Source organism: Neoarius graeffei, chromosome 7 (assembly GCF_027579695.1).
Source record: "Neoarius graeffei isolate fNeoGra1 chromosome 7, fNeoGra1.pri, whole genome shotgun sequence".
In the NCBI taxonomy this organism is placed as follows: domain Eukaryota; kingdom Metazoa; phylum Chordata; class Actinopteri; order Siluriformes; family Ariidae; genus Neoarius; species Neoarius graeffei.
The window spans coordinates 51,047,206-51,335,563 of NC_083575.1; the positions used below are offsets into that span (position 1 = coordinate 51,047,206).

General features: G+C 42.0%; 4 protein-coding genes across 11 annotated transcripts; all 4 read left to right on the forward strand.

Annotated features, from left to right (window-relative positions):
* The first annotated feature begins 209 nt into the window (after window positions 1-209).
* On the forward strand, window positions 210-38,112 carry pyroxd2 (pyridine nucleotide-disulphide oxidoreductase domain 2). The gene is made up of 16 exons (XM_060925894.1): window positions 210-611; window positions 7,928-7,947; window positions 8,030-8,123; window positions 24,666-24,739; window positions 26,722-26,877; window positions 27,029-27,182; window positions 27,393-27,454; window positions 30,237-30,334; window positions 30,413-30,554; window positions 30,646-30,780; window positions 31,620-31,692; window positions 31,827-31,983; window positions 34,968-35,122; window positions 35,254-35,360; window positions 35,568-35,688; window positions 35,891-38,112. The coding sequence occupies exons 1-16, from the start codon at window positions 488-490 to the stop codon at window positions 35,956-35,958; spliced, it is 1,740 nt and encodes a 579-aa protein (XP_060781877.1). The 5' UTR covers window positions 210-487; the 3' UTR covers window positions 35,959-38,112.
* Window positions 38,113-60,459: 22,347 nt separating this feature from the next.
* Window positions 60,460-119,968, forward strand: zgc:123010 (uncharacterized protein LOC641500 homolog). 4 transcript variants are annotated; one of them, XM_060925895.1, is made up of 16 exons: window positions 60,460-60,681; window positions 111,031-111,104; window positions 111,262-111,342; window positions 111,471-111,527; window positions 111,639-111,842; window positions 111,992-112,117; window positions 112,905-112,950; window positions 113,743-113,854; window positions 113,946-114,087; window positions 114,171-114,275; window positions 114,437-114,515; window positions 115,743-115,776; window positions 115,892-115,966; window positions 116,066-116,168; window positions 116,765-116,868; window positions 116,956-119,968. In XM_060925895.1, the coding sequence occupies exons 1-16, from the start codon at window positions 60,630-60,632 to the stop codon at window positions 117,089-117,091; spliced, it is 1,530 nt and encodes a 509-aa protein (XP_060781878.1). In that variant the 5' UTR covers window positions 60,460-60,629; the 3' UTR covers window positions 117,092-119,968. The 4 variants fall into 4 exon arrangements, with proteins under 4 accessions (XP_060781878.1, XP_060781880.1, XP_060781881.1 ...); XM_060925897.1 differs by having other exon boundaries at window positions 115,746-115,776; XM_060925898.1 differs by having other exon boundaries at window positions 113,764-113,854.
* A 22,454-nt stretch (window positions 119,969-142,422) lies between these two features.
* loxl4 (lysyl oxidase-like 4) lies at window positions 142,423-182,426 on the forward strand. The gene is made up of 14 exons (XM_060924728.1): window positions 142,423-142,708; window positions 143,326-143,603; window positions 145,190-145,404; window positions 154,383-154,421; window positions 154,658-154,871; window positions 155,079-155,259; window positions 163,058-163,212; window positions 167,973-168,140; window positions 168,720-168,882; window positions 171,486-171,729; window positions 173,034-173,149; window positions 173,255-173,391; window positions 179,919-180,030; window positions 182,125-182,426. The coding sequence occupies exons 1-14, from the start codon at window positions 142,423-142,425 to the stop codon at window positions 182,193-182,195; spliced, it is 2,379 nt and encodes a 792-aa protein (XP_060780711.1). The 3' UTR covers window positions 182,196-182,426.
* A 32,858-nt stretch (window positions 182,427-215,284) lies between these two features.
* crtac1b (cartilage acidic protein 1b) lies at window positions 215,285-265,941 on the forward strand. 5 transcript variants are annotated; one of them, XM_060925887.1, is made up of 15 exons: window positions 215,285-215,454; window positions 218,856-219,058; window positions 221,517-221,713; window positions 221,803-221,939; window positions 244,578-244,734; window positions 245,610-245,744; window positions 246,378-246,523; window positions 259,328-259,464; window positions 260,252-260,334; window positions 260,874-260,974; window positions 261,272-261,440; window positions 264,184-264,329; window positions 264,746-264,788; window positions 264,920-265,063; window positions 265,646-265,941. In XM_060925887.1, exons 2-15 carry the CDS (start codon window positions 218,865-218,867, stop codon window positions 265,699-265,701), a joined length of 1,845 nt encoding a protein of 614 aa, XP_060781870.1. In that variant the 5' UTR covers window positions 215,285-215,454; window positions 218,856-218,864; the 3' UTR covers window positions 265,702-265,941. The 5 variants fall into 5 exon arrangements, with proteins under 5 accessions (XP_060781870.1, XP_060781872.1, XP_060781869.1 ...); XM_060925889.1 differs by having other exon boundaries at window positions 218,859-219,058; window positions 265,641-265,941; XM_060925886.1 differs by having other exon boundaries at window positions 218,859-219,058.
* The last annotated feature ends 22,417 nt before the right edge of the window (window positions 265,942-288,358 follow it).

Consider the following 288,358-nt stretch of genomic DNA (forward strand, 5'->3'; position numbering starts at 1 on the left):
TGAGATAACCTGGTGACTTGTTCAGGGTGTACCCCGCCTTTCGCCCGTAGTCGGCTGGGATAGGCTCCAGCTTGCCTGCAGAACGAGCCCACCTCCAGCTCACACTATAAAATGGGCGGGTGTCCAGACGGTGTGCCCCGCCCCCCGAGCGCCAGCTGTTCCCAGTGGCAAGGGCGCGCGCTGCACTCTTATTTTTCTCAGCGCGCGCTCCGCCTTTCTTGTTCTGAACTTGGAGAGCGAGTTTGTCTGAGATCCCGAGTCCTCCGAGTCGCCACCCTGAAATCGCTCTCTGTAATCGCCAAGAGTGTGGTCCTGTGTCTCGACTGAATCGTGTGGTGTGGGGGGGTTTGCCATTAAAATATTAAAAATCGGTTACATCTGTCGGTATGTCTGTGATCTCCCATGCTTTAAAACTCGGTTCAGAGGTGAAAGTCCGTTAGTGTGCACCAGACCTTCAGATCGGTTTGTGAAGCCTCTGGTTGCGGAGATGGCTGTAGCTCTGCGAGCTGGTCGCATTCGGAGGGCAGCGCTGAACAGTGTGGAGACGGGGTGGAGGTCCAGCCACAGCACTGCGATCAAACCCCAGTACGACGCGCTGATAATCGGTGCAGGTAGGTGCCTCTGAGCTTCATGCGCAGCTCGGGCGTGTAGTAGGCCACGCTGTTCTCAGCTCAGTTATTATTCAGCACCCTGTAGCATGATAAATGCACTGGATTACAAAAAGTGTGGGCTGGGTGGGTTTCCTGATACCGATTCATTTTACCGAATAACGAATTAGGCCTTCATACATTAGGTATTGCTTGGTGACTGTTTCCAGATCGCCCCCATGATCAGAGATCTAATGAACAAGCTGTGATTAGTTATTTTTTGGCCCGAGTCTGGAGAAAAGCCACACGAGCCCAAAGTCAAAACAGACAATTCACAGTCCGAAGGTATCAGAGACTTAAACAGCAGAAACAGACACAAATACACAGTAATTATAAACAGTTGACAATAATTGCGAGGCCAATCAACAATTTCTAACAATCATCACACACTGTAAACCCGAATAAGTTGAGTTTACTTAAAAAAATTGAGGAAAGTGGTTGCCTTAAAAAAATAAGTAATTATTAATGATTGAATTGAGTACCTTAAACTTACAATCTTCTGTTAAGTTTAAGGTACTCAATTCAATCATTAATAATTACTTATTTTTTTTAAGGCAACCACTTTCCTCAATTTTTTTAAGTAAACTCAACTTATTCGGGTTTACAGTGCATTTGTTTGGAAGAGATGCACAGAAAAGAAGAGAATATGTTCACCCTGGGTGGTTAGCACTGTCACCTCACAGCAAGAAGGTTCTGGGTTCGAGTCCAGTGGCCGGTGAGGGCCTTTCTGTGTGGAGTTTTCATGTTCTCCTCGTGTCTGCTCCAGTTTCCTCAACAGTCCAAAGACATGCAGGGTAGGTTAATTGGTGGCTCTAAATTGACCATAGGTGTGAATGGTTGTGTCTCTGTGTCAGCCCTACGATGACCTGGCGACTTGTCCAGGGTGTACCCCGCCTCTTGCCCATAGTCAGCTAGGATAGGCTCCAGCTTGCCTGCAGAACAGGATAAGCAGCTACAGATAATGGATGGATGGATGTTCACTCTGACTGTAATAAATGAACTGTTCATGTTCTGAGAGTGCAAATGTGTAATGTGTTACTGTTGGGTTTCACCCAGAGCTTGAATAACTATGGAGGTTTTTTTTCCCTCCAGGGTTTTGAATATACATAACCAAAACCTGTTAGCTGTAAAACCACATGCAAATCAGATGAGTAAGGTGGAGCTGATGTCTCATCTCATTATCTGTAGCTGCTTTATCCTGTTCTACAGGGTCGCAGGCAAGCTGGAGCCTATCCCAGCTGACTACGGGCGAAAGGCGGGGTACACCCTGGACAAGTCGCCAGGTCATCACAGGGCTGACACATAGACACAGACAACCATTCACACTCACATTCACACCTACGCTCAATTTAGAGTCACCAGTTAACCTAACCTGCATGTCTTTGGACTGTGGGGGAAACCGGAGCACCCGGAGGAAACCCACGCGGAGAACATGCAAACTCCACACAGAAAGGCCCTCGCCGGCCACGGGGCTCGAACCCGGACCTTCTTGCTGTGAGGCGACAGCGCTAACCACTACACCACTGTGCCGCCCGAGCTGATGTATATATTTGAATCAAATAAATAATGAACTTTCTGCAGTGTAAGTAGAAAAGCTAACAACCTTTTATATCTTTGTTAACCTGTTCGGTCCATGTGAATTTGTTTAACGCCACGAAACTGGTTTTTAAATACAATTTGCTTATCATCCCTCACCCCGGGCGGCACGGTGGTGTAGTGGTTAGCGCTGTCGCTTAACAGCAAGAAGGTCCGGGTTCGAGCCCGTGGCCGGCGAGGGCCTTTCTGTGCGGAGTTTGCATGTTCTCCCCGTGTCCGCGTGGGTTTCCTCCGGGTGCTCCGGTTTCCCCCACAGTCCAAGGTTAGGTTAACTGATGACTCTAAATTGACCGTAGGTGTGAATGTGAGTGTGAATGGTTGTCTGTGTCTATGTGTCAGCCCTGTGATGACCTGGCGACTTGTCCAGGGTGTACCCCGCCTTTTGCCCATAGTCAGCTGGGATAGGCTCCAGCTTGCCTGCGACCCTGTAGAACAGGATAAAGCGGCTAGAGATAATGAGATGAGATGAGATCCCCCCCCCCACACACACACACACACAGTAACCTGTGGGATTGGATGTTTCACGGATATAAATTCATGTATTTGAAATGGTGTTTGATGAAGCCTGAGAACAATTGCGCAACTGTCTAAACTGTGCCATTATATTGATAATGTATGTTTGTGTCTATTGATGTAATGTAGAATTTCACCGTATATTATCCACTACACTTGTGCACCTGAAAACAAACTTGAAACGGGATCCTTCATTATGACATTTGTCAAACAGCTCCACCTAGTGGCTGGTCTTCATCAATACAGGTTCCACTAGGTTCCACTAAGGCTGTGCTCAGACCAGGGCCGTTTCTAGCTACTGAAAAGACCAGGGGCTAAGTCAAGTTTTCCTGGGGCTAGTATTTTTTAAGGGAGGTTGGCATAGATAGGTTGGCGAGGTTATTTCTAAGTTTACAAGAAATATTATCACCCACACACATTCAAAAGGTTATGACATCTTTATTACTGATTTTTGCACTGCCCTTTTTAAATTTATGTAGTTGACTTCAGTTTCTGTCTCCTTATTAAGTTTCAGCATAATGTCCCAGGAAACTGAAGCCTATGTCAATTGACTATTAAATATCACTAATAAAATTTAATCATCAGTTTAATAAAAATATATAATTTCTCACTCACACATCTCTCCTTTAGGACCACAAAGACACCAATTGTAAGCTACATTATTATATTGCAACATTCAAAATCCCAGATGACATCCCATCTCACAAGACTATGATCATATAAATCTCTCTCTCTCTCTCTCTCTCTCTCTCACACACACACACCCACCCACACCCACACACACACCCACCATTTTTTCCAATGCATCCAGGCTCAGTTGACTGCAGCAGCTCATATGTGGTGTCTGGACAACACAAATTTATGTTGACATTAATATTGCATGGCAAAACAAAAGAACTATTTTATCCTTATGTGTGACTAATATACCAAAGGCTGGCTATGCTATGGTAGTCTGGCTGGTTCTGCGTAGACTACATGTAGCATTAAAACACATGAATAAATTATGTCAGAGTAACTATTGGTGTTGACATGAACACAAATTGTTGTTGACCTGTTAAATAAGCTTAGTCAGGGCAAATAGATCGCCACTTTTGAGCTAGCCTGGCACACTAATCATACAGACCCTGCGCTGTAAATTCAAGATAACGAAGCTACACAGAGTGGTTTTTGTGCATCAACATAATTCAACAGGTTATGTTGTTGATATACACCCATGGTTGATGACTTACCATCTGTTTTCATCTTGAAAAATTCAAGAATAGTGGATTATGTGTGTGTGTGTGTGTGTGTGTGTGTGTGTGTGTTTTTAAGTCATCTTCCAACCAGTTCTGAATGTTCTTCTTCTGTTGGTGGTTACCAAAATTTTGAATGCACACTGTGCAGCACTCAATTATGCCCCCCATTACCATTTCCCCCGTGTTCCCCCCTCCATCTTCAGACGCTGCAAGTCAAGTTCCTATCTGTTTCAGTCAGTTGTTTTCTATTAATCTTTTACTTTTTTTATGAGGGCCAAAATACCCAGGGCTATAGCCCTGAGTGATAGGGTCTAACAATGCCACTGGTTCACACTGTCAGTCCAAATCTCATCTCATCTCATTATCTCTAGCCGCTTTATCCTTCTACAGGGTCGCAGGCAAGCTGGATCCTATCCCAGCTGACTATGGGCGAAAGGCGGGGTACACCCTGGACAAGTTGCCAGGTCATCACAGGGCTGACACATAGACACAGACAACCATTCACAATCACATTCACACCTACGGTCAATTTAGAGTCACCAGTTAACCTAACTTGCATGTCTTTGGATTGTGGGGGAAACCGGAGCACCCGGAGGAAACCCACGCGGACACGGGGAGAACATGCAAACTCCACACAGAAAGGCCCTCGCCGGCCACGGGGCTCGAACCCGGACCTTCTTGCTGTGAGGCGACAGCGCTAACCACTACACCACTGTGCCGCCCGAGCTGATGTATATATTTGAATCAAATAAATAATGAACTTTCTGCAGTGTAAGTAGAAAAGCTAACAACCTTTTATATCTTTGTTAACCTGTTCGGTCCATGTGAATTTGTTTAACGCCACGAAACTGGTTTTTAAATACAATTTGCTTATCATCCCTCACCCCGGGCGGCACGGTGGTGTAGTGGTTAGCGCTGTCGCTTAACAGCAAGAAGGTCCGGGTTCGAGCCCGTGGCCGGCGAGGGCCTTTCTGTGCGGAGTTTGCATGTTCTCCCCGTGTCCGCGTGGGTTTCCTCCGGGTGCTCCGGTTTCCCCCACAGTCCAAGGTTAGGTTAACTGATGACTCTAAATTGACCGTAGGTGTGAATGTGAGTGTGAATGGTTGTCTGTGTCTATGTGTCAGCCCTGTGATGACCTGGCGACTTGTCCAGGGTGTACCCCGCCTTTTGCCCATAGTCAGCTGGGATAGGCTCCAGCTTGCCTGCGACCCTGTAGAACAGGATAAAGCGGCTAGAGATAATGAGATGAGATGAGATCCCCCCCCCACACACACACACAGTAACCTGTGGGATTGGATGTTTCACGGATATAAATTCATGTATTTGAAATGGTGTTTGATGAAGCCTGAGAACAATTGCGCAACTGTCTAAACTGTGCCATTATATTGATAATGTATGTTTGTGTCTATTGATGTAATGTAGAATTTCACCGTATATTATCCACTACACTTGTGCACCTGAAAACAAACTTGAAACGGGATCCTTCATTATGACATTTGTCAAACAGCTCCACCTAGTGGCTGGTCTTCATCAATACAGGTTCCACTAGGTTCCACTAAGGCTGTGCTCAGACCAGGGCCGTTTCTAGCTACTGAAAAGACCAGGGGCTAAGTCAAGTTTTCCTGGGGCTAGTATTTTTTAAGGGAGGTTGGCATAGATAGGTTGGCGAGGTTATTTCTAAGTTTACAAGAAATATTATCACCCACACACATTCAAAAGGTTATGACATCTTTATTACTGATTTTTGCACTGCCCTTTTTAAATTTATGTAGTTGACTTCAGTTTCTGTCTCCTTATTAAGTTTCAGCATAATGTCCCAGGAAACTGAAGCCTATGTCAATTGACTATTAAATATCACTAATAAAATTTAATCATCAGTTTAATAAAAATATATAATTTCTCACTCACACATCTCTCCTTTAGGACCACAAAGACACCAATTGTAAGCTACATTATTATATTGCAACATTCAAAATCCCAGATGACATCCCATCTCACAAGACTATGATCATATAAATCTCTCTCTCTCTCTCTCTCTCTCTCTCTCTCTCTCACACACACACACACCCACCCACACCCACACACACACACACCATTTTTTCCAATGCATCCAGGCTCAGTTGACTGCAGCAGCTCATATGTGGTGTCTGGACAACACAAATTTATGTTGACATTAATATTGCATGGCAAAACAAAAGAACTATTTTATCCTTATGTGTGACTAATATACCAAAGGCTGGCTATGCTATGGTAGTCTGGCTGGTTCTGCGTAGACTACATGTAGCATTAAAACACATGAATAAATTATGTCAGAGTAACTATTGGTGTTGACATGAACACAAATTGTTGTTGACCTGTTAAATAAGCTTAGTCAGGGCAAATAGATCGCCACTGTAGATACTCAAACTTTTGAGCTAGCCTGGCACACTAATCATACAGACCCTGCGCTGTAAATTCAAGATAACGAAGCTACACAGAGTGGTTTTTGTGCATCAACGTAATTCAACAGGTTATGTTGTTGATATACACCCATGGTTGATGACTTACCATCTGTTTTCATCTTGAAAAATTCAAGAATAGTGGATTATGTGTGTGTGTGTGTGTGTGTGTGTGTGTGTGTTTTTAAGTCATCTTCCAACCAGTTCTGAATGTTCTTCTTCTGTTGGTGGTTACCAAAATTTTGAATGCACACTGTGCAGCACTCAATTATGCCCCCCATTACCATTTCCCCCGTGTTCCCCCCTCCATCTTCAGACGCTGCAAGTCAAGTTCCTATCTGTTTCAGTCAGTTGTTTTCTATTAATCTTTTACTTTTTTTATGAGGGCCAAAATACCCAGGGCTATAGCCCTGAGTGATAGGGTCTAACAATGCCACTGGTTCACACTGTCAGTCCAAATCTCATCTCATCTCATTATCTCTAGCCGCTTTATCCTTCTACAGGGTCGCAGGCAAGCTGGATCCTATCCCAGCTGACTATGGGCGAAAGGCGGGGTACACCCTGGACAAGTTGCCAGGTCATCACAGGGCTGACACATAGACACAGACAACCATTCACAATCACATTCACACCTACGGTCAATTTAGAGTCACCAGTTAACCTAACTTGCATGTCTTTGGATTGTGGGGGAAACCGGAGCACCCGGAGGAAACCCACGCGGACACGGGGAGAACATGCAAACTCCACACAGAAAGGCCCTCGCCGGCCACGGGGCTCGAACCCGGACCTTCTTGCTGTGAGGCGACAGCACTAACCACTACACCACCGTGCCGCCCCAGTCCAAATCCGATTTTTTAAAATATCCAATCTGAATCCGAGCTTCTTCATCGACTGTCCACATTACATATTGCAAGTGATCAGATCCGATCTGTGTGCCCGTATGGCCATCCTCAGTCTTAATCACATTGGTTTCTATTGTAATGACATTGTGCTCAAAAGAAGTTGTTGACATAAACAAACCAAATTGGAGGGTAATAAAATGGGCTTGATTATTTATCACATGGCAGTGTGGAACCGTAGCTCAAGTTTTATGAAAATAATGAGACAACGTCAGAGATGGAAGAAGCCTGTCTGCTGCGCTTTCTTTCATGCACCACAAAACTAGTATGTTTCCTGTATATGTCATGTAAATGTGAACTGTTTTTTGTATAGTAATTAGTGCCATCTGTCTTGTTGAAGTAGAACTGCATGCAAGCTCTAAATAAAGTACTAGTGAATAATGAATAGGTCAGGTTCCTTGTTGATTCACATATGAGTTTACATACTATGCTAGTTGTTAGTTTGTTAATTAAAGGACATTCCAATGAATGAGATCACGAAGTACTTAGCATTTTTGGAAACCCACCTCTGAACACTCAGTAAGTTAATAACCTGTTGATCAGAGGACTTTCTCGAACTTGATCTAATGCTCTAACCAAACTTTCTGTTCTTCACTTAGGACACAATGGACTAATTGCTGTAAGTAGCTGTTGGTGTAAACATAAATTATAAACCATGGGCATTGCCTGCACTGTGGAGAAACCTGAACCTTGTTCTACAGGCTGCATATCTGCAGAAGGGGGGCTTAAAAACAGCAGTTCTAGAGCGCAGAAATGTTCTTGGTGGAGCTGCAGTGACTGAAGAGATCATTCCTGGTGGGTACAATATTTCACAAAGTTTCTGGATTTTGTGAAAAACAAAGCAGTCATGTTCTAATTTTTTCTTGCCCGTTTCTGTCCAACCACAAAATACCACTTCTTATATATAATGTAAGCACACAAAATACAAAGCATATGGCACAAATCACACAAAATTACTGAAACGCTCCATTGACAGTAACTCGAGAACTAGATCTACTGCAAATCACAATGTAATTTCTTTCCGTCCTCGTAAGTGAAGAATTGTGACATACCAATACCCATTTTTTTGTGAGAACCACTAGAATTTGGAACTCTCTTCCCGAACATTTTAGGTTAACCCAGGTTTCTTTCATACAGTTTAAATTCTTGTTACAAGCTTACTATCATGAAGCAGTTATCTCTGTGTATAACGTAAAAGACCCACATTCATGGAAAACTGTCTGTGTGAAATGCAATAAGTCACGTACAGTGGTGCTTGAAAGTTTGTGAACCCTTTAGACTTTTCTATATTTCTGCATATGACCTAAAACATCATCAGATTTTCACACAAGTCCTAAAAGTAGATAAAGAGAACCCAGTTAAACAAATGAGACAAAAATATTATACTTGATCATTTATTTATTGAGGAAAATGATCCAATATTACATATCTGTCAGTGGCAAAAGTATGTGAACCTCTACAATTAGCAGTTAATTTGAAGGTGAAATTAGAGTCATGTTTTCAATCAATGGGATGACAATCAGGTGTGAGTGGGCACCCTGTTTTATTTAAAGAACAGGGATCTATCAAAGTCTGAGCTTCACAACACATGTTTGTGGAAGTGTATCATGGCACGAACAAAGGAGATTTCTGAGGACCTCAGAAAAAGCGTTCTTGATGCTCATCAGGCTGGAAAAGGTTACAAAAGCATCTCTAAAGAGTTTGGACTCCACCAATCCACAGTCAGACAGATTGTATACAAATGGAGGAAATTCAAGACCATTGTTACCCTCCCCAGGAGTGGTCGACCAACAAAGATCACTCCAAGAGCAAGGCGTGTAATAGTCGGCGAGGTCACAAAGGACCTCAGGGTAACTTCTAAGCAACTGAAGGCCTGTCTCACATTGGCTAATGTTAATGTTCATGAGTCCACCATCAGGACAACACTGACTATGTTTACATGCACATCCAAATCGAGCTGCTGTCGGTAATCGAGCTGAAGGTCCCAGCAGGGTGCCAGAGAAATCCAATCCTACATGCACACAATGAAATCGGGCTATTGTGTGAGGTGCATTGTGCACCCAAGCCACAGGTGGCGCAACACGCCCCATCGTGTTGGTACACTTCCGGTTGTCGTCATGAAGAAGAGCTATTCAAGAGTGTAAACAAAGTTATCAGTTCCGTGTTCTCCATTGCGCGTTTTTCTCCCGTCCATGAATTTTAATATATTCAACTCCTTAAGCTGAATGAGCATGAACTCTGTCTCCTCATTGCTCCAGAAGTGCACGTTTCTGCTTGCCTGTGGCAGTGGGGGGCGTGGTCAAGCGCCGGTCTGTGACAGGAGGGCGGAGCCAGGGAAGGTGAGTGGCAGAATCACTTCACCTGACGGTAATTAACCTGTGTTTGTGTGTCTTCCCAGTAACCGCGCCCTACTTAAGGAGGCAGAGGGAGAGCAGAGGGGAAAGCTCATCCCGGGACTAGAACACAGCGCGCGCGCGTGTGTGTGTGTTTGTTTGTTTTTCTCTCAAGAATAAAAGTAGGCTGTTAAACTGAAAAGTCTGACAATAAAAAGCCTATTAGTACCAGAAGCTTTGTCCTGCCGTCCTCTGTGCTCCACCCACACTTCAGAGAGCTCTACATCGCCATTTTCTCTTCTTTGTTTGTTCCTCCTGACCTCTTCTGCTGCTCGCTACCACTGTTGTCATGCCGACCGAGGCTGTTGTGTTTCCCGCTTGTGGTCTCGTCACTCGTCACTTCTGGAAGTAGCTCGACAACTAGCTCGATAGGGTATACATGCACTAAGTAGCTCGGCAGAAATCGCATAAACTAGGTCGTGTAGCTCGATTCCGAGAAATCAAGTTCGGTTCAATTTCAGCCGAATTAAGGTGTATACATGGCATTTTGAACTTCGATTTCAGTCGAGCAACGGCAGAAATTCGATTCTCTCTATGTGCATGTAAACGTAGTGACTGAACAACATTCGTGTGCATGGCAGGGTTGCAAGGAGAAAGCCACTGCTCTCCAAAAAGAACATTGCTGCTCGTCTGCAGTTTGCTAAAGATCATGTGGACAAGCCAGAAGGCTATTGGAAAAATGTTTTGTGGACGGAGGAGACCAAAATATAAATTTTTGGTTTAAATGAGAAGCGTTGTGTTTGGAGAAAGGAAAACACTGCATTCCAGCATAAGAACCTTATCTCATCTGTGAAACATGGTGGTGGTAGTATCATGGTTTGGGCCTGTTTTGCTGCATCTGGGCCAGAACGGCTTGCCATCATTGATGGAACAATGAATTCTGAATTATACCAGCAAATTCTAAAGGAAAATGTCAGGACATCTGTCCATGAACTGAATCTCAAGAGAAGGTGGCTCATGCAGTAAGACAACGACCCTAAGCACACAAGTCGTTCTACCAAAGAATGGTTAAAGAAGAATAAAGATAATGTTTTGGAATGGCCAACCCAAAGTCCTGACCTTAATCCAATTGAAATGTTGTGGAAGGACCTGAAACGAGCAGTTCATATGAGGAAACCCACCAACATCCCAGAGTTGAAGCTGTTCTGTACGGAGGAATGGGCTAAAATTCCTCCAAGCTGGTGTGCAGGACTGATCAACAGTTACCGGAAACATTTAGTTGCAGTTATTGCTGCACAAGGGGGTCACACCAGATACTGAAAGCAAAGGTTCACATACTTTTGCCACTCACAGATATGTAATATTGGATCATTTTCCACAATAAATAAATGACCAAGTATAATATTTTTGTTTCATTTGTTTAACTGGGTTCTCTTTATGTCCTTTTAGGACTTGTGTGAAAATCTAATGATATTTTAGGTCATATTTATGCAGAAATATAGAAAATTCTAAAGGGTTCACAAACATTCAAGCACCACTGTATCCTTACCAGCCCCATCACCTGTTGTTTTTAGATTAATGTCCAGATTTTTTCTATTACTGCATTGCATTTTAATGTATTAGCATATCTATCAATCTTCTTTTGTTTTATTAACCGGGCCCACAGTAATTGGTGGAAACTGTTGTAGTGACCCTGCCTATGTGTGAACGTACTGTATGAGATGCTTCCCAATTCCTCCCACCAGATATTTCTTTATGACTGTGCATTGCCATGTACACACAATGCAGATACATATTACATCTCTACACTAAAGTCAGAATTAACAGTGTTTAAAAACATTAAGCTTAAAATCCATTCTGTTTAACACCATCAGCTCTGCTGTATCCTCCCTATGGTTTGAATACCACTGCCAGTCCCTTATTCCAAATGCAGCTCTTCAACTCCAATCTGTTTGGTGTCTGATGTTTTTAGGTTTGTACTGGAGATACAAGTTTAATATTACTAACACATAAGGGCAGTTTATTACTATCACTTTTGCATTGCTAAATGACCACACACTCACCTCAAAAGGCATTGTTTGTCTCAGTAATATAATCAGTACATGTACAGTGTTTGCTGTAAAACAGCAAAATAAGTCAGTTTATAAAAAAATAGTATAATCTGAATCTCCACTGGAACTTTTGTGTCAGGTAGAACCAGAGAAGTGGGCCGGAGAAGCCCATCCCAGAAGTGTCTGAGGCTGCACGGGAAAAGAAAGCCGAGCAAGGTAAGAGAAGTAGCCAATAAGCAAGGTTAAGCATTAATCCACACAGACCAGTCCTGCTCTTCCTTGCTAATTCCCGGTCACTCATTAACAAGATGGACAAAATAAGACTGAGGATTACATCGCATAGCATAGACAGCTGTGCGATGATCATTACAGAGACTTGGCTGGACAGCACCATTTCTGACATGGCCATTGAACTAGCAGGGTGCTCTGTTTCCTGAGCAGACAGGACTACACAGCACTATTAGCAACCAAGTGAATGCACATCCAGAGGGAGCTGTGATTGTGACAGAAGAATTTAACCACCCAGAACTAAGGACAGTGCTGCTCAAACTCCACAAGAATGTTAACATCCAGACCAGAGACAAAAATATTCTGGACTAAGTCTACACCAACATCTCTGGAGCATAGAAAGCTGCACCATCTCCATACCTCAGTTTATCAGGCAGCATTTCATTGGTAATGACTCCATCCTAGAAACCTCTAATCAGCAGAACAAGACCAGCTGTTAAAACTGTCCAATTCTGGAGTGGGGATGCTACCTCAGTACTGCAGGACTGGTTTGAAAACAGACTGGGAAATGTTTGCACAGGGGACAGACTTGGAGGATTATACCTCGGCTGTCCAGGCCTACATACACTTCTGTACTGAGATGGTACTAACCACTAAATCTATCGGGGTATTTCCGAACCAGAAACCGCGGATGGACGTAAATGTGCAGTCTCTGCTCAGGGCTTGAGATGCCGCCTTCAGAACAGGTGACATGGTAGCCTACAGAAATACCTGGAAGGACTTGGAGCAGAACATTAGAGAGGCTAAATGCAGGTACAAACAACACATTGAGGGGCACTTTGAAAACAACAAACCCCTGAGTATGTAGATGGGAATTAAAACCATAATAGACTACAAGAGCAGCACCCCACAGATCAGCCATGACTGATCACTCCCTAACACCCTGAACCAGGCCTGAACATGCAGAACAGCAGCGTGGGGGCTCAAATGTCCCTGCTCAAGGAGGATCATGCACTCGTCTTACAAAAATACCAAGTGAAATCCACTCAGTGGAGAATTGAGATCACCAAAGCGGCAGGACCGGACAGGGTATTGGGCCGCACCCTGAAGTCATGCACTGACCAACTAACGGGGGTGTTCGCTGATGTATTCAACCTCTCCTTACAACAGGCTGTCGTCCCCATCTGGCTTAAATCCACCACCATTGTACCAGTGTCCAAGATGTCAGCAGCTAACAGCCATAATGACTGTTGCCCTGGCCCCAACCCTTGTTCTCAGTAATCAGTGCTTTGAGAGGATTATATTATCCCATGTCAGGGACATCATCCTAAAAGATCTAGACAGCCACCAGTTTGCCCATCTGGAGAACAGATCTACAGAGGATGCCTCAACACCACCTCACGCCAAGTACTCGGTACCACTACTAGATGGAATAGAGACTGGTTTGACGAACAAAGGGAGGACATACGTATCCTCCTAACGGAGCAACACACTGCTCACGCCACCGTCCTCAGGAACCCATCTCCAGCCAACAGAGCCAGGCTAGCTGAAGTATGGTCCCACGTACAGCGAGAACTAAGGAAAATGAAAAACGAATGGTGGACCCGCCTTGCCACAGAAATACAGGGCTATGCGGACAAAGGCAACCAGCAACAATTCTACTGTGCTCTCAAGGCTGCATATGGGCCGAGACGAGGCACACACTTCCCTGTCCGAAGCGCAGATGGAACAACTCTCATAACTGAGAAATCCGCCATCCTGGCCCGCTGGGCAGAACACTACAGACAACTCCTAAACAGACACACAGAAGTCGATGACAGTGTCCTGGATGATGTCCCAAAGCTTCCAGTAATGGAAAGCCTAGATGATCTTCCTACACTTGAAGAGGTGTGATCATCAGTGAACTCCCTCAAAAACAACAAGGCAGCAGGCCCTGATGAGGTACCTGGTGAAATTCTTTGGTATGGTGGCGAAGCAGTTGCTCACTGTCTACACTCCTTCATTGTTGCTTGCTGGACTTCAGGCTGTGTCCCACAGCAATGGAAAGATGCAGACCTTGTCAGTATCTACAAGAAGAAGGGAGACAGAGCAACCTGTAGCAACAGTCGTGGCATCTCACTCTTGTCGAGTGTGGGCAAAGTGCTCACAAGGATCATGCTTCTGAGACTCATCAAGGCCGTGGCAGAAGAGGTCCTCCCTGAAAGTCAGTGTAGCTTCAGAAAGGATCGCAGTACCGTCGACATGATCTTCGTACTCAGACTGGTACAGGAGAAGTGCAGGGAGCAGCACCAAGATCTCTACATAGTCTTTATAGACTTAACCAAGGCATTCGACACAGTGAACAGGCCGCTACTGTGGGAAGTGCTTAAGAGATTTGGCTGCCCTGACAAGTTCCTGACAGTTCTCAAAAGGTCTGCATGAAGGAGCCATGGTAAGGGTCATGGGCAGGGGGAGCAAGTCTGACCCCTTCCAAGTCTGCACAGGTGTTAGACAAGGGTGTGTTATCGCTCCCGTGATCATCAACCTGTTCCTCGCCGCTGTGATGCTGGCAGCTAAGCAGCAGATTAAGCCAGAGGACTGTATCTCTCTCACATACCGGCTGGACGGCAACCTGTTCAACCTGCGCAGGCTGAAAGCTCACACGAGAGTCACACACGAGGACATACTGGAGTTACAATATGCAGACGATGCTGCCATTGCCGGCCCCACAGCCGCAGGGCTTCAGAGAAACCTAAACACACTGGACGACACTTACACACGAGCTGGTCTTCTCATTAACTGCGACAAGACCGAAGCTATGGACCAGGGTCAGCCAGGCACAGAGCCTGCCACGTTCTCCATCAAAGACACAGCGTTAAAGAATGTTCCAGTATTTACCTACTTAGGATCGGTGCTCAGCATCACAGGTGACATCACAGATGAGGTGCAGAGGCGCATCGGCCTTGCCTCCTCATCCTTTGAGGGACTTGTGGGCAGGGTATTCCTCAACAAAGACCTTACAATCAAAACAAAAGTCGCAGTGTACAGAGCCATCTGCCTGTCAATCCTGCTATATGCTAGCAAGACCTGGACATCATACAGGCGGCACATCCGCATGCTCAAGCAGTTCCACATGAGATGTCTCCAAAGAATACTTGGACTAAAGTGGTGGCACAAGGTTCCACATGCCGAGATTCACCGCAGGGCTGACATCGAGCCACTGGAAACACTGCTCCTCCAGAGGCAGCTCAGATGGGTTGGCCACATCATCCGCATGCCCAGCAACCGCCTGCCAAGACACATGCTGTATGGGGAACTCTCCAATGGCAGATGAACTGTTGGGGGGCAGCACAAATGCTTCAAGGACAACCTGAAGGCAAACCTTAAAAAATGTGGCATGCAGCCTCAGCGCCTAGAGGAAATTGCTGCGAACAGAAGCAGGTGGCGTCAGGAATGCGCTGCAGGAACTGCCACATTCACATCCGGCTACAATCAGCAGTGCGAGGAGAGAAGAAGATGGCAACATCAGCCCCCAAACAGCATAGGTGAACACACATGCGGCGTCTGCGGACGGACATGCAAATCAAGAATTGGTCTAATCACCCACAGCAGGACACATGCGGACACACAGGAGTGACGTCATCGTCAGCAATGACGGACTGCCTTAAGCAAGTAAGTAAGCAAGCTTTGAGAGGATTATATTATCCCATGTCAGGGACATCATCCTAATAGATCTAGACAGCCACCAGTTTGCCCATCTGGAGAACAGATCTACAGAGGATGCAGTCTCCATTGCACTTCATACAACCCTGTCCCACCTGGAACATCCAAACATGTATGTCAGGATGCTTTTTGTCATCTTCAGCTCCACTTTCAATACTGTAATTGCTTACAAACTAGTGCACTGACTTAACAATCTGGGATTAACCACCTCACCCTGCTCATGAATTTTGGACATCCTCACTCACAGACCACAAAATGTCAGGATAGATAACTACACATCCTCAACTCTTATCCTGAACACAAGTGCACCACAGGGCCATATGGTCAGCCCAGGCTTCTTTACCTTCTTCACCCATGATTGCACCCACATTCACCCCTCAAACATGATTTTTGAATTTTGCCGATGACACAAATACTGTGGGACTCATTACCAACAACAAGGAGGGATGCTACAGAGAGGAAGTCCAGCATCTGGCTGAGTGGTGATCTGATCCTGAACACAACTAAGACCAAGGAGATCATTGTGGACTTGAGATCCAGGAAGACCCCTCCCCCCCACACACACTTCTCATCAACAGTGAAGAGGTGGACATTGTGAACATCAAATTTCTGGGAATCCACATAGTGAAATACCTTACATTTTCCTTTAATGTTTCCCACCTGGTGAAGAAAACCCATCAGAGGCTGCTGGAAAGCTTCTATAGAAGCACCATAAGGCCTCACCAATTTAATTAGTTGGTTCTCGGATTTTTTCAGGAAAAATATGAAGCGAGCGGGCGAAATAAAAATAAAATTTAAAAAATGCTCTGATGGTAAAATTAGCAGTGGAAATAGACCAAACAATACAGGCAAACCAGTAAACAGAATTTCAACACACCTGTCAAAGATTTTACGCTTCTGTTTGCTGAATATCCTAACAATCACAAACACAGGCTTTGCAGGACTCCCCTCCACAGGCATGTTTCTTCCACAAGTCTTTATCGAAAGTGAAAGGGGCGATTTGATTGGCTTTCGACATCACGTGACCTCACATCACGTGACCTTTTCTGTTGGCGGGAGTTTGATTTCGATTTTTTTTTTTCATTTTGCATTTTCTTCAAGCGGCGATTCCGAGAACCAACTAATTGAATTGGTGTGGCCTAGAAAGCTCTCTCTCTGCAAATGTGTCACAGTACACTGTAAAAACAAAAATCTTGAGAAAACTCAAATTATCAAGGCAACATGATGCAAGAAATTTTTGAGTTTTCTTAACTTTTGTCCACTGTTGTTGACGTTACTAATGTTTTCAAGTCTAGACGAGAGTTCTGCCAACTCGAATCTTCTTGTTCACCTAATTATGGTAGTCTTGTGAGACTAATAATGAAATTTAACAATGAAATATATTGTTTCAGTTGTATTTAAGGAATGCTCAACAAATGAATTAATATATAAATAAAATGAAGAGCACACAGCTGAAAGTTAGCTGAAACCATGTTTATGAACATGAGGGATAACAGGTAAAGACTGAGGTAAGTCTTACCTTGAGTACAACACACAAAAATGTGTTGACTAAATATAGTGATAAAGGGCCTCAACCACTTCACAAATGTTGCAAACGCTGTCCTCGACAAAAAGCTTCAACTTGCTTGTCATGAACTTCAGGCCACGAGATCCTCTGCCCATAAAATGCAGAACAACCTCCTGCTCACACATCTTAAATTAGGAGCTGCACAGGGTTTCCCTCAAGGGGCTAACAAAACCGACTGCAACTCAAAAATCCTTGTTATAGTATTTTGAAAATACTTTTTCAGACAGCAATAGCGAGAAGTTTGCTGGTGAGACAAGTATTTGTTAGTTGCAAATAACCAAGCTTTATTTCTGAATCAGATCAATTTGAACATTGCACAGCAGAGAACAAGAAGGACTTGGCCTGGGTCATGAAGACAGCACAGAAAATTGGGGTAGCTGTGCTCCTGGACCTGGATGATGTGTATGTTGAACCTACAAAAGAAAGCCAGCAACATCAGCAAACACTCAACCCACCCAGGACACCACCTGTTTGTCCCCCCACCATCAGGGAAAAGAGACAGCACCATCAAACCCTGGACTAACAAGCAGAGGAACAGCTTTGTCCCAGAGCTGTGGCCTCCATCCCTCAAACCCCCAACACACACACGCATGCACATACCTGCCAATAGCTACTGAGGACTACCTGGTGCAATATGGACAGTTGTGCACTATTTTTGAAAGCTACTGCTACCTGCATTTTAAAATTTATTTATTAAGTATTTTTAAAAATAATCTCATTTTATTGATGCTAATTGTTGCTTGTTGCTGATTATTTGTTCTTGGTTTGTTTGTTTGTTTGTTTGTTTGTTTGTTTGTATTTATTTTTGTTCATTGCTGTTGGTCAGTGAGTCACCAAAAATAATTTCATTGTTGCGCACAATGACAATAAAGGATATCAAATCTTGAATCTTTAATGTACAATACCTTCACAACTTTGGGCCATCCCTTCTTTATACAGTGGCTTGTCTTTCTGACTAATGCCCTCTTTTTGGTGGAAGGCCTCCTCTAGACAGAGCTGTGATTGTGCCATATTCTTTTCATTTCCACAACTTTGTCCCACACTTGTTTTGATAGCTTCTTGCTTTTCATGATTCTATTAGTTTTGGTATGTTCTCTAACAACCGCTGTAGTCTTCCAAGCAAGGTCTGTCTGTCTGTCTGTCTGCACACACACACACACACACACACACACACACACGTGTCTGTGTATGTATATGTAATATCTGATGGCAACTTGCACAATGAATAATTTAGGGGCTTCACACCAACAGGGGAGAATATCTATGCAATCACGTATTGATTAAATGCTGTTGATTTTTTTCCCCAATCACTTCAATATTATCAGCTATTTTGTGTATACACAAAATAGCTGATAATATTGCACGTATGTGTGTGCATGCATGAATCTATAGATTGATGCACTGTAAAAAAATGATTTGTTGTTTGAACTTAAAAAAGTTAGCACCTGGGCTGCCTTAAAATTTTGAGTTAATGGAAATTCATATAGCAAGTTAAATTGTTTGCCTCATTGTGTTAACTTACTATATTCATTTCAATTAACTCAAAATTCTAAGGCAGCCTGGGTACTAACTTTAAGTCAAAACAACAAATCATTTTTTACAGTGTGGGAAATGATTCTAATTAAGCCGATTCCAGGTCAGAACGCTACAAAATGCTTGTGCTTATGGGCATGATATTAAACTATGTGCAGAGGAATCAAGTGATTCTGGTCTCAAGGTGGCTGCTACTACTGTGGCATCCATTTTTATGAATAATTTTACCATACAGTATACCATCAGAAATCACATAAGTCTGTTTTACTGGTTCTGTGTGACTGATCAGAAGGGAAGGTTAACCCTCAAAGCTTTCTTGTTCACGCTGATCTCAGGTTCATTCAGCATTGTATATGTGTACATGCATAAGGTCAGTAAAGGCTCTTTTCGAGATTACCTAACAACCAAATTTTCTAAGCTGTTAAATGTCAGAGCTTAACATTACAGCTACAGGGCTTTGTCTAAAGAATCAAATGTCAGATATCAGGCATGTCTTGCAATGTTTAATTATCTGGCAGAATTACTCCAATGGCACAAAATTTGCATATTGCAAAAGTAACCAGGATGTATGAGTGAATGAAGGAAGCCACAGTACCAGTCAAAGGTTTGAGTGTACTTCCTCTGAATTGTTTAAGCTCCTACAGTTTCTTGGCAATGTTTATGGAGCAAAGGCAGAGTTAAAGCAATGACCAAGAAATTATCTATAAAACTGGGTTCCCTCAACTTCGCCAGAGTTTGTCTTTATAATACTTTAATTCTCCATGTTTTTGAATCATTGTTATAAGAAGCAGTGATGAACAGTGAAGAAGAAGATGGTTAAATATTTACTAACCCTAAACCAAGCTTCAGTTAATGTTCACATCAAACATCAGAACAGAAAAAAGAAAACATGATCTCCGTGACTTTGACCATGACATGTTTGTTGGTGCCAGACAGTTTGGTTTAAGTTTTTCAGAAACTGCTGAGCTACTGGGATATTCACACACAACTTTTTCTCTAGTGTTTACCTCTTTAAAAAAATCCAACAAGCAGTAGTTTTGTAGGGTGGAAGTACTTTGTTGATAAGAGGGGTCAGAAGCAAATAGCCAGACAGGTTTGAGCAAACAGGAATAACCTCATATAACCACTCGTTCAAATCATGGTGAGCAGAAAACCATCTCAAAATCGACATTGAACCTTGAAGCGGATGGGCTACAGCAGGGGTGTCAAACATACAGCCCGCGGGCCGCATCCGGCCCACCAGATGGTTTAATCCAGCCCCAGACTTGTAGAGAAAAAATTTCTAAGGATGTCAAAAAAAAAAGTAAATCTCTAGCCTATTCCTGTGACGACTTATGAATTTTTAAAGAAATAACTGAAATGCTCAATTCAGCCGCTAGGGGCAACCAAAAAAAGCAGCACTGACATAACAAGAGATCAGAAAATAAACAGCACATTTTAGCAACGTGTCCAGATATGCTGTCTGATTCCATGAATGGCAGTCTTGCCTCACCACTATTAAGTTGCTATCAAAATTATCATCAAGAGTGATACCCCCATTACCAAAATGTCTGTCAAAAAGAAGAAAAGTTGATGTAGAGTGCAGAGTTTTCCAGGAAAAATGGACTGAATATTATTTATTCACAGAGGTGAATACAAAACCAGTGTGCTTGTAATCAACAGGTTGCAGTGCTCAAAGAATATAATATTCGGCGTCACTATGAGACTCATCATAAAGAAAAATTTCACAATTTGTATGGACAATTAAGAAAAGAGAAGATAAACGAATTGTTAGCTGGTCTGAAGAAACAGCAGTCTGCATTTACTCGCAGCCATGAGGTCAGTGATGGAGCAGTGAAAGCTAGCTACCTTACTGCAAATGAGTTGGTGCAAGCATCCAAGCCATTTTCTGATGGTGAACTCGTGAAAAAATGCTTGCTGAAGGCTGCAGAAGTCGTGTGTCCTGAAAAGCAATCTGCCTTTGCCAACGTTAGTCTATCGAGGAACACTATTGCAAATAGGGTTGAAGATCTCTCACAAGACTTGGGCAGCCAAATGAATGACAAAATCAAGTAATTTATTGCATTTTCGGTTGCAATTGATGAGAGCACCGATGTCACAGATGTTGCACAACTGTGCATATTTATTCGTGGTGTTGATGAGACTTTGACTGTCACTGAGGAGTTCCTTGAGTTGGTGCCTATGAAGGACACTGAGGAGTTCCTTGAGTTGGTGCCTATGAAGGACAACAGCGAATGACATATTCAGCTCTCTCGTTAGAGCGCTGGACAAGGTCGGAGTGGACTGGTCCCGTGCTGTCAGTTTGGCTACAGATGGTGCCCCATCAATGATCGGGAGAAAGGCAGGCGTTGCGACAAAATTCAGAGAGAAAGTGCAGGCTTGTAAATTTCATCAGAACACGAGGTCTGAATCACCATCAGTTTAACTGTTTTCTCAGTGATAATTACATTCCGGCTGGCTTACCATACCACACTGAAGTACGGTGGTTAAGCCGAGGTGCCGTACTCAAGCGTTTCTTTGAACTACAAGAGGAAATTGGACAGTTCATGGAGAAAAAGGGCAGACCAGTAGAGGAATTTAAATGCCCGGAATGGGTGCGGGATCTGGCCTTTATGGTGGATATTACACAGCACCTGAATAATCTTAACAAAATGTTGCAAGGCCGCAGAAAAGTTGTCACTCAGTTTTACGATAGCGTATGCGCATTCAAGTTGAAACTGTCACTCTGGGAGACACAGCTATCTAACGGTGACACCTCTCATTTCCCATTGCTCACAGCTATGCGTGCGACCGAACATAATGCTGATTTGGATCAATACAAAGACAAGATAACAGAATTGCTGCAGGAGTTCAAGTGGAGATTTCAGGTTTTCAGTGAACTTGAGGACGAATTTGCCTTTTTTCGCTTGCCATTTACAGTCAATGCTTCTGATATGCCCGCTGACATCCAACTCGAGATAATTGACTTGCAATGTGATTCCGATATGAAGCAGAAATTTGCGTCAGTGGGCTTAGACACATTTTATCAATATCTCTTGCCAGGGTATCCCAAATTAACATCCCTAGCTGCAAAGGTTTTATCCATGTTTGGGACTACCTATCTTTGTGAACAGGCATTCTCTGTTATGAACCTCAACAAAACAAAGCACCGCTCAAGGTTATCAAACGCACAAATGAATGACATTGTGAAATGTGCTGCTACTCAGGATTTGAAACCTGATATTGATGCCCTCGTGAAGGCTAAAAGATGGCAAGTGTCATAGCCTGGGCCCGCCCATCCTAAGCGTGACGCAACACGAGGGCCTGTTCCGAGCTTAGTCTGGCCAGGCAGGCTATCTACAGCATTTCCAAGCTCCCGAAAAATCGGGAACCAATCAACTTTGAGCATCTCCAACGGCCCTGGGTAGAGGCGTGTTCAAGGCAGTGACGTAGTAGAACTGCGACCGGAAGCCATAGATTGTTTACAGAATCTATGCCGGAAGCGCTTCATTCACATCACGAACATGGAGCAGCGGCAAGCCTTTAACACAGCGGTAGATGCTGTATTGAAAGCATTCAACGGGAAGTTCTCATTGAAAACGGAGCAAAGAGCAGCCCTGGAGGTATTTATTGAAAGGAAGGACGTTTTCGCCTTGCTCCCGACCGGCTTCGGTAAGAGTTTAATCTACCAGTTAGCCCCGTCGCGTCGCATACGTCAGAGGAAAGAGTGATGTGATTGGTTTAAGCTTCGTCACAGCCTTTTCTGGCTTCGACCAGTAGCAAACTGAGGCATTTCAGGGAGGCGGGTCAACCACGGGCTCTGGGAAACGGTTTGGCTTAATAGCTTGGCCAGACCAAATGCTCGGAGAGCTTTGAAGTCACGTTAGCCAGGCTACAAGTGTCAGGAGCCAGCAGCAGCCAATAGACTTGATGAGAGAAAGCGGGGAGGGAGGTTAATCAGCATTAAGGCCTGGGCCTAATTCTTGTAATGTTCACAAATGTTTGCAGTCTGAAGAATGCAGTTCTTTGAAAATAAGATTATGGTTTTACTTTAAAAGACAATGAATATTGTGCAGTATATCATTCTCAGCATCAGTAGGCCTAGCCTACAAAATAGTTTGATCTGATGTAGCCTAATCATATTGCTCATGCACTGCTATAACTTTTGTTTGTTAATTTAATTTAATTTTTCATAAATTTGCACATTTACATTTTTAGGCAGGATGTTTAGGCTACTTTCTTCATAGCTCCCACTTGAGTTTAGTGTGGGGAGTTGGTTCAGGTTGTCAGATGTAAAAATGTATTCACTCAACTGCATAAAAATAAACCAGTTGTTTGAGAGTGAAATGCATTTTATTTCAAATCCATTGGCCTCTCTGTGAATAAATGTGTAATAATCTAGATCCCTTGTGATCAGTGATTATGTAGGCTACAAATGTAGGCTGAAGCATAAAGCATAGCCTACTGAAAAAACAATGCTAAAGATTTGGAGTTGACAAAGGTTATTTTGCAATTATTTTACTGGTCCGGCCCACTTGAGATCAGATGGGCTGTATGTGGCCCCTGAACCAAAATGAGTTTGACACCCCTGGGCTACAGCATTCCTGTTAGCTAAGAACAGGAATCTGAGGCTACTGTGGGTACAGATTCACTGAAACTGAACAGTTGAAGATTGGAAAACATCACCTGGTCTTAACTGAAGCTCGTGACCCATATCTGCATTATTATATGCATTGTGCTGCTGCCACATGAACAGAGTCTTGACTGTGAAGACGACTGGTTTGAAAGAGGAGTAATATTACAGTGAAACAGCCATCTCTGAACAGAGCCCACTTATCACCTAATTATAATGCTGTCGTGGCATGTTTACTCAGTCTCATGCCAGATTACACCTCCAAACATTGTGTCCTATCATGTTCATGCGGAGTTTAAAATAACAGGGATTCCCCATTTATTAGCAGCACTGATGAAGCAAATCTTTTTAATATTCTGAACTTACAGCACCACGATGAAGCAAATGCTGAAGATAAATGAATCTATAATTGTATGGTTCTCCTGTTCTCAGGAAATCAGTAGGTTTTGCATGATTGTATAATAGCTGTATAGCCACTAGTTTAAACGTGCCATTTACTGTTTACTCTCTTCTTTCATGATGGGTCTAATTTCAGAATTAGTTCATGAGCTCCAGGCCGTCAGTGGTTCTGCAATCACACATTTAACAATTACAGGAACCATAAAAGGCTTGATGCTTATTAATCTATTAGGCTGCTTTTTTTCCCTTTCTGGTATACAAATCTCCACCACATTCAATCATTCAAATAATTAGAGAATAATCTAACCTACCGGCAGCACGGTGGTGTAGTGGTTAGCACTGTCGCCTCACAGCAAGAAGGTCCGGGTTCGAGCCCTGTGGCCGGTGAGGGCTTTTCTGTGTGGAGTTTGCATGTTCTCCCTGTGTCCGCGTGGGTTTCCTCCGGGTGCTCCAGTTTCCCCCACAGTCCAAAGACATGCAGGTTAGGTTAACTGGTGACTCTAAATTGACCGTAGGTGTGAATACAATTCACTCCTTGTATGACAAAATTTCATGATGGATTAAAGAGGATCTGAAGCCAAAACGTGATTTTATTTCTTATTTTTCATTTAATTTAAGGCATTACAATAGGATTGTTATGTTGTATTTGTTCCCTGGGTAGGGAAAGTACGACAGTCAAAGGTTTGATGTATTATCGATGACCAGTAGCACAAAAAGAGGATATAATTCTAAATATCTTAGAATTTGTCTCCTCATAGTATATAAGAGAAAGATATAGCATTACATTTTGTGATGCCATGATCAGCATTTGCAATACTTTAACACATAGATTGAAAATTCTTTCTAAATTCAGACATTAAGTGTTGCTCTACATTGATATTTTTCAACTTGTATTTTCTCAACACTTCCTAGGCTTCCATTTTTCACGGGCTGCTTATCTCCTCAGTTTGCTGCGTCCTCACATCTATCAGGATCTGGAGCTCAAGGTGTAGTATTTGGTGAATATTTAATTTCAGATGTGTGATGGTCTATATAGTCTTGAAAACTGCAGCTTCCACTGAACTATAACATATTTCTCTTTTGTATGTGTACTGTATTTGTGTTGAACTCATTTCCAGTTAATTTAATATGTAATAAATAAGACCTAGACCTACATACTGTATTATAATGATGATCATGAAATCTATGTCTATCTTTATACCAGCCCTTATTTATAATTTAATAACAAAATAATATATTTTGCATTAAAAGAGCAAACAATATTTATACCCTGTGTCTGAAATCACTCTCATTCACTACTCCCTACTCACTATATAGGGAATTACTATATAGAGGACTATATAGTGGGGCGGCACGGTGGTGTAGTGGTTAGCGCTGTTGCCTTACAGCAAGAAGGTCCGAGTTCGAGCCCCGTGGCCGGCGAGGGCCTTTCTGTGTGGAGTTTGCATGTTCTCCCCGTGTCCGCGTGGGTTTCCTCCGGGTGCTCCGGTTTCCCCCACAGTCCAAAGACATGCAGGTTAGGTTAACTGGTGACTCTAAATTGACCATAGGTGTGAATGTGAGTGTGAATGGTTGTCTGTGTCTATGTGTCAGCCCTGTGATGACCTGGCGACTTGTCCAGGGTGTACCCCGCCTTTCGCCCGTAGTCAGCTGGGATAGGCTCCAGCGTGCCTGCGACCCTGTAGAACAGGATAAAGCGGCTACAGATAACGAGACGAGACGAGGACTATATAGTGAGCTCAAGTGAAAAAACACTTTCGGACACTACTCCGTCGGGCTGCTATTTACGTCATTACTGTCGCACAATGAAAATGTGCCAGATCAGTCAGCTGGTGGGTTTCAAAATATTGAATACAGCATGCATATATTTTTGTGATAAATACATATTATACTGAACATATTTCCCACATTAATCAATACAAAGTACTTTGTGTCTGGTGCATCTTTCAGTTCTTTTAAATCAAGGCTGAATATTTTCTTCTTCGCCGCTGCCTTTTATTAAATCAAACTTGAAGCTTTTGATTTGATTTCTTTCAGCGCGACCGCAATGCATGATGGTATATATTGCTTGGTTAGTGATCATCGGTTGTACACTACTTTTCATGATGCATTGTGGGATACTTTGAGTGCACTATATAGGGTGTAATAATTCTCACTATACATTCGGACAGCACAACAAAATAGCGAACTCGCTATATAGTCCACTATATAGTGAGTAGTGAGTGATTTTAGACATAGGGATAGATTATTAGAAATCCTTATAAATAAATCATAAATAATTTTAAGTGCTTAATAACTGTCATCTCTAAATGATGTCAGGTAAAATGATCTTAACTTTATTTAACATTATCTTGAGCTAACAGGTTATAGAAAACAAATGCTTGTCTAATTCTTTCAGCTTGTAGCCTAATCTACATTATAACCTAAAATTGCACTGGGTATAATTGGGAACTGTGGAGTCACTTTGATTATCACCGTCATCCACATCATTCTCTCGAGTCTTATCACCTGAGACATGTCTGTTTCTATCACCACATTTGTTAAATTGTCTTCATATCCAACATCATCTTTGCAGGAGGATAGCATAGGCATTATTAGAAAAGAAAACAATTTAGGTGAAAAATACTGATGGGCTCCCAAAAAAGAGGGATCAAGAAAAAAATTAACTTTTGACTGTTGAACAACATATGACTAGTTTTCCCAGACAACACATATAAATTTATTATTTGTGAATGCCAGTAAATACATTTTCTCCACTGTGAAATCAACACCGTGATTTTGACTTATGTCTGAACATAAGATAGAACATAGAGGGAGATTTGTATTTAATTTTTTTAATTATTATTGTTAGAGAAATTCTAATATGGGTTTGGATGAACATTAAATGGATCTCCAGTAAATTATGTAGGAGGAAAACGGATGAGAAAAATGTTGACTGATGCTTTTCTTCCCCCTTCTAACTGTACAGAAACATGGACTGAAGGTGTACTTGAGGGATCCCCATGCCTTTACCCCCATGCTGGAAGAAGGGGTCAGGGGGCGGCCCCCTCGCTCTCTTTTACTCGGCAGTAATCTGGCAAAGAATCAGAAAGGGATTGGAAAGTTCTCAGAGAAAGATGCAAAGGTTTATACCAAATGGTCATTCCTAATTTATCATGCATATTTTCATGTGGTCTTGTGTTGTAATTCATACAGCCACCATGATTTGCATATTGATTATTGATTCTGAAAGTTATGCAGAATGTCTAGACATCATAAATGTCTTTTGCCAAAAGGCTTACCCTGAGTATGTTGCACATTTGGAGAAGCTGGCCTGTGCAATTCACCCACTCCTTGATGCGCCACCTGTAGACATCCCAGGAGTTATCGAGGGGTCCTTGAGGAAAAGAATAGCAGCTATGAAGAGTTTGAAACCTTTAGTAAAGTCTGGTAAACCCCCTGAATTTTATTAATTGAAACTGAAAATAAATTGTATTTGGTATTTCCAAACCACAAATACAACTTACAGGTAACTTGTTGAAGTATCACATTGCAATGTAAGATACTAAATGGGGAGTAAATCTAGTTTTCAGTCATTTACACAACTATTGTTTAGCCTGATATGAATTCAAGATTTGCGATTACGTATCTGTTTTTTAGGGCTGAAACTGGGAAAAAACATACCAGACTTTTATGAACTCATAACAGCTCCAGCAATGAAGGTCAGTTTGGACAATTTACTTTGCATTCCATAATTTATTTCAAATACTAAAGGTTCATCAAGAGCTAAAAAAAGACAATTTTTAATTTTTAGACAATGACAAGCTGTCATTCGGCAGCTTTCTGTTGTAATGCAGTATTATTTAACCAACAAATCTCTTTCTTTTTCAAAATTAATAGTGGTATACAGTTGTTTTTATTGTATATGGTATTTATTCATGAAAAGTCCACTGAATTACAAGTAAAGTCTGTATATGTAACAGTCTGGGCATATAAAAATGAAGGTAAAAGTTTAACACATGATGGTTTTTCACATTTATTTTTGAACATAAACGGTGTTTTATCCAATAAAATTGGGTGGGGTTTACAAATTGGTACAGTAAAAATAACAGCATTGGTTTGTATTCCAATTTATGGTGTTTTGATATTTTGGATACCTTTTTACCCCCCAGTTACAGTGGTGTTATTAATTTTTTTTTTTTGTTTTGCTGTTGAACAGTATTTCACTGTAAGATACATGGACGTTTTTACAGTGTAAAAATGTGGAAATGTTTAAAGGGTGAATACTTGTGCGAGGCACTGTATTATTTGTTATTTAGTAGAAATATGGAGGTGATTATAGTAAAGCATGCACACTGATTGGTCAAAAGATTCAGACTATTTCTTAATAATCACCTCAAGTGACTTGGCAAAAATGGCGGCCAACTGCTTTGTCACCTTAAGTGAGGAAGAATGACAAATGATGAAAGAAAATGCTGTTCCTAAAAGCACTAAAGATACTACAAATTTTGGTCTAAAACTATTCAAAGATAAGGTGGAATTGTGATTTATTTTATCTATTTCAAAACAAAGTATTTTATATGAGCCAGTGTAGATATGTGAAACAAGTCTGTTCCGCGCCTTAATTACATTTGCATGCTGCTTTTGAAGTTTGAAATAATTTTTTAAATACAACCCCAATTCCAAAAAAGTTGGGACACTCTAAAACATCAGTAAAATCAGAATGTGATAATTTGCAAATCATGGAAACCCTATATTGCATTGAAAATAGTACAAAGACAATGTATCAAATGTTGAAACTGAAGAATTTTATTGTTTTTTGAAAAATATATGCTCATTTTGAATTTGATGTCACCAACACATTTCAGAAAACTTGGGACAGGGACAACAAAAGACTGAAAAAGTTGTGTAATGCTAAAAAAAAGTAATTTGGTTAATTGGCAACAGGTCAGTGAAATGATTGGGTATAAAAAGAGCATCCCAGAGAGGCAGAGTCTCTCAGAAGTAAAGATGGGGAGGGGTTCACCGCTCTGTAAAAGACTGCTTGGGCAAACAGTACAACAATTTAAGAATAACGTTCCTCAATGTAAAATTGCAAAGAATTTGGGGATCACATCATCTATGGTACATAATATCATTAAAAGATTCAGAGAATCTGGAGAAATCTCTGTATGCAAGACACAAGGCTGAAAGCTGACATTGGATGCCTGTGATCTTCAGGCCCTCAGGTGACACTGCATTAAAACCAGACACGTGTCTGTAGTGGAAATCACTGTATGGGCTCAGGAACACTTCAGAAAACCATCATCTGTGAAAACAGTTCATTACTGCATCCACAAATGCAAGTTAAAACCATATATAAACAATATCCAGAAACACAGCTACCTTCTCTGGGCCCGAGCTCTTTTACGATGGACTGAGGTGAAGTGGAAAATTGTCCCAAGGTCTGATGAATCGAAATCTGAAATTCTTTTTAGAAATCTTGGACATCACATCCTCCAGGCCAAAAAGGAGAGGGACCATCTGGCTTGTTATCAGTGCACAGTTCAAGAGCCAGCGTCTGTGATGGTATGAGGGTGCATTAATGTACGTGACATTGGGTAGCTTGTACATCTTGGAAGGCATCATGAATGCTGAATGATATATACATGTTTCAGAGCAACATGCTGCCATCCAGACAAAATATTTTTCAGGGAAGGCCTTCCTTCTTTCAGCAAGACAATGCCAAACTGCTTTCTGCACATATTAAAACTGCATGGTTCTGTAGTAAAAGAGTCCGGGTGCTAAACTGGCCTGCCTGCAATCCAGACCTGTCTCCCATTTAAAACATTTGGTGCATTATGAAGCTCAAAATATGACAAAGGAGACCCGAACTGTTGAGCAACTGAAATTGTGTATTGTGCAAAAAATGGGACAATGTTTCTCTTTCAAAACTACAGCAATTGCTCTCCTCAGTTCCCAACCGTTTAAAGAGTGTTGTTAAAAGTAGAGGTGATGCAACACAGTGGTAGACATGCCCCTGTCCCAACTTTTTTGAAACGTGTTGCTGACATCAAATTCAAAATGAGCACATTTTTCAAAAAACAATAAAATTTCTTAGTTTCAACATGTGATCTGCTGTCTTTGTACTATTTTCAAAGAAATATAGGGTTTCCATGATTTGCAAAATTATCACATTTTTGTTTTTATTTACAGTTTACACAGTGTCCCAACTTTTTTGGAATTGGGGTTGTACTATTTTTTAAAAATAATCACCTGTGTACTTATACTAAAACAATTATCCACCTCAGGCTCAGTGAATAATAATCTTGACTTCATCTTGCTTATTTTTCACCGATATTCACTTCACCATCGGCAAATAATTGTTAAATATTATTATGTATAGGTTTGTAAATGGGATCAGGTAGAGGCCTGTTTTTCAGGATTTGGTACCAATCACTTTGTGCATTCTAATTAAACAAACTATACTGTTATCTACTTCATCATTTTTCTGATCATCCACAGGTTTTAAATCAGTGGTTTGAGTCTGAGCCATTGCGAGCAACGTTAGCCACTGACTCTGTAATAGGAGCCAATACGAGCCCCAACAACCCTGGTAGTGGGTACGAGTATGCTGCTTTATGGCTTTTCACTTTGCATTAAGGTTTGTTTACGTTCTTCTAACGCACAATGTAATGCAGGTATGTTCTCTTGCACCACATAATGGGTGAGCTGGAAAAGGAAATGGGGGCCTGGGGTTACGTGGAAGGGGGCATGGGTGGTGTCTCCAAGTCCATTACTAACTCTGCACGCTCCCTTGGAGCAGATATCTTTACTGAACAGGTAAAGATTTGAAGTGAGTCTCTGTGCCCGTTTTTTAGTGCTTGGTAGGCTGTTTTGTGGCTGAGTATTGGAGGAACCTTTGTATTTTTAGGAAGTTAGTCAAGTTCTGATTGGACCAGGTCATACTGCCAATGGTGTTGTGCTGAAAGATGGTACTGAAGTTCACAGTAAAGTGGTTCTATCCAATGCTACTCCCTATGTAACCTTCAAACATCTTACTCCACAGGTAAATGCTTCTTAAAGGAACAGTCCACCGTACTTCCATAATGAAATATGCTCTTATCTGAATTGAGACGAGCTGCTCCGTACCTCTCCGAGCTTTGCGCGACCTCCCAGTCAGTCAGACGCAGTCAGACGCGCTGTCACTCCTGTTAGCAATGTAGCTAGGCTCAGTGTGGCCAATGGTATTTTTTGGGGCTGTAGTTAGATGCGACCAAACTCTTCCGCGTTTTTCCTGTTTACATAGGTTTATATGACCAGTGATATGAAACAAGTTCAGTTACACAAATTGAAACGTAGCAATTTTCTATGCTATGGAAAGTCCGCACTATAATGACAGGCGTACTAACACCTTTTGCGCGCTTCGGCAGCGCATTGATATCTGAGCTTCGTATCAATGCGCTGCCGAAGCGCGCAGAAGGTGTTAGTACGCCTGTCATTATAGTGCGGACCTTCCATAGCATAGAAAATTGCTACGTTTCAATTTGTGCAACTGAACTTGTTTCATATCACTGGTCATATAAACCTATGTAAACAGGAAAAACGCGGAAGAGTTTGGTCGCATCTAACTACAGCCCCAAAAAATACCATTGGCCATACTGAGCCTAGCTACATTGCTAACAGGAGTGACAGCGCACCTGACTGCGTCTGACTGACTGGGAGGTCGCGCAAAGCTCGGAGAGGTACGGAGCAGCTCGTCTCAATTCAGATAAGAGCATATTTCATTATGGAAGTACGGTGGACTGTTCCTTTAAAATACTGCAAATTTCACTAAAAGAAATTTTTAACAAGCATGACTGACAAAGAATACTGTTTTTTTTCCATGCAATTTTTGTCTGGTTATAGGATGCACTTCCTCAGAAGTTTATTAACGCTGTTGATCAGATTGATTACACCTCTCCTGTCACCAAAATTAATGGTATGTTCATCCTGGCCCAATCTTAGAACCATCAAACTGCAAGTATTCTCTCGCATTATCTGTCAATGTAAGAAGATTTCAAAGCAAACTAGTAAGTTACAGCACTTTTGTCTGTCATATTTGTAAATTTACAGTGGCTGTGGACAAACTGCCAAATTTCTTGGCTGCCCCGAATACAGCTGATGGAAAGCCAGGGCCACATCACCAGTGTTCCATTCACCTGAACTGTGAGAGTGTGGCGATATTAGAGGCAGCATATAAGGAGGGCCAGCAAGGGCGCCCTTCCTCAAGGTTGGCAAACTGGTGCATGATGGCATAAATTTGAATTAGTTATTAAAAATAAATGATATAATTAAAGGAATACAGCTAGGTTTAATTCAGAAATAAGCCCGCAAATGACTATAAATCTCAATCGGTAAATGAAATCTCTCTTGTCCATTCTTTATTTGCATAGTGCATACACATCGTAGGTAGATATTTGCATGTTACAACTGCTGTGCGTAGCACATCCTCAACCACTGTAACCACAACTTTAATGAACGCCTGAAATGACAGTATTCTGTACAATTGCTTGCCATCAGATGGTTTAGAAACTGCAGTCAATTTGTATCTTTTGGAATATTCGTTTCATTTTGACTTCGAGCCAGAATCACTGTGTTTTATATACTGGTTAACATTACATTATATTACATTAATGGCATTTAGTAGATGCTCTTATCCAGAGTGATGTACAACATACCCAGAGCAGCCTGGGGAGCAGTTGCGGATTAGGTGCCTTGCTCAAGGGCATTTCAGCCATTCCTGCTGGTCCAGGGAATTGAACTGGCAACATTTTGGTCCCAAAGCTGCTTCTCTAACCTTTAGGCCTTGACTTCCCCTTTAAAGAACAAAGCCTCATCTTTCTCATGCTATCAGTATCTTTGCACTCCAAACACAGGACAAGATTCTCATTTAAAGGGATGACTGTCTTCAAACCTCGGTTTTGAGGAAAAAAGGACAATTCAAAGGAAACACAACATCCATCCATCCATCCATTATCTGTAGCCGCTTATCCTGTTCTACAGGGTCGCAGGCAAGCTGGAGCCTATCCCAGCTGACTAAGGGCGAGAGGCGGGGTACACCATGGACAAGTTGCCAGGTCATCACAGGGCTGACACAGAGACAAAACCATTCACACTCATACCTACAGTCAATTTAGAGACACCAATTAGCCTAACCTACACGCCTTTGGGGGAAACCGGAGCAAACCCACGCGGACAACATGCAAACTTCATACAGAAAGGCCCTCGTCAGCCGCTGGGCTCGAACCCAGGACCTTCTTGGATGAGGTGACAGCGCTAACCACTACACCACCATGCCACCCGGAAACACAACAGTGATTGATAATATTAATACACACACATGCAAACTCTGTCACACATGCAAATCTGATGTCAGTGATATCTTAATCCCAAATGTAAATGTTATCATTGACTGTGCAATATTTAAAGATGATGCTTTTCATTTAGTTGTACTGTAATTTTCAGTACCCAGAGTGGTTCACACAAGGGGTATTTTGCCTCAACATGCTATGATTAAGAATGACATAATGCACAGCTTCTGCAGCTCAAGGAAGCATTCTCTTGAAAGTACCAAAACGTGTGTGTGTGTGTGTGTGTGTGTGTGTGTGTGTGTGTGTGTACACAGTATATACAGTGTGTGTGATATTATTTATATATTATATATATATATATATATATATATATATATATATATATATATATATATATATATGATAACTTCTCATCTAATACTGTTGAGACAGATTTAGCATTTTCTGCATTTGAATTACTCAGATACTTAACTTGAAAAATAAACATGGCTTAAAAATGACAGAAAAAATATCACTGAAAAGGAGAATCTGTGGTGGTGGTGCAGTGGTTAGTCCTGTCGCTTCACAGCAAACATGTTCTGAGTTCAAATCTGCCAATCAACCAGGGTCTTTCTCTGTGGAGTTTGCATGTTCTCTCTGCACTTGCATGGGTTTCCTCAGGGTGCTCCAGTTTCCTCTCACAGTCCTAAAACATGTGGATTGGGTAAACTGGTAATTCTACTTGTGTGTGTGCGCACGCATGTGTATATGAATCTGTGTCTGTGTGTTAGATCTGTGATAGATATGCAGATATCAGCTGGGATTAGCTCCAGCTCACCCGTAATGGATAAGTGGTATAGATAATGAAAGAAGAATCTGCTCTTATATTATTTGCTTCTCATCTTTATTGACTATTCAATGATCATAACATACTATCATATGAAAAATGCCAGTATGCTACAGTTGATGGTGAATACAGAAAGGACATTTAATTGAAGGTAAACTAGTAGTGTAATTCTACAATTTCCCTTTGGGGATTAATAAAGTAATCATCCATCCATCCATCCATCTGGTCCGTGGTGGCCACAAATACATTTTTTTTTAAATTGTAAAACAAATGAAATCCTGTTTGTTAAAATGTTCTGCTCAAATGTATTCTGTCATTGACCAGACTTGAGTTTTAATACACAAATATACCGAAGATAAAAATTGATTGAATAGCAGCACCATTGGTAAAATTGACGTATGCTCTCTGACTTGATGTTATACTTGTTTGATACAAATAGTTTTAGCTCTAGGGATGATTTTGCTTATTGTTTTCCAGTTAAGAGAAACAATCTGTCAGATCAGTTCATTCTATGTGTCAGCCCTGTGATGACCTGGCGACTTGTCCAGGGTGTACCCTGCCTTTCTCCCGTAGTCAGCTGAGATAGGCTCCAGCTTGCCTGCGACCCTGTAGAACAGGATAAAGCGGCTAGAGATAATGAGATGAGAGATCAGTTCATGTTTTATATATACCTGATGTAAAGTGATAATTCATTCATTATCCTTAACCGCTTATCCTGTACAGGGTCGTGGGCAAGCTGGAGCCTATCCCAGCTGACTATGGGTGAGAGGCGGGGCACACCCCGGACAAATCGCCAGGTCATCGCAGGGCTGACACAGAGACAAACAACCATTCACACTCACATTCACACCTACGGTCAATTTAGAGCCACCAATTAGCCTAACCTGCTTGTCTTTGGACTGTGGGGGAAACCGGAGCACCTGGAGGAAACCCATGCAGACACGGGGAGAACATGCAAACTCCACACAGAAAGGCTCGAACCCAGAACCTTCTTGCTGTTAGGCGACAGTGCTACCCAGTACACCACCATGCCACCCTGTAAAGTGATAATCCTATGCAGTATTCCTTTTTTCTCAGACCTATGATCGAGATGACTATACCATCTGTGCTGGATCCCACTCTCGCCCCACCAGGCTGTCATGTGGTGTCTTTTTTCACACAGTTTACACCTTACTGGTTGGAAGGGGGACGAGCATGGACAGATGAGGACAGGGAGAAATATGCAAATACAGGTTAGAACCTAATTTTCATCTGGCTATTTTTTGACATTTTGTACACCACTACATACTACAGAAGATGCTTTACGTTTACTTTTCCTGTATGTACAATTTTGACTTGGGTTGATTTTATTTTCTCTTTGCAGTGTTTGATAGTGTTGAACGTTATGCACCTGGATTTAAGCAGTCAATAGTTGGCAAGGATATTTTGACTCCTCCTGATCTGGAAAGAGAATTCGGTCTCACTGGAGGGGTATTTCCATTTTACTACCACTAAAAATACTTGATGGGTTTTGTCCTGTCAGCGATGTTAAAAAGATGAATATCATCCTGCTTTGCATGAGATGCCCTTTGACAACATTCAAATGATTTGCTCCATTCAGAGGCATCTTATTTTAATATTGTGCTTTGTTTAAAGAAATATGTTTTGCTTTTCCTTATTATTATTATTTCACCCCAGAATATTTTCCATGGTACTATGTCATTGGATCAGCTTTACTTAGCAAGACCTTTGCCATCAATTGCACACTACCGCACACCAGTCAAAGGCCTGTACCTGTGTGGCAGCGGCAGCCATCCCGGTCAGTAACTGAATATCTGGAATGCTTTTGTTTTGAATTTAACCTACACTGGTTTTAAAGGATTCCATCACCTAATATTCTGCATAATGTCTGCAAGAACCTAAGAACACAAAGAAAACATCATTAAAATAATTCTTACTGATGAAACAGTACAGTTGACTGATATGTATGTTCCTCATTGTGTACTGTTTGTTTTGCGCAGGTGGGGGTGTGATGGGTGCTGCTGGCTGGAATGCTGCCCTGACTGTCCTGGCTGACCTTAAACACTGATGAAGTGTCAGCTGGGTCTGAAACACATGGCGTTCCACACAGCAAAGCCATTAGAGCTGCCTCAGATCCCAAACTTAATAAGCTAAATTAAATTATTCCTTGAGTTAAATTTAAGAAAAAAAAATCATTCTGAATCACTACAGGCAGCATTGCCTTGTTTCTCAATAATAATGATGCCAGCATTTTATGAAAGCACTTGGTCTGTTGTTGGTGATGCTCGTTGTGCAACCTCGACTAACCAGACCCTTATATCTTATAACACACATTACTGAAATTTATACTTCGACTAATTTCTACTGCATGACCGATGAATGTCTAAATATTAAATAATATTTTAAAAATCATTTTTAAATTCAAAGTGTTAATTTTAATTATTCTGTCTAAAGATGGGAATTGATAGGATTTTATTGATATTGATCCCGTTATTGATTTTGCTTATCGGTTTGATTCTTTACAGATTCCCTGATCAGTTTTTTGTATGGGAAGAAAAATAGGCCTCCACAGGTTTTCGGTGTCAGTGCAGCTGTTTTATTAGCACAGTGTAGAATGTCGGCCAAGTAACATTTGAACATCCATCCATTATCTGCAATCGCTTATCCTGTGCAGGGTCGCGGGCAAGCTGGAGCCTATCCCAGCTGTCTATGGGCGAGAGGCAGGGTACACCCTGGACAAGTCGCCAGGTTATTGCAGGGTTGACACATGGAGGACAACAACCATTCACACTTATGGTCAATTTAGAGCCACCAATTAACCTAACCTGCATGTCTTTGGACTGTGGGGGAAACCGGAGCACCCGGAGGAAACCCACGCAGACCTGGGGAGAACATGCAAACTCCACACAGAAAGGCCCTCGTTGGCCGCTGGGCCCGAACCCAGGACTTTCTTGCTGTGAGGCGACAGTGCTAACCACTACACCACCATGCTGCCCAACATTTGAATATGTTAAAATAAATTATAGGGAAGCCATGGCCTAATGGTTAGAGAAACAGCTTTGGGACCAAAAGGATGCTGGTTTGATTCCCTAGACTAGCAGGATTGGCTTAAGTACCCTTGAGCAAAGCACCTAACCCCCAACTGCTCTGGCAAGAGTGGTGGTGTACCTTGTGTCTGATTAGCCAAAGAAAAACTCATCTCATCTCATTATCTCTAGCCGCTTTATCCTGTTCTACAGGGTCGCAGGCAAGCTGGAGCCTATCCCAGCTGACTACGGGCAAAAGGCGGGGTACACCCTGGACAAGTCGCCAGGTCATCGCAGGGCTGACACAGACACAGACAACCATTCACACTCACAATCACACCTACGGTCAATTTAGAGTCACCAGTTAACCTAACCTGCATGTCTTTGGACTGTGGGGGAAAACCGGAGCACCCAGAGGAAACCCATGCGGACAACATGCAAACTCCGCACAGAAAGGCCCTCGCCGGCCACAGGGCTCGAACCCGGACCTTCTTGCTGTGAGGCGACAGTGCTAACCACTACACCACCATGCTGCCCCAAAGAAAAACTGATGATATGATTATCAGTTTGGGCATTGAACCTGACTGAAAATAAATTACAATGCTCCTTTTCAAAAGGGAATAAGCTTGAACCAAATATAAAACTGACACATAAACTCAACAATTCTATTGCAGAAAATCTGCTAAATTTAGCTAAATCTTAAATTTTTCTCTGAGAGGATCTGCTAAATATGTTAAGCAAGCCTGCCTGCATGGAGCTAATGTTATTTTATTCAACAGTTAGTTCCGAGCCACTATTTGATTTGTCGAGTGTCATTCCAAGAGTGCTGATATTTACTCAAACAGCACTGGGATGTTTCACTGTGTCGATCACTCCACTTGTCTGTGTTTGCTACATAAAATTACACTTCCTAGTTTGAAATGTTTGCTACAGTAGCGTTAGAGACATCATTATCGGACATGTCAATCAATAGCTACTTTTCAAGAATATAACTTATTTTTTTTAAATATGAAAACTCATCACGTGAAGAAACAGAAGGAGGGATGTCAGTTTTACCGGAAATACCTTTAACAAAAATTAAGTATAAATGAATGTGAGCTCACTAGCCAGCTGACTGACAGGCTATAAAGTGAGTGTGGCTTCTTCAGGATCTATTTCTGCTAGCAAAGCAACAATAAACAGAACGTTTGGCCTTATTTTGTCTGAAATGTTATTTAATATTTTTATAGGAATGTCGTATAATAGCAATATCACACTTGATCTTTTTTTCCAGACATTGCAAGTAGCACTGTTATCTTCCTTTGTGAAATGAATGCATGCTTTGAAGAGCGACTTCATCTCTGTCAATTTCCGATGCACTGCTTGGTACAATTTGGATTAATTCTGTCTAAAGAGTTGGATTTCTTTCTTAACCACAATGAATGAATGAATGAATGAATGAATGAATATCTATCCATCCATCTATGGCCACAAAGATTCTAGGGAAGGATTACAGTAGTGGTTTCCCATTGCCTTCTACTGGATTATTATAGAGATTTTCTCCTCTCACCTGGCGACTTGTCCAGGGTGTACCCCGCCTCTCGCCCATAGTCAGCTGGGATAGGCTCCAGCTTGCCCGCGACCCTGTAGAACAGGATAAGCGGCTACAGATAATGGATGGATGGATTTTTTCTTCTCAACCATTCACACACATTCACACCTATGGACAATTTAGAGTAGCCAGTTAACCTAACCACATGTATTTGGATGGTGGGGAAAACTGGAGCACCTGGAGGAAGCCCATGCAGACACAGGGAGAACATGCAAATTCCACACAGAAAGGCCCCCGTTGGCCATGAGAGTCGAACCCTTCTTGCTGTGAGGCAACAGTGCACCACTGCACCACCACATCCCCTTTAGTGATAACAAATAGCCCATAAAAATAACCATCTCTAGTTTGGAGGATTCAAAAATAAACAGGAACTAAAGAAAGTCCAAAAATATGCAACATCATCTCCAAAGTATTGCTCTTGTGACAAAAATGCAGTATTTTCTTGTTTATCTCACACCATGTCCTTGACACAGTATGTGATCCTTCTGAAGTGGGCTGTATTTCTCCATGATTTCAACAAAAATGATACATTAATTGTTTATGCATGTCAGTTGGATTCATTAGAAATTTGAAGCGCTTGTCAAATTAATTATGAGGATATTTTGATTAACTAGATATTCAGGAGCTTAATAATAATAATAATAATAATAATAATAATAATAATAATAATAATGTGTTGCCAGGCAAAACAAACCTCACCCGGTAGCACTTACGATTAATATGAAGGAAGATATCACAAAAAAAAAAATGATTTTGACCTTTTTGGTGACCTGGACTTTGATTTTGACCTTGTGTGAGAACATACTTGGCCAATAAACATGGTTCTGATTCTGTGCTGCTCTCAGCCAATCAGAACACACCGTACTGCATGATTGTTACACTCTTACATTCTTACAGCACGGTGACATAGTGGCTGCCGCCTCTATATGAGGCAGTAGCCACAAAAACCTTGACCTTGACCAGATGACCCCCAAAATGTTGGAGGTTCTATTTGAGACCAATGCCCATCTATCCTGAAAGTTTCATGAAGATTGGTCCAGCTGTTTTCCTGTAACATCATTAACAAAACAAACCCCACCAAAAACAATACTTCACCCTCGGTGGACTCCGTCCCAGGCAAGGTAATAATAATAATAATAATAATAATGAAGATTTCACACAGATGGGAGACAAAGTACAACCCCGATTCCAAAAAAGTTGGGACAAAGTACAAATTGTAAATAAAAATGGAATGCAATAATTTGCAAATCTCAAAAACTGATATTGTATTCACAATAGAACATAGACAACATATCAAATGTCGAAAGTGAGACATTTTGAAATTTCATGCCAAATATTGGCTCATTTGAAATTTCATGACAGCAACACATCTCAAAAAAGTTGGGACAGGGGCAATAAGAGGCTGGAAAAGTTAAAGGTGCAAAAAAGGAACAGCTGGAGGACCAAATTGCAACTCATTAGGTCAATTGGCAATAAGTCATTAACATGACTGGGTATAAAAAGAGCATCTTGGAGTGGCAGCGGCTCTCAGAAGTAAAGATGGGAAGAGGATCACCAATCCCCCTAATTCTGCGCAGACAAATAGTGGAGCAATATCAGAAAGGAGTTCGACAGTGTAAAATTGCAAAGAGTTTGAACATATCATCTGCAGTGCATAATATCATCAAAAGATTCAGAGAATCTGGAAGAATCTCTGTGTGTAAGGGTCAAGGCCGGAAAACCATACTGGGTGCCCGTGATCTTCGGGCCCTTAGACGGCACTGCATCACATACAGGCATGCTTCTGTATTGGAAATCACAAAATGGGCTCAGGAATATTGCCAGAGAACATTATCTGTGAACACAATTCACTGTGCCATCCGCCGTTGCCAGCTAAAACTCTATAGTTCAAAGAAGAAGCCGTATCTAAACATGGTCCAGAAGCGCAGACGTCTTCTCTGGGCCAAGGCTCATTTAAAATGGACTGTGGCAAAGTGGAAAATTGTTCTGTGGTCAAACGAATAAAAATTTGAAGTTCTTTATGGAAATCAGGGACGCCGTGTCATTCGGACTAAAGAGGAGAAGGACGACCCAAGTTGTTATCAGCGCTCAGTTCAGAAGCCTGCATCTCTGATGGTATGGGGTTGCATTAGTGCGTGTGGCATGGGCAGCTTACACATCTGGAAAGACACCATCAATGCTGAAAGGTATATCCAGGTTCTAGAGCAACATATGCTCCCATCCAGACGACGTCTCTTTCAGGGAAGACCTTGCATTTTCCAACATGACAATGCCAAACCACATACTGCATCAATTACAGCATCATGGCTGCGTAGAAGAAGGGTCCGGGTACTGAACTGGCCAGCCTGCAGTCCAGATCTTTCACCCATAGAAAACATTTGGTGCATCATAAAACGGAAGATACGACAAAAAAGACCTAAGACAGTTGAGCAACTAGAATCCTACATTAGACAAGAATGGGTTAACATTCCTATCCCTAAACTTGAGCAACTTGTCTCCTCAGTCCCCAGACGTTTACAGACTGTTGTAAAGAGAAAAGGGGATGTCTCACAGTGGTAAACATGGCCTTGTCCCAACTTTGAGATGTGTTGTTGTCATGAAATTTAAAATCACCTAATTTTTCTCTTTAAATGATACATTTTCTCAGTTTAAACATTTTGATATGTCATCTATGTTCTATTCTGAATAAAATATGGAATTTTGAAACTTCCACATCATTGCATTCCGTTTTTATTTACAATTTGTACTTTATCCCAACTTTTTTGGAATCGGGGTTGTAACTTTCCTGTAAACTTATGATGTGTAACATGTGTTAGGACATCTATTGTCATGTTTTTGTTGCAATAATTTACAACATTGTAAATGAGTATCACCATCTCATTCTCATCTCATTATCTCTAGCCGCTTTATCCTTCTACAGGGTCGCAGGCAAGCTGGAGCCTATCCCAGGCGGGGATAGAAAGGCGGGGTACACCCTGGACAAGTCGCCAGGTCATCACAGGGCTGACACATAGACACAGACAACCATTCACACTCACATTCACACCTACGGTCAATTTAGAGTCACCAGTTAACCTAACCTGCATGTCTTTGGACTGTGGGGGAAACCGGAGCACCCGGAGGAAACCCACGCGGACACGGGAAGAACATGCAAACTCCACACAGAAAGGCTCTCGCCAGCCACGGGGCTCGAACCCAGGACCTTCTTGCTGTGAGGTGACAGCGCTAACCACTACACCACCGTGCCGCCCTGAGTATCACCAGTGAGGTATAATTAAGTTTAATAAGCGGGTGTATGCTGTGTTTGCCTTTAACTGGTACAACTAGTCTGTCAATGACATTGGAATTTAAAGACCTCTAATTGTCAGTTAAAATAATAAAGAGCTCTTAGGAGGCTGTGCTGGAATAGAAGTGTTTACACTTGACCTGGAAGAACTTGCTATCCAAAATACTCAAGAGCACTTACTGTTTTTTTTTTAATTATTATTATTAATAGACATTTCATGATCTTGTGATATTTTCAGCCTTTTGGAAGAAGATGTGTCTTGTACATGTGTCCTTCTGGTACCTTCTTTCAATGGAGAAATGAGCATTTCTTAAAATAAAAATGCAACTTGAATGGCATATCAATATTTATTATTAAAATGTGATCTTCAGCAGCCTGCGAGATTTATTTTGTAATATATAATAACTTTAATTTGTATGTCTCATCAATATGTTGGTCAATTTGCACTTTTGTTAATGGTTTCTTACATTATACCCACAAGGCTGTTCAACTACCTGCTTATATTAGCAACAGCTGGAGTCCTTACATAATCACTACCTAAACAGACAGATGCAATAGCCCTTTCGTCTGTTCAGCTCTCTCACTTCCTCATTTGTGCACTCTGCTCAAACAGAAAACATTCTGAAGATTTAACTTTGTCTAATTCCACCATCGACGCCATGCCATCTCATAGATCTGTAACTTGGTGGGCTGACTCTCTGCCATAAATCAGCACAAATGTGTCACATACATTGCCCTCCACAATTACTGGCACCCCTTTTCAAGGTTAGTAAAAAGGCTTAGGAAAAAAATCTGACTTTTCGTGAAGTAGCTTTACCTCACGCTGAAAAAAAAGAAAAATCAAACCTTTAATTGAAATAAATTTATTTAGAGGAAAAACAAAATCACTCATCAAGAAATCATTATTTTCAACAAAACAATTGCTACAATTATTGCCACCCTTGGAACTTATAGTGAGCACAATGTAACTGAAGCATGTTTCTCATTTAAATTGTACATTTTTGAGTTGATTGGAGTGTGTGGGAACTTGCCAGCTATAATCCATGACTTCCTGATTAACTGGGGCACAAATATGAGGTGACACAGAAACCAGCCTCCCTTAGTCATCCATCAACATGGGAAAGATAAGAGAACACAAACCAAATGAGAGAGAAGTGTATTGACCTTCATAAGTCAGGGAATGATTATTAAAAAAATAAGCTACTTGCCTGAAAATGTCCATTTCTACTATTGGGGCAATAATAAAAAAGTGGACACCAAATGGAACTGTTGCAAATTGCCTGGAAGAAGATCCAAGTTTATTTTGCCTCCACATACAGTTGAGGCAAAAAAAGTCCCCAGTGATCACTGTTGGTGAACTACAAGAAAAAGTAAAATTTTGGGTTTTCAAGTCTCTGAAACCACCATCAGATGCCACCTGCATGGCAACATATTATTTGGAAGGTACGCCAGAAAAAAAAAATTCTGTCAGTTAACCACAAACATGAGCACCTGAAGTTTGTGAAACACTACTATAACTTTGACTGGAACCGTGTTCTGTGGTCTGATGTAACAAATATGGAGCTTTTTGGCAATAACCACTCAAGGTGGATTGGGTGTAAAAAGAAGGATAGCTATAATGAAAAGAACCTGATCTCAACTGTAAAATATGGTGGAAGTTCTGTGATGTTTTGGGGCTGTTTTTCCTTCAAAGGCCCTAGAAACCTTGTGAGGGTACACGGCATCATGGACTCCATGAAATACCAGGATATTTTAAATCAAAATCCGGCTGTTTCTGACAGGAAACTAAAACTGGGTTGTCATTGGACCTTCCAGCAGGACAATGATCTATAACATAGGTTCAAATAAACACAAAAATGTTTAGCTGAGCACAGACTCAAGCTTCTGCCATGGCTCTCTCAGTCCCCTAACCTGAACCTCATTGAAAACCTGTGGGGTGAGCTGAAGAGGAGAGATCAGGCCTGGGAGCCTAGATCATCTGGAGAGATTGTGTAAATAGGAATGGTCTCCGAGGACCTGCTCTGTACCTCCAATCTTATAAAATGTTATAGGAGACTCAGTGCTGTTTTACTGGCAAAGGGAGATTGTATGAAGTATTAAATGCAGGGATGCCACTTATAGCAATACGTGTTTTTGTTGAAAATAATTATTTCTTGATGAGGGATGTGTTTTTCTCTGAAAAATTTTATTTAAATTAAAAGTTGGATTTTTTCCTCATTTTTGTCAGTGTGAGATGAAGCTACTTCACCAAAAGGTGGATTTATTCTAACCCTTTTTTAAAAACTAATCTTTACAAGGGGTGCCAATAATTGTGGAGGGCACTGTAGCTGCAGTGTGGAACTTTTAGTCAATTGTTTGCTGTCTCTACTATTTCAATGTTGGATTTCTCTTTAATATGACATTAAATAATCACTCTAAAATGGTAAGTTAGAAAAAAAAGGTCGTGTTTTTGTTTTCAGGAACTAAACTAAACTGGTAGACAATTGTGTATATATATATAAAATGCATAATTGTATAGAATATATAAGCATAATATGCATAATTATGATATGGGTGTCTGTGTACGTATGGATGTGTAGAGTTACAGGTATATGTATATACTGTATATATGTATTGTATGTGTGAATATATGCATAAGTATTTGTATATATATGATTTGATTTGGGTGATATCATACTATGTTGGTATGTCTTGGTATGTTGGTATGTTTTTTTTTTGTTGATTTTGCTTTCTTTTGTATATATAGTTTATTATGGTGGAAAGTGACGTTTGATTAATGGTGGTATAGGAGGGTTAGGATTTAATAAGTTATTTACTTCTTCCTAATCCTTTCCGAACATTATTATGTTATTGCCTTGTGGCTACGCTATTCTGTTTATGACGATGTTTTGATGATTGCATTTTTTATTTTTTGGTTTTTTTTTTTATATCTTTACTGTTCGGAATAAAGCAATCAATCAATCATTCATTTTTCACAGAAATAACAAAAATACAGCATCAAACAAATTCAGAATCAAGCCAGAATCACGAAGCACATCACAAATATTTCACTGAAATATTCAATTGAATGTGTTTCAGGGTAGAGGCTTTGTTTAAGTATATCAGGTCAGTCAAATTATACTTTCTAAATTTCAGCTAATTCATTTACATGATAAATACATGCACAATATATGCTACCAGTTAGCCACTTCCAGAAAAGTCTACACAGGACTCCCAGATAAAATCACAAAGATAATTCCTACAGATCTTTTTTGAAAGCAGCATCACTCATATAGAAATCATCTCAGATATCCATCCATTATCCGTACCCGCTTATCCTGTGCAGGGTCGCGGGCAAGCTGGAGCCTATCCCAGCTGACTATGAGCGAGAGACGGGGCACACCCTGGACAAGTTGCCAGATCATCGTGGGGCTAACACATAGAGACAAACAACCATTCACACCTACGATCAATTTAGAACCACCACTAAGCCTAACCTGCATGTCTTTGGACCGTGGGGGAAACTGGAGCACCTGGAATAAACCCACATAGACACGGGGAGAACATGCAAACTTCACACAGAAAAGCCCCCATCAGCCACTGGGCTCGAACCCAGAACCTTTTTGCTGTGAGGCAACAGTACTAAGGCCCCGGTCACACCGCCCGAACTTTGCTGGAGCGTTCCTTGAACGGTAGGGAGGGGGGGCCGAATTTCGACAACGCTCGTCACCGCGCACAAAATGGGGAAAAAAATCGAAAACACGGGCGTTGGCTTAGCGGTGCACCGCTGAAGCCGGCGTTGGTTTAGCGGTGACGCGAGCGTTGGTATAGCGGCGTTCTGCGCATGCGGGCTTTGGCTCGGCGGGGGTATAAAGTTGGTTTATATGCCGCTATAGCGGCATACCGCTTGTGACTACGGAGCTGAACGGATCGTTTTGATACAAGTTCTGATAGAATTTTGATAGAAGCTCCACCATCAGCTTGTCATACAGTCCATGTTCAGGCCTTCTCAGTATCCACTGTCTGACCCACACAACTCTGTCTCTCCTTCTTCCCTCTCTTCTTTTTTTTTCTAGTTAAAATTCTTATTACTGTTCTGTTGTCTGTATAGCTTTTCCCCTTTTTTCACTGTTGTTTAGTTGATCTTATCATATTTTTATCTATAAAAACGTTTGTTATTAATATTATTATTTATATTACTTTATACTTTTTTATTATCATTCATATTACTTTATTTTTTGTTTATTGTTTGCTGTCAGTCAGATTATTTCTATTTTCATTATGTTTTTGCTGTCTTTTCCTTAATGTTATTATTTGCTATTATATTATCTTTATCATTATTTAATCATTTACTATTTACTATTAATATATACAACATTTTACTTTATAATTGTTATCCATAGGTACTAGTCATACTTTTTGAAATCAAATTTTATAATCAAATTCCAGTCTAGTCTATACAATGCATTTTCATTGTCTACTAGTCTAGTCAATTTAAGTCAATTTATTATTATTATTATTATTATTGTGGTTGTTGTTGTTATTATTATTATTATTATTATTATTATTATTATTTTCACCATTTACATAGTACAGTGAGTCAATATTAAGTCAAATCATAACGTTGCCATTGCTGTTTTACGTGTTTTAATGGGACCACAATGGAAATAAGTGCTTGCGCTTTCTTGTGTAATCCTGATTTTAATGTATTTTGTACTTCATTTTACATTATGATCGAATCAAATCAAATAAAAAAATCTGTCAACAGCTTGTTGCAATCTGAGGAGGTTCTGATTCTGCTGCTGGACTAGTGCACCAATCATAGCAAGTCTCTCAGCATCCATGGTGATACAGTTTTACTGTAACTTTGAGCAAATTCGATATAGATGAGGTCTGAACTCAACGGCAGCTCGATTCCAAATGAGCTCCTGGTCCATTTCTCCCCGTATTTATAGCCAAATTCTGGTCCCGCTCCGAAACCTCTATACCAACGCCAAACCAAAGTTCATCGCCGCCATGGATAGCTGCTTCAACGCCCAACACCGTTCCAGCAACCCCGTGTCCGCTCGTAAAACGCTTACAACCGCTCCACCAAAGTTTGTGCAACGTTTAATCGCCGCCCGGGCAACGCTGGCGAAGCAGCGGTGGTCCAGCGTTCAAGATTTCTGCGTTGGCCTAGCGGACCCAAGCGTCCACGAACTTGCGTCTAGCGGTGCCAAACTTTGACTGGGCGTTGGTGGAGCGGGGGTGAACTTTGCCGGGGCGGAAAATTGCCCCCTCCTCACCGCTCGCAATATTTTGTGCAGCTCAAAACTTTCGGAGCGGTAGGAGGGCCCCTCGAGAAACATCAGCGGTGGCCGAGCGTATACGGCGTTGCTTTAACGGGAGCCAACTTTTGTTAAACGGTGGTGAACGGTTACGAGCGGTGATGAATTTTTTTCACCGCTCCAGGAACGCTCCAGCAAAGTTCGGGCGGTGTGACCGGGGTCTAACCACTACACTATCATGCCACCACATCTCGGATATCTTTAACATTTTTCAGCACATAATTTGAATGATTCAAATATAGTTTCTTTGCTCAATGTCCACAGAAAATGATCAAAATTTGGTCAGTAAAATATCTAAACTGGTAATCTTCAGGGTGGCACGGTGGTGTAGTGGTTAGCACGGTCGCCTCACAGCAAGAAGGTTCCGGGCTCAGACAGGTGCTTTTATTATTCAGATATCCATCCATTATCTGTACCCGCTTATCCTGTGCAGGGTTGCGGGCAAGCTGGAGCCTGTCCCAGCTGACTATGGCTACGTTTACACTAGACCGTATCTGTCTCGTTTTCTTCGCGGATGCACTGTCCGTTTACATTAACCCCCCTGAAAAAGCGGGGAAACGGGAATCCGCCAGCGTCCACGTATTCAATCTAGATCGTATCAGCTCCGGTGCTGTGTAAACATTGAGAATACGCGAATACGCTGTGCTGAGCTCTAGCTGGCGTCTCATTGGACAACGTCACTGTGACATCCACCTTCCTGATTCGCTGGCGTTGGTCATGTGACACGACTGCTGAAAAACGGCGCAGACTTCCGCCTTGTATCACCTTTCATTAAAGAGTATAAAAGTATTAAAATACTGCAAATACTGATGCAAATACTGCCCATTGTGTAGTTATGATTGTCTTTAGGCTTGCCATCCTTCCACTTGCAAGTAATAAGTGATATGCGCTGGGATCTCACACACAGCGGCTCAGTCCCGAATCGTGGCTTGTTCACTTCACTCGCGCGCTGTGCGAGCTGCGCAGGGCCGGAGTGCGCACCCTCCAGAGGGCACTCGCTGTTCAGGGCGGAGTGATTTGGAGCGCAGGATGCCTGCGGAGCCGAGCGTATCCGCGTATTGGTGTTGCTGTGTGCACGGCTAACGGTTTTAGTGTAAACGCGAATCGTTTTAAGAACGTGAATCTGATGATCCGCTGATTCGACGTAATGTAAACGTAGCCTATGGGCGAGAGGCAGGGTACACCCTGGACAAGGGCTGACACAGAGACAAACAACCATTCATACCTACGGTCAATTTAGAGCCATCAATTAGCCTAATCTGCATGTCTTTGGGGGAAACCGGAGCACCCGGAGGAAACCCACGATGACATGTGGAGAACGTGCAAACTCCACACAGAAAAGCCCCGTCAGCTACTGGGCTTGAACCCAGGACCTTCTTGCTGTGAGGTGACAGTGCTAACCACTACACCACCATACTGCCCAAGCATTAAGTTAAAAACAACAATTTCAAGGTACATTTTTGGTTTTCAGTATTTGTTGTCTTGCACTGAAGTTCTGAGGATAACCCCCTGACATCCTGCATCCTCATATGGGGACATGACATTTCATAAGTTAAACTTTGTCTTCCATCCATCCATCCATCCATCCATCCATCATCTGTAGCCGCCTATCCTGTTCTACAGGGTCACAGGCAAGCTGGAGTCTATCCCAGCTGACTATGGGCGAGAGGCGGGGTACACCCTGGACAAGTCGCCAGATTATTGCAGACAAACAACCATGCACACTCACATTCACACCTACGGTCAATTTAGAGCCACCAATTAGCCTAACCTGCATGTCTTTGGACTGTGGGGGAAACCGGAGCACCCGGAGGAAACCCACACAGACATGGGGAGAACACGCAAACTCCACACAGAAAGGCCCTCCCCGTAGGGTGACCAGATTTCCCGAGTCTAAAACCGAGACACTTTGCGCGTGACCGTGATACTCGTGCACGCACACGCGCTTTGATGTAAACATGCACCGGCTCAAACCATGACTCAGACAGGTGCTTTTATCATTCTGTAGAAGCTCACTTTTATCAACATTTCAGAGAATAATCAAGTATTTTCTTGTTATCTGCATCTACATGCACTTCTATCACAATTCAGTTAAAGTAAGAAAATCAGACAACAGATGAGATGATGGGGAATAGGCCAATAGCCTAAATTTCAACTGATTTATTTCACCTTTATGAAAACGCCAAGAAAATGCATTGCTTGCATATTAGCATCAACATTTTATGCGATTGAACTTTTTTTTTTTTTTAAACAATAGGCTATGCATTGTAACAGTAATGAGCGCATGAGCCTAATCGTTGTCACCTCTGAACCTTTACCCCAAATGCCTCTGTTTAATCTTAACCAGTGTCGGCTATTAACTAGTTTGAAAACGTGAACCCTGAGTTGACAACAGCATCAAACAAGTCAAGGCAATCTGTGATACAGATTAAAGACAGATGAAACAGATGAAAGACAACAAAAAACATTTCAGAAACACAGCCCACCCACCCTAAAGAAGATGCCATTTTATTGCATATATTTACATGATGAGTGAATTTGCTCCAGTAGCGCTTTATTGCCCGAGAGCCTGCTGTGAAACTGCGAGCAAGTATTGTCGAAATTGGCCCAGGTAGTGAGCAAGGCTTTGAGAGTAGGCACGGTCATGCGATTCCTCTCGTCAGTCCAGGTGTTGCTCATGAGTGAAAATATTCGCTCAACTGGAGCATTGGTGCCAGGTAGGCACATGGCAAACTGGCAAAGCTGGCTGATATTGCTGTAAGGAATCTCCCTACTCTTGAAGTGCGCGAACATCTCCGCCCAGCGCTCATCCGTTCGGCACTGTCGCGCAGTAGTTGACAGCCACTAGCGAAAAAACCGTTATAACGCGGCCTCTATATTGCAACATTGTACAAATAAATACATTGTAAGGTTGACTGCGCACACACGCACATTAATGCTGAATTGCTAGAAGCTTTATTGACATTTCGTTGGCTACATATGATCGCTGTAACCGGGATAGTTTGTTAGTGTTTGGTGTAAACCGGGACATTTCAGTGTCCCGACTGACCTTTGTCGGGACTGGGGACACGCAACTCAAAATTGGGACTGTCCTGGTCAAACCGGGATGTCTGGTCACGTTACCTCGCCGGCCACTGGGCTCGAACCCAGAACCTTCTTGCTGTGAAGTAACAGTGCTAACCACTACACCACCGTGCTGCCCCAAACATTAAGTCAAGTCAACTTTATTGTCAAATATGCTATACATGCTCAACATACAGCACAGATGAAATTTCAGTCCTCTCTGACCCACAGTGCAAACAGGCAATGCAGTAAATAAAAATAGAATAATTAAAAAACAAACAGTATAAACACTCTAGATAAGAACTAGACATAGACTAAACACACACACACACACACGTAAATTGGTGCAAATAAACAGTCAAGGGCACTTGAGGTATAGCAGGTAAACATGAAATAAGCAGTATAAACAATAAACTAATGGCTGTTAAGGTGAGGTAGTGTGGAATAGTGCAAATGAGCGAGGTAAAGTGAAATGTGCAGTCCCTGAGTTCAGTGTGTTAGTGAACGTTGAGAGTATGTATGTATGTATGTATGTATGTATGTATGTGTGTGTTGGGGGGGGGAACTATGAGGGTGACATGTCAGATGCTGAAGGGGGGGCAGGGGGGTGTACGGGCAGAATCTGTGGCAGGGGGCAGAGGGGGGAGGAGGGGCAGAACAGGGAGGGAGTTGAGCCTCCTGACCGCCTGGTGAAAGAAACTGTTCTTGAGCCTGCTGGTTTTGGCCCAGAGACTCCGCAGTCTCCTCCCCGACGGCAGCAGACTGAAGAGGCTGTGAGATGGGTGGGTGGGGTCACTTGCAATCCTGATGGCTTTGAGGGTGAGGCGGGAGTTATAGATCTCAATTAGAGAAGGGAGAGAGACACCAATGATCCTCTCAGCTGCTCTCATGATGCGCTGCAGAGTCTTGCAGCAGGACAGGGCATGGGCACCGCCAGGGGGGGAAAGGTTAGAACAATTCTAGGGGCCCAGCACTGCCATGGGGCCCTTTAAGGGGCTGATAATATGCTTTTAATTATTTTAATAAGACTTTTGAAATAACAACAATGCCATGGGCGTCGCCACCATTGAGGGACATGTCCCCCTCACATTTCATAATTCTTCGTTTGGACCCCCCACATTTAACATAAAATATGAGTTCACCCAGCGCCGTTTCTATTGCTTCGTGAAAGAATCCATTCCACTTGATCGATAAGAGAAAACACAGAGCACTGAAAATCCACTCCGGGTTTTCCGGGCGCTCCCTACAACAGCTCACCGCGCGCGAGTGAAGTGAATCTCAGCGCGAGCACAGAAATGTTGGTGCAGCTGCTGGAAAGTGGAGGAGGTGACGTCAGCCCCATTGCAACCTCACAATGTCTAGCTTTTGCTAAAACCTTATTCTTTTGTTATCTGCCCTCAAAATTAACCCTAGGCCACGTTAAATTAATATTCAACTAAACAGTGAAATAAGCTTAGCCTAATGGGGTATTTTTGGTTGATGATGAATTGTTTGCAGTATTTGCTCTTCCCCAGACACAATGGACATAAGGACATTCTTTACAAAGCAGCGGAAAGTCAGTCAGAATTTCCCCACAGGACAGGGTTTCTTTTGTCCCAATGGAAATGTTAGTGCAGTTAGCTGGCTAGTCAATTTTAGATGTATCAGCTAGCTTAATGTTAGCTATCATTTAATTCAAACCCAGTAGGCCTGCCTTACTGTCAGAGGCGATTCTAGAGTCTGTTGTGGCCCCAAGCAAAAATTTCCAGGGGGCCCTTCTGACCAGTGTTCATCACCAATATGTTATAAATAATCTGACACTAACGAAAAATGTATGAAACCAAAGTTTTTTAAATTCCAAATGTGAAAATACAATGGTAAAGAACAATAAAAAAACAAAATACGGGCGGCACGGTGGTGTAGTGGTTAGCGCTGTCGCCTCACAGCAAGAAGGTCCGGGTTCGAGCCCCGTGGCCAGCAAGGGTCTTTCTATGTGGAGTTTGCATGTTCTCCCCGTGTCCGTGTGGGTTTCCTCCGGGTGCTCCGGTTTCCCCCACAGTCCAAAGACATGCAGGTTAGGTTAACTGGTGACTCTAAATTGACCGTAGGTGTGAATGTGAGTGTGAGGTAATTGTCTGTGTCTTATGCCGCTTTTCCACTACAAACGCGGCTGAGTCGTGCCGTGCCGAGTCGAGCTGAGTCGAGCTGAGCGGGGCTGTTGGAGTTGCATTTCGACTACAACCGCGCTGAACCGTGCTGGCTGGAAGTGGGTGGACACATTGGGTGGAGTTAGCGAATGTGGGTGGACGTCACGTGATGTCGTTAAGCAGCGCAAACAGTGACATCAGTGACAGTGGCGGAACAAGTCAGAGCCGGGCCGGGGGCGGGGCAAATGACCGGGCCCTTTATTAAAGCTTATCATAACATCATTTTAGGCTACAAAATGTGTTTACTGCGGTGTTTACCAATTTCAACACTACCGGGTGCAACTATGTTATTTAGTACATCAAGTCCTTCAAACGAACATGTAACTCAGAAACAAAAAACATTAGGATACTGTACATGGCTCATAATAAAACATCAATAGCCTATACTGCGCACATTATTTGAAGGGCATACGAATGAGCGCTCAGAGGTTGCAACGGTGACAGGAAGAGTCAGAAATAAAAGGAGGGCGGTGCAAACCTCACTGAATGCACTGTGTTTACCAATTTCAACACTACGGGGTGCAACTATGTTATTTTGTACATTAAGTCCTTCAAACGAACATGTAACTCAGAAACAAAAAAACATTAGGCGACATACTGTACATGGCTCATAATAAAACATCAATAGCCTACTGCGCGCATTATTTGAAGGGCATACGACGAGCCTTGCGCTCCGCGAACTCATCCACGATGCTCTGTATGTCACTGATTCAGTGATCTTTTAAGCGGTAGTCTCACGACCCGAATAGTAAACAATAAACATGGAGGACATGGAGTCGTTAGTGTTGCTGGTCTTGGTGCTGTGGCCAACAGATACTGGCAAGAGCGTATAGATGAGGCGAGGCGCATAAGGCTTCAGAAATTCTCGTAATTCGTAATTATTCTTCTTCCGGGTTTGCGGTGTTTACAGATCCCAGCGTGCTCGTGGGGCGTGTGTGGGCATGTGAGGACACTCCTCCTCACCAATCAGTGCACAGGGGAGTGTCTGCTCACGCCCCCAACCTCACTCGGCACGGTTTGGCTCGCTTCAGCCCCACTCCAAAACGGTGCGAGTTTTAGGGGCTAAGCAGGGCTGAAGCGAGCTGAGTCGTGCTGGTTTTTGGTAGTCGAAACGCGAGCCGTGTCAGGCTGAAGTGAGCTGAAGCGAGCTGAAAAAGGGTAGTGGAAAAGGGCCATATGTGTCAGCCCTGTGATGACCTGGTGAGTGACTTGTCCAGTCTTTCGCCCGTAGTCAGCTGGGATAGGCTCCAGCTTGCCTGCGACCCTATAGAACAGGATAAAGCAGCTAGAGATAATGAGATGAGAAAAAATAAATAAATAAGCCCTCAGGCCCCGACTCTCGGGGGGGCCCTGGGCCAGGGGGCCCCAAGCAGTTGTCTGCCTTGCCTGTTCACAAGCTGCGCGTCTGCTTACTGTAATGCCAAGAATGAGGTCAAGTCTGCTCTGATGATATTTATTGATTCCTTGTTTTGTCTGGTCTTTGGCAGTTTTCTGGAAAGTAAGATGGGAAATCAGTGTATGGGGAAGGAATAGTAGAAAGGAAAGTGATGCAGAGAGATGGATGTTATTCCAGGTGGATTGTGAAGGAAAGGGGGATAAAAGTTATGAAGTGGTAGAAATTGTGGTGGCACCAATATAAGGTGTTATATCTATAAATCTGTTTGTTATACTAATCTGTAAATGTTACTGTAGTACCACCATTGCATGTAGGTTGACAAAACTGCACTTGTTCATTGTGTGAAGTTCTCTTTTATGTGTCATTGCTTGAGCCAGTGTAATTTTGTGTTATGAAGACTGCATGATGCCATGCCATTTTTGTTATGAGTATCGCTAAATCGGAAAAAAGTAAAATGCACCCACTAAAGTCACTGTTGGTGGTGAACAAAATTGCACCTGTTCATTGTGTGAAGTTATTTTTTAATGTGTCACCCTTGCTTGACACAGTGTGATTTTGTGTTATGAAGTTTGCATGATGCCATGTCATGCCTGTTCATTGTGTGAGATTATGAATATTCTTATTTTTAAACATACAGTTGAGTGTCACTATTGCTTGGCCCAGGGGCATGTTGTGTTACATCTAAAACTAAATAGAAAACACAAAATAAAAAGTAAAATGCACCCATAAAGTCATTGTTGGTAATAAATTGTGTCACATTCATCTCATTATCTTAGGCGTAGCGGTGGGTTTAAAAACAGGCTGATGAATATGTGGACTAGTTGAATGAGGACTTATTGTTGAGTCTCTAAAATAGTCATTGAATTAAGTGACTTTTGTAGGTAAAATTAGGTGTTTAACAACCTGTTAAAAATACACCAGAATGCAGGAAATGGCATCTAATTAATTAAAAATTTTCTGGCAGAGGACCCCCCGCCAGTGTGTCCCCCCCCACATTAAAAATGCTTCTGACGCCCCTGAACAATGCAATATTCCATCTGGTAAAATGAGCTAATTGAACAAGGTTGTCTATTTCTTGAGTTCTTCAACATATTGTCATTTAACCCTCCCCCTTTTGCGAAATGGTACGGTCCAGTTCTGGTAGAAGCGCGATGCGTTAAATCTGTGTGCTGATCAGTGCAACGCTACTTGCTGCTGTGTTGCGGTGCAGCAGCCAGCCAGCCAGCAGTGGAGTGCGTACAGTCTATGATCGCTAAATAGGAAGAGTGGCTGTCAAAAACGTAAAGAAAGGCAGCTGAAAGCTGAGAGGGACCGGAGACGCAGGCAACTAGTCACTCAGTTTTTCCCAAAGAAAGGTAGCTATCGCTCACATGTGTGTTCAAAATATTAGCGAATGGTAAATGAACAGTATGAACGTGGTTGGATTAGCCTATCAAGAGAACACTTTTACAGTTTGTACAGTGACATTTTTTCCATTTTAATAACTGAACTGACTTGTGTGATAAACAAGATGAAATATTATGTTATGCTGGTGCTAATAACTAGTGCTAATAACCAGTTTCATAACTAATGGGGTGCCCTAAATATGCACAGATTCAGCCTCAGGGGGACCTCCGCCCTACCAAACCACTGAACCCCCCTTTGGAGGAGGTAAGCAGCAATACAACCCATAAATGCTTTAGGATTGAAGTTTTTAATGAGCGAGCGCCATATACAGTTTGCTAGATTAAAGTGTTGCTAATAACGGTCCATGGAGGGGCAACCAATAGTCTAACTCTGCTTACGCTCAAATTTCTGTCTAGACACACTTTGCTTTGAACATATTCCCTTTTTGCAGAACAGTACACACAGCTTTCTACCTAACACACAACAATCCATGGGATTTCCATAGGTATTTTGATGCTGGGTAGAAAACTTTTTCTATGATTTATTAGCAGTCACATCACACATTTCACTACCAATTGTCCTAGCACAAGAAGGCATGTGGCAAAATCTTTAATTTTCATTTGTGATTGTAAATGTACCAAAATTAGTCACTGACCAGTTTTCATCTAGTCCCTGGTAGGTTAATACATAAAATGTAATAACAAAGTCACAAACTCAAGGTCCATGGGCTATCAAAAGTCAAATAATGACAATAGTGCAATTGTGACGAGGGTGGGCAAAGTTGGGGGGCCCAAAATTCTAATCTTTCATGGGGCCCAAAATTTCTGGCGGCGCCCCTGGGACATGGTGCAGGCGCCGTACCACATGGTGATGCAGCTGGTCAGGATGTTCTCGATGGTGCCTCTGTAGAATGTGTGCATGATGGGGGCCGGGACTCTTGCTCTCCTCAGTTTGCGGAGGAAGTACAGACGCTATTGGGCTTTTTTGGCCAGTGATGCAGTGTTGTTGCTCCAGGACAGGTCTTCAGAGATGTGCACACCCAGAAACTTGGTGCTGCTCACCCTCTCCACTGCAGCACCGTCGATAGATAGTGGAGCATGCTGGGTGTGCGCTCTCCTGAAGTCCACAACAATCTCCTTCGTCTTCTCCACCTTCAGGCGGAGATTGTTGTCCTTGCACCACATGGCCAAGAGGCTCACCTCACTCCTGTAGATTGTCTCATCGCCATTGTTGATGAGACCCACCACAGTCGTGTCATCCGCAAACTTAATGAAGAGATTAGAATTGGATGTTAGTGTGCAGTCGTGGGTCAGCAGAGTGAAGAGGAGGGGGCTCAGCACACATCCTTGGGGGGCCCCCCGTGTTCAATGCGATGGTGCTGGAGGAGTTGCTGCCGACCCGTACAGTCTGTGGTCTCCCTGTCAGGAAGCTCAGCAGCCAGTTGCACAGGGAGGTGTTGAGTCCCAGCAGGTCCAGTTTATGAATGAGCTGCTGAGGAATGATTGTGTTGAATGCTGAGCTAAAGTCTATGAACAGCATTTTGACATACGAGTCTTTTGTCTCCAGGTGGGTGAGGGCTGAGTGGAGGGCAGTGGAGATGGCGTCATCGGTCGAACGGTTGGACTGATATGCAAACTGGAAAGGGTCCAGGGCAGGGGGGAGGGCAGACTTGATATGCCGCATGACTAGCCGCTCGAAGCACTTCATGAGGATGGGAGTGAGTGCGACAGGGTGGTAGTCATTGAACCAGGAGGGAGACTGCTTCTTCGGGACCGGGATGATGGTGGTGGCTTTGAGGCACGTAGGGACAACAGCCTGGCTCAACGAGATGTTGAAGATGCCTGTAAAGACATCTGTGAGCTCCTCGGCACAGTCTCTCAGGACATGACCAGGAATGTTATCAGGACCCGGGGCTTTTCGTGCATTTGTCGTCCTGAGAGCTCTCCTCACGCTGTCAGGGGACAGCGTCAACGCCTGGTCGCCGGGAGGTGGTGGGGTCTTCTGTGCCGTGGTGCTGTTGTCTGCCTCAAAGCGAGCGAAAAAGTTGTTTAACTGATTCAGCAGAGATGTGGAGTTGTCACAGGTCTGCAGTAAGGGCTTGTAGTCTGTGATGGTCTGAATCCCCTGCCACAGGTTCCTGGTGTCTCTGCTGTCGTTGAAATAGTCAGCAATGTACCTGGAATACTGTCTCTTGGCCACCCTGATGCCTCGTGACAGGTTGGCCCTAGCTGTCCTCAGGTCCACCTCGTCCCCAGCTCTGAAGGCAGTGTTCCGAGCCCACAGGAGCCTGTGAACTTCCCCTGTCAGCCATGGCTTCTGATTGGCCCAAATGGAGATGGTTCTGGTGACCGTAACGTCGTCCATGCACTTCCTCATGTAGGCAGTGATGGTCTCCGTGTACTCCTGTAGATCTGTGATGTTGTTGTAGGTGGCCACCTGTCTGAACATGCTCCAGTCAGTGGTGGAAAAACAGTCCTGGAGTGCCTCTGAGGACCCCTCTGGCTACATGCGTATCTGCTTTGTAGCTGGTTTGGTGACTTTAACCAGCGGCCTGTATGCTGGCATTAGCATAACAGTGGAGTGATCTGAGCCCCCAAGGTGGGGGAGGGATAGGGCTTTGTAGGCGTCTTTATGCATGGTGTAAACATTGTCCAGAGTATTGTTTCCACATGTGGGAAAGTTGATATGTCCATAGAGTTTTGGAAACATGCTCTTGGGGTTTGCATGGTTGAAATCCCCAGCCAGGATGAGGAAAGCATCTGGGTGGGCTGTCTGCTGCTCACTGTTGTGCTGATAGAGTTCATTCAGTGCTTCACTCCTGTTGTTATTGGAGCCGGGAGGGATGTATAATGCTACCAGCAATATGGCTGTGAATTCCCTTGGCAGGTAGAATGGCCGGCACTTAATAATTATAAACTCCACCAGTGGTGAGCAGTGTTTGCAGACCAGAACAGCATCACGGCACCAGGCATCACTGATGTAAACACAGAGTCCTCCACTGCGAGTCCCCCCCCCCCGACTAGTGCTCTGTCTGACCGGTAGCATGTTAGCCGGGCTAGCTGAAAGGCACAGTCCGGGACGCTGTCGTTAAGCCATGTTTCCACAAACACGATGACACAACACTCACTCACTCAGACTTAAAAGATGAGCGGAGTAGGCGGACATAATCCAGCTTGTTGTCCAGCGAGCATATGTTGGCCAGAGTGATGGTAGGGATAGCCAGCCGGTGAGGGCTAGCTGCTAGCCTAGCCCAGATACCTCCGCGGTTGCCCCTCTTCTGCTTCCGCATGTTCCGCCTGTGGCACTTCCACTGTGGGCTGGATGCAGGAGTGGGGGTCGGTGATTGAGCAGGCCTCCGGAGCAAACCGTAGTTGCATAGCACTTCTGCGTCCGCTGGATTTATATCCGTGAATATAGTTCTGTGGATGTCGAGCAGAAACTCACGGGAGTATGTGCGCCTTAAGACTGATGGACACGACAAAGCTGAACAAATACACACTGTTTTAAAACAAAAAAACCCACAAAAACACCGTTCTGTCGGGACAGAAAGGAGCCGCTGCGTGTGTACGCGCTGCCATCTTTAAGTTAAAAACAACAATTTCAATAAATATTATGGTATGTTTTCGGTTTTCAGTATTCGTTGTCTTGTACTGAAGTTCCGAGGATAACCTCCTGCGACCCTGCATCCTCATATGGGGACATGACATTTCGCAAGTTAAACGTTGCCTTCCATCCATCCATCCATCCATCATGTGTAGCCGCTTATCCTGTTCTACAGGGTCACAGGCAAGCTGGAGCCTATCCCAGCTGACTATGGGCGAGAGGTAGGGTACACCCTGGACAAATCGCCAGATTATTTCAGACAAACAACCATTCATACTCACGGTCAATTTAGAGCCACCAATTAACCTAACCTGCATGTCTTTGGACTGTGGGGGAAACCAGAGCACCCGGAGGAAACCCCCACAGACACGGGGAGAACACGCAAACTCCACACAGAAAGGCCCTCTCTGGCCAGTGGGCTCGAACACAGAACCTTCTTGCTGTGAAGTAACAGTGCTAACCACTACACCACCGTGCCGCCCCAAACATTAAGTTAAAAAGAACAATTTCAATAAATATTATGGTATGTTTTTGGTTTTCAGTATTTGTTGTGGGGCGGCACGGTGGTGTAGTGGTTAGTGTTGTCGCCTCACAGCAAGAAGGTCCGGGTTCCAGCCCCGTGTCCGGTGAGGGCCTTTCTGTGTAGAGTTTGCATGTTCTCCCCGTGTCCGCGTGGGTTTCCTCTGGGTGCTCCAGTTTCCCCCACAGTCCAAAGACATGCAGGTTAGGTTAACTGGTGACTCTAAGGTGGGGTTTACATTAGACCGTATCAGCAGATCATCAGATTAACGTTTTTAAAACGATTAACATGCACACAGCAACACCAATACACGATTCGCCTGCACACAGCAACGCCAATACACGGATACGCTCGGCTCCGCAGGCATCCTGCGCTCCAAATCACTCCGCCCTGAACAGCGAGTGCCCTCTGGAGGGTGCGCACTCCGGCCCTGCGCAGCTCACACAGCGCGCGAGTGAAGTGCACGAGCAGTAATTCGGGACTGAGCCGCTGTGTGTGTGCTCTCAGTGCATATCGGGTATGCGCGTCACTTACCACTTGCAAGTGGAAGGATGGCAAGCCTAAAGACAATCATAACTACACAATGGGCAGTATTTGCATCAGTATTTGCAGTATTTTCATACTTTTATACTCTTTAATGAAAGGTGATACAAGGCAGAAGTCCGTGCTGTTTTTCAGCAGTCGCATCACATGACCAACGCCAGCGAATCAGGAAGGTGGATGTCACAGTGACGTTGTCCAATGACGATGCCAGCTAGAGCTCAGCACAGCGTATCCGCGTATTCTCAATGTTTACACAGCACCGGACCAGACACGATCTGGATTGAATACGTGGACGCTGGCGGATTCCCGTTTCCCGGTGTTTTAATGTAAACGGACAGTGCATCCGCGAAGAAAACGAGACAGATACGGTCTAATGTAAACTTGGCCTAAATTGAGCGTAGGTGTGAATGGGAGTGTGAATGGTTGTCTGTGTCTATGTGTCAGCTCTGTGATGACCTGGCGACTTGTCCAGGGTGTACCCCGCCTTTCGCCCGTAGTCAGCTGGGATAGGCTCCAACTTGCCTGCGACCCTGTAGAAGGATAAAGCGGCTAGAGATAATGAGATGAGATGAGCTTTCACAAGTTAAACGTTGCCTTCCGTTACTTTGGCCGAACTTTTCCTTTAAACACGTACACGATCCCTTTAAGACGCACAGTGGGCGGAGCCTGCATTTGGGCTGAATTGTGCCGATGCTCAGGAAGCCAGAAAGCACGAACCAACCTTTAGTAGCAATGGAAGTTTTACTATGTTATTGTCTCGGTCGTTTTTAAAGCTCGCCGCTGGAGTCGGATGCATGTTGTATAAGTAGTTAAATTTAAATGAATAATGCTGGATGGTTGCGCTGATGAAGTTCAACATTTGCCGGTTGCTGGGGCTGGGGAGTGGTGAGTCTCACGCCTTTAGGAACTTTTCGCTCACTTTGCCAAACTTCTTGTTCCCGCTGTGCTCAGGGCTCGGTTCGCTCCATCTGCCACAACCATCACTTTCTGCTTCGGTCATGTTGGACTCTGAAGCCTGATAAAGCGCTCAGTCCTGCTGGTCTCGACTTTACAACCGAAAGCGAAGCAGCAACTTTGTACGGACGCCGAGTTGGCGGTTGGTTTTGTTTTGTGTTGTTGTTGATGATGAGCTGCGTTGTCGCGCTACACGGTGAAAAGCCTCTGCAGCAGCAGCTGGTGAAGAGGCGTTAGTCAGTGGATGTGGCATGTGTGCGGTTGAGTTCCTCGCCACGCTCAGATCAATGAATTCCCCTAATGTCACGCTGACACCATAAGCAACTTTAACCTCAACGTGGCCGTGTTAAATCTCGACTGCATAGTCTGCGATCACACCGGGTCCTGGGAGTGAGGATGGAAGCGGAAAATCATTCAAAACAAATTACCTGGAGGTCAGTTTGCATTCTGGTTGCTGCTTCTGCTCCAGGTCAGACTGACTATGTGGCAACTGGTCCATATGTCATCTTCAGCTGAGTAAAGTTATTGCACGTCTCTCAATTTAATATAATCCTAAATCAAATCTGCAGTGGTTAACTTGTTTTGTTTTGGTAAAATCCTTTATAATGCCTAGGGCCAAATTACTCAATTCTGATTGGTCAATCAAGGAGGGCTTTTTTCTTTTTTTTCCCCCTTAACACGTGGCTGTATTTCTGAAATGCTATTGGCTAGTTCGTTGCTTGGTTACGGTTACAAAAATTAGCAAATTTTGTCAACAAAATGGCTGACTCTGATGACTCAGCAATGCCACGTTTCGCTATATTTGACGAAGAAATTATAAACCAATTGAAAGCTGCAAGCGAAAATGAAAATACCAAAAAAAAAAAAAAAAAATTGGCTTTCCGTATTTAAGAAATGGGCAAATAAACGACTCTCTAGTGGCATATGAATGCTGTGAGTTAGACAAGGTGCTATCGCGTTTTTTTTGTGTCACGATGAAAGACGCTTTAGAAACTGATTCAAACGTGCAAGATAGTCTTGCGCCCTGATTGGTTCAGAAAACGTGAGTGACAAATGTTGTGAACTTGATTGGCTTCCAAAGTATGAATTTGGCCTGATTATAAACAAGTAATCGTATGATTCCTCGTAAAATTAAGGTTCAGTTTCACTCGTGATTTGGAAGAAGCGACGAGGGCAATTTTCAAAACTTCGAAATCACAAGTGAAATTGATCCTTAATTTTACTCAGCCCCATACGGTTACCTATACTAATATCTTCAGTATCTTGCATTTCATGTTAGTTCCTGATCTGTGGACTAGGATGTTGTATTGTTGTGGTTATTTGTTTTTATTTGGTGTAGTGGTTCTTGCTGTGAGGCGACAGCACTAAGGTTCTGGGTTTGAGCCCAGTGACCAACGGGGGCCTTTCGGTGGGATACAGGTCATTTCGTCCAAGAGTTAAGACGTTTCATCCAAAGTCTTTTTCATACACACTCAGTTTTAGTTTATATTTCAGGTATTTTGTTTGTTCATTCGAAAAAAGGAGGACTTCTCAATGGAATTTGACTGAAGCAGAACACATTTTTGCAGCGTATAGTTTAACCACTTGCTAAATGCGAGTAAAGGTCGCCCCAGACTCTCCTTTCTCGGCGAGTGTGGCCAAAACGATGGGCTGCTAATTAGTATTCATGTAAAATCCAATAAATATTCGACAAACTCCTTCACCCATGTTAGGGGCCACCATTTCAAAATGAAAACAAAACCAGAAATGGAAATCAGCAAGTGTCAGCTTCAGGCGCGTTTGGCTGGGGCTGCTTGTGGAGAGACATCATTTTTATTAGACCAAATTACATAGAAAATCTATACTCGCATGACTCACACTTGCTAGATATCCTTTTTTGGGGCCCCAACTATTATGTGGGTGTCAGTCCTATGTGCTTTGGCGCGTGCACCTGAAGGACTCTCGAGCGTGCTCCGGACTGCGTGCACGCTGAGCAGACTCTCGCACACATGCTGTTAATGAGGCTCACCTGCTCGTGATCAAGAGGCATTAGCGTGCCTATATAAAGACTGAGAAAATGCACGTTTGGTGTGAAGTATTACGCCACATCGGCGCATATTACCGAGCCCTAGTCTCTTGTGTAGATGCCCTGGTTTTCCGATCCTGTTTCCTGTTCTTTTCTTGATCTTGTCACACACATTATATAAAATAATTGATAGTGCGTATGAAAAAGGCTTTGGATGAAATGTCTCACTGATTGGATGAAATGGACATTGGATGAAGTGTCCTGTTCCCTTTCTGTGTGGAGTTTGCATGTTCTCCCTGTGTCTGCGTGGGTTTCCTCCAGGTGCTCTGGTTTCCCCTACAGTCCAAAGACATACAGTTTGGTTAACTGGCTACTTTAAATTGCCCATAGGTGTGAATATCCAAGCATGAGTAGTATGGCAGCTACCAGCGGTGCTTTTGTATAGGTAGTTTTCACTGACGTCACGGCATTCCGGGGAACGCCCCCCAGCTGCCATCTTGGGGGGCAAACAAAACGGACCATCGCCACTACCAGCTACATTATCTCGGACGAATTTATGAAGTTATATAGTCAGTTTTCTAAAATAAAGATCAATGTCGGCAAAATCAAGCAAACAGAAGTATATAGATACATTAGACGACATCTCACGACAACGGTATGCAGCCAAACTGGCCTTGATTGGGGGAATTGACCCCTACGAAGTGGACAAAGATGCATTTTCAAGTGACTATGCAGGGCTGCCAAAGCCTGAAACTGACTTCATCAAACTTTAAAGGCTGTCTGATATACAGTGGTGCCTGAAAGTTTGTGAACCCTTTAACATTTTCTATATTTCTGCATAAATATGACCTAAAATATCATCAGATTTTCACACAAGTCCTAAAAGTAGATGAAGAGAACCCAGTTAAACAAATGAGACAAAAATATTAGATCTGGTCATTTATTTATTGAGGAAAATGATCCAAAATTACATATCTGTGATTTCATCCAATCAGTGAGACATTTTGTCCAATACATATCTGTGTATCACTTCTCATTTAAACCAAAAAGTTCTATTTTTTGTCTCATCCTTCCACAAAATATTTTTCCAATAGCCTTCTGGCTTGTCCTCGTGATCTTTAGCAAACTGCAGACAAGCAGCAATGTTCTTTTTGGAGAGCAGTGGCTTTCTCCTTGAAACCCTGCCATGCACACCATTGTTGTTCAGTGTTCTCCTGATGGTGGACTCATGAACATTAACATTAGCCAATGTGAGAGAGGCCTTTAGTTGCTTAGAAGTTACCCTGGGGTCCTTTGTGACCTCGCCGACTATTACACGCCTTACTCTTGGAGTGATCTTTGTTGGTCGACCACTCCTGGGGAGGGTAACAATGGTCTTGAATTTCCTCCATTTGTACACAAGCTGTCTGACTGTGGATTGGTGGAGTCCAAACTCTTTAGAGATGGTTTTGTAACCTTTTCCAGCCTGATGAGCATCATCAACGCTTTTTCTGAGGTCCTCAGAAATCTCCTTTGTTCGTGCCATGATACACTTCCACAAACATGTGTTGTGAAGATCAGACTTTGATAGATCCCTGTTCTTTAAGGCCCTGTCCACACGGCAACGGATTCAGGTGACTCCGATACAATTGCTTATCGTTTAGGCCTGGCGTCCACACGGCACCGGCGTTTTGGGTGCCCAAAACGCAATCTTTTTGAGAACGGGTTCCAGAGTGGAAAGATCTGGCAACGTTGCCGTTGTGAAGTCGTCTGGATGAGTAAAACGGATTTGTTTACGATGACGTCACAACCACATGACTGTGAGTGCTTCACGCCGGGTAGAAGTGTAACGAATATCACCAGGAAAAAGCCTTACAGAGCACTAGTGAGAGTGAAACACGAGCTTAGATATTATTATTATTATTATTATTATGTTCAGTGTTAGTTCACAGTAGTAATGCAAGAAGCAGAATAGTGACAGTAATAGTGAAGCAAAAACATGCAATTGTACAAACACTGCAGCTCTACAGCAAAATATTCATTTATGAAATGGTCTGATTCTTAACACCAGTAGTGCCAATGATCTTCTCATTGTGATGCGAGTTGTCAACAAATCCTATAACTTGGTTCATGAAACGCGCTTACAAAATATTTTCACTGTGAATATTTATTGTGTAATGGTGCAAAGTGAGAGAGAGAGAGAGAGAGAGAGTCAATCCCGCCAGCAAAAATAGAGAAAAAAAGAGCAATCTCACCTCTTCAGATGTGGGTTTAAGTCCTACAATACATTCCTCAAAAAGGGCGTAGAGGAGCAAATTAATCATTATTTAATTAGCATTCAATTTATTCCGGACCATTAAAGACACCGCCTTCCGTGTAGAATCATAGGTCATCCTCGCCGCCATTTTGGAGAGGTCAAAGCGGAGAATAAAGATTAGCTGCGTTTAACTGTACCAACAGGTTTGCCATCCAAACGAGATCACATGAGATTACCTTTCACAGGTGAGACTGGAAAAATACTTTTCATTGTATTTGGTCATTATAATGTAATTTTACAAACAGATTTTCCTGACTTTGTGGCTAATATGCATCCTTACTTCTATTGTTCTGGTGTCTCCGAAGGGACCGTCTTACAGCGCCCCTAGAGGTGTGGCATGTGTATTGCATCGTTTTCAGCAAGCGTTGCGTTGCCATATGGACCTGATATTTTACTGATTGTTGCCCATTTGGACGCGATATATTTTTAAATAACATCTCGTTGCCGTTGTCGTGTGGATGTAGCCTAAATAAAACAGGGTGCCCACTCACACCTGATTGTCATCCCACTGATTGGAAACACCTGACTCTAATTTCACCTTCAAATTAACTGTTAATCCTTAAGGTTCACATACTTTTGCCACTGACAGATATGTAATATTGGATCATTTTCCTCAATAAATAAATGACCAAGTATAATATTTTTGTCTCATTTGTTTAACTGGGTTCTCTTTATCTACTTTTAGGACTTGTGTGAAAATCTGATGTTGTTTTAGGTCATATTTATGCAGAAATATAGAAAATTCTAAAGGGTCCACAAACTTTCAAGCACCACTGTATACAACTTTATATATTCACAGCGCGCCTTTTGGCGGATGCCGCCTGAATCGCGCAGATCCGGGGTTTTTTTTTTTTAGGGGGGGTCGTTGGAGTGTCTGATTATAATTTCAAAGTAAATTCTGTATTAAAATTACTAAATAAGCAAATCCATTACAGTCCATGAAACAGGAAGTATAAGGATGAGAAAGTTTAAATCGGAAAGCTGCGCACATTTGCGCAGTCCTGCACACCGCTCGAGCTGCGCAAATGTGCGCAGCTTTCCGATTTAAACTTTCTCATCCTTATACTTCCTGTTTCATGGACTGTAACGGATTTGCTTATTTAGTAATTTTAATACAGAATTTACTTTGAAATTATAATCGGACACTCCAACGACCCCCCTAAAAAAAAAAATCGGATCTGCGCGATTCAGGCGGCATCCGCCAAAAGGTGCGCTGTTTGCATCCCAAACACAAATCAAATCATACAGAATAGACCTAAAATGTTTTTCAAAAATGACCCTTGCGTGAGTGAAGTGACAAGTTTCAAATAGAAACGTGACAAACAAGCGATATTAAGTGTACATTACAATGTAAACGTACACTCAGCGGTTCCAGTTAGGCATTCTCCAGAGATTGTTTACATGATGTTTTGGTTTCCAAAAACAAACTTAAACACAATTGATTACTTAAACAACTTACCATTTGTAAAATGATCGGAGCAGACTTTGCTGTGTTTGGAAGGCTGATAATCCTTGCGGTTGATTCTCGCAAGCCATAGATTTCTCCTTTGTATGCTGAGTTTCTTTGTTTGCTCGCCTTCGTGCTCCCGTACAGTGGGAATTCCATAAAATCTCCGCTTGACTTCATCATCTGACCTATTACGACAGCCGTGAATACAACAGGTGTGCACCATTGCTAGCTTTAAATAGCCTGCTTGGGTTCTTTTGAAGACTTTGTACTCGCGCGTTACAATGTGTGCTCAGTCACCCGTACGGTAAGCTGGACCCCCAAGATGGCCGCCACTAGGGAATCCCCAACTCTGTGACGTCATGTGAAAACTATCTATACCTTTGACTCTGCCATGTTGAGCTGTGTCTTTCATAATTCAGCTATTCAGCTGTAAGAAAGGATGATTGAACTTGTGGACATGGTGCTATACAAGTCCTTCATCAGTCAATTGTTCTTTATGGATATGAAAATGGCGACTTGGCACAGAGGCATCTGGAGAAATGTGACTGGCCCCTTTAAAGACCCCTGGGGTTCCCTGATCCCCACACTGAGAATCCACTGATTTTATAGGAATACCCATCTTCAGACCCTGTCAGTCTTTGTCAGTCACATATCCCATTAGTAAGGCACCATTTTGGAGGTATTGTTATAGGGAGTGGGACTGTGAAAGTAGTAGCAAGGAAAATGTACAGTGTCTTGCAAAAGTACCCCCCCACCCCGTGTTTGTCCTGTTTTGTCGCATTACAAGCTGGAATTAAAATGGATTTTTGGAGGGTTAGCACCATTTGATTTACACAACATGCCTACCACTTTAAAGGTGTAGATTGTTTATTTATTGTGACACAAACAATAATTAAGATGAACAAACAGAAATCTGGAGTGTGCATAGGTATTCACCCCTTACAAAAGTCAATACTTTGTAGAGCCACCTTTTGCTGCAATTATAGCTGCAAGTCTCTTGCAGTATGGCTCTATTAGCTTAGTACATCTAGCCACTGGGATTTTTCCTCAGGGTGAAACTGCTCCAACTCCTTCAAGTTAGATGGGTTGCGTTGGTGTACAGCAATCTTCAAGTTATGCCACAGATTCTCAATTGGATTGAGGTCTGGGCTTTGATTAGGCCATTCCAAGACATTTAAATGTTTCCTTTTAAACCACTCCAGTGTAGCTTTAGCAGTATGTTTAAGGTCCTCGTCCTGCTGGAACGTGAACCTCCGTCCCAGTCTCAGACCTCCTGGCCGACTCAAACAGGTTTTCCTCCAGGATTGCAGTGTATTTAGTGCCATCCATCTTTCCTTCAATCCTGACCAGCTTTCCTGTCCCTGCAGATGAAAAATACCCCCACAGCATGATGCTGCCACCACCATGCTTTACTGTAAGAATGGTGTTCTCAGGGTGATGGGGAAGTGTTGGGGTTTGCGCCACACATGGTGTTTTCCATGATGGCCAAAAAGTTCAATTTTAGTCTCATCTGACCAGAGAATCATCTTCCATGTGTTTGGGGAGTCTGTCTCATGCTGTTGGGCAAACTCCAAATGTGGTGTTTTTTTTCTTCTTGTATATTTTTTTCTTAAAGCAATGGCTTTTTTCTGGCTACTCTTCCATAAAGCCCCACTCTGTGGAGTGTACGGCTTAAAGTGGTCCTATGGACAGATACTCCCATCTCCGCTGTGGATCTTTGCAGCTCCTTCAGTGTTATCTTTGGTGTCTTTGTTGCATCTCTGATTAATGCCCTCCTTGTCTGGGCTGTGACTTTTGGTGGGCAGCCTTCTCTTGTCAGGTTTGTAGTGGTGCCATATTCTTTCCAATTTGCTATAATGGATTTAATGGTGCTCTGTGGGGTATTTTTTTTTATAACCCAACCCTGATCTATACTTCTCCACAACTTTGTCTCTGACCTGTTTAGAGGCTCCTTGGTTTTCATGTTGCTTGCTTAATAGTGTTGCAGAGTCCGGGTCCTTCCAGAACAGGCTGATTTATACAGACATCATGTGACAGATCATGTGACACTTTGATTGCACACAGGTGGATCTTAATCAACTAATTATGTGACTTGTGAAGTGAATTGGTTGGAGCAGCTCTTATTTAGGGGTTTCATACGAAAGGTGGTGAATACATATACGAACTCCAGATTTCTGCTTTTTCATCTTAATTATTGTTTGTCTCATCTCATCTCATTATCTCTAGCCGCTTTATCCTTCTACAGGGTCGCAGGCAAGCTGGAGCCTATCCCAGCTGACTACGGGCGAAAGGCGGGGTACACCCTGGACAAGTCGCCAGGTCATCACAGGGCTGACACATAGACACAGACAACCATTCACACCTACGGTCAATTTAGAGTCACCAGTTAACCTAACCTGCATGTCTTTGGACTGTGGGGGAAACCGGAGCACCCGGAGGAAACCCACGCGGACACGGGGAGAACATGCAAACTCCACACAGAAAGGCTCTCGCCGGCCCCGGGGCTCGAACCCAGGACCTTCTTGCTGTGAGGCGACAGCGCTAACCACTACACCACCGTGCCACCATTATTGTTTGTCATAATTTAAAAAAAAAAACAGTTTGCACCTTTTAAAGTGGTAGGCATGTTGTATAAATCAAATGGTGCTAACCCTCCAAACATCCATTTTAATTCCATCTTGTAATGCAACAAAACAGGACAAACACCAAGGCGGATGAGAACTTTTGCAAGACACTGTGTACTTTTCTACTCTTTAGTAGCAGTGAACGCAGTAAAACTGGAGCAGCAAAGTGAGAATACCATACTGAGACAAACTCAGCAAGGATGACTGGGACCATTATTTGGATGAATTCTCATCTGTTGCCAATATTGATCAATATGACCTGACCTAACCAGAAAAACTTGGAGTGCTGACCCAGGGGCTTCAAAGTTTGGGAGAATAGCAGGGTACAAATAATTTACAGCAGGGTGCAAAATGGTAAAATGTCTGCCAACGGCAGACATAATGCACGCAAAGCGTGCAGGGATAGATAGATAGATAGATAGATAGATAGATAGATAGATAGATATGCAAGTACGAATTTTTCATGGGGCGGGATGGTTTGGAACAGGCCATCTAAGGCTACGTTTACACTAGACCGTATCTATCTCGTTTTCTTCGCGGATGCACTGTCCGTTTACATTAAACCACCTGGAAAAGCCGGGAAACGGGAATCCGCCAGCGTCCACGTATTCAATCTAGATCGTATCTGGTCCGGTGCTGTGTAAACATTGAGATACGCGAATACGCTGTGCTGAGCTCTAGCTGGCGTCCTCATTGGACAATGTCACTGTGACATCCACCTTCCTGATTCGCTGGCGTTGGTCATGTGACGCGACTGCTGAAAAACGGCGCGGACTTCCGCCTTGTATCACCTTTCATTAAAGAGTATAAAAGTATGAAAATACTGCAAATACTGATGCAAATACTGCCCATTGTGTAGTTATGATTGTCTTTAGGCTTGCCATCCTTCCACTTGCAAGTAGTAAGTGATGTGCGCTGGGATCACACACACACAGCGGCTTAGTCCCGAATCGTGGCTTGTGCACTTCACTCGCGCGCTGTGTGAGCTGCGCAGGGCCGGAGTGCGCACCCTCCAGAGGGCACTCGCTGTTCAGGGTGGAGTGATTTGGAGCGCAGGATGCCTGCGGAGCCGAGCGTATCCGTGTATTGGTGTTGCTGTGTGCACGGCTAACGGTTTTAGTGTAAACGCGAATCGTTTTAAGAACGTTAATCTGATGATCCGCTGATTCGACGTAATGTAAACGTAGCCTAAAATTGGGATAACATTTACCTGGGACGGGTATTTGAGGCGGGTCGTCTAGCTTAAGCTTGATTAGCATTGTTACGCACGCCAGTGTTTCCCACAGAAATTTTGGAGACTATGGGGGAGGCGCGGGGGTTGTTTAAAATTGAGTGATATGTTAAATATTAAGTTATTACTGAAAAACTATTGATTAAAAAAACAGACACTGAGAAATGGTCCTATAAACAACTTTACCAATATAAAAGATTACCAGGACTACAAAAATGCAGAAAAATAGGCTTTACTTATCCAAATGCTCCTGTTGGTTCAAAAGTTAAAGTGCAGAGAACCTCACAGCACAACATGAAGTTACCTTAAACTATAATATAAATGCCTCAGCTTTCATGTAAGAAAAAAAACTATTAATACTAGTGCTGTGTGCAGGCAGTCTCTCCTGAAGACTAAATTAAACAATAATTTATAAATTAATAAAATAAATGGCGGGCGGCACGGTGGTGTAGTGGTTAGCGCTGTCGCCTCACAGCAAGAAGGTCCTGGGTTCGAGCCCCGGGGCCGGCGAGGGCCTTTCTGTGTGGAGTTTGCATGTTCTCCCCGTGTCCGCGTGGGTTTCCTCCGGGTGCTCCGGTTTCCCCCACAGTCCAAAGACATGCAGGTTAGGTTAACTGGTGACTCTAAATTGACCGTAGGTGTGAATGTGAGTGTGAATGGTTGTCTGTGTCTATGTGTCGGCCCTGTGATGACCTGGCGACTTGTCCAGGGTGTACCCCGCCTTTCGCCCGTAGTCAGCTGGGATAGGCTCCAGCTTGCCTGCGACCCTGTAGAAGGATAAAGCGGCTAGAGATAATGAGATGAGATGAGAAAATAAATGGCTCAGGCTTCATAGAAGAAAAAAACAATTTGAACAGAATCTCACAGTATGATGCTGAAGCTGCCTAAACAATGGAAAATAAAATACCATTTTGGCAAAAACTTTGGTATCCATTAATTTCTTGTATTAAGTAAAAAAATATGTTGCCAGATACTGCTGACGTTTTACAGCCCAAAATATGTTCAAAACCCGCCAAAATGCACTTAAAACCGCCCAAATTGGGCGGGAAAACGCGCAATCTGGCAACACAGGCGGCAGTAATGGCTGCACTCGTGTTGAGGATGTAAACACAGTTGACGCGGCAACGGACATACATGACATAGTGGATGTAATTTACGTTCACAACTTTTTTTACTGTCAGAAATATTTAATATTAAATTTTGTGACTCGACTGACAATAGCCGGCGGCATAACAAGCCATAGCCGGCGATTTGCCGCCGGTGACCGGCTACTTTTGAGACCGCTGCTGACCCTGCATTGCTGCCGCCAACCTCATACGTGGATATTATCAACTATCTTGTTTATGCTATAAGTATGCATACCTGTGAAGAGTTCCAAAGCTATAAATCTCTTGAAGCCCATGGACATTTAACCGCTGGCTGGGTGAAAGATTTGGTTACGTTTCAATTGAAGGACTGTGACACGACTAAGGATGGGAATCAAGAAATTCTTCCAGTTGAGAACCTGTACCAAATTGATCCATTGGAGTCATGTCTTAGAGGTTATTGATTCCTTTTATCAATGGTGATGCGTTTTTCTGATAGTTGCACAGTAGGAAAGGTCGTGTTATGATGTCGAACTCTGTGTGGCAAAAAGCAGGCATTGCTGAGAGGAGGATACAGCCCATTGTGTGGCTTAGTGATTTCATGGTGCATTTCATGGATGATAGAAGTGCCTTGAAGTATTGTAATAAGATATGTCCTATTGCCCATCCCTAGCAATAGGCGCCTCTTCTTTTGCTTGTCTGATTTGTAAATATAACATGTTCCTTTACCTGTGTATTTTCCAAAAATATGTACCTATATTAAACGTGAGTAAATGCTGCGTCATCACCAACTAGGGGCACAGATACCAGCCAGACAACACAACTAATGACCAAGGCCTAGCAAGCACAACTGTTTATATACTGGCTGAGAAATTCATTGTGAGAACAGAAACTCTTGGAATTCAGGAATTCGAGCGCTCGTGTACAAGTGTATTTTCTCTGTCTGGTATTCAAGCTGTCAAAACTATCAAAAGGCATTCTCTGTATTTTACCAGCCAGACACTGCTGCTAGGATCTGATGTTTTTTTTTTTGGGTTGTTCCATCCAGTGATGCAAAAGGAGTGTGACGAAGGGCAGAAAAAGCCCTCTGGAGTTGCTCTATAGTAGGGATGTCGACTGGCAGATCATGGTGCAGACCTAGCAAAGTATTTCATTAGGCCAAACTGGAAATGTACTGCAGCAGAGAGTTTGATAGATTAAAAAAATTAAATAAATCAAATGGCTGTGGTTCAGTCGACTGTAGACTGTCCTTTGTTGTGGTTTATCCAGTCACATGCATTGTAATTTATTTAGCTGACAGCAGCTCGTCTGAGGCGAGACTAGCTAGGGTTCCGGACGTTAAGTCAAAACAGGAAGGATTTTCATAGATTTTTCATTTCATTTTCTCTCCTGTCTGATTAGTGAAATGACATGGTGTGTCCAAAAAAGAAACTTTTGATGTTGAAAGATAATTGAATGTAGAAGTACTGTAGCCTATGCATGTACTTCAAGTACAGAATCAATATTTTTCATCTGTTCACAACTCATTTTATTTGTCAAAAGTGGTGATGACGGGAGCAAATCAAAACAAACACTTAGAATTGACATGCCTTATTTATGGCCAACTAAACTTTTTTGTTTGTTTTTTTTAATGGGAAAGCCATAAAAGGTAACTGTTGTCACCAATTATTCTAAGATCTTAGTTGCTTCTCGGGACTTTTGCAGAAAGGAATTTTATGAAACTGGACCTTCACAAATGTGAATGGAATATGCCAGCTCTATTACGAGATGGGGATAAAATGAGGGTTTTACAGCAGAACATAACCAGTACAGGTAGCACTGGGAGATATTACCTAAAGATTATATGGTCATTTTCTGACCATTTTCTTATCGATCACAATATACACTGCAACCCTGCTATAATGAATTTTTGCATTTCACGAACTACCTTTTGTGTCCCCTGCCTTTAATGACAATGAGTTGGAATTAAAAAAAAAAAAAAGAAATGCGCTACCCCCCCACAGAGATGAACAATAAGTAATCAAGTCCACAGTTAACAATACATGCTCATGCTATAAAACAAAGGCTTAACGAGCCTCACTTAGGTGTTGATTACGAACAATTCTCGAGAATGGTGATCTATAAAAGGACAAAGTGACTGCTGACATCAGTGATTTGCAACACATGAATGAAGTGAATGATGGAGATTTAGGCCCTGTCCACACGGCAACGGATTCAGGTGACTCCGATACAATTGCTTATCGTTTAGGCCTGGCGTCCACACGGCACCGGCGTTTTGGGTGCCCAAAACGCAATCTTTTTGAGAACGGGTTCCAGAGTGGAAAGATCTGGCAACGTTGCCGTTGTGAAGTCGTCTGGATGAGTAAAACGGATTTGTTTACGATGACGTCACAACCACATGACTGTGAGTGCTTCACGCCGGGTAGAAGTGTAACGAATATCACCAGGAAAAAGCCTTACAGAGCACTAGTGAGAGTGAAACACGAGCTTGGATATTATTATTATTATTATTATTATGTTCAGTGTTAGTTCACAGTAGTAATGCAAGAAGCAGAATAGTGACAGTAATAGTGAAGCAAAAACATGCAATTGTACAAACACTGCAGCTCTACAGCAAAATATTCATTTATGAAATGGTCTGATTCTTAACACCAGTAGTGCCAATGATCTTCTCATTGCGATGCGAGTTGTCAACAAATCCTATAACTGGTTCATGAAACGCGCTTACAAAATATTTTCACTGTGAATATTTATTGTGTAATGGTGCAAAGTGAGAGAGAGAGAGAGAGTCAATCCCGCCAGCAAAAATAGAGAAAAAAAGAGCAATCTCACCTCTTCAGATGTGGGTTTAAGTCCTACAATACATTCCTCAAAAAGGGCGTAGAGGAGCAAATTAATCATTATTTAATTAGCATTCAATTTATTCCAGACCATTAAAGACACCGCCTTCCGCGTAGAATCATAGGTCATCCTCGCCGCCATTTTGGAGAGGTCAAAGCGGAGAATAAAGATTAGCTGCGTTTAACTGTACCAACAGGTTTGCTGTCCAAACGAGATCACATGGGATTACCTTTCACAGGTGAGACTGGAAAAATACTTTTCATTGTATTTGGTCATTATAATGTAATTTTACAAACAGATTTTCCTGACTTTGTGGCTAATATGCATCCTTACTTCTTCTATTGTTCTGGTGTCTCCGAAGGGACCGTCTTACAGCGCCCCTAGAGGTGTGGCATGTGTATTGCATCGTTTTCAGCAAGCATTGCGTTGCCATATGGACCTGATATTTTACTGATTGTTGCCCATTTGGACGCGATATATTTTTAAATAACATCTCGTTGCCGTTGTCGTGTGGATGTAGCCTTAGAAAACATTGTGAGTCAGTGGGTAGACGTTGACAACGATACTGGTAACCTTCATTTTCATAACAGATGAAGAAATCCTTGTGTCCATTCATGATCCTTTAACTCGGTCAACGAACTGCAATAGTGACTCGGACATTTCAGTCATCAAAGAAAAAGCAGCCCAGGATTACACGTTTCTTCAACTAGTAAAACTGATGGGACGCTAATAGTGTACTGTATCAACTTGTATGTTGGTAGACAGGCACAACAGGTCAAGGTGTGGGTGTTTTTTTTTTTTTTTTTTTTTTTTTTTTTGGGTGTATCTTTCAGTCATTTTAGCTTTTGCTCACATGCGTACACGGCTCTCTTTCTCCATACTGGCCATCTGAAAGACACACAGACACATTAATAGAGCGTCAGTATTTCAACACCGGTGTAACTCATCACATGTTAGTTCTAGTTCGTTAGTTCTGTTGGTTCAACCCGACTCCTCGCTGTTCACAGCCGCTTGACCACGCCCTTGCTGGCACACTTAAGGCCTCTGCATGCTCTTGCGTCAAGGCTTTCGTAGACAGCTTTTTGCAGACAGTTGTAATTTATCGTTGAGCGGGGAGTAATAGGCGTGCACGATGTTATTCACCGCTACAATGCAAGGAGTAGTTGGTGGGTGTGGTTAGTGGAGTGTTTATCCTCCGGCTACTTATAATGACTAGAACTGGAGTCGTATAGATGTACGTACTTCCTCGATCATCCGCTCTTCGTGCTGCTCCATCTTCGCTCGTGTTTTTAAAAATGGCGGTCGTGAAAACGAACCAAACCGGGAAAGTAGGGAAGCGGAAGTGCGTGTACAGTGGATGTAGAGTGGACCAATCAGAGCCCTCTTGTCTGCGAGGCTTCTGCGGTGGTCACAATTTTTGGGAGGTGTGCGCAGAGCGTCTGCGAAGGTGGGGGGGCTACGCAGACACTATCTGCGACATCGTCTGCGAGGACTGTGTTGTCAGCATAAATTGGCCTTTACTTTTACTAAAAGTTTACAATATTCATATTATTTTTATGACATTTGCAAAGAGTGATTTATTTCCTTTACTTTGTAGATATGTAAGTGAATTAAGTGTAAATATAAATTTAAATACGGTTGGTCTTGTTTTACATAAGAGCGAGTGTTCGGTGTGATGAGTGGTCCATTTCAGTATTGCAAACTTTTCAGTATAACGAACTATTTGGACATCCCTCAAGGAGTTTGTGATAACAGGAGCTGTGTTCACATACCGGTACGATAGTGCTATAACTGTATCAATACAAAGTATACTGGTACAGTTTAGTGCATCTGTCCACACTAGCGAGAAATGTTTGCGGTTTTCTTTCACAGTAGTTGAAATGCGCGTGCGCGAAATGTTTCCGTGGTTACCAAGTAACTTCCTTCCGAGAATATGGCGGATGAAACAACGTGTGTGTGCTTTTTGTTGTCAATGTACAGTCTGTATTTCTGGTGATCATTTATTCAGTCGAAGCGGCGGAGATCACTCGACGGTTGTCTGTACATGTCGATATTTCGACGTGTACCCCTCAGCTGTTCCTGGCATTGCTCGTCTCCCCAAAGCTCCAACAAACACACAACTTCGTCTTTGCTCCATGTAGCTCCATGGTCGTTTTGAGCCATTTTGACGTTTTATTTACAGCTGGAAAGGACGTGCGTATTGTATTGTATGAATAACCCGGAAGAAGTAGGAATGGTTCATTGCGCATGCGCATTATTTGTATCGATACAGAGCCGCTTCATCTGTCCACACTACAGCGAAGCGCTACAGTACCGATACTGTACTGGTACGAAACCCATACATTTGTGGGTTTCGTACTGATACAGTTATACCGCTACAGTACCGGTATAGTTGCTAGTGTGGACAGGTGTTCCAGTACGAAAGTAGTATCGTATCGGTACAAAATCCCTAGTGTGGACAGGGTAAGGATTGCAGTGAGTTATGCTCTGAAAATAATGTTCAGAAACAAAAGAACATGGCTGCCTGTACAGACTAACATTCCCTGTAGAATGTCTAATTCAAAAATGCATCTAAATGATTATCACTATGAAAATATTCCTCTTGAAGTCAACCACATGTCGATATAAATAACGTTTTAGAATTGTCTCAAAGATTTATTGCATAGAACTTAAGCATTGTTTCTCAGAAAAGGCCATAGCACGATAATTAGCGATGCTTGGAGTTGGAACTTTTCTCTCGGGCTGTGCATGGGTAGCATGGAAAAGGATACGTTTGAAATTTTCTTCCCAGTCAGAGCTGGTCTTCAGCTTCAGCACGGTGAAAGAACGGAAGTTGTAGCAAGCAACACAGAACAGGGGTGTGATGTTTTTGACATTCTTCTCGGAGACCAGCTCGAATTCAAACGTCTACAGTGTCTAATAATATTTAATTAATTATTGCAGCTGTTTGCAGTTTAACCAACACCTCTTTGTACACAAAGTTATGTGCCATTTGATTAGATTAGCTTCCCAAGCGTCTAATGAAGTTTCCCTTACAGCCTACAAGAGAACTGTATGAATTCAGCCAATTTTTATGATCGTTATTGGCCCATAAATGAATTTGAGCTGGTCTCCGAGAAGAATGTCAAAAACATCACACTCCTGTTCTGTGTTGCTTGCTACAAATTCCGTTCTTTCACCGTGCTGAAGCTGAAGACCAGCTCTGACTGGGAAGAAAATTTCAAAAGTATCCTTTTCCATACCTTTCTGTCTTGAATCACCTACTACTTCTCCAACTTTCTCCTCTAACATGTACAGCAACTCTGCTGGCGTTTGAAGAGTGGTATAAATGTACCCAGCTAACAAAAGCACCTCAACACTCGGTTCACCTACTGTTATCGTTTTGAAAGCAGCGTTGGTAAGCTTGGGGTATATTCTAGGGCTGGGTATCACCAGATACCTCACGATACGATACTATGGCGATATTTTGCCCACGATAACGATAATATCACGGTACAGCGATTCTGCGATAATCGATATATTGCAAGAAATTTCAACCACATCACGATATCTGTGTCACTGAAGAAAATCAGAATTTATTGACCACTGTAAAATTACGTTTCACATACCGTATTTTCTGGACTATAGAGCGCACTTGTATATAAGCCGCATCCGCTCTATTTAAAAAAAAAAGATATACAAGCCGCACCGGGCTATAAGCCGCAGATATCTATGTTGATATTTACTGCATGTACAGAATGATTTTGTACTGTAAATGTACATGTATGTACCTGAACAGATTCTTTCCGAACAGTGCCTTTTAACACGGCAGCAACTTTGCTGATTAAAACGGAACAGAACCAAGAGAAAATAACCGGTATTTATTTACCTTCATTTCTCCTGTGTTTGAAACCACAAGTCACTTTAATCATCTTGGCTGGATTTGAAAATAATTACCAGTTAGTAATTTGTCGTGCGTGTTCTATCTGCTAAAGATCTGCTAATTCTTCTTTGCATTGATTTTTCGTCTATCTTATTTTTGATTCTACTTCCGGTTAGAGCGCCCCTAGCGGTGGAAGAAAAATCCACAGAATAGCCGCACCTTTGTATAAGCCGCATGGTTCAAAACCTAGGAAAAAAGTAGCGGCTTATAGTCCAGAATATACGGTACATAACTACACACTCTTGCCAGACATATATTTGTTTCTATTCCACTGCTGGCAAAACCAAGAGTTGCTTCACTACAACATACAGAAAATTCCCATTTCTGTGCTAGTATTCTCAACTTTTCTGTAAGCATGGACACATCAGTGCTGCTTAACAAGCAGAATCAAATTGTTTTATGAAAACTTAAAACTTGCACTGCAGACTGCACATACATTTCAGTGCTAACACTATTATCAATTTGTTCTTTGTAAACTTGAGAACATATACCGGAGAACATTTAACTTGTGCTTATTTTGCAGGAACAACACACTGTCTGGAACACATTGAAAAGTGCAGTGTGCATCTTAGTCTCCCTGAGCACAGTTATGAAACAAAGTGCAGTGTGGGTCAGCGTCCACACACTGAAACTGAACTGAAACCTCAGTGAATCACGTTTCTTCTGAACTTAGAGTAAATACTCAAAATAAAATGCAGTGTCTCACACACACTAAAATTGAAAATGCAAGATAAAGTGCAGCTTCTTGCCTTTGGCCTTAAATGAGAAAATTAAGTTCACAGTTACAGTAAGTCACACATCACTGAAGTAGACGGGAGGACTTTGGCACTGTCCAGTGTTTCGGTGGCTCCGGCTGAGCTAATATGTCGGGGTGGTGTCGTGCTAAGTAAGTTCGCAAGTTTGTTGTGTTACCTGAATATCTAATTGGAGCGAAACAGGTTTTGCAGAGTGCGTACTCTTTGTCCGGCTCACTGTTTTTTTTTCTCCTTTCCTTTGGAATCCAAAGTGCCTCCAAACATCTGCCTTAAAGTTCGGTGGCGTCTCTAGGTTTACGTTAACAGCCATGCTTGCTTGTTTTTTTTCCTCACTGCAACCGCCGGGGAAAAAAGAGAAGATGAAGAGTGCCTTGCAGTGAGGGAGCGGCACAGCGACACCTCGCGGAGCGGAGGTGCGGAAGTTGTACTGGATTTACAACCCGTCTGAAACATGATTTATTATTTGAAAAAATATCGATATTCAAATTTTGAGCATCGATATTGAATCGGAAGACAAAGTATCGCGATATATCGCCGTATCGATATTTTATAGTATATTTTATAGTATATTCGTGTTTGACGCGCAGTATGTTGTACATCACACTAGAGGCTGAAGCTCTGTCGTGTCCCATCATATCTCTGGTTGCAGAGCACTGGGACTCTGTAAAATCACGCACTGGTGTGGCTTTATGGTTGCCCTATTTGGTTCGACGTCAACAACTAAAGCCGGAATTTCGAGGGATTTTCTTAACAGCGTTATTGGAGGATCTGTGTGTAAAAAGGGCTTTTGACCAGGGGCGCCGCCAGAAATTTTGGGCCCCATGAAAGATTAGAATTTTGGGCCCCCCAACTTCCAACAAAAGCAGCAATCCTAAAGCATTTATGGGTTGTATTGCTGCTTACCTCCTCCTCCAAAGGGGGGTTCAGTGGTTTGGTAGGGCGGAGGTCCCCCTGAGGCTGAATCTGTGCATATTTAGGGCACCCCATTAGTTATGAAACTGGTTATTAGCACTAGTTATTAGCACCAGCATAACATAATATTTCATCTTGTTTATCACACAAGTCAGTTCAGTTATTAAAATGGAAAAAATGTCACTGTACAAACTGTAAAAGTGTTCTCTTGATAGGCTAATCCAACCACGTTCATACTGTTCATTTATCATTCGCTAATATTTTGAACACACGTGAGCGATAGCTACCTTTCTTTGGGAAAAACTGAGTGACCGGTTGCCTGCCTCTCCGGTCCCTCTCAGCTTTCAGCTGCCTTTCTTTACGTTTTTGACAGCCACTCTTCATATTTAGCGATCATAGACTGTACGCACTCCACTGCTGGCTGGCTGGCTGCTGCACCGCGACACAGCAGCAAGTAGCGTTGCACTGATCAGCACACAGATTTAATGCATCGCGCTTCTACCAGAACTGGACTGTACCATTTCGCAAAAGGGGGAGGGTTAAATGACAATACGTATGTTGAAGAACTCAAGAAATAGACAACCTTGTTCAATTAGCTCATTTTACCAGATGGAATATTGCATTATTGTTATTTCAAAAGTCTTATTAAAATCATTAAAAGCATATTATCAGCCCCATGGCAGTGCTGGGCCCCTAGAATTGTTCTAACCTTTCCCCCCCCCCGGCGGCGCCCATGCTTTTGACAATGAGTGAAAGCTTGTTTTATCTTCTGCATGTATCAGTTTTATGAATTTCAGTGGTTGAGGATTCATTTTGGAAACGTTGTGTAAATATTCAGTGTTCCATTTCTGGTAGCCATTTCATGAACTGAATGATACCGGTTACAAAATAGTAACTGGTATTTCTGTTATTCAAACTATTTTCGTCTTTGCACTGTCTTTATCTCCATAAAATTAGCTTTTAAATTGACGTACTATAGGTTGGGGTTCTGAGAATCTTCCCAGGGCATTGGATGACCTGGTTACCAAGGTTACAGTGAGCAAATTTTCCATAGCCTGTGAAGGACATTATTGTTTATTATTTTATTACAGGTGGAGAATCCATATGAAAGGGCCTTTTTAATTTGACTTTACATGGTGGATAAGATTTTGTATGCACCCATGTGTTGGGATGTTGCTGAGTGGGTGTGTCTGGTTGCCATGGTAACAGTGACGGTATCTTTGGATTTAAAAAGTATATATTTCAGATATACAGAAAATATATCTATATGTTGTTTTCCATTCTTTATATTTTGTTAACAGTTTTTAACAGTGGTGTCATGGTGGTGTAATGGTTGGCACTGTCGCCTCACGGCAACGAGGTTCCTGGTTTTGAACCTCACAGCCAATGGGGGCCCTTTGTGTGTGGCGTTTGCACGTTTTCCCCGTGTCTGCATGGGTTTCCAGTTCAAAAACATGCAGATTTAAGTAAAAATACCCAACTACTGGAGTTACACAAGCCAATGCATACTTGGTGCTGGTCCCAGGCATGGATAGATTGGGGCAGGTTGCACCAGGAAGGGCATCCGGTGTAAAAACCTATGCAGAACAGATCCACTGTGGTGACCCTGAACCGGAACAGCTGAAAGATGATGATTTAGGTGGTGTTTACATTAGACCGTATCAGCGGATCATCAGATTAACGTTTTTAAAACGATTTGCGTGCACACAGCAACGCCAGTACACGATTCACGTGCACACAGCAACGCCAATACACGGATACGCTAATCACATGACTAATTAGACGGCACGTCACATGATCCCAGTGCATATCGGGCATGCGCAAGTCACTCACCACTTGCAAGTGGAAGGATGGCAAGCGAACACCTTCTCCAGCAGATAAACACACCTGGCTGTGATGTTCATGTTCTCACTGAGTTTAAGCGCCTGAAGGAGGTAAATAAGTTGAAATGTGTAAATAAACCTCAGTGCGGCTCAGCGCTTCCTCCTGCGCTCCAAATCACTCCGCCCTGAACAGCGAGTGCCCTCTGGAGGGTGCGCACTCCGGCCCTGCACAGCTCACAGAGCGCGCGAGTGAAGCGCACGAGCAGTGATTCGGGACCGAGCCGCTGTGTGTGTGATCCCAACGCCAGCGAATCAGGAAGGTGGATGTCACAGTGACGTTGTCCAATGACGACGTCAGCTAGAGCTCAGCACTGCGTATCCTCGTTCCTCAGTGTTTACACAGCACCGGATCAGATACGAACTGGGTTGAATACGTGGGCCCTGGCGGATTCAAGTTGTTCCGCCTGTGGAGACGTTTCCCGGCGTTTTAATGTGCACGGACAGTGCATCTGCGACGAAAACGAGACGGATACGGTCTAATGTAAACACCACCTTAAAGGCTTAACAGTGTTTGTTACTAATTGGCCAATTTCTGGTGTCCTTTCATATTTTTACGCTTTCTTTGCATTGAAATTATAAATGTTTACCTAAATCAACAATTTAGGCAAGTCAACATTCGATATGGGTTGTTTTACAATCAGGGTACGCAAGCTAAAAATCACATTTAACACTTATCTTCAATATCAAAAGGCTTGACTAAATAAACTTGGTTGTTTATTGTAGCCCTGTGATAGCTCTATTTACCATGCAAAAAAAATTTGGTGATAACGTTATTTTTGGTGAACGTATGGCAATATATGTCATATTTAGCAAAATTACTCGTGCCATTTAGAAAAAGTGCTTTTTTTGACCACAGGTAGCTCCAAAAGGGATGCACTTAAATCATTCTTTATACCATAAAACACATTTGGTTCCATATCATTGGAAACATAGTTAAGTTTTAATGTTGAATGCCAGTAAGTTTTCAGACTATTTTGATCAAATTAGTATGTAATTGTGTCAAAAAAAAGTCCTCTCCGAGACAGCTAATTTTTCAATATAAAATAACATATCTAAAATGATTATTTTCATCCTAAAATGTGGTCAAGATATTGGGACATTAATATTAGAGACAACTAACACAAAGCTTACAGCCTTATAATTAAAAGCACTATGGAAGCAGTGGATTCTGAATTGTCAAAAAAAAAAAGTCCTCTCCGAGAATCACTTCATTTGTTTCTCCCAGCCCTGCTTAAAGCTACACTTAAGCTTCTTTATCTTATAGCAGATTACACAAAACTACCATACACGCATGTCAAAAAATTACCTGAAATCTGTTCTTTAACTTGTCCTTCACTTAAAAACTGCTACAAGAACCAGTTTGAATCAATCTGAATTCTGGACCCCTGTGACACAAACTCTGCACCCTGATTGTAAAAAAACCCATATTTGTTTTGGCATAACAAATGCACCACTGGATGTAGCTCGAAAAATTAGTCCAGTTTGCCAATTTTAATTATTGCAGCTGTTTGCAGTTTAACCAACACCTCTTTATACACAAAATTATGTGCCATTTGATTAGATTAGCTTCCCAAGCGTCTCATGAATTTTCCGTTACAGCCTACAAGAGAACTATGAATTCAGCCAATTTTTATGATCGTTATTTGCCCATAAATCCATTACCCCTAGACTGATTTTCAAAAGGTCAAAAGTAATGGATGTGGCTTGATGAGCTCTAGGGGTGTTCACACGGCAACTTTTACTCCGGTGTAGCACCGGGGCTGCCCCGGTAGAGCGTTCACACGGTACAAAGTTATACCGGTGTAGCCCCTGAAAGCTGCTTAAACCGGTGCAAATCTAACCCTGCTCGGGAGGTGGTTTAAGAAATTTACTCCGGAGTAAATGCTAGTTTGCGGGGCAGCACCGATATAAAATGGGACGTCTGAACGCTACAGGGGTAGACTTGCTACGCATGAGGAGAGTTGATTACATACGGGCATTGCATAATTTGCATCCTGGTATTTTGCGCTTCCAAAATGGCGAATATCAACAACAACAGAACTGCGTGTCTTCCAGTGTTGCCAGATTGGGCGGTTTTAAGTGCATTTTGGTGGATTTGAACATATTTTGGGCTGGAAAACGTCAGCAGTATCTGGCAACACTGGTGTCTTCATCCACGTTGTTTTCCCGGCGCTTGGTGATGCCATGACAACCGGGAAAAGGAAGTACGTTTTCACGCATGCGCATATTTCTTTTCCGCATTATTACTATCGTATAGCACGGTCGCAAAAACTGCCGTGTGAACACAAGTGGGGCTGCACCGGTGCTAACACGCTTCTCTCTAGTAAGCAGGTTTGTGACGTGTGAACGCTCCACAAAATTTACACCGGTGTAAGATATATCGCAACAAAATACATCGGTGCAGCATCGATGCAAATATGTGCCGTGTGAACACCCCTTCTGTCTGACAATACCAAAACCAAGGGCATTTAGGTGGCCTTTTCTTAGGTAGCCTCGCTATGCCAGTGCTATACTTGTGTGCTGTGTTTTTTGCCTCCCTCTCCAGAACTCTACCTATATTTGCTTTTGTTCCTAAATGTAGGCCTAATATTTATTAAGCTAGGTCTATGTATCATGCTACATTATACAGACTGTTCATTGATGTATTCATGGGGGTAAAAACATTGCAGCTACCTGTTCATTTCTGGAGGAAAGTATTCAGTTGGCTGCTGATATGAATGATCCTATCGCAATAGCTGTATAGTATAATATAGTATCTGTAAATAACGGGTAGCAAATAAAATTTGTGGCAACAACGGCTGCGAAAAGCACAACAGTCACTGAAGGAAGATGTGTAGAGCTCTTGGTTATGGAAGTGCACTTCTTCCAAACAAGCTGAAAAAGACTGACTGACTGCACACGCATCCTGCTTTTCTCTTTCACTCGATGACAATAAATGAAAGACGCAGTGTTTTGAAATCGCTTCTACTCATTGTTCATTCATTTATCGTTCACTATATGGTGTGTGTGTGTGTGTGTGTGTGTGTGTGTGTGTGTGTGTGTTGTGAGAAACTTTATGTAGGACACCAGTAAGGGAGACACTGTACCGCGTAATGAATAAAAGATGAGAGGGCATGCTGTTGGAGGAAAATAAATGGTTGGAGTGGTGTGGCCCGACTTCCTTATCAAGCTGAAGTTGATTTATTTTCTAAAACGGCATGTCGCAAAGTGTCTTCTGTTTATACCAGAACTGCTAATTTGCCAAAGAGTTACCATTTTGTAATGACACTTGATATTACATTTAATAATGTGGAATGTGTGAGAAACAAGTTAGTTCCTGTTATTATATATGTGATAGCTGCCATCAACAGAGGTGTGGTTTTTTTTTTTTTTTTTAAATTAATGCATCCACGGGGCGGCACGGTGGTGTAGTGGTTAGCGCTGTCGCCTCACAGCAAGAAGGTCCGGGTTCGAGCCCCGTGGCCGGCGAGGGCCTTTCTGTGTGGAGTTTGCATGTTCTCCGCGTGGGTTTCTTCCGGGTGCTCCGGTTTCCCCCACAGTCCAAAGACATGCAGGTTAGGTTAACTGGTGACTCTAAATTGACCGTAGGTGTGAATGTGAGTGTGAATGGTTGTCTGTGTCTATGTGTCAGCCCTGTGATGACCTGGCGACTTGTCCAGGGTGTACCCCGCCTTTCGCCCGTAGTCAGCTGGGATAGGCTCCAGCTTGCCTGCGACCCTGTAGAACAGGATAAAGCGGCTAGAGATAATGAGATGAGATGAGATAATGCATCCGCCACTATGTAATGGAGATATTATGTTTCTGAGTTGTCTGTCCATCTGTCTGGAATTCTAGTTTGTGGGGAATCTCAATAACAAATATTTTGAATGATTATCACTGTAACCAGTAAATGATCTGATTAGATTTTGGTACGGGGCAAAATCAAATATCTGAAAGTTTTTCTTCAATAGCCTCCTTCCTTTTGCGAGGGTGTATTTTAAGGGTCTTTCTGGTATACAAATTACTAACAGAATTACTAGACTTGTTGGCGATAGAAGCAACCCTGTGATTGTCACTGGCATCGAGTTCTACTTGTTCTCTCGCATTACGTTCATTAAAAACAAACCAAAAAAAATACAGCTCGTCATTTATTGAGAAACCCCAAAGCTCCAAGTCCTCTGTTCTGAAGACTCTTTCATGGTGGAAAACTTACTGGCACTCCTTCCATTTATGTTAAACTAACAGCTATATAAACAATTAAATATTTCTTTGCTAAAGAACACCACATTTAAAAAAAAAAAAAAAAATTTTACACTGTTTATTTGGAGCAGACACCACAAGTTCCTCTAAATTATTGGTTACTATAACAAGAACCTTGAGTGCATAAATTTGCCTTGTGGCCAGCACTACTGTAAGAGCCACGCTGTTATAGAAAGCAAGTTTTAACCCAAATGAATCTGACCAGTCAGTATTGAGAATTCAACAGTGTTGTGGTATGAATTATTTTTTGATCACATTTACTTGAAATGTACATTGTTCCTTCCTGTCACATAAACCTTTGGAACATCAGCAGCGCTACATAGGTTAGTGGTAGCATCACAAGATACAGTACTGAGCAAAAGTCTTAGGCACCCTATTTTTTTCATACAAACAGTGTGAAAGATTTCTATTTTATGACTGCTACCAGTGTTTTTGGCAGCCATTTTTGATTTAGTTTTAGTCTTAGTCTTTTGGACGAAATGCTTATTAGTTTTAGTCACATTTTAGTCAATTCCATCCTTGATAGTTTTGGTCTAGTTTTAGTAGACGAAAACTAAAAGGCTTTTAGTCCAGTTTTAGTCATTCATGTTAGTCGAAAAAATAATTACTTTAAAACATTAAATTAGGCCAATACAGAGATAGGAAATTGTAATTGAGGTTGACAGGTTGTGCATAACATACTCTCTACGTAAACGCTGTCTGGTACGTGTGCTCTCTACGTAAACGCTGTCTGGTGCGCGTGCTCTCTACGTAAACGCTGTCTGGTGCGCGTGCTCTCTACGTAAACGCTGTCTGGTGCGCGTGCTCTCTACGTAAACGCTGTCTGGTGCGCGTGCTCTCTACGTAAACGCTGTCTGGTGCGCGTGCTCTCTACGTAAACGCTGTCTGGTGCGCGTGCTCTCTACGTAAACGCTGTCTGGTGCGCGTGCTCTCTACGTAAACGCTGTCTGGTGCGCGTGCTCTCTACGTAAACGCTGTCTGGTGCGCGTGCTCCATTGTTCACAGACTCGTGTTTCTGCCTCCATTTAACATGTCGCAATGCGCTGATAGAGCACAAATAATGTCATGATGAACACACAACTAGAAGATGACCACGCTGTCCGTTAATGTAAATATGATGGCTAAATGTGCTGCTAACGTTAGAGTAGCCAGGTGTGCTGCTACTCATTTAGACATTAAGGCACAGTAACAGGTCTGAAAAGCTACAGTGGGGCAAAAAAGTATTTAGTCAGCCACCAATTGTGCAAGTTCTCCCACTTAAAAAGATGAGAGAGGCCTGTAATTTTCATCATAGGTATACTTCAACTATGAGGTACAGAATGGGGGGGGGGGGAGAATCCAGGAAATCACATTGTAGGATTTTTAATGAATTAATTGGTAAATTCCTCGGTAAAATAAGTATTTGGTCACCTACAAACAAGCAAGATTTCTGGCTCTCACAGACCTGTAACAACTTCTTTAAGAGGCTCCTCTGTCCTCCACTCGTTACCTGTATTAATGGCACCTGTTTGAACTCGTTATCAGTATAAAAGACACCTGTCCACAACCTCAAACAGTCACACTCCAAACTCCACTATGGCCAAGACCAAAGAGCTGTCAAAGGACACCAGAAACAAAACTGTAGACCTGCACCAGGCTGGGAAGACTGAATCTGCAATAGGTAAGCAGCTTGGTGTGAAGAAATCAACTGTGGGAATAATTATTAGAAAATGGAAGACATACAAGACCACTGATAATCTCCCTCGATCTGGGGTTCCATGCAAGATCTCACCCCGTGGGGTCAAAATGATCACAAGAACGGTGAGCAAAAATCCCAGAACCACACGGGGGACCTAGTGAATGACCTGCAGAGAGCTGGGACCAAAGTAACAAAGGCTGCCATCAGTAACGCACTACGCCGCCAGGGACTCAAATCCTGCAGTGCCAGACGTGTCCCCCTGATTAAGCCAGTACATGTCCAGGCCCATCTGAAGTTTGCTAGAGAGCATTTGGATGATCCAGAAGAGGATTGGGAGAATGTCAAATGGTCAGATGAAACCAAAATAGAACTTTTTGGTAAAAACTCAACTTGTCCTGTTTGGAGGAGAAAGAATGCTGAGTTGCATCCAAAGAACACCATACCTACTGTGAAGCATGGGGGTGGAAACATCATGCTTTGGGGCTGGTTTTCTGCAAAGGGACCAGGGCAACTGATCCGTGTAAAGGAAAGAATGAATGGGGCCATGTATCGTGAGATTTTGAGTGAAAACCTCCTTCCATCAGCAAGGGCATTGAAGATGAAATGTGGCTGGGTCTTTCAGCATGACAATGATCCCAAACACACCGCCCAGGCAACGAAGGAGTGGCTTTGTAAGAAGCATTTCAAGGTCCTGGAGTGGCCTAGCCAGTCTCCAGATCTCAACCCCATGGAAAATCTTTGGAGGGAGTTGAAAGTCCGTGTTGCCCAGCGACAGCCCAAAACATCACTGCTCTAGAGGAGATCTGCATGGAGGAATGGGCCAAAATACCAGCAACAGTGTGTGAAAACCTTGTGAAGACTTACAGAAAACGTTTGACCTCTGTCATTGCCAACAAAGGGTATATAACAAAGCATTGAGATGAACTTTTGTTATTGACCAAATACTTATTTTCCACCATAATTTGCAAATAAATTCTTTAAAAATCAGACAATGTGATTTTCTGGATTTTTTTTTTTCTCATTTTGTTTCTAATAGTTGAAGTGTACCTATGATGAAAATTACAGGCCTCTCTCATCTTTTTAAGTGGGAGAACTTGCACAATTGGTGACTGACTAAATACTTTTTTGCCCCACTGTACATTTCCCCCTGTATGTTTCACAATAACTCAAATATGGGTCAATATATGACAAAGCATTCAGTTGCTGTCCCACCAAAAATCCCTGCAGGACAAGTTTTACTCATGACATTAGAGATGCACTGATTGCAATTTTTTGGGCCGATTCCGATTTTCCATGGAGTGTGACCTGCCGATACCGATTTTGGCCGATTTTTTTTTTCATTTTTTCAAACCACTTCACAGCACGCGCAAAGACTATTTTCTTTTTATCTCTTCTTTAATAGAACATTCTGCCAGATTTTCAGTAATAAATTTTCAACACCTCAAAGGTTGAAAATAAACAAAAAGACATTGTTCTTTGTAAAATCTTTCTTCATATTTGGTATTAACATTATTAATTCCTGAAATAGGAAATTCTCACACACATTTTTTCTTTTCCCATCCAATATCTGGCACAAAAACAACTTCCCCCTCATATATTATTTGCCTACTGCTATGGAACACACTTTCATAAGCCTATTTAGATCTGAAAACTTATGCCTTATAGAACAACCCATTTCTTCATTCAGTATCAAAATACAAAAATAATTTCCAGTCATACTTATACCATAGCCATTCTATCATCTTTGTCAAATGTGTATTTGTAGAGTAATTTCCAATGGAATCAAGTGCAACTAAGGTCATAAAACAAACAAAGACTTTTTTTCTCTCTTTCTCTTTGTACAAATCTAACTAGATGTTTGGTAATAGGCTAACGTATTAATTCCTGTAATGGGAAATTCACACAACCACAAACATTTTCTTCTTTTCACATCCAATATCTGGCACAAAAAAAAAAAATTCACTATATTTGGATATATTGCTTTGGAAAACACTTTCATATTTGGGTCTGAAAACTTAACCCTTATGGAACAGCCCTTTTCTTCTTCCCGCATTCAGTAACAAAAAATACAAAAATAATTTTCTGTCATACTGCCATATGCCATTATATCATGTTTGACAAATGTGTATTTGTATGGTCTTTTTCAATGAAAACAGGTGATACACTTGCCATATAAGGATGTACAATTAACAGATACATAAAAATAAATAGGTCAAACTTAAATACAAGTGCATGTAGGAGTGTTAATCTATTAGCCAGTGAACACACACTTGACTATTGTAATTACCGTATTGGCTTGAATATAAGACGGTGTTTTTGTTGTAAAAAATAGCTCTTAAAAAGGGGGGTCGTCTTAAATTCGCGGACTAGACAAAATGCCGCCAAAAACGAAAGTGAAAGTGAGGACAGTGAGAGTGAGCAAAGTGAGGCTGAGGATCTCTGTGCTGAGTAGCTGTAATTTAGCAAACTACCCTTTCCATTGTTTCAGTTGTTTATTATTGTAAACCTTAATGTATTGTTTAATGCATTGTTTAAAGCATTTGCACTGTTCTGCAAATTTATTCCATATACCCGTAGGCTATGGGAAGTTAATGCATTGACATTCTGAAGTTTATGAACTTTCAATCTAAACCTGACAAATTTGTTGAATTAATGCAATTTAAATGTTTTAATTTGGCTTGTCTAGTAGCCTGCAGTTTAGCCTTTTTTTTTTTTTTTTTTTACTTCTATGAAAAGTGTTCACGGAAATGAGACTGAAATGACCTCTATTTAAATGTGAAAAACAAAAGCCTCTAATTTTAAACAGAATTTTGAAATAAATACGCTTTATATGAATGAACATTTTGGTCTTCAAAAAACTTTTTCCCCAAAGATGAACTTGGAAAAGGGGGGGTCGTCTTATATTCGGGCCAATACGGTACTTGTGCATTAATGGCAAGTTTTTCTTTGAAAACAGAAGCATTTCTACCTTGTCACCAGAGAGTCTATTTCTTCTGTCATTTACCACATGTCCAGCCAAGCTAAATAAGTGCTCACTGATTAAAGACAGGTGTTTTTTGTTAACGGCGCGTGCGCCGGAGCTCGTTAGGCGCGCAGGACTGACACTGTTCTGCGCAAGTGCAACACAATCGCACTAGAAAGCATGTTCAAGCTTCCAGTGTAGCTGCAGTCTTTTTAGTTGCGAATTAAGAGTATTTCCACTTTCATCTCTGTGATACACAAGTTTTGATCGTCAGAAAATCGGCATATTTTAATTTTGACCGGCCGGTCACCGGTCATGGCCGATCACGTGAAAATCGGCTGATTCCGATCGGCAGCCGGTCAATCGGTGCATCTGAACATGACGTTAACTGAATTTAAGTTAGCTTAACCAAGCCAACTTTAGCATGAAGCTACCGGTCCCATTCATTTTCTCCAGGTCACGGTGTTTTGGAAAACTTCATAGGAAATTAATCACAGACCGATTGTTGAGTGACATTAACCAAAGCTAGCAAACGTATACATGATTTGTTAACAGGACTTCTTGTAACGTTAACTTACCGTCGCAGAAATAGCAGCATGGTGAGCCTTTAGATGCCTCTTGAGGTTGGTCGTATTCTTGCCACGTAGTTTATAGCCACAGCGTGTACCTCTGTCTCCCACTACAAGGCATTCCGTTTTATTTTCTGCTGGATTATGTCCATAAATCGTCATGTCTTTTCCGCCCACCAAGCCTTTGTGCTGGCGTTGCCGCCACCATGGTCCATGAACTGTGTGTGGCTGCCCCGGTGTGCACTGTGCCCGGACATGCCTGGTGGTGGGCGTGACCAAACAAGGACAGGATGCAGGTGCATTGCTGATATTTTCAGCATTTGGCAGACAGATTGCACGCACCGTTGGAGGAAACGCCATGCGTTTTGATAGTCTTAGCCAACCCACTAACATTTTTGTCTTGTCTTGTCAACGAAAACAACAGATACGTTTTGTCATATTTTCGTGATCAAAGAGTTATGTTTAGTTCGTCACTGCCTTGTTTGTCATGAAAAAAAGGTGCGTTAACGAAATCATTTCGTCATCGTTAATGAAAACAACACTGATTGCTACATTATCGAGTCAGTACAAAATCGTTTGAGTTCCAAACATTTGTTTTCCAGCACAAAATTAAATGTTACAGAGAAAAGTTTATATCTGAGCAGCATATTACATAAGAGACCACTTTTCAGATTAAAAAAGAAAATGAAGGTTACTGGGTTTTGCTGCAAAATTAAGATGCAAGTGTGACAGTGTCTAGAAGAACTGTGGCTGGTTCTGTAAGATGCTCAGTAATATCTACAGCTCATTTCCTTATAAAACTGCACTCATTGTAACTGAGACTACTTTTTTTTTTTTTAAAGCAAAGGGTCGTCTCGCACCAAATATTGACTCTTCATTTCTTATGGCTTACTGCTGTTTTATAGTATTTTTCTTTTAAATGTGGAAACTTTTATTTTTTTTTAAGCCATTTTTGGTCAATAGCATTTCTTCATTGAATTTAATTACACGTTAACAGGATGCTTCTTCACCAAAGTGAGTTTCGAGAAGGTTCTGTAAAAACTAATTACATGTTACAAAATTGAGTATTAAAACAAAAATATTTAAACTAATTGAAACAAATTGTAATAACTTTTGAAGAATGCAAAAATTTGAATCATATGCATTGAAAGCCTTTGGAAGAATTTAGATTTAAACTGGGAACTCTTGGTGCACTGTTTAATATCACTTATGGCCCTTTTCCACTACCCTTTTTCAGCTCACTTCAGCCCGACACGGCTTGCGTTTCGACTACCTCAGAGCAGCACGACTCAGCTCGCTTCAGCCCTACTCAGCACCCAAAACTCGCATGGTTTTGGAGTGGGGCTGAAGCGAGCCAAACCGAGCCGAGTGAGGCTGGGGGCGTGAGCAGACACTCCCCTGTGCACTGATTGGTGAGGAGGAGTGTCCTCACATGCCCACACACGCCCCGCGAGCACGCTGGGATCTGTAAACACCGTAAACCCGGAAGAAGAATAATTACGAATTACGAGAATTTCTGAAGCCTCGCCTCATCTATACGCTCTTGCCAGTATCTGTTGGCGTTGTCGGTGACAACAAGCCACAGCACCAAGACCAGCAACACTAACGACTCCATGTCCTCCATGTTTATTGTTTACTATCCGGGTCGTGAGACTACCGCTTACAAGGTCACTGATGTCACTGTTTGCGCCGCCTAACGACATCACGTGACGTCCACCCACTTTCGCTAACTCCACCCAATGTGTCCACCCACTTCCAACCAGCACGGTTCAGCGCGGTTGTAGTCGAAATGCAACCCCAACAGCCCCACTCAGCTCGACTCAGCCCGACTCAGCACGGCACGGCTCAGCCCAACTCAGCCGCGTTGGTAGTGGAAAAGCGGCATTAGATTGTTCCATTCTTTAATGGCTTGATATGATCTTGGTTTTCCCCAATTTGTTTTTGCCGTTGGTAGACAAAACTCGCTTCTATGTCTGTGTCATAACCATGTTCATTCAACTTGGTCAACTTTAGGTTTGATGATCAGTTCTTCTTACATTTGAAGATGTGCAGACGTCATTGACGGTTTGTGTTGAGTGAGTTCTGTCCAGTTGAGTTCCTTACATGCACCAGTTGCTGAGGACTGTAGAGGATGGTCCAAGATCATCTTGGTGGCTTGTTGTGCAGAATTTGAAGTGATTGCATAAGCATGATGTTGTCTTTATCTCCCCACACAATATCACCATAATCAAAGAGCGATATAATTAAGCTATTGAAGTCCAACCATCTAGCAAATTTAGGTAAAAGATGTTTAATTTGCTTCAGAAGACCAAGGTGTTTATTGACTTTGGTAATCTGTTTTTCAGTGTGAGCAGACCAAGACCTTTTGCTTGAAAATACCACACAAAGATACTCAAATTCCTCCACTCTTTCAATCCCTTTCAGGTGTACTTGAATGGATATAGCGGAAATGTTGCTAGTTTTCCTCTTACTTCCAAACAACATGGTTTTAGTTTTGGATGTATTCAAGGTTAAATAACTGCATTTAAACCAATCACCAATCATTTTGAGATGGTCATTAAGCTCATCTTCCATGTCAGCAATTGAAGAGGAAAAATAGTACAGGACTGTGTCATCAGCATATAGGGATATTTGAGTATGTTGGACAATGTCAGGAAGATCGATAATGTAGATAATAACAGGGATCCCAGACGTCCGCTATTTAGCGGAATTCCGCTATTTTTCTAGCCAAAGTGGTGGTGGTTTTTTTTTTTTTTTTTTTTTTTTTTTAAATCTCTTGTATATCCGTTAAAAATATGTTTAAGTAAAATGACCAGCAGAATACGTTCTGATTTGGTTTGCTTGTTTAGCGATGTTTTTGTCAGCTTCGTTTGTTCTCGTTGACATTCGGGAACACTCGGAAGTTAAATTGATGTAAATACCGCGAGACTGTACGCGATAGAACGAGAAAACAATATGGCTGCGCCCATTTGCTAGAAAATGTGTTTTAACTCCATTCGTGCTTTTGTTTCTAATGCGTTGAACTTAATTCAATATGCAGGGCTGTGAAATTTCCGCGCCGCGGATTCTGTCGCGAAAAATATCATCTTCACAAAACGTCTATTTTTGCATTAAAAATCATTGGGGGAGGGGGTCTAGTCGGTTTTAATCGCCTTGCACGAGACCAGCGGCTCAATACAGCCGGACTCACGGAGTTTTATGCCAGCTGAGCATGGAACACGTCTTGACTGCGACTCAGGAGCAGTGTTGCCAGATTGGGCGGTTTCAAGTGCATTTTGATGGGTTTTGAACATATTTTGGGCTGCAAGATCAGACATAGTTAAGATGCCATCAAAAAGGAAAGCTAAGGAGGTGTTTGAGAGAGATGCAAAGAGAGCTAGAAAAGAACACACAGACAGACTGAAGGAAAAGATGAAAAAGAACAAGTTTGCAAAACTGAAAGAGATGGTGTTAAAGAAAAGAAAATTAAAAGACTTTCATTAGATGCTGTTTGACAGACTATGAACATTTTTGTAAATAGCTTTAATAGAGGAATGCAAATACTATAGAACTAATAACTAATAGCCTTACTGAAAGATGAATTGAAAGAAATAGCTGGGAGTGATGCAAAGAGGAATAGAAGGAGCCAGAAGTAAAAGAAAAGATGTAAATAAAAGAAACATTAGTTTTTTTAAACTTTTGCTCTGTAGACAAGAGACACTGTGACAGATTCTTGGAAAAAGCCAGGACATAATACAAGAATTAAGTGTAATTTGGAAGACAACAGGTATCTCTCACTTAAATATTGAGCATGATTTTTCACAAAGTCATTTTGAAAGGCCTATCAAAGTTTTCTTTTATTAACATTTCTTTAAATTGTTATTTACACATTTTTTTTACTTTTATTTTGATTAAGAGATAAAATACATAGGCACTTATTAGATATTTCAAGGTGTTTTACATGGATCTTTCATTTTAAAAGAGAAAACTGTTGATAGTTATTTTATATGGCAAAATGAAGACCAAGACTAGTCAAATATTTACTTGTTGAGATCAATTTTTTACTTGCAGGAAATGCTCAGAATACACCATATAACACCTAAAATGGCTTGGTGTCCGGCTTATGCTGGGGGGCTGTGCCCCCCAGACCCCCCCCCCCCCCCCCCTTTTTCCTCGGATTTCTTATTTACAATTTCACAGCCCTGAATATGTCATGGAAAAAAGATAGCGGAACAGTGTCCGGGTTAGAAGTATATTCTTCAAAGCTACATTTTCATCTAATTTTTATAAATAAAAATTTTTTTTTTGCCACTTCTGTCATTGATTACAAAATATGGCATCAAATAGATACACATTATTGTTAAATTCTGTTGCTTTTCTATGTTAAATCTATGTAAAAAAATGTGTTCTATAGCATCTTTAAATGTTAAAATCTCAACAGCTTCAGGGGGCTTGCAGCGCCCTTGACCCCTGCTGATAGTTTCTTACATTCCTCTATTTTTTTCAATTACTGCTGGGATCCCTGTAATAAACAAGAACGGACCAAGGATACTTCCCTGTGGCACACCAAGACTACATGGTAGTGGCTCTGAGGGTTCTAGACCATAAGCAGGACATAAATATCTTGATGTCAAATAAGAATCGAACCATTTAAGATCATTCTCACAGACACCAACTGAAGATGGTTTATTCAGCAGAATTGTGATTTTACTGTATCAAAGGCTTTTGACAGATCCAAGAAAACGGCTCCACGTAGTTTACCATTGTCTGTGTTGCAAAGAATATCATCCGCAAAGCTGGCTAATGCAGTTGTTGATTGTGCCTTTACATGTGCCTAAGACTTTTATGCAGTGTAGTATATTGAAATAAGGCAGTTTAATTATATTTTTGAATATCTGTTATGAGTGATTTATACTAGTGCTGTAAGGGTCTAAAAAGTCTAAAGTCCTTCTCGCACCACATGGCACGTTAGGTGGTGCCGATCTCCATTTCTGTAGCCCTCGGCCTCTCACCTATTACATAGCTAGGGTTCCAGTGGGGGGCTGGTCCTCTGGTAACCACGCGAGTTTGTAAGGGTAATGATATGCTTAATTATCCAGGGAATAGGCCTGTATAGTGAAAATTCTGACAACACAACAAAATTAACTGCAACCGATAAGTCTTTGGGGACAAGGTTTGTCCTGCTTTATAAAGTCCACAGTTGAGCCTTAGTTTTGGATTAGTTGAATGGTGTTTCTTTTCAGATGGGTTCTCAAACATGGATTGTAACAAAGAAGATTCTGGACTGTGGAGTAATTTGATTTTGTTTTCTTATAACCGGCTGGTACATTTTGGTGGATTCAAGAACATGAAGTTCCATTAGTCAAGATAATTATACAAAATGGCTTCCTTCCCTGTTGCTTCATTTAAACAGGAATCAGATGTTATCAAACATGACAAAAGCATTTTAAAATATAACGGTTCAGTGATTACAAAATTCCATGCCTTAGGGACAAACTATCAGTTTTTCATTGATTCAAATTTTATCATGATGGTGATATTCCACTCATATAAAATGAAGGGTGGTTTTTGTTTCTGCTCAAATGTATCCAAGTTATGAGCATAATTTACCTCAAACATAACAGATTGTCAAAACGCTTGTAAGTCGCCATGTTGAATGATTATTGTAGGAGATGCATGACTTTTAATCCACATCGTGCCTGAGTGTGGGGTCTGGTGGGGAAATTCAAAGCTTGGGAATAAGGCCCAAGGGGCGGCGTAGTGGTTATCACTGTTGCCCCACAGCAAGAAGGCTCCAGGTTCGAACCTTGCGGCCAACAGGGGCCTTTCTGTGTGGAGTTTGCATGTTCTCTCCGTGTCCGGGTGGGTTTCCTCTGGGTGCTCTGGTTTCCCCCACAGTCCAAAGACATGCAGGTGAGGTTAACTGGTGACTAATGCCGCTTTTCCACTACCAACGCGGCTGAGTTGGGCTGAGCCGTGCTGAGTGGGGCTGTTGGAGTTGCATTTCGACTACAACCGCGCTGAACCGTGCTGGCTGGAAGTGGGTGGACACATTGGGTGGAGTTAGCGAAAGTGGGTGGACGTCACGTGATGTCGTTAGGTGGCGCAAACAGTGACATCAGTGATCTTTTAGGCGGTAGTCTCACGACCCGGATAGTAAACAATAAACATGGAGGACATGGAGTCGTCAGTGTTGCTGGTCTTGGTGCTGTGGCTTGTTGTCACCGACAACGCTAACGGGTCATTCCGTGCCAACTCACCTAAATTTCAGGAACTCCCCCACATCACCGTCTCAGATTTTACTCAAAAAATTCTCTAATCAAGAATCATATGTTTGTACCACACATGCAAAATATTAGCCCCCAATTATGTTGTAGTTTTGGAACTACAGGCCTTTGAAATATTGATGTCAAAACACCACATGTCGAAATTGGCTCTTTCCCCAACTTCAGAGACCCATAACTTTTTATTGCAGCTATCTAGAAAGTTGTGTGTGCAGATTCTTACTGAATGATACCCACTCTTTTCAAATCTGTTGCCAGAAAGCCTCTGAAGGACATACTTTTTGCATAATAGGAAGCCAAAAATGGCATTTTGGCCAAAATCGCTTAAAATTCACTAAAACTCTAAGGGGCCTAGTAGAAATATGAACCTAGTTAGATTTTTTTCCTCATTACATAGTAATTGTAGGGTTATCTGTTCACAGAAACATATTTTGCGATGAAAATTATATTCCTAAATTTTTAAATTTTTTTTTAACATCTTACGTCCTTTCCGAGGGGGCTAAAATAGGGCATTTTTGCCATCTTATTTGGTAATGTGGCTAGGGGTTTAGGATCTTCTAATTTTTTGTGAAGATGCTCTCATATAAGATGTAACTACTCCCTGATTTTTTTTAACAAACGCCCCTTGCTTCATATTTTAATAATTTGTTTTGTACATGGACAGTTTCATCATTTTTCACTTTTTTCCACATTCAGAACTCTGTAACTCTACATTGGAAAATTCCTACTAGCAGCTATTTCAGATTTACATACACTGACATACAAATTTTCATATTTTAGTAGTAGTATGCCCAAGAAATTCATATTTTTCTTTCTATTGGGACCTAAAAACAGCTATTTGGCCAAAAATGACAAAAATGTTGACTTGATATTTTTCAAGTTCTGGAGGGAATGGGCTATTTTCCTCATAAATTAAAGATGTGGTGACTTTTTCTATCTATCTATATATATCTATATCTATCTATCTATATCTATCTATCTATATATATATATATATATATATATATATATATATATATATATATATATATATATATATATATATATATATATATATTAGCAATGATATCCTTAGCCCAATTGCACCCACTCAGCTGGAGATGAGAAGGGTTTCTTCTGATGTGGTACCATCATCGGTAGTGGACATAGGACCTGAAGCCACACCAGTTTTACAGTCCCAGTTACAGGCCCCAAGCCAAATGTCCCAATCTGCACCAAATATGTACCAGCCGGGCAAATATATTGCCTGTGTTTATGACAGAAAATGGTACATTGGAAATATTGTCACCAGAAATGAAGAAGAAAATGATGTGTATGTCAATTTCATGAGACAAGGACGAGGCAACACATTCTCATGGCCACCACAAAGCAGGAAAGATGAATGTTGGGTGCCTTTGCTTCATGTCCTTTGTGTGGTAGAGGCCCCAAACATAAAAAGTGGGGGACGCCAATACCAACTAACAGAGGATGACTTCAAACTTGTGAAAGACTTAAGTTTTAACTTATGTACTACTAGATGACAGTTTATGAGTGTCTTAGCACATCACATGAAACTGTACTGCCTGTGAATGAATTACCCATTATCACGGATGCCCATATTTGACTTTAAATTATGTACAAATCTTGTGATGTTTTTCAACATCATGATCATGGATCATTGAATGTGTTAATATGTAAATAAAACCTCATTGCTAAATGTTTTGTGCTTACACAACCTTGAAGTATATTAAAAATACTACTCCAGAATTTTGTTGTTATTTTTCTATATTTTCCAAGGATATTCAACAAAAATTGCAATTATACCTAAAATTTTCTAATTGCAAAAAATACTATACAATACAGTAAAAGTTGTTCAGGAAATGTGTATGCCTAGATTAGGTTCTTATAAGCCTTAATTTGTGTGCAAAACACCCCTTCATTATTCCCTTGTTTATTAAAAGCTGCCCAGCGTTTTTGTCATTTTTGGCCAAATAGCTGTTTTTAGGTCCCAATAGAAAGAAAAATATGAATTTCTTGGGCATACTACTACTAAAATATGAAAATTTGTGTGTCAGTGTATGTAAATCTGAAATAGCTGCTAGTAGGAATCTTCCAATTTAGAGTTACAGAGTTCTGAATGTGGAAAAAGTGAAAAATGATGAAACTGTCCATGTACAAAACAAATTATTAAAATATGAAGCAAGGGGCGTTTGTTAAAAAAAAATCAGGGAGTAGTTACATCTTATATGAGAGCATCTTCACAAAAAATTAGAAGATCCTAAACCCCTAGCCACATGACCAAATAAGATGGCAAAAATGCCCTATTTTAGCCCCCTCGGAAAGGATGTAAGATGTTAAAATTTATTTTTTAAATTCAGGAATTGAAATTTCATGGCAAAATATGTTTCTGTGAACAGATAACAACCCTACAATTACTATGTAGTGAGGAAAAAAATCTAACTAGCTTCATATTTCTACTATGCCCCCTAGAGTTTTAATGAATTTTAAGTGATTTTGGCCAAAACGTCATTTTTGGCTTCCCATTATGCAAAACGTATGTCCTTCAGAGGCTTTGTGGCAACAGATTTGAAAAGAGTGGGTATCATTCAGTAAGAATCTGCAAACACAACTGTCTAGATAGCTGCAATAAAAAGTTATGGGTCTCTGAAGTTGGGGAAAGAGCCATTTCGTCATGTGGTATTTTGACATCAAAATTTCAAAGGCCTGTAGTTCCAAAACTACAATGAATTGGGAGCTAATATTTTGTATGTGTGGTACAAACATATGATTCTTGATTATAGAATTTTTTGAGCAAAATCTGAGACGGTGATGTGGGGACCCTTAGGTGAGTTGGCACGGAATGACCCTAACAGATACTGGCAAGAGCGTATAGATGAGGCGAGGCGCATAAGGCTTCATAATTCTCGTAATTCGTAATTATTCTTCTTCCGGGTTTACGGTGTTTACAGATCCCAGCGTGCTCGCGGGGCGTGTGTGGACATGTGAGGACACTCCTCCTCACCAATCAGTGCACAGGGGAGTGTCTCCTCACGCCCCTAGCCCCACTCGGCTTGGTTTGGCTCGCTTCAGCCCTACTCCAAAACCATGCGAGTTTTGGGTGCTAAGTAAGGCTGAAGCGAGCTGAGTCGTGCTGCTCTGAGGTAGTCGAAACGCGAGCCGTGTCGGGCTGAAGTGAGCTGAAAATGGGTAGTGGAAAAGGGCCATAAATTGACCGTGGGTTCCTCTGGGTGCTCCGGTTTCCACCACAGTTCAGACATGCAGATTTGGTACCATGGGGCAACTGTAATTGGTGCAAGCTGTAGTGGTTTCCCAGCCATTATGGTGTGTGTGTATGTATGTATGTATGTATGTGTGTGTGATATATATCATCTCATTTTCCCTAGCCGCTTTATCCTTCTACAGGGTCGCAGGCAAGCTGGAGCCTATCCCAGCTGACTACGGGCGAAAGGCAGGGTACACCCTGGACAAGTTGCCAGGTCATCACAGGGCTGACACATGGACACAGACAACCATTCACACTCATGGTCAATTTAGAGTCACCAGTTAACCTAACCTGCATGTCTTTGGACTGTGGGGGAAACCGGAGCACCCGGAGGAAACCCACGCGGACAACATGCAAACTCCACACAGAAAGGCCCTCGCCGGCCCCGGGGCTCGAACCCAGGACCTTCTTGCTGTGAGGCGACAGCGCTAACCACTACACCACCGTGCCGCCCCATATATATATATATATATATATATATATATATATATAAAATCTTGCTATGGCAAAGCTAATAAATCCCTCCCAAAAAAAAAATCAGGCTGCTGCTGTTTCAAGCACAATAAAACTTTAAAATGTTGAATTTCTGGAAATTTCCCTTCCCTTGTTGTGGTGGTGGTTGTTAAAAAAAAACACCATAAATTATGCTTGAGTGACTGACAGAAATATTGTTTTTATGAATGGAAACCTTGATTTTATTAAAATACTTTGAACAAAACCTGTGCAGACACCAACTGACTTAAAAAGGCTTCGCATCCAAAACAGGCTGTGACCTTGAACAAGCATTCACACAGATAATTAAGCAGCCTCTGTACTAAAATAGGAAGACTTTCCTTCCAGGAAAGGGTAGGAATTTAAGGCCCCCCCCCCCCCCCCCAAAAAAAGTGACTTGGGTAAGGATTGTCACAATTGGACACTAATTAACGGGGAAAATTAGGAACAGGGTGACATTTGAGAGAGACATTATTTCAAGGCATAACACCTTACCTTACATTATATCCTAATATTTTTAACAATATTCCCTATAATGTTAAGTTTGCCAGTGATGTACTGTGCCCTCCACAATTATTGGCACCCCTTGTACAGATTAGTAAAGGGTTAGAAAAAAAAATCCACCTTTTGGTGAAGTAACTTTATCTCACACTGGAAAAAAAAGAGAAAAATCCAACCCATAATTGAAATAAATGTTCAGGAAAAACATCCCTCAAGAAATATTTAACACGCGTGCCACAATTATTACCAAGCCTGGAAATTATAGTGTGCACAATGTAACTGAAGCATGTTTTCCATTTAAATTGTACATTTTTGAGTTGATTGGAGGGTGTGGGAACTTTCAAGTTGTAATCCATGACTTCCTGATTAACTGGGGCACAAATGAGGTGACACAGAAGCCAACTTCCCTTAGTCATCCACAAATACAGGAAAGCTAAGAGAACACCAACCAAGTGAGAGAGAAGTGTGTTAACCTTCATAAGTCAGGGAATGGTTATTTTAAAAGAAAAAAAAAGGCTACTCGCCTGAAAATGTCCATTTCTACTGTTGGGGCAATTATAAATAAGTGGACACCAACTGGAACTGTTACAAACTTGCCTGGAAGAGACCCCAAGTTTATTTTGCCCCCACATATAGATAGGCAAAAATATCTCCAAGGATCACTGTTGAATTACAAGAAAAAGTAAAATCTTGGTTTCCAAGTCTCCAAAACCACCTGCATGCCAACAGTTTATTTGGAAGGTACGCCGGAAATATAAGCACCTGAAGTTTGCAAATCTTTTGACTGGAACTGTGTTCTATGGTCTGATGTAACAAAAATGGAGCTTTTTGGCAGTAAACGCTGAAGGTGGGTTGGGTGTAAAAAGAAGGATGGCTGTAATGAAAAGAACCCGATCCCAACTGTAAAATATGGTGGAAGTTCTGTAATGTTTTGGGGCTGTTTTTCCTCCAAAGGCCCGAGAAACCTTGGTAGGGTCATTTTAAATCAGAATCTGACTGCCTCTGCCAGGAAACTCTGTCGTCATTGGACCTTCCAGCAGGACAATGATCTGAAGCATATGTCTAAATCAACACAAAAATGTTTAGCTGAGCACAGAATCAAGCTTCTGCCATGGCCATCTCGGTCCCCTGACCTGAACCTCATTGCAAACCTGTGGGGTGAGCTGAAGAGGAGAAAGCACAGGAGAGGGCCTCGGACCCTGGATGATCTGGAGAGATTGTGTAAAGAGGAATGGTCTCCGAGGTCCTGCTCTGTATCTCAAATCTTATAAAATGTTATCGAAGAAGACCCAGTGCTGTTTTACTGGCAAAGGGAGATTGTCCAGAGTATTAAATGCAGGGGTGCCTATCATAACAGTGCATGTGTTTTTGTTGTTGAAAATAATTATTTCATGATGGATTTTTTTTTTTCTCTGAATGTTTCAGTTAAAGGTTGGATATCCCCCAGTGTGAAATGAAGTTACTTGACTAAAAGATGGATTTTTTTTCCCCCCCATCACCTTTTTCAGTAATCTTTGGGGGGGGCAATAAACAGGGAGGGCACTGTAATATACATTTTTTATGGCGTGACCAACACTGAACACATCTAGTGGTATACAGCAGACAATAATACATTTTTAAAGAAGTGGAAAAACATTTTATTTAAATGCTGTGATGTGCTGTAACTTATTGTTTGGTATAATACTTTCAATTCAGTAGGCCTGCATATCAAGCAATACAGTCAACAGGCTGTATATTAAAGTAGGTGAGTCATTTTTTGTGTATGTAATGTGTGTGTGTAGGCGGCACGGTGGTGTAGTGGTTAGCGCTGTCGCCTCACAGCAAGAAGGTCCGGGTTCAAGCCCCGTGGCCGACGAGGGTCTTTCTGTGCGGAGTTTGCATGTTCTCCCCGTGTCCGCGTGGGTTTCCTCCGGGTGCTCCGGTTTCCCCCACAGTCCAAAGACATGCAGGTTAGGTTAACTGGTGGCTCTAAATTGACCGTAGGTGTGAATGTGAGTGTGAATGGTTGTCTGTGTCTATGTGTCAGCCCTGTGATGACCTGGCGACTTGTCCAGGGTGTACCCCGCCTTTCACCCGTAGTCAGCTGGGATAGGCTCCAGCTTGCCTGCGACCCTGTAGAACAGGATAAAGTGGCTAGAGATAATGAGATAAGATGTGTGTGTAAAACCTGTTCTCCTTTATGGCTTGGAATGCTGGCATGTAAGAAAAGGTGACGTAAGCTTGATGCCGTAGGAAAATGCTCACCAGCCACTTTATTAGGTACACCCATACACTACTCGTTTTATGCAGTTCTCTAATCAGCCGATCCCTTGACAGCAGCACAATGCATACAATGGTGCAGATACAAATCAAGAGCTTCAGTTAATGTTCACTTTAAACATCAGAATGGGAAAAATTGTGATCTCTGACTTTCACTGTGGCATGTGTGTTGGTGCCAGATGGACTGGTTTGAGTATTTCAGAAACTGCTGATCTCCTGGGGTTTACACACACACACACACACACACACACACACACACACACACAAGAGTTTATGCAGAATGGTGTGAGAGAGGAGGGGGGAAGGAGCACTGAGTGAGCGACAGTTCTGTGGGTGGAAACGCCTTGTTGATAAGAGAGGTCAGAGGAAAATGGCCAGATTGGTTTGAGCTGCCTATATATATAGTGATTTTATATATATATATATATATATATATATATATATATATATATATATATATATATATATATATATAAAATCACTCTTTACAACTGTGGTGAGCAGAAAAGCATCTCAGCATACAGCAGAAGACCACATTGGGTTCCACTCCTGCCAGCCAAGAACAGGGATCTTAGAGTCAAGAACAAGTTCCTATTAAAGTGGCCAGTGTTTGTCATGTCTTCTTGCTTAAAAGGCTCTCAAAAAAAAAAACTTTGTAAGAAGACGAAGAGCCAGAGTGTGGCGCTAGAGATTACGCACTGGTGCATATGATGGCTTGGGCATGTTCTCAGAATGGACCAGAACCGTATACCTAAGATGGACACCATCTGGAAAATGTGAACCGGGTCGGCCCAAAATAACGCTGTGGCAGTCTGTGATGGCTGAGCTGAAAGAAATGGATCTGCTGTGGGGTGAGGCCCAACACGTAGCCCAGGACAGGTTCAGATGGAGGCCGATCGTCGATGCCTTATGCCTCTGAAGGGACGTCGAGGGCTAAGATAAGCTAATGTATGTCACATCAAATAAACCTTTAAACTTAATCAAGCGCACTCCTGAAAAATCGGCTTCCTCAAATCAGGAGGGCTGCTTTTTTTTTTTTTTAAAGAAAGAAAAAAAGCTTCTCCTAAGCATGCTGTTTTTCCATGCTTGAGAAAAACAGCAGTTGTTTCAGTTATGATGCTGATGGCCAGTTAGAGGTGGACTGGAACATTTAATGTGCCGAGTCCTCCATGTGTGCAATACGCTGCTGCAAAGGTCACATGTAACGATCTCTTAAATATGTGAAAACGTTGAACAAAATTCTCTGCTGTAGCTTTTCAGCTGATGGCCTTGCCTCGCTAAACCTTTCAGTCTGGGTTCAAGAAATCCCAGTAGGAATTTATAAGTTCATATTTGCTCGTGGAGAACACAGGATTCAAAGATGTACAGTCGTGTTCAAAATAATAGCAGTGTGTTTAAAAACATGAGTAAAGCTCAAAATCCTTATAATAGTTTTTATTTCCATGCATTGGGAACACTGCATATTATATTCTACATCAAAACATGAAGAAAAATGTATCAATGTTTTAATTACTTTACAGAAAATGAAGAAAAATGAATTTTGGGCTGTTCAAAAAAATAGCAGTGTCTACATTTTTCATTACAAACTCCAAATATTGACTGTAGAAACTGAAAAAATCTTTAGGATTTAGCATTCCTGTGAATCACTAAACTAATATTTAGTTGTATAACCACGGTTTCTGAGAACTGCTTCACATCTGTGTTGCATGGAGTCGACCAACTTCTGGCACCTGTGAACAGGTATTCCAGCCCAGGATGATTTGACAACATTCCACAATTCCTTTGCATTTCTTGGTTTTGCCTCAGAAACAGCATTTTTGGTGTCACCCCACGAGTTTTCTATCGGCTTAAGGTCCGGGGATTGGGCTGGCCACTCCATAACTTTCATTTTGTTGGTCTGGAATCCTGATGCTGTTCGCTTACTAGTGTGTTTGGGGTCGTTGTCTTTTTGAAACACCCATTTCAAGGGCATTTCCTCTTCAGCATAAGGCAACATGACCTTCAAGTATTTTGATGTATGCAAACTGATCCATGATCCCTGGTATGCGATAAATAGGCCCAGCATCATAGTAAGAGAAACATCCCCATATCATGATGCTTGCACCACCATGCTTCACTGTGTTCAGAGTGTACTGTGGCTTGAATTCACCGTCTGGGGGTCGTCTGAAAAACTGTCTGCGGCCCTTGGACCCAAAAAGAACAATCTTGCTTTCATCAGTCCACAAAATGTTTCTCCATTTCTCTTTAGGCCAGTCAATGTGTTCTTTGGCAAATTGTATCCTCTTCAGCACGTCTTTTTTTTTTTAACAGTCGGACTTTGCGGGGGCTTCTTGCCGATAGATTAGCTTCACACAGGCATCTTCTAATTGTCACAGTACTCACAGGTAACTTCAGACCGTCTTTCATCACCCTGGAGCTGATCATTGGCTGAGTCTTTGCCATTCTGGCTATTCTTCGATCCATTCGAATGGTAGTCTTCCATTTTCTTCCACGTCTCTCTGGTTTTGCTGTCCATTTTAAAGCACTGGAGATCATTTTAGACCAAGTTTACATTAGACCGTATCTGTCTCGTTTTCTTCACGGATGCACTGTCCATTTACATTAAAACGCCGGGAAACGGGAATCCGCCAGGGTCCACGTATTCAATCCAGATCGTGTCTGGTCCGGTGCTGTGTAAACATTGAGAATACGCGGATACGCTGTGCTGAGCTCTAGCTGGCGTCGTCATTGGACAACGTCACTGTGACATCCACCTTCCTGATTCGCTGGCGTTGGTCATGTGACGCGACTGCTGAAAAACGGCGCGGACTTCCGCCTTGTATCACCTTTCATTAAAGAGTATAAAAGTATGAAAATACTGCAAATACTGATGCAAATACTGCCCATTGTGTAGTTATGATTGTCTTTAGGCTTGCCATCCTTCCACTTGCAAGTGGTAAGTGATGTGCGCTGGGATCACACACACAGCGGCTCAGTCCCGAATCAGTGCTTGTGCACTTCACTCGCGCGCTCTGTGAGCTGTGCAGGGCCGGAGTGCGCACCCTCCAGAGGGCACTCGCTGTTCAGGGCGGAGTGATTTGGAGCGCAGGATGCCTGCAGAGCCGAGCGTATCCGTGTATTGGTATTGCTGTGTGCACGCAAATCGTGTATTGGTGTTGCTGTGTGCACACTAATCGTTTTAAAAACGTTAATCTGATGATCTGCTGATACGGTCTAATGTAAACACGGGCTTAGCTGAGCAGCCCATCATTTTCTGCACTTCTTTGTGTTTTCCCCTCTCCAATCAACGTTTTAATCAAAACACGCTGTTCTTCTGAACAATGTCTGGAACGACCCATGTTTCTCAGGTTTTCAGAGAGAAATGGATGTACAACATGTGCTGGCTTCATCCTTAAATTAGGGCCACCTGACTGACACCTGTTTTTTCACAGAATGAATGACCTCACTAATTAAACTCCATACTGCTATTATTTTGAACACGTCCCTTTCACTTAATTATTCGATTACACAGACTCAGGAGCATGCATGTCATGAATGTTGGGTCTGTTGGTTTTCTACGACTTTACTACACCTACTGGTAAATTATTTGCCATGTAGTAATATAATTTCTACTAAAAGCAGTGATTGATCTGGTTAGTCATGTTGGACTGCTATTATTTTGAACACAAGTGTATCTGGTGCTACAGAGATACCTGACTGACAGCAGGTCCTAACCAGTTGCAGAATGGGAAAAGCATCAAGCTTCAGACATGCATCCTTGAGTCATGCCAGTGAAGGCTGACCCTGTTTGTATAAATACAAAGTGACTATCGCTACGTTCACACTGCAAGGCTTAATGCTCAATTCCGATTTTTTGTGAAATCCGATTTTTTTGTGAGGTCGTTCACATTAACAAATATATGCGACTTGTATGTGATCCTCAGTATGAACGAAAAGCGACCTAAAAGTGTTCTGCATGCGCATTGCAGGATACGATGACGTCACACGCAGTGAGCATGGCCAGTGTTTACGGAAGTAAAACCGCCCGGTTGCGGTATGAGCCATCCAATCTAGCTTGAATAGCTGCATCCCCTCAAATGGAAATCAGCTCCCTAACCTCTGCGTCCCTCCATTGAGAAGATTCAGAACCTTCACAGCCCGAAGCGTCCCTCGCATTGATGTCATGCGCAGGGGCGCAGATACGTTTTTTGAACTGGGAGGGACAAAAAACTGGGGGGGGACAAAGCTGCCAGCAAACCAACCCCAACCCCGATATGCCTGTCAAACTTGTTGTTAGTAACCATAGCAACCAAGCTTGAGCTCGCAACCTGTGCAGTCTGCGCAGCTCAACCAACCGAATATCAGTCTTTGTTTTGTTTTATGTGAGTTGTTGCAACTATGTATATACTGCTGTGCACCTTAATAAACCGAATGGTAATTAGTCTTTTGATTTTTCCGTGAGGTTTGCCTTATGCAAAGAAAGACAGCATAGACGTTTTTTCCTCCCTATAAGTGGGGGGGACCGAACGAGGTGAATTTAAATCTGGGTGGGACGAGTCCCACCCTCTATCTGCGCCCGTGATTATGCGCCATGTTGTTGTAACTTTTTTGAGAGACGCGCCGCCTACTTCAGCGCAGAATAGTGATGTTTGTGGCTTGTTGATGACGTGTAAGTCGGATGAATGCGACCTGGCGGTTCAGACTGAAGTCGCATATGAAAAGAGCGGATAGGAATCGGAATTAGGACCACATATCCAAACGGCCTGGGTCGGATTTTAAAAAATCGGATCTGTGTCGTTCATATTGTCAATAAAAGATCGGATACAGGTCACATATGGGCGAAAAGATCGGATTTGAGTCACTTCAGCCTGCAGTGTGAACGTAGCCTATGTAATGTTGAAGATTTCAGTCAAATGAAATGGAAACCTAAGGCATATATTTAGTTAATGGTTAATGTTGTATTAGGGCATCACCATGTTTTATTGTATTGAACTTGAATTTTATGCATTGTTCAACCTGTAGTTAATATCATTCTTACTAATGATACTTACTTTGAACATTTGATGGTTTACAGTTTAAGCACCAGTTCTTTACTTGTCTCTTGAACTGCAGTGTAGTTTGTTTGACCTATTTTTAGCTACATGTCTTCAGGCGGTTTCTATGTAGCTGCTTAATATGTGTGTCTTGTCTCCTATCTCATATGGAAATCCGTGGAATGTAAGAAGCTGGGGAGAGACTTCCTGAGAACCTTTTGTGGTTTGCACCCTTATTAGCTCAGAGCTTTGGTGTGTCATGTCTAAAATAATCACGTGACCTTTGGGTACTTGCCTTGTTCCGTGCCTCATGTCATGCAAGTAATGCATTTTTCTGAAATGCTGCTGTTTTCAAGTCCAAAAGCTCTGAGAATGAAGCTGAAAATCATGAAGCTGCTGGTTGTAGTCTGCATTCCTGATGACTAATCTCAAATCAGCATGTGGTTTCATTTCTGTAATGAAAATTTTGGCATTTTCTTGTTTGGTTTATCTTTGTCATGTGGATGCGGGCAGATCAGTGTGCGAGTATATTGGTTTGGATCTGCGCTCATGTTGGGATGAGGTCAATCCTTTCTGACGCATTGGTCATTTGAGAAGCTCCTCACTCGTACCCTTGCACTTCTCCTTAGATGTCCCAATTATAGCAAGCAAGATTAATCCAATTTGTGTGGTTTGTTCCACATTTTAAAAAGCTGGCAGCTTTTTCAAGCTCAAATGTATTTTAAATACATTTGAGCATTGATTCAATTTGTAAGGCATGTAGTGTTTTTGCTTTTATGCTCAATACCCTTGCCATGTGATGTTTTAGATTATTTGAAGCTGTGCCAGTTTATATGACTAGACGGTTCTTGTTAAACGACGCAGATAGTGCTTTCCTCATTTTGTGTGAATCCCAATTTTTTTTTTCTCCTTCATAAGAACAAGGGTGATGGTAAATAAGCAATTGTCATGGAAGGGACATCTGGTTTTCAGATGACTCACTGAGGAAGTTTTCAGGGTTTTAAACAAACCTGTATAACAGACTGCACACAATCTACACACTCAAGAATCTAGAGGAATCCGGTTGTTTATGCCAAATTGTCATCTCCTTAAATTTATTAGCCTCCTTGTTGTTTCATCAGATGCCACTTGATTTACTTGGTTATTTCTATCTAAACCTCCTAAACGTTGCCTGTTAAAGTCCTTCCCGCGCCTGTGGCGCATCGGGCGGCGCCGATCTCCGTTTCCGCAGCCCTCGGCCTCTCGCCTATTACATAGCTAGGGTTACAGTGGGGGGCTAGTCCTCTGGTAACCACGAGAGTTTAACTCCCCACTCGCATCTGTATTGCAGTGTGCCTTGCCAGATGGTAGTAGGTTCCATTTTTATGATGGTCTTTGGTATGACCCGACCGTGAATAGAAATCACGATCTCCCAATCGAGAGGCAGACACGCTACCACTAGGCCACTAGCCGGTCGAACTTTGCCCGTGCTTGGGTTTAAAGCCTTGTTGTAATGAAGACCGATTTTCACCACATCTATGAGTAGAAACATCTTCCTGCCAATCACTGAAACATATGAAACTGAACTTGAGTGTTGGAGTCTTGGGTAGATTAACAGTAATTGTACCCTGGGGTGTTATTTTATTTGGCCTTTCTATAAACTGTGATAGTTTTGCTTATTCTCTTAATCACTTGTATACTAGACCTTTAGCTGTAGTAACAGCGCAACAATAAGGGGGGCTTAGTTTCCATACAATTACATGGGGGGTAAAAGGGGGAGGGGGGCGGAAAAAAAGCCAGAACATCTTTTTAGAGATGATGACGTGGGTCATACCAAATACTTGCACTCTTGTTCCCACTTCTGCTTTTGTGAAAGTGGATTTTCTTCTCCTCTGTTGTCACATGCCCTCTTGCTGAAAACGTTACAGCTCTCAGTTCGAGCCCACAACAATATTTTTTCTGCTTTGGCTCTCTCTAACGAACTGCCATTGTTGGCTCAAGCTGGACTTGTGTTCGAATGTTTAAATATACTTAAAATGCCTTCTGCAACTCGTTTGCAGGCTCCAGTGACCAGACGCCGGAGAAGATGGAGACTAGTGCTACGTCTGACCACAGTCAGGACGCGCACTCTCAGGTGCAGGAAGTGTGTGTGTGTGTGCGCGCGCGCGCGTCCCCCCCCCCCCCTCCCATTTTTGAACATGGTTTTTGTGTTTAGACAAGTTAATTTAGTTCAGCTGATTCTTTTTGCACAAGCAAAGTAATTGTGTTCATGTGTTTTATTGGCGTTTCAGAATGGATTGACTGGAGAGGAGGGCCTCAGTGAAGAGGAGAAGGCCAAAAGGAGAGCTGAGAGACGGAGAGCTAAGAGGAAGGTTAGCCGAATGCTTACACACACACACGCGCGCACACAGAGATTAACTGAAAATACTATATCAAAAGGTACATTATCATGTTTTCTTGTTAATATTAAGGAAAGAGATATTGTTCATTTTCTCTTTAGCGTCAAAGAGAGCGCAAGAAACTTGAGCGCGGTAAAAAAGATGAACTCACTGTACAGGTACACAGCCAAGTTGCCACGTTTACATACGTTTCACAGTCTGAAATGACTTTGGGGGACAGTTGTATTTCTGTATTGCATTGCATTTCTTTCTTCCTCTTTTGTTTGGAGGAGGAAGAGCATGCAGGCGTCGACTCCGAGCTGGATGATAGCGGCTCAGAGGTTGATGAGGAGCAGATTGAGGAGGAGCAGTTGGAATTAAGGGGAAAAGTAATGGAGAAAGAATGTCCTCCGTGTAAAGGCAGTGCCACACCACCACTGGCATCGGGAAACAAAGGAAACCAACAGCCGTCTGCTTGCTCTCGTGAGGAGGAGGTGCTGTACACGTCATACTTTACAGGCAATCAAAATAGCTCCGTGAAGCTGTCCAAAGTCATTGGAAGCAAGATTAGGAATGAACTCGAGTTACAGAGTGGTTGAACAAGCCTTTATAAAACTTGGCACTTTTAATTTCTCTTCTTTAGGATCCAGAATGGGACGTGAGCAGTGCCTTTGTTGCCAATGCTGTTAGTCACATCAGGCCCAAAGCCAAGAGCAAAACGGGCCGTAAATCCAAAGAGAACAAAGAAAATGAGTCCAGAATCAGAGAGGTGAGCGTGACTCTGCAGTAATAAACCTAAGAACAAAAATATATACAAAAGCACATGCGAAGAAAGCCATAATTCCTCCATTAGAAAGTTAGACATCTGCATTTTATTATGGCTCACGTTTTGTCATAATCAGCCAATGGGTTTAAAGGTCACAGCAAACGATCTGTAATTAAACTTGCAGTTTGTTGAATGACATATTTGTGTTTTTAGAGATGTCTCTTAGTACACAGTTTTCCAGTCCTTAGGGACACGTAATGACCATGAAATATTTACTCTGAACACACTTTCATCACATGGAAAGCTGATTATTTTATATCAAACATGTTGGACCCAGCAAAACCTCAACAGGGAAGCACTGTGGTTTATTATTTGAGATGTTGGCTGGTAGGCTGTGGGACAAGGTCAACGATATCCCAAAATGTCCCTTGTATAATGCTCTTTTATTTATAAGGTATTATATTAACCTTAACGGAAATCGATTAAACCGGAACATAGGGATGCCGTAGATATGTGAAATGGAAGAGGTAAGTCATTAAAGGAACACTAACTTGCAGAATTCTTAAATGTTTATAGTTGCTTTATCCAAGAGGTAGTTTAAAGCATGCTGAAAATAGAGAACTACTGATTGTTGGGACAGGAGCAGCATGTGCTGGCAGCTTTCTGCACGTAGCCTCTGACCCTCTGGCTGGAGAATGCTTTTAAAAACTGCAATGTAAAGACTTCTTGAAATCATTTTTGTACACCACCCACTGCTTTATTTCTGAAGACTGCTGATTTTTCCTTTCAGGTCAGTGGAGCCGAGTCTGTGACTAAAAGAAGTGCCTCACTGACTGGTACGTTTTTGTTTTTTTTAATAAATATATATATATATATATATATATATATATATATATATATATATCTCACACACACACGCGCATGCATGCACACACTCGCATGCGCATGTGTGCATGCATATATTAAATGAATAATCAAGCATGGGTGTTTAAAAAAAGGTTTATTTATTAACAGGTGCTTCTGGATATAAGAAACCTACGCGTTGCTGCATTAGCCACTGTTGCTAGCAGCCTTCATATGTCAGCACCTTCACCACACCACAGCTCCACCCTGATAAAATTGCCTATAATTCACTTTAGATGTCGTAGTTCTGCTTCAAACAGATGATGTAAATATACTCATGCCGATTTATTTGATTGAGCGTCACTTCTGGAAACTTGGCCATAGCAGTGAGATGGTGGCTAATGTAAACATACAATGAGACAAGACATAATAAACCAAACGTGTCTTGAGCAAGTGTTTTAGTGCTGCTGATGCTTTTAAATCTACTACTGCTGAGTGAGTAAATCCAGCAATAATAATCAGGTTAGAAATTCCAAGAGTTATTTTCAAGTTCATATAACTAGGCATCAGTAATAACACAACTGCATAAAATCAAAGTGTAAGTTTTACAGCAGTATATTTACTATACAGTTTATCTTAATGGAAGTGAAATCTAATGTGACGAACCAAGCTTGCTTGAGGTACCATCACGATAAACATAGCCTACCCGACCAAATGTCAGCTTCACTGTCTTATCGTATATTTAGAACATTAGCTAAGAAATGAGGTCAAATTCTGCTTTGCAGTTTTCTTTCTCTCTACTGCAGAGAAGGGGATCAGACTGGTAAATGAGGGGCAGTACAGTGAAGCTGTTAATATGTTTACAGAAGCTATCAAATGTGACCCAAAGGACTACAGGTACCATCCTTCCACCTAGACAGTAAATACATGTCATTTAACTTGTCCGATATTAAACTGTACCCTTTGATTTGTCCCTTTGTGATGGCAGGTTTTTTGGGAATCGCTCATACTGTTATTACTGTCTGGAGCAGTATTCTCTAGCACTTGCTGATGCTGAAAAATCTATTCAGATGGCCTCTGAGTGGCCTAAAGGTTACTACCGCAAGGGAAGTGCTCTCATGGGCCTCAAGGTAAGACTGTTATTGTCCTCATGAACAAAATGATTTGGTGTTAATAGGGATCATCCTTTTTACACCGTGTACTCATCTGTTAGAGGTACAGCGAGGCTGAGAAAGCTATGGAGCAAGTCCTGAAGCTGGATAAGGATTGTGATGAGGCAGCCAATGACCTTTTCTACTGCAAAGTGCTGCAGTTGATGGTTAGTGAAGGAGCAGAGTCTGTCTTTTATATTCACAAAGTCGATGAGACATTTGTTGATTATGCTGATGAGAAATAAATATGGTGTTCATAGATGATGTGAGTGAGTGAGTGCAAAAGACTGTGAAAGATAAAAATGTCTTGTTTGCTTCTGTTCAACAGGATCTTGGATATGAAGAGGAGCAAAGTGTGCTTCTGCTTGAGAAGTACAGCACAGTACAGGCTGTTCTGACCACCAGAGGTACGCTAGTAAATGAGACTATGAATTATTAAATGATGTGAGTAGTATGAAAATAATACAGGTCTCCCAACCCTGACATAGTCTGGGTTTCTAAATACAACAGTATGACGCTTTTGGGGTTCAAGGAGGGAAATGAGGAGCCGGGAGAGAGGATTGCGACAACTGAAAAGTGTACTTTTATTTATTTTCACTTTTGCTTTTCAGCGGGGTTTTTTTTTTTTTTTTTTAGTTTATTCATGCTGCTGCACATGACTAAATTCTACTCGGTTCTAAACGTTTTTGAAGAGTTTCTTTCTTTAGCGTCATGTCTGTCAGAGAGATTATGATTGTAAGTCTACAGAGTTCTGCATTGAGTTGTTGACCTTTGATTCAGTGAATTTCAGGACTAGTACTTTTCCTGTAGTTGTAAACATTCTGATGTAGCTGAAAGAGTGTTTAGAGCTTCAGCCCATATCCCCCATCTCATCTCATCATCTGTAGCCGCTTTATCCTGTTCTACAGGGTCGCAGGCAAGCTGGAGCCTATCCCAGCTGACTACGGGCGAAAGGCGGGGTACACCCTGGACAAGTCGCCAGGTCATCACAGGGCTGACACATAGACACAGACAACCATTCACACTCACATTCACACCTACGGTCAATTTAGAGTCACCAGTTAACCTAACCTGCATGTCTTTGGACTGTGGGGGAAACCGGAGCACCCGGAGGAAACCCACGCGGACACGGGGAGAACATGCAAACTCCGCACAGAAAGGCCCTCGCCGGCCATGGGGCTCGAACCCAGGACCTTCTTGCTGTGAGGCGACAGCGTTAACCACTACACCACCGTGCCGCCTCCCATATCCCTAGCAACATGAACTATGGACTTGAATTACCTTTGTATTAGTTGTAGTATGATACTTGAAAATCTGTTGAATTAACAAGCTTCATGCGATAATGATAATGAACAGGTAGTGCATACTTATAATAATCTGATTAGTACAGATAGATGATCATCATACACAGAGATTATACAGTAGCAGTGAAGTTTGGACCGAGGTACACTAGTAAATGAGATTATGAATTATTGAATGCCATGAATAGTGCAGTCACTCTTTCAGCCACTTGAGGGCAATATTGCCATTGACTTATAGAAATGGTATTACTAGGAGGGAAATGGACAGTGGTGAAAAAGGGTCAAGTGTTCTTAATCATCAGATCATTTATTTATTTATTTATTTTTTTACAGCAGCAAACAGTGACTCTACACTCCTTCAGCCAGGGTGAGTGAAAACAGCTGCCTGCAGTGTTTCTTTACACTTTCCTTTATTGCATGCATATTGCATGTGTCTCAAGGGTTTGCTCATTATTGCTCTGCCTCTCCTTCCATCTCCGAAGTCCGTGCCCTTCTCTCTGGGTGGGTAACGTAACCACAGAACTGACGGAGAAGCACCTGTGGGACCTTTTCAAAAAGTAAGACTGGAGCTCCGAGACTCTTCGGCTTTGCTGTATTACACTTGTTTATTTTCCACCATCCTGTCGTGTTGACTTGCCCCTGCTTGTTTTTTCCAGCCATGGAGAAATCGAGAGCATCCGAGTGTTGCACGAGCGTTTCTGTGCCTTCGTAAACTTCAAGAATGCCAGCATGGCTGCACGGGCAATGGAAAAGCTCAATGTGAGTCGAGTACTTTTTCAGAGATGTTTGTTTGAGTATAATATTTCTGACATTGTTGCCTCGTGATGCACTGTAAACATTTTTTACTGTCGTCTGAACAGATTTTTCCTCCCTCATTTGCTCACATGTAAATTCCCACCCATGAGCCAGCTCTCCCCGTTCACACAGCATGCCTCTAGGACACATGAAATTGTCTTTTCAACCTGCTGCTCATGCTGCATCACAGAGCCATATAATGCTCTCAGCAGAAAGCATTATCTGCCCTTTTCCGCATACACAAGCTTAGACGGCCACGATCGTCTACCGTCACTGTGATTGATGAGGGACAGTAATGTTATCCCTCTTTCCCAGACAGCTTGGCTACTCTTGCTTCTTTGGCTCCCGGACATGGAAGACTGTGGTATCATCGGGACTCAAACTCGCAATTTCCTGATAATAGTGAACAGGTTTCTTGATGGATTATTGCTATTAAGCACAAGGTCATATGTGCGGGGTCTCGGCACGACTTCAGAAGGCGATTTTGCAACAAGACACAAGTAATAAGTTATTTGAATGGTATTTGAGTGTGGTTTGAAATGTCATTTTACCCTTAACAGGGCCATTCGATAGAAAACACCCGGTTAGTGGTCCGGTATCCAGACAGACGTATCCTGAAACCATTCCCTGTTTCTGCTGCACCACAGGCTGCAGGGACTGCTGGGTAATGAGCTTTACATTAAAGTGTCTGGGATTTTGTCTAAAGAACTCTGGTGTTTTGTTGAGAATATATAGTGTGTGTGTCTTCCAGAGCAAGGCGCAGGGGTCCTGTCAATGGAGATGAGTGCTATTTCTGGAGGACCACTGGCTGTCATTTTGGGGACAAGTGTCACTATAAACACATTCCTGAACAGCGAGGCAAAGACCGAAAGCCCTGGCAGCCCTGAATCCGTGCACTCTTCCGCCTCTCTTCACCCTCACCTTTGTTTCTAAATTATTTTCTATTTTTCTTACTCGGAGCCAGAGGAAATGGAAAGAGATTGCATGGACTGTGCAAGTTCAGAGACCTTTGAATGGGACTTGGGCCTGCATTCTCTTACTATGATGCTCTTGGCTCAGATCAAAAAAATGACCGTGGTGCCATGGAGTTGGTTCAAAGTGATGTTCTCACTTTCAGATTCCCAGAAAATGAAGATAACAACTTGGAACAGTGAGCAGCCCCTTTAACAAAGTTTTGGGTGTTTGGCTGAGGCTGGAGTTTCAGGCCAGACCTGGTGTCTCCTATCATCTCTGCTCTTCTTTCTTCTGTGCCAACACCACTGGCTGAGCCAAAGCACAGCCTCTGATTGCTTCTCACCTTTTGAGTTCATCCCAAACAAACGCCTTTTATATTGATGGGGTGTGGTGAAGCCTTTCTCCCATGTACTTTTATGCCTTATCAAGAAAACTTGCACAAAAAAGTGGTTGGTTAAAGTCTCGGGGTAAAATCTCCTGAGAAGTGTCAGGAGGTCCCCCTTCCCCATCATGAAAGAGCATGGTCTTTTAATTTGAGAGCAGTACTTATTCATTTCATGTTCATATTTTGTAATGTGCTCGCTCTCTGTCTCTCAAATAGCCCCTGTTCGCATGCAAATTTGCTCTACTACTACTCAAACCTGCTTGTGCGCTGTCTCTCCTCTCTCTCTTTTTCAAACAGTAATCTATCTAGAAGTAAAGCGAACACACCCAAGGAGGCAGAGATGGTTTCCTTGGTCAAAGTCATACTTTGCATCCTGTTTGTTTGGTGGCTTTTGATCAGGCCATATCACCAAATCTATTAGAGAGTGCAGAAATCTGTGAGTAGAAGATTTGTGAGCGCACAAAAACGGTCTGCATGCGAGTAGGGGTTATTAGAGGGAGAGAGGGGAAAAATCTGAACATGAATGAATACTGCTCTCAAATTGAAAGACCATATACTTGATTAAAGATGGGAATAAAACTTCGTATGTGTGAGGATTTTCTTTAAACCAAAGAATAATACTGTTTTCTGTGGAGTACAAATTAATGTTAAATAACATTAGTGAGACAGAAATATAATTTTATATTTGTTTGGTTATCATGTGCCCCCCCCCTTTTTTATATATATTTTTTAAAATACTGTTGCAGTATAGTGTTGAGTTGTCGTAAACAGCATTTCCCCCCCCCCCCCCCCCAAAAAAAAAGGCTCCTTGATGTGTTAAAAACGCATTCATACTTGATTAAAATCAACATTTTATTCAAACAGTTCCCTTTCTATATTGTTGCACTTTATACTTCAGCACACACTATGTGGAATTTTCAAGTATTGTTAGATTGGGAGATGGTGCATATTTTTAATATGAAGAATTGGTTTTATATTGAAATGTGCATTAAGACATTTTCCAAAGGTATTGACTACAATTCTGGTTCTTTATCAGTTTCTTGTCGGCCTTTTCAAGGTGATAAGAATTATGTCTGCAATTCTGTCTCACTTCTTACCAAGCTACCTTAAATATTCAGTGTATTATGTTTAGGAAGTGATCCAAATGTTTTCATTGTTTGAATGAATGTTTTTCTTATTGTTCCTCTGTTTTTCCTTGATTGTGAAACCCAGGAAGTTGTTCTTACTTGTGCGTACTGGCCCAGGCCACTGTGGAATTTCTTCTTTAGCGTAATGTTTGTAGTAGCAGTTTATGTACACATGGTTTGGTTTTTCAAAAGATTTGTGTTGGTAAGCAGCAGAGCATCATTTATAGCATATGGATGGATGATTGACTGACTGATATTGGAGGATTTTTTTCTTTTTAAGATTATAAATGTTTGGAAGAAAATATTTACATGAAGAAATCTGATTGTGTTGAGGGCCTGATTTTATTGTTTGACAGTCTTGACCTAAAAAAAACATCACCACCAACAAAAAAAACACTAACAGCAGATGTGCAGAACTCTAGTCCTAAAAATGTGGATCCTGTGAATGTTTGGGGTTTTCCCTCCCTGATGCAGGCTTTGCGCAAACTCTCAGTTTTTGACAAACAGACGTGTTCAGAACCCAACCCCCCCCCCGAATCACACAAGTTTCCTAACATGTTGTGCACTGCATTGCTATAACAGTCATGTCCAACTTGATGCCTTTTTGCTAGTTTAGCACACTAGCCCAGACGGTTCAGTAATGCTTTCACAAATTGAACCCCGTGTTCAGTCCCATTAGACTTTAATTGAATTCAGTATCTAGTTTGAGAAACCTCAATTTTGTTAATTTGGGTTCTATCTATTGCCTTCCTGGAAAACATGGCATATCCACCAGTATGGATATTATCCTTCACATTACTGTGACGCATAATGGTTTAATAGTTTTTTGGTTCACCCTCTTCATGGTGTGTGTCTGTGTGTTTTGTTGTTGTTTTTTTTTTTACTCTAAAATAAGCTGATGGCTAACATATTGAAGAGTTTACATTACGGTCCCAAGCACAAAAATCTCTGTATTTTGTTTTGCATTACAATTTTCTCACTTCTATAAACCATAATACTTATTTTCTGTGCTTCATTAAACAGTTTTGAAACAAGTCTCTTCTGCCCCACATTTGCTGTCACCATCAGATCATAAAACAAAATCTTCCATGTTCCAGACACTTTTATGTAGCTGCAAGAGACTATAATTTTCTGTTAAACTTCTGATTTTTGTGTTGCTTTAAGTCCCCACCCCCCTTTGTCATTGCCATATTGTAACTTTTAATGTTCATCTCAATCACATGTCTCATTTAAGTAAGTGTTATGTCCTGCCCTGTACTGCCAAAGAGTTCCTTACAATAAATATACTGACTGTTCAAGTTTCTTCTTGGCTTCCATATTTGCTACCTTAAACAAATACAGAGAGATAAATGTCCTGCAGTACATTTATAAAATGTATTTTTTACTACAAAATTGGCTGAACATTGATGAACTGATCTTCTAGATTTAAAAATTTGACACTGTATAAAGGTCGAATTTGGCCACATACATAAATGGTGAATGTGCTGTGCACTTTTTTTTCTATATTTGTCATCTAAGGAGGTCAAGGGGAACATCAATGACCATTTTTGTCTAAAAATGTGACCATCTGTATAAGGCTTTGTTACATGTACAAATTAAAAACCTTTGTTGGATATCAATGATTAAAACCTGCTATTACCATATAAATTATACACAAACAAATGGAAAAAAAAACCCCATTTATATATATATATATATATATATATATATATATATATATACACACACACACACAGTGGGGGCAAAAAAGTATTTAGTCAGTCACCAATTGTGCAAGTTCTCCCACTTAAAAAGATGAGAGAGGCCTGTAATTTTCATCATAGGTATACTTCAACTATGAGAGACAAAATGAGAAAAAAAAATCCAGAAAATCACATTGTCTGATTTTTAAACAATTTATTTGGTCAATAACAAAAGTTCATCTCAATACTTTGTTATATACCCTTTGTTGGCAATGACAGAGGTCAAACGTTTTCTGTAAGTCTTCACAAGGTTTTCACACACTGCTGCTGGTATTTTGGCCCATTCCTCCATGCAGATCTCCTCTAGAGCAGTGAGGTTTTGGGGCTGTTGCTGGGCAACACGGACTTTCAACTCCCTCCAAAGATTTTCTATGGGGTTGAGATCTGGAGACTGGCTAGGCCACTCCAGGACCTTGAAATGCTTCTTACGAAGCCACTCCTTCGTTGCCCGGGCGGTGTGTTTGGGATCATTGTCATGCTGAAAGACCCAGCCACATTTCATCTTCAATGCCCTTGCTGATGGAAGGAGGTTTTCACTCAAAATCTCACGATACATGGCCCCATTCATTCTTTCCTTTACACGGATCAGTCGTCCTGGTCCCTTTGCAGAAAAACAGCCCCAAAGCATGATGTTTCCACCCCCATGCTTCACAGTAGGTATGGTGTTCTTTGGATGCAACTCAGCATTCTTTCTCCTCCAAACACGACAAGTTGAGTTTTTACCAAAAAGTTCTATTTTGGTTTCATCTGACCATATGACATTCTCCCAATCCTCTTCTGGATCATCCAAATGCTCTCTAGCAAACTTCAGACGGGCCTGGACATGTACTGGCTTAAGCAGGGGGACATGTCTGGCACTGCAGGATTTGAGTCCCTGGTGGCGTAGCGTGTTACTGATGGTAGCCTTTGTTACTTTGGTCCCAGCTCTCTGCAGGTCATTCACTAGGTTCTGGGATTTTTGCTCACTGTTCTTGTGATCATTTTGACCCCACGGGGTGAGATCTTGCGTGGAGCCCCAGATCGAGGGAGATTATCAGTGGTCTTGTATGTCTTCCATTTTCTAATAATTGCTCCCACAGTTGATTTCTTCACACCAAGCTGCTTACCTATTGCAGATTCAGTCTTCCCAGGCTGGTGCAGGTCTACAATTTAGTTTCTGGTGTCCTTTGACAGCTCTTTGGTCTTGGCCATAGTGGAGTTTGGAGTGTGACTGTTTGAGGTTGTGGACAGGTGTCTTTTATACTGATAACGAGTTCAAACAGGTGCCATTAATACAGGTAACGAGTGGAGGACAGAGGAGCCTCTTAAAGAAGTTGTTACAGGTCTGTGAGAGCCAGAAATCTTGCTTGTTTGTAGGTGACCAAATACTTATTTTACCGAGGAATTTACCAATTAATTCATTAAAAATCCTACAATGTGATTTCCTGGATTCTTTCCCCCCATTCTGTCTCTCATAGTTGAAGTGTACCTATGATGAAAATTACAGGCCTCTCTCATCTTTTTAAGTGGGAGAACTTGCACAATTGGTGGCTGACTAAATACTTTTTTGCCCCACTGTATGTATATATCAATATAATATAATTTTTTTTTCATAATTTAACTCCAAAAAGTAAACTTTCGTATATTCATTGTACATAAAGTGAAATATTTAAAACCTTTTTTTTTGCTTTAATTTTAATGATTATGGCTTATAGCTCATGAAAATCAGAAATCCAGTATTGCAAATTATTTGATTATTTCCTAAGATCAATCAAAAAAGATTTACAATCCAGAAATGTTCAACTTCTGAAAAGTATGTTCATTTACACACCCAAGACTTGGTTGGGTCTCCTTTACCACAAATTATTGCATCAATGCAGTGTGAGGTGTTCTTGAAGCCCAGGTTGCTTTGATGGCGTCCTTCAGCTCATCTGTGTTTTTGGTTCGGGTGTTTCTCATCTTCCTCTTGACCCTATAAATTCTCTATGGGGTTCAGGTCAGGTGAGTTGGCTGGCCAATCAAACACCGTAATATTATAGTCAGCAAACCATTTGGTAGTAGTTTTGGCACTGTGGGCAGGTGCTCAGTCCTGCTGGAAAAGGAAATCGGCATCTCCATAAAGCTTGTCAGCAGATGGAAGCATGAAGTGCTCTAAAATCACCTGGTAGATGGGTGTGTTGACTTTGGATTTGATAAAACACAGTGGACCAACACCAGCAGATGGCATGGCACCCCAAATCATCACAGACTGTGGAAACTTCACACTGGACTTCAAACACCTTGGATTCTGTACCTCTCCACTCTTCCTTCAGACTCTAGGACATTGATTTCCAAATGAAATGCAAAATTTACTTTCATCTGAAAAGAGGACTTTGCACTACTGAGCAACAGTCCAGTTCTTTCTCTCCCTAGCCCAGGTAAGATGCTTCTGATGTCTCTGGTTCAGGAGTGGCTTGATATTAGGAATGTGACAGTTGTAGCCCTTTTCCTGAAGACGTCTGTGCATGGTGGCTCTTGATACACCGACACCAGCCTCAGTCCACTCCTTGTGAAGCTCTCTCAAGTTCTTGAATCAACTTTTTTTTTGACAATCCTCTCAAGGCTGCAGTCATCCCTGTTGCTTGTGCACCTTTTCCAGCCATCCTTTTCAGCAATGACCTTCTGTGGCTTACCCTCTTTGTAGAGGGTGTCGATGATTTTCTTTAGAATGACTGTGAAGTCAGCAGTCTTCCCCATGATTGTGGTTGCATGTACTGAACTAGATTGAGAGGTACACAGTATTTATGCCATTTTACTCAAACTCGAAATATTCTAATATTTTGAGGTTTTTTTTATTATTATTGTTCTATAGGCCATACTTATTAAAATAGAAAAATGCTCGAAACATTTTAGTTTACATGTAATGAGTCTAGAATTTATGAAATTTTAACTTTTTTAAATAATTGATCGAAAATATTGAACTTTTGCACAATGCTCTAACTGTATGAGATGCACTTGTGTTTTATACAAGTAAGGTAAACTTTCATATATTCTATATTTATGGCATGTAAAGTGAAATATCTTAAGCCTTTTTTTGTTTTAATTTTGATGATTATGGCTTATAGCTCCTGAAAATCAGAAATCCAGTATCTCAAATTATTAGTATATTTGTCATTCTGGTCTAGTCACATGGCAAAAGTTAGTTTTCTTGAACGGACACTGATGTGCCGCCCTTCACCCTTTACAGTACAAAATGCCCAGTAACCAAAAGTTTATTCTGTATTTTTGAACTTATGATAAAACATCTTATCCCTTCTTTATTTAAGACTGCATGCAGTAGAGACTGGGTTTTTAGCTGTGAAGAATGAATGTAAAATTGTGTGTATGCTTGTGTGTCCTTGGTAGTCACCAGGGGGAGTAGTTGCTCAGCTGTAAGAATTTATTTATTATTATTATTTCTTTTTTGGGGGGACAGAAAATAAACACCGATTCATTAATCTTTAGTCTGTTTCTACAGGCACAGCTATCTCGGTCTGAGTGATTTCTGCTTCTCAGCCCTAATCACAGATGTTCATGTTCATATGCAGAAGATGCTTCTCTGTCATCAGTGATATAAAAGGATGCTTTGGTAGGCCACTGGAATGTTTTTAAAGGAACACTAGCAGCTCCAATGTTTGTGTGTGTATGGGAAAAATGCTGCTCTGTCTAAATGTCGGACTTGCCGAACTGGAGAAATGGATAGAGCCACCAACGTTTCTATGTACGTGTGCATGACCACCAGACTACTGTTATGGTTTGGGGCCAGTGGTTTGTGGCTCTGGTTTATTGTTGTTTAAACAACAACAAAAGAAAGTCTATTGATAAAAGTGGAAGATATGAGGTAAGGTTGGTCTGGGATAAACCTCCAAATATCTCCTGAAGTTTCTGCAGTTATTGTACGTGGTCTCTCAGTGGGCTCCTTATATAGTATCAAATGGCCTCCTGCCCCCTTTATATGGTATGCTAAATGTACTCACTCTCCACTTTATTAGGGACACCTACACATTCATCCAGCCATCTAATCAGTCAATCATATGGCAGCAGCGCAATGCAAAAATAATTCGGATTCAAGAGCTTCAGTTAATGTTTAAAGCAAATATCAGAATGATCTGTGATTTCAACCATGGCATGGATATTGGTACCAGATAAGCTGTATTTCAGAAACTGTTGATTTTCATGCATAACTGTCTCTAGAGTTTACACAGGATGGTACAAAATAAAATAAAAAACAAAAACTGTGAGTGAGCGACAGTTCTGTGGGTGGAATCGCCTTGTTTTTGAGAGAGGTCAAAGGAAAATGGCCAGATTGGTTTGAGCTGCTATAGTAACTCAGGAGTGGAATCTGAAACTTTGTCAGCCAATAACAAGAAACTGGGTTAGGAAAAGAAAGAAAGAAACCAATTAAAGAGAAAAAAAAATCACCTGGTCTTTTTTCAGTCTTTAGCTGTCCAGTTTCAGTGAGTCTGTGCCCATGGATTTCTGTTCTTGGCTGACAGGAGTGGAACCTAATGTGGTCTTCTGCTGTTGTAGCCCATCCACCTCAAGGTTTGATTTGTTGTGCCTGCTGAAATGCCTTTCTGCTCACCATGGTTGTAAAGAGTGATTATTTGAGTTACTATAGACTTCCTGTCAACTTGAACCAGTCTGGTTATTCTCCTCTGATCTCTCTCAAGTTATTTCAGCCTGCAGACACTCAGCACACAGGCTGTGTGGGTCCCCCCCCGCACACACATCATTCAATGTAAGACTGTTGTGTGTGAAAATCCCAGGAGATCAACAGTGTCTGAAATACTCAAGCTAGTCCAACTGGCACCAATATCCATGCCACGTTTGAAATTAGAGATCACATTTTTTCCCGCTTTATTGTAATACTGGATGTGGACATTAACTGAAGCTCTTGACCTATATTTGCATGATTTTTTTTTTTCTCATTGTGCTGCTACTAGAGGATTGGCTGACTTTGATAACTGCATGAATGTGTAAGTGTACAGGTGTTCCTCCTAAAACGGATGGTGTGTATACATGTACAATACCAGCCTAAAGTTTGGACGCACCTCCTAATTCAGTGTTTTTTCCTTTATTTTTATTATTATTAATGACTACACTTCATGTCTCAAAGTAATGATGGATGTCATTTCTCTTTACTTAGTTGAGTGGTTCTTGGCATCTCATCTCATCTCATCTCATCATCTCTAGCCGCTTTATCCTGTTCTACAGGGTCGCAGGCAAGCTGGAGCCTATCCCAGCTGACTATGGGCGAAAGGCGGGGTACACCCTGGACAAGTCGCCATGGTCATCACAGGGCGGTTCTTGACATAATATGGATAACTACAGTTGTTGAACAGGGCTCGTTACTGTATTTTTGCTGGTTAAGATAATACCGATAGGATGCAAAGTTTCATAAACATAAACTGTGGCTACTTTGATAAATCTAAAATATGAAACATTTTGTTTTTTTAACACTTTTTTTACCACACAATTCCAAATATGTTCCATATGTTATTTCATGGCGGCACGGCGGTGTAGTGGTTAGCGCTGTCGCCTCACAGCAAGAAGGTCTGGGTTCGAGCCCTGTGGCCGGCGAGGGCCTTTCTGTGTGGAGTTTGCATGTTCTCCCCGTTTCCGCGTGGGTTTCCTCCGGGTGCTCCGGTTTCCCCCACAGTCCAAAGACATGCAGGTTAGGTTAACTGGTGACTCTATTGCCGCTTTTCCACTACAAACGCGGCTGAGTCGGGCTGAGCCATGCCGTGCTGAGTTGGGCTGAGTCGAGCTGAGCGGGGCTGTTGGAGTTGCATTTCGACTACAACCGCGCTGAACCGTGATGGCTGGAAGTGGGTGGACACATTGGGTGGGGTTAGTGAAAGTGGGTGGACGTCACGTGATGTCGTTAAGCAGCGCAAACAGTGACATCAGTGAGCTTTTAAGCGGTAGTCTCACGACCCGGATAGTAAACAATAAACATGGAGGACATGGAGTCGTTAGTGTTGCTGGTCTTGGTTCTGTGGCTTGTTGTCACCGACAGCGCCAACAGATACTGGCAAGAGCATATAGATGAGGCGAGGCGCATAAGGCTTCAGAAATTCTCGTAATTCGTAATTCTTCTTCTTCCGGGTTTACGGTGTTTACAGATCCCAGCGTGCTTGCGGGGCGTGTGTGGGCATGTGAGGACACTCCTCCTCACCAATCAGTGCACAGGGGAGTGTCTGCTCACGCCCCCATCCTCACTCGGCACAGTTTGGCTCGCTTCAGCCCTACTCCAAAACCGTGCGAGTTTTAGGGGCTAAGCAGGGCTGAAGCGAGCTGAGTCGTGCTGTTCTTTGGTAGTCGAAACGCGAGCCGTGTCGGACTGAAGTGAGCTGAAGCGAGCTGAAGTGAGCTGAAAAAGGGTAGTGGAAAAGGGCCATAAATTGACCGTAGGTGTGAATGTGAGTGTGAATGGTTGTCTGTGTCTATGTGTCAGCCCTGTGATGACCATGGCGACTTGTCCAGGGTGTACCCCGCCTTTCGCCCGTAGTCAGCTGGGATAGGCTCCAGCTTGCCTGCAACCCTGTAGAACAGGATAAAGCGGCTAGAGATAATGAGATGAGATGTTATTTCATAGTTTTGATGTCTTCAGTATTGTCATACAATGTAGAAAATAGTCAAAATACAGAAAAGTCTATGAATGAGTAGTGGTGTCCAAACTTTTAACTGGTACTGTGTATATATAACTACACCAATGCAAAAGTGATCAGCTCTCTTTTCTTGTATGGTATCTGATCCGAAAGGCCATACTGATGCATAATTTCTCTATTTTTCCAGACAAAACACTATTTAATTTATTAATTCATTCTTCATTGAGGGCTTTATCCTGGACAGGATTGCAGCCTATTTGGAGCCAATTCCAGGAACCCTGAGAAACACACCCTAGATGACACCTCAATCCATAGGACCCCACATGTACATATATTAAAGGCTCATACATGCCTAGAGGCCATTTAGAGTTGCCAGTCCACCTCCTGGGATAGTTTCAAGAGGTGGGAGGAAACCAGGAAGACCCAGAGGAAACCTCCATGGACAGTAGGAGAACCTAAAGAGAGTAATCTGTGGACTCAAGACTGATGCTCATGTAAATTCATAGTACATCTCAGGGATACAGCCAGTTGGTTTGGTCATCTTACAGTATTGGAAACTTGATGTGGTGATTAGTATTTATGCATTTATGATCATGTTATGAATTGACTGTGTGCCAATATCAGCTTACTCACAAACAAGCTGTCTCTGTCTCACTAATTATCATCAAAGTGTCTTAACATTTACCACCTTTACAAACAGCAGGCAATGCAAAATACAATGTCTAACATGTGTAGTTAAGTTTTGACATGATTTATGTTATTGTCGTCCCTTTTCTTTCTACACTCAACAGCCATTTTAATAGAAACTTGTTCTTGATTCTAAGATTCCTGTTCTTGGCTGCAGGAGTGGAACCCAATGTGGTCTTCTGCTGTTGCATGCTGAGATGCTTTTCTGCTTGCCATGGTTGTAAAGAGTGATTATATGAGCCACTATATCCTTCCTGGCAGCTCAAACCAATCTGTGCTGAGTTTCCCAAAAGCATCGTTGCACAAAGATCATCGTTAAATGGTAGAGCGAGCAGCACAATGAACACTCTCTCCTAGTTAAGATGCTCTTAGCATTACGAGGCTTTTGGGAAACCCACCACTGACCATTTTCCTCTGGCCTCTCTGGGGATGCAGCACAGAGCTATTGCTCACTCAATGTTTTTTGTTTTTCACACCATTCTGTGTAAACTCTAGAGACTGTGTGTGGAAAACCCCAGGAGATCAGCCGTTTCTGAAATACTCAAAACCAGTCCATCTGGCACCAACATCCATGCCACAGTGAAAATCACACTTTGAGATCACAATTTTTCCCATTCTGATGTTTGACGTGAACATTAACGATAGCTCTTGATTTGTATCTGCATGATTTTATGCACTGTGCTGCTGTCAAGGGATTGGCTGATTAGACAACTGCATAAAACAGCAGGTGTATGGGTGTACCTAATAAAGTGGCCAGTGAGTGTATATAACCAGATGGTCGGCTATATGATCGTAGCTGCAGGAATGGAACAGTGATCATGTTAGCATACCTACAGCTAGCAGACACAAACATTGCTGTATTTTACTACGAGTTTGTACCCACAACCCAACCAAAAATACTAAAAATCTCAGAGATTAAATGTTTAGACCTCGAGGAGGCACTGGCCAATTTCCATAGCCTGGCAAGCCAGACTAAATGTGAATATTTAGTCTGGCCTCGATCCGTAGACATTTCTGAAGGGTGTGGGTGGAACAAACCGCTGTCTTTCAAACTGTCTCTGTGCGTATAGGCCAACACTCTGACCAATCAGCGCAACAGTGACTGTGACGTAGTCAGAGCGACAGAAAGCAGTGGGGGAGACCTTGAAAAAAATAATTTTTCAAAATGCGTATTAATTAATAAACAGGTTCTAGATATTAAGAAGTTTGGAGATAATGACCACAAGTTTGGAGTCTGTACCACATACTTAACATACACTCTTATTTTTTTCAAGTGTTTTTCAAGGGTTTGCTTAAACTGTTTTTGAGAGTTTTTATTTAGTGGTGTTTGGTGAAATAATTTCCCTTAAATTTAAAATAACAGAAAAATAAGAAACAATCAAAAAGTAATGTTTCAAAGCTGTTTATTAATTCTTCGTACTGCACAAACTAGCCCCATCCTTTTGGCTACGAGCGGAGCCAGCTGGTAGATCAGACTTTTGCCATAGCCGGTCGGCAAAACAGCGAAAACGTCCTTCTTGAAAAGGAATGAGCGGAGAGTCTCTTCCTGCTCACGTTTCAACGAAAACTCCAAGTCTAATTCTTCTAAAACTGATTCCAAAGCGGAGTCAAACGCGCACTGTTCTCTAGCCGTAGCCATCTTTCCTGCTGTGCTTTCTCCAGCGTTGCGCAGCTTTGTCGTCACTCCTGCAAAAGCCCGCCCAAAGAATCCAAACAAAAACCTTGCGTTGTGATTGGCGGGCACGATTTGATGCCCGGGGTGTTTTTGTTTATATGGTGCGAGGCTAGACCCATTCGCGAAGCAAAAATATTTTTGGCCGCTAGGCGGGTGGGTCTAGTTTACTAGGCTACAATTCCCAGGGATTCAAGGTCAATCCTTTACGGTTGACACCATACATAGAGCTCTAAAAACTAAGCATGTGATGTGTAAGTGTAGTGTTGTTATTTTGTAAATAAGAAACAAGTACAAACACTGCTATAGTAGACAAATGTACAATACAGATTTTTAAAATTATTTGTGTAAAGGTTACAAACTTAATAGAAAGTGCAGGTGTGTGCGCGCATACTTTCTTTTCCTCTGTGTGATACTCCAAATTATACAGTTGCTGTTGTATTGTATTTCTTAGATATAACATTTTGTGTCACATCATCATACAGAGCATTTTATTAAACTTTCTTTGAGATTTGGATTGCTGATGAAGGATAACTCCAGCAGAATTTGTCAGTGTAGTTGCATGGTCTATATGACATCTGTGTGTTCATATACACAAGCCACACTGAGACTACATATACATTAAAGCTGTTCGAATGGGAAAGGTCTGTAGTTCATTTACATTGTAACTTGAAGAAACATTTATTTCATGAGGAAACCACTAATGCGTTGTGAGTGGATTAGTGTGTGTGTGTCCTTGGGATGTGGTGGAGAAAGCCCTTCTATTTCTGGGCCCTCATCCCTTCCAACCACCACCACTTTCTCTGAACACCAACAATATTCTGAGCCAAGAACTATAAGCAACTTTTGCAGCTATAAACGTGAGTTATGACCATATTAAGGAGATGGGACTGTTGTTGCTAGTGAGGATGTGTATGTAGAGGTTATCAATGCTGTTTTTTTTTTAAAACTGATATCACAGCGGGTGGCACGGTGGTGTAGTGGTTAGCGCTGTCGCCTCACAGCAAGAAGGTCCCGGGTTCGAGCCCCGTGGCCGGCGAGGGCCTTTCTGTGAGGAGTTTGCATGTTCTCCCCGTGTCCGCGTGGGTTTCCTCCGGGTGCTCCGGTTTCCCTCACAGTCCAAAGACATGCAGGTTAGGTTAACTGGTGACTCTAAATTGACCGTAGGTGTGAATGTGAGTGTGAATGGTTGTCTGTGTCTATGTGTCAGCCCTGTGATGACCTGGCGACTTGTCCAGGGTGTACCCTGCCTCTCGCCTGTAGTCAGCTGGGATAGGCTCCAGCTTGCCTGCGACTCTGTAGAACAGGATAAAGCGGCTACAGATAATGAGATGAGATGAGATCACAGCTTGACATATTAGCTAAACAGGAGTATGGCTGGATTAGACTTGAATAGCTAATTGTCAGCCTGTTTTTCTCTTCACTTTTTGGTTTATCAGCTGCAAATAAGTAACATTTCCACTCATTATGAGGAACTTCAAGACCTTGTCTCATTAACACCTGTTCATCTAAAACTAATACACTATTACGCTGGAGCCTTGTTGCATGATGAAGTTGTGGATTGTACAGTATATTGTTGAATTGGTACTTTACACTATTTATTTACTTATTTTTTTTTTACTTACCATATACTATAGAGCTTGTCATTGCTCTGGTGTTTCCTTTTTCATGCTAATTCAAACAAGCAACAGTTAAAACCAGAAAACACAATATACAGACCACTACAGAATAATGAGGAAATATCAAGCATGGGACTAAACAATGAAACCACAGTCTTTGAATTATGGTAAGTGCAAACAAACTAGTAGTTCCAGTGAATTAAAGGTTGAAGAGGGTGGGGTGGCTGTTCCTGGAGAGCAGGAAGAAGGACCAAATAATGAATGTGGAAACCAAAAAAGGACAAGTTGGGTGTATGGAGTATGGTGAGGAAAATGGGTCAGAATCAAGAAAATAAGTAACCATTGCTGGCAGTCAGGAAAAATCCCACACTAGCATCTCATTATTATGAAAAAAAAGAAAGAAAGTAGGATAGTGTTTATTATAACAGCAAAGAGGGGACTAAATCTGGAATAGGATGTTCAAAAGTACATATGGGTGTGATGGTCAGGTATCCACAAACTTTTGGCCATATATATATATATATATATATATATATATATATATATATATATATATATATATATATACAGTAGTGCTTGAAAGTTTGTGAACTCTTTAGAATTTTCTATATTTCTGCATAAATATGACCTAAAACATCATCAGATTTTCACACAAGTCTTAAAAGTAGATAAAGAGAACCCAGTTAAACAAATGAGACAAAAATATTATACTTGGTAATTTATTTTTTGAGGAAAATGATCCAATATTACATATCTGTGAGTGGCAAAAGTATGTGTACCTCTAGGATTAGCAGTTAATTTGAAGGTGAAATTAGAGTCAGGTGTTTTCAATCAATAGGATGACAAATCAGGTGTGAGTGGGCACCCTGTTTTATTTAAAGAACAGGGATCTATCAAAGTCTGAGCTTCACTACACATGTTTGTGGAAGTGAATCATGGCACGAACAAAGGAGATTTCTGATGACCTCAGAAAAAGCATTGTTGATGCTCATCAGGCTGGAAAAGGTTACAAAACCATCTCTAAAGAGTTTGGACTCCACCAATCCACAGTCAGACATATTGTTTACAAATGGAGTAAAATTCAAGACCATTGTTACCCTCCCCAGGAGTGGTCGACCAACAAAGATCACTCCAAGAGCAAGGTGTGTAATAGTTGGCGAGGTCCCAAAGGACCTCAGGGTTACTTCTAAGCAACTTAAGGCCTCTCTCACATTGGCTAATGTTAATGTTCATGAGTCCACCATCAGGAGAACACTGAACAACAACGGTGTGCATGGCAGGGTAGCAAGGAGAAAACCACTGCTCTTCAAAAGAACATTGCTGCTCGTCTGCAGTTTGCTAAAGATCACGTGGATAAGCCAGAAGGCTATTGGAAAAATGTTTTGTGGATGGATGAGACCAAAATAGAACTTTTTGGTTTAAATGAGAAGCGTTATGTTTGGAGAAAGGAAAACACTGCATTCGAGCATAAGAACCTTATCCCATCTGTGAAACATGGTGGTGGTAGTATCATGGTTTGGGCCTGTTTTTCTGCATCTGGGCCTGGACGGCTTGCCATCATTGATGGAACAATGAATTCTGAATTATACCAGCGAATTCTAAAGGAAAATGTCAGGACATCTGTCCATGAACTGAATCTCAAGAGAAGGTGGGTCATGCAGCAAGACAACGACCCTAAGCACACAAGTCGTTCTACCAAAGAATGGTTAAAGAAGAATAAAATTTAATGTTTTGAAATGGCCAAGTCAAAGTCCTGACCTTAATCTAATGGAAATGTTGTAGAAGGACCTGAAGTGAGCAGTTCATGTGAGGAAACCCACCAACATCCCAGAGTTGAAGCTGTTCTGTATGGAAGAATGGGCTAAAATTCCTCCAAGCCGGTGTGCAGGACTGATCAACAGTTACTGGAAATGTTTAGTTGCAGTTATTGCTGTACAAGGGGGTCACACCAGATACTGAAAGCAAAGGTTCACATACTTTTGCCACTCACAGACATATAATATTGGATCATTTTCCTCAATAAATAAAAGAGCAAGTATAATATTTTTGTCTCATTTGTTTAACTGGGTTCTCTTTATCTACTTTTAGGACTTGTGTGAAAATCAGATGATGTTTTAGGTCATATTTATGCAGAAATATAGAAAATTCTAAAGGGTTCACAAACTTTCAAGCACCACTGTATATCCATCCATCCATCCATCCATCCATCCATCCATCCATCATCTGTAGTCGCTTATCCTGTTCTACAGGGTTGCAGGCAAGCTGGAGCCTATCCCAGCTGACTACGGGCGAAAGGCGGGGTACACCCTGGACAAGTCGCCAGGTCATCACAGGGCTGACACATAGACACAGACAACCATTCACACGCACATTCACACCTACGGTCAATTTAGAATCACCAGTTAACCTAACCTGCATGTCTTTGGACTGTGGGGGAAACCGGAGCACCCGGAGGAAACCCACGGGGAGAACATGCATGCAAACTCCGCACAGAAAGACCCTCGCCGGCCACGGGGCTCGAACCCGGACCTTCTTGCTGTGAGGTGACAGTGCTAACCACGACACCACCATGCCATATATATATATATATATATATATATATATATATATATATATATATATATATATATATACACACACACAAACACATACATAGGGCAGCACGGTGGTGTAGTGGTTAGCGCTGTTGCCTCACAGCAAAAAGGTCCGGGTTTGAGCCCCGTGGCCGGCGAGGGCCTTTCTGTGCGGAGTTTGCATGTTCTCCCCGTGTCCGCGTGGGTTTCCTCCGGGTGCTCCGGGATAGGCTCCAGCTTGCCTGCAACCCTGTAGAACAGGATAAAGCGGCTAGAGATAATGAGGTGAGATAAACATTACACACTCACCAGCCACTTTATTAGGTACACCCATCCACATGCAGTTATTTAATCAGCCGTTCCCTTGCCAGCCACATGATGCATAAAATCATGCCGATACAAATCAAGAGCTTCAGTTAATGTTCACTTCAAACATCAGAATGGGAAAATTTGTGATTGCTATGACTTTCACTGTGGCATGGGTGTTGGTACCAGATGGCTTGGTTTGAGTATTTCAGAAACTGCTGATCTCCTGGGGTTTCCACACACAACACTCTCTAGAGTTTACACAGAACTGTGCGACAAACAACACCAACAACAAAAAAGCATTGAATAAGCGACAGTTGTGTGGATGGAAACGTCTTGCTGATAAGAGAAGTCGGAGGAAAATGGCCAGATTGGTTCGAGCTGCCAGGAAGGATATAGTAACTCATCACAACTCTTTACAACTGTGGTGAGCAGAAAAGCATCTCAGCATGCAGCAGCAGAAGACCACATTGGGTTCCACTCCTGCCAGCCAAGAACAGGAATCTTAGAATCAAGAACAAGTTCCTATTAAAGTGGCCAGTGTGTGTGTGTGTGTGTGTGTGTGTGTGTGTGTGTGTGTGTGTATCTATATATTTATTTTCCAGTGTACTAATGACAATACTGTGGTTTAAGACAAGCATGAAATAAAATTTAATTCTGTAAACTGCATCATTTATCATCACCAATCAGTTGGTTAACAAATAGTAAGTTATTGTATTGTAATAACAAGATCAATTCGTATGTTGTTTATGTAGCATATTTATCTCATAATAACAAGATTTTTTTTTTCTCATAAGATGCTGATTGGGATTTTCTTTTCTCCCATGGTAGCAATATGTCTCCAGATTATCTAGATCAGGATTAGAGCAGAAATTAAACTTTGAATATGACTGGGAATGCATGCGGTTCATGCTTAATACATTACTCGTTAATGTTGAATCATCATTCTATCACTGTATAATATGTTAACCCATAACTGTCCATGTCAAATTATTCTACAACTACAATGTAATGGAAAAGAAATTTCACACAAATACATGGCTGACTAGCAAGATCCTGTCTGTAACAGTACTTTACATTATCTTAAAACTGTCCATCTCATGCATTTTCAGTTCTGTCTTTAAACTGTTTCACTGGGAAGTGTGGCTAAAAAAAAATTAGCTTGAGGTCTTAAATTCATCCATCCATCCATCCATCCATTATCTGTAGCCACTTATCCTGTCCTACAGGGTCGCAGGCAAGCTGGAGCCTATCCCAGCTGACTATGGGCGAGAGGCGGGGTACACCCTGGACAAGAGGTCTCATCTCATCTCATTATCTCTAGCCGCTTTATCCTGTTCTACAGGGTCGCAGGCAAGCTGGAGCCTATCCCAGCTGACTACGGGCGAAAGGCGGGGTACACCCTGGACAAGTCACCAGGTCATCGCAGGGCTGACACATACAACCATTCACACCTACGGTCAATTTAGAGTCACCAGTTAACCTAACCTGCATGTCTTTGGACTGTGGGGGAAACCGGAGCACCCAGAGGAAACCCACACGGACACGGGGAGAACATGCAAACTCCGCACAGAAAGGCCCTCGCTGGCCACGGGGCTCGAACCCAGGACCTTCTTGCTGTGAGGCGACAGTGCTAACCACTACACCACCGTGCCGCCGGACAAGAGGTCTTAAATTAGTTTTTTTTAATGCAGTTAAATTTGTTTAAATCTGTCCATATCCATGTTACAAAAATTTCTGACTTCTGCTCAGAGTGGGGGTGAACAGGAGGAGGTGCTATAATTTAAAAAGGCAGTTGTTTATTGTTGGAGAGCATGTATTTATTTCACAGCACCTCAAATTGTGGCTAGGGGTTGATCCAGGCTTTGGAGGGTAATTACAGAGGTGGAGGCTTCAGTCTACCACAGCAGCGCCTCTGAAGAGCTCAGTTTGTGGTTCTAGTTTATTTCACCCACTCCTCACACACGTGCACACACTCAATCAGCAGTGAATACAACCCAATGCACCACATCATCAGTTTAAAGAACTGCTCTCTTACCAATTGCTTTAGTCACTGTCATGTCTACTGTATCATTTGAAAGAAAAAAACACTTATCTTTTAATTTGCTCAATGGACTATATATGGATGTAGAGTCAGATGATGTATGCATGCATATTTGTCATAATAACATATTCATCTTGATAACATGCTACTCTGGAGTGCCTGATGCTTTATTTTTGGCTCTCACACCTCCCTGATTATAAAAGAGGATTTGTCTTTGATTAGAGCCTTTTAATGGGAACCCGACTTCCTGTCATGGTTTATGCAAAAAAACAAAAAGGTAGGACAGTATGTTGAAATTAAAATTAAAACTGAAGACAAAAATGTATAGATTTTCTTTGACCTGTATTGCACTTAAAACAATACAACAGCACATTATTTGATATTTTATCTCATGAACTTTATTATTTATTCAAAATAAACATTTATTTCAATTCTTGCAACACATTAAAAAAAGTTTGGATCGTAAAGCAATACCGCTTTATAAAGTTGTCATTCCTTCTCACAACACTTAAAATATGTTGAGGGGCTGAAGATGCCAAGTGATGAAGTGTTTCAAGTGTTATTTTGTCCCATTCTTCCTGTAGGTCTTAAAGTATGCAACTGTCCAGGGTTATAGTCATATTTTTCATTTCAAAATTCACCACACATTCTTGATTAGGGACAGAGGGGACAGACACCCTCTCCTTCCACAGCTATGCCTTTGTAATGTGTGCAGAAGGTGGATTTGCATTGTCTTGTTGAAATATCCCTGAAAAAGATGTTGTTTTGAAGGCAGCATATATGTTGCTCCAAAATGTACATTTCTGCATTAATGCTGACAAAAGTGTAAGTTGCCTTTGCCAAGGGCACTGACCCCATACCATGACAGACCCTGGATTTTGGACTTGTTGCTGGTAACAGTCTGGACAGTGCTTTTTTCTTTGGTCTGAAACATGGCATCCATTTCTTTCAAAAAAGACCCGGAATACTGATTTGTCTGACCACAATACACATTTCCACTGTGTGATGATCCATCCCAGATGCCTTTGACCCCAGAGAAGCCGATGGCGCTTCTGGACATGGTCAACATAAGGCTTGCTTTTTTCACAGTAAAGTTTTAATTGGTATTTGTGGATGAAACTCTGTATTGTAGTGCTTGACAAAGGTTTGCCAATGTAATCCTGAGCCCCTGTGGCTATATCAGTTATAGATGGATAACAGTTCTTGACGTAGAGCCGTCTGAGGGATAGGAGATCATGGGTGTTCAGCTTAGGCTTGCGCCCTTGCCCTTTATGCACTGGAATTCCTCCAGGTTTCTTGAATCATTTAATATTCAGTACCATAAAGGGTTAAATATTCAAATCCCTTACTATCTTTCTTTGAAGAATACTGTTTTTAAACATTTCAATTATTTTACATTTTTGGCACTTCCCCCATTGCCTGCTTGCCTCAGAGTAGAACTGAGTCTTCATTGTAAATATTGTTGACCTTCTACACCCACCTTGCCAGAGCTGATGGAATTTAATTGCTATGAATACATTTGTCTCTCTGAGTTCCAGTGATGTTTGCTGTAAACCTGAAATACACTAACAACAACAGCAGTGGACCTTATTCAGCTGCAAACCTTTCACTTATATAGCTCTCTGGCTATTTTCAAAATATAGGTATGTCCGAATATCTTTCAAATAAATGTATGAAAGCAGCTGTGACTAGAACAGTTTCTTTTTTTGTCCTAGACAAATCAATCAGCCAAACTTTAATCAAGCATGTTTTTGAGGAGCTGTTGTATGGAGATACACATTTTCTGTCATGAGGACCTTAGAATATTACTGGGGTAATTTACAACTGAGTTTTTCTGGTACTAAATTTAATAATTTATGACAGTGGTTTTCAAAGTGGGGGCCGCAGCCCCCTGGGGGGCCGCCAGGGGGTGCTAGGGGGGCCTCAGAAAGTTGGAGGGACGATAACAAAAAAATTGCGAAAAAATATATAGAGTGGGGGAAAAAGCCCCCCTTAAGGAAAATTCAGTTTTTCTCCAAGTTGAAATGAACCATGTGTTTAGTTTTAATCATAGTTTTTGACAACAGTGACATGAACAATAATGCCACCTAAAGTTTGCCTAAAGTTAATACTTAATTTTTTTTCTTTTAACAAAAACAAACATTGTGCCAAGGGGGCCTTTTACCCCCCCCCCCCAGTGGGGTAAAAGGCCCCCTGAGGTGGGGCCTCACTCAAAAAAAGCTGTTTGGATAGCAAAAGTGATTACTTAAGCCTATAATGTGAAAGAAACAAGAAAATATCCCTGAATTAATGAATAGATGCATTATTTTATTATATTTCGCATTTTAATTTCAATATAATATTTTTAATATTAAGTTCAAATTACTTGCTTTACTCAACCAGGTAAGCGAGATGTTATTAAAAACTATGTATCTACTATTCAGAAATGTATGAAATACAGTATGATAAAAGGAAATGATGCCCCCTGGGGGCCATTTACCCCGCCATTAAGGGGGCGTTTTACCCCACAGACTACACTTTTACAAAAAAGGGTCTTACTTTCAAAATGTGATTCAACTTTTTATACCTAATGTATTTTTTTAACGTACTGACTTGTCTACTCATACCACATACACAGCTGTGATATCTGACGAAATAGCAGCTATCTAAATACAGTTTTACTGATATCTGAAAATTATATCACTTACCATGAAATTTGATTTCTCTCTGCTGCATTGCTGATATGCGATCCACAGTGGATATTTGTATATCCCCGTTGTCAAGCCAGTCCATAGCAACAATAGAAATGTAACTTTGCACCATCTGGTGGTTATTTTGGGTAAAACAGGCCGGGGGCGTATTACCCCCCGGGGGCTTTTTCCCCCACTCTATACTTTTTTAAAATAATTATTATTAAATATATTGTAATTAGTTTTTTTAATCATTATTATAAAATATAATTATTAATAATAATACATCATATCGAAACGTTGTTTGCCATGCTCATCTCTCTGACTGCCTGTGACATTGCGGTTTGCGCCATTTATCAAGCTGCTTTGCTCCTCAAGCTAGCGTATTGCTAGCGCAAAATGGACAGGTTTTTGAAGAAGAGACCGAAGGATCAAACCAACAGCCCTGCTGTGGAGGACACTGCTGCGAAAAAAAACTAAGAAGTCCTGGCCAACTAAAATCCGAAAATATGAGGCAGCATACATTAAGTATGGCTTTACAGCCATACAGAAAAATGGCCATGATTGCCCGAAATGCGTCCTCTGTCTGGAGACCCTGTCAAATGAGTGCTTAAAACCTTCGAAACTTCAACGTCACTTGGTACAAAAACATCTGACAGATGCCGAAAAAACAGTAGATTTCTTCAGACACAAAGAAGAGCATTTGGTCAGGCAATCTGCTGCATTCACCCAGCAAGCTACTGTCCCTGAGCGGGCCCTGAAGGCATCATTTTTAGCCTCGTACCACATTGCTCATGCTAAAAAACCTCACTCAATTGGAGAAGATTTGATTTTACCAGCCACCAAAGACATTGTCTGAGAATTGCTTGGTGAGGATGCTGCCAAAAAAATCGATGCTGTCCCACTCTCTGATAACACCGTGAGCCGACGGATTGGTGACATGGCTCAAGACGTATCTGCTCAGCTGTTGGAGCAGGTGAGAGCCAGCAAATACTTCGCACTTCAACTGGATGAGAGCACAGATTTATCCAATGAGGCCCAACTGCTTGTGCACATCAGATTTATTTCACAGGAAAGATTTGTGGAGGAAATACTATTTTGTAAAGCACTTGAAAGAAGAACTACTGGGAAAGACATTTTTCAAGTTTTGGACGATTACATCGAGTCTAACGGATTGGACTGGACCCGTTGTGTGGGGGTGTGTTCGGATGGAGCCGCGGCAATGACCGGGAAGATCAGTGGAGTGACCGCTCTCATTAAGCAGAAGGCCCCGCATGTAGTGGCCACACACTGCATGCTCCATCGTGAGGCACTGGTCGCAAAAAGGATGGATAACGAGTTGAATCAGGTACTACAGGAGGTTATACAGTTTATTGTTCAGTGCGAAAATATTTGTGTTGAAAACATGTTAGTTAATAATATTCTTATGCTAAACAAATGTAACAATTATTGAATATTGAATAAAAGTAAGAGAAAACATTCTAAAAGTTGATGTTTCTTTACATATTTTGTAGCATTGTCTGTGGGTTTGCAAAGGGGGTCCCCGGCCAGAAGCTCATGCCGTTTGGGGGGCCTTGGCATGGAAAAGTTTGGGAACCCCCAATTTATGATATTCAATTTGTATTTAAAAAGTGAGATGGGAAAATGAGGGAAAGTGTAAACAAGCATCAACTTACAAATTTTCTTGGAAGCTTTTAAAAACTATGTCACTGTCATATAACGGGGGGGGGGGGGGGGGGGGGGGGGGGAATGACACAAAAAACAGCCCAAGCTCATGTTTTGATGGCATAAGTAATATAATTATTTGCAACAATTAGAAAAAACTTCATGGCCTAAACTCTTCTGACTAAACTTAAAATTCTTTTGAAATGTCACATTTCTGTCAATTTATATAAATAATAATTTCAATTAGAACTTAATATGAGGCACTAATTTGGTTTTAATGAATTCAAGGTTCCTGCTAATGATGAACCTAAACTTTTTGATTACTCTAATTTAATCTGTTTTGCTAATTTCAGGAGTGATTTTACTTTGTTTTTCTCAAAAATCCATACAGTTACAAGAAAAATGGTTGGTTATAATAATTGGTCAAAACCATGTGAGTTAAAGAAAAGGATATGTGTGGGAGGACTAAATAGTGATGGAGGGAGGGAGGGAGGGAAGGAAAGGGACAGAGTGAGTGAGGACTTCTTCTCAGTGGTGCACTCCTTTCTTCATTCACATTTCTCTGATCAGGGACGCATATGACTTCAGGGTGGTTTCAAGGTGAGTCAACCTTTGCCTTTACCTCGGCATACTTTTCTAACTAATATAATGTGTAATGTGAACAATATTTTTCTGAGTGGGAGAGTTTTATATATATATATATATATATATATATATATATATATATATATATATATATATATATATATATATATATATATCCATCCCAAAAGATTAATAATACTGTTTGTGGATTGGTTTAGCATTTGGAATTTACTAGTGCTACTTATAGCTCCTGGCTTTCCCTTTCTGGATTTGGTAAACCATGTTTTTGCATTATTTAGTCGGGGTCAAAAAATGATGTTTGTGTTACTAATTATATTGTCTGCACCTGAGAGTCATGAAAAGTATAGATAGGTCATGTGGTTTTACTTCCCTGCATGTTTGTGCTGACAGATTTTTTTTTAACCCCTGTGGTTGCCATTTTGTTTGGTGAACTAGGGACTCATATATACTGGGAGAGATTAATGAAATTAAATTTAAATGTTGTAAAAATGCACTTGTTAGTGAACCTATTGTTGACTAAGCTATTATACTGTATTACAGATTCACAAAAAGGTAGCTTGTAAAGGCAGGCAAGCTAAATATTGAAGGCCCATTTTCGGATTTGTAGCTAATGTGATTTAGTGAGCTTAAAGATCACCTGAAACGCAGCGAATCTGTAGGATAGATAAAAAGCAGAAAAAAATAATATTAATAAAGTGGTTTGTACACAGTTTTGTATGTTCATCATACTTTCATGTGGGTTTCCTCATGGTTCACTGGTTTCCTTCCAGTGTAAAAACCAAACAACCCCCTTTACTTAGTTGAGTTGACATATAATGGATTACTAAGTTGTGGAATAGGGCTAGTTACTGTCTTTTTATTATTTACTGTTTGATCTCAAATATATTACAAAGGCAAGAAATTGCACTAATTAACTTTTGACGAGGCATACCTGTTAATTGAAAAGCATTCCAGGTGACTACCTCATGAAGCTGGTTAAGATAATGCCAATTGTGTGCAAGGAGTCATCAAGGTAAATGGTGGCTACTTTGAAGAATCTAAACTATGAAACATATTTTGTTTAACACTTTCTTGTTTACCACATAATTCCATCTATGCTCCACATGCTATTTCATAGTTTTAATATCTTCAGTATTGTTCTACAATGGAGAAAATAGTCAAAATACAGAAAAACCTATGAATGCATGGGGTGTACAAACTTTTGACTGGTACTGTGAGTGGACTGGCTATGCAAAATTGTCCCTAGTTGTAAATGAGTGTGTTAATGATGCTCTGCGATCGACTGGTGTTCCATCCACGCTGAATTCTCCTGCGTTTCTCTCTGTGTTCCCTGGATTTTCTCCATATCCACCACGACCCTGACCAGGATAAAGTGCTTACTATGGATAAATGAATGATTGAGGTAGTAATAAGCACTTGTTAAACTGTGTTGCATTTCGGGCTTCATAGAGTTCTGACAGTTAATATGTTGAACAAATTAATAATGATGAACTTAATAGGAAAAACACCATAAATTGAGAAATAATTTTTTTTTCAGGAGTGCTGTGTTGACACTAATATGGCACTGGCTGTCTGTCTCTATTGGAGCTCCCTATTCCTTGTAGCTGCTCTTGCAGTTCCACGCTCTCCTGCTAACTCGGGCCGCACTCCACCTGCCAAAGTGCGTTTGGCAGGAATTGGGCGAAGAGACAATGAAGGCCGCATTGAAGTACTGCACAACAGTACATGGGGAACTGTGTGTGATGACGAGGTTGACATTAAACTGGCAAATGTGATTTGTAAAGAACTGGGCTTCCGGGGCGCCATCACATGGGCACACAGTGCCAAATATGGAGAGGGAGATGGTGAGTAATGAGCACCAAAGATAGCATCTGCTTAGGTTAATTTTTAAATATGACTTAACCTACCTGAGCTTGTAATTATCTTTGTAGAGGTGTAAGAAAACATCAAATAGTAGTAAATCAAAGCATCTTGATGGGCGTTGAAACGTATTTAAGATTATACCACAAGTCCAGATGCCTCGCCTTACCACTAACAGTCTTTCAGAATGATGGTCATAAATATAGTGTTAGAAGACATTTAAAGACAACTTTCTTCACAGCAGTGTGAAAGCCTAACTCTGCTGTTCTTTACATTGACCTGCCCTGCCCTATAATTTAACTTTAAGGCAACCATAAAGATCGTCAGTAAACCAAAGCAAGTGTAACACCACTTGGCCAGGCAGCACCATCATTAAAACTAAACAAAGGCTTCAGCCTGCCCATCTAACAAATACTTTACATTCTCTCAGACAGCTTCATGAGAACTCTCCTTCATTGTCTTTAATGGTGATTTGCATGGAGATATGTTTCAGGTTTTTGTATTGGCACTGCACGATATCATATTTTCAGACATTTTTTGTCCAGTCACACCACTGGTGCTATTTTTTATTAACATTCCTAACATGCTTTTTTGGTCACAGGTCCTATTTGGATGGATAATGTGCGCTGTGATGGTTCAGAGAAATCACTGAAAGAGTGCAAGTCAAATGGATGGGGTGTCCATGACTGCAAACACTCAGAGGACCTTGGAGTAGTGTGTAATCCTGAGAGAAGGCTGGACCAAGTGGTTTCTGGTGGGCCTAGAAGAAGTCCTTCCACTAGAAGAACTGTTACCCCCTCAAACCAGTGGCATGACATCTATTCCAATTCAAGAGCCCTCTCACAGGGTCAATTATCTAGACACCAGTTACATGTGCCGGTAAGCAGTCAGAGATATTTCAGAAAAGAATTTGATAGCAGACTTGTAAAGACTGTGAAAACTTGTAAAGACTGTGAAAACTGACACATCCCTGCGCATCACATGACCTTTAATGCAAGTGCTATCTAAGGAGAAGTCACAGCTGGAATGACATTCATTCTGATCATCTTTCAGACATATTTGTGTAGAATATTTGTGTTCAGACAGTTTTCACAGTCTTTACAAGTCTGCTATCAAATTCTTTTCTGAAATATTGATGGTTTATTTTCTCCAAATGGCAGCAGAGTTCTGCATTAAGTTTCTGTGTTATGGCAGTCATTTATTCACTTGTAGAACTAATGCCGCTTTTCCACTACCAACGCGGCTGAGTCGGGCTGAGCCGTGCCGTGCTGAGTTGGGCTGAGTCGAGCTGAGTGGGGCTGTTGGGGTTGCATTTCAACTACAACCGCGCTGAACCGTGCTGGCTGGAAGTGGGTGGACACATTGGGTGGAGTTAGCGAAAGTGGGTGGACGTCACGTGATGTCGTTAGGCGGCGCAAACAGTGACATCAGTGATCTTTTAAGCGGTAGTCTCACAACCCGGAGAGTAAACAATAAACATGGAGGACATGGAGTCGTTAGTGTTGCTGGTCTTGGTGCTGTGGCTTGTTGTCGCCGACAACGCCAACAGATACTGGCAAGAGCGTATAGATGAGGCGAGGCGCATAAGGCTTCATAATTCTCGTAATTCGTAATTCTCCTTCTTCCGGGTTTACGGTGTTTACAGATCCCGGCGTGCTCGCGGGGCGTGTGTGGGCATGTGAGGACACTTCTCCTCACCAATCAGTGCACAGGGGAGTGTCTCCTCACGCCCCTAGCCTCACTCAGCTCGGTTTGGCTCGCTTCAGCCTCACTCCAAAACCGTGCGAGTTTTGGGGGCTGAGCAGGGCTGAAGCGAGCTGAGTCGTGCTGTTCTTAGATAGTCGAAACGCGAGCCGTGTCAGGCTGAAGTGAGCTGAAGCGAGCTGAAGTGAGCTGAAAAAGGGTAGTGGAAAAGGGCCATAAATCATGATACCACTTTATTTTTGCTAATTCTATTTTAAATCCGGGCGGCATGGTGGTGTAGTGGTTAGCACTGTCGCCTCACAGCAAGAAGGTCCGGGTTCGAGACCCGTGGCCGGCGAGGGCCTTTCTGTGTGGAGTTTGCATGTTCTCCCCGTGTCCGCGTGGGTTTCCTCCGGGTGCTCCGGTTTCCCCCACAGTCCAAAGACATGCAGGTTAGGTTAACTGGTGACTCTAAATTGACTGTAGGTGTGAATGTGAGTGTGAATGGTTGTCTGTGTCTATGTGTCAGCCCTGTGATGACCTGGCGACTTGTCCAGGGTGTACCCCGCCTTTCGCCCGTAGTCAGCTGGGATAGGCTCCAGCTTGCCTGCGACCCTGTAGAACAGGATAAAGCGGCTAGAGATAATGAGATGAGATGAGATGAGATGAGATGAGATGAGATGAGATGAGATGAGATTTTAAATCCCCAAGATATCACTATAATTAGAGTATCTGAACACCCTTCTAACATGGTCCAGTTTCTCTTCTGTATTGTTCTTTAGTCTAGCAGTAAAGTGAAGATTCAGGAAGTTCGTTTGAGGCCAATTTTGATGGCTACGAAGAAACATGCCCTAGTGACACAGGGTGTGGTGGAAGTGAAGCATGCTGGGAGATGGAGGCAGGTGTGTGACAAAGGCTGGAGTCTGAACAGCAGCATGGTGGTGTGTGGTATGCTGGGATTCCCTGATGCAGTGCAGCCCAACCTGAAGGCTTACAAGTAGGTCTTTCTTTTACATCTCTGAATTTTTGTGCGGTAGACATGATCTAAACCTGACACTAAAGACACTATTACCAGTTGTTAATATGAGAAACCTTGTTTTAAGTTGTTACTCATTTTTAAGAATTAATTTTATTTCTCTAATAATTAATAATGATATTTTTTATTTCATATACACAGCTAGTCAGGTAGTTTTATTGGATAGTATTCCAAACAGTCCTATGATAATGTACTAATGATGGTTCTATACTCATATTAGAAAGGGGGAGAGAAGATGTATTGCATAACATGCCCTTAAGTTACCTCCTCTACTTACCAGAGCAGATCTTTTATTTGTATTATCTCCTCCCTCTGGATACCTCTTACAAACTCGAACACTTAGGCAGTGATTTAAAGATGGCTCAGAATTTACCAGTGTTATCTGTGCACCCAATTTTGGAGATGAAGTGCCTTTGGGTTTCTGTTAAAAGGCCTAATATCCCTCTTGATTGCTCTTGTAGGACAACATCAATTTGAAACCACAAAATGTCTTTTAGTGGATAGAGCATCTGTTTGTTATACTAATGGGTTTATTGGCAGTGACCCTCCTGACTTTCCTTTTAAACTATCCAGTCATCCCATATTTTCACCTGTGTTTATTGTGTTAATCATCTGCTGGTTCAGTTATCACAGAACTCCACCATTACAGCATATTTACATAGTCATTTTTAATTAAATGATGGTAATACTTAAATGTTCAGCACAGTGTTAATTAATTAACAAGTATTATACACTGTTAGAAATAGGGGTACAGTAGGAGTCCATTTCTGTCCCCCAAGGTACAATCTACACTAATGGCTCATTAGTAGGCCTCAAGATAACTATGTGTACCTTTTTGGGGCCAAAAAAGTACATATATATTCCCAAGCAGTATATAAAGGGTACAAATAAGTACCTTAGAGGTACTGCCCCAGTGACAAGCCATTGTGCCTCTAAAGGTACAATAATGTTCTTTATTTTTTTCATGGTCCGGTTTCCATCAAATCCTGTGCTCTGATTGGCTGGCGAGCGGGTCCATATCCTATGATATGGACCCCAGTTACGGACCCCGGTTATGGACCTCTGGCGACTCGCTCGTTCACAACAACAACAAACATAGTAGCATTTTTTGTCAACATTTTATCTTTTTTTTTTTACAAGATTTATTTATAAGATTATCAAAAATCTTATAAATTTTTGCCAGCATTTCTCAGGAGAATAGCATTAATTTTACATCATGGATAGCGATAATGACAGTCTACACAGCAAAAGCGAGTTTTACTACCCTGAGGAAGAAGAAATAAAAGAAAACATTTCAGGAGAAAGCTAAAAACCTCTAACTTGCTAACGCAGAGCAAAAACATGGCTGAATCCTGAATGACTCAATTTTGTATAAATAGGGGACTACATAGGCAGCAAAATGTAGTTTTTTTCCTGCCATGGAAGTGCACTTGTATACCGAGGAGGAAGCAATTTGCATTACAGCCGTGAATGAGGATTCAAAATGGCGGCTCGCCTCGGCTCGGTTTTCCCTTTCGGGCGCTCTTGTTTTCTGTTAGAATTTGGTAAAGAAAAAAATAAATATATTATTTACCAGCTTAAGGTTGGTCCATATGGTGAAATACCGTGACCTCGGCCTTGAATACTGACCTCGGCCCAGAGGGCCTCGCTCAGTACTTTCAAGACCTCGGTCACGGTATTTCACCATATGGAACTCCCAGCTGGTAAATAACATATTTATTTTCTGAGAGTGTACTGACTTTATGAACATGGCTCATATTTCAAGCTCAATTCTCATTTCAATATATACATCAATGTTGAATTAAAAAAAAATCCCCAATACCCTACACACAGGATGTATAGGATACATCCTTGTACCTGTAGTATACATCTTTTCCCTCGAGGTGCATTTAAAATGTCTTCAAAGCTTTAGTCTGAAAACTAACGATGGTCCATTTATATGGCTTAAATCATTTTAAAGGTATACTGTATCCACGTTTCCAGGTGAAAGGTTCATATTAAATGGTACAAAAGATGTACCATTGAAGATGACACCCCAGCAAAAAAGAAAGGTACAGTTTAGTATCTTTTTTCCCTGAGAGTGCAGTCTTACTTCCACCAAACATTCGTTTTAAAAGGATGACTAGACCTGTGACAATTTCACTGCAATATGATGTGGAATTCAATATGTTAAGATTCCACAGCCCAGACAAATACCTAAATAATGATTTATGATTCATAGCAGTAGCTGAGCAGGATCTACCATTTCAGCATGTTCAGCTTGGAGTTATTAGTCAAGCAGACAGAGCTATATTCTGGTAAATTGGAAATGGCTGAAGTTGTCATTCCTAATGTATGCCACTGCAAACAAAGTGATGGTACTTACAGTATATTATCAAGCAGACTCAGCTACAGAATGGGATGGTTGATGACATTTGTGCTGTGGAAATAAAAGTATTAGTTGAGGTATTAGCTGTGCACGTGAATCTGCATGATGAGTGTTTCTTTCTTCACAAGCTTTTTTTTTTGTTTCAGCCCTTGAAGTTATCAATAGCGTGGCGTGATATACAGTATCAGGAATGTGATATGTATCTGTGCTTACATTTTGTCGTAGGCCATTTAAAATCCTGTCATGTAACACAATTCAACAGCATCACATATTAGATTTTATATAGATATACAGCACATACCGGTATAGAGGTTAGAGTTTGTCCTATCCTCAAGGGCACTTTTGGTTTTTTTCAAGACTTTGACAAAGGAAGGCAATTGAAACATTATCTCTGTACTGTACCTGTTAAACATTGCACAACACCACTAAAATCAGATTTGGGTAAATTTGGTATCTGAATTCTAGTAAAAACCAATATAGTCAGTGAGCAATGGTTTTAGAGTCATTTAAGGATGTCTAGTATGTGCATGAGCACACATGTAAAAGCTTAAGTGCCAGTCTATGGCACTGTGTGGTGGCCTCAGAATCCTCTCACAGCGCCACATGGACAGGAAATGTATTTTTAGGCCTTTAGAATGATGCCTTTTCTAGAAGATAAATACAGGATAGTAGTGCAGCTTAGGAGGTCCAGTCCTTCTCACTTTCTCAGAAAGATCTGCTCTTTTAATAGTATTAATTCACAGAATTCTCTATCATACAGTCATTTCCCAAAAAAATTAGCAGCACTGATTAGAATTAGAGCAGTTTAAAAAAAAAACAGGCTTCAGTTTCTTGGGCAAAATAAAAATAAAGCTACATCACAGCTACATCTTCTGCTTCCATAGTTAGTTAGAAATAATTTGAGACACTGTATACACCTGCTATTCATTTGCACTGTTGACTAACGTCTCTGTTTTTTATTGTAAAATTTGTGGCTTAGTAAAACTTTTGAGCAATTACACCCTGGCATAGAGTATGAATCTGCTGTTATCAAATAAGCTAAGCACAACTGGACTTGTATATATATATATATATATTTTGTACTAAAATGACTACCCGAACACCCTCAAGAAACTGTGGTGCCTTCAAATGTGCTTCAGATATTTGTCATATTGCGTCTTATGTTAGTTGTAGCGACTAGACTGAAGCTATCTTTAGGAGTATGCTAAAGCGTCCTTCCCTTTAAACTGGGAAATATGGACATGCAAATTTTAATTCTATTATAAAATACTTCTTTTTTAACAAAAGATTAACTAATGTAGAATAAGTATTAAAAAAACTGTTGAGGTGGACTCATGGTTTGATATTAAGCTTCTTTTACATCTGTTTTCATGTAATCTAAAGCTTGAGGAAAAAAGTGATAGCTGATTTAAACACTAATATTAGTGCTTTCAGTGTGTTGTAAGATGGTGCTGTTTTATCTAGAATTTGAGCTTATAGTGAGGTCAGTGAAATCTGTGGCTGACTTTCAAGACAATCTCCATTTATCCTGCTCGAACTTGGATTGTAAATTCACCCACCTCCTGACCTCACCATGTTGTACGTGTCTGAACACCATGCAGCTCCAGACATGACCAAGGCAGACAGGGCAAAGGCTTCATTCGCCCACTCAGCGTCTAAGTCCAGGTAGCTCCACCCACCCTCTGTTGGGTGCTTTGCTGAAGATATTGTAATTACATGTTAAAGAGCTGAGGATTTCTGAGATTCTCATGTACAGGGAAAATGGGGATTCAATTATAGCTGTGCTGTATGGACTGCTGCGTCAGCGCCAGACTCTGGGTTTCATCACAAAGAGATTCAAAGACTTCGACCACTGTCTGCTTTAATTATCCTATTGCTTAAGTTCTTTTATAGTCAGGTATCAATTTAACTTTTTTTTTGTTGTTGTTGACCAGTACTGTCTGCCATGCTTGTAAATTTTAATGGACATATCTTGTCATATCTTTAACTTTTGTTTTCAGCCCTGGGATAGTGATCATTGTACAAATTAGGTGGATGTAGAAGAATGCATTATCTGTTTTTATATTTGTATATTTAGTTGACCTGAAAGGGACTCCCTTGGCAAATGTTTTAAGTTGAAGAACTGTCACTTCCTAAAATCAAATTATTCTAGGGGTTTAAGCTGAGAGTTCTCGGCCTAAGTGCATCTCCATTGTGTGCTGCTTTAAATCATCATCATCATCATCATTGTTTAAGCCTGAAGGTTTAAACTAGCTGACCACTGCATAAGACATGAAAAACTCCCAGCAAACTCATCAGTACTCTGGGAGCTGAAGCACGGTCAGGCCTCATGAGGAGGACAGTTCCTGATGTACATTGATCAGCTTAAGCGGGACACTGGTCTAGAGGTCTGCGCGGGTCGGATTTTTCAGTCCCGCTCCCGCCCGCGCCCGCAAAGAATTATGATTTTTCAGTCCCGCTCCCGCCCGCGCCTGCCATATTTTGTCCCGCTCCCGCCCGCAAATCCTGCATGATGCAGACGTTCGCGTTATTTCTCAGGAAAGTTCTTGTCTTGACACAGTGTGATGGTGCCCCGCCCCCTACTTTGAGTGGATTTGAGCATAAATATCTACAGCTCACATTCACGTTTGTTATTATTTACCTTGTTTCTGAATTCGGAATGTTGAAATGGCAACATGTAGACCTAATAATAATAATTATTTAAGTAGGCTAATCATTTAAGTATGCGCTCTCCCGTGGTGCGTCTCCTATGAATAATTAGTGTGAAAGGAGAGATGGATCGCACTCTTGAACTTATTCTTTTAGTTACATTTCTTTTCAGTTGTTTTTAGCAGCAGAAGGAGACAAATGTTTCGGCTGTTGCCTTCGTCAGTGTCTCTAATAATAATAATAATAATAATAATAATAATAAAAGACAGGCGAGCACGTAATTCCAAGTGGAAATTTGGTATATTTATTGTTCAGCCATACAAAACATTAGGCTAACCCAGTTTACATTTGTAAAGCATTTCTAACTAAAATGTCCGATTTCAGGACTCTTGACTTTTTAACGGTAAATGTACCTCTTTTTAAAGCAGCACTTACTTTTGAAGCACTGTGAGCTTCAGTAAAGGAGCTCTGCTCTTCTGCCATGATCGGAGATCTCAAACACGGAAGAGGAAAGGAATCAGAAACGTACGAGAGTTATTTATCCTCTCCTGGATCAGAATCAGAATTCTGATGACCAGCTCATCTAAGGTGTCATTGAGGCATCATGTTAGTGTGGGTCACTGGAGGCTGGGTGTGAACGGCGACTCATTAGAGTGATCAAAGGATTGCCCGTTAGGGTGATCAATGGCAAATTTAAGATGCCATTCCTCACTCAATCTGGCAATCTGACTCTCTCTGCAAATTTAGGCATCTTAAAATGTTTTTATTAATGCCAAATAAAATATCCAGCACAAATTATATATGATAGACATAAATTAATAATTTATAAATTTTATTTTAAACACGTTTTTAGTTAGCGGGACTGCAGCTTATCACCGCTCCCGCCCGCACCCGCATATGTGCACTCCCGCTCCCGCCCGCGCCCGCATATGTGCACTCCTGCTCCCGCCCGCGCCCGCAATGAGCTTTCAAAATTTGTCCCGTGCCGCACTGCTTTGCGGCGGGTCCCGCGAGTCCAGCGGGACTCCCGCGGGAGTGCAGGGCTCTACACTGGTCTTGAATCCACAGCAGAATTACACTCCATTATGTGGGATAACATTGCATGGCATGCTTTCGTAGTTGCCTGAGGGGACTCGCCATGATGCTGCTTTTCTCTTAAAGTAACTGTCAACTGTGGATTCTGAAGACTGCACTCAGCAAATTGTATAACAACTAGAGAGGCGAGTCATCAATTACTTAACTATAGGAGGCTTACTGAAACTAACTTTCATGATGTAATGATCCTGTAGTCGAACAGCCAATCAACAAATCTCCTACTGTTACGACTACTGCTATGGGTATTTCTATTAATGAACGAACAGCTTGGCTAATATGACAATCCTGCAGATTAAACGAGAACATGCTACAATAAAAAAAAAGTCATTTTTACTGCACTTTTTTTCAGATATGATATGTTTTACATAGTATTCCCTGCAGAACTGTCAGACTTTTGACAGAATTGTAAATTGCAAACATGTAAAAATTAAGTGATCCATTTATTTTATGTTGCTGTTGTTTTTTATTTTCTCTGAATGTACTATCAGCAATATAAGCAATAACAGAGGACACGAGTGAGATTCAGTAAGGAAGAGTGTGTGTGTGTGTGTGTTGAATGAATCCTAAAAACAGTAGCATGATTGTTGCGTCAAAACAGACTAGCCCTCCCTATCATTAAGCTTTGCTGGTTCAGTAGTAAAGTAAGGGTGTAACTCTGAGACTAATTACATGAGCAGGTGGGTATTTTCAAGCCCAAGTCTGTCAGAACAAATTTAAAACAATCATGTGAGAAGAGATGGCTGGTGGACTGTAGACTGAATACTTCACTCATGTTCCACACTTCATTTTGCCCTCAAGCCATAATGTTTATGGAGGTTGTTGATAGCGATTCTGTGAACAAATGATTCAGGGAGAATCCTCGTGTGTGGAACTGATTCATTTGGCTGAGGTGTTAAGGGATCACAGACATTTCCTCAAACTTTGCCACCTGAAACATCAGCAGATGTGAACTACATTTTTCTAGTCAGTGGTAGTTGGGAAAATATGTTATAGCACTGAATAATATATAAACTCAAAGGCTTCCTGAAAGCTAAACTTGCAATAATGTCCTCTTTGTCATCAATCACAAATCCAGCAGTAGTGGCTTTTCTGTGGTTCTCTACACTGTAAAAAAAAAATCCATTGTTTTTACGGAAAAATACTGGCAGCTGTGGTTGCCAGAATAATCCTGTTAAAAATACAGTGAAATGTAAACAACATTACAGAATAACTTGTACATTTCACTGGGATTCCATGTACAGTTAATGATAACTAAATGTAAATTTTACAGGTATTCAATGTACAATAATCAATACATAACTGTTAATTTTACGGATATTCATTGTACAATAAACAATGATTGCATGAACATTTCACCGGGATTCAATGTAAAATGATGGTTACAAGCAATGATCTACTAGACAGATATTTTATTTGATTTAGAGTTTTACGAAATGTGCCGGAGAGCCTCTACTGACATTTTTAAAAAAAATTTTAACAGGGCAATAATGTAATTTTAACTATCACATTCTGTTTTAGTATTACAGTTTGTCTGTGTTTAAACTACAACAATTTGTAAATTCTACAAAAAAATTTGATCAATTCAACATATTCTTACTGTTAAATTAACAGTGGTATTTGGTCAGGAGTTTTACAGTATACTGATGTAAATTACACACTGCTTCATTGTTTTTGTATTTACAGTTTTTTTATGTCATGATTTTACATAAATTCACTGGAGCATTCTTATTTTATCATGAGCCACAGAAGGTGCTACTTTAGCCTGCATCTGATTCACAGTTTTTTGTGGCTTATACAAAACCTCAACAGATCATCCATTAAAAACAGTACAGTTGCCTCTGCATTTTAGAGTTTACTAATCAGCGACAGGAAATGTTAACCTGACCAGAGGATACTGAAGATTTATTATGTACACCATGTGTCTTTGATATGTATTGCACATGCAGTGGATGCTCCAGGAATGAGTTCTCTTCCACAGACTTGTTTGTGATTTTTACTTTGAATCCGGTCAGCTGAAACTCCTTGAAGGTCAGTTTGCTTTGTGGGCAGTCTTGCCTTTCCCATTCCAGGATACTCATGCTCCTGAAAAGGTCTGTTTTTTAAATCAACAATTTTGAAAGCTTTCTCAGATCAAAAAATGTTGTAGACCAAAACTACATGTGTCTTTTTGGCTGTATGCTGGTATTTCCACGCTGGTATTTCCTAGCAGTGACACCCATATTTGCAACTGGATTTGCTGTTTGTTCTTTCAAGCGAATATAAACATTCCTGGATTGCTTGATTTTATCCTCTCTAAGGGTTACCATTTCAACCACCATTTCTCGTAATAGCAGTTATGTGGCTTACAGTTGGACATTTGACAAGTACAGAGCAGATCAGAGAACCTGAGTAAACTGAGAGTTCAACATTTTTCTAAGTATTACATGTCTGTGGTGATATGGACAATCGTTCCATATATATTATATACACAAATTTTACAGTTTGCACTTGTGACCTTAGACACTGAACATTCCATCAAAACCCTTCCATACATACACAGAACATTCTGTCTGTATCAAAAAATATCCTGGATAAAAGAGTGTAACTGTCACTGACTTGGTCAAGATACAGGAAAAATCTGTTTTTACTGAAAATGTCTACCGCAAAACCACACATGCTCCCACATGCTTGTTTTGTTTTCTTAGATATTTATATATTGAGTATATTTATCCATATACTTAGTGTCAAACCCATTTTATTTATTTGATTCTAAATGGTTTGGTTCATTGTGAGCAGCACCATAAAAATAGACACCCTGACTTATATGTTGTCTTTTCTGTTCTTACAGAAAAATATGGGATGAAAAGGTTAAGGATCCATCTACCAGGTATGACATTTTTCTGACTTCTTAGGTGTTTCTCTCTTTTCAAGGCAGTGAAATATGTATTAATGAGCTAAACACAAACATGAATACAAGGTTTAACATTATAATTATATATAACACATAATTAGATTATGTCGCACGTCACACAGCACTAACCAACATCTCTGCTATAAAGTTCACGCCTCTACACCTTTTTGGCATCGTAACCTGACTTGACCGCTCTTTCCCTCTTCCCACAGGCTGAGTTTTATGGCCAAAAAGAAGAGTTTTTGGGTGGAGAAAGTGCATTGCCTTGGTACAGAGCCCAGGCTGGCAGAGTGTCATACGCAGCTCTCCATTCCTCACAGTTCTACGCCATGTAAAAATGGACGCTTTGCAGTGGCCCACTGCAAACCTGGACCGCAATTTTCACGCATGTCCTCAGGAAGGCCTCAAGCCCCACATCCTGTCAAGGTATAGCTATTCTAATTTCATTAGAAGACATTGGGGTAGAACAGTATGCAAAACTTTGGGTCTGATAACAAGAATAAAAACTGCGGAAATTTTAGCATTTTCTGATTCACAAAGCATCGTCTTCTTTCACTGAAGCTCAGAGAAGCAAGTAATAGCAGTCATAATAAAAATAATTCATCATGTGGTGTGTATTTTGCCCTCCTGTAGCTGGCAGTACGTTTGAAGTCAGGACCTCGCTTGGGTGAGGGCAGGGTGGAAGTTCTGCGTGAAGGAAAGTGGGGAACTGTGGTTGATCATCTTTGGAATCGTGTTTCTGCCAGTGTGGTGTGCAGAGAACTGGGCTTTGGTACTGCCAAAGAGGCTCCTACTGGAGCCCACATGGGCCAAGGTAAGACATTTAGATATTGTACTGCTATAGGGCGGCACAGTGGTGCAGTAGGTAGGTAGTGTTGTCACCACACAGCTCTAGGGTCCCTGATTCTATCCTGAGTTTGGGTTACTGTCTGTATGGAGTCATGTTCTCCTTGGGCATGAGTGGGTTTCTTATGGGTTCTCCTGTTTCCTCCCACCTCCCAAAAACATGCCAGTAGGTGGATTGGCTAAGTTAAATTGCCCCTATGTGTAAATGAATATGTACATGACACCCTGCAATAGACTGGTGTCCCATCCATTGTGTATTCCCACCTCATGCCCAGTGTCCCAAGGAAATGCTCCTGTTCCAGAGCAACCCTGACTAATGTCAAACGGTTACTGAAAATGAGTGAGTGTATTGCTTTTGTGATATTCTGAAAGGACTTGAGGGGTTTAGCATGATGAGACAGGATATTAAGTCAGTTAAGTCAATCTAGTTCCTGTGGTAACCTTCCATGACAGCTATAATTAAATGAACCAGCAATTATTATTATTTTTATTTTTGAAAGGTAAATGTTGCGTGCTGCATATTTGTCCTTTTTTTTTTCCCCTCAAGCCAAATCAATTATAGTAATACAAAAGTAGGATTGTTCTTTTTATGGAGGAGCATAATTAAGTACTAATACCTCATTTATACTGAATTAACTTAATGCTGGATAATGCTGGAAACATGAGTGCTCTGTTGCACTTCCAGAGACTCCCAAAGTGTCCATCCCTCCGTGCATATATCTCATCTCATTATCTCTAGCCGCTTTATCCTGTTCTACAGGGTCGCAGGCAAGCTGGAGCCTATCCCAGCTGACTACGGGCGAAAGGCGGGGTACACCCTGGACAAGTCGCCAGGTCATCACAGCCGTGCATATATCAATTTGCAAAATAAACACATTCATTTATTATTTAGCTTATACACTGCAATTTTGATTCATCTTCATGCTACAGTACATAAGGTGGAAGTAACTGAACCTAACACTCCTACCCAATATACTGTACTTAATATTCTGCATATTTTCTTCATATTCCATATTTTGTCTTTTCTCAAAACCAAAAATTAATAAATTTTCCCACTATCCGTTCCTACTGGGTGGGTTCCCTTTTAAGACCGATTCCTGTCTAGGTTTCTTCTTTGTGCTCGTTCAAGGATTTTTTTTTTCTTGCCATGCTTGCTCATTAGCGTTTCTAGGCTGCTTTGTGAAAATGTTTATTGCTGAAATCAATTTACAATTCCAGTGGAATTAAACAGAAAAGACTAGACTACATAGACCAACCCATTATAAGAAACTTTAGCTATGCCAACTTCCAACAAAATTAGCAGCTGAAATGAAGTTTAATGCAAGCAGTTAAGCTAAATATACAAACAATTTAAAAATCAACTAAATATGCCATAGCTTCTGAACACACAGTGCAATTTGATTAAATTTAGTGTGTGGTCAGCAGATCTTGCATGATGATTCAAAGCTGTTTTACAAATATTACACGAAAATAGCCATGACTTTTGAATAACACTTTCTAAGGAAACATGGTTCAATCAAGGTAAAATGTTGTATGCTGCACATTTGGGTTAGTCTGCAGTCCAAGGATTACAGAATTATTTAAAATACATGGCCACCATCACTGTAATTAATGCTCCAGAATGTTGACTTTTTCATGGGCAGGTTAAGATGTATTTCTGTAACATATTAATTAGTCCAGTTGGTTGGGTTTGCCTGACTCATCTGGTTAAAACTGAGTCAGGACTCAACTGATTGTGGTCATTATTGGGAAAAGTGGGCGTGAGTGTTTGTATGGATTCATGACTTCGCTTTTCTGAACTGAACCCATAAAAGGTGAGCAGTGAGCAGTTGGCAGAAATGTTCGGTGATGCACACAGTTTCCCACTGGCAAAATAACAGTTAATTCCTTGTACACTGGCTATGGATTTTCCATGAAGCATATCACATTGCGAAGAGCAGCATAATTATAGAAAACTCCCTCCGAAGCTATGTGTCTCAACAGGATGAAAGTAAAACTTGGGATAACACACTTGCATAACCTTGTTGAACCGTGAGCTGGCCTAGTGCTTAGCATGTCTGCCTCTTGACTGGGAGATTACGAGTTCTACTCATGGTTGGGTCATACCAAAGACCATTATCAAAATGGTACTGACTGCCATCTGGCGAGGCATGCTGCTATACAGATGCAAGTGGGGAATCAAACTCTCACGGTTACCAGAGCACCAGCCTCCCACTGTAACCCCAGCCTCAGTGGTGCTTGAAAGTTTGTGAACCCTTTAGAATTTTCTATATTTCTGCAAAAATATGATCTAAAACATCATCAGATTTTCACACAAGTCCTAAAAGTAGATAAAGAGAATCCAGTTAAACAAATGAGACAAAAATATTATACTTGGTCATTTATTTATTGAGGAAAATAATCCAATATTACATATCTGTGAGTGGCAAAAGTATGTGAACCTTTGCTTTCAGTATCTGGTGTGACCCCCTTGTGCAGCAATAACGTTTCCGGTAACTGTTGATCAGTCCTAAACACTGGCTTGGAGGAATTTTAGCCCATTCCTCCATCCAGAACAGCTTCAACTCTGGGATGTTGGTGGGTTTCCTCACATGAACTGCTTGCTTCAGGTCCTTCCACAACATTTCGATTGGATTAAGGTCAGGACTTTGACTTGGCCATTCCAAAACATTAACTTTCATCTTCTTTAACCATTCCTTGGTAGAACAACTTATGTGCTTAGGGTCGTTGTCTTGTTGCATGACCCACCTCCTCGAGATTCAGTTCATGGACAGATGTCCTGACATTTTCCTTTAGAATTTGCTGGTATAATTTAGAATTCATTGTTCCATCAGGGTGGCACAGTGGTATCGTGGTTAGCACTGTCGCCTCACAGCAAGAAGGTCCTGGGTTCGAGCCCAGTGGCTGGCGAGGGCCTTTGTGTGGAGTTTGCATGTTCTCCCCGTGTCTGCGTGGGTTTCCTCCGGGTGCTCTGGTTTCCCCCACCATCCAAAGACATGCAGGTTAGGCTAATTGGTGGCTCTAAATTGACCATGGGTGTGAATGTGAGTATGAATGGTTGTTTGTCTCTGTGTCAGCCCTGCAATAACCTGGCGACTTGTCCAGGGTGTACCCCGTCTCTCGCCCATAGTCAGCTGGGATAGGCTCCAGCTTGCCCGCAACTCTGTAGAACAGGATGAGCGGCTACAGATAATGGATGGACTGTTCCATCAATGATGGCAAGCTGTCTTGGCCCTGATGCAGCAAAACAGGCCCAAACCATGATACTACCACCACCATGTTTCACAGATGGGATAAGGTTCTTATGCTGGAATGCAGTGTTTTCCTTTCTCCAAACATAACGCTTCTCATTTAAACCAAAAAGTTCTATTTTGGTCTCATCCATCCACAAAACATTTTTCCAATAGCCTTCTGGCTTGTCCACATGATCTTTAGCAAACTGCAGACAAGCAGCAATGTTCTTTTTGGAGAGCAGTGGCTTTCTCCTTGCAACCTTGCCATGCACACCATTGTTGTTCAGTGTTCTCCTGATGGTGGACTCATGAACATTAACATTAGCTAATGTGAGAGAGGCCTTCAGTTGCTTAGAAGTTACCCCGGGGTCCTTTGTGACCTGGCCGACTATTACACGCCTTGCTCTTGGAGTGATCTTTGTTGGCCGACCACTCCTGGGGAGGGTAACAATGGTCTTGAATTTCCTCCATTTGTACACAATCTGCCTGACTGTGGATTGGTGGAGTCCAAAGTCTTTAGAGATGGTTTTGTAACCTTTTCCAGACTGATGAGCATCAAGAATGCTTTTTCTGAGGTCGTCAGAAATCTCCTTTGTTCGTGCCATGATACACTTCCACAAACATGTGTTGTGAAGATCAGACTTTGATAGATCCCTGTTCTTTAAATAAAACAGGGTGCCCACTCACACCCAATTGTCACCTCACTGATTGAAAACACCTGACTCCAATTTCACCTTCAAATTAACTGCTAATCCTAGAAGTTCACATACTTTTGCCACTCACAGATATGTACAACCCCGATTCCAAAAAAGTTGGGACAAAGTACAAATTGTAAATAAAAATGGAATGCAATAATTTGCAAATCTCAAAAACTGATATTGTATTCACAATAGAACATAGACAACATATCAAATGTCGAAAGTGAGACATTTTGAAATTTCATGCCAAATATTGGCTCATTTGAAATTTCATGACAGCAACACATCTCAAAAAAGTTGGGACAGGGGCAATAAGAGGCTGGAAAAGTTAAAGGTACAAAAAAGGAACAGCTGGAGGACCAAATTGCAACTCATTCGGTCAGTTGGCAATAGGTCATTAACATGACTGGGTATAAAAAGAGCATCTTGGAGTGGCAGCGGCTCTCAGAAGTAAAGATGGGAAGAGGATCACCAATCCCCCTAATTCTGTGCCGACAAATAGTGGAGCAATATCAGAAAGGAGTTCGACAGTGTAAAATTGCAAAGAGTTTGAACATATCATCATCTACAGTGCATAATATCATCAAAAGATTCAGAGAATCTGGAAAATAACCTCTGTGCGTAAGGGTCAAGGCTGGAAAACCATACTGGGTGCCCGTGATCTTCAGGCCCTTAGATGGCACTGCATCACATACAGGCATGCTTCTGTATTGGAAATCACAAAATGGGCTCAGGAATATTTCCAGAGAACATTATCTGTGAACACAATCCACCGTGCCATCCGTCGTTGCCAGCTAAAACTCTATAGTTCAAAGAAGAAGCCGTATCTAAACATGATCCAGAAGCGCAGACGTCTTCTCTGGGCCAAGGCTCATTTAAAATGGACTGTGGCAAAGTAGAAAACTGTTCTGTGGTCAGACGAATCAAAATTTGATGTTCTTTATGGAAATCAGGGACGCCGTGTCATTCGGACTAAAGAGGAGAAGGACGACCCAAGTTGTTATCAGCGCTCAGTTCAGAAGCCTGCATCTCTGATGGTATGGGGTTGCATTAGTGCATGTGGCATGGGCAGCTTACACATCTGGAAAGACACCATCAATGCTGAAAGGTATATCCAGGTTCTAGAGCAACATATGCTTCCATCCAGACGATGTCTCTTTCTGGGAAGACCTTGCATTTTCCAACATGGCAATGCCAAACCACATACTGCATCAATTACAGCATCATGGCTGCGTAGAAGAAGGGTCCGGGTACTGAACTGGCCAGCCTGCAGTCCAGATCTTTCACCCATAGAAAACATTTGGCGCATCATAAAACGGAAGATACGACAAAAAAGACCTAAGACAGTTGAGCAACTAGAATCCTACATTAGACAAGAATGGGTTAACATTCCTATCCCTAAACTTGAGCAACTTGTCTCCTCAGTCCCCAGACGTTTACAGACTGTTGTAAAGAGAAAAGGGGATGTCTCACAGTGGTAAACATGGCCTTGTCCCAACTTTTTTGAGATGTGTGGTTGTCATGAAATTTAAAATCACCTAATTTTTCTCTTTAAATGATACATTTTCTCAGTTTAAACATTTGATATGTCATCTATGTTCTATTCTGAATAAAATATGGAATTTTGAAACTTACACATCATTGCATTCTGTTTTTATTTACAATTTGTACTTTGTCCCAACTTTTTTGGAATTGGGGTTGTAATATTGGATCATTTTCCTCAATAAATAAATGACCAAGTATAATATTTTTGTCTCATTTGTTTAACTGGGTTCTCTTTATCTACTTTTAGGACTTGTGTGAAAATCTGATGATGCTTTAGGTCATATTTATGCAGAAATATAGAAAATTCTAAAGGGTTCACAAACTTTCAAGCAACACTGTATGTAATAGGCGAGAAGCTGAAGGCTACTGAAATGGGGATCGGCACCACCCAGTGCGCCTCAAGGACCTGGTTTACTCTGGGACAGGAGACTGCCTGGGAAGATCAGGTCCGGCACAGGAAGGGACTTTGAATAACCTTGTTGTGATGACAGCAGACCATAGAAAGTCCTGACTGTGAAAAATAAATCTTATACAGTATAGTCTTAATATTACATTCACTCAAGGGAAGCATAATCACATCACACATCACATTATCTCTAGCCGCTTTATCCTTCTACAGGGTCGCAGGCAAGCTGGAGCCTATCCCAGCTGACTACGGGCGAAAGGCGGGGTACACCCTGGACAAGTCGCCAGGTCATCACAGGGCTGACACATAGACACACAGACAACCATTCACACTCACATTCACACCTACGGTCAATTTAGAGTCACCAGTTAACCTAACCTGCATGTCTTTGGACTGTGGGGGAAACCGGAGCACCCGGAGGAAACCCACGCGGACACGGGGAGAACATGCAAACTCCACACAGAAAGGCCCTCGCTGGCCCTGGGGCTCGAACCCAGGACCTTCTTGCTGTGAGGCGACAGCGCTAACCACTACACCACCGTGCCGCCAGAAGCATAATCAATACAGAATTTAGATACTCAGCTGTCAGTTTATGAGGTACACCTGCCATGTTTTGATACTCACTGGCCATTTTATGTGTGTATCAGCAATGCTGCTGTGTCTGATACACTTATACTTGTACCACCACACACACACACTACCATGAAGTACTTGTTAAGGCCAATGAAATCTGTCATACGGACAATTTAGTAATTTTTGATGTAGTGTTTGAATCTGTTCATCAACGCTTGCTGCGATATTGCTTTTTTCCTTAATTATTTAAAGGTAAAACTCAAATAAAGTGAAGAGAGGAAACGTTCTATATAAGTTGACTTTTCTTGATCACATCATCAATAGTCAAAATTACAGGGACAATGGATGAGTATCTGTTTCCACTTCTAACCAATGGAGTATTTTCGTCCTTATATGTAATTTTCTCTATGAGGTATACATCCACTTGAAACCTCAAGGCCAAAACGAGTTTCTTGTGATTCCCTCCATGGTCAGATAGTTTCCCAGAATCATGGAAAAACTGGGCAATGTGCAGTCTCCATTTAGTTAGTGTGGCTATCATGTTTATCCCAGTAAGTAAACAACTGGTGGAGATTTCAATGGCTGGGTTGAAAATGGCTTTTTGATGAGTTATAGAATTGAATGAAACATGCCATACTGCAATTTAAAATAACCACTTTTGTCCACAACCACTCTCCAAAGCTCCTAGCAGCATTTTTTTTAAAACTGCCTCTGTGGGACTGAAAGATAAGGAAAGCATATGATTACCCCTCTTTCACATTAGTCTTCTTCATACTCATCACAAGTCCAGTTATACCTCATTTGCACCATGTAGCATGTGTGATTATTTCTACTCTCAGCCTTCTGCCCCAAAAGGTTGTCTAGCCACGTATTTGTTTGTTGAAAGCAAACAAATGTACAAAATTATCTGCAAGTAGTTATCATCCAGTTATCATCCCAGAGCTGGCAGGCAGACTGAGCTGATACAAGCAGTCTATGTGGCACAATTATGAAGGGACAAACATGATTAAACAGAAGCAAGTAGATATTTGTTGTTTGTTTTATTTGTTAACTTTACTGATGCTAATTGAATAGCAAGAGATGTGGAGTAATGAAATTGCTGGCCTTCTCTGTCTTTGCTTGGAACAAGTTGAATCAGAAAATCTCTCATCACTTCTTCTTAAGGTGCAATATATGCAAATAAAGACAATTTACAAAAGTATTGAGGAGCTTTTTCAACTGTCATATACACATATGATCAGGCTATTTTGAGAAAATCGTCAATTTTATTGACAAAAAATATCTGAGGATTTCTCTTCTGATAATTTACAGGAACCGGGCCGATCCATATGAACTCAGTTCAATGTACAGGAAGAGAGCGCTCCATCTTGGATTGCCATTTCCAACCAGTCCAGCCATGGACATTCAAACACACCAAAGATGCATCTGTCAGATGTAACGTTCCCAAGACAGGCTTTGAGACCACAGTGAGTACATTTTATTTTTCCAGAATTCCAACATCGCCTCAGCGACTTTAGGACAGCCCTCAGGTGTTCCAAGTGCCGCGGCCAATCATTACTGTAGATTACAATGTCATCTAGATAGGTGGCCGCATAGGCAGCGTGAGGGCGGAGGGCCCTGTCCATAAGCCACTGGAATGTAGCGGGCACCCCAAACAACCCAAAAGGGAGCGTAGACAAATTGGTGTAATCCAAACGGTGTGGAAAAGGCCGTTTTCTCTCAGGATAGAGGAGTCAAGGGATCTGCCAATACACCTTTGTTAGATCCAGTGTCGAATAAAAGTGAGCAGTGCCTAACCGATCAAGCAACTCATCAATGCAAAGCATTGGGTATGCGTCAAATTTAGACACTGCGTTGACCTTTCTATGGTCCACACAGAACCGGACCGACCTGTCGGTCTTGGGAACCAGGATCACTGGGCTGCTCCAGTCACTGTGGGACTCCTCGACTATGCCCATTTCGAGCATGGCCTTGAAATTGTCCCAAACCACCTTTTTCTTGTGTTCGAGCAAGCGGTAAGGGTAGCTATGCACTACCACCCCGGGGTGGTTTCAGTGTGGTGTTCTATGAGGTGGGTATGACCAGGAAGGGGCGAGAACACGTCGGAAAATTCCTTCTGCAATTTTGCTACCTCCGTGAGTTGGGCCGGTGAGAGGTGGTCTCCACAAGGAACCGGAGTGGTCCAAGATGTTATCTTTTTTACCTCTGGCCCCAGCTCCGCCTTCTCTGGGACTACCGATGCCAATGCCACGGGGACCCCCTCATTCCAGCATTTTAAAAGGTTGAGGTGGTAATTTTGCCATGCCCAACCCCTATCCATTCGCTTCACCTCATAGTCGACGTCCCCGACTCGCCGTGTGACCTCAAAGGACCCTTGCCACTTGGCAACTAATTTAGAACTCAACGTGGGCAATAATAGCACTTTGTCTCCCAGCATGAACTCTCTAAGGCATGTGCCCCTGTCATACAGCCGGCTTTGACGTTCTTGTGCCTGCCATAAATCCTCCTGGGTTAGGTGCATGAGGGTGTGGAGTTTTGCACACAGGTCAAGAACGTACTGGATTTCATTTTTACTCAGTGAAGGTCCCTCCTCCCAATTTTCCAGTAGCACGTCCAAAATGCCACGCGGCTTACGCCCATATAATAATTCAAAGGGAGAAAACCCCGTGGAGGCTTGCGGGACCTCTCGTGCTGCAAACAACAGGGGCTCAAGCCACTTATTCCAATTACGTGCATCTTCACTTGTGAATTTATGGATTATGTTTTTGAGTGTCTGGTTAAATCGCTCTACTAAGCCATCCATTTGTGGGTGATAAACACTGGTGCGGATAGACTTAATCCCCAGTAATCCATACAGCTCGCGCAGTGTGCGTGACATAAACGAAGTGCCTTGGTCTGTCAGGATTTCTTTCGGAATCCCGACCCGGGAGATAAAGTGGAAGAGTACTTCCGCAATACTGCATGCTGAGATATTGCGGAGAGGCACTGCTTCCGGATAGCGCGTTGCATAGTCCACTAGAACTAAAATAAAGCGATATCCCCGTGCTGACCAATCTAATGGCTCGATGAGATCCATCCTAATTCGCTCAAACGGGGTCTTGATTAGAGGAAGAGAGCGCAAAGGTGCTTTTGGAGTGGCCACGGGATTTACTAATTGGCATTCACGGCATGCCACACACCACCGACAGACATCCCCGCGAATCCCTGACCAATAGAATCAGGCCATTATTCGGGCTAGTGTTTTATCTTGCCCCAAGTGTCCAGCCATGGGATTAAAGTGAACCACATGGAACACGAGGTCCCTACGGCTCTTTGGGATTAACAACTGGGTTATTTGTTCCTTGGTTTGAGTGTCCTGTGTCACTCGGTACAATTTATCTTTAAGAATGGCAAAATAGGGGAAGGTCGGTGCTGCGCTTGGCTGAAGAGTTTGACCATCGATTACTCTCACTTGGTCAAACACATGCCGCAGAGTCTCGTCTTGTGACTGCTCTAACGGGAAATCCCCAAGAGAGGGAGGAGGAGCGGGCTGCTCCTCACTCTGTCATGGTGTTGATGTAGACAGCTCTGCGACAGCTTCTCCAGTCAACGCCACACCGGGACCTTCCCGTGACCTACTAGTGCAGGACCCACTGTGTGTTAAATATTCCATTAGGTTTTTAAATCCCAGCCAATCAGTACCCAAAATCAACAAGTGGGTGAGACGGGGACTAACCGCCGCCTTTATTCTATGCATTTGGCCCCGGAATAGAATTTGGACAGACACTTTCATCCCCGTGCACACACAACACTTTCACCGCTTGTGCTCCCCCCAATGCCTCACCTTGCACCAGACCATTGAGGTCTGATTGCAACCAGAATCCACCAAAGCGTGATATGTAGCCCCTTGGATACTCACCGGTACGCGATATGTTCCGGCCAGATATGTATGTTCCGGGGGCGGTTTCTGGCACGTCGGGGATCTGGATTACAGCACCCACCTCCCTTGCGGAGCTCTGACCTTGGAGAGGCTCCGATTCCCTGCCGCGCCAGCACACCGGCCCAGGCTTTCCCTCTGCACTTGTGTTATGGGTGTCACTCACCTGAGAGGGAGACAACACAGACACAGGAGAGGGAGAGGGGAGGACACCACGGGTGCGATGGGCCGGCTGGGGAGGAGCCAGCCGCCGCCTCCGTGGCAGGGGAATGGGGTGGGGAGGGGGGTGAGAGACAGGGGGAGAAACGAGAGAGAGAGAAGAGAAGCGAGGGGAGATGCCTCGTCTGCCTGCCGTCGGAGCTGCCTCCAGATGGTCCTCTGCCAGCTCGATGGCTCACTCCAGCGACGCCAGGTGATGACACTGGATCCATTCTGATGTTCCTTCCAGAAGTCAAAAAACAAACTGCTCCAGTGCCACCAGGTCGATGATCTCGTCAGCATTGCGGTTTTCCGCCCTCAGCCACCGCCGACAGGCATCCTGGAGTTGCTGGCCAAATGTAAACGGCCGGCTGACTTCCTCCAATGCCAGCGTCCAGAAGCACTGGCGATATTGCTCCGGGGAGCGGCCGAGCTGCTGCAGGATGGCTTTCGTTAGGTCAGCGTAGACCAGCCGGCTGTCAGCAGAGAGTTGCTGTGCTGCGAGCTGCACCTCGCCAGTCAGGAGCGGGAGAAGGCGTGCCGCGTGCTGCTCCTGCGGCCACTCCCATGCCTCAGCTGCTTGCTCGAAAAGAGCGAGGAATGCTTCCGGATCGTCCTGCGGTCCCATCTTTGTGAAGATGGCGGCAGCGGTGGTCGACACCCCTGCTGACGCGAGCCGGTGCCGGAACACCTGGCGATCTTCCTGCTGGGCCAGCATCAAGGCTTTGAAGCATTGCTCCTGCTCCTTTCGGAGGGCGATCAGCACTTGATGCTGGTTCTGCTGGGCGGTAGCAAGGGCAAGGATGAGCTCTTCGAACGGTGGGAACTCCATGGGGTGGTTCTCTTCTGTGCTCCCAGGCTTTGGCACCACTGTAGCATTTCCTGATGTGGGTAGAGCACAGAAGCGCGGCAGGTGAGAGTTGATGTTTATCCAAAGGTTTTATTGAGCTTTTCAGCTTCCTTTGATCTATCTATCTATCTATCTATCTATCTATCTATCTATCTATCTATCTATCTATCTATCTATCTATCTATCTATCTATCACTCACTCACTCACTCACTCACTCACTCACATGCATTGTGGTTGGGGAGAGAGCCCCCTTTCTCTGCTCTCTCTCTCCTTTTATGCTCCGTCCCTGTAACAAACAGTGACACACACACACACACACACACACATTAATTGACAGCAGGTGGAATGACTTAGCCACTTACCTTCCCCGACCCCGCCCTCCATTCACAGACTGCTGCTTGGCCATGCCCCTGCTGCCACAATCTATAATAGAAACTATTATTGTGGCCACACAGTGGTGTAGTGGTTAGCACTTTTGCCTCATGGCAAGAAGGTTCTGAGTTCGTCGGCCCAGTGGCCAACAGGGGCCTTCCTGCATGTTCTCCCCATGTTTACGTGGGCTTCCTCCGGGTGCTTTGGTTTCCCCCACAGTCCAAAGACATGCAGGTTAGGCTAATTGGTAGCTCTAAATTGACCGTAAGTGTGAATGTGAGTGTGAATGGTGGCTTGTCTCTATGTGTCAGCCCTGCGATGACCTGGCGACTTTTCCAAGGTGTACCCCGCCTCTCACCTATAGTCAGCTGGGGTAGGCTCCAACTTACCAGCGACCCTGTACAGGATAAGCTGCTACAGATAATGGATGGATGGAGAAACTTTTACTAGAGTGCATTGCTTCTTGGTTGTCAAATTAAGTCTCTACTAGTGCATGTAAATGAAGGGATCTGTATCTTTATCATATGATTTAAAAAATCCAAAGCACCCTAAGCGTAGAATTATGAAAGCCTTTAGTGATTAAAACTGATAATAAAAATTGTTAAGAAACTATGATCAGTGTCAACCTGCTAGTCAGCACCAGTTTTAATGTCTGTGTGCTGCTTTTAAATTAATGTGGGGCATTTTATGTATGCTTTTGCTTTGCTATTTAAGTTTTATAGTGTGTTTAACAGATTAATTGAAATGTGGAATATCACTGATATGACACCTGTGTGTACATAGTTGCATTTACACTTAATAATGGTTTCTATTGATTCATAGTAGATATATCAATATGTATTCATCAAATCTCCCTCTCTCTCTGTGTGTGTGTGTGTGTGTGTGTCAGGTGCGGTTAGCAGGGGGAAGAGATGTGGCAGAAGGCCGTGTGGAAGTGCTCATGGAGGTTGGGGGCAGGAAGAGCTGGGGAGCAGTGTGCAGTGAGAACTGGGGCATTAATGAGGCAATAGTGGTATGCAAACAGCTGGGCTTTGGCTTTGCTGCACATGCCCATCAGGTGAGCCTACATTTAGCACATGGTCCTGATTAAGAATACAAAACTTTCCAGCATTCGCTGAATGCATCACTTGTTCTGCTCTTTCTAAACACTGCCACAGTTACGGCTGTGTGTGGATTGTGTTGTGTATACTTGTGAGGAAGAGTACTTTTAAACGTGTGAGTTTATACAGTAGTTGTTCTGTCATGTTGAAGGGGTGGGACTGGAAGACACAGGTTTCTAGTGAAGAGTCTCTTTTACGATGTAATTGTTTTAGGTTATGCTTGTGGAAATCTTATGGAACAGATGCCTCTCTCATTGTAAAGCATTTTTACCTAAAACTTACGCCATGCAAAACCACTCACATCTGTGTCGTAATTAAGTCTATACTCAATTCAGCCATGCCAGCTTTCATTCATCTTGAAAGTAGACTGTAGCATTTAAGGAAACAGGAAATTTTGTAATACATAAATGCTTTACTGAACCTGAAACTATTTACTCATAAGCATGTCATCAGAGCTGTTAGTCATTCAGGGAATATGTAGCATGCACAATATCCAATATTGACAGAACATTAAACTTGTGCCTAACTGTGAACAGGACACATATTACTGGCCCGGAGACCCTAATGCTCAGGAAGTGCTGCTGAGTGGGACTCACTGTGTGGGCACAGAACTTTCCATTCAGCAATGTCGCCGAAACAGCAATGTATACTGTCCCCGTGGAGGAGGACCCAAAGCAGCCGGAGTCACCTGCTCAGAATGTAAAGTGTCTTTCAATCAATATAAATTAAACTAAAGATTTTGAAAGTTGTGCCAGCAACTTTTATGATCATTTTATACTCCAGAATTATTGTACCTTATGTATTTAAATGAGTGAAATTTTGAGCTTAAACAGACTAGGATTCTGAATAGTTTATGCTAACAGTTTATTTTTCTTCAAATATGCATTCTTTGCTTTTTGAGAAAAAATCTGGATAGAATAACAGCACTGAGTCTTCTGTAATGTCAAACAAATTTGGTGACACTAGTAGAAAGAGCCTCCACACAGAACATTCCATCCTCCTTTTTATTCTTTGATTTGTGCATTTGGGCTGCCCTCTTTAGATCCACACACTTGGCCTTCACAACACACTGATTTTGTGTCCCTGCAGCCATGTTTGTGTTAATTTGGATATGCATCGGTTTGGAATCAATACCTTTTTAAAAGATTCATCTTCAGCCAAGTTTTAACCTTCTGGCAGAGGCAACCATGTTTGTTGTCACATATCTTGTTACTTGGAGAAATTCATGATGAAATCACTATTCCTGGTTCAAAACAGCCATCAGTGATTCACCACCATGATTTGCAGTGCGTAAAAGGTGCTTTTCATTGTATGCAATCCACGTTTTTGCCAACCGTGGCCAAAGAGTTCAAAACTGATCTCATCTGAATACAACACAAAATTCCAGTTGAAGTTCCAATGAAGCTTGGAGAGGTTCAGGTCGTGTACTCTGGAATTTCTAGAGACTGAGCGCACTTAGCTTGCTGAGTGAGCTTAGAAAAAAAAAAGAATGTCTCAAAGATAAAAACTTGTTTGAATTTATTTAAAAATATTCTTTTCTTTAACTTTGCCACCATATGCTAATGTGTAATTATTTTATGCAATAATATTTCAGTGGTATGCAAAAGTTTGGGCACCCCTGGTCAAAATTGCTGCTACTGTGAACAGTTAAGCAAGTTGAAGATTAAATGATCTCCAAAAGGCATAAAGTTAAAGATGACTCATTCCCTTTATATTTTAAGCAAAAACAATTTTTTTATTTTCATCTTTTACATTTTCAAAATTACAAAAAAGGAAAAGGGCCCAAAGCAAAAGTTTGGGCACTCTGCATGGTTAGTACCTAGTAACACCCCCTTTGGCAAGTATCACAGCTTGTAAACACTTTCTATAGCCAGCTAATAATCTTTCAGTTCTTACCTGGGGGATTTTCACACATTCATCCTTGCAAAAAGCTTCCAGTTCTACAAGTTTCTTGGGCTGTCTTGCATGCACTGCTCTTTTGAGATCTATCCACAGATTTTCAATGATGATTAGGTCAGGGGACTGTGAGGTCCAGGGCAAAACCTTCAGCTTGTGCCTCTTGAGGTATTCCATTGTAGATTTTGAGGTGTGTTTTGGATCATCGTCTTATTGTAGGACCCATCCTCTTTTTAACTTCAACTTTTTTACAGATGGTGTGATGTTTGCTTCCAGAATTTGCTGGTATTTATTTGAATCCATGCTTTCCTTGGCCAACGAAATGTGCCCTGTGCCACTGGCTGCAACACAATCCCAAAGCATGATCGAACCACACCCATGCTTCAGAGTTGGAGAGGTGTTCTTTTCCTGGAATTTGGCACCCTTTTTTTCTCCAAACATACCTTTGCACATTGTGGCCAAAAAGTTCTATTTTGATTTCATCAGTCCACAGGACTTGTTTCCAAAATGCATCAGGCTTATTTAGATGTTAATTTGCTAACTTCAGACGCTGAATTTTGTGGCTAGGATGCAGGAAAGGTTTTCTTCTGATGACTCTTCCATGAAGGTCATATTTGTTCAGGTGTCACTGCATAGTAGAACAGTGCACCACCACTCCAGGGTCTGCTAAATCTTTCTGAAGGTCTTTTGCAGTCAAACAGGTTTTTATTTGCCTTTCTAGCAATCCAACGAGCAGTTCTTTCAGAAAGTTTTCTTCATCTTCCAGACATCACCTTGATCTCCACTGTTTCTGTTAACTGCCATTTCTTAATAACATTACAATCTGAGGAAACAGCTACCTGAAAACACTTTGCTACATTCTTGTAGCCTTCTCCTGCTTTGTGAGCATCAATTATTTTATTTTTCAGAATGCGAGGGAGTTGCTTAGAGGAGCCCATGGCTGTTGATTTTAGAGCCAAGTTTGAGGAGTCAGAGAATTTATACAGCTTTGAAATCTGCATCATCTGACCTACCCTAATGAAGAATTTGAATAAGCCACAGCTCAGTAAGCTAATTAAGGTCTGGAACCTTGGTAAAAGTTACCTGAGAACTCAAATGTATTAGGGTGCCCAAACTTTCGCATGATGTTCCTTTTCTTTTTTCAGTCTCCAATTGTACAAAACAAAAATAATACACAAATCTTGTGAAAACGTTGAAAAGAAATGTGCCATCTTTACCCTTATGCCTTTTGGTGATCAGTTCAATTTCTGCTCACTTAACTATTCACAGTAACAGACATTTTCAGGAAGGGTGCCCAAACTTTTGCATGCCACTGTATATGTTATCAAGCACAGGTTATTAGTGTTATAGATTAGCTGTTGCAACTCTACTTGCCCTGAGCTTGTCTGTTTTTGTACCTTCTCTAGTTGCCCCTGACCTGGTGTTGGATACACAGCTGGTGCAGGAGTCGGCATATCTGGAGGATCGACCACTTCACCTGCTCACCTGTGCCCATGAGGAGAACTGCCTGTCTTCTTCAGCCAACCGCATGAACTGGCCTTATGGCCACCGACGTCTGCTGCGTTTCTCCTCCCGCATCATGAACCTGGGGAGAGCCGACTTCAGACCCAAAGCTTCACGAGAATCCTGGATATGGCATCAATGTCACAGGTAAGACTTAGGAACTAGAGCAAAAGTTGAATTAAAAACAGCGCTATATTTTTGTTTTTATTATTTTCAAGATATTGAAAACTTGATACAGTAGCTGTATTTTGATAGGAGTCAAACTGGCTCAGTGAAGTTAGAAGAAGAAGAAGAAGCCTTTATTTGTCACATGCACACTCAAGCACAGTAAAATTCATCCCCTGCGTTTAACCCATCTGAAGCAGTGAACACACGCATGCACACACACAAGTGAGCATTGAGCACACACACATACCCAGAGCAGTGGGCAGCTATGCTACAGCGTCAGGGGAGCAGTTGGGGGTTACGTGCCTTGCTTAAGGACACTTCAGCCCAAGACCGCCCCATGTAAACCTAACCGCATGCCTTTGAACTGTGGGGGAAACCGGAGCACCCGGAGGAGACCCACACAGACACGGAGAGAACATGCAAACTGCACACACTGGCTCGAACCCAGAACCTTCTTGCTGTTAGGCGACAGTGCTAACCACTACACCACCGTGCTACCTGTTACCTTATATTAATGCATACAGAATTCTTACAAGTGCTCATTCTTTACTGGCTGACTCATTTGGTGTATACTAGTCATCAGACAGACTTTTAACTACATGTTTAAAACATGTTAGCTATTTGAAAAATGAACGAAGCCCCTCTGACATTCCCATTTGTTTTCTAACACATAAATATCAAGCCAGATATCTACTCTGATCATTGTAATTGAGCTTCTTTGTAAAATATGGAAAAGTCCAACTAAACTAATAATAATGTAAACTTAAGTGCACATTCAAATGCACAATTGGCTATAGTATGTCAGTAACACTGTCATATCAATAATCAGCCAATAAATGAATTACCTGGTTTGGCTAAATGCACAGCTTCAACAGTTTCCGAAAATAATAGCAACCCAGTCTGTGGGAACAAGGTTAGCCGTTCAGAACCAGGATAGCCCTGTACTATACTTTATTCATTAATCTCTTAAAGAAACACCACCAAGGATTGCATTTCAAAGCAGTCCATTCAGGCAACCTGAATAAACAGAGCTGCAAACACAACCCTGCCAGGACATCAACAGCATTCAGTAAAGGGTGTTACCCTGCAGCCAACACCTTCATACTACAGCAGTGAGGTCATTCAGTAACACTCTATATTGACTTAGTGTTCTGTAGTTATTCACAACCTGAGTTTCCTTAACAGGAAACATTCCAAAAGACATAACCCTATTACTTAATACGGCAAGTAAACTTGTCACTGGTGATCATAAGAGACAGACTGATTTGATGGTGTATTCCCAGGCACTACCACAGCATTGAAGTGTTCACACACTATGATCTTCTCACACTCAATGGAACCAGAGTGGCAGAAGGACACAAAGCCAGCTTCTGTCTGGAGGACACGTATTGTCCTGAAGGTAAAAACTGGTTCAGTGTTCATCATGCAAAACAGATGGAAGAAAATATTTTCAAATGTTTATCTTTACATATAGCTAATATGTTCACCACCATCTTTTCTTTAGGTCTTCACAAACGCTTTTCATGCTACAACTATGGAGACCAAGGAATTTCAATGGGCTGCTGGGATACATATCGTCATGATATTGACTGCCAATGGGTAGATATCACAGATGTCAGGCCAGGAGATTATATCTTCCAGGTAGGTTTTATATACTATTGATAGTGTAGTCCATCCATCCATCCATCCATCCATCCATCCATCCATCCATCCATCCATCCATCCATCCATCCATCCATCGTCTGTAGCCACTTATCCTGTACAGGGTCGCAGTCAAGCTGGAGCCTATCCAAAAAAAAAAAAAAAATTATTTTCTTTCTTTTTCAATTTCCATTTTATTTATTTTTTTCTGTGTGTTTGTGTAGTTTGATGTTTGTTTGAGTGTTTTGTCCGCCGGTTGTGGTGTAGCTCCGGACCCAGTTTTGGGCGTTGGTTCCCTCCAGGCCTTGGTTCGCCGTGGGCGATGCCTGTGCTCCCAGCTATGGACTGGAGTGAGCTCGCTGCTCATTTAACATTTGTGGTTGTCCAGCGCTCTGTGCTTTAATGCTTGGTGTGATGTTCCGAGCGATGTTGCTCCGTGGCGTCTCGGCGGCTGTGCAGGCGGTTTGGGACACACCAGCGCTCTGCATGGCGGAGCTTCTCTGCTCGCTTTGTGGATCCATGGCGTGGTGTTTGAGCGATGTGGCTGACGGCGTCACAGCGGCTGTGCTGGAGATGTGGGACTTGTTTTCATGCGCTTTTTGGTGGGACTGTGGCTGCTACACCACTGGAATTACATCCTGACCCCTACTTGGTGGACTTTTTACTTTTATTTATTTATTTATTTATTTATTTATTCTTTTTTATTGTTATTTTTTCTTTTTTTTTTTTCTTTGTGGGCGGCACGGTGGTGTAGTGGTTAGCGCTGTCGCCTCACAGCAAGAAGGTCCGGGTTCGAGCCCCGTGGCCGGCGAGGGCCTTTCTGTGCGGAGTTTGCATGTTCTCCCCGTGTCCGCGTGGGTTTCCTCCGGGTGCTCCGGTTTCCCCCACAGTCCAAAGACATGCAGGTTAGGTTAACTGGTGACTCTAAATTGACCGTAGGTGTGAATGTGAGTGTGAATGGTTGTCTGTGTCTATGTGTCAGCCCTGTGATGACCTGGCGACTTGTCCAGGGTGTACCCCGCCTTTCGCCCATAGTCAGCTGGGATAGGCTCCAGCTTGCCTGCGACCCTGTAGAACAGGATAAAGCGGCTAGAGATAATGAGATGAGAATGAGATGAGATTTTTTCTTTGTCTATAATTGTAAAGCGTCCTTGGGTTTTTTGAAAGGCGCTATATAAGTTGAACTTATTATTATTATTATTATTATTATTATTATTATTATTATTATTATTATTATCCCAGCTGACTATGGGCGAGAGGCAGGGTACACCCTGGACAAGTCGCCAGGTCATCGCAGGGCTGACACAGAGACAAACAGCCATTCACACTCACATTCACCCCTACGGTCAATTTAGAGTCACCAATTAGCCTAACCTGCATGTCTTTGGACTGTGGGGGAAAGTGGAGCAGCTGGAGGAAACCCACACAGACATGGGGAGAACATGCAAACTCCACACATACCCCTTTTCCACCAAATCAGTTCCAGGGCTGGTTCGGGGCCAGTGCTGGTGCTGGTTCACAACTTGTTCAACTTGCGAGCCAGCTGAGAACCAGTTTGCTTTTCCATAGCTCGCGGTGCTAAGAGAAGCCACATCATTACGTCGCTGTATACGTCACTACGTCGCTGTATATGTCAGTTACGTCGCTACGTTTGCTTAAACCTTGGCGCAAATATCGAAGCAAAAACAACGCAGAAGAAGCAGCAGCAGCAGCAACAACAACAACAACAATAATAATAATAATAATGGATGACTTCGCGTTTGTACAGCTGCTGCTTCTCGGCGCTTAAAAATGGTGATCTTTCGCAGTCTTGTTATTGTTGTTGGTCTTAACAACTCCGCCCCCCCACTGACGTAAGCGGTTCTTTCCTCTGGCCCAGCAGAGAGTTGGTGCTAGCCTGGAACCAGTTTTTCTGGCCCCAGAGCCAGTTCTTTGTCAGTGGAAACAGAAAACCCGGTTCCAAACTGAGCACTGGCCCCGAACCAGCCCTGGAACGGCTTTGGTGGAAAAGGGGCAACAAAAAGGCCCTCGTTGGCCACTGGGCTTGAACCCAGGACCTTCTTGCTGTGAGGAGACAGTGCTAACCACTACACCACCATGCCGCCCCAGTGTAATTTATATTTTACCAGCAGGTTACCAGGCGTTGCCCGGGTTTTGCAAAATTCTGGGTTGCCCCCAGACTTCCATGTCAAATTTGGTGAAGATCCATCAAGAAATGGTGATGTTAACCCAAGACAAAAAAAATCCAAACATCCACCACCCAGGGGCCCACTGGGGACCCCCTGGGGCCTGTACATGAATTTTGTTTATATCTGCAAAATTCTGGGTCATTCCCGGACCTACGGTGGTGCTTGAAAGTTTGTGAACCCTTTAGAATTTTCTATACTTCTGCATAAATGTTACCTAAAACATCATCAGATTTTCACACAAGTCCTAAAAGTAGATAAAGAGAACCTAGTTAAACAAATGAGACAAAAATATTATACTTGGTCATTTATTTATTGAGGAAAATGATCCATTATTACTTATCTGTGAGTGGCAAAAGTATGTGAACCTTTGCTTTCAGTATCTGGTGTGACCCCCTTGTGCAGCAATAACTGCAGCTAAATGTTTCCGGTAACTGTTGATCAGTCCTGCACACCGGCTTGGAGGAATTTTAGCCCATTCCTCCGTACAGAACAGCTTCAACTCTGGGATGGTGGTAGGTTTCCTCACATGAACTGCTCGCTTCAGGTCCTTCCACAGCATTTTGATTGGATTAAGGTCAGGACTTTGACTTGGCCATTCCAAAACATTAACTTTATTCTTCTTTAACCATTCTTTGGTAGAATGACTTGTGTGCTTAGGGTCATTGTCTTGCTGCATGACCCACCTTCTCTTGAGATTCAATTCGTGGACAGATGTCCTGACATTTTCCTTTAGAATTCACTGGTATAATTCAGAATTAACTGTTCCATCAATGATGACAAGCTGTCCTGGCCCAGATGCAGCGAAACAGGCCCAAACCATGATACTACCACCACCATGTTTCACAGATGGGATAAGGTTCTTATGCTGGAATGCAGTGTTTTCCTTTCTCCAAACATAACGCTTCTCATTTAAACCAAAAAGTTCTATTTTGGTTTCATCCGTCCACAGAACATTTTTCCAATAGCCTTCTGGCTTGTCCACATGATCTTTAGCAAACTGCAGACGAGCAGCAATGTTCTTTTTGGAGAGCAGTTCTTTCTCCTTGCAACCCTGCCATGCACACCATTGTTGTTCAGTGTTCTTCTGATGGTGGACTCATGAACATTAACATTAGCCAATGTAAGAGAGGCCTTCAGTTGCTTAGAAGTTACCCTGGGGTCCTTTGTGACCTCACCGACTATTACATGCCTTGCTCTTGGAGTGATATTTGTTGGTCGACCACTCCTGGGGAGGGTAACAATGGTCTTGAATTTCCTCCATTTGTACACAATCTGTCTGACTGTGGATTGGTGGAGTCCAAACTCTTTAAAGATGGTTTTGTAACCTTTTCCAGCCTGATGAGCATCAACAATGCTTTTTCTGAGGTCCTCAGAAATCTCCTTTGTTCATGCCATGATACACTTCCACAAACATGTGTTGTGAAGATCAGACTTTGATATATCCCTGTTCTTGAAATAAAACAGGGTGCCCACTCACACCTGACTGTCATCCCATTGATTGAAAACACCTGACTCTAATTTCACCTTCAAATTAATTGCTAATCCTAAAGGTTCACATACTTTTGCCACTCACAGATATGTAATATTGGATCATTTTCCTCAATAAATAAATGACCAAGTATAATATTTTTGTCTCATTTGTTTAACTGGGTTCTCTTTATCTACTTTTAGGACTTGTGTGAAAATCTGATGATGTTTTAGGTCATATTTATGCAGAAATATAGAAAATTCTAAAGGGTTCACAAACTTTCAAGCACCACTGTACTTGCCAACGTTAGCTAAAAAAACAACAACCAACCAACCAGCCAACCAACCAACCAACCAAACAAACCTTTGCCACTTATTATATAGATTATAATTTTGTACTGTTGTGATATTTGGAAAAAGCACTTATGATGGACCAGCCTTTAAAACATAGACCTCCCAGGCAGGAGTTTTGAGCACTTTCTCTCTTTCATTAACATAGTTACATGTTAATCATGCAAATTTTTATGGGACATCACCGCTGAAATCACCACCTCAGAGCTGGGGACTCTTTTACCTCTAGTGTGCCTCATACCATAAACTACGAAACTTGCATAAGCTGCTTGAGGAGCCATTTTTTATACAGCCCATACTCCTGCAGTAAAAGGTGGGTTAGCGGGGAGCTGTGTTTTAATTACAGTCTACCTTTGTATGTATACCATTTAAAAGCTTTATTTACTCTAAATGTCTGTGCACACGATGGAGCATATATATTTTAAGCATGTTTTTCAGATCCTAATTATAAACCAGTGTTTTGCTGTAGCTTTTTGTAGCAGTAAACTGAGTTGTGGTGATGCTTAAAGTATAGGAGGCCCATTTGATCATCACATAAAGTTCAGTACCAATTCATCCAAACAGACACCGAGATCCTGTCTGTGGATGCACACTGTGGGTTCAACCAAAGAGAAAATGCAGATGATTTATGTTTCATGGTCTAGTTTTGTAGGAATAACTGGTTCCCTATTTCTCTTTATTACTCAGTAAGTTTAAAACACCCATATTAGGGTTCCACTTATTTTAAATCAGAATAGCTGTCTTTATAGAATCTATCAGGAAAATACTAGTCCATGCAAACGTAAACTATTTGATCAGTAGTCTGAACCACCAATACCTCTTTTTACCCCGTTCATACAGAGTGGCTATAACCCAGGTTATGCCCACTTTGATTTGTGCTAGAAAGGGTTAACCTGTATTATCTGACATGGCTTTACAACCCAAAGCTTTGGGTTGGACAAGGGTCAATTTTGATGTGAATTGCACCACCCAGGTCGCTCACAGCCAGGGCAGGACTAATGAATCTCATGCAAATGGTGGGGCACAGTACTTTGTCCTGCAGGAAGGCAAACACACACACACACACACACACACACACACACACACACACACACACACACCAGTGTTGTTGTCGAGTCACTAAACCTCAAGTCCGAGTCCAGTCTTGAGTCCCCAGTGTTCAAGTCTGAGTCAAGTCCAAGTTATTAAAGAAAATTTCGAGTCGAGTCTGACTCGGGTCCACTACTGACCTGAGTCGAGTCCGAGAACAAGACTGCAACTGCACCATTTGACAGTAGCTGTTGCTGCCTTTATGTGAAAGCTTCTCTGCTACTGTGTTGGACTAACGCTACTGCTTGACTACCCCATTTTAGTTAATAGGTTACAGATAAAAAGCTTGTTCATTGCTCAACAAGCCCCGCTATCAACAGAACAATGAACATAGCATGTCACTTACTTCTCTGGGTAGAGTCTTGCCAAATGACGATTGAAGTTCGAGGTTGTCTCCGTCATCTCCTTGATAGTTCTTCTACATATGGAGCACATAGCAGTGCATTTTTTCTCACTGCACGAGAAATCTGTGTAAGCAAATCGGACAATCCCAGGCATTTTAGCACCATTAACAGTAGTTTGTTCCTGAACATGATGCATGAATAGGTGAATGTGCATTCTCTTGCACAAAATTAGTATAAAAATTAATGTAGATATAAATATCTTATGGCAAATTATTATGGCATGTTACAAAAAAATAAAGAAAAAAATCCAAGGCCTCATCTCCAATTTATGAGTCAGAATGCAGTTAATGCACAAGTCCAAGTCATCAGTGCTCAAGTCCAAGGCCAGTCGCCAGTCCTTAAAATTAGGTCACGAGTCGGACTCGAGTCCGAGTCCTGGACTCGAGTACTACAAGCCTGACACACACACGCAAGTGGTGAACTGAACCTACGAATGATGCACAAACAATTTGAAATACTTTTATTCACATTCTCATCATATGGGACTAAAACCAGTGCAGAGAAAGCCTTGCTTACAACAGGCGCAGACACAATGCAAAAAGAAGAAAAGACTGCACGAGATCCGGACACAGAGTGAGTGTGCGTATATGACATCTGACCATTTCCAGCCTGTGAGTTAACTATTATACATCTCTCCCGGGTTGTGACCCAGGTCCTATCTGAATTGTCATGACCAGTTGATAGCCAGTGTTGACTCGCTTGGTTTGAATTGACAAAAGCCAAAAGAAGGGTTGAACATTGGTCAAATAACCCAACTTCAATCCTGGTCTTTGGTATGAAAGAAGTATAAGCTACCACTTTTCCTGGTTTGCAGTCATGAGTCCTGAATATACAGCTAACGCCTAATATTGTCACACTATTCACTTTCTTTGCTGGGGTGGTGACCTGAGTATGTGATTGACCATTTTTTTGCATTGCATACTTCTGTATAGAGAAATGGTAAATTTTTGTAGATCTAGGTTGTTGCTCTAGTCCTGTATGTGCAGCCATTGATTAATTGTGTTTTCCTCTTTAACTGTCACTATAGGTGGAAGTAAATCCATCACTGGATATGGCTGAGTCAGACTTCATGAATAATGTAATGCGCTGTAGGTGCAGATATGATGGTCACAGAGTCTTCATGTATGGCTGTCATACAGGTACGGTCATATTATTGAACACACACCCTTACACATGAACCATATGAATTAGATTCACAAACTACTAACCCCATTTCCAGAAAAGTTGGGATATTTTCCAAAATCAAAAACAAAAAAACAACCAACCAACCAAAAAAAAAAACCCACTATGATTTGTTAATTCATGTGAGCATTTATTTAACTAACAAAGAAAAAGTAAAGATTTTAAATTGCTTTACTGACCATCTTAATTGTATTTTGTAAATATAAATTAAGTTAGCATTTGATGCCTGCAACACACTCAAAAAAAAAAGTTGGGACAGAGGCAAAATAAGATTGAAAAGTTTATAGGATATTCAAGTAACACCATTTTGGAAGATTCCATAATAAGCAGGTTAATTGGTAACATGATTGGTATAAAAGGAGCAGCACCAAAGGCTCAGTCTTTGCAAGCAAGGATGGGTCATGACTCACTCCTTTGTGCCATAATTTGTGAGAGAATTGTTTGTCGATTCAAAAAGAACATTTCTCAATGCAAGATTTTAGGTCTTTCAAAATCTACAGTACATAATATTGTGAAAAAAATCCAGGGAATTTGGAGACATCTCAGTGCATAAAGAGAAAGGTTGGAAACCACTGTTGATTGTGTGTGACCTTCGAGCCCTCAGGTGGCACTGCCTGAGAAACTGTCATACTCATCTCATCTCATTATCTCTAGCCACTTTATCCTGTTCTACAGGGTCGCAGGCAAGCTGGAGCCTATCCCAGCTGACTACGGGCGAAAGGCGGGGTACACCCTGGACAAGTTGCCAGGTCATCACAGGGCTGACACATAGACACAGACAACCATTCACACTCACATTCACACCTACGGTCAATTTAGAGTCACCAGTTAACCTAACCTGCATGTCTTTGGACTGTGGGGGAAACCAGAGCACCCAGAGAAAACCCACGCAGACACAGGGAAAACATGCAAACTCCGCACAGAAAGGCCCTCGCTGGCCACGGGGCTCAAACCCAGACCTTCTTGCTGTGAGGCGACAGCGCTAACCACTACACCACCGTGCCGCCACCATCATACTAACGTGATAAATATAGCCATATTAGTTAGGGAGTACTTTCGGAAAACCATTGTCACTTAACACAGCCTGCTGCTGTATCCAGAAATGCAACCTGAAACTGTATTACACAAGGAGGAAGCCATTCATCAATTCTATGCAGAAAAAAATGCCAATTTCTCTGGGCCTGAACTCATCTCAGATGGACCGAAAGACAGTGAAAACGTGTGCTGTGGTCAGATGAGTCCACATTTCAGCTTGTTTTTGGGAAAACTGGACGTCAAGTTCTCAGTGCCAAAGGTGAACATGACCATCCAGTTTGTTATCAGAGAAAGAAAGCCAGCATCTGTGATGGTATGGGGGGCATCAATGTCCATGGCATGTGTGAGTTGCATGTGTGTGAAGGTACCATATAAGCCTCTGCGTCAATTGGGGTTTTAGAGAGACATGTTACCATCAAGGCAATGTCTCTTCCCGGGAAATGCTTATTTCAGCAGGACAATGCCAGGTCTCATTCTGCATGGGTTACAACAGCATGGCTTCCTAGACACAGAGTGCATGTGCTTGACTGGCCTGCTGCCAGTCCAGATCTGTCTCCTGTTGAGAACGTATGGTGCATCATGAAGAGGAGAATCAGACAATGGTGTCCATGGACTGTTGATCAGCTGTCTTGTATCAAGCAAGAATGGACAAAAATTCCAATTGCAAAACTGCAACAATTAGTATTCTCGGATCCCATATGATTATAAAGTGTTATTAATAGAAAAGGTGATGGAACACAATGGTAATAATGCCTCTGTCCTAACTTTTCTTGAGTGTGCAGAAGGCATCAAATTCTAACTTTGTTTATATTTACGAAATACAATTAAGTTGGTCAATAAAACTATTGAAAATATTTTCTTTGTATTTTTGTCAGTTAAATAAAGGTTCTCGTGAATTAACAAATCACCGATTATTGTTTTTATTGCATTTTGGAAAATATCCCAACTTTTCAGGAAATGGGGTTAGGATATGCATGTGTCATTGTTGTGAACATGCTTGATTTTCCCTTGTACAGGAGATGCCTATAGTGCTGAGATCGAAGACTTGTTTGAACACCAGCGTCAGATCACTAATAACTTCCTCTGAGCCGTATGCAGACAGCACACACTGTGACCTGTTACACTATGGACTTTGGAAAAGAAAAAAAAAACCTCTTTACTATTTACAAACACATCTGCTGGGAAAAAAAAAAAAAATCACAAAACCCAAAATGCATTGATAAGTGGAGATAGTTGTAGTAGTAACTGTTTAATTAGCACCTCAGTGCTAACCAGTTACTACGAATGACTAAAAGAGACAGAAATTTATTTATATTCACTAATAATTTTATTGAATGATGGTGAATGGAAGTAAAAATGATATCAAATTCTACTATTGCGATATTTCTGGATTACTGGATTTAGCTGTAGACATCTATTACCCATTTTTATCTGAATATATTCATGGGATCTTATTTACTAGGTTCCAGCATAATTATTTTTATTCCAGTACACTCAGTAATATTCTTTGGAGTGTTGCACTTTATTTATTGACCATCAGTATTCTGATAGAAAGCACCCTATCATCACCACAGGGTCAGTTTAGTTTCCTTTGTCATTTTTTGTTTATTTGTTGTCTTATTAAGTATTTACACCCCCCCCCCCAAAAAAAAAAAAAAATCTTCCTTTCTTTTCTTACTTCCTTCCCATCAAGCTAATGAATTTGGGAAGTACCTGAAGTGGTTATGCCTTATTATATGCATTGTACAGTAGAAACTGCAAATTAATTTATTTAAGTCTTTGTTGAGCTCATTTTATATTTAGTATGGAGGAAAGGTTATTTTTAATTAATCTTTAAATGTAATAACCATGTATGATAGTTATTGTTTTAACTCAGAAACACCTTGAACAAGCCTGAAGCACAAGAACAAGTGCAAGGTGCATACTGTAAACAATGTAAAACTTTACTTATGGGAATTGCGTATGGTCATGTTTATAATGTTCGATGTAAGAGGAGACCACTGGATGGGGAAAAACAAAATATTTCTCTGTTGCACAGCATTTCAACATGATATAAAATCCTTGGTCTTTTCTTTATTTGGCCTCCCTTTAAAATCAGCTTCAAAGTGAAACACCTCCCTTGATGGAAGTGCAAATGTATTTAATTATGGGGAAAATGTATATTGAAGAATATTGTATTATTATCTCACAGCTATGACTCTTTAGTCTCTTTATTACCTCAGTTGCTTCCCTTTGATGAAATTTATCAGCGGCCACTAACCGTATAAACATTTTAGACCATAGACTGTAATAGTACATTTTCAATGGCATTTTAGAGGTTTTTTTTTTGTTTTTGCTTAAAGACTTGTACATTTTAAATGAGCTTTTCTCCAGCTTATAAAAGTTGCCTATGTGATATACCTTTACCATATACTGTACTTATGTTTTAAAAGGTGCCAAATGACGTACTGTTATTTTCTTAATGTATTCTGGATTACTCTAGAATTCTGGAGATATCATTGTCTATCTATTTAATTATACATGCTTTTATAATGTACTCTGAAACATTTTAATCTCCAGTTGATATTTATTTAGAAGTCCTCATCACACGATACTGTATTCCCATGATAAGGAAGCTGTGTGAATTGTTCCTCGGCAAGGTTTTGTTTGATACTCAATGTACACTTTTCCTGGAACCCAGACTCTGTCCTCAATTCAGTCTAAACTAATGCTCTTTTATCCCATGTGCTCTCAGGGATGAACTGTGGGTGTCATTGGTTTTGTTCAATATTCTAGACAAATGTTTGGTCAGATTAAAAGTTCTGAGTATACTGAAACCATTAGGAATCAATAATCAAAGCCATTTCAGATGCTGTAGATCCTGGGTGTTGATTTACTTCTTTTGTTGTTATTGTTGTTGTTACTTTGTCATAATGGTGGCTTCTCACTGGTTGGTAGTCGTTGCACTAATATTAAGGTTAATGCAAAGACTGTGTTCTAATGTGAATGGAAATAACTAATCAGGTGCAAGTCAGCTAAATGAAAATGATCAATAAATAGGAGTATGTTTCTGACCAAAATGTATGTTCCTATTTTGTAGTTCGAAACACAAAGCAACAAAAGACACATTAATATGTACTGTTTGTATTCTCTTTATATATATATATATATATATATATATATATATATATATATATATATATATATATATATATATATATATATATTCTGTGTGTTATTTTTCATTTTGCATTCATTTTGAAAAAAAAGTGTTAGTGTAAATATAATTATTTAATTTTCTGAAAAAATTGCTGCCTCCATTAATGTAGTAGAACAGGGTGTTTATTTAAAGGGAACAGCTGAGAAAACTTTCTAATGAGTTGGTGGATTTGAGTACCTGGCTGACTCACTGCTATGGCGCTTATCACCCAGCATCAACATGCAAGACTGGGAGCAAACTGGCACCCACTGTGTTCTCATTTTACCCTGGCAAACCAAAAGCATGTCCTGTTTCCAAACATGTTTGCATATGGAATGCCACATTCTCTCCACCCTGCCCTCACTCGACAGAGAAAGAAAAAATAAATGTACAAGGACTGAGTGACCATCAACAAAGCAAATACACACATATGTGGAGATTAAAATATATATAAAACAGAACTATTTTTCACAAACCCAAGTACACTAAATTGCTCCTTACAAAATACCATTCTTATCATATGAACACCAAGATTTTCCACAAAAACACCTTTTTCTAAATAAATCCTCTGAGACTATTGAAAGTTCACCTTCCAAGTAAAGAATAATCTGCACCTTACATGTGAAATTCTACTTTAAATTATGGCGTACTTGCATGGCAGTAAATTCATTTAATGTACACATGTCTATTCCAATCACTAGTTGATGGACATATGCTGTTTGAGTAGAGGTGTGAGGTTTTATAGTGTCACACTGAGCAATAATTGTGTAATAAGTGTCAATTCATGCGTAATAATAATAATTATAATAATCTCATCTCATTATCTCTAGCCGCTTTATCCTGTTCTACAGGGTCGCAGGCAAGCTGGAGCTTATCCCAGCTGACTATGGGTGAAAGGCGGGGTACACCCTGGACAAGTCGCCAGGTCATCGCAGGGCTGACACATAGACACAGACAACCATTCACACTCACATTCACACCTACAGTCAGTTTAGAGTCACCAGTTAACCTAACCTGCATGTCTTTGGACTGTGGGGGAAACCGGAACACCCGGAGGAAACCCACGCGGACACAGGGAGAACTTGCGAACTCCACACAGAAAGGCCCTCGCCGGCCACGGGGCTCGAACCCGGACCTTCTTGCTGTGAGGCGACAGCGCTAACCACTACACCACCGTGCGCCAATAATAATAATAATAATAATAATAATAATAATAATAATAATAATTGCTGTAAACTCTAAAAGAGCCAGTGTAGCATTAGAATCTCTCATTACAGTGTTGTAAAGATATCACATCAAGTCCATTTTGCATTCAGACCACTGTTATTTGAAGACAACATAAATATGTTGAATTAAATGTATACATGCACATGTGCAGCATGTGTGTGAGTGAGTGAATGAGAAAGAAAGCACAACTTTATTCATCACACACTTGTGAAATTTCCTCTCTGCATTTAACCCATTTGAAGCAGTGAACACACACACAAGCAATGAGCACACACATACCCAGAGCAGTGGGCAGCCATGCTAACAGCGCCCGGGGAGCAGTTGGGAGTTAGGTGGTTCGCTCAAGGGCACCTCAGCCCAAGGCCGTCCCATATTAACCTAACCGCATGTCTTTGGACTGTGGGGGAAACCGGAGCACCCAGAGGAAACCCACACAGACATGGGGAGAACATGCAAACTCCACACAGAAAGGCCCTCGCCAGCCGCTGGGTTCGAACCCAGAACCTTCTTGCTGTGAGGCAACCGTGCTAACCATGACACCACCGTGCCGCCCAGTGAGAGAGAGAGAGAGAGAAAATCTGACTTGCTGCTTATAGCCCCACTCTGCCTTGGGAGAGTGTCCCGACAATTACAGCTATATATACACTGAAGAAAATGAGAGCTGTTAAAAGTGCTGATTATAGGGTGGATTGAGGATGGAGCCGATGGCAAAGAGAAGGATTTAGCAGGGTCATGAAGCTCCTGCTCAGTGAAGGGGAGTCTTTACTCTTACACTAAGAAAAAAAAAAAACAAAAGTTGCTGGCACAAGACATCAGAGATGTTCACTAAATTTTGCAGTTTTATGAAGGCAGTATATGTGATATATACTCAGAACAGATTTCTACAGTATGATTTACAATTTCTACTCCTTTTTAGATGAGGGAGGAAGGACAGGAAAATGAGTTGAGCCTTTTAAACAAAATGAAGAACCTGGGAGAGAAAAAAATTAAGCAATGTTTGTTTGTTTGTTTGTTTAATAAAAAATATACATGAATGCAGTAAGAGAAAGTATGGGTCGAGAACCAAAGTTGAAGTAAATCTCCTGTTTCTATTCTCAGCATATTTATTTTAGACATATCTGAACAATTTATATAATTTGTAACATTTTATAAACAGCAAATTATATAGTCTCCTTCCAACTTTGCAGAAACATACAACATTTTAAAACGATCCCACAAAGTGGAAAAATCCTACAGAAACTTGTAGATCATTATAAATATGTCTCCATCTAGTGGTGATGTGTGAAAACAGCATCATCACTCACTCACACCCAGTAATTGCTTTATCCTGATTAGGGTCATGGTGGATCTGGAGCCTATCCCAAGATCATCTGGTGGGAAGTGGAAATACAACCCGGATGGGACGCCAGTCCAGGAGAGGGCACCACACACACACACAGAAAACATACAAAGAAACTCCATACTTACAGTAACCCAAACTCAGAAGTGAACCTGGGAACCTGGAGCTGCATCACAGCATCATTATCATAAACTACTTATTGCTGTTCAGAGTCATGATGGACCCAGAGCCTGAAACATTAGGTGCAAGGCAGGAATACATAGGACACCAGTTTATCACATGGCATCTCTCTCTCTCTCTCTCTCTCGGTCACACACAAGTGCGCGTGCACACACACACACATTCATACCCAGGGGTAATGTAGAAGTAGCCAAAATCCATCAGCTGGCATGTTTGGAGAAAAACAGTGCCTGAAAAATCCATCCATGGGCAGAACACCAATAAGAATGATTATGACTTCCACTGAAAAAAATTCTTCTTCATAATAATAATTATCATTATTAGGGCGGCACGGTGGTGTAGTGGTTAGCACTGTCGCCTCACAACAAGAAGGTTCTGGGTTCGAGCCCAGCGGCCAGCGAGGGCCTTTCTGTGTGGAGTTTGCATGTTCTCCCCGTGTCTGTGTGGGTTTCCTCCGGGTGCTCAGTTTCCCCCCACAATCCAGAGACATGTAGCTTAGGCTAATTGGTGGCTCTAAATTGACCATAGGTGTGAGTGTGAATGGTTGTTTGTCTCTGTGTCAGCCCTGCAATAACCTGGTGACTTGTCCAGGGTGTGCCCCGCCTTTCACCCATAGTCAGCTGGGATAGGCTCCAGCTTGCCTGCAAACTTGTAGAACAGCAGCTACAAAGTGGCTACAGATAATGGATGGATGGATTATTATTATCACACACACACAGCTCGAGAAAAAATTAAGTGACTACTTCAGTTTTTTCTTAAGCATCTCTATTTATGGCAGCCATTTAATTCCAGTGTCTGTGCTGGAATTCCAACACAAGCCCACCTCATTTTACTTAATGAGGTACTGATTAGGTGATCACCTGAACCAAATCTTATTTAGTAAGGAAAAGTATAAATACCACTGCTGTGGTCATCAATATCCTCTTGCAATAGGACCAGCTTGGATGGAAAAATTAGTGTAAGTAGTACCTTAAATTTAATCGGAATACAAAAATATCTATTCATCATGCCAAATGAGTTAAAAAGAAAAGTTTTGAGTGAGAAAAATAAGGGTTCAATTCTGGTTTTATTGGCAGAGGGATACAGTGAGCATCAGGTTGCTTCCATCCTCAAAATTTCAAAGATGGCAGATAAGAACAAGGTCAAGCAGCAGATACTGGGGACAACAAAGTTACAAACTGGCAGAGGGTGAAAACAACTCTCCACTGATTGGGATGATCATCAGCTCCTTCAAATGTCACTCAACTACCGTAGGATGACATTACATGACCTACAAAAAGAATGGCAAATGGCAGCTGGGATTAAGTGCATGGCAAGGACGGGTCAAAACAGGCTCCACCAAGTGGGGTTGAAGTCATGCAAAACTAGAAAAAAGTCCTTCATCAGTGAGAACCAAAGAAGAGCCAGGCTGAGGATTGCTAAAGACCATAAGGATTGGACCATAGAGGACTACAGTAAGGTCATCTTCTCTGATGAGTCCAATTTTCAGCTTTTCCCATCACCTGGTCATCTAACGGTTAGACAGAGACCTGGAGAGGCCAACATGCCCCAGTGTCTCGCACCCATTGTGAAATTTGGTGGAGGATCGGTGAAGATCTGGGGGTGCTTCACCAAGACTGGAATAAGGCAGATTTTTGTTTGTGAAGAACACATGAATCAAACCATGTACAAGGTTATCCTGGAAAAAAAACTTGCTTCCTTCTGCTCCGACAGTGTTCCCTAGCTCTGAGGATTGGGTTTTCCAGCAGGACAATGCTCCGTGCCACACAGCCAGGTCAATCAAGGTGTGAATGGAGGACCATAAGATCAAGACCCTGTCATGACCAGCCCAATCACCAGACTTGAACCCCATTGAAAACCTCTGGAATGTGATCAAGAAGATGGATAGTCACAAGCCATCAAACAAAGCTGACCTGATTTAATTTTTGCATCAGGAGTGGCATAAAGTCACCCAAGAGCAACGTGAAAGACTGGTGGAGAGCATGCCAAGACTCATGAAAGCTGTGATTAAATGTCAGTGTTATTCCACCAAATATTGATTTTTGAATTCATCATAAGTTCAAACATTAGTATTGTGCTGTTTAAAATTTAATATGATCTCGATTTCTATGCATTTCTCAAGGTCTGAAAACACTTTGTCTTTTTTATTATTTTGACCAGTTGTCATTTTCTGCAATTAAATGCTCTAAGTGACAAAATTTTGATGTGAAATTTGGGGGAAATGTTGTAATTTGTTTCTGGAATAAAACCAAAAAAGTTCATGTTCCTCAAACACATACCAATAAATAGTAAAACCAGAGAAATTGATAATTTTGCTGTGGTCTACAAACAAACAAACAAACAAACAAACAAACAAACAAACAAACAAACAAACATTCTAATATTTATTATTATTATTATTATTATTATTATTATTATTATTATTATTATTATTATTATTCACCCATTTCTATAAATGATTTTAAGGTTGAAATAAGCAGATAATGTTGCTTATTTGAGTTATCTGACAACTGAATAAAACAACTTCAAGCTTAAAATTGGTAAAAAAAAAAATGTCTAGAAATAATATTCATTATCTGGCTTAATAATCTTATATTTGCTCATAATAATAATCATCATCCCAGTCATCTGTTCATTTGGATCTGCTAGTACTGCAAGACAAGAGTCAGGACATGTTTAGTTCCATGTGGTCCAATGCAAACAGCAGCAATCACACAGATGTCTCACAACGTACCGGAGGTTCTTTAAAGCATCACTCCATCTTCACACACAAGCCTGTCTTTGCGCTCAGTGTAAGGTTAATGGAAACCAGGACAGTGGAGAGATTTCCCCTTCACCACCTTTCATGTGTAAAACTGTTCCCTGTGGCTAAGAGAACTAGGAGGACATTAACAATTGGCTGGTCTTCCAGTCACTTATCACATATTTGTTCTCACTCCACTGGCTTGAATAATTGAAAGTGCCTTTGCATGAAGACACGACCAAGATGGCATATCAATGTCCAAATTATTTCAAGGTCATATTTTCAGAATGTGTGTATTCCTTAAGAGGCTATATTGATAAAATGACCTTTGTCTTAGATAAGAAGTTAAAATAAGACAAGATTGTTGAAAAGGTTGGTTTTCATGATTTGATCCAAAGGATCTTTTAAACCCAAATAGGTGTCTCAAACATTGTGTAAAAGTTCACTTCAGGCAATTGACGTGTTCCCCTTGGCATTTACTGCCAAATATTTCTCACACAGCAATCATTTGTATTTTATATTACTGTTATAACAACATCCAGTGGTGATTATAATATTCCTGCGTCTATTCCTGCTTCTAATAAAACTGTACCAATCAACACAAAAACACTGTATCCTTATCAGCCCTTACAATTTCAACATTTTCTTATCTAAAACAGCCTTCAACAACTCCACCTGCAATGTGCGGTTTATGAGGCTTTGTGCACCGCATTGCTCTCAGGCAACCAAACACTAACTTGATTACTGAAAGCTTTATTTTTCAGCTACATTTCTGTTCAGCATTACAACTGTTCATTCAGCATTACAACTGTTCATTCAGCATTACAGCTGTTCATGCAGCATTGCAGGTTTTCATTAATTGTGCTGTAAAAAAATTAATTAAATCATGTTTCCAAATTACTGCTGGGCAAGAGTCACTCCTGTGTAGAAATAATTCTATAATTAATTTTACATATATATTAGCAAGCAATTAAACCCATCTAATCTCATCCTAAAAATATGCAGCTGCTTACCAGTGTACAAATTACTCCTTAATAAATAAATAAATAAATAAATAAATCTTGCTCACCAGCCACTTTAATAGGAACTTGTTCTTGGTTCTAAGATCCCTGTTCTTGGCTGGCAGGAGTGGAACCCAATGTTGTCTTCTGCTGCTGCATGCTGAGATGCTTTTCTGCTCACCACGGTTGTAAAGAGTGATTATATGGCAGCTCAAACTAGTCTGGCCATTTTCCTCTGACCTCTCTTATCAGTAAAGCATTTCCACCCACAGAACTGTTGCTCACTCAGAGTTTTTTGTTTTTCGCACCATTCTGTGTAAACTCTAGAGACTGTTGTGTGTGAAAACCCCAGGAGGTCAGCAGTTTCTGAAATACTCAAACCAGCCCAAATGGCACCAACACATATACCACAGTGTAAGTCACTGAGATCACAATTTTTCCCATTCTGATGTTTGAAGTGAGCATAAACTGAAGCTCTTGATTTGTGTTGCCATGATTTTATGCATTGTGCTGCTGTCAAGGGATTGGCTGATTAGAGAACTGCATAAAACAGCAGGTGTATGGGTGTACCTAATAAAGGGGCCGGCGAGCGTGTATCTTATTTATTTATTTATTTATTTACATTTTATTTCAGTTTATCTACTTTCGGTATTAAATAATGAAGAAAAAACCCAAGTGCTCCATTAAATAATTAAATCATCATTTTTAAGTTTATTGTCAACTTGAATAAATCACTGTTTTGCCTTTTTAAAAGCAAGCGCATTGTTTGGCGAACAGACAGTACTATTGTCTTAGTATTAATTATGAGATCAATATTTTATGAGTGTTGTAGATAGGCCTTTCCCCATTAGATGCAGATTTTTCCCCAATAATGTAAAAAGCCACAAGCTCTTATCTATTTCTTATTAACACTTTCTACTTTAAAAGTATTTAATTTGAAGCCATGTCATGAAGCTTAGCCAAAAATGTCAACACGAAGTATTGAATACACATTTTTCAAGGTTAACAGTTTCTTGGCTGTGAAGATAAAGCACAGTCCTGCGTCTCTTTTCACCCTCAGTGCCGATAAACCCTGAACTGTATATGCAAAACAGTGACACATCACTAGGTGCTGCCAGGTTTTACTGCACAATAAATAAATCCTGAACAAGGCCTTTCAGGCGTCAGTCACCATATAACTCTACCGTGCTAGAGAATGATATTTTAGTCCTCTGAGCACTACTCTTTAACTTCACACCACTCAGCTCAGGTCCATTCTTGAGAAGAGTAAATGCGCACATTTAGGTAATTGTCTAGCCTAACATTATTTTATGGTTAATAATAAGAGATTCACCCTCTGCCTCAGCCTCTAGTGAAGTGAGCCTTATGCAGAAGGTGTTGTATATCTCTTTGTCATCATGGCTTGCTGATACTCCATGTAATTACAAAAGTATTCTGATTTATTAGAGCTGAATTTCAATCTTCTAAAGTGATGTTCAACAAACAGAAGTCATAGAAGTTTACAAAAAGGGAATTTATAGGTGTTATGAGAAATCAATCAAGGTCAAGGAAATGTGTAATTAATACAGAGGTATGAAAGATTACTCCCAGCGCTCTCTGTGGCGTGGCCCCTCCCTGACGCCGCATTGTTATTTATATGCTCTGTCACACTGTTGTTGTGATTATGGATGTCATACAGCAATAAACCCCTCTGGGATCAATATTCCTTAAATTAAAGCAAAAAGTGAATTTCCTCAGCTGGCCACACTTATGGGTGGCAGGAGTTACCTTACTGAATTATCATAAATTTAGCTTACAGTCCAGAGACAGGCAGGCATCAAAAGTAATACCGTGAGGCTCTGCTGTAAGGAAATGCTGGATTAATGTCATCCATTTTGTGCAAAAAAAAAAAGATCTCCTGCAATCTCTTGCACAGTTTAGCAAAAGTTTAATATGCCTGTTGGCCATTATATCGAACCCATTTAGTCCACACGTCATATAATTAATGTTGTATAAGCTTATTTAGCTTACCTAAAAACCTTCGTTGACCAAACAATCCATTTTACAGACTGAACTACTTGAGGTGTGGTAAGTAAACTGTTGTACTGTGCTGAGGTTGAAGATCTGTTTGCGAGATTTTGACCACTTCTTTTAAATCAATAGTCCATTAGCTTGGGAATAACACCAGCTTTATCCTTGCATTTAGCTTCAGTGCAAAAGAAAAAAAAATCACCACATGAGTCTTATCACGTGAGTCACCTTGGCTTTGCATTCAGCAAGAGGTGTAATGATGCATAGGTAGGCCTTTACAGATTAAATAAATTCCTGTGAAGCAGAAACAAATGCTAAAGTGACTGAGCTGCTACATTCAAATTAGGAAGCCCAGCTTCCTCACAAGGAAAATCAGCCTGCCGTCCAGCATGCAGATAGTAGATTTGATTGTACTGTCTGAAATGGAGACGAGAATGTGAATTACACTTTCTGAGGAAAATTGCAAAGATTTATAGCCGGGAAACTCATTCTGCAAAACCTATCCATGGCATCCGGTTCCTTTTCACACTCCCATCACCGGAGATGGACAGGTCTGCTCTAATCTTTCATAAGACTTCTCTAAATCGATTTGTAATTAATTTGAGAGAACGAGAAATATGACAGAGGTGAGATTTAAGCACCCTTAGGCTGACATGCCTCTTTATCTCAGCAAAGCAATTTTTGTAAACTGTCACTTTAAATCTCAGACATAACTGTTTTGAATTACTTGTCCTACTCATCCTCATTTTACATCCAGTACACACTGAAGCACATATTCACACATCCTCCTTATGTGAAACAAACAGGTAAACTTTTTTTTTTAAACAGTTGAAATGTCCCAGATTATATGTAAATTAAAGACATTCCTGACTGACAGTGTGACACTGATTTGTTAAGACATTTGAGCCTGTATAAGCTGGACAAGCTAAAATCACTGTTTGATTTCTCTTACTGATTTGACAAATCCTGGGAACATGAAAGTCATGTGTCAAAACTGTCATGATGCATACAGTTTTTGGGTTTGTTACATATCTCTTGAATTTTTGAAAGTCTATATTTGTTGTTATTGTTGCGTAGACATGAAATAATACATGGCTCAAAACTGAAGGGAAGCAGAGACATAGTTGACTTTCCTGCTTTTCTTTCTGTGTTGACAGAGCTTATAAGGCTTTTAGCTGCACATACGTTATATTGTTTTTATCAGTTATTTGTGTCTGTAGGATCCAGTTTGACAAAATTTAATATGCTTTACCCTGACAATGGAAATGAATATGCTTTTACAACATCAACGTACAGGCTACTTGAAATGGTCCAGTAAAACTATAGCCAGGTCTAAAGAAGACTTGACGTTGATGATAAAAGAAAACACAGCCATTGATACGGGGCTTTACCTGAACGTCCCTTATCTTCTTAACACACATTTCAAAAGCAGAAACAGATTTTCAGTCTCCTGGTACATTTGTCAGTGATATACACCCCAATCTACTTTAATGGGAACACCTGCTCATGTATGCAGTTATCCAATCAGCCAATCATGTGGAAGCCGCACACTACATAAACTACAGGTCAAGAGCTTCAGTTAATGTTCATATCAAACATCAGAATAGGGACAAAGTATAATCTCTGTCACTTTGACCACAGCATAGTTTTTGGTGCCAGAAGGGCTGGCTTGAATATTTCAGAAACTCCTGATTTTCTGCAATTTCACACACACAACAGTCTTCAGAGTTTTCGTAGAATGATATGAAAACCAAAGAACATCCAGTAAATATCTGTTCTATGGGCAGAAATGCCTTGTTGATGAGAAAGGTCAGAAAATAACTAGACTGCATTTCTGCAGAGAAAATGCAAAGTGTGCTTGCTGAGCTGTAGCAGAACAGCTATCATGCTAGCATGCTAAAAGCTAACATGCCAACATGCTAATGCCAACATGCTAACAACTAGCATGCTAACAGTTAGCATACTAACATGCTAACAGCATACTAACATGCTAAAAGCTAGCATGTTAACATGTTAATGCTAACATGCTAATATATAACATGCTAATAGATAACATGCTAACAGCTAGCATTCTAACATGCTAATGATTAACATGCTATTTGTTAAAATTCTAACACTTTAAGGCTAATATGCTGACAGCTATCATGCTAACAGCTAACAGGCTAACATGCTAATGGCTAGTATGTTAACTTTTAGCATGTTAACATGCTGAGGGTGACATGCTAACAGCTAACATGCTAACAGTTAGCATGCTAACATGCTCAGGCGAACTCGCTAACAGCAAACATGTGAACTCTGCATGCTACCATGCTAATCCTAACATGTTAACAGCTCTCATGATAACATGCTAATGGTGAACATGCTAACAACTCGCGAGCTAACAGCAGGCATGATATCGTGATGGGTAACATGCTAACAGCTAGCATGGTAACACGTGAATGCTTATACTGTATGCTAATTGCTATCATGTGTGCGTGTAAGTATTCCTAATAAAGTGGCCATTGAGTTGAAGTTGATTTGCTGTCAAAGTCTCAAATGAGCAGATCCTTGCCAAATGCATCATCACCTATGGGGGAAGGGAGGAATGACTCAGTCAAGCTTCCATTGATTAGTGGCAAAATGGAGAAAAAAATGGACGGATGAAAGGCAAGACAAAGACAAGTGCGGGTCAGAACCGATATCATGTGTGTGATGGGTGATTTGGCCTGAGGTGCCGTATGAAGTTTGGTGGATGTGTGGTGAAGTGTTACTGAGCAAAACTCCATTCATTTGAATGGGGCCAAAAATCAATGGAAGCCTATGGAGGTAAAAAGAGATGCGTGAAAACCAAGGAAAAGACGAGTGCAGGTCTCAGATGAGGGGATGGATCTGTGTGGGGACTTGGCCTGAGGCATCAAGTGAAGTTTCTTGAAGTTTGGTCACTTGGTTAAAAAAAATGATGGAGAGTGAAAGTTTTTCTCCTGAAACACCATTCATTTTCAATGGGGCCAAAAATCAATGCAAGCCTATGGAGGAAAAAGGGATGAGCAAAAAGAAAGGAAAAATATGAGTGCGGGTCAGAACCGATTGCATGTATGTGTCGGAGGAGTTGGCCTGAAGTATCACATGAGGTTTGGTGCATCTGCAATGGAGCGTGTCCGAGTAGGACGATTCGATTCATGAGCCCTATTCATTCTCTATGGGAAAAAAACAAAAGAAAAATGACAAGAACAAGAGAATGGGTGCGATGATCCAAAAGCTGTATACAAGCACACTACACCACTTCGGGCCAGACGTCTCAGAGTTGGAACGGTGTCTCTATCTCGAACGCCCTAGGAGGAGTAGTGGATCCAAAAAATGTGTCAGAATAAGGCCGAATAAGTAAACTTACTGTAAGAACAACAACAACAGCAGCCGAAGGCTGCTGTGTGCTTGAGCAAGCACACTAATAACCAGAGTGGTTCAAGCTGACAGGATGTCGAAGGTAACTCAAATATACACTTTTTACAAGTGTGGTGAGCTGAAAAGGATCTCAGAACATGCCAAATCATGAAGTCAATGGGGTACAACAACAGATTTCCACATTGGGTTCCATTCCTGTCAGCCAAAAACAGGAATCTAAGACTAGTGGGCACAGGCTTACCAAAACCGTACAGTTGAGAATTGGAAAAATCTCGTCTGGTCTTTTTCTGATAATCTAATCTTCAACTGTCCAGTTTTGTTGAGTTTCAGGGTTTTTTAAAACTCTGTTATCTCCAATCTACCTCAACATTTGTCGTGTTGAGTATTCAGAGACTGAGTTACATTTGTGCTCCCTTTTGTGCCAGCTGATTTCTCTCCGTCCTTCTGTGTGACCATGCTGACCATTCTGTGCTATCAACAAGGATTAAAAACAAGGATTCATTTATCTTCAGTAACCACTTTACCTTAGTCACAGTTATGGTGAATCCAGAGACTATCCCATGAGCAATGGGCGAGGTGGAACCCTAGATGGAAAACCAGTCGATAACAGAGCCAAAAGCAATTATATGAAATTAACAAAACTTTATCTTGTTTCCATGGATGGCACAATTTATTCGGCAAAATATTTCAGGTGAGGTACCATACATTGTTTCAGGTCTTAGAACTACATGTGTAGAAGACATGCAGGTTAGGCTAATTGGTGGCTCTAAATTGACCGTAGGTATGAATAGTTGTTTGTCTCTATGTGTCAGCCTTGTGATGATCTGGCGACTTGTCCAGAGTGTACCCCACCTCTCGCCCATAGTCAGCTGGGATAAGCTCCAGCTTGCCTGCAACCCTGCACAGGATTAGCCGCTACAGATAATGGATGGATGGATGGATGGCTCTACTCACTCAGACCTCCACCACTCACTGTAGAAGTTCATTCTACAGAATTCCTTTATATTCTCAGGTAATAAAGGATATCAATCAATAGAGGGAACATAAATGCCATTATTGCTCCCCAACACAAAACAGATTTATGTGTCCTTCTACTGACGCATAATTCATATATTCATACATCAAATTAAAGACATGTAGTGGGGTGGGAAAGCAGGTATAAAAAGGGCTTTAAAAACTACAGGTTCAAGCAAAAAATAACTCATTGAGGCAGTGAAGAAATGCTTTAAAGTGCTCAAATTGTGAAGTGAGATACAGGAATGGCACTACTAGCATAAATGTGTAATATATTTTGCATTTTCATGCCCTCCCACTTCCCAAAAACATGCTGGTAGGTGGATGAAAATGTTAACATGTGTGCATAGAGCCCTGCAACGGCCTGTGTTCCATCCAGGGTGAATTCCTGCCAGTGTTCCCAGGATAGGCTATGGATCCTCTGTGATCCTGATCAAGATAAAGCCATTAGAAGAATGAATGATGAATGAATAGAGTAAAAAGCCACTGAGGGTGTGCGTAAAAGTGTTTTTGTCACAGGCAAAAGCATTGCCAAGCCGAACAACTCCCATACCTGTGATAAAATCACTGCAATACATGCTTTTAAGTAGCTTATTGCTTTTATAAAATGGTGACAAAAATAATATAATAAAATCCAGTGTTCAATAAATAAATAATTTAACTATCATTCATGATATTTTCAGTAAACAATACTTTCACCATGCAGTTTGTTCACAGTAAGCTTTGGTTGCTAAGCAACACAATAAGTAAAGATTAGGGCATTCTATGAACAGAACAAGAGCTTATGCACCAATAGGCATAGCTGAGCACTGAGAGCAAGATGAGCACCAAGAAACAGCCAAAGAGAGTCTGACCGGAAATCAAATTCATCTGCTTTCATGCATAGCAGATCCACGAATCCAGATTTACTGACCATCTGTTTTCATGGGAGAGTGAGAGCAAAAGTTAAGCAGAATAATATGGTTTCTACAGGAAATTATTTGGCATGATAAACCCCAATGGGCATTAGAAATAGCAAAAATAAAAATAAACAGGACATTATTCTTGGAGGCATACAATATAAAATGCTTTGAATTCAGTTCAGTGTAATGGGATAATCTGTACATCACAGTCCGTGGGAAAAGAAAAAAAAAAAAACACATTATGCTGTGAATGGATTCTGACAAAAAGACAAAAATGATAAAGAAATCTGGTTTTAACCAATTTGTGTTTTTCTAACTATCACATATTTTGATATCTTTATTTCACCATAGTGATATGTATAAATTATTTCATTTAATTTCTTACATTGCTTATGCTTTCTGCAGAGATACAGTTGGGTAATTTGGGGTAAACATGGAGCCAGTTTAACATGAACAGCTGTGAAAATAGTCCAAACATCAGTCTGCCTAAAGGTAGAATTTTATGGAAGTTTGGCATGTTGACTTGATAACCCTATAAAATAATTGTATGTCAGAATTCAGTGCTGGAGGACAGCTGCTTTTTTTTTTTTGTATTTTGAGCACACCAAATTCAGTGTCTAAAAACCCTGATAATTAGCTGATGAGGCGAATCAAGTGTTAAATGAGGCAGAATACTAAAATGTGCAGTGCTGTGGCCCTTCAGGACTGGACTCTAACACCTGGACTAGAACAAGGAGAGTGGCTGTTGATCTAAACCTGGAGCTGGACACTCGAGCTAATTAAAAGCCTTGGAATGGGTGTGTTCTCAATACCCATGCATGGAATAGAGACCAGGTATATATAAATAAAAACAAAAAGCACTAAAAGCACTGAACGGGGTTCATTCATTTCACAATACCTTTCAGCATCTATAGAGGATTATGTTGCATATTACGAGGACCAATGATGATGATGATGGGTGCACTTCAGGAGAGTGGGAGAAATATGACAGCATCTATCAGAAGCTAGGCAGGCAGGCAGAAGAAGCAAGTGCAAAAGAGAGTCTGCCAAGGACGTTTTAGTGTGCTGCCAGGCTTCAATGATGTACGGACCTAGCAATAAACCAAAATCCAAGAAATGTGTTCTCCTCTACTGCAGTCTGAGTTCAGACTAGCAAAAATTTTCATCTACTGTTAAAACAATGCAGTATTGTAGCACAGGAACACTGGACAAACAATTACTATGATATCGACCATAAAAACCAAACCCTCATCATTTCATTTCAAAGTTAACACTCTTGCTCTGTTCACCATGTAGGTATCCGAGATATACCAATGAGTCGTTTGTGAATGAGCTAGCTCTTTGAGTCCTTTAGGCAAATGTTGAGATCCTATTTTAATTTACAAGTTTTTCTTTTTTCTTTAAGATATAGACAATAATGTAACTCTTGCAACATCTGAGCTGTTTGTGCGAATGTGTGTGACTATTAGCTGTGTGTATTGGGCGGCATGATAGGGAGCATTCGCCGGCATTTCTTGTTGAAGATTACGCATAATAGTATGTAGAAAAGGTGAGAGGTTATCAGGATAAATGGAACTGAAGCACAAGCACAGCAGACACAATAAGAATGCATGAATAGTTACTGTACTGGTTAATGCACATTTGTTGTGCCTTGCAAATTTTAAATAGATTTGATAAAAACACAATGCGGGCGGCACGGTGGTGTAGTGGTTAGCGCTGTCGCCTCACAGCAAGAAGGTCCGGGTTCGAGCCCCGTGGCCGGCGAGGGCCTTTCTGTGCGGAGTTTGTATGTTCTCCCCGTGTCCGCGTGGGTTTCCTCCGGGTGCTCCGGTTTCCCCCACAGTCCAAAGAGATGCAGGTTAGGTTAACTGGTGACTCTAAATTGACCGTAGGTGTGAATGTGAATGGTTGTCTGTGTCTATGTGTCAGCCCTGTGATGACCTGGCGACTTGTCCAGGGTGTACCCCGCCTTTCGCCCGTAGTCAGCTGGGATAGGCTCCAGCTTGCCTGCGACCCTGTAGAAGGATAAAGCGGCTAGAGATAATGAGATGAGATGAGTATTGTGGCTTGGCGATTTAAATAGCAATTATGTTAATTACAATTAAAATCAATGAGCTGTCATTGATCACTTCTTGTTTCATAGGATCATCCTTTTGAACATTAAATTTTTAGCCATAATCAACTTGTTGGGCATGCAGGGCATGAAGAAGTGTGACTTCACTCTGTTGTAAGCAGTAGTAAATGTTCTATGTTTGAGCAATACATTTTTGAACAATTACGTTAACTAATGATGAGAGCTATGCTGAAGTGACCCATACATGTCAACCCCTCACGGCTCTCACCTGTACTCCCTGGTAAAGAAATCCATAATTTCCATACCAAATCCATAGTAATATTTCATGCATAATAAAAATGTATCAGATCTTACCTAATATATGCACTGGTTTATTTCTGTACATCCATATGTACTGTTAACACTCAATTAAACAACAGTCAGTGTTTTCTTAACCATATATATATATATATATATATATATATATATATATATATATATATATATATATATATATATATATAGACTGTTGTTTATCAAACTTTTAAAAAAAATATATCAGACATTATCAATACGAAAGGAAATATTAATTCCACATAATTACAAATGTTTTTAAAACAAATTACATGCAACTTATATTAAAAGGAATATTTCAGACATAATTAACACAAAAGGGATAATATTTATTTCTCATAAATAACATACATGATATGCAACTTTTTAACATGTATACTTCAGACATTAATCATACAAAGGAGATAATTGTGCGTAACAGAGTTAAAGAATTTTTTATTCATATATTAAAGCCTATTTACAAATACATAATCACATCAGGCATTTAATTTTTTTCTCATCTCTTGATTTTAAATGATCATCTCATTAGTATTACGATCATCATGCATCTTTAAAACAAAGTTATATTTCAGAAATTATTCATACAAATAGAAATGTATTTATTCTATATTCATTAAAATGGACATAACATACTTACTGTAATACTTCATCCAAAGTTTTGAAAACTGACTCCACTGTACCAATGTTACACACTGGCATGTCCAAAATTCTGGATCGAGCACCAACATTCACGTCAAAAATTCGGACAAGCACTGCCAGTCTCTTGTCACTCTTTTTATCATTGCTTTCATCAATCATTACAGAAAAGGGCATAGTCTTACAATGATCTATCACTGGAGAAGTGGCCTCTTGTGCTAGACTTCGTTTTATAATCTGAGTCGCCTTGGTCCATTTACAGCTGAATTTCTTTGCTAGATCACTATCTGGAAATAGTGTAGGGACGAGTTCCGTGAAATGGTCTGCGACGGACATCGGGAGGTTGTGTTGAGCAATGAAATTGCAAAATGCCACTTCTGATTTTAAGATAGTGTCAGATACAACCTTTGTTGGCTTTTGCGTGAAGAAATTAATTGACGGCTGTCTCTTTTTCTGGTTTGCATTTTTCACATGCATTTGAGATTTCATGTGTTCCCTCACGTCGTAAATTCCAGAGGCAAACACTTTCACGTCTCTACAACAAATTGTGCAGTTGACATACTCAGCACCCATTTTGGAAGCGATAATTATTCCATTGAATGTTTGTCCATTCGGGAAGAAAGCGACCTCCAGTTTTAGATGTTTTGAGTTTTTTCTTCGGTGGTGCCGACATCTTGACCTCTTGACCTGTCTATTGTTACACTACATGTGCTGTTATTTCACGCTCGGTGTGCAGGAAAATCACAATTGTTCATGCTCAAACATTCGGAATGGCTTGTTGGTACTAGCGGAAGTACCGGTTGAGTAATTCTAAATGTAGAAAATGGCGGCTCCCATGCATTTTCGTATTTCATGACGATTTTTTTGATGGTAATAAATCAAAATAATTTTAAGGTGAAAATGTAGAAAAATCCGTAGTTGAATACCACTACGCCCGTACCATTTTTAAAATGCCAAAATCTGTAGGGAATATGGGAAATCTGTAGGGGTTGACATGTATGGTGACCACCACCACCTTAATCAACAGTGTGGCTTGCTAACCTAGCCAAAATATTTGATGGGTTCTAACTAGCTAGCTCTTGTTAACTTGTGTATTTAAAACAGGCAGTCAGTCACTACCGAATATCAAAGTAGATTTTAGCTCGAATACAAAGCTTTCATACTTTTCAAAACCGCTTTTCAAAACAGTAGCTAAGCTTGCTAATGGGTTCCTGTACATGTTTCCACAAGCTGGATGTTGAGCTGTGAAATAATTTGAAGATCATCTCATCTCATTCATTCATCTCATTATTTCTAGCCACTTTATCCTGTTCTACAAGGTTGCAGGCAAGCTGGAGCCTATCCCAGCTGATTATGGGCGAAAGGCGGGGTACACCCTGGACAAGTCACCAGGTCATCACAGGGCCGACACATAGACACAGACAACCATTCACACTCACATTCACACCTACGGTCAATTTAGAGTCACCAGTTAACCTAACCTGCATGTCTTTGGACTGTGGGGGAAAACGGAGCACCCGGAGGAAACCCACACGGACACGGGGAGAACATGCAAACTCCGCACAGAAAGGCCCTCGCCGGCCACGGGGCTCGAACCCGGACCTTCTTGCTGTGAGGCGACAGCGCTAACCACTACACCACCGTGCCGCCCCTAATTTGAAGAGCATAATCACCTTATTTGAAACATACAGTTGTAATCAGACATTTACATACAGTTTAGAAAAAAGACACAAAAAGTTTTTTTTCCTCCATATCAGACAGTAAAATTAAGGAAACTTTTCCTGTTTTAGGTCAGTTAGGATCCCGCATCCATAACCACTTATCCTGTGCAGGGTCGTGGGAGCCTATCCCAGCTGACTATGGGCGAGAGGCGGGGTACACCCTGGACAAGTCACCAGATCATTATAGGGCTAACACAGAGACAAGCAACCATTCACACCTATGGTCAATTTAGAGCCACTATTTAGCCTAACTTGCATGTCTTTGAACTCTAGGGGAAACTGGAGCACCTGGAGGAAACATCCACTGGGCTCGAACCCAGAACCTTCTTGCTGTGAGGTGACAGTGCTAACCACTACACCACCGTGTCACCTAGGATCCCCCAATTTTTTTTATTTGTAAAATGTGAGAATAATCAGAGAGATAATTTGTTAGAGAATTTTTAATTACTTTCATCAAAGTCAGAAGTTTACATACACTTGGTTAGTATTTTGGAGAACTGCCTTTGAACTGTTTAACTTGGATCAAGCATTTTGGGTAGCCTTCTACAAGTTTCTCACAATATCTTGCTGGAATTTTGACCCATTCTTCCTGATAGAACTGGTAGAATTGAGTCAAATTTGTGGGCCTTCTTGCTCGCACATGCCTTTTCAGTGCCACCCACAAATTTTCTATAGGTTTGAGGTCAGGGCTTTGTGATGGCCACTCCAATACCTTCACTTTGCTGTCCTTAAGCCACTTTGTAACTAATTTAGGAGCAGTGGCGGCTGGTAGTCTTTCAAACAGGGGAGGCTGGTCGGTTACGATATTTCCAGTTTTTAAAAGAAAAAAGAAAAAACACATCAATTTTGCCCATACTCTTGCCTCTGATCTGGCTGATTGTTGGCAGGGTCACAAACTGTGAAATAACAGGTTCTTTTGGCCCATTAGCCTACTGTCCAATATACATGATGGTGGTGTTGGGGGGGTATATTTTAACATTTTATATTTTAAAATTGTGGCATGTTGTTTAAAAATTGATCATTATTGAAAGCAGCTCTTTGTCAGGAACCTCAGCAGTAACAGCAGAGTGTTCTGGAATAGGCACAAGCACTGACCTTGGGGAGCCAAACAGAGCTGGGTGCCACACATTTCATTCAATGACACTTTCCCTATATTTTACTTATTTTGACTGAGAAAATGTTTTAGTGACAATTTTGATAACCCTTCACTTTTAATCCAGGTCTGTAGTGTGAAATGTTCTCAGCTGTGTTTTTGTTTAAAAATGTTTTCCAAATTGTAGCTGTGTTTAATTCATATCCAGAAAAATATATATTCCAATATAATATACTCAGCATAAACATTTTAAATAGATTCTATATTTTTGGTCCATCCATGACATATTACTAAAGTAGCCTATTTACTGTTGTTGATGTGGGTCACTTGCTGTTACCCAATTCACTTTCTCGTACCAGGAGAGCTGAAAGGAACGAGTATTATTCCCTACCTTTTTCACCAAGTCAATTTGAGGCGTTGGTCTACCCTGCTCTTTAATTTTAATTTTTTCCTCGAAAGGAAGACTGACAAATGGCTTCGCCAAAATTAAATCAGCAATGCTTGGCATCCGTGCACAGCTTTCTTGCTAGCTGACTAGCCCCCTCAAGTTCAAGTTCAGTCACTCAAATAAACGAAATTTCTGAAACTAAGATAGCAAACTTGACAACACTATATTTACACTTTATTTACAATGAAAATATATACAAACTAAAAAAGCTGGTAGAAACCGTATGTAATGAATGAAATCGAAATGTTAGCTGATCTCTTACAATACACCACAGCACTTGCGAATCCGCATGGGACTGAACTGAAATTCACCACTGCCTGTCTATATTTGAAACGAGCTGTCAATCAAAGAAAATATCCGGCCACTTTCACCAATCACCAGTCTCCTCGCAGAAAGCTTTGCCATGTCCCTCCCACTGTGAGGCTGGGAGTCCGGTGGGCGGGCGTTTTCGCAATATTTGTCCAATAATTGTCTTGCATTTTGATATTGAAAAGCGCATAGCTCCCAAATGCCATTGAAGTGCACTGAGGCTGGGCTGCATCGCGCTGTCACGAGGGGGAAAAACTCACGCACACATTAGGCGAACTGGGGAAAGTTATAACGGAATGATTTCGCACTGTAGTTGTGTTGAGCACGTATATTTCTATGATTCTGGATCTGAAATAGCAATGTTATAAGGTCGGCTATAACATAAGCCTAGCGCAATTCATCCTACACGATGTTCGTCATTTTTAGAGGAGGCTGAGCCTCCCTCGTTGTCTTAGAGCAATCGCCCGTGTTTAGGAGGCATGCTTGGGGTCATTGTCCATTTGGAAGACCCATCCATGCCAACTTTTTGGCTGAGGTCTTGAGATGTTGCTTGAATATATCCACATAATTTTCTTTACTCATGACGCCGTCTATTTTGCGACATGCACCAGTCCCTCCTGTAGCAAAGCAGCCCCACAACATGATGCTGCCACCCCCATACTTCATGGTTGGGATGGTGCTCTGAGGCTTGCAAGCTTCCCCCTTTCTCCTCCAAACACAATGATGATCATTATGACCAAACAGTTCAATTTTTGTTTCATCAGACCATAGCACATGTCTCCAAAAATTAAAATCTTTGTCCCCATGTGCAGCTGCAAATTGTAACCTGGCTTTTTTATGGTGGTTTTGGAGCAGTGGCTTTCTCCTCACTGAGTGACCTCTCAGCTCATGTTGGTACAGAACTCATTTTACTGTGGATAATAATACTCTCTTACTGGTCTTACTGGTCTTTCGCTGTTGTTCTGGGTTTCATTTGCACATTTTGCACCAAAGCACGTTCATCTCTGGGACACAGAAGCCATCTCCTTCCTGAGCAGTATGATGGCTGTGCGCTCCCATGGTGTTTATACATTGGTGCTTGAAAATTTGTGAACCCTTTAGAATTTTCTATATTTCTGCATAAATATGACCCAGAGACCATCACTGCCTACATGAGGAAGTGCATGGACGACGTTACAGTCACCAGAACCATCTCCATTCGGGCCAATCAGAAGCCATGGCTGACAGGGGAAGTCCATAGGCTCCTGTGGGCTCGGAACGCTGCCTTCAGAGCTGGGGACGAGGTGGGCCTGAGGACAGCTAGGGCCAATCTGTCACGAGGCATCAGGGTGGCCAAGAGACAGTATTCCAGGCACATTGCTGACCATTTCAACAACAGCAGAGACACCAGGAACCTGTGGCGGGGGATCCAGACCATCACAGACTACAAGCCCTCGCCGCAGACCTGTGACAACTCCACGTCTCTGCTGAATCAGTTGAATGACTTTTTCACTTGCTTTGAGGCAGACAACAGCACCACGGCACAGAAGACCTCACCACCTCCCGGCGACCAGGTGTTGATGCTGTCCCCTGACAGTGTGAGGAGAGCTCTCAGGACGACAAATGCACGAAAAGCCCCGGGTCCTGATAACATTCCTGGTTGTGTCCTGAGAGACTGTGCCGAGGAGCTCACAGATGTCTTTACAGACATCTTCAACATCTCGTTGAGCCAGGCTGTTGTCCCCACGTGCCTCAAAACCACCACCATCATCCCGGTCCTGAAGAAGCCAGCTCCCTCCTGCTTCAATGACTACTGCCCTGTCGCACTCACTCCCATCCTCATGAAGTGCTTCGAGCGGCTAGTCATGCGGCATATCAAGTCTGCCCTTCCCCCTGCCCTGGACCCTTTCCAGTTTGCATATCAGTCCAACCGTTTGACCGATGATGCCATCTCCACTGCCCTCCACTCAGCCCTCACCCACCTGGAGACAAAAGACTCGTATGTCAGAATGCTGTTCATAGACTTTAGCTCAACATTCAACACAATCATTCCTCAGCAGCTTATTCATAAACTGGACCAGCTGGGACTCAACACCTCCCTGTGCAACTGGCTGCTGGACTTCCTGACGGGGAGACCACAGACTGTATGGGTCGGCAGCAACTCCTCCAGCACCATCACACTGAACACGGGGGCCCCCCCAAGGATGTGTGCTAAGCCCCCTCCTCTTCACTCTGCTGACCCACGACTGCACACAAACATCCAACTCTAATCTCTTTGTTAAGTTTGCGGATGACACGACTGTGGTGGGTCTCATCAACAATGGCGATGAGACAATCTACAGGAGTGAGGTGAGCCGCTTGGCCATGTGGTGCAAGGACAACAATCTCTGTCTGAACGTGGAGAAGATGAAGGAGATTGTTGTTGACTTCAGGAGAGAGCACACCCAGCATGCTCCACTATCTATCAACGGTGCTGCAGTGGAGAGGGTGAGCAGCACCAAGTTTCTGGGTGTGCACATCTCTGAAGACCTGTCCTGGAGCAACAACACCACATCACTGGCCAAAAAAGCCCAACAGCGTCTGTACTTCCTCCGCAAACTGAGGAGAGCAAGAGCCCCGGACCCCATCATGCACACTTTCTACAGAGGCACCATCGAGAACATTCTGACCAGCTGCATCACCGTGTGGTACGGCACCTGCACCGTGTCCTGCTGCAAGTCTCTGCAGCACATTGTGAGAGCAGCTGAGAGGATCATTGGTGTCTCTCTCCCTTCTCTAATGGATATTTATAACTCCCGCCTCACCTGCAAAGCCATCAGGATTGCAGGTGATCCCACCCACCCATCTCACAGCCTCTTCAGTCTGCTGCCGTCGGGGAGGAGACTGCGGAGTCTCCGGGCCAAAACCAGCAGGCTCAAGAACAGTTTCTTTCACCAGGCAGTCAGGAGGCTCAACTCCCTCCCTGTTCTGCCCCTCCTCCCCCCTCTGCCCCCTGCCACAGATTCTGCTCGCACTCCCCCCTGCCCCCCCTTCAGCATCTGACATGTCATCCTCACAGTTTCTCCCCCCCAAACACACACACACACACACACACACATCTCATCGTTCATTAGCACACTGAACTCAGGGACCGCACATCTCATTTTACCTCACTCATTTGCACTATTCCACACTACATCACCTTAACAGCTGCTAGTTTGTTTATACTGCTTATTTCATGTTTACCTGCTATACCTCAAGTGCCCTTGACTGTTTGTTTATTTGCACCAATTTACGTGTGTATATATGAGTGTTTAGTCTATGTCTAGTTCTTATCTAGTGTTTATACTGTTTATTTATACTGTTTATATTGTTTGTCTGAGTGTCTAGTCTATGTCTAGTTCTTATCTTGAGTGTTTATACTGTTTATATTGTTTGTTTTTTCAGTTATTCTATTTTTATTTATTGCATTGCCTGTTTGCACCTTCGGTCGGAGAGGACTGAAATTTCATCCGTGCTGTATGTCAAGCATGTATAGCATATTTGACAATAAAGTTGACTTGACCTAAAACATCATCAGATTTTCACACAAGTCCTAAAAGTAGATAAAGAGAACCCAGTTCAGCAAATGAGACAAAAATATTATACTTGGTCATTTATTTATTCAGGAAAATGATCCAATATTACACATCTGTGAGTGACAAAAGTATTTGAACTGCTAGGATTAGCAGTTAATTGGAAGGTGAAATTAGAGTGAGGTGTTTTCAATCAATGGGATAACAATCAGGTGTGAGTGGGCACCCTGTTTTATTGAAAGAACAGGGATCTATCAAAGTCTGATCTTCACAACACATGCTTGTGGAAGTGTATCATGGCATGAACAAAGGAGATTTCTGAAGACCTCAGAAAAAGCGTTGTTGATGCTCATCAGGCTGGAAAGGTTACAAAACCATCTCTAAAGAGTTTGGGCTCCACCAATCCCCAGTCAGACAGACTGTGTACAAATGGAGGAAATTCAAGACCATTGTTACCCTCCCCAGGAGTGGTCGACCAACAAAGATCATTCCAAGAACAAGGCGTGTAATAGTCGGCGAGGTCACAAAGGATCCCAGGGTAAGTTCTAAGCAACTGAAGGCCTCTCTCACATTGGCTAATGTTAATGTTCATGAGTCCACCATCAGGAGAACACTGAACAACAATGGTGTGTATGGCAGAGCTGCAAGGAGAAAGCCACTGCTTTCCAAAAAGAACATCGCTGCTCTTCTGCAGTTTGCTAAAGATCACGTGGACAAGCCAGAAGGCTATTGGAAAAATGTTTTGTGGATGGATGAGACCAAAATAGAACTTTTTGGTTTAAATGAGAAGCGTTATGTTTGGAGAAAGGAAAGCACTGCATTCCAGCATAAGAACCTTATCCCATCTGTGAAACATGGTGGTGGTAGTATCGTGGTTTGGGCCTGTTTTGCTGCATCTGGGCCAGGACGGCTTGCCATCATTGATGGAACAATGAATTCTGAATTATACCAGCGAATTCTAAAGGAAAATGTCAGGACATCTGTCCATGAACTGTATCTCAAGAGAAGGGTGGGTCATGCAGCAAGACAATGACCCTAAGCACACAAGTCGTTCTACCAAAGAATGGTTAAAGAAGAATAAAGTTAATGTTTTGGAATGGCCAAGTCAAAGTCCTGACCTTAATCCAATCGAAATGTTGTGGAAGGACCTGAAGCGAGCAGTTCATGTGAGGAAACCCACCAACATCCCAGAGTTGAAGCTGTTCTGTATGGAGGAATGGGCTAAAATTCCTCCAAGCCGGTGTGCAGGACTGATCAACAGTTACCGGACACGTTTAGTCGCAGTTATTGCTGCACAAGGGGGTCACACCAGATACTGAAAGCAAACGTTCACATACTTTTGCCACTCACAGATATGTAATATTGGATCATTTTCCTCAATAAATAAATGACCAAGTATAATATTTTTGTCTCATTTGTTTAACTGGGTTCTCTTTATCTACTTTTAGGACTTGTGTGAAAATTTTATGATGGTTTAGGTCATATTTATGCAGAAATATAGAAAATTCTAAAGGGTTCACAAACTTTCAAGCACCACTGTACCTGCATATTATTCTTTGAACAGATGAATGTGGGACCTTCAGGCATCTGGAAATTGTACCCAAGGATGAACCAGGCTTGTGAAGATCCACAATTCATTTCCTGATATCTTGGTTGATTTCTTTTGCTTTTCTCATGATGTCATGCAAAGAGGCCCTTGTGTTTGAAGGTGTGCCTTAAAATACACCCACAGGTGTGCCTCCAATTAACTCAAATGATGTCAATTAGCCTATCAGAAGCTTCTAATGCCAAAACATCATCATGTGGAATGCTCCAAGCTGTTTAAAGTCACAGTCAACTTAGTGTATGTAAACTTCTGACTTCGATGAAAGTAATAAAAAAAATTCTCTGAAAAATTCTCTCTCTGATTATTCTGACATTTTACAAATTAAAAAAAAAAAAAATTGGGGGATCCTAACTGACCTAAAACAGGAAAAGTTTCCTCAATTTTACTGTTGGACATGGAGTTTATGTGTCTTTTTTTTCTAAACTGTGTGTAAGCTTCTGGTTGCAACTGTATAAAACTGAAGATACCTGAAAATTTGGGCCAGGGATGTGCTTCTGTCACCACTGTTTCAGACATTGCTTCTGAGTAAGCACTTGACATGTGAAGTGACCTTCAGCAGGACACTGCTTTATTTTGATTGGGTCTCAAAATTATTTACAATTTTGCACATACTCTCTTTTGATTCACTTGCTGTCTCCTGCAGTTACTTTTTAAATAAATGTGTCATGCCAATGCTGGAATTCTGGTGTTGGACTCCCAGACTCCAATTCCTAGACTGCAGTCATCTCTGCCATCTGACAAAATGTAGTGAAGTTGGATCATTTTTTTAAAAAGTAAAAGTACTATGATTTAATTATGTTACCATTCCTACTACCACTGCAGTAAAACTATCCTGAGGCCCTTGCTGCAAGTCACGAGGAGGATAGGACACATTACCACTGTAGTAAACTGCATACTCAAATACTGTAATGGATGAACATGTAGTTCATGACTTTCCACCTCTGGTTAATTCTAATGGTTAATTTTAATCTCAGAAATAACTCATTTCTCTCTCAAATGTGATACCTAAATAAAACACAGGTGAGACTCACCACTAAGTATATCAAAGCAACCTTCGAACAATACAATTTTCCTTTGGGAATGAAATGGGAATTTTCTTTCCATGGCTTACTAGGAAGCAGGTTCAGCTGTGATAGACACTCGTGATTGTGATTGGTTAATTTTGTTTCTCACTACAGCAGTCACAGCCAATAAAATGTAATTAAGCAAAATGCACATGTCATGATGATGACCCAATGACTGTATAAAACATGGACAGTGTAACAAAGCAACCACAGGTCTAGTGCCCCTGCTGGCTGGCTGCAGTATAATATGTAGCACTGCCCATCCCCATGTGTTTCAATGGCAAAATAGCCTATTTTCCATGTCATTTTTGTCATCTAAACTCTCTTTCTTTTCCCTATATTGATATCTGTACATTCTTTGTTTTACCTTGAAATTAGTTTTTAAAAATTTATCCTACTATATTGTATGAAGGCATGGATACATATGGGAATAAAATGATTGACAGCCTTTGTGACACACTTGACCTTGGTATTGGGAGAAGGAGGCAGGGCTACGAAATGAGTAGGTGTACCTGACTTCGACTTTCGTCTGTACTGTGAAAAATCTGGCTCCAAATTTGAAAAAATGGTGGAGGATTTTTTTGCTTCAGTTTTGTTGAACAGAATGGCATGGAGGATTTTTTTATTTTTATTATTTTTTAGAGTCATTATGTTGACCTTGTTGGCCTTTTATGAGCATCATCCATTGCCTATACCACTTATCCATCAGGGTTGTGGAGGAATCTGAAGTCAACCCCAGTGAGAGGTGGAGTACACCCTAGGCAGGTCACCAAACTATTGCAGGGCTAACAAAGAGACGAACAACCATTCACATTTGCACCTATGGGAAATTTAGAGTAGCCAGTTGACCTAACCTGCATATCTTTGGACTGTGGGAGGAAACCGGAGCACCTGGAAGAAACCCATACAGGCACAGGGAGAACATGCAAACTCTACTCACAGAAAGGCCCCTGTCTACTGCCAGGTCCTAACCCAGAAACTTCTTGGTGTGAGGTGACAGTGCTAACCACTGCACCACCGAGTCGCCCATGAGCATCATCATCATCATTATTATCCATCCATTATCTGTAACCGCTTATCCTGTGCAGGGTCGCAGGCAAACTGGAGCCTATCCCAGCTGACTATGGGTGAAAGGCAGGGTACACCCTAAACAAGTCTCCAGGTCATCACAGGGCTGACACATAGACACAGACAACCATTCACACTCACATTCACACCTACGGTCAATTTATAGCCACTAATTAACCTAACCTGCATGTCTTTGGACTGTAGGGGAAACTGGAGCACCCGGAGGAAACCCACGCACACACAGGGAGAACATGCAAACTCCACACAGAAAGGCCCCTGCCGGCCACTGGGCTCGAACCCAGAACCTTCTTGCTGTCAGTGCTAACCACTACACCACCATGCCGCCCATTATTATTATTATTATTATTATTATATAGTCATCTGTATATCATGCCAACAACTCATTAATACACATTTGTAATGTAATGGAAATTTCTAATAAACACTTCAGAACGCTAACAGTTGTCTTTTCAGTCATTTATTATAGTAGATCATATAAAGATATATAAAATAGGAAAGGAAAGGAAAGGAAAGGAAAGGAAAGGAAAGGAAAGGAAAGAGAAGAATAGAAGAAGACACCACTTCTGATGATGCCGAGAGTATGCGCACTCTGAGTTGTGTTTTAGGAATGTTATCTATTATACTCTGAAAGCATTCGCTCACTGCTTGTGTCTTCACGTGATTGGCTCAAGATTTTCTATGAAGCTTTGTTAAAGTGTGCACCTGGCGTGCTCTGGTATGTGCAGGCGGATGCGAGTTAGGGAGAGCTCAAGCTCCCTGCTTATCACCACTGAGGTCAGGAAAGGTGGTTACATCATGAGAAGATGCGTAGTTAGGACGAACTCAAGCACCCTGCTCATTACCACCAAGGCCACAGAAAAGCGATTACAGCATGTGGAAAAACATCTCTTCTCAGTAACTAAGCCACTTTAGTTCAACATACAGAAACACATAGAATAATAATGTTCATCCATTAAGTCACTTGAGCTCAACATACAGGAACACAGAGAATAATAATGTTCGTCCATTAAATTTCCCTCACAGTAACTGCTGTAAAATATTTCTCCGAACATCCCACTTAGCTACGGCTCTCGAGCAACAGTTTTAACAAGTTATTACAGTATATCCTGTCTGTTCCTTCAAGAAGCTAGAAAGAAAGCTTTGTCACATGCACACTTCAAGTGAGATTCATCCTCTGAATTTAACCCATCTGAAGCAGTGAACACAGTGGGGCAGCCATACTAGCTACAGCGCCCGGGCAGCAGTCAGGGGTTAAGTTCCTTGCTCAAGGGCACTTCAGCCCAAGGCCGCCCCACGTTAACTGAACTGCATGCCTTTGAACTGTGGGGGAAACCGGAGCACCTGGAGGAAACCCGGGCTGACATGGGGAGAACATGCAAACTCCACACAGAAAGGAACCCAGAACCTTCTTGCTGTGAGACGACAGTGCTAACCACTGCACCACCGTGCCGCCCATGAGCATCAACATCATCATCATCATCATCATTATTATTCATCCATCCATCCATTATCCGTAACCGCTTATCCTGTGCAGGGTCGCAGGCAAGCTGGAGCCTATCCCAGCTAACTATGGGCGAAAGGCGGGGTACACCCTGGACAAGTCGCCAGGTCATTGCAGGGCTGACACATAGACACAGATAACCATTCACACTCACATTCACACCTACGGTCAATTTAGAGTCACTAAACCTAACCTGCATGTCTTTGGACTGTAGGGGAAACCGGAGCACCCAGAGGAAACCGACACAGACACGGGGAGAACATGCAAACTCCACAGAGAAAGGCCCCCGCCGTCCACTGGGCTCGAACCCAGAACCTTCTTGCTGTGAGGCGACAGTGCTAACCACTACACCACCAGGTGCAAGCGAACCTGAGCACATGAAATCTTCATTCATCATTATCTCTAGCCGCTTTATCCTTCTACAGGGTCGCAGGCAAGCTGGAGCCTATCCCAGCTGACTACGGGCGAAAGGCGGGGTACACCCTGGACAAGTCGCCAGGTCATCACAGGGCTGACACATAGACACACAACCATTCACACTCACATTCACACCTACGGTCAATTTAGAATCACTAGTTAACCTGCATGTCTTTGGACTGTAGGGGAAACCGACACAGACACGGGGAGAACATGCAAACTCCACACAGAAAGGCCCCCGCCGGCCACGAGGCTCAAACCCAGAACCTTCTTGCTGTGAGGCGACAGCGCTAACCACCACACCACCAGGTGCAAGCGAACCTGAGCACATGAAATCTTCTCATCTCATTATCTCTAGCCGCTTTATCCTTCTACAGGGTCGCAGGCAAGCTGGAGCCTATCCCAGCTGACTACGGGCGAAAGGCAGGGTACACCCTGGACAAGTCGCCAGGTCATCACAGGGCTGACACATAGACACAGACAACCATTCACACTCACATTCACACCTACGGTCAATTTAGAGCCACCAGTTAACCTAACCTGCATGTCTTTGGACTGTGGGGGAAACCGGAGCACCCAGAGGAAACCGACACAGACACGGGGAGAACATGCAAACTCCACAGAGAAAGGCCCCCGCCGTCCACTGGGCTCGAACCCAGAACCTTCTTGCTGTGAGGCGACAGTGCTAACCACTACACCACCAGGTGCAAGCGAACCTGAGCACATGAAATCTTATGATGGATAAATCATCTCTCTCTAGCCACGTTCTATCCTGTTCTACAGGGTCGCAGGCAAGCTGGAGCCTATCCCAGCTAACTACGGGCGAAAGGCGGGGTACACCCTGGACAAGTCGCCAGGTCATCACAGGGCTGACACATAGACACACAACCCTTCACACTCACATTCACACCTACGGTCAATTTAAAATCACTAGTTAACCTGCATGTCTTTGGACTGTAGGGGAAACCGACACAGACACGGGGAGAACATGCAAACTCCACACAGAAAGGCCCCCGCCGGCCACTGGGCTCGAACCCAGAACCTTCTTGCTGTGAGGCGACAGCGCTAACCACCACACCACCAGGTGCAAGCGAACCTGAGCACATGAAATCTTATGATGGATAAATCATTTAAAAACAATTCTAGGACAAGAGATGGTCCGAGAGTCATGTGACAAGCCCATTCTTTTGATTAATGTCTTTAACAGTTTCATTCAGCCCATGTTAAAGGGAACTGATCTCAGATCAGAGGAGAAGCGCAGCAGACTCGGCTCCTTCTCCTGCCGCAGGTTTGGCTCCGCCCTCCGCGCGCGTCATTGGCTATATCTTTTTAAGTATTCACTGTGAGCTCGTATTATTGGGCAGATTCTTACACAACTGGTTTCATAAACTCTGATGTGGAAGAAGTTGTGTAAACAAGAATAGAAAAAGAAGAAAAAAAATTCAGGGACAGCTCTGGAGCACACAAGAGTGGTTCTGGAAATCCGCTGAGAATCGCACCGGAGGAAACCTTTCAGCTCACCGGAGACGTCTGATTCCTGGAGGAGTGTGAGTGTGCTGCTCCTGGGGCTCCTGGGGCTCTCGGCATGTCCCTGTAGAAAGTTTACCAGCGGACCATCATCATCACCATTGCATGCTGCGTGCGCATTTTCTCTCACAACACACCAGTCATTTATCAGTAATGTCGCTATCTGATGTTTTGTAGATGACAGGAGAAGTTATTTTCTTTCTTTCTGAAATCTGAAAGAGATATAGAATAGAATAGAATAGAATAGAATGCCTTTATTGTCACTATACACATGTACAATGAGATTAAAGATTTGTTCAGCATCAGGGTCAGTCAGTGATCATTTTGTTTCCTGAGCCATCATTTTTGAACTTTTTGCATGAGATAGGTTTCTTCTTCTTCTTCTTCTTCTTCTTCTGTTGTTGTTGTTGTTGTTGTTGTTGCCTAGTTTGAAATGATTCATGAAAAACCATGCACTGAGCTGTAAATGATCTGTTTGCTTCCTGTAGACTAATAAGAGAAGAGCAGTGCTATAGCATCATTGATTCAGAAATGAATCTATGCCTGAGAAGTTTGCTTGCTGTCAGTGTTTGTAGCTGAAGTCCTTCAAGGGTAGAAGAGTCTCGGGTTCATCAACTGATGCTGCAGCACTTTGACGCAGTCATTTATGCGAAAATGATGTAAAAGCCTGCCTGACGCAAAATGAGAGCAAAACTATCAGGGGCTACATTCAGTACTGTGTAATGTCCAAGGCTACTAAATAACCTGCCTACAAAAGTCAAAATGCTAAAGTTTAATATTCAGCTTTACCACAGAACTGTCGTTTTGTTTATGTTCCCATGTCACATTATGATAAAGTAGTAGCTTGTTCTAAAGTTGTTTCCTACATGATTTATGCTATAAACATGTCTCATTAGGCAAGAATCCAAATGAAAAGTTTATATCTGAGAAATCAGGAGTGCTGAATTAACTCCTGCTTTTACTAAAATGCTACAAGTGCTTAAAGTGAGGGTTTTGTTTGTTTATAGTGATATTTGTATGGGTAGTACTGAGAGTCTTGGACAGTCCACAGCTGCAGTGAGACCCCATATGGCACTTTAAGACGAACAGCATGTGTAAGGAGCCCTTCACCTATATAACGCTCGCCTTTTACTTGTCCTTACTATCCTTTATCGCTGGACAGTCGTTTTATACTATCCATTTAATGTTGTCATAACTTGGCCTGTAATGCAGGTTGGCCTGTTTCCAATTCAGTCCAGAACACATTCTTCAGCAAATACAGCAAAATGCCTTATACACAGCTTAATTTCTGCTCCTTTAATCATCAGCATGACAATGCTTCTTTATTCAAACCCATCGTTTAATATTTTATTTTAAAGACAGCATCAGTACCAGGTGTTGTCCTCTGTCCTTAGAATCGCTGCGTAATAGATAAAACGACACATTCATTTTTCATTGAGCGTTTCCTCTAAGCTGATTCCCACTCCATTAGTCACCATAATGGTTACACCTTTGTGTTTAAGCAATCAGACACTTTCGTTATATCTATTATGTCTGAAACATACAGTAGTAACAAAATAACTGGATTTTGTGTGGATGTGTGTATGCTTTAAATGTTGTTTATTTAACAAGGGCACCTTTGTCACATTGAGGACTTTTGTAATTTGTGTCATCATAGTGCATTATATGAATCCATGCAAACCTTTATACATCTTGCTGCCATGTGAAATTTGCTGTGCTCATTTCTTCTTGCTTTTACATTTCAGTTATTTCTCCCTCACACCTCCCTTTTCTTTTATGTCATTTCTTCATTACTGTTTCACCTCAGTTATGTACCATCGTGCTTCCAGACGTTTAAGCTTCAGTGCCTAGACTTTATCAGTACATCTTCTAAAGTACTAGTCAGTGTGATGAATTCACTCTATACATCTTTTGACAGACCACAGAATCTAGTCCACTACTGCATTTATCCACAGACAATCCACTGTTCAATTTTAAACACTCTCATTCAGTTGACCTCATTTAGTAGATGCTCCAGTGTCTTTGACTCTTGTTTTTGTCACATATGGATTTTGCTGTCCAAAATGTCTGCCCCATGTGCAGTGCGATTGCTTTTACTCTCAGGTCTTAATTTAGACCTGGTCTCTCACCTGCCTTCACTCCTCTGATTCATGCTTTTGCCCTGTAAGTGAAGTGTTGACCAGATAATTGCCTCTTAACAGGGGAAAACATTGAGACATCCTAAATCCAGCTGTCAGTGAAGTGGTGTTTCTTATTGCGCTTTGTGCACACTTGCCCACACAGAGAAGTTTAAAGCTACATCCTGTACAGCAAGCAAAGTAAATACGTGAGCATCAAGCATCTCCTGGTGGTTGGTTATGTTGTTACCACTTAAAGCATCTTTTAACGTATTAGTCTTTGTTTAAGATTTAACAACTACATGTCTGTTTAACCATTTTGTATAATCTGGTCTACTATTTAACATGCTGTAAATTTACAGTATATAAGATGCAATTCACTGGATAAAGATTTATTTTATCTTGTACTGAATGTATTTATGTCTTTTATGTTGTGCACAATTTAAGGTTAAACATAAAATTTACATTTAAGGAACATAAAGTACTTTGCAGTTAATGGCTACTGTCCATGATACATTATAAAAGAATTAAGGCTAACTAATAATTCAAAGACCAAAGGACTTCTCATCTCATCATCTCTAGCCGCTTTATCCTTCTACAGGGTCGCAGGCAAGCTGGAGCCTATCCCAGCTGACTACGGGCGAAAGGCGGGGTACACCCTGGACAAGTCGCCAGGTTATCACAGGGCTGACACATAGACACAGACAACCATTCACACTCACATTCACACCTACGCTCAATTTAGAGTCACCAGTTAACCTAACCTGCATGTCTTTGGACTGTGGGGGAAACCAGAGCACCCGGAGGAAACCCACGCGGACACGGGGAGAACATGCAAACTCCACACAGAGAGGCCCTCGCCGGCCCCGGGGCTCGAACCCAGGACCTTCTTGCTGTGAGGCGACAGCGCTAACCACTACACCACCGTGCCGCCCACCAAAGGACTTAATCCAAGAAATTAAGAATGTATTTGACGTTGTGTAACAGCTGTGGTACCATGGGACTATGCAATTTTATATAGAAAATCAGGAAAAAAAAAAAATCACATTTGACATTTGAGTGTCACTGAGTTTATGATACAAATTAAATGTTGAGTGGTACTTTTAATTTAATAATTGTTTTATTTTGAAAATTGTAACATAACATAAGATTAGCCATGGGTTAGCTGGCTGTTAGACACTCCCAAATCAAGAATTTCAGATTCCAGTAGATGGCTACCTTGCCTAAAAAAAGTGCCTTTCACACGACTTACATGGTGGCGTACCTGGTCAGAAAGGAAACACTAACACTATACATGTGTTCAGCAGGTGACCATGTATGTGTGGATGATAGCGGTAGCTCTCAGTATGGTGGCACAGTGCTTGGCTCAGCGCTCAGAACCCATGTTTGTAGCTGTCACTCAGAGTGTGCTGCCCCCTGACTATGAAAACAACCCCACTCAGCTGAATTATGGCATGGCTGTCACTGATGTGGATGGGGATGGGGACCTGGAAATATTTGTGGCTGGGTGAGTATTTTGTTCTATGTCTGCATCAGAATTTTAAAACACAAGACCTACAAAAGAAAAAAAACCGTTTTGGGACAATAATTGAATTGAAATTAGGTTTTGGTCAAAGCACAGCAGATACTAAATAAGGGGTTTAAGAAGATGAATTTAATAAAAATTTCATCTCATCTCATCTCATTATCTCTAGCCGCTTTATCCTGTTCTACAGGGTCGCAGGCAAGCTGGAGCCTATCCCAGCTGACTACGGGTGAAAGGCGGGGTACACCCTGGACAAGTCGCCAGGTCATCACAGGGCTGACACATAGACACAGACAACCATTCACACTCACATTCACACCTACGGTCAATTTAGAGTCACCAGTTAACCTAAGCTGCATGTCTTTGGACTGTGGGGGAAACCGGAGCACCCGGAGGAAACCCACGCGGAGAACATGCAAACTCCACACAGAAAGGCCCTCGCCGGCCACGGGGCTCGAACCCAGACCTTCTTGCTGTGAGGCGACAGCGCTAACCACTACACCACCGTGCCGCCTAATAAAAAATTTTTTTGAATAATTTCGACTAATTCATATGGATTTATTTTGAAATAGAGGTAATTATATGGCACTCTCTTTTGTTAGGGAGATTTTTGTAAGATTGAAATCCTGCTGTATTTGACAGTGAGGTGTACTGGAGCTATGTAAATAGAGGAAATTACGCATTGGCATGAAGATATGAAGTTTATTTTGGAGTGGTGAATGTATAGTTCACGAGTGAATGAAATGAATGAGTCATATATTTTTCAACATGAGAAGATGCACTTCATATCTTTGCGCCACTGTGTAATATTCTTTATTACATAGACAAATCCACAAAAAAAACCCACACACACAACCAACCCACAAACCCCACAAGTCATCCATCCATCCATCCATCCATTATCTGTAGCTGCTTATCCTGTTCTACAGGGTCATAGGCAAGCTGGAGCCTATCCCAGCTGACTATGGGTGAGAGGTGGGGTACACCCTGGACAAGACGCCAGGTTATCGCAGGGCTGACACAGAGACAAACAACCCTTCACACTCACACCTACGGTTAATTTAGAGCCACCCCACAAGTTAATCAAAAGAATTTTAATTTTGAACCGGTTCGCTATTTTGACGATGCACATCAAGTCAGGGGGAAAACACTGGGAGTGATGTCATCGGAGTGAAATATGTCACTCAGATCTGGGATGTATTTTGTATGAAAAATGCGAGTTTTTCAACACAAGAAGATAAACTTCATATCTTCAAGCTGACATGTGATTTTCTTTTTATTATATAGACACATTCACAAACAAAATGTACCCAAATTTTTTCAAAACAATTAATCAATTTCCTCATGAGTGAAGATGTTGAAAAATATGTTACTCAATGTCCCGGGTGTAGTTCATGTGAAAAATTTGAGTGCCGTATTTCCCAGTAAAACACTTGTGGCTATATAATAATACACAATGCAGGAATTCACAATGACTCTGTTTGAATAGCAAATTTTGTTTTCCACAAATCAAGATATTACCATATTAACCTTGATAGCAGCGTTCATTTTCTTGAAGAGAACTAAGACTGAAAATGTTCATCAATGACATTTTATTCCCTGATGAAAACAAATGTATGCTAACGTTAAAGCTTCATAGTTGGAGAAAGATGCTGTCATACAACCGCATGCAACTGTTATACAACCTCACTTTATAACATTACAGCCTTTTTTGATCACCATGTTCATTTTTCATCCAAATTTTTTATCCTCTAGAAAAATCAGCTGTCCTACTGTCTGTTTTGTTAGGTTGATATAATACTAGCTATGATATAAATATAGAACACACATTCTTATAAAGAAACAGCTGACTGTTCGAGAAACAGTCATAGCCATATGATAATTTTAGAAGAACACAATTTACCTACACACATCAGAAAAGAAGCCAGAGAAAGACTTCAGTAAGGGAGAATAGCAATGTGCATTTGGCGTTCCATTTAAGAAAGAATTAAAATTTAAGAAATAAGGGGATTTGTGTTTTGGATACTTATTAACATATGTAATATGTAACAAAATGGGAAAATTGTAGGAAACAAACAAACACACACACAAACAAACAAACATGGACTAAAACCTTTCATTAAATCTGTGCAGAGTTTCCCAAAAGCATCATAGCACAAAGATCATCATTAAATGATAGAGCAAGCAGCACAATGAACACTTTCTCTCCTTGTTAAGATGCTCTTAGAGTTAAGAGGCTTTTGGGAAACCCACCACAGTTCAATTTCAGGTGGATTAAAATGTTGTGGTTTTGATAAACTAAATCTAGATCAAAACTAGCAGTGACTACATTTCTAAAATAAAACTAACCTTTAACACTCTTAAAACTTAAATTCAACTAGCAAAGGATATGAAATGATAACTGTAATTAATATCCAAAAAATAATGATTCCACCTGCAGGTACAATGGCCCAAACCTGGTGCTGAAGTACGATAACGCAAAGAAGAGATTAGTGAACCTTGCCGTAGACAACCGCAGTTCACCGTATTATGCACTCAGAGATAGACAAGGGAATGCACTTGGAGTCACAGCATGTGATATAGATGGTGATGGGAGGGAGGAGATCTACGTCCTCAACTCCAATAATGCTTTCTCTGGTACGTACATCCAAATATTATCATGTGGAGATACAAACACACAAGACATGTTTATTTATACAATACAATATTCTGCTTTCTTTGTCCAGGTCGAGCAACGTACACTGATAAGCTCTTCAAGTTTCGGAATGGACGATTTGAGGATCTTCTAAACGATGAGATAAATGAACAGAGAGATGTGGCGAATCGAATGGCAGGTCGTTCTGTAGCTTGTGTGGATAGAAAGGTAACAGATCCTCATCACATTTCATCTGATGAGTCTCTCAGACATCCTGTCAGTTTGTCCTGTCCCTTGTTAATCATTTGTGGGGAAACACACAAATACACATCGACAGCTATGGTTAAAGTCGACTGAGAGGCAGGTGGTGAGCCAGGAGAAGCTGTAAACCTCATTTTTATGAAATATTTCTATCTGACAGAGCATCATGTTACAAGATAAGACCTTCTATGAGAACTACGAGAAGTGTGGATGAAAGATTATGCTATTCCATACAATCCTGAGCTAATCAGCAACATTTGATAGATTGCTTATGGTGTAAATTATTTGGATGATAGCCAAAGTACAATAAGCTGAACTGCATATTTTTGGCTTCCCCACTCTTCTCCACTGCCGTCAGCAATGAACGATGTCCACTTATCCTGTGAGGCAGCAACCAAGGGATTGAAATAGATTTTTTGATTGCAGCTCCATTTGACTGAGCAATAAGAGGATGCTGTTCTGCAGCACTGCATAAATGATGTAGCACAGCTGGGTGAGATTGTAAACTAAAACAAAAACACAAAATGTGTTCAGTCTAGCTTTAACTGAACTGTGGGGGGAAAAAAAACCAAAAAACATGGCATCATTTACTAACAGCAAGGACCTCCTGAGAGATCCCCCAGAAGACGGTAATAAACATTTAATTAGTGCCATAGATTATTAATCCTGTCTCTTTCAGAAGTTGCAGTCATACAAGGGCAATAGCAATGATTAGTACGATGAAATACCAGCAAATGAGATATTATGTGCTAAAGCTCATAGAGGTCTGATCCTATTTATCCATCTGCTCGATTCCCATCAACATACAGGACAATGAGTACTGAAAAGCAATTTTTCAGAATGTGTCCTGTTTGATAGTGAAGTGCTGCAATTTATCTCTTAAGGGTGGACAGGGAGATGTATTGACGTGCTCATGGAATGGAGATAGATTGGTTCTCACCTCACTCCTATCTGCATGGGCCTGTAATTATCCATGAGCTTATGGCTGCGACTGGAATCCTTTCCAACAGAAGCAGGATACATTAGAGGAAAAGAGTCGCATTTAACCAGCAGAGCACTGGCTTTCTCTTAATCTAATTGCATTATAATGAAGCACAGAGACAAAAGTCTTTTTGACCTTGAGGTCAATGGACCCTTTTAGGAACACCAGTCGGCAGTTTTTAAAGGAAATGTCCAGCCTGGAAACCTGAAACGCATTTCACGTCTTTCCAAATTATAGTGATTTGAAATGAGAGTGTCAAAAAAAAGACCTACATATAATTTTTCTAATTTTGCAAATTAATACATTCCTTAATCTATAATGGAGCCATCCAATAATGTAACCAAAATATTATACTGTAAAACACCCTATAAATGTGACTTTGTAGGCCAAATAAGTGTCTGCTATGCATTACTTTCCATTTATACATCGCTGACTTTCTCCAAACTTGATTTTCTGTTAAAATGATCATACATTAAACGTTTTCACTAATTTGTCCGGATTGGTTGGACCAAATTTAACAAATGACCCCTTATTTTAAAAGTAATTAACTGTCTATGAGGATGTAGCGCGGACAATGCGTGGGTGGAGCACAGAGGACGGCAGGACAACGTTTGGGAGGTAGTAACAGCGTATTTTATTAATAAACTTTTCAGTCTAAAAGAACTCGCAGCACACAGACACACTCTCAGCCTCCACTCCCGGGTCGCGCTCCCTCTGCTCTCTCTCAGCCTCTTAAAATAGGGAGCGGTTTACTGGGAAAACACACACAAAACACAGGTTAATTACCGTCAGGTGTAGCGAATCTGCCACTCACCTTCCCCGGCTCCACCCTCCTGTCACAGACCGATGCTTGACCACGCCCCCGCTGCCACATACCCCCACCGCCCGACTCAGGCCGGGCGCCCGTCCGGCCCGCAGCCGACTCCCCCCCCCCCCCCCTTGACGGGAGAGGAAGTCCGCCACGACCATCTGCGCCCCCGGCCTGTGGACCACCTTGAAGTTGAAGGGTTGGAGTGCCAGATACCAACGGGTGATCCGCGCGTTGGCATCCTTCATGCGGTGGAGCCACTGGAGGGGCGCGTGGTCCGAACAGAGGGTGAAAGAGCGCCCCAGCAGGTAGTAACGGAGGGCGAGGACCGCCCACTTGATCGCCAGGCACTCCTTCTCAATGGTGCTGTAGCGCCCCTCACGCACTGACAGCTTGCGGCTGATGTATAGGACTGGGCGGTCCTCCCCCTCCACCTGCTGGGACAAAACGGCCCCCAGCCCTCTGTCCGACGCATCCGTCTGCAACAAAAAAGGGAGAGAGAAGTCAGGGGAGTGTAAGAGTGGCCCCCCACACAGTGCAGCCTTTACCTCAGAGAAAGCCCGCTGGCACTGCTCCGTCCACTGGACCGGATCTGGTGCCCCCTTTTTAGTGAGGTCAGTCAGCGGGCTGGTGACGTCCGAATAATTAGGTATAAACCTACGATAGTAGCCAGCCAGCCCCAGGAACTGTCTCACCCCCTTTTTGGTCTTGGGCCTCGGGCAGGCCGCAATCGCTGCAGTCTTATTAATTTGGGGACGCACCTGCCCGTTGCCCAAGTGGAAGCCCAGATACCGTACTTCCACCCGCCCAATCGCACACTTCTTCGGGTTGGCTGTGAGCCCCGCTCGCCTCAGCGACCTAAGGACGGCCCTCAGGTGTTGCAGGTGCCGCTGCCAGTCATTGCTATAAATGATGATGTCGTCTAGGTACGCGGCCGCATAGGTGGCGTGCGGCCGGAGGACTCGGTCCATCAGCCGCTGAAACGTAGCGGGCGCCCCAAACAGCCCAAACGGAAGTGTGACGAACTGGTGTAAGCCGAACGGTGTGGAAAAGGCCGTTTTCTCTCGGGATAATGGAGTCAAGGGGATCTGCCAATATCCCTTCGTCAAATCCAGTGTCGAGTAAAAGCGAGCCGTGCCTAGTCGATCGAGCAGCTCATCAATACGAGGCATTGGGTATGCGTCGAATTTAGACACCGCGTTGACTTTTCTATAGTCCACACAGAACCGGACCGACCCGTCGGCCTTGGGAACCAAGACCACTGGGCTGCTCCAGTCACTGTGGGACTCCTTGACGATGCCCATTTCGAGCATGGCCTGAAGTTCTTCCCGAACCACCTTTTTTTTGTGTTCGGGTAGTCTATAAGGGCGGCTACGCACTACCACCCCCGGGGGCGTCTCTATGTGGTGTTCTATGAGGTTCGTGCGACCGGGCAGGGGCGAGAACACATCCGAAAACTCGGCCTGCAACTGGGCGACCTCCGCGAGTTGGGTCGGGGAGAGGTGGTCTCCACAGGGGACCGGAGAGGTACGTGATGCCAATGACCCTTTGGGGACCTCCGGCCCCAGCTCCGCCTTCTCCGGAACTACCGACACCAACGCCACGGGGACCTCCTCATTCCAGAGTTTCAGCAGATTGAGGTGGTAGATCTGTAGCGCCCCCTCCCTGTCTGTTCGCCTAACCTCGTAGTCGACGTCCCCGACTCGCCGTGTGACCTCAAAGGGTCCTTGCCACTTGGTGATTAATTTGGAGCTCGATGTGGGCAACAGGACGAGTACCTTCTCTCCCAGAGTGAACTCTCTAAGGCGCGTGCCCTTGTTGTACAGGTGGACTTGCCGTTCCTGGGCCTGCCGCAAATTCTCCTGAGTTAGGTGGGTGAGCGTGTGGAGTTTTGCGCGCAGATCCATAACGTACTGAATTTCGTTTTTGCTCTGTGAAGGTCCCTCCTCCCAATTTTCCCGCAGTACATCTAAGATGCCGCGCGGCTTACGCCCGTATAATAATTCAAACGGGGAAAACCCCGTGGAGGCTTGGGGGACCTCTCGCACTGCAAACAACAAGGGTTCGAGCCACTTATCCCAGTTACGTGCGTCCTCACTTACGAATTTTTTAATAATATTCTTGAGGGTGCGATTGAACCGTTCAACTAAACCGTCCGTCTGTGGGTGATAAACGCTGGTGCGGATCGGCTTAATACCTAGTAGCCCATACAGTTCGCTCAGTGTTCGTGACATAAACGAGGTGCCTTGGTCAGTCAGAATCTCTTTCGGGATTCCAACCCGGGAGATGACGTGGAAGAGGGCCTCTGCAATACTGCGTGCTGAGATATTGCGAAGAGGCACCGCTTCCGGGTATCGCGTTGCATAGTCCACCAGGACTAATATAAAGCGGTACCCTCGTGTTGACCGATCTAATGGCCCAACGAGATCCATCCCAATTCTTTCGAACGGGGTCTCGATTAATGGTAGGGGGCGCAAGGGCGCTTTTGGAATGGCCGCTGGATTTACTAACTGGCATTCGCGGCACGCCGTACACCACTTACGGACGTCGCCGCGAATCCCCGGCCAATAGAATCGGGCCATTATCCGGGCGAGTGTCTTATCCTGCCCGAGGTGTCCAGCCATGGGATTAAAGTGGGCCGCCTGGAATACCAATTCCCGGCGGCTCTTTGGAATTAATAACTGGGTGACTCGCTCTTTCGTCTGAGTGTCCTGCGTCACTCGATATAATCTATCCTTCAAAATGGAAAAATAGGGGAAGGACGGGGTGGCGTTCGGCTGGAGCGTTTGACCATCGATTACTCTCACTTGGTCAAACGCGTGTCGCAGAGTCTCGTCTCGCGATTGTTCCAGTGGGAAATCCATGAGGGATTCCCCAATAGAAAGAGGGGCCGGCGGCTCCTCCCCCTGTCGCGGAGGTGATGTAGACGGCTCTGCGACCGCCGCTCCAGCCAAAGCGACACCGGGACCCTCCCCCGTCAACCGGCAGGACCCACTCTTTACTAGGCGTGCCATTAAACCCCGAAATCCCGGCCAATCGGTCCCCAAGATCAAAGAGTGGGTAAGGCGAGGATTAACCGCCGCCTTCACTATAGATTTTTCCCCTCTAAAATATATGTGGACTGACACCAACGGGTAGCTGTGAATATCCCCGTGCACACACAACACCTTCACCCCTTGTGCTCCCCCCAATGCCTCGTCTTGCACCAGGCTTTGGCGGATCGAGGTCTGATTGCAGCCTGAATCCACCAACGCCTGATATGTAGCCCCTTGTACACTTACCGGTATGCGATACGCTCCGGCCCGATCGAGGGCAGCCTCTGGCGCGTCGGGGATCCGCACCACCGCCCCCACCTCCATCGCTGCACATTGTTGCTGCAGGTGGCCCGGTTCCCCGCAGCGCCAGCAAACCGGCCCGGGCCTCCCCTCTGCAACTGTGTTCTGGGGCTCACTCACCTGAGGGGGGGGGGGAGAGACAGACACAGAAGGGAGAAACGGGAGGGCACCACGGGCCGGCTGGGGTGGGGCCGGCCCCCGCCTCCGTGGTGGGGGAATGGGGCGAGGACGGGACACGGGAGGAGGGGGGGGAAGACAGAGAGAGAGGGGGGGAAGACAGAGAGAGAGAAGAGGAGACAGAAGACGATGTCATCCGTTGTCCTGCCGCCGGTACAGCCGCCAGATGATCCTCCGCCAGTCCTACGGCCTGATCCAGCGACGCCGGGCGGTGGCACTGGACCCACTCCGCGGTTCCGGCTGGTAAGCGGGCAACGAACTGTTCCAGCGCCACCTGGTCGATGATTCCCTCGGCGTCGCGATCTTCGGCCCTCAGCCACCGCCAGCAGGCGTCCCGGAGCTGCTGGCCAAACGCGAACGGGCTGCCGGCTTCCTCCATCCGCAGCGCGCGGAAGCGCTGGCGCTGCTGCTCCGGCGTGCGCCCCACGCGCTGGAGGACGGCCCGGCGAAGGTCAGCGTAGGCCAGCCGGCGGTCGGCGGGGAGCTGTAATGCGGCCAGCTGCGCCTCTCCAGTCAGGAGGGGGAGGAGGCGCGCCGCGCGCTGCTCCATCGGCCACCCCGAGGCTTCGGCGACCTGCTCGAACAAGGTGATGAAAGCCTCGGGGTCGTCCTGCGGGCCCATCTTGGTCACAGTGAGGGGAGACGGGCCCGCGGCCGGGGCGCTGGTGGACCCCGCCGACGCGAGGAGCCGCCGGAACGCCTCTCGATCTTCCTGTTGAGCCAGCACCAGGGCTTCGAAGCGGCGCTCCTGCTCCGTTCGGAGCGTGACGAGTGCCTGGTGCTGGCTCTGCTGAGCCGTGGCGAGGGCGTGGACCAAGTCCGCGAACGGGGAGGATTCCATGGAGCTGTAGCATTGGTGCTCCACCTTTTCCCGGGTTTCAGCACCACTGTAGCGCGGACAATGCGTGGGTGGAGCACAGAGGACGGCAGGACAACGTTTGGGAGGTAGTAAAAGCGTATTTTATTAATAAACTTTTCAGTCTAAAAGAACTCGCAGCACACAGACACACTCTCAGCCTCCACTCCCGGGTCGCGCTCCCTCTGCTCTCTCTCAGCCTCTTAAAATAGGGAGCGGTTTACTGGGAAAACACACACAAAACACAGGTTAATTACCGTCAGGTGTAGCGAATCTGCCACTCACCTTCCCCGGCTCCACCCTCCTGTCACAGACCGATGCTTGACCACGCCCCCGCTGCCACAGAGGAATATCCAATAAAACTGCTTTTAATTTTTTTTTTTGACCAACTGGACTTCTTTTGTGGTCGCATGCCCCATTTCTTTGGTTGTGACTTCAGATCTCCAGGGTCCCTGGTTTGATCCTGAGCTTGTGATATCGTGTGTGGAGTTTCTCATGAGCTCCCTGTGTCTGCATGGGTTTCCTGTGGGTTTTCTGGTTTCCTCCCACCTCCAAAAAACATGCTGATTGGTGGATTGGCAGAGTTACATTACCACATGAATTAATAGTTTGTTTGTTTTTTGGATAGTGCTTTTATTTTATTTTATTTTATTATTCCCTTAATAGTTAGCAGTTGTTTGTCAGTTTGAAGTCACAGAGGGACATTTCTAGTGTAGTTTCAATAGGATAATTTTTTAACAAGCATAAGAGATAATGACCAGGTTTTGATGTTAGCACCTAAAAACAAAAGAGCAACAGCTTCCTTTATCACTGACCATTTTCAGCCATGTTCAACATCATCCATAGCCACTTATCCTGTTCTACAGGGTTGCAGGCAAGCTGGAGCCTATCCCAGCTGACTATGGGCGAGAGGTGGGGTACACCCTGGACAAGTCATCAGGTTATCGCAGGGCTGACACAGAGACAAAGAACCATTCACACTCGCATTCACACCTACAGTCAATTTAGAGCCACCAATTAGCCTAACCTGCATGTCTTTGGACTGTGGGGGAAGCCAGAGCACCCGGAGGAATCCCACACAGACACAGGGAGAACATGCAAACTCCACACAGAAAGGTGTGGAAAGGCTCGAACCCAGGACCTTCTTGCTGTGAGGCAACAGTGCTAACCACTACACCACCATGCCACCGCTGTTCAACATCATAGTAATGAGAAATTCACTATAGGTGTGGATGTTTTACAACCCCAAATGAGAAAAAGTTGGGACAGTATGGAAAATGCAAATAAAAAAGAAAGTAGTCATTTCTAAATTCACTTTGACTTGTATTTCATTGCAGACAGTTTGAACACAAGATATTTCATATTCTATCTAGTCATTTTCATTTGTTAATATACATTCATTCCTCTGTTTCAGGTCTGAAGTCACATTTTTCAGAATGTGAACACATTCTAAAAAAAAAAGATGGGACGGGGCAGTTTAGGGATCATCATGAGAAAAAAAAATTTAAATAATGATGTGATTTGAAACAGGTGACATCAACAGGTGATTGAAATCATGATTTGGTACATAAATCAGTATCCAGGAAAGACCTAGTCTTTGAGGAACAAACATGGGCCGAAGATCTCCAGGATGTCAACAAATGCGTGAGAAAATTATTGAAATGTTTAAAAACAATGTTTCACAAAGAGAGATAGGAAGAGATTTGGATATTTCAGCCTCTATGGTACATAACATTATTAAATGATTCAAGGAATCTGGAGGAATTTCAGTGCATAAAGGAAAGGACACAAGCCTAAGCTGAACACCTGTGATCTCTGATCCCTCAGACAGCACTGCATCAAGAACCATCACTCATCTATAGCTGATCTAACCACATGGGCTCAGGATTACTTTAGCAACATTTGTGAAGCTAAAATACAGTGTTACATCCACAAATACCAGTTAAAACTTTACTGTACAAAAAGGAAGCCTTATATTAACTGTGTCCAGAAGCACCATCGACTTTTCTGGACTTGGAGGCATCTGGGATGGACCATCACACAGTGGAAATGGGTATTGTGGTCCGATAAATCAGTATTTCAAGACTTTTTTGGAAGAAATGGATGCTATGTTTCCTGGACCAAAGAGGAAAAGGAGCATCCAGACTGTTATCAGCAACAAGTTCAAAATCCAGGGTCTGTGATGGTATGGGGTTGTGTCAGTGCCCTTGGCAAAGGTAATTTACTCTTCTGTGATGGCAGCATTAATGCAGAAAAGTACATTGAGATTTTGGAGCAACATACCGGTATGCTGCCTTCAAGACGACAACTTTTCCAGGGATAGTTCAATAAGGCAATGCAAAACCACCTTCTGCACACATTACAAAGGCATGACTGCACACGAAGAGGGTACCCATCCTGTCTGTCCCCAATTGAGAATGTGTGGTGAATTTTGAAATTAAAAATATGACAAACGATGACCCTGGACTGTTGTACACCTTCAAACCTGTTTGCAGGAACAGTGGGACAAAATAACACGTGAAATGCTTCATCACTTGGTGTCTTTAGTCCCTGAAATATTTTAAGTGTTGTGAGAAGGAATGACAACATTATAAAGTTGTAAATGTTTTACCGTCCCAACTTCTTTTGAAATTTGTTGCAAGAATCAAAATTTAATTACGTGTTTTATTTTGGAAAAACCCCCCAATAAAATTCACAGGGTAAAAAATCAAATAATATACTGTTGCATTGTTTTGAGTGCAGTACAGGTAAATGATTATTTACAAATCATTGTTTTCAGTTTTAATTTCAGTTTCAACATACCATCTCAACTTTTTCTTTTTTGGGGTTGTAGAATGCAGTGTGGCTATAAAACATGTTTGAGGGGAGTTAGAAGATCTACAAGATCTCATGCCTGGTTAATTTGCCAGAGACCTATTGGATTGATCTGGAATACAGAGATGAGGAGGTGAAAAATAAAATGGTAGCTGCACCCGTCTCTTTAGATAGACCTGAAGTGAGGGCGAACTGCGCTGGCCTACTTCACTGTGTAGTCAAATGGCATTATGGAGTGAAAATACACCACCATGTTGAGGAATGAGATTTAACCCAAGAACTCAACACTTTTGACACTGTCCTGAGAAAAGAACAGAAAACCTATTGACTTGAAACTCAATTATAATGGAAGTGCAATTGTTGGGGCAAGGCAAGAAACATTTCAACACACATTTTTGTGTTTTTCATAAAGTCTTCAGTTAAATAGTTTAATTGGAGGAAAATGCCTTGGTTCTTTTTTTCTCATGCCATTTTAGCATGGTATGAAAGTCCTGTAATATAAGACAGGCTGATTTTGCAGCTGTGCCTTTAAATATGTAAATAGCTTCACTGTGATTGGCTAATAACCAAGAACTCTGTCATCCACACCCATGAAATTGTTTTGCTATGGTCTTCACATTGGTGTTTTTATGATGCCATTTAGAGAAGTGATGCGACCAGTCACCTCTGTTCAGTCGCAAAGCTGTTCAGGAGAGTAGCGTTTTAACGGGAACGGGGTCAGGTCTTTTGTGGAGAACCCCATGGGGATCTCAGACACCAGTAGTATGGATAGTGGAGGAGAAGACTGTGATCCTGAGGGCAATAGGACGTTTAGACCTTCCCCTACAAGGAGTAGGTCTAAACGGGATAGAGACAATCCGAGTAGATTTAGTGTTGGGAGTGATGAAGAGTCTCAGCGCCTTAAAACAAGAAGGAGTGAGTTTGTTGTAATTGTGAAATTGAAGAGTAATGCGCCCAAGACCTTGAACGCCGTGCATTTAGCTGAAAGCTTGTCGAAAGAAATGGGTGGCTTCCAGCATGCAAAATCTCTGGCTAATGGCAGGATCCTAGTGGTTTGTAATTCTAAAACGCAACAGGAGAAAGCCCTCTCTATCTCATCCCTTAGAAACTGCGATGTGGAGGTATATGTACCGGGGACTGGCACAAGGGCAAAGGGTGTAATTTATGGAGTGCCTATTGACATTACTGATGAGGAAATTCGGAACAATTCTATGGGAACAAAGATTGTTGAGGTTAGACGATTCCTAATTACTAGAAACAATGAGAAAATGCCTAGTCGAACAGTACTGCTGACATTTGACTCGGCGGTTATGCCGAGTCGTGTTGGGATTGGATTTTTGAGTTTTCAGGTGAAGCCATATATAAGGCCTCCTCTGCGGTGTTTCCATTGTCAGGGATATGGGCATGTTGCCTCTGTGTGCCGTTCGAAAAGAAAGTGTGGCAAGTGTGGGGGGGACCACAAATATGAGGAGTGCGATGCGGCTTTGATGTGCTGCCCAAATTGTGGGGAAAACCACAGTTCCGCGTATAAGGGGTGTCGGATGTATGCGACCGCTGTGGAAGTTCAGAAAGTCAGAACAATTGATAAGATATCTTATGCGGAGGCTGTAAGAAGAGTTAAAAATGCTGGTCCTGGCCATCTCCCTCAACAGCCGCCAGCTCCTAGAGCCCAAGTAACTTCCACTCCAAGTGATAACTTTGTTATTAAAAAGATGGATCTTCTGGCATTTATCTCTGACGTAATCTCAGAATTGAAGTTTTCTCGAGTGGTCAACAAGTCTGATGTGGTTCAATTAGTCTCTAAGGCTGCAATCAAATATTTGCAAGTGAACATTCTCCCTGAATCTCTGTTCCGGTTTCTTAAAGAAAGGGATGGCCGTCCTATGATGTCCCAAAGTAGCACTATGGGAGGGAATAGGTAGCTTTGATGGTTTTTAATCTTCTGCAATGGAACGCTCGTAGTTTGATTGGAAATGGGCAGGAATTTAAAAGGTTTGTCACTTCTAGTGAAATTAGTTGTCATGTTATTTGTGTCCAGGAGACCTGGCTGAAGCCATCTTTAGATTTTGTCCTGCCTGGATATGTATCTGTGCGGAAAGATAGGAAGGACAGGGTAGGTGGTGGGTGTGTAACTTTTATTAAAGTCGGCGTTGAATTCAGGGTTGTTCCAATAGAGTCTTCCCTAGAAGTACTAGTGACTGAAATTTGGAGTACTACTGGTCGTTTTTCACTGATTAATTTTTACAACCCGTGTTTACGTTTGCGCACAGTTGAGCTGGCTGATATATTAAGTCAGGTGCGCACCCCAGTTATTTGGACAGGAGATTTCAACGCGCATAATGTTTTATGGGGAAGCGGCAAGACGGATGGCAATGGGGAGGTAGTGGAAGATGTAATGTTTGATTTTAACTTAGTCTGTCTTAATGATGGACACCCCACTAGAGTGCAGCTTGGGTCGTCGACCACGTCATGCTTGGATTTGATGCTAGTTTCTGGCGAGTTGGCAGGCAAGAGTGGATGGGAAGTGTTTGATTTCAACTTAGGTAGTGACCATTTTCCTACGCTGGGAACTTTTGGACTGCAGCTTCCTGCTGAGATGATTAGGACAGATGGGAGGCTCAACTTTTTCAAAGCGGACTGGGAAAAGTTCGAAACTGTATGCGATACTCTCCTTCCAAGCATACAAAATGAGTCAATAGACCAGTGGAACTCTGACCTTACAGGCCTAATTTCAGCAGCAGCAGCCTCTGCTATTCCTAAGAAAGGCATAGGCCTACAGAGGAAAGCGGTCCCCTGGTGGAGCAAAGAATGTGATGAAGCTATTAAGGAAAGAAATTCTGCCTTTAGACTCCTGAGGAGGTACCCCACCGTTGACAACCTTATACAGTATAAACGCTGCAGGGCTCTGGCTAGGAGAGTCATTAAATCTGCTAAGAGGGATAGTTGGAGGGAATACTGCTCCTCTCTGTCAGGTGATACCCCTATTTCACAACTGTGGTCTACTGTGAGGAGGATGAATGGTATAGGAAAGAAGGTAGATATTCCTGTCCTGGTGGTTGGGGCTTCGACTGCTATGACTCCTGCAGAGAAGGCCAACCTTTTAGTGGAATCATTCAGGAAGGTTCACAGCTTTGATAATGTAGACCAGGAAAGCCGGGACATGATGAACCAGTCTGTGGGTGGGTTTGTGTACTCCCATGAATTAATGTCTGATGATTTTAATGTTTTCTTTTCTTTAGATGAGTTAAAGAGAGCTATAGCGGCAGGCAGGAAGACGGCCCCTGGCATGGATAACCTACATTACGAATTACTCAAACATGTTTCTGATGCCCTCCTGGATGAATTACTCAGTCTCATGAATGACATATGGAGGCAAGGTAGACTACCAAAGTCATGGAAACACGCAGTGGTCATCCCGGTGTTGAAGCCTGGGAAGGATCCCAGCTCCCCTTCTTCGTACAGGCCTATCGCCCTTACATCGGTTTTATGCAAGGTTATGGAACGAATGGTGACAGACAGGTTGGTCCATTTTTTAGAATCTAAGGGGGCATTGGCAGAGTATCAAAGTGGATTTAGAAAGGGGAGGAGTACCATGGACAATGTGATTGCCTTAGACTATGAGATCAAAAGAGCATTTGCTAATAAGGAGTCTCTTATCAGTGTCTTTCTGGACATAGAGAAGGCGTACGACATGCTGTGGAGGGAGGGCCTTCTTGTGAAGCTTTCTAGATATGGTGTAAGTGGTAGGATGTTTGGGTGGATTAGAAATTTCCTGGAGGAGCGAACAATTCAGGTGAGGGTAGGGCAAGTCTTGTCAGATGTAGTCTCTATTGACAATGGAACTCCGCAGGGGAGTGTGATTAGCCCTGTTTTGTTCAATGTAATGATTAACGATATGTTTTTAGATCTAAACCAAGGTACTGGGAAGAGTTTGTATGCGGATGATGGGGCTCTCTGGGTCAAGGGTAGAAACATTCCCTTCATTACAAATAAGATGCAGGAAGAGCTGAATACTGTGGTTAAGTGGGCTAGGAAATGGGGGTTTAAAATATCTGTGGCCAAATCTAAATTTGTAGTTTTCAGCCGTAGCAAGAAAAAGTGGAACATTTCTTTGTCCCTTTATGATTCTTCTATAGAGAAAGTGGATAGTTTTAAATATTTGGGAGTATGGTTGGATAGTAAATTGACCTGGAACGTTCATGTTTCTAAAGTGATTACAAAAACTAGCAAAGTGTTAAATGTTATGAGGTGTTTGTCTGGATTTTCATGGGGGGCTGAAAAGGGCACTTTACTAACTATTTATCAGGCTATGATAAGATCTATCTTTGACTATGGGTGCCAGGTATATGGTGCGGCTGCAATTTCTGTCTTAAAGAGGCTAGATGTCATTCAATTTAAGGCCCTTAGAGTCTGTTGTGGGGCATTTGCCTCCACATCGACCTCTGCTCTTCTGGTTGAAACAGGTGAGAAGCCTTTGATGGTGAGAAGAGTTCAGCTTTCTCTGCACTATTGGAATAGGCTCAGGGAGAAGTTTGCTATCTGCCCCACAAGCCACATACTCATGGATTGTTATGAATTTGCCTCTGACCAGATGAGAAGCCATCCATTCCTTAGACAATGTATGATATGGGCCAAAGATTATAACTTATTGGATATGGTCCCAGTTAAGAGTTCCTATTGGGGATCAGTACCTGTGTGGCTCCTTCCCTCCTTCCAAATTGATTTTAAGTTGCACAAGGATAAACATGATGAGGAGATTGAATTTTCTAAGGACTCTGTTCAGGAGCATATTCAACATAACTGGAATCTGCATTTGCAGATTTATACTGATGGATCTAAAGATCCCGAGTCAGGGAGAGTGAGTTGTGCGTTTTATGTTCCACAGCTAGATTTAAAATGCGGGTATAGAATAAGTGATAATATGTCTGTGTTTACAGCGGAGGCTTTGGGTATTTTAAAAGCCCTTCAATGGGTATTGGAGGCACGGCCTAAAAACGTGATTATTTGCTCTGACTCTTCATCAGTCTTACACTGTATTGAAACATACTCTTCAAATGCTCGCCCTGATCTAATCTCAGACATTCTATTGTTGCTGAATAATCTCCATAAGAGTGGCTGTGTTGTTTCTTTCCTGTGGGTCCCCGCCCATATGGGTATTAAGGGGAATGAACTAGTCGATCAGTGTGCAAAAGACAGCTTGAAAGAGGACACAATTTCTGTGTCGGTTAGCCCAGGTCGAACTGAACTAAGGAGTAAACTCATGGAGGAAGTGTTCCAGACATGGCAGCTCCAGTGGGACAGAGATGTGAAAGGGAGACACTTGTATGCAATTCAGCCTTCTGTAAGCTCCCAGTGTACTTTAACTGGAGTTAGGTCTCAGCAAGTAGTGCTGACACGTCTTAGATTAGGGCATTGTGCCCTAAACTCCAATCTATATCTGATTAATAAACACAGAGATGGATTGTGCGACAAATGCAGAGTTCCTGAGACAATTTCTCATGTTTTGTTAGAATGTGTGCAATACAGTGTGCATAGACGTACGTTTTTTAACAACCTCTCCGGCCTTGGTGTTACCACTGTCTCTCTCCCTGTTTTGCTTCAGTTGAAGGATTATAAAGTTACCTCCATCCTGATTGGGTTTTTAAAAGCCTCTGGGCTTTATTCCAGAATCTAAGAGTCTGACATGGTAGTGGACTTGATTATCCTGTAGGTGGCGGTAATACACCAGTTGGTGTCTAATCTGCCATATTAAACTCCGAAGAAGAAGAAGAAGAAGATGCCATTTAGACGCTTGTGTGTTAGGTTCACCTGGGATAGAACCCAGGTATCCTGTGTTGGCTTTGTCACTGAGTTTGCACAGCATGTCAACTCAAGACTGAGCAAAGTGTTCAGGAAAACAGCGGGCTTAAATAGGCACATAAACAAGACTCAGGTGAAAACAATATATCAGTAATGATATATTGACCAACACCAAACAAAGACACTGAGGACCCCACATGGCCAAAAAAGGAATAGCAATCACAAGTCATGACATTTGTGCATATATATGACACAAGCATTCCCAAAACTATATACATGTAATATTCACATAGCTTGTGTGCCCTATCACATCCCTAATAGCTACCATGCCAAGCTAACCCAAACCAGCAACAGCTAACTGCTTAAAGTGATGGAAAAGAACCCTTGGTAATAGTAGTGCTTACGGGAGCTCACCTTAGTGCATGGTGGCTAACAAATTTATCAAAGTCACAACAGGGAATTGCTTATTACTCCAATACTATGGTCAATTCAGATAATGTAGCCTACTAAACTACGTATGTCAAACTACATATTTTATCAAAATTTAGTGTTATGGAAAGAATGTTAATGTTAGCTGATCAGTGGCATGACTCCATCTTCTTGATTCAGCGTGCTATGGGTGGTCATACACTACCGTTCAAAAGTTTGGGGTCACCCAGACAATTTTGTGTTTTCCATGAAAAGTCACACTTTTATTTATGACCATAAGTTGTAAAATGAATAGAAAATAGAGTCAAGACATTTTTCTGGCCATTTTGAGCATTTAATCGACCCCACAAATGTGATGCTCCAGAAACTCAATCTGCTCAAAGGAAGGTCAGTTTTATAGCTTCTCTAAAGAGCTAAACTGTTTTCAGCTGTGCTAACATGATTGTACAAGGGTTTTCTAATCATCCATTAGCCTTCTGAGGCAATGAGCAAACACATTGTACCATTAGAACACTAGAGTGATAGTTGCTGGAAATGGGCCTCTATACACCTATGGAGATATTGCACCAAAAACCAGACATTTGCAGCTAGAATAGTCATTTACCACATTAGCAATGTATAGAGTGTATTTCTGATTAGTTTAAAGTGATCTTCATTGAAAAGAACAGTGCTTTTCTTTCAAAAATAAGGACATTTCAAAGTGACCCCAAACTTTTGAACGGTAGTGTACGTGAATGGGGGTGGTACCATAAAAAATGAGAGGGGATTGTATGTAAGAAGCATGGACATTTTTAACTCTCCTTCTATGACTTCTATGGCCATTGCAGACTGGAAAGTTAACAGTCTACTTTGAAAGGCCCAAGACATCCCCAAGTCACAGTGACATACATATATGTTATTTACCAGCTGGGAGGTCCGTATCATGAAATACCGTGACCGAGGTCTTGAAAGTACTGACCAAGGCCCTCTGGGCTGAGGTCAGTATTTAAGGCTGAGGTCACGGTATTTCACCATACGGACCGACCTTAAGCTGGTAAATAATATATATATTTTTTTACTTCAAAAACAAGGAAAAAATTTCCACAGCATATCCCCTTTGATATCAAAATCTGAACATTTCAACCTTTCAGAGATCTAGCTCCTCTTTTGGGGGTACAATTTCTTCTCAGGAGAAATCTTTAATTTTATATTTGCACAATTCAACAAACACTCTAAATTTCTATTTGGGCTGTTTCACAGTCATGGGTGTCTTTTTGAATAACACCAACTCACCCTTGCAATTAGGTCCAGTATATATGGCATTTTTTATACCTTATTTTACAGGGACCCACCAGCCCTACCTACAGCAGTAATGTCTCTTATAAACCCTTACAAATATATTTGTAAGAGTCAAATGCGGGCTCAGTTTTGACATTGTGCTCATTTCATTTAAATCTACTTTTTAATTAAATTATTATACTTAGATTTTACTGGTTAAATTCAGAATTGCATTTTTAGCACTAACTAGATTTTACTTTGGGACATATACTTTTATTCACAATAGAAAGAAATTAAAGTGAAAGTTTTTTTTTTTGTAAATTAAGGACTTCTGACAGCATCCTTTGTCCATCAAAATTGTCTTCTCTGGAAAATTCAGCATATGATGGTGTTGTAAATGATTTTTTCAGAAAATATTTGTCTCTTTTGAAGCAGAAGACTGTTGTTGCACAGTAAGAAACAGGACTTAAAACAGATGCAATACACATTTGCAGCAGCGCTTCACATGTGGTTGAACTGTGTGTCCCTCAAAAAGTGTCCTCTATGGAAAACCACAAGGATTTCCACCACTTAGCCCATGTTTACATTAGACCGTATCAGCGGATCATCAGATTAACGTTTTTAAAACGATTAGTGTGCACACAGCAACACCAATACATTAGACCGTATCTGTCTCGTTTTCTTCACGGATGCACTGTCCGTTTACATTAAACCACCTGGAAACGCCGGGAAACGGGAATCTGCCAGCATCCACGTATTCAATCCAGATCGTGTCTGGTCCGGTGCTGTGTAAACATTGAGATACGCGAATACGCTGTGCTGAGCTCTAGCTGGCGTCGTCATTGGACAACGTCACTGTGACATCCACCTTCCTGATTCGCTGGCGTTGGTCATGTGACGTGACTGCTGAAAAACGGCGCGGACTTCCGCCTTGTATCACCTTTCATTAAAGAGTATAAAAGTATGAAAATACTGCAAATACTGATGCAAACACTGCCCATTGTGTAGTTATGATTGTCTTTAGGCTTGCCATCCTTCCACTTGCAAGTGTTAAGTGATATGCGCTGAGATCACACACACAGCGGCTCAGTCCCGAAAACACTGCTAGTGTGCTTCACTCGCGCGCTCTGTGAGCTGCGCAGGGCCAGAGTGCGCACCCTCCAGAGGGCACTCGCTGTTCAGGGCGGAGTGATTTGGAGCGCAGGATGCCTGCGGAGCCGAGCGTATCCGCGTATTGGTGTTGCTGTGTGCACGCGAAAGTTGTTATTACAGTTACCACCATGTAGTACAGTCATTGCTGCACAGTACTTGAAAATTTGTACTTGAAATCACATCCATTTCAACAGTTTTTCCCTTTGTATACTTTAGTCTTGTGGACTCAAAAAGTATACCCTGATTGTGAAACAGCCCATTTAGGTACTGTGCCAAACTTTAATACATGATGATCATACATACAGCATAGACAGTGGGGCAATTAATACATCTGTCAGACATTTGGGCAACACTGGCCAAAACCATACTTTAGTGATTTTTGCACAACAGTTAGTTCCAGTACACTTGTTTGACAGGACAAGCAACATTCCAAAAGTGTTGATATTTAGTATAAGAGTACTGGGACATTTCTCTGTTTGAATCACTTGCTGCATACAATTCCAATTCAAGCAATAATTTGTTAAACTGAAACCATTACTACACTTACTATGGACTGTCAGTCAGTCAGACAGTCTGTGTTTTACATGACAACATACAATGCTTTATCCAGCTGTGACTTATTTAGGAATTATGTTCATTGTGGAGCAAAAATAAATAAAATACTGTACTTGGAAATACAGTATTTTGTCTGAAATTTCAGCTACTCAATATTAAATTCTTGTTTGTAGGACTTTTGTAAAAGTTCAATATCACACTCACAATTGTGGGCGGCAGAGAGGTGTAGTGGTTAGCACTGTCGCCTCAGAGCAAGAAGGTTCTGGGTTTGAGCCCAGTGGCTGACGAGGGCCTTTCTGTGTGGAGTTTGCATGTTCTCCCCTTGTCTGCGTGGGTTTCCTCCGGGTGCTCCGGTTTCCCCCACAGTCCAAAGACATGCAGGTTAGGCTAATTGGTGGCTCTAAATTGACCATAGGTGTGAATGTGAGTGTGAATGGTTATTTATCTCTATGTGTCAGCCCTGCGATGATCTGGCAACTTGTCCAGGGTGTACCCCACCTCTCACCCATAGTCAGCTGGGATAGGCTCCAGCTTGCCTGTGACCCTGCATAGGTTAAGCGGCTACGGATAATGGATGGATGGATCGATGGACTCACAATTGTGATGTTGTAGTGAATATGTAGTGACTCTTGCTTGTCAGATATTGCATAATTGAAGTGGAAAAAAGGTAACAATAACCTCTGCAGCAAACTATTTTTAAAAAATCTGCAAAATGTTGCTTTATATTTGACTATAACTTCAAAGCAATTGGTAATTGTGACATGTTCAAATGTTTGGGCACTTTTCCAGTTATAAAGTCTCAGAACTTAATTATCTCATTAGGTGTTAACTGACTCATTAAGTCTCATTAGGAAGATCAATAATTGTCATTAGGAATAACATTTCCACTTATATTCTCTGACTTCAAACCTCATGCTAACACTTAACTACCATAGACTTATCTTAGCAGTTGACTGAGGGTCTGGAAATGAAGCTTACTGATGCCTTCCAAGTAGAGGAAGACTATAAAAAGATATCAAATCACTTCTAGCTCACACTTACCACTGTCCAAAATGTCATTAAAAATAGCAGTTAAGGAGAAGTGTGGAATTCAAGGCAAGGTCTGGAAAAGCAAGAAAACTTCCAGATAGAAATGTCCGTGTGCTAGCAAGGAAAAATCATCAAAAGGAAACCTTACCTGTGACCTCATTACAAAAGTGAATGTCTGATGTCTATGCAAGACAACGTCTAGAAGCCAGAAGCAATTTGGAAACAACTGCTATGGGCTGTTGAAGTGAAAACATAATTCTTTGGCAGCAATCACTAAAGGTATGTTTAGAGAAAGAAGCAGCAGCATTTGATGAAAAGCACCCTTTGCTAACTGTTAAGCATATGGGTGGATCTCTTGTGCTTTGGGGTTGTGTGGCAGCTGGTATGACATAAAATATTGCACAAGTAGAAGGAAGATAGCAAATTTTGAAAGCAAATGTGACACAATTATTCAGGAAACTGAAGGACAACAGGACAGTGATCCAAAACAGCTCACAATCTACTGTACCAGGAACTACTTCAAGAAATGCAAGCTAAAGATTTTGGAATGACCCTCACAGTCCCCTGAGTATTCTGCAAGGAAAAGTAGGTGAAAATTTATTAAACAAGAACGGAAAGACTCCTCATCTTATTTTTTTAAGATTAGTTTGCTGCAGAGGTTTTTACTTCCTTTTGCTTCACAAATCAGCAAAATACAAAACCTGTGGGGTGAGCTGAAGAGGAGGGAGCACAAGAGAGGGCCTTGGACCCTGGATGATCTGGAGAGATTGTGTAAAGAGGAATGGTCTCCGAGGCCCTGCTCTGTATCTCCATCCATCCAGCTATTATCTCTAGCCGCTTATCCTGTGCAGGGTCACAGGCAAGCTGGAGCCTATCCCAGCTGACTATGGGAGAGATGTGGGGTACACCCTAGACAAGTCACCAGGTCATCGCGGGGCTAACACATAGAGACAAACAACCATTCACACTCACACCTACGGTCAATTTAGAGTCACCAATTAGCCTAACGTGCATGTCTTTGGACTGTGGGGGAAACCAGAGCACACCCACGGGGAGAACATGAAAACTCCACACAGAAAAGCCCTCGTCGGCCACTGGGCTTGAACCCAGTACCTTCTTGCTGTGAGACGACAGTGCTAACCACTACACCACTGGGCTGCTGCTCTGTATCGCCAACCTTATAAAGCATTATCAGAGAAGACCCAGTACTGTTTTACTAGCAAAGGGAGGTTGTACAAAATATTAAATGCAGGGGTGCCAATAATAGTGGCACATTTGTTTTTGTTGAAAATAATTATTTCTTGATGAGGGATTTGTTTTTCTCTGAATCAATTTATTTCAGTTAAAGGTTGGATTTTTCTCATTTTTTCAGTGTGAGATGAAGCTGCTTCATCAAAATGTGGATTTTTTTTCTAATCTTTTTCACTAATGTTTACAAGGGGTGCCAATAATTTTGGAGGGCACTGTATGTAATTTGGCCAGGGTTGCCCAAACCTTTGCATACAACTGTGCTTTCAGTTATCTCTAGTAACCAGTGAATATGAATGAATGAAGGGTCCCAGTGGATCTGGAACCTATACCATGATTTTTAAGCACAAGACAGGGATCCAGCTTGAATAATGTTTGCATCATTCAGCCTTTCAGAGATAGGGCTACTTTCTTATGAAGAGAATTTGCAGTTATGTGTTAAACACGGCTGTCAGACTGCGTATGGATGCATACAGACTGCATAAGAATTTCATTAAAAGGGAACTTTTGGTAAGACATCCCTTTTATATTTGGCTCAGTCTATTAATATACAGTATAGTCATATGTGTACATTTTTTGAGAAAATTTAACAAATTCCCCCAGACATCCATTACAGACAAGTTTTGAGTTTTCTTTTCTTTTCCATCTATCCATCCATCCATTATCTGTAGCCACTTATCCTGTTCTACAGGGTCACAGGCAAGCTGGAGCCTATCCCAGCTGACTATGGGCGAAAGGCGGGGTACACCCTGGACAAGTCGCCAGGTCATCACAGGGCTGACACATAGACACAGACAACCATTCACACTCACATTCACACCTACGGTCAATTTAGAGTCACCAGTTAGCCTAACCTGCATGTCTTTGGACTGTAGGGGAAACCGGAGCACCCGGAGGAAACCCACGCAGACGTGGGGAGAACATGCAAACTCCACACAGAAGGGCCCTCGCTGGCTGCTGGGCTCGAACCCAGGACCTTCTTGCTGTGAGGCGACAGTGCTATGATAATTGCATACACTATGGACAGTGGTGGATTGATAGTTATTAAATGAGGTTAGAAACTGCTAGAGTGGCTCCTGGGTGACACAACGCTATTGTCTCTCTACTGTCTTGAGTTTGAATACTGAACATGCCACAGTTAATCGTGGTCAGGAGTCCAAGAATGTATAATTGTCCTTTGTGGATGGGTAGGATAGTATTACCCTGTCGAGCATAGTGACACTATCCAATTATGGCTGTGTGTAAGCTCATGCGTGTGGAAGAAGACTGTTAGTGTTTTGTGTTCAGCTTCCCTGTGATGTAGCACAAGCAACACTTCTAAAAGATGCGGTTGCTGGGTTCATGTGTTTTGCAGAAAGCACATGCTAACCCTCACCTCCCTAACTGGTAGCTGGCTTTTAAATTCCTGATAATTAACCGTGACTAAAATTATGGCAAAATAAAAAGCTGGAGTGTTCCCTTATGCAATATGAGATGAAGGTACATCAATACAACTCCACATAAATTATTATGATATTCCTATCTGTCTGTGTGTTTCCAATCTGTGTTTACTATGCTTATGAATCAAATAAAGATGATCCCCATTAAGTAATTTTCAGTGAACTGAAACCAGTGAGACCTGTCATATTTAGAGTAAATAAAACATTCTCTTAACTCCCCTTCTTGAGCTGTTTTCTTGACCTGAGTTGACGTCTCAGTAGAGTGCAGAGAGCAATGTAATGTGTTTGACATTTACATTCCTATGCCTCATTAAGACCGCAGAGACTAGGTAGTGGTATTTATATACTTATGCACACATTTCTTTAGTTCATCATTTCCCTGGTGTGGAGATGCAGGGATTGCTGGAGACTTTATTGAAACTGTGTGCGTAAGTTCATTTAGATGGCGCTTTCACTGAGTTCAGGCCCACGGGGACTCTGTCTGATAATGGAGTGTGAAATTAATATCCACAGGGTAGGTGTTGGAGAATGCAGAGAAGGCAAAGGAACGGGGTCCTCAAACAAGAGAAATGAAGGCCTACAATCCAATGAAGTAGTAGTTAACATTTGGAGGCGCATGTGCATGCTGCGTTTGGTATTATCGTAATCACATGTTTTGTATTTGTGCAGAGATATGAATCGCTCACAATGGTACATGAACAATAAATAATTCTCCTCTCTATTAGGGAACTGGGCGCTATGCAATCTACATTGCCAACTACGCCAGCGGGAACGTGGGGCCACATGCTCTGATTGAAATGGATGAAAGCGCCAGTGACCTGTCTATGGGGATTATTGCTCTGTCTAACGTGGCAGAGCAGGCCGGAGTCAACAAGTTTACAGGTGTACAGTCATATTACTTTATATGTGTAAGAGAAAGGGTTTATGACTAGAAACCCTTCAAAGCAGCTGGCTTTAGGGTCAGTGTGCTTAACCCTGTGGCTGATTTACACCCGAACCCAGTGGTCATATCAAGTGCGAGTCACTGAGTTATGGACAGTGTTTATTGGGTAAAGCAGCCCTAATAGAGAGAGAAAGTGCATGTGAAGTGCTGCAGCTCAGCATGGTGGCAGCTTTTGGCCCACTCAGCTGTTTGCTGTTCTGAAAGTCATAGGGAGGCACAAGGACAACAGAGCCATACTTCAACCTGGACTTGCTCAATGGGCCAAACATTCCATTAATCAGCATAGACTGTGAAGTGGACTTTGATCCTCTATTCAATGCTGTTTCAGTGGAAGCACAGTTATAAAAGATTGTGCACTGAGGCATGGAGAATTAGAGTAGATAATTATTCTGAAAAGTCATTTTGCATATACGATAAAGCCATGTCCAGTGTTTATAATTAAATATTTTATTTTCTAATGAGCATGGGGTTGAGTTTCAGGTGCATTTTGGTCAAAGAAGAATCTAAATATTTTCCTAAAGGACGGTGCAACAACGTGCATCATGTGACTTTATCTAAATCAGTGCACTGCAGAGGAAATGTTCACAACATTTAAATATGTAAGCTTTAAACATTCAGAGTTTTAGCATTACCTCTGGGGTACTAAAGTGAGCACTGCAGTGAGGGGCAATCTGGCTGTAGAGAGTCTATAATGTGATTGTAGTTTGTGTCAGCAGAAATAGTGGTATCCCTGCATGGAGAAATGGGCTGGAAAAGCAGCAATGATTTGCACATTGCATATGGTAAATGCACTTGTCCTTGCGATGAACTATAGGAGGACGTGGGGTTGTGGTGGGGCCCATACTCAGCCAGACCCTTCCTGATATATTCTGTGACAACGAGTATAGCTCCAACTTCCTGTTCCGCAACAACGGAGATGGGACGTTTACAGATGTGGCTGCGCAGGCAGGTGAGCTGTACAAGGAAAGTATTTGGACACCTGACCACCATACCCATATTTGGTCATTCCAAAGCTATGGATGTTAACACGGAGTTGGTCTTACCTTTGCTGCTATAACAGCCTCCACGCTTCTGGGGAAGCTTTCCACTAGCTCTTGGGGCATGGTTGTAGGGATTTGTGCTCACTGAGCCACAAAACCACCCGTGAGGTTGGGCACTGATGTCAAGTGAGAACGTTTGGTGAGCAGTCATTGTTCCAATTCATACGAAAGGCAAAAGGTTTTGAGGTCAGGGCTCTGTGCAGGTCACTCGAGATTTTCCATATCAACCTTAGCAAACTATGTTTTTATGGACCTTACTTTGTGCACAGGAGCATTGTCATGATGAAACATGTTTGGGCCCCTTAGTTCCAGTGAAGGGAAAATGTAATGCTTCAGCATACAATGACATTCTGTATGATTGTGTGCTTCTAACTTTGTAGCAGCAGTTTGGGGAAGAACCACATATGGGTGTGATGATCAGGTGTCCATATATTTTTGGATGTGTATGTATAGTGTATTTTTTGTCTTTAAGTATACAAACATACCAACAGCCAAAGTCAATATTTTGTAGTACTTGTACAGATTATGTGTACTTGTTGCAGGGGTTGAGGATCCAATGCAGCATGGCCGTGGAGTAGCTCTAGCAGATTTTAATCGGGATGGGAGGACAGATATTGTGTATGGCAACTGGAACGGACCACATCGTCTATACCTGCAATTAAACAATAACCGCAAACATAGATTCAAGGTGGGTTTGCTTTTATCTATATAGTTCCATTTGCTCATATGGATCATACGTTTATCCAAAATGACTTACAGTGTCTTGTAAAAGTATTCATCCCCCTTGGTGTTTGTCCTGTTTTGTTGCATTACAAGCTGGAATTTAAATGGATGTTTGGAGGGCTAGCGCCATTTGATTTACACAACATGCCTACAACTTCATTCTCATTATCTCTAGCCGCTTTATCCTGTTCTACAGGGTCGCAGGCAAGCTGGAGCCTATCCCAGCTGACTATGGGCGAAAGGCGGGGTACACCCTGGACAAGTCGCCAGGTCATCACAGGGCTGACACATAGACACAGACAACCATTCACACTCACACCTACGGTCAATTTAGAGTCACCAGTTAACCTAACCTGCATGTCTTTGGACTGTGGGGGAAACCGGAGCACCTGGAGGAAACCCACGCGGACACGGGGAGAACATGCAAACTCCACACAGAAAGGCCCTCGCCGGCCCCGGGGCTCGAACCCAGGACCTTCTTGCTGTGAGGCAACAGCGCTAACCACTACACCACCGTGCCGCCCTGCCTACAACTTTAAAGGTGCAAATAGTTTTTTTTTATTGTGACACAAACAATAATTAAGATGAAAAAACAGAAATCTGGAGTGTGCATGGGTATTCACCCTTTCGTATGAAATCCCTAAATAAGAGCTGGTCCAACCAATTCACTTCATAAGTCACATAATCAGTTGATTAAGCTCCACCTATGTACAATCAAAGTGTCACATGATCTGTCACTTGATGTCTGTATAAATCATCCTGTTCTGGAAGGACCCTGACTCTGCAACACTACTAAGCAAGCAACATGAAATGCAAGGAGCCTCCAAACAGGCCAGAGACAAAGTTGTGGAGAAGTATAGATCAGGGTTGGGTTATAAAAAATATCCCAAACTTTTAATATCTCACGGAGCACCATTAAATCCATTATAGCAAAATGGAAGAATATGTCACCACTACAAACCTGACAAAAGAAGGCTGCCCACTAAAAGTCAGACCAGGCAAGGAGGGCATTAATCAGAGATGCAACAAAGACACCAATGATAACACTGAAGGAGCTGCAAAGATCCACAGCAGAGATGGGAGTATCTGTCCATAGGACCACTTTAAGCCGTACACTCCACAGAGTGGGGCTTTATGGAAGAGTGGCCAGAAAAAAGTAATTGCTTAAGAAAACACGTTTGGAGTTTGCCCAACAGCATGTGACAGACTCCCCAAACACATGGACAGAGATTCTCTGGTCAAATGAGACTAAAATTGATCTTTTTGGCCATCATGGGAAATGTCATGTGTGGCGCAAACCCAAAACCCTGAGAACACCATTCCTAAAGTGAAGCATGGTGGTGGCAGCATCATGCTGTGGGGATGTTTTTCATCTGCAGGGACAGGAAAGCTGGTCAGGACTGAAGGAAAGATAGATGACACTAAATACAGGGCAATTCTGGAGGAAAACTTGTTTGAATCAGCCAGAGGTTTGAGACTGGGACGAAGGTTCACGTTCCAGCAGGACAATGACCCTAAACATACTGCTGAAGCTACACTGGAGTGGCTTAAAGGAAAACATTTAAATGTCTTGGAATGGCCTAATCAAAGCCCAGACCTCAATCCAATTGAGAATCTGTGGCATAACTTGAAGATTGCTGTACACCAACGCAACCCATCTAATTTGAAGGAGTTGGAGCAGTTTTACCTTGAAGTGTATGTAATGCCTTATTTTAATGCTTTAAAATGAATATATATCATTAGTAATGGCCAAAATTAATAAAGCAGGGGGGAAAATAATATTAATAATTTGTTATTTTATTATCAAGCACAAAACTATTGATAAATCGCGGTTTCCGAATCCTGGGAAAAGGCAGCCTTGCTTCAGGGCAAATCTTGCATGACATCACGCGTGGAATCCAAGTTATCTGGGTTACATCTGTTCATTCCGTGCATGTTTCCTCGCTGAAATTGGATATTGTTGTTGGAATCTTACAAACATAATGTGAAAGTGCTGCACTGTGTTTGGATGTTCAAATTCCTATACAACAGGACATTCAATTCATGAATTTCTGAGAAATGACACTAATCTAAAGCGACAGTAGGTGAGGTTTGTGCAAATGTAGTGGGCAGATTTTGTGTTGCCTACTAATAATAAATCTGATTCATCAAGTGTTCATCACCACCAGAACAACCACATGGGAATTATTGGAGCAAAAAAGAAACCCATTTATTTAATAAATGACATTTGATCTGACATTTGGACAGTTTGTCAATTCCCCTATTATCACACACACACACACACACACACGCGATTATGAGCAACATTTACATGCTCACGATATCCGATCTTATCATATCTTTAACAGGAAGAAAAATGCGTGTGCTCGCAATCTCATCTCATTATCTCTAGCCACTTTATCCTATTCTACAGGGTCGCAGGCAAGCTGGAGCCTATCCCAGCTGACTACGGGCAAAAGGCGGGGTACACCCTGGACAAGTCGCCAGGTCATCACAGGGCTGACACATAGACACAGACAACCATTCACACTCACATTCACACCTACGGTCAATTTAGAGTCGCCAGTTAACCTAACCTGCATGTCTTTGGACTGTGGGGGAAACCGGAGCACCCGGAGGAAACCCACACGGACACGGGGAGAACATGCAAACTCCACACAGAAAGGCCCTCGCCGGCCACGGGGCTTGAACCCGGACCTTCTTGCTGTGAGGCGACAGCTCTAACCACTACACCACCGTGCCGCCCGCGCTCGCAATCATCATCATTAATTATTAATTGAAACATTTTAAATGCTCTCAGATTGCAATATTGCAATACTCGGTTTGTTTTTAGTTTTGTTCAGGAAAACATGATGAAAGGTAACCACCGTGTTCTGTACATCTCTCTCTCTCTAGCTATCTGTTTCTCCATCTCATGCGCTACAGAGGAAGATTGTTGTGAACTGAGTGAACTGGCAGTTTCTCATCTTGGGGGCTTGAAAAGATAACCATTTACTCCGGAATATCCTTGATAATCATCTGCCCCTCCATCTGACATAAGAATCCCAATCACTATCCGAATTCTCTCCAAAATGTGATTCCATATTTAGACTGGTCTAACCACTGCTGCGCACAGGAATGAAATTGATACCTGGATTGTTACACATGTGACGTCACACACCCCTTCGGGATCTTCCGGTTCAGTCTCAGCAAATTCTGTGAAAATCGGCTGATCTTATTGATTTTCCATCGATTTATGGCCTTTTGGATCAGCTGTGGTTCGAAAACACATGGTCAATCAACATAATGATTGTTGCTTTGGACAAGGAAAAAAGTGGGGTTTAGGGGCATTACATTCACTTTGAGGAATGGGCAAAAATGCCAGTGGCTCGATGTGCTAAGCTAATAGAGACATACCCCAAGAGACTTGCAGCTGTAATTGCAGCAAAAGGTGGCTCTAGAAAGTACTGACTTTGGGGGGGTGAATACCTATGCACACTCCAGATTTCTGTTTTTTCATCTTCATTATTGTGTGTATCACAATAAAACAACAATTTGCACCTTTAAAGTTGTAGGCATGTTGTGTAAATCAAATGGCGCTAACTCCCCTAAAATCCATTTTAATTCCAGCTTGTAATGCGACAAAACAGGACAAACACCAAGGGGTGTGAATACTTTTGCAAGACACTGTACATTTGAGGCAGCATGATGTGTTAGGTTTCACACTCAATGAAATGACCCTCGCACTTGGACATGCTCACGACTGTACCAGTTTTGTACCAGTTGTTATTTGACTAACTGATGCTATTTGGTTAATTCTTTGAAGGCTCACTTTATTTCAGTCCTATGGAGCTAAATCAGAGACAGACTTCAATGCCAGAAGTTTGGTATCTCATCTCATCTCATCTCATCTCATCTCATCTCATTATCTCTAGCTGCTTTCAGTATTAAAAAAAAGGCATTATAATAATAATAATAATAATAATAATAATCTCATCTCATTATCTCTAGCCGCTTTATCCTTCTACAGGGTCGCAGGCAAGCTGGAGCCTATCCCAGCTGACTACGGGCGAAAGGCGGGGTACACCCTGGACAAGTCGCCAGGTCATCACAGGGCTGACACATAGACACAGACAACCATTCACACTCACATTCACACCTACGGTCAATTTAGAGTCACCAGTTAACCTAACCTGCATGTCTTTGGACTGTGGGGGAAACCGGAGCACCCGGAGGAAACCCACGCGGACACGGGGAGAACATGCAAACTCCGCACAGAAAGGCCCTCGCCGGCCCCGGGGCTCAAACCCAGGACCTTCTTGCTGTGAGGCGACAGCGCTAACCACTACACCACCGTGCCGCCCATAATAATAATAATAATAATAATAATAATAATAAATCAAAAATGGAACATTGTCATTGAATCACTTATGTTGGAATTAACTTTGGGCACTGAATAGAGTTCCACTGAACAAAAAGACATTCATTAAAATTACCCAAGCTTCCAATAAAGAACAAATGTAACAGAATTGATCCTTTTGACCATAACAGTCTTATTATTTATGTTAAATTTGAATTTTTGTTTATTTATTCTAACATGCTTTTCAATTACAATCTTTTATTTGTTTCTTCACATCAGCCTTTTTCATTGCTGTTTTTTATGGTGCGAGTTATTTTTCAGTGTCAGTACTTTTAAGTATTAACTTACTGGCTTTGTTTTGGTATGTAAGTAGAGGGGTCAAGAATATTATTTATTTGAGAAAAATGTCATGAGAAGGTAGCCAACAACATCCTGAGATTCATGTAAACACGGTCACACGGTGGGTGAGTTAACCTTAGGTAACTTAGCCTACCATTAACCAAAGCTAAACTAGCTAACAAGAAGCTACAGTTAATGTTATTCTTACCCCAATGGGGCATCTACCAAATGGCACAAAGTAAAAAGTTAATTTATTTGGGGACAGTAAACCCAAAAAGACATACTTGTGGATTCGATTGCCTGGGGCATGTAAAGCTGTTTTAGAAAAAAAAAATTGCTAGAAGCCTTCAGACTCACAGCAGACACTGACAGTGACATTTTTCTCATTTAAATATGCAAATAACACATTTCTAGTCCCTCTCCTTCCACACCAAAATAGAGGCAATAAGTTAACACTGAAAAGTACTGACCTCTAAAAATACTGTAGACTTGCAGCATAAAAAGGCTGACATGAAGAAAAAAAAACATCAAAATTTACAGCCCCAATTCCATAAATTTGGGACATTGTGTAAAACGTAAATAAAAAAAAACAGAATATGACAATTTGCAAATCATAGAAACCCTATATTTCATTGACAGTAGTACAAAGACAGCATATCAGATGTTGAAACTGAGAAATTTTCTTGTTTTTTGAAAAATATGTGCTCATTTTGAATTTGATGTCAGCAGCACCTTTCAGAAAAGTTGGACGGGGCATGTTTATCACTGTGTTGCATCACCTCTACTTTTAACAACACTCTGTAAATGTTTGGGAACTGAGGCGACCAATTGCTGTAGTTTTGAAAGAGAAATGTTGTCCCATTCTTACCTGATATACCATTTAGGTTGCTCAACAGTTCAGGTCTCATTTGGCGTATTTTGCACTTCATAATGCGCCAAATGTTTTCAATGGGAAAACCACCGTGTTCTGCACATCTCTATCTATCTATCTATCTATCTATCTATCTATCTATCTATCTATCTATCTATCTATCTATCTATCTATCTGTTTCTCCATCTTGCATGTACTACAAAGGAAGACTGTCGTGTACTGAGTGAACTGGCAGTTTCAGACTGGGAGACAGGTCTGGACTGCAGGCAGGCCAGTTTAGCACCTGGACTCTTTTACTACAGAGCCATGCAGTTTTAATATGTCCAGAAAGCAGTTTGGCATTGTCTTGCTGAAAGAAGGAAGGCCTTCCCTGAAAAAAAGATTTTGTCTGGATGTCAGCATATTGCTCTGAAACATGTATCATTCAGCATTAATGATGCCTTCCCAGATGTACAAGCTACCCATGTCATGTGCACTAATGCACCCTCATACCATCACAGATGCTGGCTTTTGAACTGTGCACTGATAACAAGCCGAATGGTCCCTCTCCTCTTTAGCCTGGAGGACGTGGTGTCCATGATTTTCTAAAAAGAATTAATACTTTTGATTCGTCAGACCTCGGAACAATTTTCCACTTTGCCTCAGTTCATTGTAAAAGAGCTCAGGCCCAGAGAAGCTGGTGGTGTTTCTGGATATTGTTTATGGTTTTACTTGCATTTGTGGATGCAGTAATGAACTGTTTTCACAGATGATGGTTTTCTGAAATGTTCTGTAACCCATACAGTGATTTCCACTATAGAAACGTGTCTGCTTTTAATGCAGTGTTGCCTGAGGGCCTGAAGACCACAGGCATCCAATGTCAATTTTCAGCCTTGTCTCTTGCATACAGAGATTTCTCCAAATTCTCTGAATCTTTTAATGATATTATGTACCATAGATGATATGATCCCCAAATTCTTTGCAATTTTACATTGAGGAAAGTTATTCTTGAATTGCTGCACTTTTTGCCCACTCAGTCTTTCACAGAGCGGTGAACCCCTCCCCATCTTTACTTCTGAGAGACTCTGCCTCTCTGGGATGCTTTTTTTTATACCCAATCATGTTACTGACTTGGGGTGGGGTTTCCCAAAAGCCTCTTAATGCTAAGAGCAGCTTAACCAGGAGAGTGTTCATTGTGTTGCTCACTCTACCATTAAACAATGATCTTTGTGCTACAGTGCTTTTGGGAAACCCACCCCTGTTGCCACTTAATCAAATTAGGTTTTTTTTGTTTTTTTGTTTTTTAGCATTGCACAACTTTTTCAGTCTTTTGTTGCCCCGTCCCAACTTTTCTGAAACATGTTGTTGACATCAAATTCAAAATGAACATATATCTTTGAAAAAACAATAAACTTTCTCACTTTCAACATTTGATATGTTGTCATTGTCCTATTTTGAAGGAAATATAGGGTTTCTGTGATTTGCAAATCGTCATATTCTGTTTTTTTATTTACGTTTTACACAGTGTCCCAAATTTATGGAATTGGGGTTGTACATAAATAATAAGATTACAAACATTATGGTAAAAAAAGTATCATGTGTGTAGTATGTGTTTTTCATTGGATGCAGGGCCGGATTAACATGGCCAGGGGCCCCTAGGCTACAAGTTGCTGTAGCGCCCCCCCGGCCACCACCATCTTATCCCATCTACAGTGGTGCTTGAAAGTTTGTGAACCCTTTAGAATTTTCTATATTTCTGCATAAATAGGACCTAAAACATCATCAGATTTTTACACAAGTCCTAAAACTAGATAAAGAAAACCCAGTTAAACAAATGAGACAAAAATATTGTACTTGGTCATTTATTTATTGAGGAAAATGATCCAAAATTACACATCTGTGAGTGGCAAAAGTATGTGAACCTCTAGGATTAGCAGTTAATTTGAAGGTGAAATTAGAGTCAGGTGTTTTCAATCAATGGGATGATAATCAGGTGTGAGTGGGCACCCTGTTTTATTTAAAGAACAGGGATCTATCAAAGTCTGATCTTCACAACACATGTTTGTGGAAGTGTATCATGGCACAAGCAAAGGAGGTTTCTGAGGACCTTAGACAAAGCGCTGCTGATGCTGATCAGGCTGGAAAAGGTTACAAAACCATCTCTGAAGAGTTTGGACTCCACCAATCCACAGTCAGACAGGTTGTGCACAAATGGAGGAAATTCAAGACCATTGTTACCCTCCCCAGGAGTGGTCGACCAACAAAGATCACTCCAAGAGCAAGGCGTGTAATAGTCGGCAAGGTCACAAAAGACCCCAGGGCAACTTCTAAGCAATTGAAGGCCTCTCTCACATTGGCTAATGTTAATGTTCATGAGTCCACCATCAGGAGAACACTGAACAACAATGGTGTGCATGGCAGGGTCGCAAGGAGAAAGCCACTGGTCTCCAAAAAGAACATTGCTGCCCGTCTGCAGTTTGCTAAAGATCACGTGGACAAGCCAGAAGGCTATTGGGAAAATGTTTTGTGGACGGATGAGACCAAAATAGAACTTTTTGGTTTAGATCAGAAGCGTTATGTTTGGAGAAATGAAAACACTGCATTCCAGCATAAGAACCTTATCCCATCTGTGAAACATGGTGGCAGTAGTATCATGGTTTGGGCCTGTTTTGCTGCATCTGGGCCAGGACGGCTTGCCATCATTGATGGAACAATGAATTCTGAATTATACCAGCGAATTCTAAAGGAAAATGTCAGGACATCTGTCCATGAACTGAATCTCAAGAGAAGGTGGGTCATGCAGCAAGACAACGACCCTAAGCACACAAGTCGTTCTACCAAAGAATGGTTAAAGAAGAATAAAGTTAATGTTTTGGAATGGCCAAGTCAAAGTCCTGACCTTAATCCAATTGAAATGTTGTGGAAGGACCTGAAGCGATTAGTTCATGTGAGGAAACCCACCAACATCCCAGAGTTGAAGCTGTTCTGTACGGAGGAATGGGCTAAAATTCCTCCAAACCGGTGTGCAGGACTGATCAACAGTTACTGGAAACATTTAGTTGCAGTTATTGCTGCACAAGGGGGTCACACCAGTTACTCAAAGCAAAGGTTCACATACTTTTGCCACTCACAGATATGTAATATTGGATCATTTTCCTCAAGAAATAAATGACCAAGTATAATATTTTTGTCTCATTTGTTTAACTGGGTTCTCTTTATCTACTTTTAGGACTTGTGTGAAAATCTGATGATGTTTTAGGTCATATTTATGCAGACATATAGAAAATTCTAAAGGGTTCACAAACTTTCAAGCACCACTGTACCTGTAAAGAACTGTCTATTTTCTACATTTAAAATTTTTTTTTTCATTATTAAACTTTGTACAGCTGGGCCAGCAAAAACAGAACACCAAAAACTATAAGGTTTAGATTGACAACAACTTATCACAACTTATGCAACTGTCAATTGAATGTGCCTGTAGGCCTTTTAGGCAACTGAACCTGCTGCTTGTGGATCCTTTCGGATGCTACATTATCAGCGTCTTTGTTACGGCACTTATCAGGTCCCATTTTTATCCAGTATTTCCTAGTAGGTTCATCTATTTCGCCCCAAAACCCTGGATCCGAATTTAAGTTAGCATCGGCATGGCTAGAATATCCCAGAGACACGTCACAGGCAGCCGCCTGGTCAGAGAAGCTAACATTGCATGAGCTTGTGGTCCCAGAAACAGAGGGGGGATCTAGATGTGAAATGTTTGATGTTGATGCTTGAAGGAAACTATCATGCATGTCAATGTCATCGGAGAGTGTGTGTGTGTGTGTGTGTGTGTGTGCGCGCGTTTGTGAAACTAGTGTCAGTGGCACATTCATCCACAAATGGGACGGGGTCTGAAAGGGATGGTCCTTCACCCTCACCAGAGCTAGTAGTACTACTGGCTGCAGCTGCAGCTAACATAACATTTGCTACGCTAGTGTCATGATGACTTGCACTTGCCAGTTGGGTTTCATTAGGTTTAAAAAACCCTGTTAGTTTTGGTATATTGCTCAATAGAGCTTTGTCACGTTGGGTTTTTTGCCGTTGCGCCTTGCGCATTTGAGCACCACTCTTGTATTTTCTGTCACACATGTTCACTGTTCAACTGTGGAGTGACGTCGTGCGTGACGTCTAACATTTATATATGGAAGGCAGATTTGCCTCACCCAATCAGCGTCCGTTTATTTAAATATTCATTTTAAGCCAATGAATATGAAGGGTTTTTTTTCTTTTGACCAATTGGGGGCCCCCCTGCGAGGCAGGGGGTCTGGGGGCCCCTAGGCTGAAGCCATATGAAGCCTGTGCGGTGATCCGGGCGTGATTGGATGCTTGGATTATTTTAATAACTACTGTATATTTTAGTTCAGTGGAACTCTTCAGTGCCCAAAGTTAATTACAACACAAGTGTTTCAGTGCCAATGTTCTATTTTTCTTTTTATTTTCTTTCTTTCTTTTTTTTTTAAATCAGTGCTGTTTTTTTTATGCCAAACTTCAAGTTTTTGATTTAGCTCCATAAATGCATTTATTTGCTATAAATTGAAAGGTAATAGGTCTGAGGAAAAATGCTTGGCGTAATCCTGTAAAAATTATTTGTTGTTTTAACTTAAAAAGTTAATGCAAGGGCTGCCTTAAAATTTTGAGTTCATTGAAATTCACATAGTAAGTTAAATTGTTGTGAACTTACTATATTAATTTCAGTGAATTCAAAATTTTAAGGCAGCCCTTGCACTAACTTTTTTAAGTTAAAACAACAAATAATTTTTTTACAGTGTAGTAGAAGCATTTGTTTATTTGGCCATAATATATATTAGTTTTCTTTATTATTTTACCATGTCTCTGTGTACCAGTATTTTGATGCTTGGACAGTATAATTGAGCCTGTATTTTCTTGTCCATTTATGAAATGACTTAAGTTACACACTGCAGAATTTTATGTACCGCGACTCAGAATTTGTCTCTAGTGTCTCCTTTTTGATTAGAGCATTCTCACTCTTATTCATTTCCACTGAACAATTAACACTGTGTCACTCATCTTGAGGAAAACAGAGGAGGATGCTACAGAATGCATGATTTTATGATGGTTGCTGATTACAAAGCTCTGCAGATTGGAGCAGTGTTGATTATCCTAATGCTGGTGGAGAAAGTGTTGATGAGAGAGAGAGACTCCCACTGTCAAATGTGACTGTGTCTGAGGCCTTTGCTCTGACCACAGTGCAATTACGCATACAATCAGAGGGCTACCTGATTATATCTGACTGATTAAAGTATTCAAATACAGTAGACTAAAATGAAAGATATGTAGGACATCTTTTTCAGACACACATTAAATCATGTCTCCGACTCACTTTGATGAAATTGTTCTAAATTATGTTGGATTCATTTTGGTCTGATATAAATCCAGTATAGCACTCGCCTTGACCTGTATCTGGAAGACTGACAAAAAAAAAGTAATAAAATTTGATAAAATACATTTCGTTAATTCTGGTTTAGCATGCAAGTCCAGTTTGTAGTGAAACAGTTTTAATATTACTGCATTATCAATAATCAGTTAAATCACCACATATGTATTATTCCATACAAAGCAGCATCTGTCTATGATAATAAAGCTATAATAACCTTCTCAGAATAAATGCATGAGTAGCAGGAGAGTTCATAGTATTTGGGTTCATGCCAGAATCAATGGTTCCTCTACAGTGCAAAATAATGGTTTGTGTCTGTTTACTTGCCCAGGGACTGTAGATGTAAATTAGTGAGTAACTAACTCTGGTGGTTGTACATAGTCCCTGACTAAATATACTTAAACTGAACTAAACTAGGGGCGGCACGGTGGTGTAGTGGTTAGCACTGTCGCCTCACAGCAAGAAGGTCCTGGGTTCGAGCCCAGCGGCTGGTGAGGGCCTTTCTGTGTGGAGTTTGCATGTTCTCCCCTTGTCTGCGTGGGTTTCCTCTGGGTGCTCTGGTTTCCCCCACAGTCCAAAGACATGTAGGTTAGGATAATTGGTAGCTCTAAATTGACCGTAGGTGTGAATGTGAGTGTGAACGGTTGTTTGTCTCTGTGTCAGCCCTGCGATAACCTGGCGACTTGTCCAGGGTGTACCCTGCCTCTCGCCCATAGTCAACTGGGATAGGCTCCAGCTTGCCTGCGACCCTGTAGAACAGGATAAGCAGCTACAGATAATGGATGGATGAACTGAACTAAACTAAACGAAGGGACTTTTCATGCAAAAGTTATTTTCAAACATGAACCATAAATCAACCTGATCTTCAAGTATGGTGCTAAACTGGAGCTTTGTGTGATTATGGAACGGTATTGTGTGTCAACCTGCTGTTCTGTTTTAGATGTACTTGTCACTAGGGGTGATGTTTTTTCTGGCCAGGTAGATAAATGTCACTGGGGAGCTGTTTTATAGGGGTCACATACTGGGTTAATGCCCTGTGGGAGCAATTGTACAGAGACATCTGCAATGCACTGCTGGCTCTTTAGACCACTGCCATTTCTAATTAAGATGTACTGTCACTTTGCTGAATTGCTAATTAAACCTGAAGTGACCTCGATCCACACAGACCCTGTAAACTGCTTAAGTTTATTATTTTAAGGCACCATAATTTTGGACCAAACATGCTTTCTTTATCATAAGGGAGTGATGGTACTAAATGACCAAAAGCAGATTGTATGAAATGTTCACTTCTCTTTCACTTTTGATTTTCCTCTTTGTCAGCGTCAGCCCTGCCCTAAGCTGTCCATCGTGTCTTCTTTACCTCGGGAGGACAAGGTCATTCTAGGGCAATCCTCAAGCAGAGTTTATGAGCCCTATAATTAAAATGAGGGGTAAATACTTGAGGGAGTGCAGTGCTCTATAACTCTTCATGCACTTATTGCTGCGCCACTGAACCAAGGAGATATCAGTTACTTCCTCCAGCTCTTACTTCCTGCTGCTGCAGGTCTTTGAGCTGCATGATTTACCTTGAGGTTTACCTTTTGTGTCAAACGTACAAGACACCAGACATTAATTATTTACTTATCCAGATGCATTACAGTTTAACTGTTTGCATGTGCCTTTTTTTATAACATTTGTCTTCACTGTAAATTTTCTTCTTTCACAGTGAATTTAGGAAAGTGTGATGATAAATTTGTGTGTGTGTGTGTGTGTGTGTGTGTGTGTGTGTGTGTGAATGAATGCAAGTGACACTGATACCCTTTTGTCTCAGGACATCGCTTCACAGAAGTTTTCCATGCCGTCTCCTGTGCGCACTGTCATCGTAGCAGACTTTGACAGTGACAATGAGCTGGAGGTCTTTTTCAACAATATTGCATATAGAGAATCATCAGCCAACAGACTGTTTAGGTAAACCAAGAAGACTTCAGTTCATCCAATAACTATAAAAAATGAAGCTCAGCTAAAATAAAATTATTTAACCTCCTAGGGCTTAGCAGTCACATGCGTGGACAGCACTTTATGGAAATTCGGAACAAGAATCCACATATGTGGACATACTTTTTCTCTAAAAGTACTTCTTATCAAAAGATGATGCTTAGTTTTTATTCTAATCAGGTTCTAATAAGCCCAAATAGCAAAGAGAAATAAAAAATGCATGTAAAAAAAGCAGCTTGGGCCTTAGGAGGTTAAGGCCAGAAAACTGAAAAACACAATCTTATTGTGGATTGATGAGGAGGCCAGTCAAGCAAAGTACACCTTATTCCACCCTAAAAAGCCACCTGATGCCACATAATTAGATCCCTCCCCACCCCCAGCACCCCCGGGCCCACGATACAAACCTCCCATGAAGATTGAACCAAGACTGAAAATGTCAGAGCTTACTATATATCCTCTGATTTCTGAAATCTCAAGGAGATGTTATATTATCAAGCAAATATCTTATTAATCTTAATTAATTTTGCTACTCAAAATTGGGCATAAAATATATCTGTTTTCTGCCTTGAATAAATGAATCAGCACACAGAGTTCAGTTCTGTAGAGGAAAACCTTAAATGAGACCTGCTATGTCACACTGAACCAGAAACAGAAAGCATAAGGCAGTAACTATATATCACTGTGATGTAGACTGAAATACACTCAGGAGCACAGGCTGTAGTAAAAGTAAGGTGCATGTAACTGCTAATTGCATTCACAGGGTGTCTCGAAGAGAAAATTCAGACCCACATATAGAAGAGCTGAACATTGGTGAGGCAGCTGAGCCAGAAGGGAGGGGAACAGGTATGTGCCTATAGTTTGTCCTATAATAAAATGGTGTGTGGAATTTTATGCAAATCCAGACAGCCTTATTATTTAGTATTTTGTAGTATATAAAAACTCAGACATTTCTTCAGGTTAAACTACAAGTTTGAAGACCTATAACCTGAAAATTAACCAAGCAGAAATAAATATGTGACCTTTCTTTGCCAGTGGGTGGCGTCAGAGCCCTACTGTGGTGTGTTTGTGCTTTCTTACCAAGTATATTCATTTATCAGCATGTGGTATATATTCAGTTCCAGTAAAGACAACCCCTGATCATTGAGTCTTAATTAAATGAAGTCATTGTGTTAATTTAAGGCTAAAATTCAGGGTATTTTATTACGAAGGGACTCTGAGGGAAGCATTATTGATTGAATTTTTCGATAATTTACGTGATATAAACCAAAATGAACAATTCAAGTCACATAGTGTCTCCATATGCTTCTGATTTATATCTTCATACATTTCTGATTTATTAAGCATGTTTTACATACGTATGTGCGCGTATGTTTGTCTTGTAGGAGCTGTCGTGACTGATTTTGATGGAGATGGACAGTTGGATCTGCTGGTAACACATGGCGAGAGTGCAGCTCAGCCTATCTCTGTGTACCGAGTGAACCAAGTGAGCATGTGACTTCCACCTGCTTACGAAACAGCTGCAAAATACAGGAAAATGCATTTTCTACACAAAATTGTGTTTTCATTCAAATGTGAAAGGGAACCATTATTTGTGAAATTGCTGTGTATTTTGTTGTCTAGTTACTCCTTAAATTAGCCATTTCATTTCATTAGTCATTAGTAAATCCATTTAGTAAATCCATCCATTTACAATAAACACCATTATTGTAGCTGTTGCTAAATTGAATTTATTTTAGAAGTTTTCTCCTTGTCGTCCCATGCTGTTGATTGCTCCTTACAGGGATCATCTAACAGATGGCTCCGTGTGATTCCACGCACTCAGTATGGGGCTTTTGCTCGGGGAGCCAAAGTTGTGGTCTACACTAAAAGAAATGGCGTTCACACGCGTATCGTCGATGGAGGCTCTGGATACCTGTGTGAAATGGAACCTGTAGCTCACTTTGGACTTGGTATGTTCTGTATTTCTTTTTAACTTCTAACCAGCACACAAAACACCCTCACAGTTTTAGTTTCCCAACAACGAGATTCAGCTTAACAGAATCCCTAGGTTTTACTCTTAATTTAGACAAATGCATTGACTTTGTGAGTAAAAAAATATGACTTAACTCATGTTTGTGTATGTTGTTATACTGTATTCATTCCAAAATATTATCCAGGAATGGCATTAATAACAACCATCACAATAAGAAGAGCCAAAGCTCGCTGATATTGAATCAAATATCAGATATTAACAACTAGCATTAGATTAGATTAGATTAGATTAGATTAGATTAGATTAGATAAAACTTTATTGATCCTTTTGGGAGGGTTCTCTCAGGGAAATTAAGAATCCATGTTATATAGTTAAACACACTATGTCTTCGTAAGAAGACCAAAAAAGTAAAAAAAATGGTGGAAAAAGAGAGATTTAAAGAGCTAAAAACTACAGAGCTACTGGAGAGGCAGCCGTCTCACACAGCGCCCATACCATTAGAATCAATACAACAAATAAATAGAAATCACATTATACTTCATAAAGTCTGACAGCTCTGCTATTAAAACATCCATAATTGCATTTGATTTCAGCAAATAAGGGTCAGTACACAGTGAAGCAACATGTGCGTTGCTTTATTCCATTATGATTCCTGTTCCACGAGGGTGCATATGTCAGATGTGTTCATGCAGCGGTAACATAATCCATGTGAAAGCCGTCGTTTTTAATATCCTCACTGATTAGAAGTCTGTGATGAGACGCTGGTGTACAGGTGCAGAAGCTGGTGGTCAGCGCAGGAACGTGCTCCCTCTCCATGGCTCAGTTACGGATGCTCTGCCGAGCGTGGCTTCAGCAACTCATCAGGGAGCCATCAGCCAGATTTGTAGCAGTGGTAGGATGCCAGTTGGAAGCTCTGAACTTTCTAAGTATGCTGTGAAAATCAAAATTCTCTCCTTTAGTGGTCAAATGATCACCCAGAGGGCCTGTAAATATGTGCATACCTGGTGTTGTACAGTCACGCGTGCATATTTGGTGCTGGAGAGTGGATATGTGGAGCAGAAGCTTAAAGATTGTAAATCACATCGGATGACTTGAGATCTGAAGGCCTACTAATTCCATGTTCTTGGAATAGCTGTTAGGGCAGTTGATTGTTAGCCATAAAGTTTCATTTTGCAGCTCTCACAGAGCCGAAGATTACATTACCCCAAAATTCAGTAATGTACATTGCTTCATACATTCTCTCTTGGTGAAAAATGTGCCTCATGAAACCTTCATTGCTGACTCACCACATAATGCTAGCAGCGTGATTACTTTTACCCGATATAAGAGCTACATGTAGAATATGTAAGAAACTGTCTTGTTGAGCAACTGTGAGTCACAATAGGTGAAATATCCAGTGTTTTCTCCCAAGTGGCACCTGGAGAAGCAGACTGGGTCCTGGCAGGAGCCCCTGCGGATCTGTTTACCTCAGAAATTTTGCTTTAATTAAAGACTGGCAAGGCACTCAAAGCATCTCTCCATGCTTGACTAAAAAGCGGAATGGAAGGAAATGGGAGCTGCTTGCAGTCAAGCTCTTCCCCCATCCCTTCCCATATGTGCCGCTTTGAAATTCTGCAGTTGGTATGGCACTGTGCAAGACATGGTGAGCATCGCAGAGACCATGCAAAAGAAGAGAAACATAGAGTTTCTCTTCTTTTGCATGGTCTCTGCGATGCTCACCATGTCTTGCACAGTGCCATACCAACTGTTGTAGTAACTGTAGACAGGCTCTGATTGTGGTACTGCCAGCAGATGGGTGGTGTTGGATGGGTTGACACTAACTAAATATAGGTGTTTTACGATGCTAAATTGTCATAAGCTCCCATCCATCCATTACCGCTTATCCTGTGCAGGGTCGCGGGCAAGCTGGAGCCTATCCCAGCTGACTATGGGCGAGAGGCGCGATATACCCTGGACAAGTTGCCAGATCATCGCAGGACTAACACATGGAGACAAACAACCATTCACACTCACATTCACACCTACAGTCAATTTAGAGCCATCAGTTAGCCTAACCTGCATGTCTTTGGACTGTGGGGGAAACCGGATCACCCGGAAGAAACCCACACAGACACAGGGAGAACATGCAAACTCCACAAAGAAAGGCCCTCATTGACCACTAGGCTCAAACCCAGAACCTTCTTGCTGTGAGACAACAGTGCTAACCACTACACCACCGTGCCACCCATCATAAGCTCCCAGAAAGCGTTAATATAAAAAAAAAAAATCATGGTGTTCTGGCATTCAGCACTGTATAGAACACAATTACCTCAGTTCTAATCTGGTGGTTGAGCATCTCTGTGGAACCCTGCCTGCTATATCAATAGCTCCCAAACTCATAATCCTGTCTTGTACGCTGTTAGTCATGAGACTTTCACTTACTGTATCAAAACAGACAAGTTTAGTCCGTACTGCACACAGCTGCAGCCCTGCACATTCTTGTGCATTTGTTAAGAGCTTGCAACCCTTGTGCCAAACCCAAGCCTGCTTCAACCTGGCTTTTGCCAAAGAGCTTCTTGGGAGGCCTTTTCTCCTGAGTGGAATTTTTCCATTGAGAGCTGTGCTTAAAAAGAAGAAATCATTCATTGTGTCTCCAAACTCTGAGGGGAGGTTACAAAGGCAGACTGTTCTCTAAGTGCTGAGAGGCTTTTTTGCTTCCCTGCCATGTACTTCGCCAACAGGGAAAGACGTGGCCACCAATGTGGAAGTGTACTGGCCAGATGGAAGCTCTGTGGCCAGACCATTGGAGCTCAGTGACCTGAACACGGTTATGGAGATTCACTATCCATCATCTGAGGAGGAAGTGACGCCAGCAGTCGAGATTGAGGTGTGGGCAGTCCGTTGTTGTCTTTTGTGATTTTTAAATGGTTAACATTCTTAATCTGCTTGCTGTTGTTCATACCTGTGTACTTATTAGTCTTTAGTCATCTAATTTTTTTTAATAAAACCACAGACTTCCATTCAAATCATTGTAGATCCTTCTGATGTAGACTGAAATTACCTTTTTTTTGTTTTCTATTTACAACCGGTTTATTAAACCTGTTTATTCCATCGAGTTACTCCTAGATCAGAATGAACTGAACATTTAGAGAGGAGTTTTGAAATATTTTTTCAGACTGATTTAGACAAATTGAGCCAGGTACAAAAAATGGGTAGTTTTTAAGTATTGCCTCACTTTAATTGAAATTTTAAAATACGTCATTTTAGTCCCTTTATGTTGTTATCTTTATGCATTTTTTGCAGTGCGGACATGGATTTTTTGTTAACGAAAATGGCCGATGTACTGGTAAGATTCATTGCCCTTACAGGTTGTTGTTTGTTGTTACTGTAACCCCTCAAACTGTGTTCTCATCTCTCACTTGACTGTTGCAAATCCCCCACATGCAATCCTTCATTCCACTGCCTTGTAACTCCTAGATGAGGATGAGTGTACACAGTTTCCCTCTGTGTGTCCCCGTGAGCGTCCTGTCTGTACAAATACATATGGGAGCTTCAAGTGCCGCTCAAAGAAGAAGTGTAACCAGGGATATGAGTCCAATAATGAAGGCTCAGCCTGTGTGGGTGAGTAGGAAACTGCTGACTAGGGATTAATAAAGGAAAGAACTGTCATGAGGCCTTCCAACTGTCATGCTGCTTTAAGCTTTCATGAACTGCATCATTTTTAAACCCAATACTGTGTTACATTTATGGCCAAATATGACTGCCTACAGCTTTCCCATAATGCTCTTTTCTATTACTGCTTTATAGGTTCCAATTTTTTTCCTTTCCTTTCTCTCTGTGCTGTCATAAATTTTCAGATCTTTACCAAAATGTCATGATGTTAAAATCAGTTACATAAATGTGGACGAGTTCTCTGTGTGCTTTCTGTCTGCAGCTCAAGTAGCATACTTTGAGGAAAACAGATCTTCTGCTTTCAAACAGTGGCCGTCTCACTTTTGGTTACTGTCTCTAACTCTGCTCACGCTGCTTACTATCTGACCTGCTGATGGCTCCTTTCTTCCTCTTCATCATCGCTCTGCCTCTGCTGTGCATTCTCTCTCCTGTGCATTGGGAGTTGACTGTAAACTGAACTCTCTGTGGACTCCCAACTCTCACCGTGACCCCTGCTGTGTCTCATTTTCTGCTCTAATACTTGTAGAATAGACACTGTGCATGCCCAGAGGAACTTACAAGGAGTTTCAAAGAAGAAAACATTTTGAAAAGAGTTTCAAGAAAAAAAAAAAGATTCAACACATCGACCTGTTGAGAAGTAAGAAAGGCATCCCATGGCTGAAGAAATAATGAAGTCTGATCAAACTGTGTGTTTTGCATTTTCATCTCAAGGCCTGGATATGATTTTATTTTAGTGTGACCATAAAATGGTAATATACAATATATTCAAGGTCACAGGTTGTTCCTTGGGTGTGGATTGTAGATTATTTGCAGTTTAATATTTAATAAAATGGATTAAAAACCAAATAACTGCTGTTGATTCTATGAAATCTATATCAAGGATGCCATTTGCCTTTGCAAGCTATTTTATTTCTTGATGTATTTACAGATAATATTTATTTTATTTTTAAATATTTATTTTTAATATTTTTATTATTTTATTTAATAAAAATGAAATAAAGTCTCCCCCATTTATTCGCTATAGATTTTTCATCCAAAGGTGTCGATATGAAAAAAGTTATTTCATTTTGCTGTGAATATAAATTGCTAATATGAAACATATTAAAAGTCACCAGATGTTCTGTGGCTGTGGGTTGTAGATTGTCTGCAGTTTGATAAAAAGGGATCAACAACCAAATTCATGGTGTTGATTCTATGAAATCTACATTAAGCATGCAATTTGTGTTTGCAAGCTGTTTTATATGTTGGCTTTGAGTTCTTAAATTATTATTATTATTATTATTATTATTATTAGGCGGCACGGTGGTGTAGTGGTTAGCGCTGTCGCCTCACAGCAAGAAGGTCCTGGGTTTGAGCCCCGGGGCCGGCGAGGGCCTTTCTGTGTGGAGTTTGCATGTTCTCCCCGTGTCCGCGTGGGTTTCCTCCGGGTGCTCCGGTTTCCCCCACAGTCCAAAGACATGCAGGTTAGGTTAACTGGTGACTCTAAATTGACCATAGGTGTGAATGGTTGTCTGTGTCTATGTGTCAGCCCTGTGATGACCTGGCGACTTGTCCAGGGTGTACCCCGCCTTTCGCCCATAGTTAGCTGGGATAGGCTCCAGCTTGCCTGCGACCCTGTAGAAGGATAAAGCAGCTACAGATAATGAGATGAGATTATTATTATTATTATTATTAGAGGTCCAAGCATGAAGTGCCCAAACTATAAGTCATAGAAACACAACACTTTGTCACATGGTGCAAAATTCCTACACTACTCAGGGAAGTAAAGGGACCAGTGTTGACCTTATGGTGGTGCTATAGTGCAAGCATACATAGGACAAAATGCAAATAAGTACTCAGGCAAATGTGAATCATAATAATTAGCAACAAAAAGCATGCCAATCAATCCAAGTGGGGCTGAGCTGATTTACTCAAACAACTGTACTTCATGAATACCTGCATGGAATAACACACAACTTGCATGCATGTATGGCAAAGGATTCTAAGGTGGTATGCAAAGTTTGGAGAATGACCATTAACAATGGGTGGAGTTAAGATGAAACAGCTATTTCTCAGAGACGTAAAGTCCGATCATGCTGAAATTTGCTGTTCTGCATCAATGTGCTAATCTGTAACATTTTCATTACTGAATTACTTTAGAAACATGGCCAGCTTCAGCCAATCAGGTTTCAGCAAGCATTTCACAGAACTAGCAATGAGCTATTGTTACAAAACTTCATAAATCTATTCACGTATGGATCCTTTATTGTTCTATGTAGAACTAACCCAAGTTAGTTGGGGGGGGGGTTGCTTCTCCTGCTTGGACCCCACAGATCACTGCTTGCTGCGATACGTTATACTTATCCATCCATCTATCCAATATCTGTAGCCGCTTATCCTGTGCAGGGTTGCAGGCAAGCTGGAGCCTATCCCAGCTGACTATGGGTGAGAGGTAGTGTACACCCTGGACAAGTTGCCAGGTCATCACAGGGCTGACACATCGACACAAACAACCATTCACACTCACATTCACACCTACGGTCAATTTAGAGTCACCAGTTAACCTAACCTGCATGTCTTTGGACTGTGGGGGAAACCGGAGCACCCGGAGGAAACCCACGCGGACACGGGGAGAACATGCAAACTCCACACAGAAAGGCCCTCATTAGCCACTGGGCTCGAACCCAGAACCTTCTTGCTGTGAGGCAGCAGTGCTAACCACTACACCACCGTGCTGCCTATTATTATTATTATTATTATTTTTTTTTTTTTTATTCCTTCCTTCATTTAGGGTTGCTGAGCTCTGGTAGTAGTTGGAATGATACTATAAATAATTGATAATAAATTTCAGGTGAACTTTCAGCTAAGTTTGCAGGCCTGATGCAAATGGTTTTGTAATTCTCATGCAAATATTTTCTTCTACTACTGAATGGTAACATACTTAACATTTGCTAGTTACATTAAGTCATTAACAACATACTCTACAAGACTGGGATTTCTCCTGTGTTCATGTTTTCTCTGTCGTGTTGAGGAGACCACATGTTCCTTTAGAATTAATTTCTCTCATTTCAAACCTGTTATTCTCCTTGATGTATCTGTCTTAGAGCCTCTTGAGCACACAAATGTTTCACTATACATCTCATGTTTTGTTTTCATTTAAATTTGGGTTACTGATGGCAGCTCAACATATTTTACCTCTTTTGAAATCTTTCAGCAGGATGTGATGTCGACCATCTTTGCTTTCTGCACACCATATTTTGAATAAGAGAAACATATGGAAGATAATAATCCTGCATTCTTCTGTGCTGTTTAGTTAAAATAGGGATGTAACCGTGTCTTTACAGTGTGAACATAGACGCTGTTTCAGGTTCGATGTAACTAACCCCTTACAAATTGTGGCATTTGGACTCAAACAGTCTCTAAAGCTATACAGCATTTTTTTTTTTCAAAATGAATGGACTAGAAAAATGATACTGGTCTCCTTTAAGACTTGCAGGGACACATGTAGAGAAACTGTTGGCGATTGGGTAGCATATGCTCAGCCATCTGTTTCAGACAAGGTTAGAGTGTGTAAAACTGCACATCACAAGCACAAGCATCTTCATCAGGGGATTCAAGTAAATGTTGTGAAGGTTCAATTATAAAAAAATTCCTTTCTCACAAAGGTCTGGATAAGTGACTGACATATCTGAATGGGGATGGCAATTCCCATTGAATAGTTAAGCATTTATGATTAGTTTAGACAGTTCAGACAAGTGGTCATGTTTTGTTTTGCACTGGTGCTTCACATTATCACTTTTGACTAACACCATGAATGCATTTGTTTTGAACTTGAAGTGGGCAACATTGTGCTCTCATCTACGTTTTTGGAGCAAGCCATGTTTTCACTTCTCTAATCAGAATAGAGAAGGTAAATGAAACAACAAAACAAACAAACAAAAAATTTAAAATCTGTGAAAACAATTATCTGTCTCCGGGTAAATAATATACATAAATGTGTGCAATTTGGGCACAGCAAGCCACAACACAGGATATGCTACAGAAGCTGAACTGATTCACATTTTAAAAACAAACAAACAAACAAACAAACAAACAAAATAGTCACAGAATGGTTAATACAATTCTTCTACAGTATTTTTTTCAGTGTGTGCTTAAATACTTTGCTGGCTTTGCATCCTGACTGCAGTTCACCATTGCACAGTCCCTGCATTACATGCTTTTATATAGTCAGTATACAAAAAATGCCAATAGCAACAGGCCATTAATTCGAATTGAATCACTGCAGTTTGTTCGCAGCAAATCACTTAATAGTACAAATTCACATTTATCCATTTATTTAAGAGACAACATAGACAGAATATGATGAACACTGTGAAAGTACTGGATTACAAGTTTAGATTTGTACTTTTCGAACACTGAGCACTGTGTGGAAATCTCTTCTCATCTCATTATCTCTAGCCGCTTTATCCTGTTCTACAGGGTCGCAGGCAAGCTGGAGCCTATCCCAGCTGACTACAGGCGAAAGGCGGGGTACACCCTGAACAAGTCGCCAGGTCATCACAGGGCTGACACATAGACACAGACAACCATTCACACTCACATTCACACCTACGGTCAATTTAGAGTCACCAGTTAACCTAACCTGCATGTCTTTGGACTGTGGGGGAAACCGGAGCACCCGGAGGAAACCCACGCGGACACGGGGAGAACATGCAAACTCCACACAGAAAGGCCCTTGCCGGTCACGGGGCTTGAACCCGGACCTTCTTGCTGTGAGGCAACAGTGCTAACCACTACACCACCGTGCCGCCCCTGTGTGGAAATATTTACCACATTTTACATTTCTCAAATTAGATGGATCTTACCTGAATATTAGACTAGATTAGATTATGTTACATTAGAAAGTCCTTTTCAGTTCATATGACTATTTAGACAGAAATACTTTGGTAATAAGTCTACTGGAAGTATATTAATATCCTTTCCAGTGCTATAAAGTGAAGCCTGTTTCTTACACATAACATTATTACTGTTTTCCAGATGGCTGCTTAATGATTTATTCAGCAGGTCCATAATGAAACTAAAACCATCATGATCATGGTAACATGATTACATCTGTATTCACAGCATTCCTTAAATGCATTTTATTACCATTATTAATTTTATATCATCTTTATATCATTTTAAATCGTGAGCGATATCCTTTTCTCTAGCCAATGACAGCTCTAGTATGATATATGACTTTGGGCTGCGATAGCCTGGTGGTTCTCCAGAAGTGGCTCATGGTATTTGATGAAGGGTAAAAGAATTTATTTCCTGCTTCACGTTTTGTGGTTTAGCTTTAGGAATCCAACGTGGCAAAGGCATCGGCAAAAGCATCCAGCATTTCAGTATGTTGTGTAAACACTGAGTAATTGTTACATACTGTATGTAAATACTAATTGGCAAATAATGCATTTTTAAAATTTACTTCACTGCATGTATAAGTTCCCTGGAGATGAAAAACCAACAGGAAAATTGTGTGCTGATATATTTTTTTTAAATCTATTAAGCAAACATTGTTGTTGGATATGCAACAATTTTTCTGATTAAGTCTCAGTGGAGTGATAATGGTCATTATCTTGAAAATGAAACATTGAGGTCAGTGTGTGGAATGAAATGCTTCCAATGATGAGGGCAGTTTAGGTTTTTAAGGTGTAAGTGAACGGAGAAAGCAGGCGAGTGTGTGCCCTGGAGGGAACAGCAGAGAAAGCAGATGCGTAAATACATCTAGACTATGTTTGTGTCTTTCATTTGTACTGAATAAAGATCTGTCTTTGCAGAATGAGCTGTTACTGACAGTTTCCCCTGTATAATAAAATCTGGAATATTTTATGGCCTTTTGTGAAAAAGTTTTTGGGAATAGTGATACATTACATGTCTGTGTGTCCAACAATGCCAAGCACTGGCACATAAGTAGGAATGTTGAAAGTCATACAAATCTGTGAGTCAGGGAAATTTACGACTCATAATTGGAGAATTGTGAGCGTGTAGAGTGTGTGCGAGAACCCAGATTAGTAAAGAATGGAGGGGGTGTGGGAAGAGAGATTAGATCTAGAACAGGGAAACTGAGCAGACTTCGCCTGCCATGATGTGAGGTCAGTGTCTGTTTGTTGTCTTTGAATGCAACATTAGATTCCTAAGGCTAGGTCAGGCCCTTTGATGGGGCGATATGTTTTGGAGGCTAGAGAACGTGGGTTGCTGCTCTGGGCCATAAGCCATGTCTCCTATGTTTCAGGGCGAGCGAAACATATTGCTCACACCACTGACATACCTGTTTACCCAGGTGCTGTCCTCTGGCCATTGCTGGGCGAATGGCCAGAGAAGTAAATGAGTGAATTGGGGTCCAGGTATTAAAATGAAAGATGCATGACCAGTTTTTTTTTGTAAAGCACATAGTGAATCATGACATGTCATTCTGAGGAAAATGTACAGTGTCTTGCAAAAGTATTCATCCCCCTTGGTGTTTCTCCTGTTTTGTCGCATTACAAGCTGGCATTAAAATGGATGTTTGGAGGGTTAGCAGCATTTGATTTACACAACATGCCTACCACTTTAAAGGTGCAAATTGTTGTTTTATTGTGACACAAACAATAATTAAGATGAAAAAACAGAAATCTGGAGTGTGCACAGGTATTCACCCCCAAAGTCAATACTTTGTAGAGCTGCAATTACAGCTGCAAGTCTCTTGGGGTATGTCTCTATTAGCTTAACATATCTAGCCACTGGGATTTTTGCCCATTCCTCAAGGCAAAACTGCTCCAACTCCTTCAAGTTAGGTGGGTTGTGTTGGTGTACAGTAATCTTCAAGTTATGCCACAGATTCTCAACTGGATTGAGGTATGGGCTTTGATTAGGCCATTGCAAGACATTTAAATGTTTCCCTTTAAGCCACTCCAGTGTAGCTTCAGCAGTATGTTTAGGGTCATTGTCCTGCTGGAATGTGAACCTTCGTTCCAGCCTCAAACCTCTAGCTGACCCAAACAGGTTTTCTTCCAGAATTGTCCTGTATTTAGTGCCATCCATCTTTCCTTCTGTCCTGACCAGCTTTCCTGTCCCTGCAGATGAAAAACATCCCCACAGCATGATGTTGCCACCACCATGCTTAACTTTAGGAATGGTGTTCTCAGGGTATTGGGTTTGTGCCACACATGCCATTTCCCATGATGGCCAAAAAGATAAAATTTAGTCCCATCTGACCAGAGAATCTTCTTCCATGTGTTTGGGGAGTCTGCCACATGCTGTTGGGCAAACTCCAAATGTGTTCTCTTAAGCAATGTTTTTTTTTTCTGGCCACTCTTCCATAAAGCCCCAGTCTGTGGAGTGTATGGCTTAAAGTGGTCCTATGGACAGATACTCCCATCTTCGCTGTGGATCTTTGCAGCTCCTTCAGTGTTATCTTTGGTGTCTTTGTTGCATCTCTGATTAATGCCCTCCTTGCCTGGTCTGTGAGTTTTGGTGGGTGGCCTTCTCTTGTCAGGTTTGTAGTGGTGCCATATTCTTTCCATTTTGCTATAATGGATTTAATGGTGATCCATGGGATATTCAAAATTTGGGATATTTTTTTATACCCCAACCCTGATTTATACTTCTCCACAACTTTGTCTCTGACCTGTTTGGAGGCTTCTTGGTTCTCATGTTACTTGCTTAGCCGTGTTGCAGAGTCAGGGTCCTTCCAGGCCAGGTTGATTTATACAGACATCATGTGACAGATCATGTGACACTTTGATTGCACACAGGTGGATCTTAATCAACTAATTATGTGACTTATGAAGTGAATTGGTTGGACCAGCTCTTATTTAGGGGTTTCATACAAAAGGGGGTGAATACCTATGCACACTCCAGATTTCTGTTTTTTTTTAATCTTAATTATTATTTGTGTCACAATAAGAGAAAATTTTGCACCTTTTTAGTGGTAGGGATGTTGTGTAAATCAAATGGCGCTAACCCTCCAAACATCCATTTTAATTCCATCTTGTAATGTGACAAAAACAGGACAAACACCAAGGGGAATGAATACTTTTGCAATACACTGTAGCCATATGGTTCTTTTCAAATATTAAAAGAATACCACAATCATTTGCTTTTGCACTTAAAGCCTCTTTATGCAAAAATTGGTATTTTTTACTCTTGGACTCCCCCTACAGTTGTGGAGTGTAATTCACTTTAATGCCACCAGTGTCACGCATTGAGATCCCCTCATGGACAGCTGTGCACATGCTTTTGTATACAAGCTGAAGCCATTTGAAATATAACCCGGCAGAAGTCAAAGAAACATAACAACTGACAAAGTAGAGTAATACTGTGGCAGCGGGGGCGTGGCCAAGCGCTGGTCTGTGACAGGAGGGCGGAGTCAGGGAAGGTAAGTGGCAGAATCACTACACCTGACGGCAATTAACCTGTGTTTGTGTGTGTCTTCCCAGTGACCGCGCCCTATTTAAGGAGGGAAAGCGAGAGCAGAGGGGCTCATCCCGAAACCAGATGCCGGTTGTGTGTGTGTGTCTGCATTAACCGTATTGTTTTCACTGAAAAGTGTGGCAATAAAAGCCGTAGTGTACAAACCTGATCTCTGTCCTGCCGTCCTCTGTGCTCCACCCTTAGTGGGAACTGTTACAGTGGTGCCGAAACCCGGGAAGTGGAGCACCAGCCAATGAGCCCCATGGAGTCCTCCCCGTTCGCCGACCTGGTTCATGCCCTCGCCACGGCCCAGCAAAGCCAGCACCAGGTGCTCGTCACCCTCCGAAAGGAACAAGAGCGACGCTTTGAGGCCCTGGTGCTGGCCCAGCAAGAAGACCGAGAGGCGTTCCGGCACCTCCTCGCGTCGGCGGGGTCCACCAGCACTCCTACCGCGGGCCCGTCTCCCCTCACCGTCACCAAGATGGGCCTGCAGGACGACCCCGAGGCATTCATCATGTTCTTCGAACAAGTCGCAGAAGCCTCGGGGTGGCCGATGGAGCAGCGCATGGCGCGCCTCCTCCCCCTGCTAACGGGAGAGGCACAGCTGGCCGCGCTACAGCTCCCCGCCGACCGCCGGCTGGCCTACACGGACCTCTGCCAGGCCGTCCTCCAGCGCGTGGGGCGCACCCCAGAACAGCAGCACCAGTGCTTCCACGTGTTGCGCTTGGAGGAAGTTGGCCGGCCGTTCGCGTTTGGCCAGCAGCTCCGGGATGCCTGCTGGCGGTGGTTGAGGGCCAACAACCGCGACGCCGAGGGAATCATCGACCAGGTGGTGCTGGAACAATTCATCGCTCGCTTGCCAGCAGAAACCGCGGAGTGGGTCCAGTGCCACCGCCCGGCGTCGCTGGATCAGGCAGTCAAGCTGGCGGAGGTCCATTTGGCGGCTGTCCCGGTGGCAGGACAGCAGATGGCATCTTCTCTTCTCTCCTCTTCTCTCTCTCTCTCTCTCTCTCCCCCTCCTTCTGTGTTCCGTCCTCGCCCCATTCCCCCACCGCGGAGGAGGGGGCCAGCACCACCCCAGCCGGCCTGCCGCACCCGCAGTGCCCTCCCGTTTCTCCCTTCTGTGTCTGTCTCTCCCCCACCTCAGGTGAGTGAGCCCCAGAACACCGGTGCAGAGGGAAAGCCCGGGCCGGTTTGCTGGCGCTGCGGGGAGCCGAGCCACCTTCAACAGCAGTGCACGGTGATGGAAGTGGGCGCGGTGGTTCGGATCCCTGACGCGCCAGAGGCCGCCCTCGATCGGGCCGGAGCGTATCGCATACCGGTGAGTATCCAAGGGGATACATATCAGGCGTTGGTGGATTCTGGCTGTAATCAGACCTCAATTCACCAAAGCCTGGTGCAACACGAGGCATTGGGGGGAGCACAGGGGGTGAAGGTGTTGTGTGTGCACAGGGACGTTCACAGCTACCCTTTGGTGTCGGTCCACATTTTTTTCAGAGGGAAAAAAGTTATAGTGAAGGCGGCGGTTAATCCTCGCCTTACCCACTCTTTAATTTTGGGGACTGATTGGCCGGGATTTTGGGATTTAATGACGCACTTAGTCAAGAGTGGGTCCTGCCATTTAATGGGGGGAGGTCCCGGTGTCGCTTTGGCGGGAGCAGCTGTCACAGAGCCGTCTACGTCATCTCCACGTCAGAGTGAGGAGCCGCCGGCCCCTCCTCTCTCTCTTGGGGAATCCCTCGCAGATTTCCCATTAGAGCAATCGTGAGACGAGACTCTGCAACATGCGTTTGACCAAGTGAGAGTAATCGATGGTCAAACGCTCCAGCCGAACGCCACCCCGTCCTTCCCCTACTTCGCGATTATGAAGGATAGGTTATACCGAGTGATGCAGGACACTCAAACTAAAGAGCGAGTCACACAGCTTTTGATTCCGAAGAGCCGCCGGGAATTGGTATTCCAGGCGTCTCACTTTAATCCCATGGCTGGACACTTAGGGCAGGATAAGACACTAGCCCGAATAATGGCCCGATTCTATTGGCTGGGGATTCGCGGCGATGTTCGTAGGTGGTGTACAGCATGCCGCGAATGCCAGTTAGTAAATCCAGCGGCCATTCCAAAAGCGCCTTTGCGCCCTCTTCCATTGATCGAGACCCCGTTTGAGAGAATTGGGATGGATCTCGTCGGGCCATTAGATCGGTCAGCATGGGGGTACCACTTTATATTAGTTCTGGTGGACTATGCAATGCGATACCCGGAAGCGGTGCCTCTGCGCAATATCTCAGCACGCAGTATTGCAGAGGCACTCTTCCACATCATCTCCCGAGTCAGAATCCCGAAAGAGATTCTGACTGATCAAGGCACTACATTTATGTCACGGACACTGCGCGAACTGTATGGGTTATTGGGGATTAAGCCGATCCGCACCAGTGTGTATCACCCACAAACGGACGGTTTAGTGGAACGGTTCAATCGCACCCTCAAAAATATCATTCAAAAATTCGTAAGTGAGGACGCACGTAATTGGGATCAGTGGCTCAAGCCCTTGTTGTTCTCAGTGCAAGAGGTTCCCCAAGCCTCCATGGGGTTCTCCCCATTCGAATTATTATACGGGCGTAAGCCGCGCAGCATCCTAGATGTGCTGCGGGAAAATTGGGAGGAGGGACCTTCACAAAGCAAGAACGAAATTCAATACATTATGGACCTGCACGCAAAACTCCACACGCTCACCCACCTAACCCAGGAGAATTTGCGGCAGGCCCAGGAACGGCAAGCCCGCCTGTATAACAAGGGTACGCGCCTTAGGGAGTTCACACAGGGAGATAAAGTACTCATACTGTTGCCCACTTTGAGCTCCAAATTGATCGCCAAGTGGCAAGGACCCTTTGAGGTCACACGGTGAGTCAGGGACGTCGACTATGAGGTGAGGTGAACGGACAGGGGTGGGGCGCTACAAATTTACCACCTCAATCTGCTTAAACTCTGGAAGGAGGAGGTCCCCGTGGCGTTGGTGTCGGTGGTTCCGGAGAAGGCGGAGCTGGGGCCGGAGGTTCAAAAAGGGGCATTGACATCAGGTACCCCTCCGGTCCCCTGTGGAGACCACCTCTCCCCGACCCAACTCACGGAGGTCGCCCAGTTGCAGACCGAGTTTTCGGATGTGTTCTCGCCCCTGCCCAGTCGCACTAACCTCATAGAGCACCACATAGAGATGCCCCCGGGGGTAGTAGTGCGTAGCCGCCCTTACAGACTACCCGAACACAAAAAAAAGGTGGTTCGGGAAGAACTTGAGACCATGCTCGAAATGGGCATCGTCGAGGAGTCCCACAGTGACTGGAGCAGCCCGGTGGTCTTGGTACCCAAGGCCGACGGGTCAGTCCGGTTCTGTGTGGACTACAGAAAAGTCAACGCGGTGTCTAAATTCGATGTGTACCCAATGCCTCGTATTGATGAGTTGCTCGATCGACTCGGCACTGCTCGCTTTTATTCAACACTGGATTTGACGAAGGGATATTGGCATATCCCCTTGACTCCCCTATCCTGAGAAAAAATGGCCTTTTCCACACCGTTTGGTTTACACCAATTCGTCACCCTTCTGTTTGGGCTGTTTGGGGCACCCGCTACGTTTCAGCGGCTGATGGACAGAGTCCTCCGCCCCCACACCACGTATGCGGCCGCGTATCTAGATGATATCATCATCTATAGTAATGACTGGCCGAGGCACCTTGAACATCTGAGGGCCATCCTTAGGTCGCTGAGGCGAGCGGGGCTCACAGCCAACCCAAAGAAGTGTGCAATTGGGCGGGTGGAAGTACGGTATCTGGGCTTCCACTTGGGCAACGGGCAGGTGCGTCCCCAAATTAATAAGACGGCAGCGATTGCAGCCTGCCCGAGGCCCAAGGCCAAAAAGGGGGTGAGACAGTTCCTGGGGCTGGCTGGCTATTACCGTAGGTTTATACCTAATTATTCGGATGTCACCAGCCCGCTGACTGATCTCACTAAAAAGGGGGCCCCAGATCTGGTCCAGTGGATGGGGCAATGCCAGCGGGCTTTTTCAGAGGTAAAGGCTGCACTGTGTGGGGGGCCACTTTTACACTCCCCTGACTTTTCTCTCCCCTTTGTGTTGCAGACCGATGCGTCGGACAGAGGGCTGGGGGCAGTTTTGTCCCAGGAGGTGGAGGGGGAGGACCGCCCCGTCCTCTACATCAGTAGGAAGCTGTCAGTGCGTGAGGGGCGCTACAGCACCATTGAAAAGGAGTGTCTGGCGATCAAGTGGGAGGTCCTCGCCCTCCGTTACTACCTGCTGGGGCGCCCTTTCACCCTCTGTTCGGACCACACGCCCCTCCAGTGGCTCCACCGCATGAAAGATGCCAACGCGCGGATCACCTGTTGGTATCTGGCACTCCAACCCTTCAATTTTAAGGTGGTCCACAGGCCGGGGGCGCAGATGGTCATGGCAGACTTCCTCTCCCGTCGGGGGGGGGGGGGGGGGGGGGGGGTCGGCTGCGGTCCGGACGGCCACCCGGCCTGAGTCAGGCGGTGGGGGTATGTGGCAGCGGGGGCGTGGCCAAGCGCCGGTCTGTGACAGGAGGGCGGAGTCAGGGAAGGTAAGTGGCAGAATCACTACACCTGAGAGCAATTAACCTGTGTTTGTGTGTGTCTTCCCAGTGACCGCGCCCTATTTAAGGAGGGAGAGCGAGAGCAGAGGGGCTTATCCCGAAACCAGATGCCGGTTGTGTGTGTGTGTCTGCATTAACCATATTGTTTTCACTGAAAAGCGTGGCAATAAAAGCCGTAGTGTACAAACCTGATCTCTGTCCTGCCGTCCTCTGTGCTCCACCCTTAGTGGGAACTGTTACAAATACTATTACAGGATTTTACACAAATATGACTGCATAATTTTATTTATTCTGAAACTGGAGATGCCCTAACATAAGAAGAATAACAAAGTTTTAGTTTTGCTGAAATATCATGTTTGCATTTTCAGGCCATATACATTATTTGCTAAGCGACTGAATATGGAGTGTGTGTGTAATCGACATGATATCGTTTCATATTACACATAATATACATGGGGCAGTGTAATCTATTACAAGCTAGCTGAGATAGGTTTGCAAAGTTGTAAGCTTTCAAGGCTTATTTGGCATGAGATTGACAAAGACTGGCCAAACATTTTGGTGTGAGATTAAATTTATTTATTTGCATGCCAGCCTGAGACGGGACTGAGGTTATATGTCTTTTCTCACCCAGAAAAACTACAAATCTCCATGAGAGAGGGATAATACTGGTAAGTTTACAGCCTATGTCACAATCTTTCATAAATAACATTGGCAGGGATGTTCACTCTGCTGTCAGATTGTCATTGTCTTTCTGTTAGCTGTGAGACACATCACTACTTGTTTTGAAGTAAACATGCATGCTCAGATTTATTTATTTATTGCCATGCTGCAAGTCAAAATGCACACAACTTGGAATCGTAGTATGCTAAGCTAATATAACCAACGCTAAGCTAATATCTAATGCTGGGGGATGCTAATGGACAAAGAACAGCTAGTCAACTAAATTAACCTTACAAACCTTGGATGTTTCTGACTCAAAGTGATGCAACACTGGGTGGCAAGCTTGCCAACAAAACAAGACAGCACCCAAAACAAGAGCACTTATTACCAGTACCAGTGTCCTAGAGTTATGTAGCAAGTTTTCTGACATCACCTCGAGATGTAGCTAGCAGTTAAACCTCTGTTGAAATGGACCAACTTGGCTTATGATCAAAAGCTAGCAAGTTGGCAAATTTGCTAACAGCCAAACATCAAGCAAATGCAACAACACAACACATAGCAATGTAGCGATCATAATATTACTTAACAGTTTGACAGAAAGAAGCCCAACTCACCATCTGTCTTGCAGCCTTTTATTTCTCATAGCTCTCTAAAAGAAGTAAATGCTCATCCAATATTTACTCTTGTCTGGTCTTTTGCTTGGTCACTCTCTCTTTTTCTTTTCCCGGCTTCCTCCTGCACTGTCTTCTTTAGTCTTGTCACCTCAACTGCCATGATGTCCATACTGAGAATACAGATTTAGCTTATTTTTCTAGGTAGTATTTCTGGCCGATTTTGGAAGCTTGCCGGAGTGCTGTAAAGTAGTACACAATTCTCAGGGTGCCGTAAATCATTATGCAGTTCTTGCATGAGGTCTCAGGGATGCCCCAACAGTTTTATGTAGTACTATAACTTGCAAACTGGGTGTGGACTCAGAATGGAAGACAAGTCATTCTCTCTATTACAAGTCAATGTACCATAAAAATGATTTTGAAGTTGATATTTGAAGGTAAAATTTCTACCTAGTGTTGCTTTAAATGAGGATTGAATTGTTCCTTTTCAACTGGGGTAGCCAGCGATGAAGTGTCATTTTAGCTTTCATGGTTAACGTTTCCCTTTGATTTGCTTGGGCCATGATCAAGACATGACAAATCCATCCATGCATAGAAAAGTACAGTGTGTTAAAAACTTACATGACTTCCACAAATGCCTTAATACTTCCAGCTGTTTCCATATTATGATTTTTACTGATAATTCATGAGGTGCTTTTGGACTGGAGGAACATTTTCTTAGTTCTGAGAACTGTTGGAGGAAGTTCCCCCTTTTTCGTGTGTCCACATTTCAGGAGCTGACAACGATTATAGTTCTTAGAACTGTGTTTTGAGGGACTTTTTTAAAAAGTGTTTTTAGGGACTTTTTATTTCAGGGTAGGTACTCTCCCAGCACAAGAGAAACCATGAGTGACGTCAGTGGACATTGATTGGATGAACATGAGCCAATGCTGGACCAGCAACAGCCATTTTTCTGTGTATAATGCTAGATCTGTGTATAATCTGTGTATAATGTTAGACATGGAAACAACATCTCTTAACATTAGCATTAAAAAAAAGGACCAACAGAGAAATCCAGGCTCCATTGAGCGTGTATGCAATGGAGGACATATAGCACAATTTTGATGCATCTAAGCAAAATATAAAAGTTTTCAGTAGCCTTTCCTGCTAATGTCACAAGCCGGCTTACATCACTTCAGAGCTCAAACTGGCTGTGTGAATAAATACAAACAAACAAACAAACAAACAAACAAACAAACAAACAAACAAACAAACCCTTGAAAGTATGTAGTTTTTGAGGGAGCTCCCCAGTGGGTATTTAATCTCAATAAGTCCCTAGACCTGTTTGGTCTAAAAGTGCCTATGGTGAGTGAGCATAGTCTCAGGAATAACACTGGTCCTGGATGGATGGCTGGAAGAATGAATCACAGACTGGGAGGTATGTACTTCAGGACATGCAGCAGATGCATATAGATAAAAAAAAGAACAGGAAAAACTGTGCACCGATTGTCTAAAAATCTATTAAGCAAACATTATTACAGGATATGCAAAATACTCTGTCTCAATGGAGTGATCAGGGTCATTATCTTGAGAATGAAATGCTACTTTCAAGATAAGAAGAGGTCTGTCTGTGGAATGAGGGTTTTTCGGTAAGGAGGGCAGTTCAGGGTCTTGAGGTGAAGGAAAACCTGTTTCCTAAAGACAGCAGCCAAGAGGCAGACCAGTACAGCTTTCTGTGCTGTGATATTTTGAATTTGAAATAAATTGCACTGACTAAAATTATTTCTCATTTTAAAGTTAGATCTGTTTTAATGGCTGTTCTTACAGGTTGTTTTACAGCATTCTGTCTACCATATTTGGATGCTGACTTTATAGTTAATTATTACTTAGCAATAAAATATCATTAAAATCTAATGCAAATCTACTGAAAGCACAGGCAAGTAAAGGCTACAGTGGGACATACGCCCACTGAATAAAAAAGTAATAATGCTTTTTAGTTATAACGGTCAAACTTGTTATTGAAATTAACATAAACAATGAAGGATGTTTAAGCAATAACTCAAAGACTATGTTTCGTGGGATGGTTTCTTTCCACAATGTGTGGTCCACTGATTATTTGGGGATTTGGAAGACTTTATTGAAGGTTATGAAAGGTTCAGGCCTTTTCTCAGATACTTCATCTCTGTTATGAATCTAAGCACTAAGCTCTCTAACAACAAAGTTTACTGCCATAGTCCAGTGTACAGATTTCTATAGGCACAACAAAACATGTGTCCTTATTTGAGGCTAAAAAGTTCTCGCCAAAGACAACACTGTAGACCTTCTGAGGGAAAAGTGAATTTTGTGGAATGTCCAACTGAAAAATTATAATATTAAAGGGTGGACATAGGGAGTGAAAGATGAATATTGCACTAATTATAGTGTCTGTAAACATGTCAGTGATAGCTGTAAGAGAAAATTAGAAGTGTAGAAGAAAATTACTGTAAGTAATTTGACAAATGTTGTTAAAATGTGAAAAGCTTTATTCTTATACTAATTTGTTCACTTGGCAACCAGGAAACAAATTAACTCCCAAATCCAAAAGGTTCAGAAGAGGGCACAAATTTTAATTTATTTTGGGTTTTCTGAAATCAACACTGGGTCAAAATATAAATATAGGCTCAAAAATTTATATATGCCCACGTCGATTATTAATTCAGTGGTGCTCAGTTAATAAAAGTTCCAAAATGTCTTTTAACTTGCCAAGGCCTATTAACTTCCGGTTAATGATCATGATTGACTACAGCTTCTTTGTGCCGACATAAAAAGGGTTTGTTTGACAGCAATCATTGGATTGACCAACACACAGTACAATGGGAAACTCTAAGGAGCTCAGTGCATATTGGAGAAATTGGATCATAGATTTACAAAACTCAGGAATGTCTCTTGAAGCCATTTGTAAACAACTGCAGATTCAAAGATAATCAGTTCATACAAGGGAAACCACAAACCATTGAAGATCTGATTGACACCTGCCCAGTAAACAAGCCTCCTTATGGCCATAGAGGTTTGATAGCCCTCAACACTGACGCCCTTCAATGGTTGGCACTTACCAACTTACCTGTATAAGGGATCACACGAACGATGAGGAGTTCAACCATTTGTACATAAGTACAAGTTATTGGGAGGTGTAGCCACACCTTTCTGTTTTAGGCAGCATTAACTTTTTCAGCAGCTTGTGCTACAGTAGCTCCTCTGTAGGATTGGACCATCTGGGCTAGCCTTTATGCCCCATGCAAATCAATGAGCCTTTGACACCCATAACCCTATCGCTGGTTCACCGGTTGTCCTTCCTTGGACCACTTTTGGCAGGTACTAACCACTGTATACCGGGAACACCCTACAAGATGTGCCGTTTTGGAGATGCTCAGACCCAGTCATTTAACTCTTACAATTTAGCCCTTGTCAAAGTCACTCAGATCCTTGTGCTTGCCCATTTATTTGCTTCCAACACATCAACTTCAAGAACTGACTGTTCTCTTGCTGCCTAATATATCCCACCCCTTGACAGGTACCACTGTAATGAGATAATCAATGTTATTCACTTCACCTGTCAGTGGTCATAATGTTGTAGCTGATCAGTGTATGGGGTTATTGATTGACCATTGATTCCTCTCAGAAACATTTCAACATGAATCTACGTTCTTGCAGTTAGAACCATTATTTATTCCACTAAGTTGTCATCTTTTGTCTCACAATTGTTTTCCTTGTTTGACACACATTGTAAAACATCAAGTCTTGTAAAAGTTCTGTTTGTTTATTCTACACTCTGTCCCTTAGTGAGCACAGCTTTCTTGTGTTTAATAAAATGATTGTCATGGTGCAGAGAAACAGAATCATAATGCTTCTACATCACCAAATACTGTGAGTGGAAGAAAAGTTGACTAGTTTTTATTGAACACAGTTAAATATTTGGGAACTTTGATATTGGATATCTGGATAAGCTACAAAGAGATATTTTAGTTTGCATGTTTGAGCAAAGAAGGCCTGGTTGTTAAAATCCCTTTGTCATCCATTACTATGGGAAAAAAATAATTTTGAACACAGAAGAGACAGATGTTTGTTGACTTGAAAAAAAATCAGATAATAGATATGAAAAACATACAAGCAGTTAAAAATAACATTAAGCACAATTACATAAAACAAAACATAAAGCTTCACATGCCAAAAACTGTTGGTCAGTAATTGGAACCTTAAGCACACTGTCTCCACACACACAGGGAGGAGGATGGTGTTGGAGAGAAAGAAAGCCCAAAGATCACAGTTTTACAACCCCAAATCATGAAAAGGTGGGATGGCATGAAAAATTAAAATTAAAAAAAGAAGACTGTGATTTCTAAATTTACTTTGACTTTTATTTTATTGTAGACAGTATGAAGCCAAGATATTTCATATTTTGTCTCGTCAACTACATTTCATTTGTTAATATACAGTGGGGAAAACAAGTATTTGATCCCTTGCTGATTTTGTTGGTTTGGCCACTAATAAAGACTCGATCAGTCTGTAATATTAATGGTAGGTGTAGTCTAACATGCTGAGACAGAATATCACAAAGAAAATCAAGAAATCGACTTTAAAGAATTTGTATTAATTTATTTGCATTTTATTGAGGAAAATAAGTATTTGAACCCTCTTGCCAAAAGGACTTAGTACTTTGTGGCAAACCCCTTATTAGCAAGCACAGAGGTCAGACGTTTTTTGTAGTTGATGACCAGGTTTCTGCACATATTAGGAGGAATTTTGGTCCACTCTTCTTTGCAAATGACCTCTAAATCATCAAGATTCCGTGGCTGTCGCTTGGCAACTCTGAGCTTCAGCTCTCTCCATAGATTTTCTATAGGATTCAGGTCCGGAGACTGGCTGGGCCACTCCATGACCTTGATATGTTTCTTCTTCAGCCATTCCTTGGTTGCCTTGGCTGTATGCTTTGGGTCATTATACTGCTGGAAGACCCATCCACGATCCATTTTAAGCTTCCTGGCAGAGGGAAGGAGGTTTTAACTTAGGATTTTACGGTACATGGCTCTGTCCATCCTCCCATTGATACGGTGAAGTAGCCCTGTGCCCTGTGCAGAAAAACACCCCCAAAGCATAATGTTACCACCTCCATGCTTGACAGTGGAGATGGTGTTCTTGGGGTCATAAGCAGCATGTCTCTCCCTCCAGACACGACGGGTTGAATTGATGCCAAAGAGCTCAATTTTGGTCTCATCTGACCATAGCACCTTCTCCCAGTCACTCTCCAAGTCATTCAGATGTTCATTGGCAAAGTTCAGGCGGGCTTGCACATGTGCTTTCTTAAGCAGGGGTACTTTGCGAGCACTGCAAGATGTTAGACCATTGTGGTGTAAAGTGTTACCAACTGTTTACTTGGTGACTGTGATCTCAGCTGCTTTAAGATCATCCACTAACTTTGCCCGTGTTGTATTAGGTCTATTTCTCACCGTTCTCATGATCCTGGAAACCCCACGAGGTGAGATCTTGTTTGGAGCCCCAGACCTAGGTCGATTGATGATCATGTTGTGAGTCTTGTACTTGCGCACAATTGCACCAACAGTTGTCACCTTAACGCCCAGCTCCTTGGTAATGGTTTTGTAGCCCATACCGGTCTTGTGCAGGTCTACAATCTTCTCCCTTAAATCCACAGAAAGCTCTTTAGTCTTTCCCATGTTGGAGAGTTTGGAGTCTGACAAACTGATTGATTCTGTGGCCAGGTGGCTTTTATACAAGTCATTAGTGATATCAGGTGTCTTCAATTTAGGTGACAAGGTAATTTGGAGAGTCTAACTTGTCTGTATTAACAAGAACTCTTGATGGTTACTAGGGGATCAAATACTTCTTTTTCTCAATAAAATACAAATAAATTAATATAGATATTTAAAAGTTATTTTCTGGATTTTCTTTTTAATATTCTGTCTCCACATGTTAGAATACACCTACCATTAAAATTACAGACTGATCAAGTCTTTCTTAGTGGGTAAACCAACAAAATCAGCAAGGGATCAAATACTTGTTTTCCCCACTGTACATCTATTCGTGAAACGTGGTGTACACTCGTGCATCATGTGCACCTACTAGAAATGATCCATCAAAGATCACTAAGACAAATCCTTAAGATCAAGTGGTGGCACAAGGTGACCAACATCAAAGTGCTGAGAAGGGCTAGCTCCACAACCATAGAGACCATGATCCGTGGAAATCGCTTAAGGTGGCTTAGCCACGTTTGTAGGATGCCAGACTACTGACTGCCGAAGCAGCTCCTCTTCATTGAGTTAGCTCATGGAAATAGACCGCGCTGCTGACCAAAGAAAAGGTGGAAGGACTCTATTAAGGAGGACATCAAGATCTTTGACCTGAAGAATGATTGGAATAACCTAACGGCCAACTGTCCTGCCTGGAGGCACCACATAGCCAATGGCAAGCTTCTGTGCAAGCAGAGACTTCAGCAGCAAGCCGAGGAATGGCACACCTGATGACACCAAAGAGTTCCCCATCATTAGTATTGATGGGGACCGTAAGTAAGTATTCCTGCGTTTCAGGCCTGTAACACATTCCAAAAAAAGGTTGGGATGGGGGCAATTTAGGGCTCATAATGAGGTAAACAATTAAATAACGATGTGATCTGAAACAGATGATGTCAACAGGTGATTGTAATCATGATTTGGTACAAAATCATTATCCAGGAAAGGCCTAGTATTTGAGGAGCAAAGCTGGGCCAAGGATCTCCAGTTTGTCAACAAATGCATGAGAAAATTATTGAAATGCTTAAAAATAATGTTCCTCAAAGAAAGATAGGAAGGGATTTGGATATGTCAGCCTCTATGGTGCAAAATATCATTAAAATGTTCAAAGAATCTGAAGGAATTTCACTGCGTAAAGTCAAGTGAAGTCAGTTTATTTGTAGAGCTCTTTTAACAACAGACAATGTCACAAAGCAGCTTTACAGAAAAATAATGACTTTAAACATATTAATTAATTTTATCCCTAGTAAATTTATTTATCCTTGATAAGCAAGCCTGAGGCGATGGTGGCAAGGAAAACCTTCCTCAGATGACATGAGGAAGAAACCTTAAGAGGAGCCAGACTCAAAAGGGAACCCATCCTCATTTGGGTGATAACAGATAGCCTGATTATAAATAACTTGTTTCTATAAGTGTGTGCCATATCGTCACAAAGTACAACTGTGTAACCAATATAGTTTTAGCATGAAGTCTATTTTGTTGAAGTTATCAACTGTTCATCGATGGAGACTTGAGTACAAAACTGTTCATGTCAACTGTAGTCCTTAGCCATCATAGCAAAACTGCTGACTGTCCATATGAGGCCATCCTCCACGGGAGTGATGTGATGAGACTCTGGTCAGAAGTAGGGCATAAGGATGGATCAGGTAGGTCTGAAGAACAGGGGAGGCCAGCATCACTGGTGTCTCAGGATCAATGTGTAACTCGACAGAGAAAGACAGACAGAGGGAGAGACAGAGGGAGGGAAAGAGGGTGGAAGAGAGAGAGAGACAGAGGGAAAACACAGGTTGTTAGGTATGCCCATTGTCACATAATGGTTAAGAACAGTATACATTTTGCACTGAGTGTAAGCGGAGACTCCGGCAAGACTAAGTATGACAGCATAACTAAAAGGGAGAGCCAGAAGGTAATACAGACATGAGGGAGCCCTGGGACATAAAGCAGCCAGCCACTACACCATCAACAAAAAAAGGGCAAGGGCGCAAGCCTAAGCTGAACACCTGTTATCCCTGATCCCTCAGACAGCACTGTATCAAGAACCATCTTTCATCTATAGCTGATATAACCACATGGGCTTGGGAATCCTTTGGCAAACCTTTGTCAAGTAATAATAGTCCCAGTTAAATCCCAGTTAAAATTTTACTGTGACAAAAGGAAGCCTTATGTTAACTGTGTCCAGAAGTGTCATCGACTTCTCTGGGCTTGGAGGCATCTGGGATGGACCATCACACAGTGGAAATGTGTATTGTGGTCAGACAAATCAGTATTCCAGGTCTTTTTTGGAAGAAATGGAAGCTGTGTGCTCCAGACCAAAGAAAAAAAGGACCATCCAGATTGTTACGAACAACAAGTCCAAAAGCCAGGGTCTGTCATAGTATGGGGTTGTGTCAGTGCCTTTGGCAAAGGTAACGTACACTTCTGTGATGGCAACATTAATGCAGAAATGTACAGTACATTGAGATTATGGAGCAATATATGCTGCCTTCAAGATGACATCTTTTCCAGGCATTTGAACAAGACAATGCAAAACCATCTTCTGCACACATTACAAAGGCATGGCTGTGGAAGAAGAGGGTGCATGTCCCCTCTGTCCCCAATAGAGAATGTGTGGCAAATTTTTAAACAAAAAATGACAACAACGACTCCTACTGTTGCACACCTTAAGACCTGTTTGCAGGAAGAATGGGACAAAAAACACCTGAAATGCTTCATCACTTGGTGTCTTCAGTCCCTAAACATCTTTTAAGTGTTGTGAGAAGAAATGGCAACATTACAAAGGGGTAACTGCTTTACTGTCTCACTTTTTTTAAAATGTGTTGCAAGAATCAAAATTGAAATTGAAGTGTTTATTTTGAAAACAAAACAAAAAAAACAGTAAAATTTATGATGTAAAACAACAAATAAAGTGCTGTTGTGTTGTTTTGGACTGCGAGTTGGCCTAGTGGTTAGCGTGTCTGCCTCTTGACCAGGAGCTCGTGAGTTCTACTTGGCAGTTGGGTCATTCCAAAGACCATCATAAAAATGGTACCTGCTGCCATCTGGTAAGGGATGCTGCAATACAGATGTGAGTAGCAAGTCAAACTCTTGTGTTTACCAGAGGACTGCCCCCCCCCCCCACTCTAACCCTAGCTATGTAATAAATGAGAGACTGAGGGCTATAGAGATGGAGGTCAGTGTTGCCCAATG

Coding starts and splice junctions, on each gene's coding strand:
- zgc:123010 (XM_060925895.1), top strand. CDS start 60,630: ATGGTTGCGCTGATGAAGTTCAACATTTGCCGGTTGCTGGGGCTGGGG. Junction 111,843..111,991: donor CTTGCTCTCGTGAGGAGGAG/GTGCTGTACACG, acceptor TCTCTTCTTTAG/GATCCAGAATGGGACGTGAG. Junction 116,869..116,955: donor CAGGCTGCAGGGACTGCTGG/GTAATGAGCTTT, acceptor TGTGTCTTCCAG/AGCAAGGCGCAGGGGTCCTG.
- crtac1b (XM_060925890.1), top strand. CDS start 218,865: ATGTATGTGTGGATGATAGCGGTAGCTCTCAGTATGGTGGCACAGTGC. Junction 221,940..244,577: donor TAGCTTGTGTGGATAGAAAG/GTAACAGATCCT, acceptor CCTCTCTATTAG/GGAACTGGGCGCTATGCAAT. Junction 244,735..245,609: donor CGGAGTCAACAAGTTTACAG/GTGTACAGTCAT, acceptor GATGAACTATAG/GAGGACGTGGGGTTGTGGTG.
- pyroxd2 (XM_060925894.1), top strand. CDS start 488: ATGGCTGTAGCTCTGCGAGCTGGTCGCATTCGGAGGGCAGCGCTGAAC. Junction 7,948..8,029: donor GACACAATGGACTAATTGCT/GTAAGTAGCTGT, acceptor CTTGTTCTACAG/GCTGCATATCTGCAGAAGGG. Junction 30,555..30,645: donor CAGATATCTTTACTGAACAG/GTAAAGATTTGA, acceptor TTGTATTTTTAG/GAAGTTAGTCAAGTTCTGAT.
- loxl4 (XM_060924728.1), top strand. CDS start 142,423: ATGGCACTGGCTGTCTGTCTCTATTGGAGCTCCCTATTCCTTGTAGCT. Junction 155,260..163,057: donor TGGAGCCCACATGGGCCAAG/GTAAGACATTTA, acceptor GATAATTTACAG/GAACCGGGCCGATCCATATG. Junction 168,141..168,719: donor TTGCTGCACATGCCCATCAG/GTGAGCCTACAT, acceptor AACTGTGAACAG/GACACATATTACTGGCCCGG.